This window comes from Rana temporaria, chromosome 2, assembly GCF_905171775.1.
Source record: "Rana temporaria chromosome 2, aRanTem1.1, whole genome shotgun sequence".
In the NCBI taxonomy this organism is placed as follows: domain Eukaryota; kingdom Metazoa; phylum Chordata; class Amphibia; order Anura; family Ranidae; genus Rana; species Rana temporaria.
Genome location: NC_053490.1, coordinates 510,909,087 through 511,197,444, shown reverse-complemented (window position 1 = coordinate 511,197,444; position 288,358 = coordinate 510,909,087). Strand labels below are relative to the sequence as shown.

General features: G+C 44.1%; 2 protein-coding genes across 7 annotated transcripts in view; one reads left to right on the top strand and one right to left on the bottom strand.

The window, feature by feature from the left end:
- Positions 1 to 38,695, top strand: part of ERG (ETS transcription factor ERG) — a 227,972-nt gene extending 189,277 nt beyond the window's left edge. For 3 of the 5 annotated variants that reach the window (XM_040338972.1, XM_040338975.1, XM_040338971.1), the window contains exons 3-10: positions 5,421 to 5,572; positions 14,662 to 14,865; positions 18,237 to 18,317; positions 20,725 to 20,796; positions 23,915 to 23,977; positions 26,723 to 26,776; positions 30,247 to 30,294; positions 36,148 to 38,695. In XM_040338972.1, coding sequence (XP_040194906.1) covers positions 5,421 to 5,572; positions 14,662 to 14,865; positions 18,237 to 18,317; positions 20,725 to 20,796; positions 23,915 to 23,977; positions 26,723 to 26,776; positions 30,247 to 30,294; positions 36,148 to 36,668 — 1,195 coding nt within the window. In that variant the 3' untranslated portion in view covers positions 36,669 to 38,695. The remainder of the gene's footprint in view (positions 1 to 5,420; positions 5,573 to 14,661; positions 14,866 to 18,236; positions 18,318 to 20,724; positions 20,797 to 23,914; positions 23,978 to 26,722; positions 26,777 to 30,246; positions 30,295 to 36,147) is intronic. The other 2 variants (XM_040338974.1, XM_040338976.1) reach the window with 2 other exon arrangements.
- Positions 38,696 to 156,271: 117,576 nt separating this feature from the next.
- KCNJ15 (potassium inwardly rectifying channel subfamily J member 15) lies at positions 156,272 to 278,971 on the bottom strand. Of its 2 annotated transcripts, none has more exons than XM_040338969.1 (2): positions 278,616 to 278,971; positions 156,272 to 157,704 (listed from the first exon to the last, which is right to left on the bottom strand). In XM_040338969.1, exon 2 carries the CDS (start codon positions 157,682 to 157,684, stop codon positions 156,560 to 156,562), a length of 1,125 nt encoding a protein of 374 aa, XP_040194903.1. In that variant the 5' UTR covers positions 157,685 to 157,704; positions 278,616 to 278,971; the 3' UTR covers positions 156,272 to 156,559. The 2 variants fall into 2 exon arrangements, with proteins under 2 accessions (XP_040194903.1, XP_040194904.1); XM_040338970.1 differs by having other exon boundaries at positions 278,779 to 278,971.
- Between the last annotated feature and the right edge of the window lie 9,387 nt (positions 278,972 to 288,358).

Sequence of the window (288,358 nt, the reverse complement as noted above, 5' to 3'; positions counted from 1 at the left end):
TCCTTTTGACATCCGACATTGTGATTACAGCAGCAGTAAAAGGAATTTATCTCACTCTGGGATTGTTTTGATTGGTCAAAGAACAAGTCAGACTATCACAAAGTCGGATCAAAGTAGTATCCTGTTCATGAAAGTCGGATGGATGTAGGACCAATGTCGCAGAGCAAAGTAGGATGAAAGTCGTACTACTGTCGTCGTGTAGTATAGTGTGAACCCAGCCTTAGGCACTTAGGGCCAGATCCACGAAGCAGTTACGCTGGCGTATCTATTGATACGCCGCGTAACTTCTAGGTTGCTCCGGCGTATCTTTGTTTTGTATTCACAAAACAAGATACGCCTGAAGCTGGGCTAGATCTGACTGGCGTACGTCTTAGTACGGCGTTGGATCTAAGGTGCATATTTACGCTGGCCGCTAGGTGGCGCTTCCGTCGATTTCCGTGTTGAGTATGCAAATCAGCTAGATACGCGAATCAACAAACGTACGTCCGGCCGGCGCATTTTATTTACGTCGTTTCCGTAAGGCTTTTTTCGGCGTAACGTTACCCCTGCTATATGAGGCGTAGCCAATGTTAAGTATGGACGTCGGGCCAGCGTCGAATTTCCCGTTGTGTACGCCGTTTGCATAAAACGTTCGCGAATAGGGCTTTGCGTAGATCAAAGTTCACGTCGAAAGCATTGGCTTGTTGCGCGTTAATTTGGAGCATGCGCACTGGGATACCCCCACGGACGGCGCATGCGCCATTCAGAAAAAAACGTCATTTACGTCGGGTCAAGACGTATTACCATAAAACACGCCCCCATCTCATCCATTTGAATTGCGCGCCCTTACGCCAACACAGTTACACTACGCCGCTGTAACTTATGGCGCAAATTCTTTGTGGATACGGGAAATACGCTGTAAGTTACGGCGGCGTAGTGTATCTGAGATACACTACGCCGAACGTAAAGAAGCGCCGAGGTACGTGGATCTGGGCCTGAGTGTTCATATGAGGATATCAAATCTATGTTGAAACTTACTGTGCATAAAATTCAATGTTTGTACAGTATGTCCTTAAAGTGATATTAAAGGTTCATTTTTTTTTAAATAACAAACATATCATACTTACCTCCACTGTGCAGTTTTTTGCACAGCGTGACCACAATCATCCTCTTCTGCGGTCCCACCGCGGCTCCTCCCTATAGACGCTGAGTCATTGGATTTGATTGACAGCGGGAGCCAATGGATGCGATGCTATCAATCTATCTAATGAAGAGCCGAGAAGCCATGGAGAGAGCGACGCGGGATCGTGCCCACGGAAATTTGGGGCTAAGGTAAGTAAAACAGGGGGCTGGGGGGGCCGGACACAGCAAGGTTTTTTTCCACCATAATGCATGGAATGCATTAAAGTGAAAAAACACAAGGGTTTACAACCCCTTTAATCAAGGCTGCCTATCTGCATTGGTGCAAATGGATCATGGTATAGGGGTGTCAACTGAGTATCTAGGGCTCTCCACACTCTCTTGCACAACTCTCCTCAGCTAGTCGCTCAACCTTTTCTGCCCTCCTCAATTGCAACATATCTTGCCCCATAGCTTTGGGTATACTAAAAAACAAGTCAGTAGATATAAAATGTTACGTTAGTTTGTATGAAAATAGTTTATCATAACATGTAGAGGGTTATTTTCCTGTATACACCTTACTTCTTGACAATTGTACAGTATATTATTATTATATATTGCCAATATTTCATTTATTCTGGTCATGTTATTACTAGTAGTAGTGTCAGCTAGACATAATCTATAATGTGAAGATGTTTTAGCACTCATCCAAGTGCCTTCCTTGGTTCAGATAAGTGTTGGGAGCATACACTAGCTTTTAGCCCAGGTTCACATTGATGCGATTTGACATGTCAAATTGGTGGCAATTTCAGCATCCGAATGAAATGTACCGATTCCCAAAGTAGTTTCTGTACTACTTTTGGTGATTTTGGGTTGAGACTTGTATTGACTCTGAAATCTCCCCCGAAGTTGGGACTGATATGCTGGAAAGAAATCGTACGACTTCAGCTGAATTTGCACAATTTCATTCCTGCAGTCAGTGTGAACCTGGGCTAATACTGTATATCCACATGGGCAACTCGGTCACCAAAATCCAATTACCATGTTTTCATGAAGTACATTATGGCAGATATTGATTTTTGAAGGGCACAATGGAGGTGTGATCGTTTTTGAAATTGCACTGTTCTAATTTACGTAATCTGGACACCACATCCTCATGAAGTCTGTCGATGGCTTTGGCCCCATACACACTATTGTAATATTATTATTTTTTTGTCAATTTATCAGGGTAAATAAACTAAATTGATATTATATATGGATGACTGGTGGTTTCTGAGGCCCCCCCATTCCTGTGTCGATATGGTTGTCGATTAGCCTTTTCCATACTTTCTACTCCCAGAGGAACCCTTCACATCATTTCCAGGTTTCAGGGAACCCTGCTAAAATCAGTTCATTGGAGGTCATGGGGAAACATGCCCCTTACCAGTAAGATGAATGTCCCCCTTACAGTGGTGATCAGAGTGTCATCTATACAAACAGTTAAAAAACATTGGTGTCATGCTGATGGCTTTGCCAAGTGGCAACCGTGTCAATAATCCTCGAACTATGTAGGCACCATCATATGGGAGGTTAATCAGCCAGATCTCAAGGAACCCTTAGCAACCTCTGGAGGAACCCTATGGTTCCATGGAACCCTGGTTGAGAATGGCTTTTCTAGGTTAATGTAGATGGCACCTTTAATACTTTTTGTGAACCAGTTGCTTTTTTCCAATATGTTGTGCCATGTGTTTGTTCAGTTGATGTTTTGACTCTTGGATGTACTGACTTTTTCGTTCCTCGCCAGGTTATACCAGGTTACTTTGCTTGTCTTTGAGCGCTGGGTCTTGTACATTATTTATTTTTTTTGTGCTTTTCTGGGCTTGAAATGTTGGAATGGATGCAATATTTGTTAAAAATCATTCTGCGTTTTTTCTTCTGTCACTTAGGCCACCTAGGGATGACAGTATTATTTTATGTCCTCTAATTCTCCCGTCTATTCAATATCCTGTGTTTTTTTTTAAGCCCAGTCTAGATTGCTCCTACAATGCCTGTATTATTTGTCTATAAACTCTGTTCTTGTTGCTACCATCTATTCGAAGTGTAACAAAGTTTTCATAACCCCAAGTTTCTGTTCCAGTGGGTGGTAGGGGTCAAAAAGCAGACATTGGTCTGTATGGGCAGGATTTCAATATGAAGACACCTTCCGGTGTTTATACTACTTTTTATAATGGTTTTTGAAATGTATTAATCTATTTTTCATGAAAACATACCATCCAGTTTAAGTAGTGTTTCATGTTTCTCTACATATACTAGGGACTGTCTCCGAGTTTATGGACTTTTGGTAGGAGAGCTACTAATGTAATCTTCATTAAAAGGCTCCAAAACCCAGCACAACGCTTTATATGAAATGACACCAAGGAAAATATTTTGCTTAAAAGAAAGAAAATGCCCGCCTGCCTGCACCATCATGTTATTTGATCTATAAAATCTAAAGACATGAAAAGTCATAAATGTAACCTCTTTACATAAATAAGCTTGTCTTGACTTAAATCCAACGGACACACAGTTTCTGAAAACTCTATTTAGAGTAGATTCTCTGCAGACACTGAGTGGTTGATTTACTAAAACTGGAAAGTGTAAAATCTGGTGCAGTTGTGCATGGTGGCCAATCAGCTTCTAACTTCAGCTTGCTCAAATAGGCTTTGGAAAAAAAAAGACACTATAAAATAAACTTAAAAGATATAATAAGAAAACTCCACTGCATTTAAGTTCCGGGTCACCTCAAGCTTGCAAGTTAAGTTATGTGACATGTAACTGCCCTGCATTGTGTGGGCCAACCGGAAGCAGATTAATGAAGAATGGTGCCGTAAGCAAAGTGGCAGCTCCCTTATCCCCATATCATTTGCATTATCGGCGCTGACAGTCTCCACCTCAAATATCAACTACTTACAAACTTGTGAAGACATATTTTTGACCAGCTTCACTGTCCTCTGGTCTACAACAAGAGCATAAAGGTTGTAGCTAGGCCCTCTGAACATCCACAGATCCCAGGCTCCTACCTAGGCCATCAGATGACCAGAGAAAAAAGTAATGATTGATAGACATGTGCATTAGTTTTCATCTGAATGCATTTTCGTCCGAATTTCTGGGATTTTTGCGTTCTTTTTAACAAACGATAACGAACGCACAGGATCCAAAATCCCAAAGATCCAACATAAAAATGCTTTATTTTAATTTTGTTGCGACAACAATTCGATTCAGATAGAGGATTCAACATGACGGTGACAATAGCAATCTGTGTCTATCGAACCTGTGGTTGAATGTGCCTAACCTGACTCTATTAGTCCAAGATTATTCGACATTATAGAGACATAAAGATTCGACGAAGCAGCTAAAAACATAGGATCGCCACGAGCAAACATTAATGGTGAAATGCTACGCATATAGGCTATAAAAGAATTCTCATGTTGGCTGACTAGTAATAATAATTAATAAATATAATTATTACTAGTGTCATACAACATTAGAATTCTACTATAGCTTGTGGGCGGAGCATTCGATCGGAAATGTACGATTGCGGCGTCGTACAGTTTAGCTGCTTCGTCGAATCTTCTTAGGACATTTCGACAGACATAAGCCTTCAATTGACAAATTTGACATTAATTCATTTGGATTTTTGGACAAATTTATTGTTTAATGAAACAAAATAAATAAAAACGAATTTCGGGAGTAACTAAATAAATTTATTTTTCAGACGAAAACAAAATTTCCGAAACAAAATATTTCAGTGTGCACATGTCTAATGATTGATAGTTGATAGGTAACTTTCATACTACTTCTCCCCTTGCTTAATGCATATCTAGTTGATTAAAGGGGACCTAGCTTCTGAGATGAAGCCCTCTTTAAAGAGGAACTTCACCCAACTAAGGGAAAACTAAAAGTCAGCAGATACAAGAACTCTAGCTGCTGACTATTAAGAAACACATACATATCAGACCATGAAGTTCAGCGCTATCTTCAATGCACCTGATTATTCATAGGGCTTCTGATTATCCATGCCGCCATCTTGCATTCAGGTGCTGGTTGTTATTCACAGCCGGTCCCGTACTGCGCAAGATTGTGTATGTTTTTTGGAAAGAATGATGCTGACTGTTATTTTTGGGGAAAGGTAGGCTTTACCAACCAGTATGTTTCTGGATTATTACCATTTGGAGATTTGGAATAAACCTATTTGTCTAGAATCTATAAATGTATACTACTTGTCCTAAATTCCACCTGTATGGAACATCCATTCTTAAATATATATATTTATTGCTTCTTTAAAAAATATGTATTTTTTTTAGGAATTCCCCAGATGACTGCAGCCTTTCCAAAGGTGGCAAAATGGGTAGCGGATCGGAAAATATTGGAATGAATTATGGCAGCTACATTGAGGAAAAACATATTCCACCTCCCAATATGACAACCAACGAAAGGAGAGTCATTGTCCCTGCAGGTGAGAACACTTCAGTGTCGGTGTTGGTGTCGATTTCTTGAAAATTTTTGTTTTGTCATCGTAGGTTTTTGAAATTGCCAACATAAAATTAAAATTGGTTTTAGAATTAGGGTGGCTGATGTGGTATGCTGAGGTAATGAAAAAAGAGCATGAGTCAATATGTTTATTATGTATGTAGTCTTGAGTAGAATAAGAAAAGATTGCTATCTGTGGCCTTCTTTTTGAAAGATTTTTTTTAAATTTTTAGTCCTGGAGACAACTTTCACCTGAACAGAATGTGAGGGAAAATCTCCAGCCACACACTGCAATACATTTGAGTGTAGCGCCACTTAGAAGGTTTGTTTGAGAGTTAGGGTTACAGTTTGGGGTTATGCTGATGGTAAACCGTTTGATAAAACTGGTTATCAGACTTACAATTCATGCAGATTTTTCACGCAATACAACCAATGTGTAATGTTGAAAGTATTTACATTGGTGCAATAAAGTGGAAAGAGAAGTATCTTTGATTTCAAAATGAGAACTGCCCCAATGGCTATAGACCCAGTAGAGCTTGCAAGAGTAGCAAGCTAGCAAGTTACTACAGTAGGTACCGTGTTTCCCTGAAAATAAGCCCGGGTCTTATATTAATTTTGACAGCCAAAAACATGGTAGGGCTTATTTTCGGGGTAGGGCTTCTTTTCGGTGTGGACTTCTCTACCCCTCTCCCTCTCTGCCTGACAGGAATCCCGTGTGAAGTAAAGTAAAATGTATTGTGTCAGGAACCTTATTATAGCGCTGCTCCTGGCTTTCATAGCCTGCCTGAGCTCTCTTCCACGAGCCAAACTTTGCAGAGGGAGGGGGGACCGACATCCCCCACTGACAGGAGGAGGAGATCTGAGTGCCGCTCTGGGCTTTCTATAGCCATTTTTTTGCTCTCTCTGTCGAGCATTGCAGGGGGAGTGGGGTGGACATCCCCCACTGACAGGCAGGAGAAGAAGGAGAGAGTGCCGTTCTGGGCTTCCATAGCCCGCCTGTACAATCTTCCGCAAGTTGAGCATTGCAGAGGGAGGGGGGGTCGAGATCTCCCGCTAACAAGCAGGAGAAGAGGAGAAGACAACCACGTCAAACTAGGTCTTATTTTTGGGGTAGCCCTCCCTGAAAATCCTGCTAGGTCTTATTATCGGGGTAGGTCTTATTTTCGGGGAAACACGGTAGCAATCAGTAGATTGCCAGAGACTTCGGAGATGCTACAGGAGTAATTAGACACATAGAAAATGAACTGCAGTATACAGTCAAAGACTACTGTTATTTCTGGAGATCACTTTCCCATTCATTCCTGCTGAGGTCTGAGGGCTGCACAACAAGTACCAAAGGGCCTAGGGACTTAAGTGGTAACTTGCATAGCTGGATCGGATAGCCTTGCCAAAATCAGCATATCACCAAGTGTTAAGTCTCTTGCTAAGTATGGCAGAATGTGGGAACTGGAGCTGAGACATTATAGAGGAGGAATTGTAAGCTCAGAAAGCAAATTCCCACATTCCTCATAATGAACCCACCATATTACATCAGGAATACGGGACGGACAAGACCTGGCTGCACAGAAAAAAAAGGAAAGATTTTACAAGCACACAGGGGCCTTTAGGGTGGCAGCCCGACTTGGTTAGGCTGAGTATTTGCTATGATAATGAATCACAAAAGTTGTTTTATTAATAGCAAACATTGCAGAAAGAGCAAAAATCCCCTTCTGAGTTCAAAGAGATTCTTCCTAATCAGAAACAAAGAATATGAATGTGTTTCGTTTTTAAACAGTCTTTCAACACACAGCAGATTGGCCTTGGAGTCTCTATAAACATAGACCATCTTAGAAATCTGTCAAATTCGGGATTCAGTTATTTAAAGCGGACATTGCAGAAAAATGCGAAAGTCTGCTTATACTGTCCAAACTCCCTCCCCCTTTAAAAATCACCTAATGTTAGTACTTCCAAAATGTGCCTGTAAAGAGAAAAGTTTTTCTGTCTTGATCACCCCCATCTTCCACCTGTGGCACATAGGGGAGGATGCCACCACAGTCCTTCTGGCTAGATCCTGGGGAATACAAATCAGCCAAAAGTCTTCTGCCGCATACACACGGTCAGAGTTTCCGACAACAAATGTTCGATGTGAGCTTATTGTCGGAAAATCCGACCGTGTGTAGGCTCTATCGGACATTTGCTGTCGGAACTTCCGCCAACAAAAATTTGAGAGCTGGGTCTCAAATTTTCCGACAACAAAAGTTCTACACAATTCAACACACAAAATTCTACGCATGCTTGGAATCATTGAACTTAATTTTTCTCGGCTCGTCGTAGTGTTGTACGTCACCTCGTTCTTCACATTCGCAATTTCCGATAACATCTATGTGACAGAGTAAGACAAGTTTGAGCCAACTTTCCATCAGAAAAAAAAATCCACGGTTTTGTTGTTGGAATTTCCGATCATGTGTATGCGGCATTCTCCTGAGGTTTCTCCTACTCGGCATTCCTTACTGAATCTTTCCGGAAGGATAGTGGCATCATACCCAGCAATGCAGAAACTAGAGATAAGGTAAAAATAAATAGAACTTTTTTACAGGTACATTTGGTACGAATAGGTGATATTATGCGGAGGATATTATGCGATTGGTCTTGAATTGTAATGAAAGGCCCACGTTAATGATGATATGCAAAACAAAAGTAAAACTTCCTTTCAAACAATTTAATAACCAGTTGCAACCCATCATTTTTTATTTTCTTTAAATGTGAAGCCAATATTTGCATATGTCCTGTTTAGCAAAAACTGATTTAGGATTAAAAAAAAATACCTAATTTACTGAGTCTACAATTCTATCTACTTGTGGTCAATACCTCACCTCCTCCCGCAGCCTGAAACACAAAACAAGGAATTCTTTACCTATAAAGTTATCCATCCACTTCCTAAAAATCTTATTTACAGTATATGTAAAGGCATTTTTTTTTTTTTTTTTTGATAGACTGGGGGAAGTTTAGGTTTATGTAGCTGTCTGTGTCCCCACTTGGGAGATTCAAACTTCTCTTCATCCTGGTGACCAGGGCCGGACTTACCATTGGGCTTGACTGGGCTCAAGCCCAGGGGCCCTGCCCAAAAGGGGGCCCCCTTTAAAAAAAAAAAAAAAAAAACATTTTTTTTTTTTTTTTTTTAGGGGTCCGGAGGTCCCCAGGGGCCCGGAGGCCCCCAGGGCCCCGGACAGCAACCCCCCTTTTTTTAATTTATTTTTTGTAAAAAAATGTTTTTTTATATATTTTTTATTTTTATATATATAATATATATATATATATATATATATATATTATATATATAAAAATAAAAAATATATAAAAAAACATTTTTTTACAAAAAATAAATTAAAAAAAGGGGGGTTGCTGTCCGGGGCCCTGGGGGCCTCCGGGCCCCTGGGGACCTCCGGAGACCCCTTGGAGGGGTCTCCAAGGCCCCCGGATGGCAATCCACCTTTTTTATTTTTTTATAAAAAAAATTACATTTTTTTATATATATATATATATATATATATATATATATATATATATATATTTTTTTATTAAAGGGCTCAGAGGTCCCCAGGGCCCCATGTGGCAACCCCCCCTTTTTTTTTTTTTATAAATGTTTATTTTTTTTTATTTTTTATTAAAAGGCCCAGAGGTTCCCAGGGGCCCAGAGGTCCCCAGGGCCCCGGATGGCAACCTCCCTTTTTTTATGTATTTTTTATAAATGTTTATTTTTTATTTTTTTTATTAAAGGGCCCAGAGGTTTATTTTTTATTTTTATTAAAAGGCCCAGAGGTCCCCAGGGCCCCGGATGGCTACCCCCCTTTTTTTATGTATTTTTTATAAATGTTTATTTATTTTATTAAAGGGCCCAGAGGTTTATTTTTTCTTTTTATTAAAAGGCCCAGAGGTCCCCAGGGCCCCGGATGGCTACCCCCCTCTTCTTTTTCTTCTCAATTTGCGGCAGCCCCCCCGCTTCTCAATTTCACAATTTCAGGCGGCAGCACCCCCCCTAGGTTCTCTGCTTCAGGGGGCCCATGCCTTAAGCTGTACAAGGGGCCCCAAAATTCCTGATGGCGGCCCTGCGCATACCTCCCAACATGCACGGATTCTGTGGGACTTTCCCGCACAGACAGCTTCTTCCCGCAGTCCCGCAAAAGGGTTAATTTTCCCGCACTGCAAGAGGAGGCAGCACGGAAGCAGGAGGAACCGGAGCGGTGTGTGGATGACTGTGGCTGCTGAAGGGAAGAAAGCCGACAGCCGGGCTAATGACAGTCTGTGGCCCTGGCTGTTTGCACAGGTGAGAGGCACTCCCCCCCCTCAACAACTGCAAAATCCCCCCCCGCTCAACAACTTTAATGCGCACCCCCCCCGCTCAAGAACTTTAATGTGCTCCCCCCCGCTCAACAACTTCAATCAATTCGCCCCCCCCCCGCTCAACAACTTCGATCACCCCCCAATTCTCGGCTCCAGGGGGCCCCTTCAACACTCAAGCCCAGGGGCTCCACCTCCTGCCCTGCTGGTGACCATTGTCACAAACACAGGAGCCAAAAATGTTGACTTCACCAGAACAAGAGGTGAGGGAAAATCTTCCAATGGGAGCACCTGTTGCAGACACAACTCTTTAAGCATTTCATTTTGGTGACATTTCCTCACATTTCTGGTTATGACCCCAGGACAGGAAGTAAAAGGAAAATATTGGCGGCAGCAAAACAAAATAACTTGACAGGGGTTGTAACCATTACCTTCACAATCCAAAACATAAAAAAAAAGTATTGACTTTACATACTCCTTAGAACAGCTGTTCTCAACCAGGGTTCGTTGGAACTATAGAGTTCCTTCAAAGGTTGCTAAGGGTTCCTTGAGGTGTGGTTCCCATTTAATGTGGCCTGCATGGTTCCAGTGCCAAAACATCTTGGAAAGAACCAGCTGCAAACCCCCAATAATTTTTCTAGCTGTCTGTAAGAGTAGCATACTGACCACCACTGTAAGGGGACATTCGTCCCATTGACCACCAATATAAGGCACATTTTCCAACTCACACACAATGGATTCGTTTTAGCAGGGGTTCCCCAGGATCTAAAAATTCTTTTTGGGGTAAAAATGTTCAGAAAGGCTGCTTTAAAATAAAAATAAAGTTTCTGTTTTGCAATTATTATTTGCCGTCCCTTAAGCCCTGTACACACGGGCCAGAATCTCGTCAGGAAAAAAAGTTGTTTTTCCTGACGAGATTCTTGGCAAGAATCTCTTGCCGGCCGAGTGTACACACACTCCATTCACAAACACACGCCAATGGCACAAATGCAGTGACGTCAACGATGAGCATGCGCTCGTCACATTCGATGCCGTCGCCGCCATCTTTCTTCACCCTACCTATGCCTTGGAAGCTACCGCGCATGCGTCAAAGTCATTTCGAGCATGCGCGGGTTTCCATGGCGACAGGTAAGTATACAGATGCTCGGGTTTCTCGGCAGGAAAACACTGCTGAGAATCACGACGAGAAAATAGAGAGCAGGTTCTCTATTTTTCTCGTCTAGAATCTGGGATGTTTTCTTGACGAGAAACCTCAAAGCCTCATACTCACGCACGGTTTACTCGGCAAGAAAGCTCTGCCAGCAGTTTTCTTGCCGAGAAAACCGCGTGTGTGTACGAGGCTTGACTGTGCAGGATGTTCCTCTCTAATTTATTTCTCCTCTTGTCCAGCTGGATACATATAACTGAGAGCTTCTCATGGCACGTCCTATTGGCTTCAGCATTTGTACAGTAAATCAAGGCCAATGAGCAGCCCTGTAAATTAAGTCTATCACAAAGGTTAATTGTACTACAGCACCACAAAGGGAATAGAGTAAACTTATGAAGATTCCAGTGTTATGAAACACAAGTGTGAAATGTTTTTCAGCGGCCCGTTAGCAGTATTTGTTATTCTATTACTGAAAACTGGACATTTTGTTATAAATATTCTGAATGTTTCTATGTGCTTTAGTGGTCTGACATCCAGGTGTTTTTAACTTTCAGTACTTGACAGAGTCGATGTGCTTGGTCAGCATAGTAAGAAATAACCTACAAAGCCAAGCACATACTTTCCTGAAAAGCTAATTGCCCAGACTGTCTTTAAAGTTTTAGGGCTGTGTAAATACGGTGCGTTAATCATTTCAAGGCAGAACAAATATCAGGAACTCTGGCAGATGTGGAATTAAGTTTGAGCAGTACCTAGTTCTAGTAGGAGTTTTAGCAAAATACTGTGATTTACAGTATACACAGTTTAATGGGAGGAAACACTCCCCTTGGGCTCTTTTGAGCTCCATGCCTCGTACTAGGAGCTCCCATTAGATACCCTCTCATCACAAGGCTCGTCCTGGCCTCCCTTCCATCTTACCCCCATTCTGCCATCTCCCCAACCAGGGGTCTATCCAACCCCACAACCAGTAGCCCCATCTTTAGTTCCCCAGTTCTCATCCTACTTCCACAAGCCTACCCTCATGACCTCTATACAGGGGGTCCACCTTGACACCCCAATCTAATTCACCTTTCCAGAAGACTACCCAGCCCCTCCAACCAATGGTCCCATCTTTGCTTCCCCCATATAGGGTTCCAATTGTCACTATACTTTCATAAGCCTGCCCTCGTGACCTCTACACAGGATGCCCACCTTGATACTCCAAACTAATTCACCTTTCCAGAAGCCTGCTATTCGACTTGCACATCTCTAGACATCTACTTTCAAGTAAACTTTTCAGTGGGTATATTATAGAATACCAATATGCTATAGTAATTGTACAATTTTACAAATTAAATATTCAGGGTTTCAAGTGAGTGTCTTTGCTTAGGCTGAGATGATATTCTTAGTCTTCTGCAGGCAGAAGAAAGCATTTCCTCAGTCTCCTCTTCCCTCGTGATCAAACTGCAACACTGTAACTTTGTAGCAAGTCACAAAATGAGAGCCTGAAAAATTTAAATGACACGTATGCCATTTCTAAGACAGTATAGGAAGTAGGTGCTTGAAAAAAGATGGTGACATCCTTCTGCAGAGAGAAACATATAAAAATTAAGCAGTCAAAAAAATAACCCAGTCAAAATTTCACCACATCCCGAAGGTGCTTGGATTGAGATCTGGTGACTGTAGAGGCCATTGGAGTACAGTGACCTCAGTGTCATGTTCAACAAACCAGTGGTGAGATGATTGGAGCTTTGTGACATGGTGCATTATCCTGCTGGAACGAGCCGTCAGATGGGTACACTGTAGTCACAAAGGGAGGGACATACTCAATACTCAGGTAGGCTGTGGAGTTTAAACAATGCTCAATTGGTACTCAGGGGCCCACAGTGTGCCAAGAAAATATGCCCCACACTATTACACCCCCACCACCAGCCTGTACCGTTGATACAAGGCAGGATGGATCCATGCTTTCAAATTCTGACCCTACCATCTGAATGTCGAAGATGAAACTGAGAATTATCAGACCAGGCAACGATTTTCTAATCTTCTGTCCAATTTTGGTGAGCCTGTGAGAACTGTAGCCTTAGTTTCCTGTCCGTTTTATTTTTCCTTCTTTCGTTTTGTTATTTCTTAGTCTTTCTCTCTCTCTCTCTCTCTCTCTCTCTCTCTCTCTTTCTCTCACTTGTCTTACTTTTTTTTGTGTCTGTTGTGCCTGGGCAGAAGTGTATCAGGAACACTCGACAATAGTAACTAGGGACTTCACTAGGGAAGAATGGGTAAAAGTCCTAGTACTTAGGATTTTTCTACTCCCAACGGTCTCTCTCTTTTTGTTTGGTATTCTTGTCTCTCTATATATCTAGCGGTTATGTATTAGAGTGTAAGACCCTGAGTCATGTTTGGGGATTAATCCTCCCTTAGAATGGCTTTGCATGTTTAAGCTATTTTTCTATGCTTTGAGTGGAACCTGTGTGTAAAAACAAAAAATTAAAATAAAATGTAACTAAACAAAAAAAACGTTAGCTGACAGGAGTGGCAACCGGTGTGGTCTTCTGCTGCTGTAATTCATCTGCTTCAAGGTTCAATGTGTTGTGTGTTCAGAGATGGTATTTTGCATACCTTTGTTGTAACAAGTGGTTTTTGAGTTGCTGTTGCCTTTCTATCATTTCGAACCAGTCTGCCCATTCTCCTCTGACAGCAACAAGGCAGGTTCAAGTGTAATGTCCTGTACACACGATCGGTTCGTCTGATGAAAACAGACCGATGGATTTTTCCATCAGATATCCGATGAAGATGACTTTCATCAGTCTTGCCTACACACCATTGGTTAAAAATCAGATTGTGTCCAACGCGGTGACGTAAAACACAACGAGGTGCAGAGAAAAATTAAGTTCATGCGTCGACTTGATTCTGAGCATGCGTGGATTTTTGACCAATGGATTTCCCCACAGACGATCATTTTATTTCTATCGGTTTTTTAACCATACGAACATTTTAAAACAGGTTCTATTTTTTTTCACCGATGGGGGAAAAAACTGATGGGGCCCACACACGATCGGTTCGTCCAATGAAAACGGTCCATCGGTCCGTTTTCATCAGATGAACCGATCGTGTGTCCAGGGCATAAGTCCTTCACCAAAGCCCTCCTATACATAAATGAGCAGTTAACCCTTGCAGTGCAGGTGCAGCAAGGGACTATTTTTACATTTCCTGGAGTTCTTCTCAAAACATTTAATTGGAAACATTTTTGGAGTACAAAAAAAACTGTTAACCTTTTCAGAAATCCAAAAACATCCTGTGTCTTCTGCATGCTTCCTGTGTTATCTCAAGGAGCACTCCTACTTCTTATCTTGGACCACAGAATTATTAGCTCTTATTTATGTTCATATGTTGTAGACATCTGAGACTAGGAGTAGTAGCAAAGGACAATAGCCAGGCTGACAACACTTAGTCCACAAACGTCCTGTGTGTTGTCAGTCCACAATAAGGCTTAAGAGCCGAGTGCATTATTGGCAAATCAACAGGTTCTCCTTTTTTTTAACTCTTAACATTTTTACAATTCTACCATGATGTTGTAAAGTTCAAAGGCTTTTAAATAATATTGGTGCAATAATATTTGGTCTCTTACTGAATTTTAGATCCAACATTATGGAGCACGGACCATGTGCGACAGTGGTTGGAGTGGGCAATTAAAGAATATGGACTACCAGACGTTGATGTCATGCTGTTCCAAAATATTGATGGGAAAGAACTATGCAAAATGACCAAAGATGATTTCCACAGACTAACGGCCAGCTACAACGCAGAGATCTTGCTCTCACATCTCCACTACCTCAGAGAAAGTATGTCAATCCGTTTTCATTTTTTATTTTCCAATAATAAATTAATATTTGTACTTATGATCATTATAATTTTATATATAGTCTCTTTATAAATCCTGAGCATTACGTTTTGTATTTGTGCATGCTGATTTCATGCAAATTAATTATTTCCAATTTCTCTAATTTTTATTTTCTAAGACATGCAAATTTTAGATTTGTATCTACCACACTATTTGCTACCATCTTTATTTCTTTTTTACTTTTAAATGGTCGAGGATCTGCATACAAAAATCAATGCATATACCAAAGACTGATTAACCAGGTAATCTTTTACAGTAAACATAATCAAATTATAGCCTATTAAATGAAATGGGTTTATTTGTACTAAATTTAATATAAATAATTTTTTTCTCATAGTTCTATTTTTACTATTTTTTTGTGGTAGAGATTCCAGCTCTGTATCATTTTTAGTTTAACTATATTTATATCAATAAAAACAAATGTAATGAAATAGCAGACTTATAGAGACACGTGGCATAACACCAGTTAAAGTACATTCATTAATGCAATGCTTTAGATCAGGGGTCTCCAAACTTTCTAAACAAAGGGCCAGTTTACTGTCCTCAAGATTTTAGGGGGGCAGACTGCCACCAGTGGAAGTAGAAAATGTCATAAGGACAGTGGGAGTAAACCATGCCAATTTTATTTAGTGGGAGGAATAGTGCCCTATCATTGGTGTCAGTGGGAGGAATAGTGCCACATAATTTTTGTCAGTGGGAGGAATAGTGCCACATCATTTTTGTCAGTGTGAGGAATAGTGCCCCATTGTTGGTGTCAGTGGTAGGAATAGTGCCCCATCCTTGGTGTTAGTGGGAGGAATAGTTCCCCATCATTTATGTCAGTGGAAGAAATAGCGCCCCATCATTGGTGTCAGTGAAAGGGATAATGCCCCGTCATTCGTGTCAGTGGGAGGAATAGTGCCCCATCATTTTTTCTGTGGGTTTAAGGGTGCCTATCAGTGGGAGGTATAGTACTTTATTGTTGGTGTCAGTTACAACAATATTGCCCCTCTTGTTGGTGTCAGTAGGAGGAATAGTGCCCCAAGGGCCAGATTAAGGCAAGCACAGGGCCGCAGTTTAGAGACCACTGCTTTAGACCAACTGCATTAGTGTAAATGGATTCTTAAAAAACACATCTAGGCAGTAATAAAAGGATCTACTGATAGATTTTAATGATATATATCACAAATAGATTTGTATTTAAAGTCTAACTGCCATATTTTTTTTAACTTTTAGATGAAGTACAGTAGGGTTATTACCTCTGTTAGGTTGTTCCTGCTTTCTAGATTTTCCCCACTTCTTATCCTTATTAGCAAAATAAAGTACAGTCACCCATGCAGAGCCTAGGCCGCAAAATAAAAGAAAATAGGATAAGCTCCTATTCATTTAAAAAAAAAAAAAAACGCTTTTGTAATTGCTTCCTGTTCCTATATTAGAGATATTCTCATTACTTCCTATCCCATTGATCAAACAGGAAGTGAGAAAAAAAATCAGCAGACAATGATAAGAGCATGACAATGCTTTTAACAGTATTCACTGTAGAAAAACTTTAAATATATATATTTTTTTATTTATAACATTTCTATTGTACTGATCATGATAGTTGTACAAAAAAAAAATCGTATTTATTATTGCTAAATCAATTTAAATTATATTATGATAAAATAAAAATTATAATACTACTAATGTTAAAAAAAAAATATTAAAGTGGACCTTGCATGAACTATGTAATCTTTTAGAGTAAATCCATCAAGATCAGTTTATAGCCTTTCAAATAGAATGGGCTTATTTGTATTGAATTTAAAGTAAATGCAAGGACTCTCCTCCTCCCAAAACAAATTAAAAATAAAAAAGCATGAGGATTAAAACTTAAGAAAAAAAAAACATAGTGCACTCATAGGGGCTATGGTGTGTAATGCTTAGCACACTCCCTCCCAAAAAAGAAGGAACAAAAAGTTAAAGCATAAAGATTTAAATTTAAGGAAAAAACTAAATACGTTGGACCCTTCCAGCGCACTCATACAGTGACATAATTTGGCCTCGTCCCGGGATCCTGGGAAAGCTGAGAATTCCACTTTTTACATAAAGATGCTCCAACACTGTGTAGGAGTACATTCTCGAGAAATTTGGGAAGACAAGTGTCTAAGTGAGCTTTCCAGAAGTCTGGGGCCCAGATTCCCAAAGGAGATACGACGGCGTATGTCCAGATACGCCGTCGTATCTCTGAGTCTGAGCCGTCGTATCTATGTGCCTGATTCTTAGAATCAGTTACGCATAGATTTCTATTAGATCCGACCGGCGTAAGTCTCTTACGCCGTCCGATCTTAACTGCATATTTACGCTGGCCACTAGGGGCGTGTACGCTGATTTACGCCTAGAAATATGTAAATCAGCTAGATACGCAAATTCACGAACGTACGCCCGGCCTACGCAGTACAGATACGCCGCTTACGTTAGGCTTTTCCCGGCGTAAAGTTACCCCTGCTATATGAGGCGTACATGCGGCGCACCAATGTTAAGTATGGCCGTCGTTCCCGCATCAAATTTTGAAATTTTACGTTGTTTGCGTAAGTCGTCCGTGAATGGGGCTGGACGTAATTAACATTCACGTCGAAACCAATACGTCCTTGCAGCGTACTTTGGAGCAATGCACACTGGTATATGTCCACGGACGGCGCATGCGCCGTTCGTAAAAAGCGTAATTTACGTGGGGTCACATAACATTTACATAACACACGCCCACATCTTCCACATTTGAATTAGGCGGGCTTACACCGGCCTATTTACGCTACGCCACCGCAACTTACGAGCAAGTGCTTTGAGAATACTGCACTTGCCTGTCTAAGTTGCGGAGGCGTAACGTAAATAGGATACGTTACGCCCGCACAAAGATGTGCGCTCCTACGAGAATCTGGCCCTTAATTTTCAAAACATTTGCACTTGGGGGTGGGTGATAGATATTAAGAGGGCCCTGTATTTTCATGCAAGGTATGCTTTAATAATAGATACTAAAGAACATTTTTTTTTTTTATAATTTTGTTTTATTCTGTCCATTTTTTTTTTTTAAATCACAGCACCACTTAGATTGAATGTAAATTGTTCTGAATTTAACACTGCAAATTAAGAAAATTAAAATAAAATTAAAATTAAATGCAATTTAGAATTTCTATTTAAAGACGCACATAGAAGACTAAATTAAAATAAGTATCTCTAAAATAAAGCTAATTAAAAGGAAAGGGGAAAAAAATGCTTATTTAAAAAAAACAAATTAAACTTTATAGCCTCTCAATTGCCCCTTTTCTCAATTTGGTGTTGCTTTGTTTTGTTTTGTAGCTCCTCTTCCTCATTTGACTTCAGATGATGTTGATAAAGCCTTACAAAACTCACCACGATTAATGCATGCTAGAAACACAGGTAATGCACTCATCGCTGATGGTTCTGACAATCTTTTGGATTTAACAAAAAAATTGATTTGCTATATTACAAATTTAGAGTCGATCTTAGCTTAGAAAAATTATAGTTTTAATCATACTGCATGAATACTTCTCAAACTTAAAGGAAATAATGTATGTCTTATTATTGTATTATTTTTTTTTTTTATTAATTATGTTTATCGAAATGAGTTATGCTAACATTTCCAATATTATTTCACTATTAAAGTGGTAGTAAAGTCTATAAAAACAAATCCTGTCCTACAAATGCCATAATGTGCACCAAATACTGGCACATTATGGCAGACTTTCCCATCAAGCCCTCTAGCAGCATTCTGTCACTGCTGCCAGCGTTTTCACCTTCACCCAGTCTTCTTTTCCCGGTGTTCTGTCAAAACAGCCAAGTCGTCAAAATCTCCAAATACGTCATGTCTGGTTTTCACAGAACAGCGGCAGCGTATACCGTATGGTTCACAACATAGTGGACATTGTTAGTCCGCCCGCTAGTAACCAACAACATGGCCGCCTCCAAGGTGGCAACAAATTTTTTACTCCTTAAGCCCTGTACACACGATTGGTTTGTCTTATGAAAATGGACCGATGGACCGTTTTCATCGGACAAACCGATCGTGTGTGGGCCCCATCGGTTTATTTTCCATCGGTGAAAAAAAATAGAACATGTTTTAAAATTTTCCTATGGATAAAAAAACGATAGAAAAAAACGATCGTCTGTGTGGAAGTCCATCTGTCAAAAATCCACGCATGCTCAGAATCAAGTCGACGCATGCTCGAAAGCAATGAACTTCATTTTTCTCAGCACGTCGTAGTGTTTTACGTCACTGCGTTTGGACACGGTCGGATTTTTGACCGATGGTGTGTAGGCAAGACTGGTGAAAGACAGCTTCATCGGATATCCGACGAAAAAATGCATCTGATTAGATTCCATCAGATATCCGATTGTGTGTACAGGGCTTAAGGCCCCGTACACATGTCCGAGAAACTCGACAAGCAAAACACATCGTTTTTCTCGTCGAGTTTCTCATTCGGCCGTCAAAAAACTAATCGAGCCAAATTTCCCCATTGCCCAATGAGGAAATAGAGAACATGCTCTCTATTTGGCTCGACGAGTTTCCCGACGGGTTTCTCGGCGAAAAGTGTACACACGACAGAATACGTCTCCCATCGAGTTTCTTGCTGGATTCTGCCGAGAAAACCGGTCGTGTGTACGGGGCCTCAGTGTTCTGTCAAAACAGCCAACTCATTTTGTACCGTAGTGTATACACTGCCGGTGTTCTGTCAAAAACAGCCAAGTCGTCGAAATCTGCAATTACTGCTGCTGGAGAGCCACGATGACATCACAATCGCAGCACTACGCTCTGAATTGACGACACTCTCAATGTGCCCTAAATACATAGCACAGTGCACATGGGATGCTGGAATTGTGAATATCTCCTAAACAATGCACAGTTTGGAGATATTCATTGTATCTACAGGTAAGCCTTATTATACGCTTACAATTTACAAATCGTAAATTACTACCACTTTAATAAAGTGTATGTCCAGGCAGAATCTTTTAGTTTTGGATAGAACTGGGAAGAGTCATAACCCCCTGTCAAAGCTTGTGATGCTACCTAGGGCTTCATTAGAGAAATGTATCTTTTACTTCCTGTCCTGCTGACACCATTTTTACCAGACAGGAAGTGAAGGGAACTCTCCAATAACAACCCAGACAGAAATAAATGTGAGTAGCGGAGGTATCAACCTCATTGGGTTGTTTGTTTGACCTCTGACCTTGTTTTAGTTTTTCCTTCACTTCCTATGTGGTAAAACTCATTTAGACAACCTCTTTATTGTTCTCCATCCCATCTACATGCAACACTCAACCCACCCCTGCCAACCAACCCTTCCCTTTATTTCTTCCCAACACCACCTTTAAGTAAAAACACTAAAGACTCATTTATTGTAGTAATAATTCTGGACTATATTGCACTGGTTATTCATAACCTCCTATTTGCATTTTTATTTCTGTTTACGTTGCTGTTGGAGGCTTTCCCTGATTTTCTGTCAGGTGAAACTGTTTTCACCGTAACAGGGAAATCTTTCTAACCTTCTCCACTCTATCCAAAACTAAAATAACTTTTTTGATGCAAGGTCTGCTATACGTAAGACAGAGATTTCCTAAACTTGTAATTCAGGCTTGTATAAGGATGATAATTAGTGATTTTGTTCCTCCCAGACTTCAACCTAAAATTACTCAACTTAGCTACTAGTAGTTTACGTTTTTATAACATGTAGTAATAAGGAGCTTGTGACATTATGACAAGTAACACGCTTGTTTTAAAGTTTCATAAAAAGTAAAGGCCTGTTCTGGTTATGCTAATTTGTTGCAGGAGGCGCCACCTTTATCTTCCCAAATGCGTCAGGATATCCCGAAGCACCTCAGAGAATCACAAACAGACCAGGTAAGTGTAATTCCTGTTTAAAAATGCTAAATAACAGGATATTGCTGGATAACAGGATATTTTACGTACAGTGGAACCTCAGATTGTGCGTAATGCGGTTAATGAGCATTTTCGCAATACGAGCACTGAATTTTTTAAATCGTAACTTGGTTTGCAAGTGTTGTCTTGCAAAACGAGCACGATTCAGGCCAAAGCGGTGTGCAGTACCGCGTTTGGCCTGAGGTGGGGGGCGCAGAAGCCAAGCAAAGCCAAAGGGCGCCAATCAGTGCCATTTGGAAATGCACAGAAAGGCCAGAGGACAGTTCAGCTGACCTCGGCAAACCTCGGGACGGAGTCTTTCCGGCCGTTTCCGAATACCGCATGTGTTTCTGGTCACATGCGGTATTGCATGCCATTGAAGTCAATGTGGAACAAATTATTTACACTTCAATGGGGAAACTCGCTTTGATATGCGAGTTCTTTGGATTACGAACATTCTCCTGGAACGGATTTTGCTCGTAATCCGAGGTTCCACTGTATAGACATTGTCTGGTGGGGTTGGTCTAGTCTTAAGCCCCATACACACTATCGGTTTTCCTGCAGGTTTTTCTCTTCAGGTTTACCAAAACCATCTAATTAGTGTTGAGCAGAATATGCCATATTCGATTTTGCGATATATCTCGAATATATATTCGAATATTCGAGATATATTCGCTAAATTCGAATATTCGTGATATTTTATCGAAATTAAATGATTGCGATTTTTCGCTATTGCGAATGCGAAAATAATTGCGATTTTTTGATAACTGCGGTAGGAGCACTCTGATTGGCTCAGAATATTCGTGATATTTTATCGAAATATCGCAACATGCGAATGCGATATTTATTGCGCAATTTCGAGAAATGCTGGAGGAGCGCTCTGATTGGCTCAGAATATTCGTGATATTTTATCGAAATATCGCAACATGCGAATGCGATATTTACTGCGCAATTTCGACAAATGCTGTAGGAGCACTCTGATTGGCTCAGAATATTCGTGATATTTTACAATACAAAATAATTGCGAATATTCGGCAAAAGCGGAAGGAGCACTCTGATTGGCTCAGAATATTCTTGATATTTTACAATACAAAATAATTGCGAATATTCGGCAAATGCGGAAGGAGCACTCTGATTGGCTCAGAATATTCTTGATATTTTACAATACAAAATAATTGCGAATATTCGGCAAATGCAGAAGGAGCACTCTGATTGGCTCAGAATATTCTTGATATTTTACAATAGAAAATAAAAAGTGTTTTGCATTGGTGGTGATTCTTTACTCTATCCATCTGTCACAGCCGTTTGTCAATCAAACACCTTGAAGATTGAACACGTTCATGCTGCATGCTTTGGACTTTTTTTCACTTCACATATCAAAGACATTTTTATGAAAGATTATTTTTCTATTATTGGGACTATATTTCTTTATATATTTGTTTCACTGTGTATTTCACAAGTTATTTGCGCTTGCTTATTTTATAATTTGCCCACATGTCTTGTCACTAGACATATTTTTTATTCTTGTAGAGCGACTCCATTTTCCGTCTTGTATTAAATTATGTTGTATAACATTTTTGAGTTGCTGCTGTATTCTCCCCTTTTTTTAAGGTATGCGCAATTTTTTCCTTCTTACAAAAAAAAATAATATCAAACATACAAATATTCATAACAGAAACATACACAAAGCCCCCCCCTTTTGCATCAGAGACAATCAGAGTTCTCCTACCACAGTTATCGAAAATTCGCAATAATTTTCGCATTCGCAATAGCGAAAAATCGCAATTTTTTTTTTTTCAATTTGGCAACATAAAAGGATCGCCTCAGCTTAGCTACTCGGCCCAGGGTCTCTAATCATACCAGCAATGCTTTTAGACGTCGATAGGATGTGATCTGTTTTAAAAATCAAATTGAAAAAATGTGAATATTCGGAATTGCGAATATTCACCGCGAAATTCGAAATATAGCGCGATTTCTCGAATATGCTATATTCGAGTCGAATATTCGCAATGCGAATATTCGTGAGCAACACTACATCTAATATGAGGTCAAACCTCAAGAGTTTCAATTTGTATGCAATCAGGCAGGCCCTTGAACTACATGGTTTTGGTAAACCTGAAGAGAAAAACCTGCAGGAAAACTGATAGTGTGTATGGGGCTTTAGTCTCCTGGCGGCTGCTTAGGCAAAATCTTCATGTAATTGTTTCTGGCTCCTCCTACCTACTTGTAACTCTCTCTGGAAAATGTGTGTTACTGAGTGAATCTAGGCTTCCTACAAAATGGGTGTTTCTGAACGTTCCCCATAGAAAGGTGGACATTCAGGTGGGTGTGATTTGACCATCTGCAGGATGTATTGTATTGTTGAGTGTTGTAAAGTGTTACATACACCTTTAAATGGGAGAGGAGATGCAAGTGGTTAGCATGCTGTAGTTTGTTGCTAGCACCCACTTTTAAGTTCAGATCAATAACGATTGGAACAAGCCTTCTAATCTGACCAATGATCACACCACTTGAAAACAGTAAACTGTTTGTGTTAGCATTTACCCATAATAAGTAGATTGTTGACAATAATGGCAAGAGTGGAAAGCTGCCTTCCCATGTCTATGCATTCCTAAAAGAGATGGTGCCTAAAGATTAGCTTGGGGGCAGTGGTGTGTATATATAGCAATAGTAGTCCATGCAGCTGCTATAGAGCCTGGAGGTGGAAAGGGTCCCCATTAGGAAGGCTGTTGAGGCAAACTATATATAAATCATCTGTGTGCATGTGAAGATAGTACAGTACTCTATCCTTAAGGCTCCTTCACACTGGCTTTTCATTATCGTTTTTTTGGGTCCGTTAACGTTGGTTGGACCAAGTCCAACAAGTTTGTATCCAGGTTTGATTTGACAGACCTGAACAGAAAAGAATGGATGTAAATGGATACAAACAGATAAGTTTACATCTGACCACCTATAGGGGTTGCATGGAATTGAATCGGAATTGACATGGATGTCACATACTGTATGTGACATAAGTGGTTAAGCTGTTTTCTCTGTAGATATGACACTTTGGCTTTGTCTGTCCTTCACTTGGTAAAAATCACAATTATTCCTTCTGCAGATTTAACTTATGAGCAGTCAAGAAGATCTGCATGGCCCAATCATCCCACACCGCAGTCAAAAGGTAGGTCATATACTGTGTGTGTGTGTGTGTATATATATATATAAACCTTTATCTATGAAAATCACACCATCATTTACAGTTTTAGATCTTGTAGACACATGGTTTGAACTCCATAATCCAGCAAACCTCAGACTCATGAAATATAGCATGTTGAAGCAGAATGCAATGGCTTGCTTCCCAATTGCAATTACCAGGTGTTCACTTTGTATTCCCAATGCCCTTTTGGAGGAATAAAGACACCTAATATGGATGGACTGGCGGGATGTACAAATTCCATCATCCTGCATGACAGAACCAACAACAAATACCAGATCCACGCTCCATCTTCCAATCCAAATGCTGCATTCCAGATCCTTAAAAAAACAATCTCAAATGAATGGAGGCAGAAAACTACAAGCGCCCATTTAAACTGACCATAAATATACTTACAAAGCTGCAGGTATATGACAATCAAGATTTACGTTTGTACTCCATGTTAACAGCTCAACACATAGGGCCAGATTCACGTAGAAGTGCGGCGGCGTAACGTATCGTATATACGTTACACCGCCGCAAGTTTTCATCGCAAGTGCCTGATTCACCAAGCACTTGCGTGAAAGCTTACGCCGGCGGCCTCTGGCGCAAGCCCGCCTAATTTAAAGGGGCGTGTGCCATTTAAATTAGGCGCGCTCCCACGCCAGACGTACTGTGCATGCTCCGTTTTGAAATTCCTGCCGTGACGTCATTTTTTGGAACGGCGACGTGCGTAGCGTACTTTCGTATTCCCGGACATCTTACGCATAAAAAAAAAATTGAAATTCCACGGGGGAAAGACGGCCATATTTTTAACATGGCTCGACTAAAGTTAAGCCATGTTAAAGCAGCCTTAACTTTGCGACGGGAAACTAGTACTAACGACGACGTAATAACGACCGCGAAAACCGTTGTGGATCGCCGTAAATCCTCATTTGCATACCCGACGCTGGAATACGACGCAAACTCCACCCAGCGGCGGCCGAGGTATTGCATCCTAAGATCCGACGGTGTAAGACAAATACACCTGTCGGATCTAAGGGCTATCTATGCGTAACTGATTCTATGAATCAGTCGCATAGATACTCTGAGAGATACGACGGTGTTTCAGAGATACACCGTCGTATCTCTTCTGTGAATCTGGCCCATAGAACTTGGCCTAGGTAGCAGAGTGGCAGGAGAGAGTTGGGACATCTCTTAGGCAACACTCTGTCACCAGAACGGAGTCTCCCTGCAGTACCGATCAGCTCTCTCTTTCCAGGTTCTGCAGCTTTCCACACAGATATCTGTCAACATGCCTCTCTGAGACTGTCTGCTTCCTTAGAGAAGAAGCTGATAGGCTCAGAGAATCATGCTGACAGTGGAGGCATAGGCTGAATAGGAACAGCCAAGGGCCGGATGTGGCCCTGGGACTGCAATTTGCCCAGATATGATCTTTAAAGTAAGCCTGTAATGAGAGAAACATGGGGCCTTGCTGGACATTATGCTGATTTGTTTTATATAAAAGACCTAGACTCATGCCGCGTACACACAACGGTTTTTAATGTCATGGAAAAAACTATGTTTTTCTCGACGTGATTCTTGTCAAGCCTGCCTTGCATACACACGATCATGAAAAAAAAATGCTCGAGCAAAGCGCGGTGACGTACAACACGTATGGCGGCACTATAAAGGGGAAGTTCCATCCGATTGGCGACGCCCTTTGGGCTGATTATGCAAATTTGCCTTCTCATAACCTGCTTCTGAGCATGCGCATTTTTACCCCGTCGTTAAAGCCTACACACGTCCGCTTTTCACGTCGAGAAAAATGCTCTGGAGCCTACATACAGTCATTTTTAATGACCAATTTAAAAAATTGCATTTTTCTCGTCATGAAAAATGGTTGTGTGTACGCGGCATTAGAGCAAGTGTAGAGAAGAGGAACTCCAACTTTTCCTTGTTGTTCAAATACTGCAGGTTTATTCCAAGTTGGTGAATCGGGACTATAAAATCCAGAACCAGCCAAGCAGCCACCATTTTCCAATGTAAAGGCCATCAATGGCAGCCCACATTTTTCTTTCATGGCGAATTGTCTTCAATACTGCTTCAAATATAGCTCAGGTGCCTTTTGGAGCCTCAGGAATCAAGCTACATTCAACGCCCACCATTTAAAAACATGGATTTTATTTGTTGAGAGTTTTTGAGCTTTGAGCTTCAGCCTACAAAATGCCCAGGTGTTAATAGGGCTGGAAAAGTGTATCTAAAGTCAAAACTTTTTTTTTAATTAGGGTAAGGGTTCGGGATTACCCAATTCCAATGGACAATCTAAAAATTTTGAGTTGTTGCCAGAACAGGAATAGTGGACAAATCTTCCAATGGCTACACCTGTTCTGGTGACAACTGTCTAAGAGGGATTTCCCTCTCTTTGATAAGATTTCCTTTTTTCCTGTTGTGTTTGCTGGACAGGAAGTGAAAGGGAAATCTCCTCAATGGGACAAAGAATGCAAAAAAAGAGTTTGAACCTTTCTCTACTTTATCGAAAGATGAAAAAAATGGTCTTGACTTTATATATACTTTAACAGACATGGAAAACTATTGGAGAACCCATGAGCCATGCACCCCAGGTAAGGTTCTAGCTGTACCCCACACAATAATCTGTAATAAACATAGTGTCAATGGCAGCATGAATCCACACCCTATGAAACCTTCAATAACTGTGTTTATATAGCGCTCAGTAATTATTTTGTTTTTCAGCTTCACAAGCACCCACCGTAGTGCCAAAAACAGAAGATCCAAGACCCCAGCTAGGTAATTAAGACTACTATTAAGATGCACACTTTGTTATTTCCCATCACAAAAGGGTTTATGTTTGAGAGGTCATCTGGTTGAATTTTTAAGTGGAAGAAAACCCTAATTATAACTATTCTTAAAAATGGTTATGTCCCCCCTCCTCCTACCTAACCTGTATAAAATAATATCTGTGCACTTACCTATTTTTAATCCACTCCGGTCTGGTCATGTGATCCTTCAGCTCTGTGTAAGGAAATGCTCAATAACGGCTGTGGATTCTGAGAGCCATGACATCACCTATAGGCTCTCATGGCCCAGCGCTCCCTCCTCTCCCCTACAGCAGCTACTAACTGACACGGGGCTGGAGCTGCGGAATCATGTGACTGGACCAGGGTAGAGTAGGTAGGAGAAGAGAGGCTGAAACATTTTAAGAATAGATAAAATTAGGCTTATCTATCATTTTAAATAAATATACATTTTTACCTGTTAATTTTTTCCATTCATGGTTCGTTTTGCTCATAGAACAGTCACAGGGCTTGTAACACCATAGAAATATCAGTTTGAACTTACTTTTGCAAGCTGTTGTCTGTGGCTTTGTACCTGAACCATGTGAGGAGGACAGGCACTTGTGATGCTATTGTGGCAGGTTTATCACTGTCCTTTTTGGCAGAATTTTATTAAATTACTGGTATATATAAAGTTAACATTTTTGTTCGTTTTGAATAGAGCATAGGAAAGGTTAGACCCTTTATCACGTTTTTATTGCTTCCCTTTATTTGTCTTGGTAAACATTGTCAAGGGTTGTCACCAGAACAAGAGGTAAGCATACATCTTCTAATTCAGGGGTAGGCAACCTCGGCCCTCCATCTGGTGTGACACTACAAGTCCCCTGAGACATTGCAAGACCCTGAAAATCACAAGCATGACTCCTAGAGGCAGAGGCATGATGGGATTTGTTGTTTCACCATAGCTGGAGTGCCGAGGTTGCCTACCTCTGTTCTAATGGATACAAATGTTCTACTGGCAATTAAAATGGGAGATTTCTTCTAAGTTTCTGTTATATCTTCAAGATAGGAATTGATGGAAAATCTCCCCAGCGGGACATAGATATCAACAAATAACCTGATGGGGTTTTAACCCTTCCCTACATACAAGATCTCAAGGATAAAACAAACGTGTGATGTACCCATCAAAGAATACAGTTATTTAAAATTAAAAATTGTATTTAGGATTTTAAAAGTTAACATCTATACATATGCTTTAACAGCATAAAACAGATAGGAAAGTATTTTTTGCATAAATGATGGATGTTGTGCTGCTTGTGTTTAAAAAATGAGAATGCAAATTAAGCAAAAATTCAAACTTGGATAAGGACCACCTTCTGACAACTAACAATTTTTAAGTGGCTTTAGGGGAACAGTAGTCAGTGGGGCATACAGTATGTAGTACCAATATGCTATGTTGGGCTGGTGGTACTTCACTATTCATGCATCGATCAAGGAGAGTCCCTTAATCATTGACACATGGTGGACAATATATAGATTTCTGCTACCCTGGCAGATGGAAGTCTTCCAGCACTAACTTCTTTTGAAGCTCTGAGAGGCTTATATGACTGAATGCCAGGAGCCGCAAAGGAAGATGTTAAAGAAAGACGTGAAAAGGGGTGTCCTATCAAACCATGTTGATTAAGGACACCCACTTTCACTATGCCCATCAACCATGGCACACTTTGCATGGTACACTTTCTTTAGCCCACAGAAATTGGTTTCCACCATATAAAGGCTGGTTGGCTGTGCTCCCTGAGTGGCTTTTAGCCATCTGTTTGTCTGTCTTCTGGGAGGAGCTGCCTATCTGCGTTAAAGACTAAGGAGGTACTCACACTGGGCACAGTTGAACTGAACCATGCTGGAATGTGATGTCCCACCTCCACTTCTTTGCTGGTCTGCATTCACATTGGGCTAGAAGCAAGTGTCCATGGACACATTAACATGACCTTGGCCAACTAGTTGTGTGCTCAGTCTACTGACCTGAATTGTATCGTGAAGTAAACTATGCCCAGGTGGTCTTGAGCAGGGTGCACTTAAAGGGTCACTAAAGGATTTTTTTTTTTTAGCTAAATGGCTTCCTTTACCTTACTGCAGTCCTGGTTTCATGTCCTCATTGTTCGTTTTTGCTTTCATGTTGCTGTAAATCCTCTCTGTTCTGGACACTTCCTGGTTGCCTGTTTCCTGATAACCACAGTACTGGGAGATTTCTCACGGTGGTCACTAATCAAGGAGCTGTGTGTAAAACGAAACTGGATTGGTGCTGAGGAGTTTTAGACAAAGTATCACTGCTCTCTATTGGCTGACTGCCCTCTAGTGGCTCTCTGTACATCAGAGAACCAGCAAACAACAGCAAAAACGAAACTACACTGCAGGCACATTATATGATTGTTTTTTTATCTATTTTTAATCATTTTTAAAAGGAATCAGTTAACTATTATGTCTCTATGTCCTGTAAACAGTCATTTCAGCTAAAAAAATTTTTTCCTTTAGTGACCCTTTAACTGTTCCCGGGCACGGTTCAGAGGACTCACACTTCACAATCAATTAGACCAAGGTGGTGGGCTGTGCCCAGGCATGGTTAAAACTGCCAGTGTGAGTCCACCCTAAGAAGACAGATATGCCTAGCCACACATTCCAACAGTCCCCATCCACATCCACCCACATAGAACTGCATTTTATTCCTACCAGAACCAGGATAGCTGTGAGTTTTGGGCTACAGAATGGGGTTGATTTACTAAAACTGGGGATAGCAAAATCTGGTGAAGCTGTTCATGGTAGCCAATCAGCTTTTATTATTAGCTTGTTCAATTAAAGTGGTTGTATAGTCAATTTTATAACTTTTACCTACAGGTAAGCCTATAATAAGGCTTACCTGTAGGTAAAAAAATATCTCCTAAACCTTTACGGTTTATGAGATATTCCCATTGTAATGAACCACTGACTGCAGCAGCGCATGCGCACAGGGGATTCTGAGCTGAAGGCCCGACAGACACCGGACCTTGCCGGAAAGAAGTCTCCCGCGCGCATTTGCGGGAGTGACGACATCGTGGCTCCAGCCACTCGCATCGCTGGAGCCACGATACCCGGAAGACACGCCGAAACAACATGTCAGCTACCTTGGCATGGACCAGGTGAGTTACCGACGCCTCGTTTTAAGGTAAGTATTTCATGATGAGCTAGTATGCTCATTATGTCTTTTGCCTTACAGGGGTATTAAAAAAAAAAATGTGTCAGCGGGTATACAAATGCTTTAATTTTTGACAAAAAAAAAAACCCGGAAGCTGCACCAGATTTTGCACTCTCCAGTTTTAATAAATCAACCAAAATATTTTTCAATGTCTTTTTATCCAGAATTATGACAATGCAGTACAAGGAAATGAACATAAATTGAGTTAACATGCTGGATGAAATATTTATGATTTCTCTTATTTTTTATTTTAGATCCTTATCAGATTCTTGGCCCAACAAGCAGTCGCCTTGCGAATCCAGGTAAGGAGACAAAACATCAACAGGCTCTTTGCCTGTTACTAATTTTGCATGTCAGGATAAAATCTAATATATATGAAAACTATAACAAAAATACAGTTTATGTAGAAACATAAACTAAAATAGAAGTTATTACAGCTGTAGCAAAGCTACAATTTACATAGAAACATGAACTTAGTCAAAGAATGATGGTTATACTACAGTAAATAAACGCCAAATAAAGTGCAAGAAACCCAAAAAGAAAATGTAGCCCTTGTTTCCAAATTCTGAATTTTTCAGGACAACCCCTGTGATTTGTACTGAATATTATTTTCTTTTCATACATCCAGTTGCAGCCCCATGATACCTTTACTTTGATATATATTTTCATATTTTTCACGTTAAATAGTAACTATGGGCAAAATTAAAAATTACATATACAGTGGAACCTTGGATTACGAGCATAATTCCTTCCAGGAGAATGCTCGTAATCCAAAGCACTTGCATATCAATTTCTGAGTATTTCCAAACAGCTCGGCTCCGGCGCCCCCACACATCAGGCCAAATGCGGTACTGCACACCGCTGTGGCTTTATCCTGCTCGTGTTGCGAGACAACACTCGCAAACCGAGTCAGGGTTAAAAAAAAAATGCTCGTATTGCGAAACGCTCATTAACCATGTTACTCGCCATCCGAGGTTTCACTGTATGATGAGGTCTGTCAGCAGCTTTAACGTATAATTTTTTTCAGTTCCCCCAGTAAAAGTTATATTACCTGTTGATCCTGCCAGTAGATCTGTTATTTTTCCACTTATTTTAACAAGGTGATAACGCTTTTTGTTCTACAGTCAAATTGCACAGCAGCATTGTAACCCTGTGGATAGGGTAGCTTTAGATGGACATGTAGTTTTAAATCAGAGACACATAGAGGGTCTGTTTATAAAAACAAAAATCTCTGGACTAATGCCACAAGCATTCACACAGCCATCACACATTCTGACCATATATGGTTTAATACTTTGATTATGGCTATAGTGCAGCCAACTAGTCCTGGGAGAGCATCACATGACGTCATCCCGTGATCGTGCCCGCTGTGGCTCACGGGCAGCATGTTTTGTGATCGCTGTGTCACACATTGGGGTAAAGGGCCAATCGCAGTTGCCCTTTACCACATAATCAGCTGTGTCCAATCACAGCTAATCACAATGTAAACACAAGCTGGTTATTGTCATTCCTTTCCTCACACTGACAGTGTGAGGAATGGCGAGACGATAACCGTCTTGTGTGAAAGGGACATCTACACTGATAGTCAGGGCACTGATTACCAGTGTCCTGATTATCAGTCCAGCCCCAACAGTGCCAATCAGTGTCAACCATCAGTGCGCCTATGAGTGCCTATCAGTGCTGACTGTCGGTGCTACCTCATTAGTGCCCATCAGTGCCACCTAATTGGTGCCTGGCAGTGCAATTTGAAATTTTCAGTCTTTTTTTGTTTATTTAGCAAAAAAAAAAAAAACAGTGGTGGTTAAATACCACCAAAAGAAAGCTCTATTTGTGTGAAAAAAATGATAAAAATGTCATAAGTGTCCAGTGTTGCATGACCACGTTATTGTCATTCAAAGTGTGACAGCGCTGAAAATGAAAATTGGCCTGAGCAGTAAGGAGATGAAAGTGCCCAGTAGGCAAAAAATGAAAAGTCAGTAGCTACCCATACTGTAGCTGCATACTTTTAATATTAGGACACTTACCTGTCCTGGAATCCAGTGACGCACCCCAGCCAATTTTCCGATTGTCTTTCAGGTGCTGCCACCGCCATTCGTTATAAGGGAAACCGGCATGGAAGCTGTGCAGCTTCCCAACCGGTTTCCTACTACACATGTACGAAGCGCACTACGCTTTCTGAATGGCTGGCGGCGGGGGAAGGAGGAGGGGGGCGAACTTCTGAGTGATCTCGCCGCAGCGAGATCTCTCAGAAGTGGGGATGGGTACTGGTCGAAAACAGATACCCGCGCCCCCCTTCTCCCCCGAAAGGTGCCAAATGTGGCACCAGATGGGAGGCGAAAGCAGATAAGCGCTGCATTCACTTTTGGGTGGATCTCCGCTTTAACAAAAACGACCACATTATCACCACTAGATGGACCTGTAGATTTTAGAAAATCAAGGCATTAAGCAAAATATGGTCACAATTCATGACGGATGGACAAATACATGTAGCAGTCGGTCAGAATTTTTTTTAATAATAGACCCCTAATGCCGCGTACACTCGACCGTCTTTAATGTCATGGTAAAAACTATGTTTTTCTCGACGTGATTCTTGTCAAGCCTGCCTTGCATACGCACTATCGTGAAAAAAAAATTTGCGCATGTTCTAAATTTTTAATGCCCATTTTTTCACGTCATGAAAAATGCCCTGGAGCCTACACACAATCATTTTTAATGACCAATTTAAAAAATTTCATTTTTCACGTCTTGAAAAAAGGTTGTGTGTACACGACATTAGGTTAAAGTCAGCTAATACTTTTTAGGCAGTTATAGCAACAATTTCCATAAAAAAAAAGTTTAAATCATATAAATAAAAGCTAACTGTTGCATGCACCCTCAGTAGTGTAATATGGTTTACACCAGTGGTGCACAAATCTTTCCTCAAGTACCCCCAACAGGCCATGTTTTCAGGTTTTCCTTTATCTTGCACAGGTGCTTTAAATCCGTGTCAATGGCTTGGTATTTTGGACAGCTATTTTATCTAATAGAAATTCCCAAAACGTGGGGTACTGGAGGACAGGGTTGTGAATACACCAAAATCGCCTTTAACTTTTGCTGGGCAGCTTGGCCTGTTACAGGAAGTGTAAAACTGTCGGAATCAACAGGTAATATAACTAATTTACGGATCTTGCCAACCAAGTAAAGCATATGTCAAGCAGCAGGATGGATGGGCCTTAATGTCCACTTACTGCACATATGCATCCACGGGGCTCTGAAGTTTCTGTGCTGAGAGTGCACAGTGACCATGGAAATCTCCCATTCTCTGCTTATGAACAGAGACTGGTGGGATGGGCTCCCAATCATATGACCACTATGACTGCCAATCACAGTGTCCATCCCACCTCCCTGTGTTAAGACCCAATTAAAGGGCTACCATGGAGGGGTGGGAAGGGGTTAGTAAACTATGAAGACCTTTTGCACAGTCTAGTTGTCCAGTTAATCTTTAATTTTCTTGGTATTTTTATAATGGCAAGATGAACCAACCCAGCATTGGCCCTAGAGGATGGGTATAAGTGCCAAAATCCACCTGGAACATTTTTTTTCTGTGCTTTTTGGACTGATATAACAAGAAATGGTGTCAGTCCCAGCCCAGTTGTCTTTTTCTAAACTACAGATTACTTCCCCCTCCTCATCCACACAATAAAAGGGAAGTGTTTTGTAGTTTAAGGAGGTGAGCTTGGCCAAGCCGATTATAGTGATTGAGCTACCACAGGCAGAGGGAAATGGACATAAGACAGCTCTGATTTTGCACATATCGAACATATATAACGCAACACTTTCAATGGTATATTTAAGAGACCAAAAGGGAACAAATAAGAGAAGTTCATTGTTAGGGTTAGCATACATTTTAAATATTTCCTGTGTGTTTAGGAACTTATTCCACCTTACAGAAAGCTTCATTTAACAATTCACCTGTTAGCCTGTTGGCCACTCTACTCAACTACCTGCTGCTGCTGCTGCTTATTGACTCCCATGACCTCACCTACCCTTTGCGTCTGCTGCCCTAGGCTACCACCACTAAATGGATCTTTCCCCTTTTTTCTCTTCTATGGATAAATAACAATATCCGCAGCCCAAGACTTTTATTAAAAGCAGTTTTGAGGAATGCTCTTGGAAAGGGAGAATATACTGAATGTGCTGAAACACAGCAAATGCTAATGCAGTTCAGATGGACTGTTAACCTGGTATGACAATAAAAATCGGTATTCCATAAAATGAAACCATCTGATATCTGCATGCAATTAATAGTGATTAACATAGAGTCTGGAGAAGTTTTGTTAACGCTCTCGCTGCACAGAAAACAATAGGATTAATTTACAGAAGACTGGAGCAAATGTGCAGCTGAAGTCTACAGATGTCAAATAGATTTATAGCTTTATGTGCCAAAAATAGAGTATGTGTTGACAGGCCTTGGGCTTGTGTCAACAGCATCAGTTAGTGATGACGAGCTTGGGTACATTCTGCCGAATAGAGAAGTAAGCTGTCAGTGCTGGGCCAATCAGTTGTGATTGGTAAATTTCACATACCCCACACACACAAAAGGGTGGGAAATGCTCATGACTTTATTGACCATTGTAGGTCAAATTACATTGAACTAATATGGTGGAGCCACATTGACCCAAGATAGTCGGGCCACACTGTGTCATGTGTTTTAGCCAACATAATCTCACTGTAGAAGCTTCCTACAGACATTGGCTACCAATTTATTCTTACAAAGAATGGGAATTGTCTCTTTGTAGCCACCACCTAGATTCACACCTGCCTGAAGGCTCTCTCTCTCAGGTGTGTTGTCTTCCCCTATTAAGTCTTAGTGTAAATCAACATATTTCATACTGAAATTCAGGGGAATTGGTCAGATCAGATGGGCATTTTGTGAATGGGCACTACTAAAAACTAAACTTGGAGAGGTTTCAAATCTAACCATCCTTGTAGGTATATGGGCATTAAAGAATATTTAAATACTTTTGGGTATATAGGAGCATGTGACTCACTCCTCTTCCTCTTCTGTGACATCACGGGTGCTTGGTGATTGGATAGGTGCTGTCACGTTGAGATAGTAAGGAGAGAATCTTCAGCCTTGTGTAAGCTGTGAGTCATTTTAGTCCAGGAGCAAGGTAAAGGTAAGAATGTGCTGCTGTGGAGGGGAAATCCAAGCAAACCATGACCAAACTGCATTTTACTTTAAGAATTTTTTTTTATGAAGCCCCTTTCTAGCGATAGATTTAAAGGTACACAATATGATCAAAAGTTTGAGGATACCTGACCTGTTCAAATGATTGAGTTTGGATTTGTTTTAAAGAAGGGTCCTGTTAATGCTGCAGAATACAAAGTAACTTTAGACAAATGTATACTTCAAAACTTGTGGTAACGGTTTGGAGAAGGTCCTTCCCTTTTCCAGCATGAGTGAACCCCCATGCACAAAGATTATGTTTTGATGAGTTTGGTGTGGAGGAGCTCAAGTGGCCTGCAGATTTCTCTGACCTCATTCCTACTGAACACCTTTGGGATGCACTGAACGAATTGGGAGCCAAGTCTTCTCATCAAACATCATTAACAGACCTCATAAGTTTTCTTTTGGCTGAAATTTTCCTTGGGCACGAATCCACAATTCCTTGTGGAAAGACTTCCCAGAAGAGTAGAAAGTGGTTATGGCCACAATTAGAAGAAGGGAGGGGAAATCTATATTAATGACAACAGTTTTGTAAAGCCCATATAAGCTTTTGATCATAAAGTGTACCTATAGGCATGAAATAATCATTGCCCAGCCAGAGGAATATCTTGATTCAGCAGCAAAAGACAATAAGGCCTTGTGCACATGGATGCTTACCGGCTCCTGTGTTTTGTGGTGTAAAATTCCCACCACTTTGCTGTGGTTGTACAGCTGCTAATGCAAATCAGTTGCTGTATGTGGCCGTGCTTAGCTAAGTGGCAAAAAGTAAGCTACCTGCACCGTAGCAACTGAGGATGCTAGGCAGCAATAGGCACGTGTGTCTTAGCAATGGAGGACACCAGATGACAATACCTGCCTGTTTCGTAGAAATGTCTTAAAAAAAAAAATCCATAAATTTAAATGATTTCATGTTCTTCTACTTCACTTTGTAATATTATTGTTCTAGGCAGTGGACAAATCCAGCTGTGGCAGTTTCTTCTGGAACTTCTTTCAGACAGCTCCAACTCCAACTGCATTACTTGGGAAGGAACAAACGGAGAGTTTAAGATGACCGACCCAGATGAAGTGGCAAGACGTTGGGGAGAAAGGAAGAGTAAACCTAACATGAACTATGACAAGCTCAGCCGTGCACTCCGCTACTACTACGACAAGAATATTATGACTAAAGTCCATGGCAAGCGCTATGCTTATAAGTTTGACTTTCATGGGATTGCTCAAGCCCTTCAACCACATCCTCCAGAATCAACAATGTACAAGTATCCCTCCGAACTTCCCTACATGAGTTCTTATCACACGCACCCTCAGAAGATGAACTTTGTTGCTCCTCATCCTCCAGCTTTACCTGTGACATCATCCAGTTTTTTTGCAGCTCCAAACCCTTATTGGAATTCTCCAACCGGAAGTATTTATCCCAGCAGCCGACTCCCGGCAAGTCACATGTCATCTCATCTTGGAAGTTACTACTAAATCTCAAGAAAAGACTTTACTGTGGATTACAATTCACCGGGGACTCTACCAGTGCCTTTTTTTTAAACGGGTGCATAAAAGGGGCAGATAGGCCAAAAACACAAAACTTTTTCTAGAGGGTAAAGACGCAAAATTTTACTAACGAAGTTCAAATGCCAAAGATGTAACGTAGGAAACATCAGCATTGGACCAATATGTATTCTTGGTTCGACTTTTGCTAGTCGAAGTCTATGATGGATTTGCCGAAAACGACGGTGAGATCTTACTTATAAACTTTTTGTAAAAAAAAACATAAAAAAACAAAAGTAAATAAGAAAACTATATTCTATATACAAAAGTGTGGACTATCATAATATAAATTCTGTAGTGCAAACTACCTGTATTTAAGAATACAAGTATACAATCAGGATCAACTAAACAAAAGTAGTATCAGTAACATAATGTCAAGGCAAAAATTTGACAAAATTTCACTTGAGGAAAAAAAAACTTTCTGGCAAACTGTGAAGACTTCCTACATTCCTTGATGTATCTGAAAGAGAAGTATGAGCCATTTTGGTGGAACAAAGAAAGTGCTTAGAAGTAATTATGCTCAAGAAGGTTTATAAGCAGATGTCGAAGGGAAGGGTGAAAAATTGGAAAAATTTGTCTTGTTCATGGAAAGCTATTGAAACGACAGAGGGCTTGACAATACAGGGACATATGTTTTTGAGACTTCTTTGAGAAATGTTACAGCAGTATTAATACCGCCATCAGTATTACTGAGAACAAAATGATACGGTTGAAATGGTATAGAATAGAATAGTTATCTTTAATGATATAAAACTGGAATTGTCTGATATTTAAAAAAAAAAAAAAAAACAGGACCTCGTCTGTAATGTACAATATACAACACCCAACTTTTTTTCAGAGATGCAATGGCTGATTTAAGAGAAGTGGAAACAACCAGAATTTTTCGGTCCATTTACACACATACTGTATCGAGTGCAGAATGATAATCAAATTTTAGCACACCTAAAAAATACAATTATTGCAGTTCACATCTAGTCATTGCTAAATGTAACATTTTTTTTCAATGTGTTGCCCATGGCAGCAAGAGAATTTAATATGGCACTGATATTGGAAGCAATACTCGTTGGTGGAATCCAATCAACCTTCTCCAATTTTATTGCCAAAGCTCTCAGGGTGGATTTTGTACACATTTTTTTTTTTATTGTAATCTCTGTTTGAGGGATTTTGGATTGAATATTAAGTAAGTTCCCTCATTGCTACAATCTGAACTTTTGTTGTTGTTGTTTTTATAAGCAGGCGCCAGTTTTATTTGAGTCGCGAACGCTGTGCGTTCGTCAGGTTGAAGTATACAAGTCAATGGTATTTTTCATTTTTATATAATTATATAAGTTATGCATTTATACACTACGAGTTGAGCTCGGCCAACCAAAGAAACACAGAAGGGACACGTTGAAACTTTAAGACAAAAAAGGAAAAAAAAATAAGTTGTGGCCTTGAATTTAAACTCTGTATGCTTGATGTTTACAATATGAACCATTAGTACTTAGAAATGCAGTTTTTATGCAATACAATAAGCTTGGCCTAGCATGGCAATTCAGATGTAGACTGTAGTTTGCATTATGCGTTTTTATTTTATATTGACCAAGATGCCCATCTCATTTTTTTTAAACCTATATCTGTGGCATTTGGAAATATACATTCAATTTACTGAAGAAAAAAAAAACACTTTCAACAACTTAGTAAAGCCCAACCCAAATAAGCAGTGTGATGTGATATTATACATTTAAGTAGGTAAAATGATATACAGTTTTACTATTTATTATCTCTCACTATCAAAAAAACAGGAAGGTAAAAAGGTTTAATTTGGGGTCCAAAATTATCCTTAATTTTGGTTTATGTAATAAAAGTAATTTATAATAAATTTTTCTTGTTTCCCAGTAGACTGCGGTATTCACCTAAAGTTTTCCCTTGAAAAACTTGTAAGCCATTCCTTAAAAACTGCTTTCTGTGGAACCTTTGCTCTATGGTCTTGTGTTTGTTCAGAGGCAACTGAGACAATTACCACATGGTCGTAAAGAAAGAAGTAGTTACAACTGCGTCATTGGGCAGTTTTTTATGGAAGTTCTGTTTTATCTTTATATGCCAATAGCCATTAATTCCTCTTTAAAAAAAGCTGTAGCTGTGTCCAGAAACGCAAGGACTAGTCACTAAAATTGCCTGTGGCCTTACTTTACAGTACATGATCTTTCCCCATTACTGACTTACCATGTCTTGTGTCATGCTATGTCTCTGTGTAGAGGTGGCCATCTTGGTAGAGGCAGGTCTTTACTTCCACACATCAGCACCTCCAGCAAGGAGAACAGTAAGCAGGACAGTAATGACACCACCCAATCTCACTCCAAATCTCCTAAGTCTAGCAATCGGAGCTAGCAGTGCCTTATATCTCACACTGCAGAAATACAGCTACTAGGCTGTATGCACAGGAGTGTCTAGGCACACTCACATACTGGGAAGTGCACTGCTATTTTTAATGAGGAATTCCAGGTAGATTGTTCAGGGTACTGCTCAGGCAACATTTACATTTCTAGATACTCCCTATAACATAGCAAAACTTTGACTTCGGGTTCACTATATAGGAAAGCCTGGTTGCGGTTATGAACCATAATCAAGCTAGATAGCATCACTCTAATATATTTTTTTCACCAGTTGTTACTATATGTTACCATAAACAGAATGGTGAATTCCAGCCAATGTCAATTACCCATTTAAATGTTTTTGTCTTTTCAACACAGTAGCTCGAAACACAGAACAAGGACAGGGCAAGGTAGCCACCCTCCCTCCCCAAACACCTACCTAACATTGATAAGGGTTACATTGGACGCAAAGGGGTTGCTTTACTAAAACTGAAGAGTGCAATATCTGGTGCAGCTCTGCGTAGAAACCAATCAGCTTCCAAGGTTTTTGTCAAAGCTTAATTGAACAAGCTGAAGTTAGAAGCTGATTGACTACCATGCACAGCTGCACCAGATTTGCACTCTCCAGTTTCAGTAAATCAACCACAAAGAATCTATGCTATATGTATTGACTATAATGGTATGATCCCATCAGACACCAACTGTCTACAAGTACATCCTCTCTTGTGAAGTGACAGGAAGATGCACAGCTTTGACTCTGTGTTCATGGGGCCCATGGTTGTTCACTGGACTCTAGGCTCCTACTAAGGTTGCCATGTTGATGACAAGCTTTGCATAGTAGCAATAATTTAAAGGATAGTATGAGATTTTTTTGGAATCATACTTGCCTAGGTGGATGCAGCATCGGACCACTGGGCTGTGGAGAGGGCGGCAGCGGCCAGCTCAGGCTCTCAGTGGCTTGCATGTGGGCCGATCCGGACCATATGGTCGCAATCTTTCCTGAGCCTGGATCGGCTCTGTGATGTCAGCTGACAGTGGGCTTCAACCCGCTCTCTGCTAAAAACAGGTCACAGACATGCAGAATGAACTGCACTCCTGTGATCCACAGAAGTACAGCCAAACAAGCTTTGGCTGTGCTTCTCCTTTAATAAAATGATTTAACATTCTGTCTTTTCACTAAAAGCTACTAATGAGGTTTTGGGAATAGGCAGAACCTATTTCAGTAAATTAATTTAGCGGCAAAACTACCATTTTCACCATCAGTGATATTTAAAATTCCACTCATTGAACTGCTTAGTTTGAATTTGCTTGACAAAAAACTTCTCCCCTTGGGGCAGATTAAGGGTCATTAAGTTTATTTAATTTCGTGTTTTTTGTATTTATGGGTTTTTTTTTCTCTTTTTTCTATGTATTAGATTGTTGTTGGTGTATGATTTTTCTACCATCTTTTTTCTTACTATTTTCTGTGAAAACAGTTAAATTAGGAGGCCAATGTGGGTCTATTTTAGGCACAAGAACAGATTCAGGATAGTTAAAAGGAGCTTTAACACTCAGGCCCCATACTCACGAGCAAACATGTCTGCTGAAACTGGCCCGCAGGCCAGTTTCAGCAGACATGTTTGGTCGTGTGTGGGCGCGAGCGGGCCGAATTCCAGCAAACATTTGCCCGCCGGGCCTTTTCCCAGCAGACAAATATTCCTGGACTTGTTTTAAAACAGTCCGCTGGAATTCTGCCCGCTCGGACATGTACGGTCGTCAGTACAGACCTACCGTACATGTCCAGGCGCCCGCCGTCCCTCGCATGCGTCGAATGACTTCGACGCATGCGTGGAGGCATTTTAAAGGCGGGCCGCCCACGTCGCCGCGTCATTGTCGCGGCGACACCGCGTCATCGACGCGGCGACACCGCGGACACGCCCCGCGTATTGTTTACGCGCGGACTTCTGTACGATGGTGTGTACAACCATCGTACAGAAGCCCTCTGGCAGACATGTATGGTGGAAACGGTCCGACGGACCGCTTTCACCATACATGTTTGGTCGTGAGTACCCGGCCTCAGGAGTCATTCAAAGACCATTGCACCCTTAAGAACTGGCATTTCACCAGTCCCATTGACTTCATTGATTTTGGCCAAAATTTAACAAGGCTTACCAAAACTTTATCAGATTGAAATCCTTGAAGTTTTGCTCATCCTATTTTATTGCTTTTTTAAATAAAAGCCTAAGTGGTGTATATTTTTTATCCTATATGGAATGTCCAAACTGGTATATACTTATGTGTACTACTAATGATTGCTTCTATACAATCTGATTTGAAAGCAAAATCTGATTTAGAAAGATAAATAATGACTTATTGAAATGACACATTTCCCCAAAAAAGCCCATATCATGATTATGAGTTAAATGGCAATGCCTTAAGGATGAAAATAGATGATCATCCGTTGTTGTCCGTTTTTCCATAGGAATGCATTGATGTCTGTTTTTCATCCGTCAACGGGCCGTATGTATGAAAGGGGGCCTTAGTAATTATCGGAAGTAATTGAAATTCCTTCTAACTGGTTATGAACAAAAGTACCTGTCTTAACAAAAATCCATTCATAATGCCAGGCTATAAGAGTATTTAATACTATATCTAAAATATATATATATATATGGTCAACATTTAGCCTTAAACGCAGTCCTCCCAACTAATCCTTAAGCTGGATAAACACTATACAATTTCCTTTAGATTTTTTCCTTTCGATTTACCAAAACCATATATTGAGGTCATACCTAAACACTTTTAATTTGTATGCAATTGGGCAGACCCTTCCACTACATGGTTGAAGGTAAATCTAAAGGAAACCGAACAACAAAAGTTGTATAGCTTTAGTCTGAATGGTCACAAACAAGTCAGAAGGAGATCATCTACACCAGTCAACCAGCAAATTCAGCGACAGTTTATAAAATCCATGATTTTTACATCTGTCCATAATTGTCCATTATGGACAAACAGTCTGTATGTCTGTAATGGACATGCACTGACAGATGTAAAAATCACAGATTTTACAAACTGTCCCTGAATTTACTGACATAGGGCAACCCTACCAGTCAATAAATTCTGAATTATCTTCGAACCATCTCAAACAGATCCTCAATGCCTTTGAATTTGCAAGCAGTATTTGCCCCTTGTATTTGCCCCAGTATTTCCTGAAAGGAAAACTATAGAGTAACTTTGGTGAGTCAGAAAACTGGCACAAGGTGACATAGTTGGAAATTTGTACTTTTTGTAGGCATTGGTCAGTGTTCCCTCTAGTAGTTATTTGTATATCAGGTAGTATGATTTAGCATTCCCGCTGAATGACTGATATAAGCTCAGTTGGCCTTATTAAGAGTCATAGACTTGCACAGTAAAGGGGGAGCAGTGAATCATAGTCAATGTACATATAAGTATACTGTCCAAATGGGGGTATGTAGCACTTGTTGCTACCTTCCAGATTAGTAAGGAAGGGTTGAGTTAAACCAGAAACTGTGAATAAAACAATATTCGATTGTAATTGTTTTTCATATCGATACAGGGATTTGAAGGACAGGTCTCTGCATTTTGATTTACTAACGGGTGCACTGTTCATCATATATATATATATATATATATATATATATATATATATATATATATATATATATATATATATATATATATATATATATATATACACACACACACTGCCACTTCCTGTGACCACCAGAGCAATGTTAAATGTCTGGTACTTCCACATACTGTATGGGGAGTATGTGACTGTCTCCCCATCCTCCCATGATATAGTACTGGATGCCTAAGTGGTAGCTTGCCAGTTTGTCACGTGGGAGATTTTGGGTGGTGTCCTTAGCCCCGTATAAGCTGTGACCAGATCTTCTTTGACCTTACACGGGACTTTATTTTATGGTCTGGCAAGCTTTGTGGGTAAAGCAAAGCTTCTCTTTCAAGCAGATCTTGTTCTAAACTGAGGTCCACTCATTACATTAAGGGCCCCAAAACAAAGTCACCCATTAAAGTATAAAACAAAGCATCTTTGAAATAAAAAGAAAAATAGTAGATATACACTGGAGAGGGTGGTGTCACTATCCTTCCGAAGAGATCCTAGGAATTCCTCAGTATCCCAATTCTTATGCCGCGTACACACGGTCGGAATTTCCGACAACAAATGTTTGATGTGAGCTTGTTGTCGGAAAATCCGACCATGTGTATGCTCCATCGGACATTTGCTGTCGGAATTTCCGACAACAAAAATTTGAGAGCTGGTTCTCAAATTTCCCGACAACAAAAGTTGTTGTCGGAAATACCGACCATGTGTACACAATTCAACGCACACAAATTCTGAGCATGCTCGGAATCAATTTGACGCATGCTCGAAATCATTAAACTTAATTTTTCTTGGCTCGTCGTATGGGCTGTACATCACCGTGTTATTGACATTTGGAATTTCCGACAACAATTGTGTGACTGTGTGTATGCAACACAAGTTCGAACCAATATTAGTCGGAAATTTTTCACGGTTTTGTTGTCGGAATGTTCGATCGTCTGTACACGGCATTAGGAGATTCTGCTTCTACAAAGTGCCCAAATGTCGCAATCCTTTGTGTTACTAGAATCTCACCAGAAGGATCATGAGGTTACCACCACCTAGGCATCACAGGTGAGGATAGTACTCCTTAGTAAATGTATGGTGGTAAGGTTTCAATTTGAAAAGAATACCCAATCGGGTGCAAGTAAACTAAAAAAAAAAAAAACACATTTACTAAGCTCTGGGGGAAAATTAGTGCAACAGTGCAAAGTGCAAGTGAAGAGTCCATTTGCCTTTTTTAAAAGACACCCCTATATTTTCTAACTTTATTTTTCACAGGTGCTTTGTTTTACACTTTAATGTGGCAATTAAAACAATCCTTATAATGCAAGGTCCACTTTAAACTCTGCACACAGAAACAGGGTTTTAAGGATTAACACTTATAGATAATATTATTTAAATTAAGCTAATCACTTTTTTAAAACCTAAATATACCATTGTTTAAGTTTTAATTAAAGCTCCAAACCCCAGTAAAAAAGGTTTTTAAATAGCATTTGAGGAATATGGCCCTGTAGTACACAACTGGTTGACTTGGGTTTGGTCAAATTTACATGTCTGCCAAATTTGTAAAGCTGGAACAGAACAAAATATTCCAGCCATTTCTATAATAAGGAAATGTTGTTTTAATGACTATAGGAATTGCTGATAATTATACTGGAAAAACAATACAAAATGTGAATGGAGCACTGGTTTTTCTAAACAGTCAATTTGATCTTAACATATCTCGATACATTTTAAAGAAGGTTTCTCCACTAAAAAAGTAAGCATTTTTTTTATTACCATGTGCAGCTATTAAATCACAAAGTGCAATCTGTTTCTACCTTTACCTATCCTAGACAGTAACTAACATGTAGCATAGTATGCACCCCCTTCCAGGCCATGCGCATGTGCATCAGTGTAGTGAGAGATTAAACAACCACAGACTTAGGGTGGATTGGTGACCAAGCTGTATTGCTTAAAGGGGTTGTAAGGGGTTTGTTTATTTCTATTTTTTTAAATAACAAACATGTTATACTTACCTCCACTGTGCAGTTCGTTTTGCACAGAGTGGCCCCGATCCTTGTCTTCTGGGTCCCTTGACGGCTGTCTTGGCTCCTACTTGCCAGAGCTAACCCCTCTCTGGGAAGCGCTCTCCCAAGGGGGTTAGCTTGTGGGTGTGCACCCGTTTGATACAGTTGGCGGGCATAGCCGCCGATTGTGTCACTCGGCCCCGCCCCCTGGTGCCCCACATCATTAATTTGAAAGCTCGGTGAAAGCAACGTGGGATCGCACCCAAGGAGATTTGGGTCTCAGGTAAGTAAATGGGGGGGGGGGGGCGGTGACTGCAAGGTGTTTTTTCACCTTAATGCATTAGATGCATTAAGGTGAAAAAACACAACGCTTTACAACCCTTTTAACAGCAGTGGAAAAGAGTGAGGTCACTGACCTGGCAAGGTTCCTCCAGAGATTGCTAGGGGTTCCTTGAACAATGAGAAATGTCTGCGCCTCAGATAAGTTCCCACTGACACCATTGACTTTTTTAGCTATCTGTAACGGGGAATTCTTCCCAATGACTGCAAGTGTAAGGATCGTTCTTCCCACTGACCGTCACACTAATGTATCATGAGTTGTAGATATAGTGATTTTTAGCAGGGGTTCCCTGAGATTGGAAAGTTATTTCAAGGGTTCCTCTTTGTAGAAAAGTTTGAGAAAGGCTGAATTCTTTCAACATTTAAAGTTTTAAGTCAGTGAAACTTTATATTTTAAATGGAAACTGGCATGCTGGACAAAACCTACCTGCTAAATGGCTGTAATTTTCCGAGTTTCATGCCTGGTTGACTCCCCAACTCAATGCCTTCAGTTGGTGGTACTCCACTTTCTAAATTGCCATGAATCTAATAAGACCAGGTGTTCCCTGATTTTAAGGTCCTCCCCTTTCTGCAAGCTTGCCCATCTAACCCGAAACATGAGAGGGAGGTTGCACAACATAATGTCATGTGATAGGAGGGTGCTATGCTGGCCAGAAGCCTGTTATGCTGGCTGCAAAGTGTTATAGAAAAATCTATTTTTCGCAATTTTCTGGATAGGATTATCAATTCAATACCTGATTTATTGCTCTTTATCCTATTCTTTGTACTGCCGAGATAAGATTCACGGACCAGTTTGGGAAAATCAGTGTTCCATCTTATTTCTAAAATCTGTGCCTTTTACATGGACCAAAATGTGCTAGAACAAAAAAAAAATCAAATGTACCTTCTCTGTTTCTATGGACCACTACATTTGTACGTATTCTGTAACATCGTTTAGTTCAATTTTCTTTTTTAACCGAGACCTAACACTAATCAGAGATTTGTTACAGTTACGGCAGCTTTTATAGAAGTCTCAGCAAAAAAAAAAAGAAGATGAAAAACTTTTTTTTCTAAAGCAGCAATACTAATTATTATTTAAGTAATTCAATTATCTCAACCAATAAAAATCATCAATGTAAACATGATTGGCTGTGGTTGTTTTTATTGTATATGATGCAAAAAAAAAAAACAGAAATGTTGTATAAATTAGTTGTCATTGCTGTAGGACAATAAAGTGCTTTATATTGAAATGTTGCTTCTGTTTTGGACTCAATACTATGATATACAGCACACATACATTCTAGATTTTAAAGTAGATACCGTGTTTCTCCAAAAATAAGACCTACCCTGAAAATAAGACCTAGCTTTATTTTCTAGGAGGGTTGCAATATAAGCCCTACCCTAAAAATAAGCCCTAGTTTAAAGTGCTTGTAAAATGCTATACAGGCATACCCCACTTTTAAGTACACAATGGGACCAGAGCATGTATGTAAAACGAAAAATGTACTTAAAGTGAAACAATATATATTTTCACTTCTAGGGTGTAGTAGGGAGTCAGGGGCTGTAGTGGGGGTGTCAGGAGCTGTAGTTGAGGTCTCAGGGTCTGTATTGGGGGTGTCAGTGGCACACTGGAACAGGACGGGCTATGCTCTCTGAGCTTTAGCTCTTTCTACTGTGGCTGCAAAATGTCTGTACAGTACTTGTAAGGCACTTTACATACACTCGCAGGTATGTCCTTACTCGCGAGTGTATGTAAAGTGAGTGTACTTAAAGCGGGGTATGCCTGTAATACACTCTATTACAGTAGTATATAATGTACAATGTGTGTGTTCCTGTAATATAAGTGCGGGGAAGAGAGCTCGGGTAGGTCACAGAAGCACAGAGCGGCGCTATAACGAAGACATTTAGCACAATTGTATTAGAGAAACACATACATTGTACATTATATACTACTGTAATAGAGTGGGTTATAGGATTTTACAAGCATTTTATCTCAGTTCACACTGGATATTCCTGTCAGGCAGGGAGAGAGAGGGGAAGAGAAGACAGCACATTACATGGTAAGACCTACCCAGAAAATAAGCCCTACTGTGTCTTTTGTTGCCAAAATTAATATAAGACCCGGGCTTATTTTCGTGGAAACACGGTATAAACCCAAGGGGTTAATTTACTAAAGGCAAATATGGTCCAGATTTATCACTTAGAGAGTTGAGATCAGAAAAAAGGTAAGGTATGAAGAACAGAGGTTAGGAGTAAGTAATGTTCAAAAAGCAGAGTTCAGGAGTAAGTAATGGTTGGAGAGGTCATAAGTAAGTAACCTACAGAGTGTGGAGGTAAGGAGTATTTGATAGTCCTCCACCATGACCAGCAGAGTTGTTGTACGGGGAGGGAAGCTTGTCCTTGATCTTTGAGAAAGCAGACCCTGAGCCTGAGGCATGCCCTTACCTGCAATACAGTGCAGTGTAAACATTACACTGAGCAGAGTTCAGCAGTAAGTAATGGATGGAGAGCAGAGTTAAAGTGTAAGTAATGGATGCAGAGGTCATAAGCAAGTAACCTACATAGTATGGAGGTAAAGAGTATTTGATAGTCCTCCACCATGACCAGCAGAGTTGTTGTACGGGGAGGGAAGCTTGTCCTTGATCCTTGGGAAAGCAGACCCTGAGGCATGCCCTTGGCTGCGATACAGTGCAGTATAAATATTACACTGCACAGGCGCCTCACCCGACCCAAAATGGTGCTACTGGACTCCATAGTTAAAAGCTACAAAAGGAAAACCAGCACGCTTCACAAATGTTACTTAGACTTGGCTACAGAGTCCAGAAGAGCCAATTGTGGTAGCCAAGGCACCTGCAAAGTTTAATGATTACACTGCACCGAATCGGGTCTGGGGACATTTGTTCCTCAGGGACAAACCCATCAAAACAGGGATGGTAACTTTAGCACCTTCACTAAGCTAAAGAAAAAATTTGCAAAGTGAACAGCTTGCTTGTTAAAGCGGTGGTAAAATCCGCTTTCTGATTTTTACCTACAAGTAAGCCTATTTTATTAGGGTTACCTGTAGGTAAAATGTATATCTTCTAAATATACACCAATTAGGAGACATTTTCTCTTTTGGAGCCAGGGATGTCACCTGTACATGCGCTCTATGGTATGTGCTGTAATGTGGTTGTGACTCCATGCGCGGGAGTGATGTCATCACGGCTCAGCCATTCAAGCTACTGGAGCCCGCAAATGAAGACCGGGGGGAAAAGGGAAGCCCTCTCAGCTGCGACAGCGCACCGCTGGAGGGCTTGGTTCTAAGGTATGTTTTTCATATTGTGCTAGTATGCGAAACATACTGGCACATTATGCCATTGCCTTGCAGGGGATTTTTTTGTTCTGAATGCTGTGGTTTACTACCACTTGAATGCACTGTGTATCATAAACAATTGCCTTTTTTTTTTTTTTTTTTTTAATCAGTAAAATGGTTTATTGTGCCAAAAATGTCGGCATACAAGAAAGTCACAAAATAATATTGTTACAACAAGAATTGTACCTTACGCATGCCAGAACAGAGGCACCAGGAGGTTACCTAAACCAGGTTCCGCCATTAAAGGAGTTTGAACCGTGCCGGGTTTGTTTTGTTTTTAAACTAAAATACTACTTTCACATTTTTTTTATCAGTTTTTTACATTTCAGTGATGGTGATCTCTTACAGCCTTTTTGCAGACACTTCCAGTCTATATGCACTCAAACAATTGCTGCATGGCTTTTCTCAGGACACTTTTTTTATGTTTACAATACTGAACTAAGCCTGAATAGTGTGTGTTGAAATCAGCACTTTTGGGCTCCACATACAGTTTTTGACAGGGTGGCAACTTGGAAGCACAAACAGCAGATAGGGACAGAACGTTGTCACCCTTTAGCAGAAAGTGCCTGAACAAACATCTTCTTGGCTGGATCACCATGTACAGTTTAAATAAAAACTGACGATTTTTGAGGGGAGAGCACAGCAGCACTGACCCTGCAAGTTCCCTAGCCGCCTCCACGCCTACCCAGCCATCGCAGCCCTTGGCAGCAGCAGACCTACAAGACAGGTCCATGGAGGTGCAAATAACACTGGCCAGCTCCTCTGATTCTCCCCCTGGCACCCATCAACAGCCCAGCCAAGATGAAGATTGATTCTCCTGAGCTCAATTTACATGAGGTGAGCCATCCTCCCTTCTCCCCTAAGTTCCATAATGCACAAAATGATGCCATAGTCCTGTTCCCCACTGCAAATCACAAGTGATGGACACAACCCTCAAAGATATTGATGTCCCTGAGAAGCACTCTGCAGTTATATATGCTTTTGCTCATGCAGCATTTCAGACAGGATGTCACATCCCTGGGGGAAGGGGTGTCTCGCATTTAAATGAAAATGGAGGACTGTGCATCTACTGTTAATAATATTATTAATGCCCACTATGCTCATAATGAGGAGCATACTTGGATAAAGATAAATTGGCTGACCTTGAAGACTGGTCTCACCGCAACAATGTGAAAATCAGAGGGCTAGCTGAAGATCTACAGGCTCAAGATCTATCTTCCTATGTTAGAGGCATTATCAAAGCACTTCTGCCTGAGCTTAAAAATATTGAGATGGTCAGTGACCGCATTCACAGGCTTCCCACACCCCCACAACTTCTGGATTCAATATCCAGGGACGTCATCTTAAATATTAATTTTCATGTTAAAAATCAACTTGTACAAAAAGTTTGCACCATGGGGTCTTTGCTTGAGCCCTACACTCACTTGCAGTTGTATGCTTACCTGTCCCAACACACGCTAAATCACCACAGACAAATTTAATACGATTATGAAGGCCCTACGCAGCCATAAGATTCCCTACCAATGGGTCAATCATACAAAGTTATTTGTTACTTTCTGAGGCTCGCAACATATAATCTCATCTCTTCAGGTGGGCTTGCACCAACTTCATACTTGGGGCATCATAGCTGAGCCTGCTACAACCCCATCTGCATAATCAGACAGAGGTGCACATCCACTGCCTCAATGAAATGATCACAGGTCTAGACCTCACTGAGCCAGTGCTACAGTCACAACATGCTACAATGCCCACTCCGATGCTCCCTAGCCATCGGTTGTACTGGACTCATTACACCCTTTTATATTTCCCGAGCACGAAGGGTTCCCGTATCAAAGGAAGTGGTTAACCCCTTTTAGGTTAACTCGGTTTGAGTTTTCTGTTTTTTGATATCTCTGTTTTCTGCCACTATATGTACAACTGCCTCAGCAGCTACTAGCGGTACTTACCTCAAAATCTCAGTTACATTTAACCTCTTCCACGCTTACTAATGGCCACATACTGATAAATTGGCAACGATCAACTGTACCAGCAATCTCAGTCTGTGGAGCACAGCACTACCCAATAACCCATAGATAACTCTTGGCAATCTCATTTCCAGGGCTTTTTTTCTCAGATAATAGGTGCAAGTAATCCCCTCTTCTGGGTCACCCCTTGTCTGCCCCCTGTCCACCACCTAGCAACGTCCCTTGATTCCACCCCCTAACAACCTTCCAGTACCACCCCTTTAAAGAATTCAGAACTTATTTTTTGGTACTAAGTAGTTTACATGAAATTTGCTAATGAAAGGCAGTAAAATATGTCTGTAGCCATCAACAATAGACTCCCATCCAGCAACAAAAGATCCTCCAGCAACAATAAACCAATACCAGCAGCAAAAGACCCCATGACAGCAATAGATCTGCCCAGCAGCAAAAGTACCCCCCAGCAACAAAAGATTACCCTAGCAACAACAGACCCTCCAGCAACAACAGACCCCCCCAGCAACATTAGAAACTCCCAGCTAAAATCGATCCCCCAGCAACAACAGACCCCCAACAAAAATATAAACTCCAAGCTACAATTGAACCCCCAGTAACACTAGACCCCCCACAACAAAATACCTCCCAGCAACAATACCGTAGAATCTTCCCAGCAACAAAAGACCCCAACAGCAACAATATATCTCCTAGAAGCCAGCATTAATAGACCCTTTCCTCAACAGTAGATATCTCCCATCAACAACTGTCCCCCCAGCAACATACAATTCTCCCAAGCAAAAATAGATCCTCCTCACTGACAGCAATAGACCTACCCAGCAACAATAGATCTTCTGCCTCACTGGCAGCAATTGATCTCCCAGCAACAATAGATTTCCCCAGCAATATTAGATCCATCAGTAACAATATATCCCCAAGCACCCCTTGGCATTATATACTCCCAGTGCTGGAGGTGCCAGAACTGCATTCCCCTGTGTTCCCACTGAAAAAAAGCCCTGCTCATATCCAATCTCATGCCTTCATATGCCTCATACTATAAGGACTTTAGCACTTTCTTCACCGAACACTATACAAATCGCGTGTAATGACCATCAAACTCTATATGTTATTGCTAAGGGTCTAAACCACCGGGCTAAGCGAACCACATCCCAATCAGAAATTTTCTGCACACAAGAGACATACATTCATGCATACCACCAACCAACTTGCAACAAAAATTTCCCACATACGTTTACAGCAAATGCACCAGCAAAGAAAAGGGACGCCTTTCTTGCCCTTAAACATACAATCTCCTTCTAACTTCCAACTTGTACCACAGATGCAGAGAATCTTTATCTTATTCTCATGTGCACATTAAACAACTCACCCTACAGCATTGTCAATGTATATGCCCCCAATACACGTCAAATACCTTTTTTGAGAAAGCAGCAGACCTGCAAAAATATTTCTAAAACCTGACATGGCTCTCTTATCTGGTGCGGAGACTTCAACGTTACTCCAGACCCACAACGCAATTTCTCACATCTGTGCGAACAAGGAAAGCCAAGCTTAACTCTATTGCAAGACTTTTAACTATACAACGTATGGCGTTGCCAGCATGCCACAGAATGTGACTATACTTTCCTATCATCCTGCCGCAACTCCTATTTCCGTATTGACCTTTTTCTCGTGGACAAGTGGCTTCAGCAGAACATATCTGAGCATTTTGACAGCTACTGGTCGGATCATGTTCCAATTCACATCGCCATAGAAGACAACCCGAAAACCAACTCTTCCTTTCTATAGAGAATGAACACACATGTGCTCTAATCGGCCCCTTATACAGCGAAACACCAACAAAGCCTTCAAGAATTCTTTGCCATTAATTCCAACTCCGTATCAGATCCTGCTACCTTGTGGGCCGCTCACAAAGCTTATATGCGCAGTCAGTTTATTCAGCTTGGTTCTAAGGCGAAAAGAGAGAGGCTGTAGCACATTGAAACCCTAACCTCAGAAATTCAGAACAATTATCTCTTAAATAAAAGTAATCCCCATCCGGATCTTAAAACTAAACTGGTTCAACTGTGGCTAGAGCTTAGAACACTATTATTAGATAAATCTGAAAAATGCCAAAAGTACTTAAGAATGAATTTCTATACGTCAGGGAATAAGGCGGGCAAACTATTAGCCCATCTAATCAAAGGCCACTACCTCAAATCCCACATTCCCTTCTTACACCATCCAGTCAATAAGAATGCTTATCTAATCCACAAGATATTGCGGACGCGTGCAGTACCTACTACACCTCCCTATACAATCTTAAAGAGGATCCTACTCACTCCCAACCAGACATAGCTGGTATCCAAGGGGTCCCATGGTTAAGCTACCTAGCCTGTGAGCAACCCAGTTAGAAAGTTTTTAGTTGTAATGAGATCAGCAAAGCTATAAATTCTCTTCCAAACAACAAAGCCCCAGGCGCAGATGGTTTCATGGGGGAATATTTTAAACAATTTAAACAAACTGTATTACTTTCACTAGCTGGGTTCTTCTATGCTGCTGCCACCTTGGAGTCTTTTCCAAAAGATATTTTGGAGGAGAATTTAAAAAACAGCATTTGTACTTGCAGATGATTGGATGATGAAAGTCAACAGAGCCTCACCTCCTTCGATAAGCTTTGGGGAAAATTCCATTGCAAAGTGCATCTTCCTTTACAAAGTAAATAGTCTACAGTATGTGCCTTTGAACAAAGAGGTAGATGATGGTCACGTTAAGTATCAAAATACTAGAGGAGGTATTATCCATGAATTAACAGTCTAATACACAAAAGTGAATGTGGGACTTTGTACGTATATACCTCCAAGTGTAATTACACATTTTATATAAAAACTTTACATTTCTATTGTATACAAAAATATAAAATCATGGTTATGCAGTATAAAATACATTACTTATCGTGTGTGCAAGGTCAACTGATAGTATCAACAAATCAGGTATGTTGAAGAAAGGTTGATGCGTTTTGTGGACATACCACTTCCTCTGGACCTTTCTGACCTCTCTTGTAACCACATACAACACAATGTATAATTCAAAATAAATATATACTAAATATTAAAATGAATGCCATAAATCACCATAATTGTATAGTATAATAATTAAGAGCATGGGTTAAATAGACTATAGAGATAATAAATATATTGTAAAAATCAAAATGCAAATAAAATTACCTCAAGATATCACATAATACTCACAATGAGGTCTGAAAGAAACACTGTGTTCCAGAAAGTGGATTCTGGTAGGCCCATGGTGGAAGGAAGGGACATCACACATTGTTGTGTCTTCAGTATATCAACCCTCATAAAGTTCTATCACCCTGTAATATTGTGTAGGCAAAACATGTGAAAATGGAACTGTATGGGCATATTTAGATGTACGTCTAAATCTCTCGTTTCTCTGAAGCCTGATCCATCAAAGATGTGATGTCTGTGATGTCTGCTCACAGCCTCCTCACACACACACACACCTCCTCCTGTACCCACAGTTGATCCAACGGAAGGCAAAAAACCCTAATAAAGCAAGATTCATTGTGGAACGTTTGCGGACCTTCCTCATTTGTATTTGAGTGCTACAGTACATGTCTGGTAAACTTTGCCGCAGGCATGAAGCAAAACATTGTGACCACAGCATCTGAGCACCCCCATCCATTGCCCATTACAGCTTAAAGGGGGGGGGGGGTTAGGGTGCCTCAACCACTCGCTTACCAACTCACAGAGACCTCCTATCATGGAAGGTCAATAGCGCTTGTGGCTACACACCCAACCAGGGCCTTTTAATGCCGCCTGAAGATGTGTTCAAAGCCATAGATGAAGACCATCCTAGTGATATTTCCATACTGTGGAGAAGTCTCATGTGGAAAGGGATGGGGTGACCTCTAATTAGGAAAGCAGTACTGCAGATGAGGGGAGCACACCTCCACCCCATTGGGAAAGAGTCTCAGAATAGGGTGACACAGAGCTATTTCAGTCTGAGCGGTCACCATACAGACAGGACTTCACTGAGGACCCAGTAGAAGTATAGTGGTCTATGGATGTAAGCTGACCAGCCCCCCTCAGTCCACCTGCTACACACTCCAAGCTCCCAGATGTCACTTATTATTTGTTATATATGGGTATTAACCTGTGGCGGTGCGTCCATAGAGGGCGCAGGAGCACCGCCCCCTCTGTCCTGCACCTGTCAATCAACAATAGATAGATTCATGCATCAAATAAATCGCTTTCCTAACACTGACCCGCCTCTCAGCCAATTGGGTACACCAGGTCTGGTTACCTGTCACCTGATGAATTGAAGTGACAGGAGCTGTGATTGGACGCCTTTAAGGCATTCAATTATAGCAGAGATCACATGAAGAAGACGGGAGAAAACATTGAGGACTCGAAAGGGAGCGTGGAGGACAGCGCTGACCCGAGACAGGTAATTGCCGGGTAGGGGGGGGGGGGCACACTGGCAGCATTTGATGGGGCAAACTGGTGGCAATTGATGGGGCAAACTGGTGGCAATTGATGGGGCAAACTAGCAGCATTTAATGGAGCAAACTGGTGGCAATTGATGGGGCAAACTAGCAGCATTTAATGGAGCAAACTGGCGGCAATTGATGGGGCAAACTGGTGGCAATTGATGGGGAAAACTGGTGGAAATTGATGGGGCAAAATGGCTGCGTTTGATGGCACAGTAGCTGCGTTTGATGGGCACAGTGGCTGGGTTTGATGGGCACAGTGGCTGCATTTGATGGGCACAGTGACTGCGTTTAATGGCAGAGTGGCTGCATTTGATGGGCACAGTGGCTGCGTTTGATGGCACAGTGGCTGCGTTTGATGGCACAGTGGCTGCGTTTGATGGGCACAGTGGCTGCGTTTGATGGGCACTGTGGCGGCAATTAATGGGCACATGGGCTGCATTTGATGGGCACAGTGGCTGCGTTTGATGGCACAGTGGCTGCGTTTGATGGGCACAGTAGTGACAACTGATGGGCACAGTGAGGCTGCAATTGATGGTTTTTTTTTCAGTTTGTTTGCGGCCCCCACCCCCCAAAAAAAAATTTGAGCACCAGCTGCCACTGGTGTAAACACTCATTAATTTGACTCTATAGATGTTTTTGCACATCTAAATGAAGCCTAATTATACAGTAGCACTTAAAGGGGTTGTAAAGGTTCGTGTTTTTTCACCTTAATGCATCCTATGCATTAAGGTGAAAAAATACCTAGCTGTCACGGGCCCTCCAGCCCCCCTTTTACTTACCTAAACCCGTTCACCTGGTTTGCGCATCCACGGCGTCCTCTTCTCCACGGAGCCTCGGCGTTGATTGGATAGATTGATAGCAATACAGTCATTGGCTCCCGCTGCTGTCAATCAAATCCAATGACGCGGCCGCCAGGGGGGCAGGGCTGAGTCATACACTGCCCGCAAGGTAACCCCCTCGGGAGAGAGCTTCCCAGAGGGGGTTAGCTATTGCGGGGAGGAAACGCAAGAGCCCCCGTGAAACCCCAAAACAGAAGGATTGGGGCCACTATGTGCAAAACGAACTGCACAGTGGAGGCAAGTATGACATGTTTGTTATAAAAAAAAAAGAAAATGAACCTTTACAACCACTTTAAGAAAAATAGTTCACATTTATTGATAAATTCAAAAATATCTGTGACAAGTATTTTGACAGATACTCTGTTAACACAAAAGCACATAAAGCAGTCAGAGTAGGCCTCCTTTGCGTGGTGACGTCACTGATGCAGCCTCCCAGACGCGTTTCGTCACTAATCATTGAGAACGTCCGATTAGTGACGAAACGCGTCTGGGAGCTGCGTCAGTGACGTCACCGCGCCACTTTTTCATTATATGCTGTTTTTAACCTTCGATGTTGTAAGTACAATATTGTTTTTATTAAATTTTGATATCCAACGGTATCACGCTATTGCGTCCTTCTTTCATCCATCATTTTATGCACTGGGGAACCACTAACTGAATCGGTACTATTGGTGAGCCTTATCAGCGGCTGAATTGCTACTCTTTATCATAAGCACCGGTGCCTCGGATCCTGTTCAATGACGGATGATTACAACTAGTGTCCCTGGGTTATAAAGGCCGTGGCTGGGCTATAGCCAACTGTGTGAAAGGCTTACCATCTGGTAAGCTGCTTTTGTTTACAGTGGAGGGCTGGCACTGACTGCATGCATGTCACCTGGTGATTTGGAGTTTTGATCAGTCATTATCCCAACATATCAACCATTTTTGAAGTCTCCATCTGCAATTTATGAACAGTGTTTATAGAGCATCTAGCAAATCTTGTCATCTGTTGGGTGCTATAGACATTCAATTGGGTTTCATCCTAATTGTTACACCGTTTCTGTGGTGTAAATTATCTGGCGCGGCTTTTTATATTATTATTAGCTATAGGCTGTAGACAGCCTTGCTGAGGACTGGATTGAAATGATGCTGAAACTTCTACTTCTGTAGCCATTATCTGTGTTCTTAAAATGTACCCGAAGCTGCAAAACTTTTTTTTTATATTTACGTTTTGGACAGAGTGGAGAGCGATTTATATGTATTTATTGCTGTCTGTGTCCCCATTAATGAGATTCACCCTCTCTATTTGTCCTGTTTAGCATTATCATTAAAAAGTAAAAGAAAATTCCATATTTTAGGTTGTCCCCAGAAAAGTAACAGATGGGAAATCTTCCAATGGGGACGCTAGTTCTGGTGACCTGGGTTCCCCAAGGAATTTGAATTTGAATTTTCAGGGATTTCCTGTCATTTACTGTTTGACTATGGGACAGGAAGTGAAGGAAAATCTCCCCGGGGCTAAGATGGAAAAAAAAAAATCTGACAGGGGTTATACCCCTCTATTACTCAATCCAAAATAAAATAAAAAGTGTTGCCTATAGTTCTACTTTAATAAATATTATGCATAATAACAGAGGATTCCAGTGACATAATATGGTCATAAACATCTATGGTCTATGACGTCTTCCAGGAGATCCTTCCCCTTTGTATATAGCAGCTGCCATCTGCTAGACTTGTTATTCGGCAGGAGTGAAGTCACAGGACCAGATGTGTGTCAGTGGGTGGCTTTTTGTTGCAGACATCTACATCACTGGAAGATGTGATTGATGATGTTTTTTTTCATTAACCACCTCAATGCCGCACATCGTCATATAACGTCCTGGTATTGAGGTGGGGATATCTGAATGATGGGTGCAGATACAGGCATCATTCAGATATCCTTCTTTTCATTCTGCGCACCATAAGAATGATCATACCGGCAGTTCCGCCGCTTGATCATTCTTATATGTGGTGGGAGTGGATGTCCCCCCCTCCAGCCGCCATCCAGTGCTTCTCCGGGCTCTCCCGTGCCATCGGGGGCCCGGAGAACGAACAAGCTAGCGCCAGCTCACGATGATAGAGATTTCCGGTGACCAGGTGGTCACCGGTCATCTCTATGACCGCCGGAGGCCCGGGCGTGACATTATGACGTCACGCCCGGGTACCCGTAAGTAAACAAAGCCGCAATTGTGGCTGAAAGCATGAGATCGGTGAATTTTTTTTCACAATCTCATGTTTTCAAGCCTGGAGGAGAGATGTGAGGTCTCTACTCTCCATAAAGAGGACCTGTCACAGTGATTCCTATTACAAGGGTGATCAAAAAAAAATGTTGAAAAAGGTGTAAAAATAAAAAAAATTAAGTAAAAACTGTTCCCAGTAGCTCGCGATCAGAAGCGAACACACATGTAAGTCCCGCCCACATATGTAAACCACACATGTGAGGTATCGCCGCGTGCGTTAGAGCATGTGCAACAATTCTAGAACTAGACCTCCTCTATAACTCTAAACATGTAACCTGTGAAAAAAATTAAAGCTTCGCCTATGGAGATTTTTAAGTACCGAAGTTTGGCGCCATTCCACGAGTGTGCGCAATTTTCAAGCGTGACAAGTTACAGTAGGTATCTATTTACTCTGCGTAACATCATCTTTCACAGTATAAAAAAATTTGGGCTAACTTCAGAGTTTTTTTTAATTCGTGAAACCGTTTTTTTTGTTTTTTTTAAATGCGTTTCAAAAATTATTGCGCAAATACCATGCGAGATAAAAAGTTGCAATGACCGCCACTTTATTCCCTAGGGCAGGGGTGTCCAAACTTTTTTCAAAGAGGGCCAGATTTGATTAAGTGAACATGCGTGAGGGCTGACTATTTTGCCTGACATTCTTTGAACCATTAAAATTCTGCCTAAGTGTGTTCGTCTGAGCACTAATACACGGCCCAACAAGAATTCTCTTGCCTTTGTGGCTGTGTGTGGTGAAGAGATGAGCTTGGGCGTGTTATTTGGATTTACTGTATATATTTTATTTGTGGCCCCAACGAATCCCAGAGTGCTGCTTAGGACTAAGGATGAGCTTGGGCGTGTTGTTTGGATATACCGTATTTATCGGCGTATAACACGCACAGGCTTACCATTGCCATGAATGCAGCCTCACCATTGCCATGAATGCAGCCTTACAATTGCCTGAATGCAGCCTTACCATTGCAACCAATGCAGCCGTACCATTGCAACCTCACCATTGCAACCAATGCAGCCTCACATGTGCCATAAATGCAGTCTCACATGTGCCATAAATGGAGCCTCACATGTGCCATAAATGCAGCCTCACATGTGCCATAAATGCAGCCTCACATGTGCCATAAATGCAGCCTTACCATTGCCATCAGTGCAGCCTGAATGATGCCCATCTGCAGCCTCGGAGGGCAGAGGGAGGGGGCGGGACGAGCGCCAACAGATTACAAACAGGAGAATCTCTTGTTTACCCTGTGGCCTCTTTAATACAAAGTCCTGCCTCCTATGATAGACAGAACAGTCGTCCAATGGCATCCCAGGAGACGAGACTTCCAATAGAGACGCTGCTGAGTAAACAGGAGACTCTCTTCATGTAATCTGACGGCGCTCGTCCTGCCCACTCCCTGTCCCCTCCAAGGCAGCGCCAATAAATCTTTTGTGTCCCTGGGGGCCACAAACAAACAATATATATATCCAAATACCCAGGGGGGACATATTAAATCGACAGGGGGGCCGCATTTGGCCCCCGGGCCTGACTTTGGACATGCCTGCCCTAGGGTGTCTGCTAAAAAATATATATAATGTTTGGGGGTTCTGGGTAATTTTCTAGCAAAAAAAATATGATTTTTACATGAAGGAGAGGAGTGCCAGAATAGGCGCGGTATTGAGGTGGTTAAAGGACTCGCCTTGACTTTGTGTTTTTTCTTTTAACCTTTATCCATTATTCATTCCTATAGATGAGCGGAAACTGGGGTCCTGTTATTATGGGGGCTAATATTATAAATTCTGATAAGCCCCTCACCTGCAGACCCCCACAACCACCAAGCCAGGATTGTTGGAAAGAGGCCCTTGTGCTCTTCAACATAAGGACAAGGCATCCCCCCCCCCCCACCCCCAATGAGGAGGTGCATGCTCATGTATCCATTTCCTGCATCTGATGCAGATTTTTTTGGAGGTACCTCATGCTTTTCTTAATGTTTGTGCGGGATCTGGTAGAGTCGGGTATGGAATTTGGTGGTGGGTGCTCATGCTGTCTTACTTTTTTTTTAAGTGGGGTCCACATTAACACTCATGAAGGGCCTGGTATGTAAAAGGGAGGAATCCCATGACACTTTTTGTATGTGGGGGTCCCTTAGTAACTTTTATATCAGATCTTCATCTAGGATAAGGGCTTGGTTTAGATCAGTTGTCTCTCAACTCCAGGGCGGCATCAATGACAATGTCCTTGAAGGGTAATGATGTCATTGATGACACCCTGGAGGAGGGTTGAAATGTGTTGACACATTTACGGTTTTACGGTTTTACAACCACTTATGCCACTTCCACCCTCCATGGAACGCACGTCGGGCCGCGGCAAACCCATATGAGTTCATTCTCTGTCTCTTTTTGTGCCTGTTTTTGTCAGCAATCTCATAAGTGGCGCGTATGATTGCGCAATAAAATAGTTTTTTTAACATCATTTAAATTTTTTTGGGGGTTTTATCGAGCCTGGTGGTTATTTCGGTCACCCCCAAGATCCATCTGTTAACACCAGATCACAGCGTGTTTGACCCTCAGGCTGCAACCAGGGCCGCTGATAAGCCAGTACAACTGGCCCTGTTGTTTTTTTTTTTGTTTGTTTTTTAGGGGTCCAGATGACAACTCCCCTTTTCTTATTTATTTTTTATAAAAAATATATATATATTTTTTAATATATTTTTATTTTATTTTTTATTAAAGGGCCATTTTTTATTTTTAGAGGTCTGGAGGTCCCCAGGGCCCCGGATGGCAACCCCCCTTTTATTTATTTATTTTTTATAAAAAATATATATTTTTTCTAATATATATTTTTTTTATTTTTTATTAAAGGGCCAATTTTTTTTCTTAGGGGTACGGGGGTCCCCAGGGGCCCGGAGATCCCCAGGGCCCCGGATGGCAACCCCCCTTTTTTTATAAATTCTTTTTTTTTTTTATATTATTTCTTTTTTTTCTTTTTATTCCTTTATATATATATATATATATATATATATATATATATATATATATATATATATATATATATATATATATATATTAAAGGGCTCATGAGGTCTCCAGGGCCCCATGTGGCAAACCCCCTTTTTTTTTTTTTATAAATGTTTTTTATTTTTTTATTAAAGGGCCCAGAGCATGGCAACCCCCCCCCTTTTTTTTATTATAAATGTTTATTTATTTATTTTATATATTTTTTATATACATTTTTTCAAATTTTAAATTTTTATTAATAATTTGTAAAGGGCCCCCCTCCGCTTCTCAATTTGCGGCAGCCCCCCCCCCTCCCGCTTCTCAATTTCAATTTCAGACGGCAGCACCCCCCCCCCCCCCGGTTCTCTGCTCCAGGGGGCCCATGACTGAAGCTGTGTAAGGGGCCCCATAATTCCTGATAGCGGCCCTGCCTGCAGCGCTGAGGGTCCATCGGGATACAAGAGGTGAATGTGGCACATGGCACAGTGAATTTATATGAAGCACTTCAGCACTTTCTATTAATTTACTGTTTTACCTTGTTGGGTAAATAAAAGCACAAGAAAAGACACCTGCTGTGTGGATATTCCATTGCTCGGCTCTCATCAACTACCCTAGACGGCAGAGTCACAGAGGTAACGGGCCACCCAATCTATAACCAGCGGCTCCTTCGGGGGTGAGCGCTACATATTTATTATGTATTTATTTTTGCATAATAGAAAAGATGGTTATAGACAGCAGACATTACACAAGAGATGGTCAGAGATGGTTACTTTGCATTGTGTGAGTCCAGCTGAAATTTAGATTCCGTTTAAATTTAGCCGAACCCTGCTTGGACCAAACCCAGGTGCATTTAGCTTATTGTTATTAAAAATAATAACAGTAGTAGCTTTAGTAGCAGTAATAGTGGAATAGTGGTTGTAGTAGTAGTGGAAGCATTGGCCATGAGGTGGCAGCAAAGCTCCATAAAGAGATTGGAAATTTGCTTGCTTTTCCATGACCAAAATGTATACATATTATTATTTTTGATATTATAATTATCATCTTGTTATATTTTCACAACAGTATTTTTTCCGAGTTTGCATAAACATATGTAACTTTATTGTTAAAGGGTTGCTCTTATCTGTATAGTCAGTGTATAGAGCCAATTTTTTTTTATCTATTTTAAATTCATTTTTAGACAAGTCCTGCTATGGACACTAGATGGCAGTATAGCATGAGATTAAAATTATTTGGAATACAATTTGAAGTGATACAATGATTGAATTTAATCTTTTGCAATTCTATTCAATGCGCTTTAAACAATGTGATTTATGTGTAGAAATCTGTGCTGAAGGTCTAATTATCTCTGATGACATATAATAATACTTTAATTATAAATAATAATAAACTGTGTAGACTGTATACTGAATGCTGAACAAGTGGGCATATGTTAGCTAAATAGGAACAAAGTGATTCTCGGAAGGATTATTGTTTACCTGTGTCAGTAGGGGATTTTCTATAGTATTTAAAGGGGGCAGATGAAACACTCTTTAGTTCAGTTATGTCTTTTTTGCTGAACTCCAGGCAGATGCAAACGAATGCAGCTTTGTATTCACGAATATATCATTAAATATGTGTTGTTTTTTTTTGCACAAAACATTTTTATTCAATGAACAATAAAAATAATAAAATAAAATAACAAAGAAAGTTGTCCACAGACACATAGAGTACTGGTCAACAGCCAAATTAAATATGTGTTTTTAAATACAAGCACTGTAAGCACCTGAATTTGATTTGGTATAAGTACTCTGTACATCAGAGTTCAGGTTGGGTGTCAGAACCTGGATCACCTGCTGGTGGCACTGTGGTTCCCTGGGTGGAGGGTTGTAGTTCCAGTGTCCACCAGTTAGTGTCTCCCAGCCACCTGATGCTGGCTGCTGGGAAACACCCGCTGGTGGACATTGGAACTACAACCCCCTGCCCAGGAAACCACAGTGCTACCTGCAGGTGATACAGGTCCTGACACTGAAAGATGGAAAAGCAGCACAAGGAGTGTGGAATTGCTAGGAGCATAATGATTGGAGGAGAAAGCAATGTGACAGAGAGAAGAGCTCATTACTGTGCTGCTTCTTCTTTCACCGTCCAGCTTCTGACCGAGGATAGAAAGGAGACCTGTAAGACCCCTTTCACACTGAGGGTGTTTTGCAGGTGCTATAGCATTAAAAATAGCGCCTGCAATCCGCCCTTAACCACTTCCCGCCCGGTCCATAGGCGATTTACGTCTGAGAAGTGGTTCTGATATTCTGACTGGACGTCTATGGACGTCCTGCAGGATTTCATGCCGCACACGCCTGTGGGGGGCGTGCAGCGCGGCAATCGGTGATGCGGGGTGTCAGCCTGACACCCTGCATCTCCGATCTCGGTAAAGAGCCTTTGGCAGAGGCTCTTTACCACGTGATCACCCGTGTCCAACCACGGCTGATCACAATTTAACAGGAAGAGCCGCTGAACGGCTCTTCCTCACTCGCGTCTGACAGATGAGAGCCGCTTATGGGCAGATGAGAGCCGATCGTCACCTCTCCTGACAGGGGGGTTCGTGCTGATTGTTTATCAGCGCAGCCCCCCCTCGGATCGCCACACTGGACCACCAGGGAAGCCCACACTGGACCACCAGGGATGGGCAAAAAAAAAGGCAAAAAAAAAGGCAGTAAAAAAAAAAGATGCCAATCAGTGCCCACAAATGGGCACTGACTGGCAACATGGATACATCAGTGCCACCCCACAGTGTCCATCAGTGCCACCCCACAGTGTCCATCAGTGCCACCCACAGTGCCCATCCATGCCCAGTGCCCACCTATCAGTGCCCATCTGTGCCACCCATAAGTACCCATCAGTGCCACCCATAAGTGCCGCCCATGAGTGCCCATCTGTGCCGCCTATGAGTGCTCAGTGCCGCGTATGAGTGCCCATCAGTGCCGCCCATGAGTGCCCATCAGTGCCGCTCATGAGTGCCCATCAGTGCCGCCTATGAGTGCCCATCAGTGCCGCCTATGAGTGCCCATCAGTGCCGCATACCAGCGCCGCCAATCAGTGCCCATCAGTGCCACCTCATCGGTGCCCATCAGTACTACCTCATCGATGTCCATCAGTGCCATCTCATCGGTGCCCATCAGTGCCGCCATATCAGTGCCTGTAATTGAAAGAGAAAACTTACTTATTTACAAAAAATTAACAGAAAAAAATAAAAACATAATTTTTTTCAAAATTTTCAGTCTTTTTTTAGTTGTTGCACAAAAAAAAAATCGCAGAGGTGATCAAGTACCACCAAAAGAAAGCTCTATTTGTGGGGATAAAGGACGCCAATTTTGTTTGGGTACAGTGTAGCATGACCGCGCAATTGCCATTCAAAGTGCGACAGCGCTGAAAGCTGGAAATTGGCTTGGGCGGGAAGGTGCGTAAGTGCCTGGTATGGAAGTGGTTAAACAAATGCTCAATTCACTCCAGTGTGAAAGCCCACTGGAGCCGGCAGGGCATCAGAAAAAGTCCTGCCATCAGCTTCTTTGGAGCGCATTAGCAGCGGTGAACTCACCACTGCTAATGCGCTCCTGCCCATTGAAATCAATTGGCAGCGCCACCTCAATATGCCGCTGTAGTGGCGCATTGCGGGCGGTTTGAACCCTTTCTCAGCCGCTAGCGGGGGGTTTCAAAGTGCCCCGCTATTGGTCGAAATGCGCCGCAAATCCGACTGTAAAATAGCGATGATATTATCTCTCACTGCCCGCCCCGCATCACTGCTATTCCGCCCTTACAGCAGGGCCACAAAGGCTGCTCTTGACAGAGTTGCAGTCGCAGGCGAGCAGAGCGATATTACATAATTTCTCACTGCCCGCCCTCACTCTGGGATAGGACCAGTAAATGCGCATGTGCCAGCTTACCAGCTCGGATGCCAATGGGGAGAGGCTGCCAGAAGCAGTGTTTCACTGGAAAAAAAATTTGCCTTTACACATTAAAAAAATTAAAGTGACAAGCTGCTACTGGTATTTTTTGGTGGCAGGCTGCAGTGACATTCAACATCTGGTGGCAGGACAGTGGGAAGCTGCATCTGGTGACGGGATGGTAGCAAGTGACACACTGCATCTGGTGGCAGACGACGTGGCAAGTGACAATCTGCACCTGGTGGCAGGCGACGTGGCAAGCGATACGCTGCATCTGGTGGCAGGTTATGGTAGCAAGTGACAAGCTGCATCTACAAATGGATAATGATCCTAAACACACCTCAAAATCCACGGGGGATTTCATCAAGAAGCGTAAACTGAAGGTTTTGCCATGGCCTTCACAATCTCCTGACCTCAACATAATTGAAAATCTATGGATAGACCTTAAAAGAGCAGTGCGTGACAGACAGCCCAGAAATCTCAAAGAACTGGAAGACTTTTGTAAGGAAGAATGGGCAAAGATCCCTCAAACAAGAATTGAAAGACACTTGGCTGGCTACAAAAAGCGTTTACAAGCTGTGATACTTGCCAAAGGGGGCAGTACAAGATATTAACTCTGCAGGGTACCCAAACTTTTGCAGACGCCATTTTTTTGGTTTCTGTCATTTTGAAAGTGTAAATGATGGAAATAAAATCTAACTTTTTTTGACATATTATAAGAATGTCTAATCTGTAATTTGATGCCTTTTGGAGATTTTTCCATATTTCCTTGGCTTTGTTATGCACATTAATACAAATTTTTAACAAACTTTCGATCCCCACTGTAGGTATCGAAGTTTCATGAATGGTTTAGGCTCGCCATTAATTACCAAAAAAATAAATCGTAATCGTTGTGCCTGGTAAGTGGTTATTGCAAGGGATATGGCAAAACAAAAATACGCCTAACTCAGGACACAGATATTTCCCATGTTATCCTGGGAAACCTCAAGAACCAAATTTTTTTTTTATTTGCTTCTTTATGAAAAAGATTGGATCAAAAAGTGGCTGCACACGTCCAATGAAATGTCACATACTGTATTTCATCAGAAGGAGTCAGGAAAACGTAATGTGGGGTCTCCACCTCGCAAAGTATGCAGCCTCCAGGACATCCTCTGCCTCTCCTTCTCCAGGTCACACCATGTAACAATATGTGTTTCACTATGAAAAGTGCTTTGTGTAACATTGGTGAATCATCACTCTTCAGCCACAAGTTCTGCCTCAAGCACTATTCAGAACACTTATTGTGTTTACTCAGAACAGCGACACAAAACGATTAGAGTTTGTAGGGAAAAGTGAAACAAGGTTAATTTATTCAACATCTCAAGCGTCTTTGATCACCTTCTGTGGGACATCTCATGCATGGTCCTCCAGCCTACAATTGGGTCTCCCTTTGTCCTAAATCTCAGGCAAACCCAACCTGCAGGGTTAGAGGTGTTTCAGCATTAGTATGTGTTACAATCTAAACATAAATTGATACATTGTAGTCAGGCCTGGATTTCCCACAAGGCCACCGAGGCCAGGCCTCGGGGCGGCAGGGCACAGAGGGGCGGCAGCGGCATGGAGTCCCCCGATGGCTGGAACATACAGTTAAGGGCGGTAAGTTGCTTTCTAGCAGGACTAATTGTAGTGTGGGGAAATTCTGCTGCGATGTCGCCAAAATCACTTGTAAAATGTGTGCTGCCGTCTGCCCCCCCCCCCCCCCCTACATACCATCTTTCTGCTGGCTCTGTCTTCAGGACTCCGTCCTCCCCCCAGCTGCCAAGTCTGTCTCCCATCCCTACCCCCGATGTACACAGTGAGAAGGGTGAGCTGTGCTCTTCCCATCTCAGCTGTGACAGGAGCTCTAACACAGTGCTAGGACTCCTGTTTTGGAGGTGACAGGGTCAATAAAGAGAACCTGTCACCTCTGATTGCTATTACACAGGAAATTGTGTTCTCTTGTGTGATAGCAATAAAGTTAAGTGAAAAAATAAATAATAATTGAATTAATAAAATAAAAAAGTAATTAAAAAGTAAAGAATAAGAAAAATAATATAAAAAAAAAGAAAAGTATACAAAAATAAAAAAAGTAAACGACAAGCTACAAATAAAAATAAATAAAAAAGTGATAAAAAAAACAAACATTTTGAACTAACCGTGCCGCCCCTGCCATCCGGTTACCATTCTCAGTGGATTTGGGGGGGGGGGGGGGGCTGGTTCGGTTGGCAGGGAGGGGGTGCATTGCGGAACCTGGCCTTGGGGCGGCAGGGAGAGCAAATCCGGCCCTGATTGTAGTTAAAGTGGATGCAAACCCCCCAAAAAAAATGTTTTTATTTTTTTGATGTCACAATGTACAGTATAAGATTTCCTATCATCTGTGCCCAGTCTTGCCACAAAGAGTTAATCCAGCTCTGAGCAATCCTCTTTTCTTTTTTCAGTGAGATAAACGGACAAACAGAAGAAAACTTTTGTCCGTTCCTCCCCCCACTTGCTGCGAATGACAGGTTATTCACATAACTCATGCACTAGCCTGGAGACCCCCACTCCGTTTTCTGAAGTCATGTGGTTACTTTTCTGGATTTTGAATGGATGTTAGTGAACATAGCAGAATTTAGTTTAAGAAATACACAGGAAAAAATGCATGTTGACAAGAGGAGTGTAGAGGTGGGCGGAGAGTCTACTGACATCACAACTCCACCCACTGAGCTCACATGTGACAGGTAAGGTTACATGCAGGAGGCATCCATATCCTTATAGATCAGCACTATGGCAGTAGTTTAGAAAGGATGAGAGTGGCTTTACATCCACTTTAACCATGGTGGTTCTCTGATGCTTTAAAGGAGTTGTAAAGGGAAAAAAAAATGTTTTGATGAAATGACTGTTTACAGGGTATAGAGACATAATAGTTAACTGATTCCCTTTAAAAATTATTAAAAATAGATAAAAATCAATTATATAATGTACCTGTAGTTTCTAGTTTTGTTTTTGCATGTTGTTTCCTGTTCTCTGAGATGTACAGAGCCACAGAGCCAATACAGGGCAGTGATGGTTTGGAAAACGAAACTGATTGGTGTTGAGGGGTTTTAGACACACAGGGGCAGATCCACAAAGGAAGTACGCCGGCGTATCTACTAATACGCCGGCGTACTTTCAAATTTCCCGCGTCGTATCTTTGGTTTGAATCCTCAAACCAAGATACGACGGCATCTGGGTTAGATCCGACAGGCGTACGGCTTCGTGCGCCTTCGGATCTTAGATGCAATACTTCGGCGTCCGCTGGGTGGAGTTCCCGTCGTTTTCCGCGTCGAGAATGCAAATTAGCTATTTCCGACGATCCACGAACGTACGAGCGGCCGTCGCATTCTCTTACGTCGTCTCTATTCGGCTTTTTCCGGCGTATAGTTAAAGCTGCTGTTTTGTGGCCTATAGTTACACATGCCATGTTAAGTATGGCCGTCGTTCCCGCGTTTGATTTGAATTTAGTTTTTTTCGTTTGCGTAAGTCGTCCGTGAATCGGGATGGACGTAATTTACGTCCACGTCAAAACAATGACGTCCTTGCGACGTCATTAAGCGCAAAGCACAGCGGGAAATTTCGGAACGGAGCATGCGCAGTTGGATCGGCGCGGGGACGCGCTTCATTTAAATGAAACACGCCCCCTACTCGCCGATTTGAATTAGGCGCCCTTACGCCACAAGAGATAGACTACGCTGCCGTAACTCAGGCCCCGTACACACGAGAGGATCCATCCGCTGAAAAATCTCAGCGGATCGGTTTCAGCGGATAGATCCCCTGGTGTGTACGTTCCAGCGGATATTTGTCTGCGGATATTTCCGATTTCCAGCAGATAAAAATTTGTTAGCATGCTAACAAATCTATCCGCTGGAATCGGCTCCAGCGGATCGATCCGGTGGTCTGTACAGACTCACCGGATCGATCCGTCCGAACCCGTCCCTCGCATGCGTCGTAATAATTCGACGCATGCGTGGATTTCCTTATATGACAGCGTCGCGCACGTCGCAGCGTCATCATCGCAGCGACGGCGCGACACGTCACCGCGGTTGAATTCCGCGCAGATTTGGATCCGATGGTGAGTACATGCCAACGGATCCAAATCCGCCAGAGGATTTATCCGCAGATACGGTCCGGAGGACCGTATCCGCGGATCAATCCTATCGTGTGTACCAGGCCTCACGGCGCAAATTCTTTGTGGATTCAAAGCTGCCGAAAGTAAGTTACAGCGGCGTAGCGTATCTCACATACGCTGCACCCATCTAATTCTATGTGGATCTGCCCCACAGTAATCACACCTCGTTGATTATTGACCACAGAGAGAAAGCTCCCAGTACTGTGGTTATCAGGAAACAGACAACCAGGAAGTGTGGAGATCAGAGAAGAATTACAGCAAAAACGAACAATGAGGACATGAAAACAGCACTGTATTAAGGTAAAGGAAGCTATTAAGATCAAAAAAAAATCCTTTACAAACCCTTTAAGACCCCTTTCACTCTGGGGCCGTGGCTGCGTTAGCGCTAAAGCGCCACTCGTTTTAGCGATGCTTTACTGCTGTTTAAGCGGCACTTTTCAGCTGCTAGTGGGGCACCTTTAACCTCAAAGAAGGGGTTTTAAAACGCCCATGTTGAGGCTTCCGAAAGCGCTTTTAAGGTGCTTTGCAAGTGCTGCCCATTCATTTAAAGGTTTACTATATATTCATTATAGTTTACAATGTATGTGTTTTTGTTTTTTAATCCAATATCATCCAAAACTTGTTATGTGTTTTAGGGGAGAAGTGTCATCTAGTATCAGGGTTTTATGAATATCACTTACTCCAATGGGGGAATATATACCTAGTACTTCTTACTTACATAGTTACATAGTTAGTCAGGTTAAAAAAAGACACAAGTCCATCCAGTTCAACCACAAAAAAAAAATGATAATATCATACAATCCCATATACCCAATTCTATACCCACAGTTGATCTGAAGGAAGACGAAAAACCCCAGCAGAGCATGATCCAATTTGCTACAGCAGGGGAAAAAATTCCTTCCTGATCCCCCGAGAGGCAATCGGATATTCCCCAGATCAACTTTACCTACAAATCTTAGTACTCAGTTATATTCTGTACATTTAGGAAAGTATCCAGGCCTTTCTTAAAGCAATCTACTGAGCTGGCCAGAACCACCTCTGTTCCACATTTTCACAGCTCTTACTGTGAAGAAACCTTTCCGTATTTGGAGATGAAATCTCTTTTCATCTAGACGTAGAGTGCCTCTTATATTACCGTAAAGTGAATAACTCAACACCAAGTTCGCTATATGGACCCCTTATATATTTGTACATGTGGATCATATCCCCCCTTATTCTCCTCTTCTCAGGAGTGAATAGATTTAGTTCCTCTAATCTTTCCTCATAGCTGAGCTCCTCCATGCCTCTTATCAGTTTGGTTGCCCTTCTCTGCACTTTCTCCAGTTCCTGATATCCTGTTTGAGAACTTAGGCATCATTCACATGGGTGTACTCCAGCGTGCACCTGTGCGAGGGCCGTTAGTGCATGCTTAGGGATGTAAAGGTGTCCCAAGCATCTGCGTGCAGGCAGTCCCATTCATATCAATTGGGATGCAGCGGCTGCACAGACACAACTGTTGCTTCCAAACTTGGCATCCAGGCAGGTACAGATGGATGTCTGTTTTGCGCACCCATACAAGTGTAAAATTGGGAGCAGTGGCTCTGTCTGTGCAGCTGTTGCTCCCATTCGACATGATTGGGACTGCTTCATGGAGATTCAGGAGATGTTTAAGTACAACTGTGTGAACGAGGCCTTAATCTCCCTAGTGGGGTCTCTGATCTGTCTTCCTTAGAGTAACAATGGTAGACCATGGCTGCCCAATGTGTGTTGACACAGCTGCTTGTAGTCTCCACTAGGGGTATATGGGATAGGGTGACAATGCAGCAGTACAGTTGTCACCCTAAAACAGCAAGGGCCAGATTCTCAGTGGAGATACGACGGCGTATCTCTGCGTTGCGCCGTCGTATTCTTTGCGCCTGATTATTAGAATCAGTTACGCGTAGATATCTGTTAGATCCGACAGGCGTAAGTCTCTTACGCTGTCGGATCGTAACTGCATTTTTACGCTGGCCTCTAGGTGGCGCTTCCGTTGAATTCCGCATTGAGTATGCAAATTAGCTAGATACGCGAATTCCCGAACGTACGCCCGGCCGACGCAGTAAAGTTACGCCATTTACGCTAGGCTTTTCCCGGCGTATAGTTGCCCCTGCTATATGGTGGCATAAGTGCGGCGTAACAATGTTAAGTATGGCCGTCGTTCCCGCGTCGAAATTTGAAAAAGTTACGTCGTTTGCGTAAGTCGTCCGTGAATGGGGCTGGACGTCATTTACGTTCACGTCAAAACCAATGACGTGCTTGCGGCGTACTTTGGAGCAATGCACACTGGGAAATTCCACAGACGGCGCATGCGCTGTTTGGGAAAAACGTCAATCACGTCGGGTCACAGTACATTTACATAAAACACGCTCCCTGATCCAAATTTGAATTAGACGGGCTTGCGCCGGCTGATTTACGCTACGCCGCCGCAACTTATGGAGCAAGTGCTTTGAGAATACAGCACTTGCCCGTCTAAGTTGCAGAGGCGTAACGTAAATCGGAAAAAGTTACACCGCCGCAAAGATACGCGGTTCTATGTGAATCTAGCCCGAAGTGTCTGAACAATGGAGCCTCCAAAACAGGATCAGCAGGTATTATATTAATAGAACCTACAGATTTAAAAAAAGATTAAAACAGCTTTTGAAAGGGCATTAAAATTGTTGAAGCTTTAATGAGATTTTAGTGATTGGGTTTAGCTCTACTTTAACCACTTCAGCCCCAAGCCTCTTTTTTACACTTGTTGTTTACAAGTTAAAATCAGTTTTTTTTTATAGAAAATTACTTCAAACATTACATATATATTTTTCTAACACCCTAGCGAATAAAATGGCGGTTGTTGCAATACTTTCTGTCACACCGTATTTGCGCAGCATTCTTACAAGCACACTTGTTTGGAAAAAAAATACACGTTTTAATTTAAAAATAAGATAACAGTAAAGTAGCCCATTTATTTTTTTATATTTTTTAATTATATTTATTTATATATTTTTTTATATTGTGAAAGATAATGTTACGCTGAGTAGATTGATACCCAACATGTCACGCTTCAAAATTGCGACCGCTCGTGGAATGGTGTCAAACTTTTACCCTTAAAAATCTTCATAGGAATTGTTTAATTTTTTTTTACAGGTTACCGGTTTTAAATGTTACAGAGGAGGTCTAGGGCTAGAATTATTGCTCTCGCTCTAACGATTGCGGCGATACCTCACATGTCTGGTTTGAACACCATTTTCAAATGCAGGCGCTACTCACGTATGTGTTCACTTCTGCGTGCGAGCTCGTCGGAACGGGGCACTTTAAAAAATGTTTCTCATTTATTTTACTTAAAAAAATATATTTTCACACTGTTTTAAAAAAAAAAATTGGGTCACTTTTATTCCTATTACAAGGAATGTAAACTTACCTTGTAATAGAAAAAAAGCATGACAGGGCCTCTTAAATATGAGATCTGGGGTCAAAAAGACCTCAGATCTCATATTTACAGTAAAATGCAAAAAATAAATATAAAATAAATAAGAGAAAAGTCACTTAAAAAAATAAAAATAAAAAAATTCTCCCTTTAAGAGCTATGGGCGGAAGTAATGTTTGAAGTCGCTTTCTCCCTCCCATGCCATTGAGCCGAGCAGGGGCCATCTTCCCCTCAGTTGGCAGCCAGGCATCCACAGGAGAGGACGTGATTGACTCCACCGCTACCGGTGGGAACTACCGGTGGGAACTACCGGAGCGCAGCGGGAGGGGGGTGAGCACCTCTCCTGCCCCCAATAAAAGCGATCTTGCGGCGAATCGGCCGCGGAGACCACTTTTATCTTAAAGAGAAACGCACGGCGTTCCTGAAAATACCAGAGTTATGGCAGCTAGCTGCTGCCATAACCCTGGTATTTAGCGTCAAATTACTGACGTACAGGTACGTAGTTTTGCGTGAAGTGGTTAAAGAAATTCCATCACTATCGTAAAAAAAATTACAGATGAATGTGCATTAAAAATCAAGTATTTTGCTTATTTGCAATGTCTTTCTTTTCTACATTTTTTTTATTCACTTGCAATGTGCCTTTAAGGCTGCATTCACACCTAGGCGACAAGTAACGCCGCGTACGCGGCGTATTTTGCCGTGATTTTGTTTACTTTTTTTTTTTTTTTTTACAAAGAATTAACTTAGCTGTCTATGGCCGAACGCCAATGCCGCCTGAAAAAAAGGGTCCGGGACTTGTTTTCAGGCGGCAGGCTACGGCGTTTCGGCGTTCGGCGTGAGATGTGAACCATCTCATAGACAGCAATGGAAATTCGCCCCTCCAGCGTATCGAGCGTCGGGCGTCGGGCGTTTTGTCGCCAAGGTGTGAATGGAGCCTAAATGTGCTAGAAAACTTGACCTACTCAAGAAAGAGTCAAATCCCTAACACAGCCCCCTCCTCCATTGCATGTCATAGCCCTCACCCATTCTGGGAGTGGCTAATTACTCTTTGTGCTGACCCAGCTCCTCCACCCTTCCCTGCTGGTTCCTCCAAGAGTTGCTAGGGATTCCTTGAGCTGTGGCTAACTGACCTCCCACTTGATGGTGCCTATGTAGTTCCAGGCCCAACTCCACTTGGCAGAGCCAGCAGCATGACTGCAAGAGTGTCCTTCTGGCCAACCCTGTAAGGGGGGGGGGAGGCATTCTTTCCATTTGACCCCTATGGACTAATCTTACTAGGGGATCCCTGAGACCTGAAAATTATTTCAAAGAAATAGAAAACATAGGGAAAGGAGATAAATCAGGGACTACTCCTAACAGTAACCCTGATCACCAATTATAGGACTGTTGCGGTACCCATGTATGACACAATGATATATAAAAATAGTTTAATTTTAATTCGAAAGAAAAATTATAAAGATACAGTAATAAAGGTCATCACAGTGGCAACATTAGTACAATTAAGTCAGGGCTCGACACATCCCGGACGCCAGGTCGCCATGGCGACTAGAAATGGTGTCCTGGCGACTTGGCTTGGAAGGTGGGCAAAAAAATAAAACAATTTTTTTTTGTGAGCTGGCGCCATCTGGTGGTGGCCGTTGGTATTACAAGTTAAGAAATACAAGTTAAACAGCAATTCTAATGTAATTTTTCACTATTTTTCACTGCCATCTTCTTCCATCTAATTAGAAACCCCAAACATTATATATATTTTTTTATCCTAACACCCTAGTGAATAAAATGGCGATCGTTGCAATACTTTCTGTCACGCCGTATTTGCGCAGCGGTCTTACAAGCACACTTTTTTGGGAAAAAATTACACTTTATTTAATTAAAAAATAAGACAACAGTAAAGTTATCCCCATTTTATTTAATATTATGAAAGATAATGTTTCGCCGAGTAAATTCATACCCAACATGTCACGCTTCAAAATTAAGTCAGCTCGTGGAATGCCGACAAACTTTTACCCTTTAAAATCTTCATAGGCGACGTTTAAAAAAATCTACAGGTTGCATGTTTTGAGTTACAGAGGAGGTCTAGGGCTAGAATTTTTGCTATCGCTCTACCAATCGCGGCGATACCTCACATGTGTGGTTTGAACACCGTTTACATATGCGGGCGCTGCTCACGTATGTGTTCACTTCTGCGTGCGAGCTTGGCGGGACGGGGCGCGTTTTCTGGCTCCTAACTTTTTTAGCTGGCTCCTAGATTCCAAGCAAATTTGTCAAACCCTGAATTAAGTAACCAACATAAAGATTTAAAAACAATTGCCAACTCCACAGATAAGTAGAGACAGAGTTGATGTGAACAGTGACATATTCCTCAACATGTTTCACGGCATCTGCCACTTCTTCAGGAGGCGTCTTTGTATAAAATCTGAGAAAATATAAAATCTTTTCAATATAAAATATTCAGATTTACTACAGTGTAGGCTAGCTACAGGTCAAATAATGTATTTTAGGAGTATTTTATAAGGATAAACACAGCACACGACTTACCAGGGTTAGCCCATAGGACAATATGCAGCAGCTTCCTCTGGGGTAAAAAGTGTAAAAAAGGCTGCTATATAGTATCACTTCAGTGATAGCTCTGAGTTTAGGAACTAAATTTGGGACTTTTAGATGAAGCGTGCAGCCAAGGAAATAACATTGCATAATAATATAATGCTGTCTGGTGATAGGGCCATCGATAGTGTCATATAGTAAATGCATAAACATAATAGTCATTGTAGTAAGGTAATAAAAACATTTATTCCATAACATGATACATAATAATAAAAAACTGAATAGCATAGTGACACAATGATAGCCTGCTGGCCTAGAGCCATAGTAGTAGCATTTTTTCGGCGTAAAGTTACTCCTGCTATATGAAGCGTAGCCAATGTTAAGTATGGACGTCGGCACAGCGTCGAATTTTGCGTCGTTTACGTCGTTTGTGTAAGTCGTATGCGAATAGGGCTGTGCGTAAGTTACGTTCACGTCTAAAGCATTGACTATTTGTGGCGTAATTTGGAGCATGCGCACTGTGATACTTTCACGGACGGCGCATGCGCCGTTCGTTAGGAGCGTCAATTACGTGGGGTCACAAGTCATTAACATACAACACGCCCACTACCAGCCCACTTTAAATTAGGCGGGCTTACGCCGGCCCATTTACACTACGCCAACGTAACTTAGGGCGCAAGTTCTTTCAGAATACGGGACCTGCCTCACTAAGTTACGGCGGCGTAGTGTATCTGAGATACGCTACGCCCGCCTAAAGATAGGCGATTCTACCTGAATCTGGCCCATAAAGTGCACATCTTATGGGAAGATGTTTGTTGAAATGAATGGCCTGGCCTTGGGGATCTCTACTTATTGATGTTCTGTCTGTTTTTGCTTTTTGAACTATGGTAGAATGCCCAAGAGTGTGTCTATCAGGTTTTTTTTTCTCAGAGAATAGGTGCAGGAACTCCCTCCTTCTGAGTCACTTCTTGTGTCCACCCCCTACCCACCTCTAAGCACCATTCATTGGTTTCACCCCCTACCCACCTATGAGCACCATTTCTTGGTTCCACCCCCTACCCACCTCCGAGCACCATTCTTTGGTTCCACCCCTCCCCACCTCCGAGCACCATTGCCTTTTTCCACCCCCTACCCACCTCCGAGCACCATTTCTTGGTTCCACTCCCTACCCACCTCTGAGCACCGTTCCTTGGTTCCACTCCCTACCTACCTCCGAGCACCGTTCATTGGTTCCACCCCCTACCCACCTCTGAGCACTATTCCTTGGTTTCACCCCCTACCCACCTCCGAGCACTATTCCTTGGTTCCACCCCCTACCAACCTCCGAGCACTATTCCTTGGTTCCACCCCCTACCCACCTCCAAGCACCATTCATTGGTTTTACCCCCTACCCACCTATGAGCATAATTTCTTTGTTCCACCTCCTACCCACCTCCGAGCACCATTCCTTCTGCCACCCCCTACCCACCTCCAAGCACCATTCCTTTTCTCCACCCCCTACCCACCTGCGAGCACCATTCCTTTTCTCCATCCCCTACCCACCTCCGAGCACCATTCCTTGGTTCCACCCACTCCCAACCCACCTCCGAGCACCATTCCTTGGTTCCACCCCCTACCCACCTCCAAGCACCATTCCTTGGTTCCACCCCCTATCCACCTCCGAACACCATTACATACATTCAGAGCTGGAGGTGCCGGAACTGCGTTCCCCCGCATTCCTACTGAAAAAAAGCCCTGGTGTCTATCATGGGCGTATCTGTAGCTTTCAAATGTTTGGCCCTGAAAAGTATCCTCCTTTCCCATGGTGGAGAGCTGGGAATTATCATTACAGACACAAAAATAATTTTCACTTAATTCTCAGAAAGTTCAGAAACTTTTGCAACAAACCCTATTGATCTGTTGCTACAATAGAGCGAAAAGTGATGGACTGCTCCGGGTTTACACGACTATATTTTTTTTACTAATTAAGGACAAAATTGCACTTCTATTTGCATTATACAGAAGCAATGCCAAATGAACGGGGGCTCTGATTAATTTGCATGCCTAATGGAAACATTTCATTCAAGGTCACATTCACTGCAAATATTTTTATTGATTCATTGTTGAAATGAAGTGAGTGAGCTGACTCACGCAGCTGTTATATATACAGTCCATTTCTGATATCTGCTTCCAGAAATAAACTCTGTTTGAATATACCTGCTTTGTAATTACTTTGATGACCGGAGCACAATTAGGCTGTGGAATTAAGTGCACAGGTGTGGGCGGGTATCTGTATGACTTTGTGAAAGTCATCATAAAATCTTGAGACGTCGTATTTATTAAACTGTAACCATGATAGAGAGAAACTGGCTTTAGATCAGGTTTTTAAAGTACCAAGTTCGATGACATAAACAGTTATGCCGCGTACACAGGATCTGAAAATCCGACAACAAAACCGTGGATTTTTCTTTCCCCCGACGGAATGTTTGCTCAAACTTGTGTTGCATACACACGGTCGCACAAATGTTGTCTGAAATTCCCAACGTCAAGAACACGGTGACGTACAACACTACAACGAGCCGAGAAAAATTAAGTTCAATGGTTCCAAGCATGCGTAGAATATTTGTGCGTCGGAATTGCATACGGACGATCCGAATTTCTGACAAGAACTTTTGCTGTCGAAAAATTTAAGAACCAGCTCTCAAATTTTTGTTGTCGGAAATTCCGACAGCAAATGTCCGATGGAGCCTACCCATAGTCGGAATTTCTGATCGTCTGTACGCGGCATAAGTCGATATAAAAACAAACAAATTGGGTGCACTAGCCTTGTGCATTAACCAAAACGCAATTCATTTATTAATTTCAATACATTTTATTCCATTATTATACACACTGTGAGGGGTTAGCTCGGTAGCGGGTGTGTGACCCCTTGGATGGGTTCACCACACACTGAATTTATACAGACTGGCAGTCGAAGACGGTTGAAAACAACGTTTCTGGTTTATTTTTCCACCTTGCTGGAAAACAATTGCAAGCATCCAAACAGCATAAACAAAATCAAACATAAAATAAATCCTAGCCACTCTGGGCGTCTACCTTCCACACAGGAACCTATCTATGAAGTCTAACACAGCCTACTGCTGGGTAGACAGTGCTGGTCATACAGCACAAAACAATAGTCTTTTGATTTTTATCACACAGAAAAATCAATGGTCTTCTCACCTCCACCGAAGACCTTCTGGCACTGCTCTCCTACTCACACAGTCTTAGGAGTGATGCAGCAATTAGTGGTAACCCTCTGGATGTCTTATAGAGGCCTTAATTGCCTCACTCTGAACAGCTGAAGTCTTTCAACGCCCTTAGACCTTGTCTGGCTCTTCTCGCAGCCGACGCCTAATAATGATTAGTGTATTGTCTAAACAAGGCAGAAATGTATGTCCCGTTTGTGACAACACCCACAGATTTACCTGACTTCCTGTCACAACACATAAAACTTTCATATCATTTCAAAAACACAAATATACACTACATTTAAATATAACAGCACATTTACACCAAAATGGATCTATCCTGTAACACACTAATTTTCCTCTTTTTTATTTCTTCTCTTTTCTCCTTCTTCCATTTCTTTTCCCTTTCCCTTCTCCTCCCCTCTTCCCTCCTTCTTTTCCTTCTTCCCCCTTCTCTTCCAGCTCTCCCTTCACTTTTCTTCTCCCTTTCTCCCCTCCCGTTTCCTCACTTTTCTCCCCTCCCACCTTTCCTCCTTGCCACCTCATCCCATATTCCTTACCGTGAAAAACACCAAATGATATATTAAGTGAATAACCCCATCCCTTCCCACTTTCCTAATACCTTTTAAGATACCTTGTGTTTTTATAGATTAATGCCCCGTACACACGGTCGGGATTTACGACGGGAAAGCTGCGATGAAAGCTTTTGGCCGGGAATCCTGACCATGTGTATGCTCCATCACAGTTTTTCCAAAGGGAAAACTGCCAAAAACGTCCGGCAAAAAAAAGAGACTGGCTCCCTTTTTTCCTGTCGGGATTCCCAACTGACTTTTTCCCGTCTGAAATCCCGGCCGTGTGTACGGGGCTTAATTCTGTGACATACCCCTTTCCTTTTTATTAGTTTATGAGGAGGAGAGAGTGTCTTCTCTCTACTGCCATTATAGTTCCCCACAAATCATCCATCTCACCTGTGAGAAAAAAGAGAAAAATAAATAAAAAATAATATTTTTTTTTTTTACCGTGAACAAACCTCCCCCCTGACCCTGAATCTTTTTTAATCCTTCTAAGAATATTTATTTATTAAGTATTTATTAAGTGCCTTACTCCCTCTTCCCTCCCCACACTATTAATAGCTTTTAAAGTGAAATGACAACCTACCCCAGTCTTTTTTATTGATTTATGAGGAGGAGAGAATCACATCTCTCTACCACCATTAAATTCTACCGGCCGTGTGTCCGTAACGAAACAAAAAAAAATCTGGAAGAATGAGGGGGAGGGAAACACAGTTCATTTAGAAATAAAAAGTAATATACTCATAAACAATGTAGAACATCAAGCCCATCTAAAATATCCAATAGGTTAACCAGAACTGGTAGTGCACCTACAGATGGACCAAGAGAATGTCCCAGAGTACTACAGACACTAAAGTGCGACCTGGAGAAGAGGGTATAACCGTAGGGTCGTCATGACTAAGGGAGGAACAGGTCAGAAAAGGGTTAAAAAAAATTGCAGTTTAGTGTAGTAGTACCTGATTGAAGGCTGAGGGTCAGATGGACAGGGTGGAGCCGCAAGGGTGGCCCAGTGCAAGGGTTGATGGGTAGTCATTCCGAAAAGTTCAGGTGACAAGAAGACCTTTCTTCTCTCCCGCCCGATATTCTGGGTTTATAGTATATTCGGGGTTGGGGGGGCAGTTTTTGTGTTACAAAATTTCTATTAAAAAATGTATATTTGGTACTTTTTTTACAGCAGCTTACGGGTCAGAGGCTCTTTGATGGGTCAGTGATTAATCATATTGTTAAAGAATTGGAGGCCCATCTAGTGTATGACGCTTCCACCTGGTTGGCTGTTGGTGGTTCTCCCAGGAGCTCAGTCCACTGGTGGAAAGTCTAAAATGTGTTAGTCGCAACATCTTTGAGCTGGATGGGATCGGCTGAGGACATGGTCGATTATAGTCATAAAGTGGTTGTAAAGGTTCCTTTTTAAAAAAAAATAACAAACATGTCATACCTACCTCCACAGTGCAGGTTTTTTTGCACAGGGTGGCCCCGATCCTCCCGTTCTGGGGTCCCACGACGGCTCTTGCGGCTCCTCCCCGCAATAGCTAACCCCCTCTGGGAAGCTCTCTCCCGAGGCGGGTTACCTTGCGGGTGTGCTCCCATGTCATACACTCAGCGTCCATAGCTGCCGAGTGTATGACTCGACCCTGCCCCCCACGGCCGTGTCATTGGATTTGATTGACAGCAGCGGGAGCCAATGCTATCAATCTATCCAATGAATGCCAAGACTCCGTGGAGAAGAGGACGCTGGGGACGCACAGAGCAGGTGAACTGGCTCAGGTAAGTAAAACAGGGGGGGCTGGGGGTCCCGTGATTGCCAGATGTTTTCTCACCTTAATGCATAGGTGAAAAAACACGAACCTTTATAACACCTTTAAGGACACCCAAAGATCCTCTCCTGGTTGCATTGTTGAATTTGCATTGTTGAAATTGTTCTATTTCTGTTATTTATTAATTTGTTAATAAAATGGCTTCTGTGGCCGATTAAACCCACGTCATGCAGTTTTGTGTCTTTATTATAAGTTCGAGGACCGAAGGTTGAGGAATCCTCTAGCCATGTATATTCTGTGTGCAGAAAATTATTTTTGAAAATAGTCCTTTGTGCTGAGGTTTATGTCTGTCTTTGAAACTTTCACTTGTGACACAGCAGTAAGGCATATTTTGCAGTTACCAGGCATTGGGCATATGTGTGTTGTAGATACAGTGATTGTGCATGCCGCAGAGTTACTTTCTTGCGTGCCCCATGTCTGATGTCTGTTACAGCCCTAGCAAAGCCACTGCAGATAAAGATGCTCTTGAGTTGGCCATTATAGATCAGACAACCTAAGCATCTACATTTATCTGACCTTAAAGCGGGGGTTCACCCTAAAAACTATTTTCTAATATTACATTGACATGACCCTCGACAATGACAGTATGCCGTTTTTTTTTTTTGCTGTACATACCTTTTGTACAGCTATTTTCTTCCCTGGCTTCCGGGTAGGGCCTCCCGCGGGAGTGGGCGTTCCTATCCAGCAGGTGATTGACGTGATGACAAAAACTACCTCCCCCCGTCGCATAAGGAGCGTCACGAGTTGCCGAAAGAAAGCCGAATGGCGGTGCGCAGGCACCGTATAGCGCCGACTCGCCGTTCGGCTTCTTTCGGCAACTCGTGACGCTCCTTATGCGACGGGGGGAGGTAGTTTTTGTCATCACGTCAATCACCTGCTGGATAGGATTGCCCACTCCCGCGGGAGGCCCTACCCGGAAGCCAGGGAAGAAAATAGCTGTACAAAGGTATGTACAGCAAAAAAAAACGTGGAGGTTTAGGAGATATTTCGAGCACCTACAGGTAAGCCTTAATCTAGGCTTACCTTTAGGTAAAATTGGTCGTAACGGGTTTACAACCACTTTAAGCACTTCATAATGATGTTCATCATCTGAAGTCTATGGAATGCATCAATACTCTCTTGTGTAAGTTAATGAGCTAATAAGCTGAGGGTTGGCACTAACTAGTAACCCCCCCCCCCCCTTTTCCACTGTGATTAGGCATGGGGAATTTAACTCTTCACAGAGATTTCCTTCAATAACCATTACCAAATTCTTTATTTTTACCTTTTGCATACTATGGTACAGCCCGTTGTAGGTAATAATTAGACCACTTCAAAAGCTATTCATAAGCTTGTTTTTGGTTTCCAAAACCGCAGTGTTGGTTTAGCAAAGCATAATCCATTTCCTGCAATGTCTTAAGCTTTAGCACGATTTTTTCTGGAAATGATAAAACCTCAAATATTGATTTTTCTTCCATGCTAATGGTGTTGTGGTTGGCACCAAATGCTGCATCAAAATTCTACACAGTGCAAGTTCTATGATGTGGAATGCAGCCTGGGCTGTAATATAAAAACCTGTTGGGTTCCAGGAGTAAATTCCTATATACTGTAGCGTGGGTATGTCTGCCCAGGGACATGCAGTTCCAGCATACATAGTTTTTTATCTATTTTATAGTCATTCTTTTTTGTTTTCCAATGTGATATGTTAACCACTTCCTTACTGGGCACTTAAACCCCTTCCTGACCAGAGGACTTTTTGCGATTCGGCACTGCGTCGCTTTAACTGACAATTGCGCGGTCGTGCGACGTGGCTCCCAAACAAAATTAACGTCCTTTTTTCCCCACAAATAGAGCTTTCTTTTGGTGGTATTTGATCACCTCTGCGTTTTTTTTTTTGCGCTATAAACAAAAATAGAGCGACAATTTTTAACCACTTAAGCCCCGGACCAATATGCAGCCTAAAGACCCAAGGGGTTTTTACAGTTCGGGACTGCGTCGCTTTAACAGACAATTGCGCGGTCGTGCGACGTGGCTCCCAAACAAAATTGGCGTCCTTTTTTCCCCACAAATAGAGCTTTCTTTTGGTGGTATTTGATCACATCTGCGGTTTTTAGTTTTTGCGCTATAAACAAAAATAGAGCAACAATTTTGAAAAAAAAGCAATATTTTTTACTTTTTGCTGTAATAAATATCCCCCAAAAACATATATAAAAACATTTTTTTTCCTCAGTTTAGGCCGATACGTATTCTTCTACCTATTTTTAGTAAAAAAAATCGCAATAAGCGTTTATCGATTGGTTTGCGCAAAATTTATAGTGTTTACAAAATAGGGGATAGTTTTATTGCATTTTTATTTTTTTTTATTTTTTTACTACTAATGGCGGCGATCAGCAATTTTTTTCGTGACTGCGACATTATGGCGGACACTTCGGACAATTTTGACACATTTTTGGGACCATTGTCATTTTCACAGCAAAAAATGCATTTAAATTGCATTCTTTATTGTGAAAATGACAGTTGCAGTTTGGGAGTTAACCACAGGCGGCGCTGTAGGAGTTAGGGATCACTGTGTATGTGTTTACAACTGTTTGGGGGTGTGGCTGTAGGAATGACGTCATCGATCGTGTCTTCCCTATAAAGGGAATGACGCGATCGATGCGCCGCCATAGTGAAGGACGGGGAAGCCGTGTTTACACACGGCTCTCCTCGTTCTTCAGCTCCGGGGAGCGATCGCGACGGAGCGGCTATAAACAAATAGCCGCGCCGTGGTCCCGGATCGCTCCCCGAGCGGACCCGACCTCCGCATGTAGCGGGGGGGGTCCCGATCGGACCCCCCACCCGCTAATAGGGGAGGACGTACCCATACGCCCATGTGCCTGTACGTGCCATATTGTGGACGTATATGTACATGGGCTGGTCCTTAAGTGGTTAAAAAAAAAAACATTTTTTTACTTGTTGCTGTAATAAATAGCTCAATTTTTTTTTTACGTTTTTTTTTATCCTCAGTCTAGGCCGATACGTATTCTACATATTTTTAGTAAAAAAAAAAAAAAATCGCAATAAGCGACTGGTTCGCGCAAAAGTTATAGCGCCTACAAAATAAGGGACAGAATTTTTTTTTTTTTTTTTTACTAGAAATGGCGGCGATCTGCGATTTTTATTGGGACTGCGACGTTATGGCGGACACATCGGACACTTTTGACACATTTTTGGCGCCATTCACATTTATACTGCAATCAGTGCTATAAATATGCACTAATTACTGTATAAATGTGACTGGCAGGGAAGGGGTTAACACTAGGGGGTGAGGGAGGGGTTAAATGTGTACCCTAATATTAGTGTTCTAACTGTGGGGGAAGGGGGGTGACTGGGGGGGTGACCGATCTGTGTCTCTATGTACAAGAGACACAGATCTGTCTCCTCTCTCCCCTGACAGCACCGCTGTCTGCGAGAGCCGGGAATGAGAGATGATCTCATATGTAAACATATGAGATCATCTCTCATTGGGTGCACAGATCGCCTAGGAAACGGCCGCTCAGATCGGCCGTTCATGGCGATCTGTGACTGGCTGTGTCCAAGGGACACGGCCAGCACAGCAGTTCCCCGCTGCGCACTCGGGAGCGCTCGCGGGGAACGTGCAAAGGGGCGGCCGTAAAAAGACGGCCTGTTAGAGATTGGGAGCCGCGCTGAGGCCGTACAAAGTCGTACGGCCGTCAGCAAGTGGTTAACAGTTGTGCTGCTGATCCTTTTTTTAACTGACGTTACTATATGCAAAACTGTTAAAAAAGGATTACAAGGCACTACCACTCCTTTAACCACATATTTGTAAATTTCATCAAGGATATAGGTAGAATCAGGATTTAGGTAGAACTGTTGATTCACCTACTTTGCCTGGTCACCAGCCCTTTGGTGACGCACAAAAATCCTACGCATGCTCGGAATCATTGAACTTCATTTTTCTCGGCTTGTCGTTTGTGTGACTGTGTGTATGCAAGACAAGTTTGAGCCAACATTTCGTCTGAAAAAAAAATCCATGTTTTTTTTGTAAATTCCGTTCGTGTTTACGCAGTGAGCGCACTCTTATCGCTAAACCTTGAAGCCCCATGGTCATAAATGAGCGGCAGTTGAGTGTCAAGGCTCGCCCACTCTGCCCCTGCATATATGCATTATATAGTGGCTGAGGATTAATTGACATTTTAGTGATTGGGTTCTGATAAACTTAAATGAGCTGGTGGTGATGTAAATGCAAAACTCAACAGAGGAAAAGGCTAAACAATCGGTGACTCCCTGTAAGTTGCATGTGACCATCCAGTTATTGGGGGGTGACCTGGTTTTGGGGTGTGGAGAGGTTGGGACACCAGCCTATGGATCCTTTTGGGCTCTTGTTACTTTGATGGATGAGTTCAGTGCAGATTGTTCCATTCCTAACCATACATATTGACTTGTTACAACAAAACCTCTGAAGAAGACCTGTATAAAGGTCGAAACACGTCAAATTTGTTATATGCTTGTATATACACATGTCAAGCTGTCCGACAGTTGTTGTTTTTTCGTCATTTACTTACATGTATGGGAATTTTAACCACTTTTGTATCTTTGTAACTTCTATCTTAACTATTTGAATATCCCTCTTGTATGTGTCATCACATAATAAAAACTTCCTTCTTTTTACATACGTTGTCTATAATCCATTAATTAAGCTGCCCAAAAACCCTTGACAATACCCTTGACAATATTTTCGGGGTGAGCAGCATTATCTCTCTGCAAAATGTTTTTTTTTTCTTTTTCAAGGCTAATAGCCAGATTCAGAGAGGTTTACGCCGGCGTATCAGTAGATACGCCGTCGTAACTCTGAATCTGCGCCGTCGTACATTAAAGTGTATTCTCAAATTGAGATACACTTAAATGTAGCTAAGATACGACTGCCTGCGCCATTGTATCTTAGCTGTCTAGTTCCGCCGGCCGCTAGGGGCGTGAACGCTGATTTACGCTTAGAATGCGTAAATCAGCGAGATATGCCTATTCACGAACATACGCTTGCCCGTCGCAGTAAAGATACGCCGTTTACATAAGGCATTTTCAGGCGTAAAGTTAGTCCAACAAAAAGCTGGCCTAGCCAATGTTAAGTATGGACGTCGTTCCCACGTCGAATTTTGAAAATTTTACATCGTTTGCGTAAGTCGTCCGTTAATGGGGCTGGATGTAATTTACGTTCACGTCGAAACCAATAAGTCCTTGCGGCGTACTTTGGAGCAATGCACACTGGGATATGTCCACGGACGGCGCATGCGCCGTTCGTTAAAAAAACGTCAATCACGTCGGGTCACGATTCATTAACATAAAACACGCCCCCCTGTTCCTCATTTGAATAAGGCGCGCTTAGGCTGGCCCATTTACGCTACGCCGCCGTAACTTAGGAGGCAAGTGCTTTGTGAATACAGCACTTGCCTCTCTGACTTACGGCGACATAGCGTATATGCGATACGCTACGCCTGCACAAAGTTAAGCTAGTCTTTCTGAATCTGGCTATAAATATGTATCCAACATACAGCAATAAAGAAACGAAACCTGGTGTCCTCACTGAGCCAGTCACAACGAATTTCACAATTTCTGGAGATGGCCACCACCCTGGTAATGTGTTTGTTAATGTTCTGTCACCTGGCTGATGACTGACTGATGTAGTAACAAACATTTCATCACAGCTCCCAGCAATCAAGTTGTTACTTGCATCTCAGTGGAGCGTTGAAAGGACAGGACCTCACCAACAAGCATGGCTTACCCAGATAAACTGCTCCATTGTCTGGGCTATTGTAAAGGATTACACAGTGTATGTACATGGCAATTCATCAACCATCTTGTTTGTCCAAATCGTGTTGACTTTAAAGGGATAGTAGCATTTGATTGGGAAACGAGGGTGGTGAAAGACATTGGAGCTCTGCCCCTTTTCCAAGTAGGCTTTGAGATAAAAGTGCTACAGTATGTAGGAAGCTAAATTGTAGCTTAATTTCTTCTCATTTTGGATAGAGAATAGAAGGGTTAGAACCCCTGCCACATTTTATACGATGTAGACAGAAAAAAACTAAGGGCCAGATTCACGTAGGGAGCGCGTATTTGTGAGTGGGCGTAACGTATCCTATTTACGTTACGCCTCCGCAACTTTGACAGGCAAGTGATGTATTCACAAAGCAAAGTTGCGGCGGCGTAGCGTAAATAGGCAGGCGTAAGCCAGCCTAATTCAAATATGGAACATGTGGGCGTGTTTTATGTTAATCTATTGTGACCCCACGTAAATGACGCTTTTTACGAACGGCGCATGCGCCGTCCGTGAAAGTATCCCAGTGCGCATGCTCCAAATTAACCCGCAAAAAGCCAATGCTTTTGACGTGAACGTAAATGACGCACAGCCCTATTCGCAAACGACTTACGCAAACGACGTAATCGACGGAAAATTCGACGCTGGCCCGACGTCCATACTTAACATTGGCTGCGCCTCATATAGCAGGGGTAACTTTACGCCGGAAAAAGCCTAACGTAAACGGCGTATCTTTACTGCGACGGCCGGGCGTACGTTTGTGAATAGGCGTATCTAGCTGATTTACATATTCTAGGCGTAAATCAGCGTACACGCCCCTAGCGGCCAGCGTAAATATGCAGTTAAGATACAACGGCGTAGGAGACTTACGCTGGTCGTATCTTAGAGAAATTCTGGCGTATCTGATCTTTTGAATCAGGCGCCAAGATACGACGCCTCAGACTCAGAGATACGACGGCGTATCTGGAGATACGCCGTCGTATCTCCTACGTGAATCCGGGCCTAACTGTATATTTAAACCCAGCTCTAGGAATTAGACCCCCTTCCTTTTGAAGAGCATGCCTTACCCTGTCTGCAGCAGGTTTCATCTCTCTTCCCCTCTGGTCATTAACTCTAAATTGTACGTGGAGGAGGCAGGTCAGCCAGGAGTGGTCATATGAGCGGGGGGAGCCTACTGGAGCAAAGAGGTGAGGTACATACTACAGGGGTTGACAAATTTGCTTGGAATCTAGGAGCCAGCTAAAAAAGTTAGGAGCCAGAAAACGCGCCCCGTCGCGACGAGCTTGCGCGCAGAAGCGAACACATACATAAACGGTGTTCAAACCACACATGTAAGGTATCGCCGCGATTGGTAGAGCGAGAGCAACAATTCTAGCCCTAGACCTCCTCTGTAACTCAAAACATGCAACCTGTAGAGTTTTTTAAACGTCGCCTATGGAGATTTTAAAGGGTAAAAGTTTGACGCCATTCCACGAGCGGAAGTAATTTTGAAGCGTGACATGTTGGGTATCAATTTACTCAGCGTAACATTATCTTTCATAATATTAAAAAAAATGGGGATAATTTTACTGTTGTCTTATTTTTTAATTAAAAAAAGTGTAATTTTTTCCCCAAAAAAGTGTGCTTGCAAGACCGCTGCTCAAATACTGCATGACAGAAAGTATTGCAACGATCGCCATTTTATTCTCTAGGGTGTTAGGATAAAAAAAATATATAATGTTTGGGGGTTCTAATTAGAGGGAAGAAGATGGCAGTGAAAATAGTGAAAAATTACATTAGAATTGCTGTTTAACTTGTAATGCTTAACTTGTAATACCAACGGCCACCACCAGATGGCGCCAGCTTACACATCTGGTGGTAATAACTTGTAATACCAACGGCTCACCACCAGATGGTGCCAGCTCAAAAAAAAAAAAAAACATTTTTTTTTTTTTTGCCCCCCCTTCCAAGCCAAGTCGCCAGGACCCTATTTCTAGTCGCCATGGCGACCTGGCGCCCGGGATTTGTCGACCCCTGACCTACTAGGCCGAGACAAGAGGTGGGAAGAAGTGCCCTGGCCACTGTGGCCTCATGTCAGGTGGTTGGGGGGACACCACAAGTAGGTTGGGGGGAGGGGATTTGTGTTGGGAGGGGGGGTTTGGGGGTGGCAGGGGATAAGAATTGTTCTAGGAGGGGGAATTTGGGAATGGGGCGCTAGCAGTGGTGATTTGAGCAGATTTGTGTTGGGAGGGGGTGGGAAAGAAGATTTGTGCTAGGAGGGGCATTTTGGGGAGTTTGTGCTAGAAAAGGTAATATGGTGAGAAGAAGGGGGTGATTGGGGTATTTGTGCTAGGAGGGGAAATTTAGGGGAGATACTTGTGCTAGGATGGGGGATTGGGGAGAATTTGTGCTGGGAGTGGGGGGAGAGGATTTGAAGTGGGGGGACAGGATTTGTGCTCAGAGGGGAAATTTGAGGGGTAGATGATTTTTACTAGGAGTTGGGATTTTTTTTTCGGGGCGGGGGAGTGGATTTGTACTGGGAGCATATGGGGAATGAGAGGATTTAGCTGGGGGAGGGCAAAGATTTGGGAAGGGGATTTCAGTTGGAGGCGGATTTGTATTGGGAGGAGAGGGAATTTACGCTTAGGGGTAAGCATGCAGATTAGTGCTTGTTTTTTTTTTTGGTGGGGGGGGTGGCGGGGGGATTTTGCTGACACATAATGCTCATACATCTTCGAGGGGAGGGGGGTGCAATTTGGCATTTTCGCCCTGGGCTCTTGATGACCTTGTCCCGGCACTGGGTAAGTATTACTCCTTGGGCCAAATTCTCAAAAACATGTGTAAATTTAGGATTATCTAACTTATGTCATTTAAGTTACGGCGCCCTAAGTTGGTGTCGTAAGTACCGTATTCTCAGTGCATTTGCGCACAAAACTGCGCCATCCTTAACTTAAGTTTCAATGCGTAAGGCGTGGTTATGGCAAGTGGGAATGAAGTGGGCGTGCTTCATTGTAATGAGCCGTGACCCCATGCAAATGAAGTGCCGGCCGTACTGCGCATGCGCGCACGAATCTGGACCTCACTGCGCATGTGCAGAACTTTGGTCAGCGCAATCAGTGAGATAGGTAAAAGGCCAAGCGTACTTAGTTTGAAGATCGCCCTGTGTCTAAATAGCCCCAGTCAAACACACTTCAATTGCAAAAGTATTTCCCTGTGTTCCCTTCCTAAAGCAAGTTGCTTCTGCTTTGAACGTTTGTCAGTGTTTGTTGGTAAGATTGGTTTGTGAGAAAAGTGTTTGTGGAGTTGGAGGGTATAGTTGGTGTTTGTTTTTGATAATTTGTTCTTTGTTTTGATTGTTTGCCTGTTTGTTTTTGATAATATTTTTTTTGGGGTTTTGTTTATATTTTTTGTTTTCCTTTTTTGCCTGTTTGTTTTCGAATTAATAGTAGCTGTCTGTATATTTTTTATTTTGGCTTGTTTGTATTTTCTTTGTTGTGTGTGTGTATTGTTGTTTGTTTTTTGGGTGAGTTCCCTGTTGCTGGGTGTTGTCTGTCATGGCTCCCAAGCGCAGGAAGCTTAATTTTACCCTGGCAGAGAAGCATATACTTGCTCAGGGCGTCATTAAATTTGGGCGATTTCTCCATGGCCCTGAGAGCCACAACACCACCCCGGCCAGGAGGAAGGAGATCCTTCAAAAGATCACAGATCGGATCAATGCGGCAGGGGGGGGGGGGAGACCAGGACCATCGCTGGAGTGCAAAAAAAAAAAAATGACTTGAGGAGCGTGTCCCGGAACAAGCTGGCAACGCTGCATGCCCATACCAGGGGCACTGGAGGAGGGGGACCCTGCCCAGTCAGGATGAGTGAGGAGGAATGGGCAGTGGCCCAGTGTTTCCACCCACAGCAGGTGGTGGGCCTGCCTGGCTTTGACAATGATCCTCTTATGAGGACAGGTAATTTTTTTGAATTTCTATCTGGTGATTAGCATGTGTGGGTGGGGGAAGGGAAGATGTGCCAAGTGTATGGATCCAACAACCTGTGATTGTTTTGTGTCCTCCCCAGATGGCCAGGAGGTTGCAGCCCCATCAGCCCAGGAGGTGGCAGCCCCATCAGCCCAGGAGGTGGCAGCCCCATCAGCCCAGGAGGTGGCAGCCCCATCAGCCCAGGAGGTGGCAGCCCCATCAGCCCAGGAGGTGGCTGGCCCATCAGGTCAGGAGGTTGCAGGCCCATCAGGGCAGGCTGCTGCACCACCCCCAAGACAGGCTCATGCAGAGTCCCAAGAAGGGCAGGATTCGCCATGGGAGGGGAGTGCCCACAACTCCCCTAATTTGGATGTTGAGTGGGAGGAGGATGAGGGGGAGGAAGATGACAATATTCTGATTGGGCAGGAAATAATGATGGGCCAAGATATGACCTTTGAATCATCCCCTGAGGGAACCCCACAGGCGCCCAGAAGTCAGGCCACCATCATGGGTCGCCCCTTCCAACCCTCCTCCAACATGCAGCAGCACCCATGGCTCACTCCAACTCCTCCTCCAAGGCCACAAGCCTCAGGGGCAAGTAGGATGCCGACCCCTGAAAACAGGGGGGGGGTTGGTGCGTCTGCCGGTCAGTCTGTTGAGGGACAATGTCCGGCAGACCCGCAGTCTGTCTGCAATACAAAAAAACAATGAGCAAGCCTGGGTGCAATGAGGGAGTCACTGGGTGACGTGGCCACCAACTCCGTGGGGGTCATCACCTGTTTGTGGGACCTGAGGAACGCCACAACAGGTGTGGCCCAGGAGGTGACTGCCCTCACCCAGGCTGTGCAGGCCAATACCCGGGCTGTGCAGGCCAATACGGCTGACATTACTTCCTGTCTGACAAGGATAGCCGTTGCCTTGGAGGGAAGGCCAGCAGGAGGACAGACACCAGGGGAGGCTGCTTCCTCCCCTGTACAGTCCCCCCCCCCTGAAAATACTCCTTCCCCTGCACAGTCCCCCCCCTGAAAATACTCCCTCCCCTGCACAGTCCCCCCCCCTGAAAATACTCCCTCCCCTGCACAGACCCCCCCCCGTGAAGATCCCCCAGTCGGCCGTCCCCGTGCCCGTGACCGTGCCCGTGCCCGTGCCCGTGGGCAGCCCAGAAGGAGCACTCGGCAACATCCCTAATTTGCAGGGGTACTTTTTTTTTTTTTTTTTACACTGTACTTATGATTTGGTTTATGTGTGTGAATGATGTGTGAATGTGGGGGGGTGGCATTCCTGAAAACATAAGGGTGTCACCCTCAGTTTTGGTGGAGTAGGGATCCCCAGGACCAGGGAGAAGTCATCCTAGGTTCCTGAATGGTGTATGAATGCACAGTGACATAATTGGAGCCGTGGCGGGGCGTTACTGCTCCCAAGTACCAATGGGGGGGGGGTACTTGGATCTAATCCAATTCGATGTGCATGTGATGTGTCTGTGCTAGGGACCACAGTGACGTGCATTCATGCATTCTCATTGTGAGATAATTAATGTGCGTTTTGTAAATAAAAATAAACATTCTCTTTGGCATATAAGTAATGTGCATTTATTTAGCAAAATAAAGATTTAAAGGTCACATAATCTCTGTGATTTGTTCTGGGCAAATCAAAAACAAAAATATAATTAGGATCCATTTACTGGGCAAAGATGCCTTCAGACAGTTGTCTCCTGATTGCCTGGCCCTCAGCAGACCGGGTAGAGGGGTTTGGGGGGGGGGATTGCCTGGGTGGGGGGTTAAGTCAGGACATATCTCCACATGCATGCCCCTTCTTAATGCAAAATTGTGCAGTATGCAACATGCCCCAATAATTTTGCATACAAAGTCTGGGGAATACAATAGTGTACCCCCAGTCTTGTCAAGGCATCTGAATCTTGACTTTAGCATGCCAAAAGTCCGCTCTACTATAGCCCGGGTCTGGATGTGCACCTCATTGAATTTTCGTTCTCCGGGTGTTTGGGGGTTCCTAAAGGGGGTCATCAGGTGGGGTCCCAAGGCATATCCTGAGTCACCTGTAAGGGAAAAGACAGGAGGATATTAGTCATGCATGTGCCCCTTGTGATGTCTGCATCATGGGGGGGGCATACCTGACACCAATGTCACTCACCAATCAGCCAGCTGTCTCCATACACGTTCATCTCAAAGTCTCTGTAGATCTTGGTCTGCCTTAGGATGAAACTATCATGGCACGAGGCGGGAAACTTGGCACAAACGTGCCAGATGAGGCCATGTGCATCTACGATCATCTGGACATTGATCGAATGCCAGCCTTTCCTGTTTCTGAACAGGTGTTCAGTATCATGGGGGGGCTGGAGTGCCACATGGGTGCAGTCAATCGCCCCGATGGTCTTAGGAAAGCCAGCAATATTGTAAAAGTCTGTCATTGCTTGCACACGCTGGTCCTCCTGGGTGGGCATGACAAACTGGTTGCTCATGCGCCGCAGTATGGCAGGGACCACCTGATGTAGACATTTACTCATGGTTGACTGCACCATCCCAGCCACACCTCCAGATGCTCGCTGGAATGAGCCACTCGATAAAAAATGGAGGGTTGCCATCACTTTTTCAAGAGGTGTCAGGGCATGGGAACGTAGGGTTGGGGCGATTAGATCCTCATGAAGGAGTTGGGTGATCTCCAGGATGGCCTCCCTATCAAATCGGTAGTTGCCAATCACCTCATAAGCTGGCATTTGCCAAATATCACGGCGTGGCCGATAAACACGCGCCTGTGCCCTCATCCTCCTCCTCTGTGCCCTCCTCCTCCTCCTTTGTGCCTGTAAGGCAGCAAGTGCCGTCAAAATCATCGCTGGTCCTGGCATTTTTAAACAAAAACCTTCACAACTAGAGCTCTAACCTCTAGTCACTACCTTCAGCAAACCCTTCCACAGCATGTGTAAAATTAGGGCTGGTTTTATAATGTGGAAATTTAGTCAGAAAAACTAACAGGTGCGCACAGGGCGGAAAATACGGCACACACACTTAATTCTGAGAATCGCCCTAACTCCCTCATTTGCATCTTTGCCTATCAAAAACAGCGGCGAGCCTAGCGTAATTTGCGCCCGGGAATGCGCAGGTGTAACTAATTTAAGTACGGCTGAAAATACGGAAATCTTTGCTTAAGTCGTTTTGACGATCGTGCGCAAATATACGCGCCGTGTAAATTTAGAAAAATGGAGTTAAGTCTGCGTATCTCTTTTGAGAATTTGGCCCCTTATTCCTGCACTCCATTATGTGTATGACCAATCATGATGGCCAAACACATAATGATCTGACTAGGGATGAGCCGAACACCCCCCTGTTCGGTTCGCACCAGAACCTGCGAACACACCAAATGTTCGTGTGAACTTTAGAACCCTATTAAAGTCTATGGGACTTGAACGTTTGAAATTGAAAGTGCTAATTTTAAAGGCTAATATGCAAGTTATTGTCCTAAAAAGTGTTTGGGGACCTGAGTCCTGTTCCAGGGGACATGTATCAATGCAAAAAAAAGTTTTAAAAACGGCTGTTTTTTTCGGGGGCAGTGAATTTAATAATGCTAAAAGTGAAACAATAAAAGTGAAATATTCCTTTAAATTTCGTACCTGGGGGGGGTGTAAAGATAGCATGTGAAATAGCGCATGTTTCCCGTACATAGAACTGTCTCTGCACAAAGTGTAATTTCTGAAAGGAAAAAAGACATTTAAAATGGACTTGCGGCTATAATGAATTGTCGGCAATTCAGAGCGAATTTATTCATAAAAAAAAATAAAAAATAGCGTGGGGGTCCCCCCAAATTCAATTACCAGGCCCTTCAGGTCTGGAATGTATATTAAGGGGAACCCCGCCGTCAATTTAAAAATTTTTTAAAAAAATTACGTGGGGTTCCCCCCAAATATCCATTCCAGACCCTTCAGGTCAGATGTGGATTTTAAGGGGAACTCCACCCCAAATTTAAAAAAAATGGCGTGGAGTTCCCCCAAAAATCCACACTAGACCCCTTATCCGAGCACGTTAACCTGGCCGGCCGCAGAAAAGAGGGGGGGACAGAGTGCGGCCCCCCCTCTCCTGAACCGTAACAAGGATGTCCCCATGTTGATGGGGACAAGGGCCTCATCCCCACAACCCTTGCCCGGTGGTTGTGGGGGTCTGCGGGGGGGGGGGGGCTAAACAGAATCTGGAAGACCCCTTTAACAAAGGGGACCCCCAGATCCTGGCCCCCCCTATGTGAATTGGTAATCGGGTACATTCTACCCCTACCATTTCACGGAGGAAGTGTAAATAGTTAAAAAAAAACACACACACACACACCGTAGAAAAAAGTCCTTTATTAATAGAAAAAAAAGAGAAAAAATCCATTGGTGGTAATCCACTCGGCTTCCTGCTCCAACATTGTCTGTATCCAGCGACAGGTGATCTACTCTACCGGTCCAGCGATGAGAAGATCTTCCGGGATCCACAGCGCAGCATCGCCGGCCTCCTCTCTCCGCCGGACACAGCCTAGCGGAATGACGCGGCTGGAGCTTTGACATTTCTTATATAGGGGAGTCGGGGCCACCTGTCACGTGACCCCGCACCCTCAGACGCACCCTCTGCTACGTCACTGGGGAAGCCCAGTCTTCCCTCTTGCGTCAGAGGGGGCGGGTCACGTGACGGGTGGCCCCGCCTCCCCTATATAAGAAATGTCAAAGCTCCAGCCACGTCATTCCGCTGGGCTGTGTCCAGCGGAGAGAGGCAGCCTCCGATGCTGTGCTCTGGAGCTCTGGATTCTGGAAGATCTTCTCATCGCTGGACCGGAGAGGAGATTACCCTTCGCTGGATACAGACAACGTTGGAGCAGGAAGCCGGACCGAGAGTGGATTACCACCGCTGGATTTTTTTCCCTTTTTTTTATTAATAAAGGACTTTTTTCTACGGTGTGTGTGTGTGTGTGTTTTCCAATTATTTACACTTCCTTCATGAAATGGTAGGGGCAAGGGTTGTGGGGATGAGGCCCTTGTCCTTGTGCCCTTGATGATATCCTCCCCATGTTGAGGGCATGTGGCCTGGTACAGTTCAGGAGAGGGGGGGCCGCACTCTGTCCCCCCCTCTTTTCTGCGGCCGGCCAGGTTAACATGCTCGGATAAGGGGTCTGGTGTGGATTTTTGGGGGAACTCCACGCCATTTTTTTTTTAAATTGACGGCGGGGTTCCCCTTAATATCCATTCCAGACCTGAAGGGCCTGGTAATTGAATTTGGGGGGACCCCCACGCTATTTTTTTTATGAATAAATTCGCTCTGAATTGTCAGAGCCGACATTTCATTATAGCCGCAAGTCAGTTTTAAATGTCTTTTTTTCTTTCAGAAATGACACTTTGCGCAGAGACAGTTCTAAGTACGGGAAACATGCGCTATTTCACATGCCAACTTTACACCCCCCCCAGGTACGAAATTTAAAGGAATATTTCACTTTTATTGTTTCACTTTTATCATTATTAAAATCACTGCTCCCGAAATAACAGCTGTTTTTAAAACTTTTTTTTGTTGCACTGATACATGTCCCCTGGGACAGGGCCCCAAACACTTTTTAGGACAATAGCTTGCATATTAGCCTTTAAAATTAGCACTTTAGATTTCTCCCATAGACTTTAACAGTGTGTTCCGCGGCTTTTCGAATTTGCCGCAAACAATGTTGCCGTGAAGCAATGTTCGAGTCGAACATGAGTTCGACTCGAACTCGAAGCTCATCCCTAGATCTGACCTTCACAGAATAGGACAATATGAGCAAATCTATGAATTATCGAAAAGACACGTACTGTGTCACCGGTGTTTTGGGGCAAAACCGATCCGTCTAAATGGAAAATTGGATCATAGGGAAGTACAGTAGATAAATTGATATAGTTACATAGTCAGTCTGGTTAAAAAAAGACACAAGTCCATCCAGTTCAACCAATGATGGTTAGGCGCATGGTTCATCAAATGATCTCTTCAATCTTCCAATCATTCCTTTGCCTCCCAGGCAGTAAATCAATCATCAATATATCGTATACAAAATCGCTCTATATATGGCCACCATTAACGAGCAGTTAACTCTTACAGTGCATGGGGGGGCTACTGCAAGGATAGATTTTGGCTTTAAGTCTTTCTTGCTCTGTCCTAAACAATCAAATACATTTTGTTAAAACACTATATAAAGTATTTCTGCATTATCATCTGCATTTCAGTACAAGTGTACATTATGGTGTTTATGTAAAAGTTTGTTCAATCAGGACAAACATTGCTGTTCTTTCTCTATTATTATTTTTTTCCTATATCGTCAGCGCCATCTAGTGGCCATAATATGCATTATGGCCAATATGTGGCACTAGTGATATAAGAACTACACATATTAGAGAAAATACAGCAATTTTCATTCTGATTGGGCGGATGTTTGTCATATATGCACAGCGAACAATTTCTACATAAAACAATATTAGTTGAATTACTGTCCTTAGCCTCTTCCATACCACACCTATTCTGGCACTTCTTTCCTTCATGTAAAAATCATAATTTTTTTACTAGAAAATTACTCAGAACTCCCAAACATTATATATATTTTTTTAGCTGACACCCTAGGGAATAAAGTGACGGTCATTGCTTTTTATCTCGCACGGTATTTGCGCAATCATTTTTCTAACATAATTTGTAATTTATAATGTGAAAGATGGTATTACGCCGAGTAAATAGATACCTAACATGTCACGCTTTAAAATTGCGCACACTCATCGAATGGCGCCAAACTTTGGTACTTAAAAATCTTCATAATCTTCAAATTAATTTTTTTACAGGTTACCAGTTTAGAGTTACAGAGGAGGTCTAGTGCTAGAATTGTTGCTCTCACTCTGAGGCCCTGTACACACGGTCGGTTAACCGATGAAGCTGACTGATGGTCTGATGTGCCTACACACCATCAGTTTAAAAACCGATCGAGTCCAACGCGGTGACGTAAAACACAACGACGTGCTGAGAAAAATGAAGTTCAATGCTTCCAAGCATGCGTCGACTTGATTCTGAGCATGCGCGGGTTTTGAACCAATGCTTTTGCGTACTAACCATCGGTTTTGACCGATCGGTTAAGCGTCCATCGGTTCAATTTTAAAGCAAGTTCTACATTTTTCGACCGAAGGATAACGGACCGATGGGGCCCACACGGTCGGTTTGGACCGATGAAACTGAACTTCGGTCCGTTTTCATCGGTTTTGTCCGATCGTGTGTACAGGGCCTAACGCACGCGGCGATACCTCACATGTGTGGTTTGAATGGCGTTTACATATGTGGTGGGACTTATGTGCGTGTTCGCTTCTGAGCGCAAGCTACTGGGGACAGGGGTGTTTTAGTTTTTTTTTTATATATTTTTATTTTACTTAATTCTTTTTATTTTTGCACTTTTTTTTTTTTGGATCACTTTTATTTCTATTACAAGAAAAGTAAACATCCCTTGTAATAGGAATAGTGTGTGACAGGTCCTCTTTATGGAGAGATGTGGGGTCAATAAGACCGCACATCTCTCCTCCAGGCTGGAAAGCATTAGATCGGGAAAGAAAATTCACCAATCTCATGCTTTCAGCAGTGATTGCGTCTTTGTTTACTTCCGGGTACCCGGACGTGACGACATAACATTGTGCCCGGGCCTCCGACGGTCATAAAGATGACCGGTGACCATCTGGTCACCGGAAATCTCTATGCTCTTCATTCCGCAGCAGCCGATTCGTTCTCCGGGCCTCCGATGGCACGGGAGAGCCCGGAGAAGCACCAGATGGTGGCGGGAGGCTGGGAACAGCTGCTATGATCGTTCTTATGGTGCACATAATCGCCGCCTGTAGCTGCAGGCATCATTCAGATATCCCCCACTGAAGTCCAGGACGTTATATGACGTCCTACGGTACGGAAGTGGTTAAAGTAGACCTCCAGGCAAACAGCTACATATACAGTTTAAATATCTAACTGATAATGTGGTCCTAAATCAGGAAAAATAATGTGTATTGCAATTTACTATTGTAAAGGATCACAATTGTAACATTAATATTCCATACATTGCTATGGCAATCAATTGGAGATATGTTGCATATGAAACAAAACATGTTTTAAGTCATTCTAGGATTTAAGAAGGTTCACAAAATAAATTGTGTAAAGATTCACTTCATTTGTCCAATCAGGTGAAGAGAAAATGTCTGTTTACTAATTTAATCTAATTCTGATTGGATAATTGAAAATAATATTTGCACAAGCTATTGAGTGAGAATAATCAAATCTTTTAGTAAATCACCCAAATCACCCCACTTTATAGTATCTGTGATTTTATTTTATTTATTTTATAGTATCTGCCATTTTATTTTATTTATTTATTTTATAGTATCTGTGATTTTCATTGCCACCTGTGTCCCCAATGGGAAGATTTCCTTCTGGACAGGAAGTGATGGAAAATTTCTCTAGTGGAGTCACATTTTTAGTTGCCAAGGGAAGGACCAGTACTTTTATTGAGTGGACAAGGGACAATACTTTTTTTACTGTCTGTGCCGTCTTGTCCTGGTGACAATTGTTTCCCATGTGTTTTGTTCTGGTGTCATGTGAACAGGAAATAAGGGAAAATCACCCCAATTGGGACACATACAGTAATAAAAACTTACCAAACCTCTTGCCTCTTCCCTACCCTGTTCAAAAAAAGTGGGCTGAATATAGGTTTTGGAGTCATGAAAGTCATTAGTCAGCCCCACGAGTACAGCCATAGAGACCGTGATTTTGAATCCCATCCCGAGTAATCCTCCTGAGCGTGGCCTCCATGAATTGATCATTCTGAAATATTGCGGCATGACTCCAGAACCTCCCAGGAACCCGGAGCTTCATAACCTCTTATTTCTGCTATCAAGAGGAAATATATCACTTTATAGCAAATCATTTTCCCATGTTAATTAATAGCAGGCATTAAGTAATTGCAGGTAATTACACAGTGGTATCGGTAAATCAATTATGGCTTGTGGCACAAGGACGCAAGCTAGTGCTTGAAACACACAGAGTCTCTCATTAGGATTTGGCTTAAAAATCAGTATGTCTTGTAGCTGAGAACAGATATTATCCCTTTGTTAAAGTGGAGTTCCACCCATAAATATGACATTACATCAGTAGTTTTAAAAAAAAAATTCATTAGTCCTTTAAGAAAAAATATATTTTTTTTAGATGCCTTCTAAGTGTTGTTGCTAGGCAGAATAGTTAATCTTCCCTCTTCCTGCACCTAGGTGCTTAAGCTTCCTAACCTACACCACACAGACTCCTGGGAATGTAGTGGGTGTAACTTTCCAGGAGTCTGTGCAATCCCCAGTTTTAAAGAATCATGTGACTTGGACAGTACAGGTGCTGAAACCTGATCTGAAACCTATTACACTGCTTGTGCAGCACTGAGCATGTGCGAGATCTGCAAGGCTGAAATCCAGGAAGTCATACAGTCTGGCTTCATGATGCCCACACTTAAGATGGCCCCAGTCAATTTCTATTTTATAAAGTGTCTAAATGCTGTAACAACCTAACAAAACGGACCTTAGTTTACAGACTAACTTTACTAGAATACATTAAGCTTGTGTATTACAAGGGTATTTATATTTAAAAAGTGAAATTGTGGCCGGGACTCCGCTTTAATGTTCATGTTATTGTTAGCGTAGACTGATTAGAGCAGAACGGGGCCCTAGGCACTGTGGTAACTTTGCCCCCCCACACAATCACGTTAAGTGACATTAATAAGTATTGCGATAGGCACAGAGAATGACACCATTTATACTGTCTATCTTGGGATGTCCCTATAAGACACAAACTGCCACCTCATCCTCCATTAACCACTTAAGCCCCAGACCATTATGCAGCTAAAGGACCAGGCCCCTTTTTGCGATTCGGGACTGAGTCTCTTCGACTGACAATTGCACGGTCATGTGACGTTTCTCCCAAACAAAATTTACGTCCTTTTTTCCCACAAATAGAGCTTTCTATTGGTGGTATTTGATCACCTCTGCGGTTTTTATTTTTTGCGCTATAAACAAAAATAGAGCGACAATTTTGAAAAAAATTCTATATTTTTTACTTTTTCCTATAATAAATATCCCCCAAAAATATATATAAAACAAATGTTTTTCCTCAGTTTAGGCCGATACGTATTCTTCTACATATTTTTTGGTAAAAAAATAGTTTTTCCCCCTCCTTTCCCTATAGAAAGACCTACTATACAATCTTTCCATAAATAACATTTATATTTTAATATCTATAGACATCTACCTCATACCTGCTCCTGAAGAGTGGCAGTCGCCACAAAACGCATCGAGCCAATAGATGCCCCTTTTAATTTTATATTGCATTACTATCATCAACTACCTCATATGCTAATTGGATTGTACCAATAAATCAGGGTCACAGGGCCAAATTCACAGAGGAAATACGCCGGAGTATCTACTGATACTCCGGCGTATTTTCAAATTTGCCGCGTCGTATCTTTATTTGTAATTCACAAAAAAGATACAACGGCTTTTGGCTAAGATCCGACAGGTGTACGGCTTCGTACGCCTTCGGATCCTAGGTGTAATTTTCCGGCGGCCGCTGGGTGGAATTTGCGTCGTTTTCCAGCGCCGGGTATGCAAATTAGCTGATTACGGCGATCCACGAAGATACGCGCGTTTGTCGCAATCTCTTACGTCGTCGCTAGTTGGTTTTTCCCGTCGCAAACTTAGACCTGCTTTTTCATGGCTTATCTTTAGAACAGCCATGTTAAAGTATGGCCGTCGTTCCCGCGTCGAATTTCAATTTTTCTTTTTGCGTAAGACGTCCGGGAATACGAAACGACGTAACGCGCGTCGCCGTTCAAAAAATAAGTCGGGGCGCCGTAATTTCGCGCAAAGCACACGGAGCATGCGCAGAACGTTCGGCGCGGGAACGTGCCTAATTTAAATGTTACACGCCCCATTTGAATTAGGCGGGCTTGCGCCGGACGGCTTTGCGTTACACCGCTGTAAGTTTATACGCAAGTGCTTGGTGAATCAGGCACTTGCGCTGAAAACTTGCGGCGGTGTAACGTAAAGGGGATACGTTACACCGCCGCAGATATTCGTGAATCTGGCCCACAGTTCTTTACTTATTATGCTATTATCAGGGGCGGACTGACAACTCATGGGGCCCCCGGGCAATAGAAGATTATGGGGCCCCTGGGCTTACAGATGGCCACCACGCCAGGAGGCAGTGCAGAGGCGGGGCAGCTAAAATCTCGGGATTTTCACATCAAAAGCATGTCGGCTTCGGACATATCAGGGACAGATGTAAAACAAAAAATAGATTTTTACATACTGTCCCTGGTTTTACTGAGCCTGGCAACCCTGATGGGGCCCCCTAGTGGCATGGGGCCCTCGCATATTTTTACTGTTATATTTGTAGCACTACCCCCGGAGGAGCTGCTGGTTTGTTTTGGGTGGCACATTTACCTCGTGGCTCTTCCGAATTCCTAGGGGTGAATGGTGCATATAGCAGTAGTGAAGGAATGTCTGCAACAGGTGTCTTTTCTGTGCTCTTTATTACCCAGCCAGGTAAAAACAATGAACTGGTGATAAAAGGGATAGAGTTTGAAAGAAGAAGGAGAACAGCAGATTCTGCTCCCATATGTAACACTTTCCGTACCACTCCTGCCTGAGTGGGCTTAGTGTACCCGGACAGGCCTCTCTCACTGACCTGGCAGCTGGAGTATCACTCGGACCTCTTTAGGATAAAGTCTCTGCCACAGACCCTCCTGAAATGAACTTGGACTTGAGGAAAAGTCTCTGCCACAGACCCTCCTTAGAATGAATGTCAGAGAGACACCTCTGCCACAGGCCCTCACTGATTGCAGTTACGGAGGCAATCCTCCTTAGATGACTTACGCCTGGATCTCCTTCTTAACGTCGCCCAGGTACCAACTGACAGGTGATCAATCCTTCAGTGTCTGGCTACCTTGATCCCCGGTGATTTGTTGAAATCCTTTTGGATCGCCAGCCTCTCATTGGCGCTCCTCAGACGGACTCCCCACCGAACAGCTATACCACTTGGGATCCTCAAAAGTGGGAACCCAGTCGATCACTGGGTCCCCGTCGCTGCTCAAATGTTCTGGACCAACATGGTCCCGGAACCAGGAACACCGCGTGGCACGCACGCCCCGGCCAGGTAGGCCATAACGCCGGGGCGCCGTGGTGCAGACACCCTAAAGGTGGATGCCGCACTTGAAGAAGAAGACCCCGACTCAATGGCGTCTGTTCCATAAGTACCCTCTCCCAGCATGCCCAGCGAGGACACTCCCTCCTGATTGGCTGCTGGTAAAGGACACCCAAGCCTTAACTCCACTGCTGCCACCTGTCGCCCTGGGGTGGGATAACACCCCAGCAACAACAGAATGACCCCACAGCACAGCCAAGCTGAAACAGAGACCCTACTCGAACATTATAATTGGAATCAGAGTCATTAGCACTCTGATCACCCTCTAAATTTCAATAGCACCGGTACTTGGAAGTAACCAGGCGCTACATATTCTATATACAACTAAACTATTGATTGCCAATTGTTGTTATGCAATACTTTCATGCAATGTTAAAAGTTTTATTATATTAGGTACCCGCCAGACTCATTTATATTGTGTTATCTCCTTGGACGCATGCCTCATATAAAGTCCCACCCGCCTTCCTTTTTGCTCATAAAGATACAATGTCACAAGATATTTCTCCCATCATCTAATGTTCCTTGAATCATCATATGTTCTTATAAAAAGTAAAAGGTGAATAATGTGTTTTCAAAGGTTTGGGACGTTGCCCAAGTTCAGAAACAATTCCTAGTATGACCATGTGTACAGGTAAATACTGATTACACCGTAACTGTAACCAATTACTGTAATTTGGCTCTTTGCAGATCCAAATCAACTCTGATAGCAGGGCTCTTTGTCTAATGGATTATGAATTGTATGATTCCATTGCTAGTTATTTAAAGTTATTTAAAGCTGAACCTTGGGCACGAAAACTTAAATCCAAATAGTGGCTAAGTGGTTAGTACATAGCAGCACTAGGGTTGTTGGTTTAAATCCTAATTATGGCACTACCTGCACATAGGTAGATTCACAAAGAGTTTAGGCCGGCTTATCAGTAGATAAGCCGACCTAACTCTGAATCTACGCCGGCGTTTGTTTAAGTGTATTCTCTAACAGAGATACACTTAAACAAAGCTAAGATAGGCCGGCTTGCGCCGTTCAGTCTTGGCTTGCAATGTTTCTGTTGGCCGTTAGATGGCGCTTCCATTGCGGCCGGCGTAGATTCTGTAAATTAGGGAATACGCCGATTCACGAACGTACGCCAGGCCTACGCCGTCGATTAACGTAGTTTCTGTAAGGCCTTAGGCGGCCTAAAGTTATTCCACCTATGAGGTGGAATAACAATGATAAAGTATGGCCGCCATTCCCACCGCGAGGTTCGAAATTTTTTCGTTGCTTGCGTAAGTCGTCCGCGAATCGGGAGTTACGTTGTTTACGTCCACGTCAAAATCAATAGGCCCATATGGCCTACTTAGCCGCAATGCGCACTGGGAAATGTAGTTGCCCGGCGCATGCGCAGTGTCAAAAAACGTCAAAAAACGTGAGGTCAAGCCTCATTTCCATACAACACGCCCCCCTCCAAGTCATTTGAATTAGGCACCCTTACGCCCGCTCGTTTGAGGCTACGCCGCCGTAGATTAGCAGGTAAGTAGTTTGTGAATCACTACTAGCCTAACTAATTTACGGCGGTGTTGCCTAAAAAAGCTAGGCTAGGCCGCCCTAAAGTTAGGCCAATCTACGTGAATCTACCTAACAGAGTCTGCATCCTATCCCTGTGCCTGTGTGTGTAATCCTGTGCGGGCGTAGCGTATCCTATTTACGCTACGCCTCCGCAACTTGGACGGGCAAGTGCAGTATTCACAAAGCACTTGCTCCGTAACTTGCGGCGACGTAGCGTAAATTGGCCGGCATAAGCCCGCCTAATTCAAAATAGGCTGGTAGGGGGCGTGTTGTATGTAAATGATTCGTGACCCCACGTAAATGACGCGCCTAACGAACGGCGCATGCGCGCGCATGCTCAGTATCACGTCGAATTTACTCCATAAGATACGTCAGGCCCAATGCCTGTGACGTGAACGTAACCTACGCACAGCCCCATTCACGTACGACTTACGTAAACGACGTAAAAAGATACGCTTGCCGACGTCCATACTTTGCATTACCTACGCCTCATATAGCAGGGTTAACTTTACACCGGACGTAAGCCTTACGTAAACGGCGTAGCGGCCGCAAGTACGTTCGTGAATCGGCGTATCTACTTAATTTACATATTCAACGCGTAAATCTACGGAAGCGCCCCTTGCGGCCAGCGTAAATATTGCACCCAAGATACTACGGCGTAGGAGACTTACGCTGCTCGTATCTTGGCGAAATCTATGCGTAACTGATTCTAAGAATCAGGCGCATAGATACGACGGCTCACATTCGGACTTATGACGGCGTACGTGGTGTTAAATCCAATTTGGGGGTCTTAATTAAGACGATCAGATTAGATGGTAGATAAAGATAATAAGGTGCTTTAATTAATACATTGCAATGGAGAAAGACAACACAGATCTCGGCTACTATAAGCGAGTAAAAGTGAAAGAGCTTACAAATACAGGATATACAATTTATACGTATGAATATTCATAAGGTATGGGTGTGTATCAAGTGTATTCTAGGCGTGATAAAGGTGTGATCGTATAGTTTTAGTCCAATCAAAGTCCATTTCTTCTTTATAGCATGGGAACAGTTAAATGGGGGGTTACATCACGTGACTGGCAGAAAAACCTTATCCAGGAGTCTTTGGTCAGTTCAAACTGGTTTAATAGAAAGTCTATTTTCAACTGGCTTTATCAGTCTTCTGTCTGATTCCCAAGGACAAAACGAAGAAGCTGTGAACATCTGTGAAAAAGCAAACAAAAGTGCATTATCAATCCTTAAAGTGAACGTCTATATTATATATCTATATTATCAGACCCCTAAATTATACTCAGTGGAGATACGCCGTCGTAAGTCCGCTGTGAATCTGGCCCTATAACTTTTGCGCAAACCAATCACTATAGGCTTATTGCGATTTTTTTTACCAAAAATATGTAGAAGAATACATATCGGCCAAAACTGAGAATTTTTCTTTTTTAATTGGGATATTAATTATAGCAAAAAAAAATATTTTTCAAAATTGTCGCTCTTTTTTTGTTTATATCGCAAAAAAAAAAAACGCAGAGATGATCAAATACCACCAAAAGAAAGCTCTATTTGTGGGAAAAAGGACGTCAATTTTGTTTGGGAGCTACGTCGCACGACCGCGCAATTGTCATTCAAAGCGTGACAGTGCAGAAAGCTGAAAATTGGCCTGGGCAGGAAGAGGGTGAAAATGCCCGGTATAGAAGTGGTTAAAGACCTTAGATTAATATTTTTTTCTAATTATATCTATCAGAGTACAATTCCCCTGAAGAAGACCGTGACAGTTTAGGTCGAAACGCGTCGGGGTACTCATACGGAAGCCAATTGAACTACGATGTAACATGTATTGTATTGTTGTTGATTTTTGCCACTGTTATTTCTGTATTCATGTATAATCAGAGTGTACTATATGTATATTATCTACACTTTTTTACAAATGCTCCAACCATGTTGTACATTTTATTGTAATTCAATGTTGAAACCAAGTAAAGATTTTAACTTCAATATTATCTAACTACTCTTATTTATCGAGAACATCATGCCGCAAAAAAACCCCACTGGGGGACATTCCCATTCTTGTTTTTGCATTTTCGGGGTGCGCGGTACACGGACTCCACATATGCGTTTTTCCTTGTTTCAAGACCTTCGATTATAAGCTCCTTGAGAGCAGAGACTGATGTGAATGTACAATAAATACATATATATGAAGCGCTGTGTAAACTGAAAGTGCTTTATAAGTACAAATAACAATTTAATAAGTAAATACTCCTCAATAGTCACAAAGGATATAAATCTACTTTATGTGCACCATATGTCTTTGTAAACCCATAAAATACCTTGTAAAAGTAGCAGTTGCATCATCGCTGTGCTCTACATAACCTGTGCATAGAGAGCAGAGCTGTGGGAGGGGCCCAGCAGGCTCCACCCAATACAGGCTGCCTGCAGAAAACTACAGGAGGGGGCGGAGACAAGACCAGTCCCCCTGCACTGGGAGAGAGGGCAGCAGTGAGCGGTCTTTATTACATGAAGCTCCTACACAGAGGAAAAGTCTCACACTGGATTACTGCACAGATCGATGGATCTTTATTTCTTTATTCAAAGTAACAGAGTAGGACTTTTGGGGAATTGGTTTGTATTCTGCTATTTTGATCCACACCTTAAATTGAACTTGTTATTAAAAGTTGTGCTTCATGTGAATCAATAGTGGTGCTATTCACATATGAATCAATAGCAGTACAATGTCACTGTATTACATTGTTGCATATAAAAGTACCACTTTCACTACTACCAATAAGACGGTGCTTCTGTTAAAGCCCTCAACTGATATAAAACTTAGGACCCTGGGGCCAGATTCACGAATATCTGCGGCGGCGTAACGTATCCCCTTTACGTTACACCGCCGCAAGTTTTCAGCGCAAGTGCCTGATTCACCAAGCAATTGCGTATAAACTTACGGCGGTGTAACGTAAAGCCGTCCGGCGCAAGCCCGCCTAATTCAAATGGGGCGTGTACCATTTAAATTAGGCGCGTTCCCGTGCCGAACGTTCTGCGCATGCTCCGTGTGAAAATGTCCCGACGTGCTTTGCGTGAAATTACGGCGCCCCGACGTATTTTTTGAACGGCGACGTGTGTTACGTCGTTTCGTATTCCCGGACGTCTTACGCAAAAAAAAAAAAAAATTTAAATTTGACGCGGGAACGACGGCCATACTTTAACATGAAAAAGCAGGCCTAACTTTGCGACGGGAAAAACCGACTAGCGACGACGTGAGAGATTGCGAAGAACGCGCGTATCTTCGTGGATCGCCGTAATCAGCTAATTTGCATACCCGACGCTGGAAAACAGCGCAAACTCCACCCAGCAGCCGCCGGAAAATTACACCTAGGATCCGAAAGCGTACGAAGCCGTACGCCTGTCAGATCTTAGCCAAAAGCCGTTGTATCTTTTTTGTGAATTACAAATAAAGATACGACCCGGCAAATTTGAAAATACGCCGGAGTATCAGTAGATACTCTGGCGTATTTCCTCTGTGAATCTGGCCCCTGGTGCCCGGCCTGCAGCCTTTTTGTACTTGTTATGCAGCCCTCAGCCTCCAGCAGTCAATAGTTGGTCATTGATTGTAAAGGGGTGATAGCAGGGATCTCTTCTAGCCCTATATAACGTGTTTCCAGTCTCCAACCAACCCACACAGGGCCAGATCCACGTACCCTGGCGCATTTTTCCGTCAGGCGTAGCGTATCTCTGATACACTACGCCGCCGTAATTAATATTATTTTTAATCCTCAAAGAATGCGCACCGTAAGTTACAGCGGCGTAGTGTATCTTTGGCGGCGTAAGGGCGCGCCATTCAAATGGATGTGATGGGGGCGTGTTTTATGTAAATACGTCTTGACCCAACGTAAATGACGTTTTTTTTCAACTGCGCATGCGCCGTTCGTGGGGGCATCCCAGTGCGCATGCTCGAAATTAAAGCCAATGTTTACGAAGGTGACGTCATTCTACGCAAATCCCTATTCGCGAACGACTTACGCAAACAACGTAAAAAATTCAAAATTCGACGCGGGAACGACGGCCATACAAAACATTGGCTGGAAAAAAGCCGAACGCTAACGACGTAAAAAAATGTGCCGGCCGGACGTACGTTCGTGGATCGACGTATCTAGCTAATTTGCATACTCGACACGGAATTCGACGGAAACGCCACCTAGCGACCAGCGGAAAAATGCACCTAAGGTCCGACGGCGTACTAAGACGTACACCTGTCGGATCGAGCCCAGATGCAGTCGTATCTTGTTTTGTAGATACAAAACAAAGATACGACACGGGAACTTTGAAATTACGCGGCGTATCAATAGATACGCCGGCGTCATTTCTTTGTGGATCTGACCCACAGTCTCTGACCCTCACTTTTAGTATGTTTAGTATGTCTTCACTAGCTGTACATGTTCTTAACATTTATGTGTGGCCCTTTGATGCCAGGGTCCAGAGTTTAGGCCCCCTATACCTCAGGGGTGGAAAGGGTTGCCACATTTTCTTCAAGTTAAACCCGAACACTTTAGTGGCACACAACAATTTTTATGGTATAAACTATGCATATAATTTGTGATTAAATACAATTTCTAATCATATGAAGTTAATCCAAAGAGACCCCCTTTACAGCTGAATCCACAGAGTCCTCCTTTACATCTGAATCCACAGATTCCCCCTTTACATCTGAATCCACAGATTCCCCCTTTTACATCTGAATCCACAGATTCCCCCTTTTACATTTGAATCCACAGATTCCCCCTTTACATCTGAATCCACAGACTCCCCTTTTACATCTGAATCCACAGATTCCCCTGGGAATGTGTATGCAAGGCTGGCTTGAGAGGAATCACGACAAATCACGTCGAGAAAAACGTTGTTTTTTTTCATGACATGAATAAGTATGCGGCATAAGAATCCACAATCCTCATTGTTTATCAGAGGTTGATTTAGAGCCCATTCACACCTAGGCAGACAAATAGCGGCGTTTTGTACCGTGATTTGTGGCGACAAAACGCCGGTATTGTCCGCCTAGATGTGCCCCAAGATTACACCCTCTATGGAGATGGTTCCCATCTCCTAGCCGAAACGCCGAAAGCCGCCTGAAAAAAAGGTCCGGGACCTTTTTTCAGGCGGCAGGCGGCAGGCGTCCGGCGTTCGGCGTGGAGATGTGAACCATCTCCATAGAGGGAAATGTGTTTTCATCCCTCTGGCGACAGTGGCGTCACACTACAGGCGACAAAACGCCTAGGTGTGAATGGGGGCTTACTAAAACTGGAGAGTGAAAAATCTGGTGCAGCTCTGCATAGAAACCAATCAGCTTCCAGTTTTTTTTATCAAAGCTTAATTGAACAAACTGAAGTTAGAAGCTCATTGGCTACCATGCAGAGCTGCACCCGATTTTGCACTTTTTTTTTTGCAGTTTTAGTAAATCAACCGCTCAGTGTCTTTTGGGTAGTAAATATCCAGATGGTCAAAATTACATCATAGAAACGAAACAGGATATCTGAGAACTCTTGACCTTATGATGCACTATATTGCCAAATGTAGGAGGACACCACTCTCAATGATTGAGTTTAGGTGTTTTCAGTGAAGGTGTTTGCTGATACTATAGAACACAAGGATATTTTTGTGTTCATTCACATTAGATTGTGGCTGGCTATGTTTCATCCCCTTAGTCCAGTTTGTTTGTGTAGCGCCATAAACCATGCCCAAGCAAGGCATGGCAAGTCAAGATTAACCCCAAATTATGTCTTCTCAGACGAAACGCGTCAAGTCCAATCTACAGCTACTACTGCATTAAACATCTCCCTTTTTATACAAACGTTTGTTACATCTACTCAAATGTGAAGCCTCGTACACACGACCGAGGAACTCGACGGGCGAAACACATCGTTTTCCTCGTCGAGTTTCTTGTTAGGCTGTCGAGGAACTCGACAAGGCAAGTTTCTCCATTCCCGTCGAGGAAAAAGAAGACATGCTCTCTTTTTGGCTCAACGGGATCCTCGACAGTTTCCTCGTCGAAAAATGTACACACGACCGGTTTCCTCGGCAAAAAAAAAATCCCAGCAAGTTCCTTGCTGGTTTTTGCCGAGAAACTCGGTCGTGTGTACGAGGCCTGTGAGTTTTGACCAGCCCATTTTTGGAGTTTTGTGTGACATTATGTCCAATTTGCTTTTTTTCCTCCCTTTTTTTGTTTTGTTCCAGTACACACAAAGGGAATAAACATGTATATCGCAAAACATGTGTTACTGCAATACTTTTCTGTGAGAAATACTTGATTTTCTGGGGGAAAAAATGGGGTGCCAACAGTTTCGGCCATGACTGTATATTTTTAATTTTTTACTCTCAAAGGGCCAGATTCACAGCGGAGATACGACGGAGTATCTCAGATACTCCGTCGTATCTCTCAGAGTATCTATGCGACTGATTCATAGAACCAGTTACGCATAGATATCCCTAAGATCCGACAGGTGTAATTGTTTTACACTGTCGGATCTTAGGATGCAATACCGCGGCCACCGCTGGGGGGAGTTTGCGTCGTAAACCAGCGTCGGGTATGCAAATTAGGAGTTACGGCGATCCACGACGGTTTTTCGCGTTCGCTACGTCGCCGCTAGTCTGGTTTCCCGTCGCAAAGTTAGTCGTCGTTTTGGGTGCCTTAACTTTACACAACAAACGTATTGCTGTATAAAGTATGGCCGTCGTTCCCGCGTCGAAATTAAAAATTTCACGTCGTTTGCGTAAGACGTCCGGGAATATGGAAGTGCGCTACACACGTCGCCGATCGAAAAAATAACGTCAGTTCGCGCAAAGCACGGAACGGAGCATGCACAGTAGGTCCGGCGCGGGAGCGCGCCTAATTTAAATGGTATCCGCCCCATTCAATTTGGACCGCCTTGCGCCGGACGTGTTTACGATACACCGCCGCAAGTTTCCAGGTAAGTGCTTTGTGGATCGGGCACTAAAACTGAAAACTTGCGGCCGTGTAACGTAAACGGCTTACGTTACACGGGCGCAATTGTACCTGAATCTGGCCCATAGTGTGGACTACAATATTTACGTTTAGATGTCTTACAGGCTTTAATAGGTCTTAACACGATTTATTTCATTGTCCTTTCCTTTCTCAGGACCTTTTTCAATCTAAGCACTGCACTTTTTGTATTATTATTCTTATTTGGGCTATTTGTCATAAGTTGTGCCAGCTGCTGCTGTTTGTTTGCGGATAGCGCGGTTGTAACGAAACGTCCCACACTCCGCTTGAGTGCTTTCGTCATATACTACTTCCTCCCAGTATGAACTTAGATATCAGATATTCCGACCGCTATCAACATCTAATAAGACAATACTTGCTGATTGCTGAACATGAACTGTTTATTAGAACTAGAATACAAGTCTTATATACAGCTAAAGTGGTTGTAAACCCTTACAGACAACTGGGCCCTACAGGTAAGCCTAGATTAATGCCGCGTGCACACGATCGGTTAAACCGATGAGAATGGTCTGATGGACCGTTTTCATCGGTCAAAACCGATCGTGTGTGGGCGCCATCGGTTATTTAACCATCGGTTAAAAAAAAGCCAACTTGTTTTAAATTTAACCAATGGATTCCTAACCGATAGGACAACACCGATCGTTAGTAGGCACGACCATAGGTTAAAAATCTACGCATGCTCAGAATCAAGTCGACGCATGCTTGGAAGCATTGAACTTCGTTTTTTTTCAGCACGTCGTTGGTTAACCGATGAAAATGGTCCATCGGTCCGTTCTCATCGGATGGACCGATCGTGTGTACGCGGCATAAGGCTTACCTGTAGGTGCAAGAAATATGGGCCAGATCCACAAAAGGGATACGACGGCGTATCTACTGATACGCCGTCGTATCCCTGTTTCTATCTTTGGAACTGATCCACAGAATCAGTTTCCAATAGATAGGGAGAAGATCCGACATGTGTAAGGGACTTACACTGTCGGATCTTAGGATGCAGTACCGCATCCGCCGCTGGGGGCATTTCGAGTCGAAATGCCGCTTCGGGTATGCAAATTAGCACTTACGGAGATCCACGAAGCTTTTACGCTTCGTTTTTTCTCCGTAAGTATTAGTTTGCAATCGTAAAATTAGGGCTGCTTTTACAAGGCCTAAACTGTTTAGGCCTTGTAAAAGTAGACCCTTCTATCCCGCGTCACCGTCTTTTTTTTTTCCAAATTTTTTTTTTCCGCCGCAACTCGTATTTTTTTTTTTACGCCCATCGCGATTCTCAAAACCCGGCGCAACGTAAAACCGCGCAAAGCACGTCGGGAAAATGACGTCGTGAGCATGCGCAGTACGGCCAGCGTGGGAGCGCGCCTAATTTAAATGGGACTTGCCCCATTTGAATAGGAACGCCTTGCGCCGGACGAATTTAAGTTACACAGCCGAAAATTTCTAGGTAAGTGCTTTGTGGATCGGGCACTTAGCTAGAAATTTTTCGGCCGTGTAACTTAAATTGAAAAAGTTACGTTGCGCCAGGTTTTTGTGGATCTGGCCCTATATCCTTAACCTACACTGTTAAGGAGATACTTGCAGAAATTACTGCACTGATGTCTATGGCGCATGCGCGTTTGAGATACGCGGAAATACAGAGAACGAAACCATCCTACAAAGGGTATTTGCAGGCCTCGTTTTTGGGGGATATATATATATGTATTGCATTGCGATGAGCTGTTATAACTTAATAATTGAAAAACTGCAAAAATCGGCGGGGGTTTACTTCAGAAACTCCTTTGTGATGTATAGAAGGTAGGGCCCGAAAGTGACTCAAGCCCAGGGGCCCCCACCACCCTAAGTCCTGCCCTGAGGGAGAGGTACCTGTCGAGGAGGGAAAGAGTAGATTTCCCCTTACAAAGTGTCTCCTCTCCCAGCTTCCCGGACAGTCTTCCTTTGGCAGCCAGAAATCTGCAGAGACTTTTGAGGACTGCAATGTGTGACTCGGTAAAATCACAACCAAGGGAAGTGCACCCCTGGCATCCGGTGATCTGCAAGTGTGTATCATAACACTGCTGGATAATTACCTTGATGAGCAATATTACTTTGTTGGCCTGGAGAATTGTATTTTCTAAAGCATGTAGTGCCATTGCTAAAACTGCCTTGTTTGTGGTCATGCAATTTCTACAATATATAATTAGTGTTCAAATAACTCCATGTGGTGATTCTTCTCAATCTTTGCTTACTCTGATTAGGTCCTGCCTACCCACACATATGTGCCCAAGGGTGACCAAGGTTTCTGTGCTGAGAATGGGTTCACTGTGTGCTCCCACCACAGTCACTAAGCCGTCAAGACACTTGAGATTTCCCGCAATACAACGCTTATGTCTGGGAGCCTGATACCTGCAGCATATGCATGCATGTGCAGAAACCCTGCTCATGTGCAGATGTATCACAGGTCTCTGTCAGTTCTGAAAACTTGTGGCACATCTGCATATATATATATATATATATATATACAGTATTTATCAGCGTATACCGCGCACTTTTTTGCTCTTAAATTAAGGGCAAAATCGTGGGTGCGCGATATACGCCGATACTCGCTTCCCGCGCTGTGTTTGAACGCGGCCGCCGACATATACCGAGCGCAGTACACTCGGGTACACTCGGCCATACTCGGCTCCCCTCGCGGTTATGCGAGAGAAGCCGAGAGGAGACGAGCGTGGCTGAGCGTGCCCGAGTGTACTGCGCTCGGTATATGTCGGCGGCGTTCAAACACAGCGCGGGAAGCGGCGATCGGCTCAAAGACCAACACGGGAGAAGCGGGGAGGACACCACGAAGGCCGCAGACGGACGCCATACCGGACAAGGCCACCGATGGACGCCGGGCAAGACACCAAAACGGTAAGTAATAAAAAACGTTTTTTTCAGGAATTTCAAGTACACATTAGGGGTGCGCGCTATACGCGGGTGCGTGCAATTCCCCGATATACTGTAATCACTGTGCAATAGGGTGATCATATTTCCAAACTGCCATTCAGAGCCCCCCTCTTCCCAAAAAAAGACGATTTATAAACCCGACAATGGAATCTATCACTCTTTTCCCTCCTGCACGGCTATGGCCTCGTACACACGACAGTTGGGAGTCTCAATTTCCTCGTTGCGTTTCTCGTCGGGCTGGTTTATGACGAGAAACACGTTCGTGTGTATGCTTAGAAACCCGCGCATGCTCAGAATAAAGTATGAGACGGGAGCGCACCTTCGGTAAAAGTAGCGGTCGTAATGGAGATAGCACATTCGTCACGCTGTAACAGACTGAAAAGCGCGAATCGTCTCTCACCAAACTTTTATTTAACACGCAGTAACATGAGATTAGTAAAAGCAGCCCCAAGGGTGGCGCCAGTGGAATCAAACTTCCCCTTTTTAGTGCGTGCGCAAAGAAAGCTTGTCAAGATTCTCGACAAGCCTAACAAGGAACTCGTCGAGGAAAACGTTGTTTAATTTACGACAAGTTCCTCGGTCGTGTGTACGAGGCCTATGTGTATCAGAGCGCTAGGAGGAAATGATGGGCCCAATTTGGACATTTTCACTTAGGGATGTACTCACTTTTGTTGCCAGCGGTTTAGACATTAATGGCTGTGTGTTGAGGTATTTTGAGTGGACAGAAAATTTACACTGTTATGCAAGCTGTACACTCACTACTTTACATTGTATCAAAGTGTCATTTCTTCAGTGTTGTCACCTGAAAATATATAATAAAATATTTACAATAATGTGAGGGGTGTACTTACTTTTGTGAGATACTGTGGATACCTCAACACATACATAGTGAAACATATAGAGGACATAAACGCTTACATGTATCTAGTCACTAATTAGAAAACAATGCGGCCTTGTACATGGACATGAAAGGATGATTGATATCTTACCTAACATTTGCATTTGTCACCATAAGTAGATTGTAAATTCAAATACCTATGACATACTGAACCAGCACCAGCGTAAGAAAAGAGCTATTTCAAATCCAAATTTTCTATCTGTATTGCATTTTCCTTATGATGTGAACAATGTAGATAGAGATAATGCTAGCAATAAATTTATATTGCTTTCCCTAAAGCCTTTTTTGGTTTGTGGCAGCCAAAATATAGGTAATGTTTATGTAATGGTCAAATGGGAGTACTTAGGGCAGGGGTGTCCCATCAGCATTATGATTGTCCTCAAAAGGGCTGGATGTATCTGTAAGATTAGATGTCCAGCACATTCCCCTCCCCTTACATTAGATGTCAAGAGTAGGGATGAGCTTCGAGTTCGAGTTGAACTCATGTTCGACACGAACATTGCCTGTTCACCTGTTCGGCGAACAGCGAACAATTTGAGGTGTTCGCGGCAAATTCGATAGAGGGGACATATATCAATGGAAAAAAAAGTTTTAAAAACTGATGTTTTTTCGGGAGCAGTGAATTCAATAATGCTTAAAGTGAAACAATAAAAGTAAAATATTCCTTTCAATTTCATACCTAGGGGGGGGGGGGGTGTATAGTATGCCTGTGAAGTAGCGCTTGTTTCCTGTGCTTAGAACTGTCCCTGCACAAAGTGTAATTTCTTAAGGAAAAAAAGTAATTTAAAATCACTCGCGGCTATAATGAATTGTCAGCTCCCGGCAAAACAGAGAAAAGTAATTAATAAAAAATTTTAAAAAAGCGTGGGGGTCCCCCCAAATTCAATTACCAGGCCCTTCAGGTCTGGTGTGGATATTAAGGGGAACCCTGCATCAAATAAAAAAAAAAATGATGTAGGTTCCCGCCAAATATCCATTCTAGACCCTTCAGGTCTCGTGTGGATTTTAAGGGGAACCCGTGTGTATGCTCCATCGGACTTTTGTGGTGGGGAATCATCTTGTTGATACCACAAAGCATTGTCAGCTAGCAGAGAGTCAATTAAAGGTTGTAACACACAAAGATAAGTTTCCCATGTTACATTACTATAAAAAAAGTCCCAATTATGCTCCTTTCACATTAGTGCGTCTCCATCAAAAGTCAGACCAAAGTAGTGCGAACACCTTTTCAAAATCGCTTTGACTTTAAGGCGCACTGATCTGAAAGGGGGCCATTGAAAACAATGCTGTGACTTGTCATGCAGGTTGTCATGCCCAAGGTCACATGAGAAGTTGTGCTAGTGTGAATGGAGCCTTAATATGTCATCACATATCAACACCAACACCATAATGAAGCTGAACTCCAGGCAGAGATAAAAAACATTCCCCGATTACGTCAGTTGTGACGAAACATGTAGGGCAGAGCCTACATATGTGCCATTGCCATGCTTATACACAAACCTATCTACCTCCATGCATGGTCTATTTGTCCTGGCTTGATTTTTTTGCTAGTTGTTTCATATGTGATGTGAGTATTTTTAATCCCTTTACATCATTAAAATGTGCTTATGGTTTTACACTATGTGAATGTTTCCTTTATTCTATATCCATGATGAACATCCATTTCTCTACATGCACACTTGGATTATTTGAAATGTAATGTTCCTGGATTATATGTGATGCCTGATTGACGAGGATATATCATACTAAGCGCATTTGACTCCGTAATAGAGTCCTGCAACTCTTGTTAGAGTAAATTTTACATTGGTGGTGGATCACGTGGTGGAATTTGATCACACATACTTTTAGGACTTTCATTTTTGCAATATTTATTGGATTTTTTTGATATATTTATTTTGATAATTTTTTTTTGCATTATTTGTTCACTATCTTTATAGAGACTAATTTATTTCATTTTAAATAATAGCATTGCATCATTTTTATTCTAAAAGATAAAAGACACATATACCTGCAGCTCTGCAACTGTTAATACATAATTAAAGTGGTTGTAAACCCTTACAGACCACTTTTACCTATAGGTAAGCCTAGATTAAGACTTACCTGTAGGTGCAAGAAAAATTTCCTTAACCTACACGGTTTAGGAGATATTTGCATAAAAGATAGCACCAATGTCTACGGCGCATGCGTGTCGTAGACAACAGCGCAGGCGCACTGAGCGTGCCATTTCTGAATAGGATCGTGTTGTCACTGGAGGCTCCCGCACGCATGTGGGGGATTGACATCATCGCGGCTCTGGCCAGTCACAGCGTCAGAAGTCACTAGACATGACGGAGAAGAGGAACGAGGACCTCTGCGGGGGCTTCGATCTCAGGTAAGTAATTCGTAATGCGCTAGTATGTGTTCTGCTTTAACCTCCCTGGCGGTAAACCCGAGCGTGACTCGGGGTGGATTTTTTATGCTATTATCGGTATCACCGAGTTACGCTCGGGGTGGATGTGCAGAGTGTGCAGCGGCGTGCAGCGGCTTGCAGCGGCTTACCTTCTCGCTGGATCCACAGACAAGTTAATTACCTTGTCCCTGGATCCTGCGATGCCTCCCCGCTGTGTGAGCGAGCGGGTCCTCCTCGCTCGATTCACAGTGTCCCCGTGTGCCGCAGATCTCCTTTCCCTGCGACGTTACGACGCCCGGGGGGCGGAGAACGGCACCAAATTCAAAAAAGTAAACAAACACAATACATACAGTATACTGTAATCTTATAGATTACAGTACTGTATGTAAAAAATACACACACCCCTTGTCCCTAGTGGTCTGCCCAGTGTCCTACATGTACTTTTATATAATAAAATCTGTTCTTTCTCCCTGCAAACTCTAGATTGTCCAAAAGTGTCCCTTTATGTCAAAAATGGTTTTAGAGCAGCTAGAAAACAGCGATAATAAATTATAATCACTTGCAGAATTGTGCGATAGCGATTTGTGGGGAAATTTGTCATAAAAAAAATAAAAGTAATGACAGCGACAATTCTGCAACTGAGCAAATTTCAGTGATTTTGAGTTGATTACATTATTGAATAATTTTTATTATAATTATATTATTATTTGTTATAATTATTTATTATTATTTATTATATTACAATTTATAATTTTTTTTTTTTTTAAATCATACCCGGGATGCCTACAAGACTCTTGTTTGGTCAGATTTAAGTGAGTTATTCCTAAGAATTACAGGCCTACAGTATAAAACGCCAAATTTCCTTGCAAAATAATTGTACCGCTTTTGGTACGTAATTCGAGATTTTCCTAGCTTGTGAAGGAAAATATTAATTATATGAAGACAGGAGGCGAGTATCTTATGCATTATCTTTCTTTAATAATGCCCATAGCAGAAATACAGTAAACATTTATTGTAACTTAAAAAATTCAAAGAACTACCCTTCCCAGCAGTCCCTGGGCCAGTGTAGCCCCTCCCAGACCGTAGCCTATATAAGGGACTGTCTGAGGTAACCTATTCCTCTTTCTTCATGCGAATTAGTGTAAACAGGAACCGAAAGTCCAATTAGACATCTCCGCGGCTGCCGGGAACCTTCCGACCGGAACACAACATCCGAATCTGGAGGAAACAAAAGGACAAGGCCAACACGGACCAACTTCATCCGGACCAACTTTATCCCAACAGGGACTATAGGAAACCCAAACCATTCGGAGCCGACCGGTCAGTTGTCCTCAGGAACATGGACCAATGGATTCAGTCAACGGCATCCCGACTCCGGATCTGGAACGCAGTAGGAACCTCCATCTGCGGTGAACTAAACCCATGGATCGAAACGGACAGCAATCCCAACGGGGATAGTGAAAACGAACTCCCGGGGCGTACCAGCCTCCGACTTGCAGGGTGCGTGGTTCATCAGTCTAGAACGAGAGAGAGACAACCTCGTGACAGGGTTGGGTTGGGAGGGAAGATACTCGCCTCCTGTCTTCATATAATTAATATTTTCCGTCACAAGCTAGGAAAATCTTGAATTATACATCAGACAGGAGGCTCATATCTTATGCAAGTTCAAAGCTATAACAATGCATATGACCAATAACAATCAAAATAATCCACAACACTGACATAGATATGTGTACCTCCTGTTCAAAGCGGGATTGGCGGAAAATCGGTCGCTGACAACAGTCCGCCGCTATAGTAAGTCACAGAGGAAACCGGGAAGAGAGGATTAACGTAGGAAACGAGGAGTTGAAAGACTTGCGAAGATCGCAGCGAAGCTGTCAAGGACATATAAGTCTGTAGACAGCGGACCACATACAGTTGTGGATGTGCGGGGAAGAACGGGTAGAAAACCGATCGAAGTACCGTCTGGTCCAACGCACAACGGAAAAAGACTTGAGTCTCTGAGGCGAGGAATGACGCCTGGATATGTCCAAAGCCTTGACGTCTGACCAACGATGTTGGAAATCAGACACAAGAAGACAGTAAGCTCGAAAGACAGTAACCTCAAAACAGAGTGTCAACGTCCCCCAGCCCGAGAACATGATCATGACCTTGGAAAAATCCCAAGTGTGCTGGTACATTGGGCGATTTAAACTTAACGCCTTCAAAATTGACACACCAATGGATCCAAAGAGTCCGCCAGATAATTGGCTATTACAGACCCTGGCGCTTGAACGGGGTCGACCCGTCGTTGATCACACCAAGTAACCCAGATTCCCCAGGTAGATCGAGATGCCGATCTAGTCCCGGGGCCCAGTCCAAGGCAGGGAATCCCTAGCTGTTCCCGAAAGGTCGTAGTCTGCGACCGGAACCCCGATACTAACCATGTGAGGAGAGGTAGGATGTGCTTCGTGAGTAGAGGGTGCAGATCCCCGTTCGGACCAGCGAGGAGGTGGGGGGAATGAGGGAACAACCTGGGGAGTTCCACCGTCATCCTCAGACGGAGGGGAAACCATGGCTGCGTCGGCCACCACGGAGTGAACCGCACGACTGATGCCCTCCGGCTCGCTAAGTGAAGGAGGACCCTGAGGGTCACCGGGAACAGGGGAACGTGTAATGTGTCCCCTGTGACCACGTTTGGTGGAGGGCGTCCACATGGTGCGCCTCCGGATCCGGCCTCCGGTTGTAAGAGCGCGGAAACTGGTGGTTGATACGGGGAGCGAACAGGTCCATAGAGAAGGATCCGCGAAGTGAGCGAGGATCAGGGACCCTGACCGGTGTGGTCGCCAATCGTTGGAATCGGTCAGGTAACGAGAATCCAATCTGCCACCCTATAGGGATAGTCTGTGGCATATCCCGCAATCGGGACGATGTTGCATTCCAGGCAGAAGTGCCCGAAGTCTTACTAGATCCGCTAGGATTCTGGATCAGGGGCCCACCAAGCGATCGACGTACCGGACTGCGGGTACGTTGTCCGAACACAATAGCACACAGCAGATGGACGTGCGTGGCAACAGACTTCCGATGGCAAAAATGGCCGTCAGGGGTGTACGTGTTGATGTGCAGCCGAGGGTTCTCTGCGGACCACGTCCTACCGGAGGACGAGGGACTGCACCGAGCACCCCAGCCGAGGCGGCTGGTATCCGACCCTATGACGAAATCCGGTGAGGAGTTGAAAATGTCTCGCCATTCCGTTTGACGGCATGACGTAACCACTACCGTAGCTCCACCATGGCTTCACTTAGTTTGTATAGCAAAGCCCCTAGAGAAGATGTAGAGTCTCGAGTCTCTGGAGGGTTCGACAGTGAAGAGGGGCTGGAGAGTGGCCTGGATTGACACCGGGAACAGGCCGACTAAGCGAGTCAGTCCGCGTAAGGACACCCGCTGCTGCCCAGCATGATACTGATGTCTTTGCGGATGGCGGCTAATTGGGTATGGGTAGCCGAAGGATCGCTCGGTTGGTGTCCACCAAGAACCCCAAAAACTCTATCTCCTGAAATGGGGAGATAATAGGTGTTCGTGATCTATGAGGAGTCCCAGATCGCGAAGCGATCCGACCATTCAGGAGGCGTGTTCGCTCGCTAGGCGAGGGGAACCAGCCATTAGAAGTAGGTCGTTCAAGTAGATGTTCAACCTCACCCTTGTTCCACAGGGCAGTAAGTTGGTGAGATTTCTCAAGCTCCCACCGGACGAAAAACCGCCTTTCTTCTTCCTGATCGGGAAGATGTTGTTGAGGAAGTTCAAAGAGAGCGGGTCCATCTCTACTATCGGCTGTTTGGTCCAAGGTCTAGCAACCTGTTGTCCATTAGGACGGTGTTTAGGTTTGAAAAACCGAATGGGATGGTGAACCAGGTATACGCCTGGTAATATAACTCCATTTGTCCTACCGTCGTAAAGATATCATCAATTAGCGTGATCCCATTGTGCTAGGTCAACCGGCTTACAGAGGCGGTAGCCTGCTCACTAAGGCGTAGGGTTAGGTGATAGGTCCAGAGATCTAAGACCCAGTACTGTGAGGTCCCAAAGGCCCTCTCTATTCCCTTCCTGGAATACTGAATGATTATGGGATCCACCTCTGGAGTGAGCACCACCGTATTTGGTAATGGAAGGGTGAGTATTCCACCCTCAACTTGTCCGGTTAGCGTACCGATCGATCTCCGGGTCCAGCATTCTCTCTATTGGATCACCTCAGGTAGAGGTGCCCAGTCACCGGAGTGTGGGTGGCGAATCACCTCCTGATCGAAAAATGGTACTCCACAAGAGTCCAATAAGGTTTTACCCTGGGACCTAGGGTTGGCGTCGTCATGGAGCGCCATGTGCCCACTGCTCACATAATCATCATCGTTATCATCATCATTTTCATCCTCAGACTCAAAGGTGTTAGCCGCCTCGTACTCCGCGGACGACTCTGGAAGAGTCCACGAGGAGTCTGGCTCAGTCCGTCTAGCGGATCGCTGCCTCTGCATGTGCATCTCCCCGAGGCTCGGGGGTTGATTGGAGTCTGGGAAGGCAATGGGTCGGCAGGCCCGGGAGGGTACTGCCTGGGGCATGTTATTTACTTCCCCTGCCGGGGAGTCCGTGGGTCGGCAGTCCTGGGAAGGTACTGCCTGGGGCATGTTATGTACTTCCCCTGCCGGGGAGTCAGAGGGTCGGCAGTCCTGGGAGGGTACTGCCTGGGGCATGTTATTTACTTCCCCTGTCGGGGAGTCAATGGGTCGGCAGTCCTGGGAGGGTACTGCCTGGGGCATGTTAATTACTTCCCCTGCCGGGGAGACGGAGGCCTCATTAATGTGACGGCGCATACGGGACGCCATGCACTACTCAGGGGCGTTATATCCTTGCCGGGAGATCCGGACATAGGGGTGCATGTGGGTTGGAACAACCGATGCCCTGGTAGTCTGGACGGACCTACCGACCAGCTCAGGAACCAGTGCAGCACTGAGGTAGGTAGGGCCTTCCAGGGCTGCGTCCACCACTTCAGTGGCACCAGTAGGGAGTAAAGGATCTGTCGCCAGCCACAGGAGAGGAGTCAGCTGTCTGCGGACAGCACGGCCGTGCAGCACAGGAAGATACGGAAGTTATGTACTATAACTTGTATAGTAATTTCTATAATTCATTCAATTATTGTTATAATTTGTTTATTTATTTATATATATATATATGTATTTATTTATTCAATTATATATAAAGTATAGTTTAATAGTTTATATTTAAAATTTGTTTATTATATATATTTATATATTTATATATTTATTCAATCATATAGATTGTATAAATTATTTATTTATAGACATTTATGTTCATTGATTTATTTATATTTATTTAATAAGTCAATAATTTATTCATTCGTATAATTATTTAAATGTATTATTTATTTACATGTATTAATATATTCATTATATGTAGAATAGACTACAGGGGAATAAATTACCAGAACAAGAACTGATGTTTAATGTGACTGAAGGTGAAGGAGTGACAGAAGCAGGGGAGGGGAGGAATTCCCCACCAGCTAGGTGTGAGTGACTGAAGTTAGACGAGGGGAGATATTCCCCACCACAAGGGGAGCTAGACATGAGGCTCGGGGCCGTAGTCTCGCGAGACTACGGCCTAACGTGATTCGCATAGATCAGTGAGATCTACACAGAGTTCCAACCATACAGCCGCCCGCACCCTGGCGTGGCGGCGATGGGGAGAGACGGCCTAGCACACAGAGGATGGGGTCCCCAGGACAGGTCCGCAGCAATGGCGCCGTCGATTCGCGACAATAGCGCGATTGGTGCAGGGAGATCCTCACCGCCACGCCCCCCTCAGAGATGAGACGCTCTGAGGAGAAGAAGGGAGGTAGGAAAAAAGGCGCCGAGATGTTAAAATGGCGCCGTCCTACCTCCAGTCAGAAAACGAGCAGTGTGCAAAGCACACCGGGGGGAAAAAAAAGAAGCAAAGCAGCGGTATATTGTAAAATAAACAAATAAAGAAGCCCAATGACTGTAAGATGTACACATCAGAGGAAACCGCGTTCTCTACAAAACGGGTGGCACAGATAGCAAAGTGGGAAAAACATACAGCAAAAACTTTTATCATTTTTAGAAATATCAGTTGTGCTTCATAAGACAGAAGGTTGATAGAACAACACACAGATGAAGGTCTGAGGGGATCAGAGGGTATATACAGATACAGGTGGAAGTTGAAGGGAATAGCGGAGGAGGGAAAAACCTCCGTAGCTGTAATAAAAGCCGGGGTGGGAGGGGGGGGGATCCCCAGCACCCTGTGGAAAGACGATGTGACATTAGGATCTACACAAATTAAAAAAGGCTGCTGATATCCAAATAACAAGCAAGCCTACATAAAAATTATAAACATAGAGTAATGTACTTATCTGAGTTCTGGCTATGAGCAGAAAGAAAGAGGAATAGGTTACCACAGACAGTCCCTTATATAGGCTACGGTCTGGGAGGGGCTACACTGGCCCAGGGACTGCTGGGAAGGGTAGTTCTTTGAATTTTTTAAGTTACAATAAATGTTTACTGTATTTCTGCTATGGGCATTATTAAAGAAAGATAATGCATAAGATATGAGCCTCCTGTCTGATGTATAATTCCAGACAGAATCATACCGCCAGGGAGGTTAATAAATCGTTGAATCCAAGTTCTGTAAACTGAACAATAGGTAAACATCATCCAAGGACATGTAGCTGTACTGTTCCATAAAGCTCTGCCAGCCTACTTCACCCAGGTACAAATCTGATAAAGTATCTTTACTTTTTGTACTCTTAATCAGTTGTGTTTAGCAATGTGTAACAAAGAGATTTCCAGCAAATTGTTGGAGATGATCTCATGTTTATTTGTGCACAATACTGCCTATGAGGTGCTGCTGTTTAATTATGAATTACAAGTCTTCCCGGAAAATGTATTGCTATTTATAAAGGAGGGCAGGAGTAGACTAGGGAGGAGTACAGATACACCGTTGAGCCCCAGAGGCCGACAGAGTGACAACATGCAAACACTTGAGGTGGAATTAAAGCAGCACTTTACTTGAGATCTTCACATGGTTCTCCGCAATAGACACTACAGGCGAGCATCCCCTTCTCTGCCCGACACAAGCTCCTTGACTGCTGAGGCGCAATGAGCCCAGGTACAATTAACTGTAACATAGATGTATCGAAAAACATTCCCCCTTGCCCCCTCACCCCATTAAATAAAACACACTTACAACCATTAGGTTAGAAAGGGCAAGGTCACAGCTTTATTAAATCCAACAGATAACATGTGAACACTTTTCAACCAGTGCCAGTCACAGTTGTACTGTGAGCACACAATTCCAAAGGGTGGCCTGTCCTTACAATAAGTGCTGGACAGGCCGCCAACTTCAGATTTCCATCAAGGGCAAAGCCCATTACAGACATTTTATGCTGGCAAGGTCAAGAAACCGCAGCAAGCTGTTACATACCATAGAAAAAAGAGGGGCGAGAGGGTGGGCAGCTCTTCCAACCACGTTTTTTTGAAAAACCCAGAATTCCCTGGGGCAATACGTTTACAGAGCTCAGGCCCAGCCCATTCCCCCTAACAACCAATCCTTGGTGACCACTCAGCCACCTTGTCCTGCACCTGGCCATGTCCCCATCAGTCAAGGCTCTCTTTCCCTAAGGGGCTCAAGAGGCCTGCATTTCTGCGTCCACCCGTTTGTGACCCTTAGTATGAACACACTAGATTTGCTCGCCATCAACATTGTGCTTCTTCGCCTCAAGGCCTCTCTCTTTTTCCTGTGACTCTCAGGCCAGGTCCCAAGGGAAGCCTCGTACTGCAGCTGGACCAAAGAAAGGGGTTTCTTAGGGAGGGGACCTGAAGAACATTGGTCCCTTCACTATAGGGCCCTCCGTCACCACCTCCAGATCACACACTACTCGGCCAGAGGGCTGCTACTGTACGTATTTTGGATCTCCATCCCACAAAAGCTCTTCAGCTGTGACACCACCTACAAGCGTTATCTTAGGCCCCGTACACACGACCAAACATGTATGCTGAAACTTCAGCATACATGTTCGGTCGTGTGTAGGCGCGAGCGGGCCGAATTCCAGCAAACATTTGCCCGCCAGGCCTTTTCCCAGCAGACAAATATTCCTGGACGTGTTTTAAAACCGTCCGCTGTATTATTAAAAATGACCTTCCAGTCTGCAGCACTGTACTATTTTAGTGTAAAATTCAATGCAATGTGGCAACCCGCAGGCATTCTCTACAATGTTGCTTGTGTGATTGGCTCACTGATATTTCTAGACGTTTGCACTAAGATACAAGTGAGATTTTAGGCATCCCCTGCAATGCAAACTTCAGTTTTGCTGAAATATTCTTCAAGGGTTAAATACTTCTAAAGAAATGCAGACCCTGCAGCTCTTCTCATCAGAGCACTGAGAGTGCACCAGTTGCTTGTAATGAACAAGACCCTCCCATTCAGATTTAGTCTGCAAAGGACATGGTGAAGCAAACATCTATTTCTTCAGAACAGAAACAGTTAGTAATCTGGTACACCGTGTAGCGCTACCTCGGAAGAAGTTGCTTGGTAATTTTGGGTTCTCTGTTCTGCGCCTCAACACCAAGAACAATCTCAGTCCTTCTGAAAAACCTGGTTGAAAGAAAGTCACTGCAAGCACGTATAAGGACACATGTATAAATACCTTTTAACCTGGCTATGGGTTGCTACCAGAAAATAGACACAAACTCATTTAGTGGTAGATAAATTCCCAGGTTAGAATAAATGTAAAGTTGAACATAAATGAGCACACAGCAAGTATATTCGGATACAGTCTTCTAGACAGAGCAATATCTATGCTATAGTAACTTAGGATCTGGTTCTATACCATTAAACTAGAATCAACACATGAATCAACTGAATAAACAGTGCATCGAATGTTAACTGCAGTGAGGATAATAATAATACTACAACTGGGTTAGAGTCCAATCTAATGGAATGACTAAGGTATGGTGCAGTGTCCCCTGAGAGGTACTGTACCTCTTAACTAAGAAAAGGACACAGGTCTTTGGGTAGCAACTGTAAGGGCAGTCTTTAATCCTGACTCTTCAGCTGGCTAGCGTTGGTGCCCAATAACAGCGCTGGCGCGCTTGAGGACAGTCAATAAGATCTGCAGGCAACCAATTTTTTAAGCCTCTAATGGTAGCAACAAGTCATGGCCGCACAGCTTTCTCACTAAATCCAGTGACAGAGCAGCAGTAGTCACTGTGATTAAGTGTCCACACACTCTGGGTTGCCTGGGGCGTCTCCAGCCCTCCACACAGCGTGACAGTATTCTGGGGGTCTCTCAGCCCACAGCTCCACTCTCCACTCTCTTCACTCTCCAGTCTTCAGACAGCAGAGGGCTTTTCTGGGGCTCAGTCTCGCTCTCTCTCTTGCCTCTGGGATGGTCCCACAGCACAAAGCCAACCATTCTCTCACTCCTCTCCCCGCAATGCACTGACTCTCCAGGAAAATTTTTGCCCAGACAAATGCTGCTCTCTAGACCTCCAATGCCCCGTACACACGGTCAGAAATTCCGCCAGCAAAAGTCTGAAGTGAGCTTTTGAACGAAAATTCAGACTGTATGTATGCTCCATCAGGACTTTTGTTGTCGGAATTTCCGACGGAAAATACGATTGTGTGTACGCAGCATACGTCGGCAAATGATCCTGGGTAGTGTGTCCTGCCACCATTCATTTGCCTTGTCATGGCTACGAAGGGTGAGGGAGCAAACGAGGGAGCTGGCGCTGAGCTAGTGTAGAGCCTGGCTACAACAGACTGTTAAATTCCCTGCAATGTGCATTGAACCCCCCGAGGGGATTGTTTTTTTCTCAACAAAAGTTATTTTTTAAGCAAACGAGAAATATCAGATTAAGTGGCTAGGGAGCTCAGAACCATCTGTTTCTAGAATTTCCACATGGATTCAAAACTCAACATAAACGTTAGAGTTGCATATCTTATTTATGACTGTTCATTCAAAGTACAATTTCAGCCTCTTTAACCCCTATTAAAATGTATTGAGTCGGTTTACCTTCAGTGTTGCTCAGTTCGCCACATAACGAAGAAAAATCGCCCTCAAGGAGGAAAGAAAGGCCAAAGACACAAATCACAAGAGCTCCAGGGATAGTCTTCTTGTCTAATAAGAAGGATAAGCTTCATTTCACGCTACTGAAATTGGGATTCATTAACAAGACTGCATTCAGCAGACTACAATACTAATGATCAGGAGATAGCTAGCAGAATTGCATTGCTACAAGAGGCTCAGATATAAAAAAAAAAATATTACTCAGGTAGGATGTGACCTGGGTCAATTAAAAGGGAATTGCGATAGAATGTATATACATTTGATTATGTACTAAATATATATATATATATATGTTTTCCTGGTATTGTTTATTTCAGCCAGTGGTCAGCTTTCATGTAAAAGTAATCCTAATGGCTAATTAGCTGCTGGGTTGCTTTTACAAGCCGCTGCTTTCCACAGATTTCTCTGGCTCTCTTGTGCCGATTCCACCGGCTGACCATAGAGCTGATCGGAGACTGTAGCGGCTCAGATCATCTCTATGGTATAGGAAACCAGAAGGGATGGAGCATTTTACCACTTGTAAATAAACCCTTATGGGTTTAAAAAAAGCATCAAATCATACTGATCTTAGCTCACCAAAACATTTAAAATCCGAGGAAGGTACCTATCTCTGCCTATTGCTATCACAGGGGAGATTTATATTGGCTACGTTCAAGAGCAACAATTCTAGCACCAGACCTCCTGTGTAAATCTAAAGTGGTAGCATTTAAAGGCTTTTTAACCTCCCTGGCGGTATGATTAATTCTGATTTCAGGTGCTGAAAGCAGTACCATTATTTTGCTGGAAATTTGGCGTTTTATATTGTAGGCCTGTAATTCTTAGAAATAACTTGCTTAAATATGTCCAAACAAGAGTCTAGTAGACATCCCGGGTATAATAAAATTTGAAACACAAAATCATAAATTATAATACAATAAATAAATATAAATAATTATAACAAATAATATAATAATAAAAGTTATTACTTTAAATTTTTTGATGATGAATTTCCCCACAAATCACTATCGCTCAATTCTGCAAGTGATTCTAATTTATTATCGCTGTTTTCTAGCTGGTCTAACCACTTTTGACATAAAGGGACACTTTTGGTTGCTATGGACAATCTCCGGTTTCCAGGCAGAAAGAACAGTTTTTATTTTATAAGAGTGCATGTAGGACACTGGGCAGACCACTAGGGACAAGGGGGCGGTGTGCATTTTTTACATACAGTACTGTAATCTATAAGATTAAGGTATACTGTATGTATGGTGTTTATTTACTTTTTTTAAATTTGGCGCCGATCTCCGCCCCCGTGTGTCGTAACGTCGCAGGGAACGGAGCTCGGCGGCACTCAGCACTGTGAATCGAGCGAGGAGGACACAGCTCGATCACACAGCGCTGCGGCATCGCAGGATCCAGAGACAAGGTAAGTAACTTGTGCCTGTGGACTCTGCAAGGCGGTCCCGAGTCTGGCTCAGGGATACCGCTTTTGGTCCTGAAATTCCACCCCGAGCCAGACTCGGGAATACCGCCAGGGGGGTTAAAGCGTCGCCTATGGTTAATAAAATTTACTTTGTTTGTCGCCGGTCCATGGGCCTGCGCAAAAGCATGACATATTTGGTATCCTTTTACTCTGCCATCATCCATCATCTTTTATATTTTACAAAACAATTGGGTATTATATTGTATTTTCGTGCATTCAAATTCAAAAACGTGTATTTTTTCCAAAACTATTGCGTTTAAAAACCTGCTGCACATATACCTTTTTACAGAAAAAAAATTGCAACAATTTTGTTTTTAAAATCATTTGTTCTCAACATCAACTTCATTATATATATATATATATATATATATATATATATATGTGTGTGTTTTCTATTTTGTGTATATTGTTGTAACTATGCAATGATTTTGACTGATGTGTCGAGTTTGCTCCGAGTTCAATTGGTGTATCAGTTTTTTTCTGGCAATGGATTTGGACCGAACTCTTTACATCAGATTTGAGTGTAAGTACAGTGTATTCTAGCCGGGTTTCTTTGTAACACCAGCTGAGTACAAATTTTTTTTTTTTAACCATAAAAAGTCAAGTTTATTGAGATGTGCTTAAGGTGTACAGGTTATACATCACAGGAGTTACATTTCCTCCTGTTTTACAACTTATATGTTCAAAATTCAAGGTCATCCGCAAATGCATTACGTTCCGGGTAGGTATACATAACTTTATTACAGTCTACTTATCTGTATCTTACACGAGGTACCCCATATCACATTTACATACATTCAGAAGTCATTCTCTTTCCCTCCGCCCGCTGCCTTCCCCTTATCACTCACGGATTATACGGTACACGTTTCCCCATCTTCCAGCCAACGGTCCCAAACATTAGAAAATTTTTGTGGGCGGCCCCTATGTTTGTATATCATTTTCCTATAGGGCAGTACCGCATTTATTTCCTTCTTCCAGTCCCGTAAGGATGGAGCCGTTGCTTGCAGCCATGCCCTAGCTACCACTTTTCTTGCGACAAATAATGATTCTTGTAAAAATATGGTCTGGTATTTGTCAACCTCAACGTCTGGTATTAAACCCAGTAGGCACAATCTTGGGTCCATTCCCACCGGTGATCCCATATTGTCATGTAGAAATTGCGTCACTTGTAGCCAGTAAGCCTGCATGTCGGAGCACTGCCAGAGCAAATGGAAGAAGGTGCCTTCCTCCGATAGACACATGGGGCATAGTGTGCTCCTTGTGGGTTGGAACTTTGTCAATCTCAATGGTGTCAGGTATGCTCGGTGGATTATATATAATTGTGTCATTCTGTCAGATAGCTTGGGGGATGCGGTTTTAACGCCCTCCAGAATTTCCCCCCAATCCTCTGCCTCAATAGGGCCCACGTCCTGCTCCCACTGTATTCTCGCTGTCTGGACTATCTTGTTTACCCTACGCTGTCTAATACTATAGTACAAGTTGGATATGAGTTTGGTCGAGTCAGCCCCGAATATGACATCCAGCACCGGCGGAACACCCAGGTCCACCGCCACCAATGCCACTTGCTGTCTGAGTGCGTGTCTGAGCTGTAGATATCTAAATAGAAATTGTTGTGGGAGGGAGAATTCCCTTCTCATCACTGAGAAGGGCTTGATTCCACTTTCTGTTAGGACCTGAGAGAGGTACAGTACCCCGTACGAGGCCCAGATCTGTGAGTCTGGTACTGAGGTCAGTTCGGGCATGCCTCCATTAACCCATAGTGGCGTGTGTGAGTGGATATGTGACCTTTCTTGCTTTTTAAGGGCTATGTCCCATATCTTTTGGTGATGTACTAGCATGCCTGCTCCAAACTGCGGTGTCCTACACCCTCCCTGTCCCCTCCTGAATATCGCCTGGCAGGGAGTGTGGAACACACTTCCCGGCTTGTTGCAAACCATCGATCCATATTTCCTCGACTCAGTTTTATTATAATGATATAAATGGGACAGTTGTGCTGCTATATAGTAGTCCTGAATATCTGGCAGGGAGCATCCCCCCTCTAGCGTGGGATTCTTAAGTACAGACCAAGCTAGCTTATGTCTGCCCGATCCCCATACAAAAGAGTTTAGTATTGCCTCCATCTGTTTGAATATCTTTAGTGGGATATATAAGGGAGCGTGCCATATCATGTATAAGATTTTGGGTAGTAGAATCATCTTGATTAGATTGATTCTTCCCATAACCCCCAGAGGTAGTCTCGCCCAGGCCTGGGTTCTAGATTTAATGATTGCAAATAGAGGGTCTATATTAAGGGACATATAGTCTTGTAAGTTCTTAGTGACCATTACTCCAAGATACTTAACCTCCGCTACCCTTTGCAATGGTAATTCCGATTGGGACCTCGATGGAGGGAACTGATCTAGTGGGAGGACCTTAGATTTATCCCAATTTATTTTAAGTCCTGAGAATCTTCCTATTTCCTCTATGATATTTAGTGCCGCCGCTAGTGATGGGCCCTGGTCAGCTAAATAAAGAACCGTGTCATCTGCGTATAGTCCTATCTTTTCCCATGTGTCACCTTTTTTAAATCCAATCACCTCCGGGCTCATCCGTATAGCAATAGCTAGGGGTTCCGCTGCCAGGGCATACAACAGTGGGGACAGGGGGCAGCCCTGCCTCGTGCCCCTTTCCAGGGAAATCTGGTCCGATAGCCAACCATTAACATAAATTCTAGCCTTGGGGGTCTGGTATAAGAGCTGCACCCATTTAATAAATTTTGGCCCAAATCCAAAGCACCTTAAGCATTCCCATAGGTATGGCCACTCGACCGAGTCGAAGGCCTTGGCCGTGTCTAACGCCACCACTACTCTCGTCCCTATATTATCATGCTGGGCTTGGATATTCATGAATAATCTGCGTATGTTCATTGCTGTATTCTTCCCCGGCATAAACCCGGTCTGATCCGGGTGTATCAAGGAAAGAATGACCTCATTCAGTCTATTAGCCAGTACCTTGGCTAGGATCTTAATATCCACCGGCAACAGAGATATGGGTCTGTATGACTCTGGGTATTGCGGATCCTTGCCTGGCTTTGGGAGTACGATAATCTGAGCTTCCTGCATAGAGGAGGGGAGTATTTCCATTTCGAAGATGGAGTGGTACAAGTCCTTAAGCCTAGGGACTAAGACCTCTGAATACGTGGCATAGAACTCCAAGGGTAAGCCGTCTAATCCTGGCGCCTTAGATTTGGCTAGTTGGGATACCGCATTGTCTATATCATGCGTGGTGACCGGGGCCTCTAATTTTTTAGCTTGTTCCGAATTCAGCTTGGGAAACTGTAATCTATGCAAGTAGTTTTGGAGTTCCGCTGGTGTGTTATGACACTGTGATCTATACAGGTCCCCATAGAATTTTTGGAATCTGTCTGCCACCTTCGGGGGATCTGTGACTATCGAGCCGTCCGGCTCCATCAGAGACACCACCACCGGAGGCCTATCTTCCATATGTGCCAGATATGCCAGCATCTTCCCCGCTTTTTCTCCATGTTCATACACCCTGGTCTTGCCAAAAAATACCCGCTGTTTAGCTTTTTCTATAAGTAATTGTGATACCACCCTGGATTGCATCTTGACCTTAGTGAGGTTTTCTAAAGATGGCTGTACATTGTAGGCCCCCTCCAGTTCCCGCAGCACATTCTCAGACATGGAAACCACTGCCCTCGAGGAGGTTTTAAGCCTATTTATTCTATTGTCCAGAATCCTACGTGCGTGAAGTTTGAATGCGTCCCAGTGCCCGTTAATCCATGTTGTGTCCCGCCCTTCCGAAAAATAGAATGTCAACTCCCTAGTCACACTGTCGTGGTCTGTTAGGGCCGTCAGCCAGTAAGGATTCAGTCTCCATATCCTCTCGGGCGCCACCCCCAGCAGGGACATCTGTACCCAGCACGGGGAGTGGTCCGAGAGGGCACGAGGGGCGAAGCCTGCTCCCACCACTCTCGGCATCAGTGGTTTTGACATAAGGACATAATCTATACGTGACATGGTAGCGTAGCTCGCCGAGTGACATGAATACGCCCTTGTCTCCGGGTTTCTTTGTCTCCAGACGTCTACCAGGGCAAATTCCTGGAGAAGTCTGCTTAGCCTGGTCTGTCTAGCAGCTCCCACCCCTCCATCCACACCGACCGGACGATCCATATATGGATCCATGGTCATATTGAAATCCCCCATCCATACAGCCGGGACATTCTGGTGCCTGGCCATAAATTCCAAGCCTGCTGTCACGACCTCAGAGCTGTACGGGGGGGGGATATAGCATATTATCAATACCACAGGGACACCACCAATTATCGCATTTATGAACAAGTACCTTCCCTGCTGGTCCGACTCCAGTGTTACGAGCTCAAATGGGGTGGCCTTAGTTACCAGCAGCGATACGCCCCTGGAGAAGCTGGTATGCGTGCTATGATACGCCCAGCCAATCCATGGACGCTTCAGTGCAGCCTGCAGATGACCTGTAACATGGGTCTCGGTTAGGGCAATCACATTAGCTTTCTGTGCTTTTAGATATGTAAGAGCAGCCGTTCTTTTAATTTTATCCCTTACCCCTCTGACGTTCCACGTCAGGAATTTAATTGTCGTCATGTCGGCGTCATATTAACATTTCTTGGCCATCCCGGCCTATACCACATTTGACTAGCCATTTGCATTCTCTTTTGATTGCTATACACTTCCATCCTCCTCCTGTATCCCTGTTCCCACCCCTGCACATCTCCATAATATAGTAAACCCGGTCTTTCCCTTTGAGGGCCACAACGGTGGCTCCGCCCGTAGGCAACCATCCCCCCTCCCAGCCCAACACCCCCCGAACCTGGTGCAGGCATTTGGTTCCCGAACAAAAAACACAAAACTGTCACACAAAACATCCAGCTCAAAACTCGAGCTGGAGGCACATATCTTGCTTCTGTGAATAATAACGTTTCAGCAAACTTTTCCATGGGGACGATTGTCCACTGATCCAGGCGTGGATCCAACACGAGGGCCTGAGCTCCTCATGCACAAGAAGGATTCAGTGTGTCAGGCTTTACGAGAGAACAGTCTCTTACCAACCATCTGTTTATCCTTTTAAGCGCCAGGCCGGTGGCCCTTGTCCCTAGTCCAGATCCCCATCAAAGAAAAAAAAAGGGGGGGGAAAAAGAAAAAGTTTTGTATACAGACAGTAATGGGGGATTCGATCTTCCCCCTCGATCCCGAGGGGGGTAGTAAAGAGGGGGGCCACCTCCAAATCAGACCGGCTGTTCACATACTGCACGGTGAAAGTATATTGTGGGGGAAGAGGGGGGGGGGCCGGAGGGAAAGCAAAGGGTCTCTTGTCCCAGGGGTGTCTATATAGTAACGCTGTCATGCCCCGCATCTATCCAAGACACCGGGATCCCCCCGGGATAGTATAGGATCATTCACCCCCCACCTCCTCCATGTAAATGTACTCACGACCACTCATTTGCAGGACCATTCCTGTCTCCCCTTCCGATCCAACCATGCTACGGCCGCAGTAGGTGTATCGAAGAACTGAGCTTTTCCATCTTCCTCCACTCTCAGACGGGCTGGGAACAGCATGGAATATCTGATGTGTAGCACCCGCAGCCGGCGTTTCACTTCCTGAAATTGCGCCCTTTTCTTCTGTACTTCACTGGAGAAATCCGGAAATACCGCCACGTGGCCATTTCCCAGCTTGATATTCCCCTTCTCTCTGGATAGCCGCATAATGGTGTCTCTGTCCCGGAAATTCAGAAATTTTGCAATAAACGTGCGGGGGGGTGCTCCTTCAGGTGGGGGTTTAGCTGGAATCCTATGCGCCCTTTCCACCGCAAACATTACTGAAAATGCTTCCCTTCCATATGTGGTGATAAGGAGGTTTTCCAGGTAGTCGGCTGGTTCTCTGCCCTCTACTCTCTCTGGCAAGCCAATGAACCGCAGATTACAGCGGCGGAGTCTGTTCTCCATTTCATCCTGATGGGAATGGAGTTGGTACATTTGGCGCTTTAGGTCCTCCGTTTCCTGCTGTAAGGGATGCAGAATGTCCTCTGCTGCTCCTATCCGGGTCTCTGCTTCCGTAACCCTGTCTCTCACTGTGGCCAGATCCTGTCTCATAAGAGATATGTCTATCTTGACTTCGTCTATTTTGGTGGTTAGTGTGCCCTGCAGCGCTGCGATCGCTTCCAGTACCTTCGCTGTGTCAGCAGCATGGCGATCCTCCCCTTGCTCCTCGCCGGCGCCATCTTTGGCCTGGTCCTCGCCGCCGTCGTGCCGGAATTTAGCCAGCTTGTCGACCGCTGAGGATGATTTCTTTGGCGGCGACATAATCTCTCCGTTCTCCGGACCTTCCAGGCGGTGTCAGCACAGTTTTAGACCCCAGGATATACGCGCAGTCTGTTAGTCAGGAACTATGGCATGAGGAGCTCTGTCTCCACACGTCTTACTCCATTGCCCGTCAGGCCACGCCCCCAGCTGAGTACTAATTTTAATTGGTTAGTTCACCTGTAACCAAATGATAACATATTAGAGCAGCATATAGGTGATTGTGGTGAGTAGTTCCAATAGGTAATGACTAAGCGCTGATATTTGCGCGAAAAGCGTCTACCTCTTTGTCCCCTGCTCCATCTGTCAACCACTTGTCATATGAAGCTTCAATAAAAGGATTTTTGGAAGTGCAGCCGTCCGGAATTATTTCTTCAGATTTTGCTGTCGAAGGGGCCCAGGGCCCCACCACGGTGACAGAACGCCAGGGCCCAGTTGCCACTGTGACTTTTGCGACCCTGGTAGTTCCGCCACTGGTCCAGCAATAGCCGGCATTGATAGATTCCAGTTGCCCTGATGCTGTTGTTTCATTGTGGCAATGTCCTGGTGATTCCTTTCATCATGTTTGTCATTGACTGCATCTAGATTTTTGATAATAAAGTCCAAGAGTGAATGCTGAAAATGAACTTACACTTCATGGCCTTGTATGTTGTAAGAAGTTTGTCAGCCAATGATAAGGGACCAAATCCAAGGGTTTGCAGAATAAAATAGTACCATTAGTAAAAACCAACATGGATTTATAAAGAACCGTTCTTATGAGACCAACCTCCTAACATTCTATGAGGGGGTACACTATAATATGGATAGAGGAAGGCCTAAATTTTACTAAGGCATTTGATACAGTAGCCTATAAAATCTTATAGGTAGATTCAGTAACATTACTGCAACTTTGCGGCAGCGTAGCTTAAGGAATTTAAGCTACACCGCCGTAAGTTAGCGAGGCAAGTACATGATTCACAATGTACTTGGCTGCTAAGTTACGGCGGCGTAGCCTAAAGCGGCGGGCGTAAGGGCGCCTAATTCAAATGTGTTTGAGGGGGGCGTGTTTTATGTTAATAGTGCTTGACCTTAGGTTTTTTACGTTGTTTTCGAACTGCGCATGCGCCGGGCGCCTACCTTTCCCAGTGTGCATTGCGGCTAAGTACGGCGCACGGGCCTATTGATTTTGACGTGGACGTAAACAACGTAAATCCCGATTCACTGACGACTTACGCAAACGACGTAAAAATTCAAATTTCGACGCGGGAACGGCAGCCATACTTCACATTACTATACCAACTAGGGCCTAGCTCTAACTTTATGTGGCCTATCTCTTACGTAAACGGCGTAAAAGTACTGCGTCGGCCGGGCATACGTTTGTGAATCGGTGTATCTACTAATTTGCATATTCTACGCCGATCGCAATGGAAGCGCCACCTAATGGCCATCCGAAATATTGCAGCCTAAGATAGGACGGCGCAAGCCGTCGTATCTTAGATATGTTTAAGCGTATCTCTGATTGAGAATACACTTAAACATAGGTCGGCGCAGATTCTGAGTTAGGTCGGCGTATCTACTGATACGCCGGCCTAACTCTCTCTGAATCTACCTATTAAAGTGGTTCTAAAGCCTTCAAATTTTTTACCAAATTGCATTCCTTGCATTAAGGTAAAACAAATTTAGGCATCAGCATCCCCCCTATCCCCTCTTTAACTTACCTGAGCCCTCATTCAATCCAGCGCTCTGTACGTCTGCAGCTCTTCTCTCCCCTCACTTCTGGGATTTGCTGGGACACCGGGAACCTTGGCTTATAACCATGGTGTGCAAGGCTTCATGAAGTATGTGTAGTGGCTCCCCTCCCTATGTGGTGAAGAGCTGGTGGAGGAAAAATAAGCGTTTTTCCCTCATAATGGTTCTGTAGTCAATGTCGGGACAGGTGTCACTGGCAGGTGAGGGATGTTGTCCTTCCAAATGTGGGGCCCTGGTGAAGTAGCTTGGCCTCTGGCCATGAAGGGGCACTGAACTACAATCTGCATGTAGTTCCCCTATAACACCCAAACCAGACAATTATTAATGCTTATGGTGGGAGATTGGTAGACTTCATTATGGGACTAATATCTTTCAGTGCCTCTGCTCCTGGTACAGAAAAAAAGTAACCATCAGGGACTTCACAGTGACACAGGAATGTGAAGACTAACACAGGTACCTGCACTGTAGTACCAATATTACATTATTACACATTCACTTTAAGGATATGTTTTCATGTGGAAAACACAGAGATAATTGCATTTGAATAGAGTATATTATATATAATTTCATGCTATTGTAATTAATTACCAAGAAATGCTCTCTTTTGTGCTAACAGAGAACACAAATTATTGCCGTGGCCAGTGTTGTGTTTAATGATATGGCTGGAAATTAAAGGCCAGCTAACAGGATTTTTCTGAACCTCAGCATTACCCATTATTACTGCTTCAGAGCAAATGCTTTTCAACCCACGTGATAGCCAATAACTTTATAAATGCCATTTAATAAATGTTTGTGTGAGGTGGTAAAGTCATGAACCATGGTAAATAGACCACAGAAGTTGAATATACCCTATGTGTGATGAAGACTTGCTAATAGACTAGGCAGGTACACTTTATCAGTGCCGGGAGAAGGTCGTACAATGCCCATCTTTTGCAGCTGCCACCCCACTTGTGTCATTGAACTAATCCATTTCACCTGGAAGTGACCAGTTTTGTGGTGGGACCTCTCTGGCCTTGTCAGACTTCTCAGCCCAGGGCCGATCCGAGACGGGGTGCACGGGGTTCACTGCACCCAGGCGCCTGAGGGGAGGGGGCGCCAAAGAGTCCGGAGCACCATTGTGCTTTGCCGCAGCAGCTGCCCCAATGTATCTTCCTAGAGGAGTCATGGACATGGACAGGACGATCACGCTCTGACCTGCACCCGGCCGGCGCCAGCCAATAGATATCATTGCTGCCACCGTGCCGCCCACGACTTCCCTCCCCCTAAGTTTACAACTACAGCACCGTCCTCACGGCCGGAGGCGGGAGGGGTCCTGGGAGGAGCGTAGAGAGCTGCCTGCCTGCTGCAAACGAGAGGAGCCGATCCAGCGCTGCCAAGTTCAGACAGCAGCACAGTGTCAGACTGTCGGTGCACCGTGCAGAATATCTCAACTTTGCAAGTAAGAAAGTACTTTACAGTATAAAGTCACAGTTAATAATCTTCAGACTGCAGTCACGTGGCTACCGCCATACGGAAGGCAGCCACCTGACTGCAGTCTGAAGATTATTAACTATGACTGTGATTTTTTTTTTTAATATGCAGCATGGCAGGGGGGGTTAATGTCCTGCACTGGAATGAGTAAATAAGTGTCACTGTTGAAACAGTAAAAATATCAAGCACAGAGGTGCTGAATGAATTCACATCATGTGATGGGTATTCACAGGAGAAATATATTTACTGAAAAAAATATATTAATAAGTGATGAACCAAGGTTTGTCTCACTCATAAATGAGTGTGTGTATGACCACTATTCAAAAACAGTTCTACCCGGCACACCTAGGATCACTAGTATGCAATAAAAGGTCATAAATGGAAAAAACACTTGCAGTGAATATCAAAAAATATATACAGTACAGACCAAAAGTTTGGACACACCTTCTCATTCAAAGAGTTTCCTTTATTTTCATGACTATGAAAATTGTAGATTCACACTGAAGGCATCAAAACTATGAATTAACACATGTGGAATTATACAACTGAAAATATATTTCATATTCTAGGTTCTTCAAAGTAGCCACCTTTTGCTTTGATTACTGCTTGGCACACTCTTGGCATTCTCTTGATGAGCTTCAATAGGTTGTCACCTGGCGCAGCACCCCATCACTCTCCTTCTTGGTCAAATAGCCCTTACACAGCCTGGAGGTGTGTTTGGGGTCATTGTCCTGTTGAAAAATAAATGATGGTCCAACTAAACGCAAACCGGATGGAATAGCATGCCGCTGCAAGATGCTGTGGTAGCCATGCTGGTTCAGTATGCCTTCAATTTTGAATAAATACTCAACAGTGTCACCAGCAAAGCACCCCCACACCATCACACCTCCTCCTCCATGCTTCACGGTGGGACCCAGGCATGTAGAGTCCATCCGTTCACCTTTTCTGCGTCGCACAAAGACACGGGGGTTGGAACCAAAGATCTCAAGTTTGGACTCATCAGACCAAAGCACAGATTTCCACTGGTCTAATGTCCATCCCTTGTGTTCTTTAGCCCAAACAAGTCTCTTCTGCTTGTTGCCTTTCTTTAGCAGTGGTTTCCTAGCAGATATTCTACCATGAAGGCCTGATTCACACAGTCTCCTCTTAAAAGTTCTAGAGATGTGTCTGCTGCAAAAGGTGGCTACTTTGAAGAACCTAGAATATAAAATATATTTTCAGTTGTTTCACACTTTTTTGTTATGTATAATTCCACATGTGTTCATTCATAGTTTTGATGCCTTCAGTGTGAATCTACAATTTTCATAGTCATGAAAATAAAGAAGGTGTGTCCAAACTTTTGGTCTGTACTATATATATATATATATATACCGTGTTTTATTTGCATCACAAGTTATATTTAGTGATCACATATTTGTGAAGTTGGTTTGATCACAGATATGCAGCGCCCCCCTACTTTCAGTTGGTTTGATCACAGATATGTAGCGCCCCCCTACTTTCAGTACAGGCGCTACACTAAAACTAGTGGGGAATGGGAGGCTTGATAACTCCCATTCACGAATTATGGAAATTTTGGGCTGCTGCCATTTCCAGAATCTGTCCTGTAGGTCAGTCTGTGCACCAGGGGTGCGTTGTCACCCCTGGGCAGCAGTTGGCACTAGAGGGGTTCTGGGGGATCCACCTCCTTCCAGCAGCCAATCAGGGGAGTTTTTCCCTCGTTGGGCATGCTGGGAGGGGGGATATATATCTGTAGCGGTCGCTTTTGGCGGGTTCGTTCTTGCGGGGCCCGAGTTCCAGGTGCGGTACCCACCTTCAGGGTACGCGCATACATGGGCCCCGCCACCGCGTCCTGCCTTGCTGAGGTCATGCATCATATACCTTAATTTGAGAGGGACCCAAGCGGCTTGCTGGGTCTCAAACTGTTGCTGAGAGAATCCTAAGCTGGGAGCTGTGCGATGGGAATTGGCTCAAGAGAACCTAGAATTAGAGGTTGTCCGAAAGGCCTAGACGAACCATCGGGGATCCGGTCACCACACCTTATGACAGGTATGCTTAAGCTGTAAGTGGTGACATTGATTGAACTAACTGGGAGGATTTACTCAAACTGACCTTTCTAAATCCTAAATTGTCCAGCCTGTGGCAGAGGCCTGCATCCTCCCAGTGATTTTTTGCAAGTGACGCCCCGGCTGCCAGGCCTAAGTTAACTGCCTGTCCGGGGGCACTTTATCCACCCTGACTGGGTGGCGACGAATTGATCTACGCTATTGCTGAGAGCAGGCTTGCTCTCTACTAACATCCAAAGGCCTGATCGTTAAGTTCCTCTACATTCATCAGCCTTTTCTGTCATGTGCCCTATTGATGTTGGCCAGTTCAGGCCTTGGAATAAAGCTTTGAAACTGAGTTTTGTGTCTGGAAACTTGCTTTTCACTCACACTCACAGAAGTCACTCCTAGACCAAGTCAAAGAAGGTAACTTAGAAAGCCGATCCTGAATCAAACAGCGGCTCCTTCGGGGGTAGCGCTACAGATATATATACATATATATACATATATCCGCAGCAAGTGTGTTTTCCATTTATGACCATTCATTGCATACTAGTCATCCTAGGTGTGCCAGGTAGAACTCATACACACACTAGTTTATAAGTGAGACAAACCTTGGTTCATCACTTATTAATATATATTTTCAGTAAATATATTTATCCTGTGAATACCCAATTACTTATCACATGAAGTGAATTCATTCAGCACATATGTGCTTGATATTTTTTACTGTGACACTTATTCACTTTATGATATTTCAGATTTTGGTTGGGTTATCCACCTAATACACATTTTGAGCGCTACACTACATTTGTTCACAATTCAGTCTTATTGTTGTGTTGGCTGCCTATACATTTATTTTTGGTTGGCGCAATACTGTATATTATATACAGTTTTTTCATAGTAACTGATGTATTAATGCCCTTCACTCACTGGTCACCATCACAGATGAATTAATTTACTGGTAACGGTCACTGATGATTCATTTTACTGGTCACTGATGAATGAATTTACTGGTCACGGTCTCTGATGTATTAATCTACTGCCACTACTGGTCTCGGTCACTGGTGATAAATGACTGTACAGTTACTGCATTTATGGTGCTGATATTACCGCATTTATGGGTTTTGTTAGCTGCCTGAAGTACCAATAAATATAACCTTATTTATAATTTGCATTTTTATTCTCGTGCTTGATTGTGTAGAGAGGGCCCCAGTGCACTGTATTGCCTGGGGGCCTATAATGCTCTTAAGATGGCACTGACGAGCGCCTGTCAGCGAGAGCGCCGTGACCTCTTAAATTGACCTCTGCCGCCCACTGACCCGCAGCAGTGTCTACATCTCCCGCTGATGCCGCTATATGCGTACAAGGAGGGAAGAGGAGGTAAGTTAGGTCCACCCCACCTCCTCCCATTGTGCCCCCTGTGCCCGCCCACAACCCCTTGTGCAGCCAATCTGTGCCTGGAAAGGGGTGTGGGCGGGAGATTTCAAAGCAGCCAGAGATCAGCTGGAAATAGCAGCAGAGCACCTCCCGGATCAAGAAGGTACTTGGCATCATACATGGACACAGACCTATCTTCAGATACCGTCCTCTCTCTCTCTCTGTCAGCTGTCCTCTCTCTCTCTCAGCCGTCATCTCGCTCTCTCAGCTGTCCTCTCTCTCTCTCTCAGCCGTCCTCTCTCTCTCCCTCAGCCGTCCTCTCTCAGCCGTCCTCTCTCTCTCTCAGCCGTCCTCTCTCACTCTCTCTCAGCCGTCCTCTCTCTCTCTCTTTCAGCTGTCCTCTCTCTCTCTCTCTCAGCCGTCCTCTCTCTCTCAGCCCCACATCTCTCTCAGATCCACTTTCTGACCACTACCCTTTCTCCCAGCCCCACATCTATCTCAGCCCCCCTCTCTCTCAGCCCAACCTCTCTCACTCAGCCTCCCTCCCTGTCCACTACCCTCTCTCTGAGCCCCCCTCTCTCTCTCTCATCCCCACTTTCTGTCCACTACCCTCTCTCTCAGCCCCACCTCTCTCAGCCCCCTCTCTGTCCACCACCCTCTCTCTCAGCCCCACATCTCTCTCAGCCCCCCTCTCTCTCAGATCCACCTTCTGACCACTACCCTTTCTATCAGCCCCCCTCTCTCTTAGCCCAACCTCTCTCACTCAGCCCCCCTCTCTGTCCACTATCCTCTCCCTGAGCCCCTCTCACTCAGCCCCCCTCTCTGTCCACTACCCTCTCTCAGCCGCCTCTCTCTCAGCCCCCTCTCGGTCCACTACCCTCTCTCTGAGCCCCTCTCTCTCTCTCTCAGCCCCTCTCTGTCCACTACTCTCTCTCAGCCTTACCCCTCTCTCTCTCTGCCTCATCTCTCTCTCTCTCTGCCTCATTTCTCTCTCTTCCTCACCTCTCTCTCTGCCTCACCTCTCTCTCTCTCAGCCCCACCTCTCTCTCTCTCAGCCCCACCTCTCTCACTTAACCCCCTTAGGGGAGCATCTCTGTGTTTGAATTGTTGCCATAGAAACATTTGTAAAGGGGGAGAAGTTAGTAAGGTGACCACGCCCTTGTAGGGGTGCCAGAAATATTTCTGCACCCAGGCGCATGTGACCCTATGATCGGCCCTGTCTCAGCCTCTGTCAGTCTTCTTGCACTGACTGTGAATAGCACCAAAATAAAAGGCAGGGCACACAATTGATGGGAAGGGGTAGCTTGCCCATGGTGCGCCCCCACCAACTGGGAAACACTGCACCCCAGGCAGCTACCCCTCTTGCCCCCTCATTCAGGCCCTTGGAGGAGGAATCCTATCTGGTTTGCGGCTTCCAGACACCACAACTGCAGCAAGTTGGAATTGTCCCTAGTCTTCTGTAGATGTGTTGGTATAGGACAGCGGTCTCCAACAGATGCGGCCTATTGCTTGCCTTTATTCAGCCATTGGGGCTATCTGACACCGACAACGGGTCACCATTTCTCCAAATGACATCAATAATGATTTCCTATTCCTCTCCATGATAACCACGATTGGGCACTATTCCTCCTCCTAATACCAAATGCAGCGATATCTACTCCCACTGTTCCCACACAGTGATGACCGGTGGTAATTTTCTTTGGGGGGGCGACAAACAGTACCCCCCAGTTGGTCGGCCGGCGGGTCTGGTGCACTTTCCCCATCAGTGCTTCTCCCGGGTTCTCGGCTGCGGCGGCACGGCTCTCCCTTCCCCTGCTCTCCAGTCTCCGCAAGCGACAGCTCTGGCTTCCGTTTCCTCCTTCTCAGCAGCCAATCGGGAGTCTTCTCTTTTCAGGCCAATCAGAAAACAGGAAGTGCCTGAAAAAGGACCTTTATGGCAGGATCGCCGGGTTTTATTATAATCTTATTTTTATTTTTAATTAAAGCTTATATGAATATTTAGTGATTGGGTTAAAATTAATAGCCAAAATAAGCCAGACACTTGACGAATAGTGTTTACCAATTTTATTATTTCACTGACCCATCTCTTTACAGGATCAAATTGTTCATGGAAGGAGAGAAGATTACAGTGCAGTTGCACCTTCCACCAGCTGTAACAACAAATATTTTTACAATACGATTTAACAAAAAAAAATATGTTAAAATGCATTCATCCCTAAAAACATACTTTACAGTGATTCATTTAAAGGAGAACTCCTTTTTTTTAAAAAGGCAGCATCTTAAAGGTAAGGGACTTTTAAATCGCTAAATACATCCAATTAACACTTTTAGCTACAGTACTTTCCTTAAATTAACAGAGCAGTCCAGTACCTGACAACCTTAAAAATTACATCTAGTTGACCCTTATGCCGCGCACACGATGGCAAAGTCCGATGTGAGCTTTTGGTCGGAAATTTCAACCGTGTGTATGCTCCATCGGACTTTTGCTGTCGGAATTTCCGCCAACAAAAGATTGAGCGCAGGTTCTCTATTTTTCAGACGGAAAAAGTTCCTATCGGAATATCCGCTCATCTGTATGCAATTCCGATGCTCAGAATCAAGCAGAAGAGCCGTACTGCCTATTGAACTTCAGTGATCTCGGCTCATCGTATGTCTTGTACGTCACCGCGTTCTTGACGGTCATAATTTCCAACAAGATTTGTGTGACCGTGTGTATGCAACACAAGTTTGAGCCAACATTCAGTCAGAAAAAATCAACGTTTTTTTTTTTTGTCGGAATTTCCGATCGTGTGTACGCGGCATTACTTCCACTATTGTCTGACAAATGACAGCACAAAATACCAGTAGCAAACCACTCAAACCCCCCTCACCCATTGAGTCATGGAAGCTCAACTTTTCTTTCCCTAGATATGACCGTCTCAGCTATGACATAATGAAGAGAAGTAGTGACCACATACAAGTTAAAAAAAATTAAATTCTAAAATGTTCACATATTTTCTGGCTGTTAGAAGCATGTTTTTTTTTCTCATATAGTTGTACAAAAAAATATTAATTGGATTGTGTTATATGGCCAATAATCATAGCAGCTGGTCAGTTTCTACTGATCTTACGATAAGGCTTTCAGCCTGGTCAAACAATCTTGCTTTTTTAAATATTTTATTTTTTATTGTTTTCAATAAATGAACTGTACATATGGGATGCCTGCAACACCCAATTTACGAAACTAAACTAATCGGTTTAACAGTTTCAAATAACAGTTACATTCCCACCATGTGCTGGGAATGTAACTGTTACATTGGTTTTGATCTCAACCAAACTGTCAAACCATCAAATGTCTGGTCACATGATCACATGGGCACCACCATGGCAGTTGAAAATCAAACAGAGGCCAAGATAGCAGCTTCCATGGCTGAAAACGACAGGAGGGTTTAGTTCCACTTTAAGTAACAAATAAAGTTACTTCTCTCAGCCACCAATCACATTCATTCTCGACCTGAAATCGAGAATGGTAGAAGAAGGTAGATAACTTCTAAGTAAAACTATGCTCTTACATCACTTGCTCTAACACTTTTAGGTAGATTCAGGTACATTGGATTAACTTTAGGGCGGCGTAGCCTAGCCTGTTTAGGCTACACCGCCGTAAATTAGCTTGGCTAGTAGTGATTTTCAATCTACTTACCTGCTAATATACGGCGGCGTAGCCTAAAACGAGCGGGCGTAAGGGCGCCTAATTTAAATGACTTGGAGGGGGGTGTGTATCATGGTAATGAGGCTTGACCTCACGTTTTTGAAGTTTTTTGTCACTGCGCATGCGCCGGGCGACTACATTTCCCAGTGTGCATTGCAGCTAAGTACGCCGTACGGGCCTATTGATTTTGACGTGGACGTAAACAACGTAAATCCCGATTCGCGGACGACTTACGCAAACGACGTAAAAATTTAGAACTTTGCGGCGGGAACGGCGGCCATACTTAACATTACTATTCCACTAGAGCCTAGCACTAACTTTACACGGCCTATCTCTTACGTAAACGGCGTAAAAGTACTGCGTCGGCCTGGCGTTCGTCCGTGAATCGGCGTATCCCCTCATTTACATAATCTACGCCGGCCGCAATGGAAGCGCCATCTAGCGGCCATCAGAAACATTGCAATCTAAGATAGGACGGCGCAAGCCGTCGTATCTTAGATATGTTTAAGTGTATCTCTGTTAGAGAATACACTTAAACATAGGTCGGTGCAGATTCAGAGTTAGGTCGGCTTATCTGTACATAAGCCGGCCTAACTCTTTCTGAATCTACCTATTTGTAATTTTGTTGGAACATTTGGAGATTGCCCTCAGCTTTCAGTCATAGCAACCTGCCACCAATAGTTTCAACAATTTCAAATGGGCAAATTGACTTGTAATCTAGAATTGAGGGGCCAAAGATCTTCCAAAGATCCAAAGATTTCCTTCACAATCCAAGGTGACTTTGGCAATGCTTTGTTGTGCTGCAAACCCATTATTTGAATGTCTCACAGGAATACCATCAGCACACTAATATTGATCAACTTAATCTTAAGGTTTCAGTGCCATCAACACCCATCCCCCCCCCCCCTCAGTGTACTTGCAGGACAATCAAAAACACCTTTGGAATCTACCATGTTTTTGAAAGATTTCCAATGATTTTTAGATTTGGGTTGCTTGAAACTAATACAATTAAGCAGTACTTTGAAATCCATAGTGAAGATCCGATGTTGTCAACAATTGTGAGCGTGAAGCGTGAAGCCTCGTACACAGAAACTCAACGGGCGAAACACATCATTTTCCTTGTCGAGTTCCTTGTTAGGCTGTCGAAGGAACTCGACAAGCCAATTTTTTCCATTCCCGTCAAGGAAATAGAGAACATGCTCTCTTTTTGGCTCGTCGAGTTTCTCAACAGTTTCCTTGACGAAAATGTACACACGACCGGTTTCCACGGCAAAAAAATATCTCCCAGCAAGTTTCTTGCTTGTTTTTGCCGAGAAACTCGGTCGTGTGTACGAGGCCTCATTGTTCTTCAGTGCACAGAGATAGTCATCCTGCCATCATTGTCATGTTTATTCAATATAGGAATGTTCTGAATGGTTGTCATTATATGCAAGATGGTTTTCCAAAAGGCCACTAAGGGCTTTGCTGCAGAAAGGACAAGCTCTGTTCATGTCTATTGGTGAATGCGCTGCCATTCAATCATAAGAGACATTAATATAGGCAGTTATAGGGACTTGGTCAACTGGTCACTAATATCCATCTCGTGATCTCCCGAGCTTTGATTGAATGGTAGCTTCTGAAAATGAAGCCTACCATTTGTATAAGCCTATTAATGGCCAATGGCGCCATTAATGTGCAGAGCCGTGAGCTGCCTGGACAGGATCTAAATGTGTTCTAACTCATTTCAAAGAGAAGTGAGGATATGCAAACTGTAGTGACTAAACAAGAATCAAATTTTAGATCAGTCAAGAGGGCTTCTGATTAACTATATTAACTATAGTTTTCTCATTGCCAGCCTTGTTTGTTCTGCTGTTTCTAGCAGTAAAAAAGTAAGCCAACAAATGCTTATTTTATTAATACATAATTTGTTTCAGTGTGCTTTCCCTTATCTGTAGTTAAAGGGTCACTAAAGGAAAAAAATGTTTTGCCTAAAATTAATGTCTGCAAGGTAGACAGACAGAATAGTGTAATGATTCTGTTAAAAAACGAGTAAATACCTATTAAATTCCTTCATCTATATCACCTCCGGCGTTCTAGTTTCTGTTCTCTCATTCACTTCCTGGTTTGCAGCGGTCGTTCATGTAAGAACTACATTTCCCAGTATGAATTGCGGCACGCCCAGTAATTCACACCACCTTGAAGTCTCTAACACGTAGCTAGCGTTCTGCCGCACAGATGTAGTTCCCAGGAGGGGGCGAGCACGTTACTGACCACCGCAGTAAAGCCTCCCATCACGGTGGTGAGTAACAATCAGACAAACAGGAAGTGAACAGAACAGAGAAGAAATAGAGCAACTTTTGAGCAAAAACGAACAATGAGGAAGTGAAACGAGGAATGTCTGCAGGTAAAGGATGCGTATTATGAAAAAAAAAAAAAATTTCCTTTACAACCCCTTTTAAGCCTACATGGGGATAACATGGCCACTGTTTTGTGACTCCTCTAAAATTAACAGGAAAAAAAAGACAAATAAAAAATCATGCTTTTTCTTTTGAATTTTAAGTTCATGGGGTCCTGTACCTCTACATCAATATCCTATAGCACTAATGAACTTAATTGAAATACCTGTTACAGTTCAGGGATACTTTAAAATGTAAGTTCACCTTAAAGGGAAATCTGTAAGGTGAACTTACACAGGACCCCCTCCCCATCTCCCCCGGTCCGGCTGTACCGTAGTCCCGCAATCCCCTGTTGTCAGACACCGGTCTGCCACTTCACCGGTCCATGGATTTGAAATCCTGCGGCTTAATCTCCTATCCGTACCTCTAAGACCTGATTGGTTGTCATGAGTAATGGCTCCTCTTCTTCCCCAGTTTGGTAAACCAGCCTCAATGACTAATATATAAATATAATATGTGCCATCAATGTGTTTGAACGTATGGATGCCATTAAAGAGTACATTTTTGCCTCAATACAGTAAAGTGGTGCAAACATATTTGATATGGCTGGGGTCTATGAAACATTCTCCTGGTCAGAGGTTATGCTATAGTAATATATAAATCATTTTTGAGTAAGTGAAGGAAACGGTGATCACTGCAAAAAATACAATTAGTATACTGTATATTTATTCATGTTTTCTTAAAATGTGACAAAAGGAAATTCAGGAGTGATATACAGTATGTGATGAAGTCTGTTAGGAACATTGACACAGCAGGTCCACCCTGTAACGTAGTTTTATTACCCGTTGATCCTGCCAGTGGATCCTTTATTTTTCCACTCACTGTAATGGGGTGACAACACTGTTGCTTCTGATATTTACCCGGTGGAGAGGGTAGTCATAGATGGAGACGTATTTTTACATAGACAATAACAACTTTTATAAACAAAAGGCCTTTGTGTGTGTGTGTATATATATATATAGTGATGCAGCACGACGTTCTTGTCCTTTGATGACAAAACGTGTAGGGCGGAGCCTCGTGCCAACATCACCACGTTCGTAGAACCTGAAATCTCTGCTTGTTTGTGATACTTGTACACTTTTTTTTTATTAATGTGAGTGTATTTCTATGCATTAAATAAATAACTTATCTGTCTTTTATTGCACTTTGGAGAGGCATGTATTCTTTCTTTCTTCACATGGTTACCTGTATCTTGAGTCTTGGTTGGCATATTTCAGTGGCAGACTCTGGATGATTAGGGAGCCTTGGAGTGACCCTATATGCACTGCATGACTGCTCTTGAGAAAGGGGGTCATGTCCATTTGCTAAGCAGGCACTTTATCACACACTTGGTGATGGTGGTGCTTACTGGGCACATATACCCCCCTCCTGCCCAGGTGAAATTTCAGCTTCCGGCACTGCATCGCTTTAACTAACAATTGCGCGGTCGTGCGACGTGGCTCCCAAACAAAATTGACGTCCATTTTTCCCCACAAATAGAGCTTTCTTTTGGTGGTATTTGATTGCCTGTGCGGTTTTTATTTTTTGCGCTATAAACAAAAGAAAGCGACAATTTTGAAAAAAATACAATATTTTTTACTTGTTGCTATAATAAATATCCCAATTTAAAAAAAAAAACACATTTTTTTTCTCAGTTTAGGCCGATACGTATTCTTCTACATATTTCTGGTAAAAAAAAAAAAATCGCAATAAGCGACTGGTTTGCGCAAAAGTTATAGCGCCTACAAAATAGGAGACAGAATTATTATTTTTTATTATTTATTTTTTTTACTAGAAATGGCGGCGATCTGCGATTTTTATTGGGACTGCGACGTTATGGCGGACACATCGGACACTTTTGACACATTTTTGGCGCCATTCACATTTATACTGCGATCAGTGCTATAAATATGCACTAATTACTGTATAAATGTGACTGGCAGGGAAGGGGTTAACACTAGGGGGTGAGGAAGGGGTTAAATGTATCCCTGCATTGTGTTCTAACTGTGGGGGAAGGGGGGTGACTGGGGGGGGTGACCGATCTATGTCCCTATGTACAAGGGACACAGATCGGTCTCCTCTCCAGAGACAGGACGCTGTCTCTGTGTGAGCCGGCAATGAGAGATGATCTCATATGTTTACATATGAGATCATCTCTCATTGGCCGCACAGATCGCATCGCAAACGGCCACTCTGATTGGCCGTTCGCGGCGATCTGTAATTGGCTGTGTCCAAGGGACACGGCCAACACAGAGTTTCCCCGCTGCGCGCTCTGGAGCGCGCGCGGGGAACGCCCAAAGGGGGCGGACATCAATTGACGTCCTGTTGGATTTTGGGATCCGCGCTGTAGCCGTCATTTGACTATAGCGCGGTTCCCAGGAGGTTAAAGGAGTTGTAAAGGAAAACATTTGTTTTTGCTGAAATGACTGTTTACAGGGTATAGAGACATAATAGTTAACTGATTCCTTTTAAAAATGATTAAAAATAGATAAAAAACAATAATATAATGTACCTGCAGTTTCTAGTTTCGTTTTTGCATGTCGTTTCCTGCTTCTGTGATGTACAGAGCCACAGAGCCAATACAGGGCAGTGATCGTTTGGAAAACGAAACTGATTGGCGCTGAGGGGTTTTAGACACACAGTAATCACACCTCCTTGATTAGTGACCACAGAGAGAAAGCTCCCAGTACTGTGGTTATCAGGAAACAGACAACCAGGAAGTGTGGAGATCAGAGAGGAATTACAGCAACTTGAGAGCAAAAACGAACAACGAGGACATGAAAACAGCACTGCATTAAGGTAAAGGAAGCTATTAAGATAAAAAAAAAATTTGTTTACAAACCTTTTAAAGGAGCACTTAAACACGAATTCGCTGGATTTAAGCATTGGGACTTTCTTAGGTACTATTCAATATTTCTGTTGGTTTTTAAGAGAAATGTTATCGCTGTTCACTGTCTTTTGTTATAGTATCTTCTATGTATAGTATATTTGATTTTTAGCGCAGGGCTTTTTAATATGTATATTAACAACTTTTATACTAGGAGGTGTTTAATTCTTCACACAAGTTTTTGCAAATTCTTAAAGAAAATTACTTTAAACCCACAAACAGTTATATATTTTCTAAAATCATAGGCCCTGTTGAATAATTTTTTCTTTATGTTACACAATATTTAAGCAACTTTTTAGCAAATCTAAATTTTTAGGAAGAACATACAATAAAATCAAATGCACACAAACACAATATAATACCAACTTTTAGTAAATTATAAAAGACGGGGTTGCACCGAGTACATTGATGTCAAACATATCAAACATTTACATTTGTGCACACCCACCAAATGGCCAAACGTTACGGTACTTATAATTGTCCATAAGTGACACTTCAATACCCTTTACAGGTCATTACTTTGGGGTTAACTGTAAATTATGACCCTAGAATTTTCCCTCAAACATTCATGGCGATACCTAACATGTATAATGTAAATCGCTGTTTTCATACGTGTGTGCACCTTATGCGCAAGTTTGCCTTTATGTATCTGAAAATGGTGATGGGATTGCTTTAATTTAAAACATTTTTTGCATTTTTATTTTTTTATTTTATTAGAATTCAATGTTTTTAAAACGTACTTATACATTTTCCATTCAATTTTTTTGCTACATACATGTCAGCACCTTATTGTGTGCGTTATTTTATTCAAATTTTCATTCTTTTAACAACTAACACCTGTAAGCAGTTTTTGCAACAGTTTTTTTTTAAGGTTTAAACCATGAAAATAAAAGCTGACTTGCAAAAGGTACCACGAATGACACTTTTGGTCTGTTACAGGAAACAACAAAATAATGAATCTACTGGCAGGATCAACAATTCGTAAAACTATGAAAAACAACAAAAGCTGCAGTGTTAATGTTGGCTACAGACTGCTTTATATATATATGTTATTTTTTTTCTGGAACACTTTGAATTATAATAAAAAAAAAACAGCTCTGCATAGCTTTAAGAAGCCGTGAAACTTTCTGTTGAGAAAATGTAGCTAATCTGCACTAATTAATTATATCTCTTTCATACATCCCAACCTTGTATTATATGAAACTGACCCAGCTGTATACATCTCCAGCAGTCTATGACAGGTTACTTGGCCATTCTGACAGTTGGAGAAACCCAAATTCGATCCTCCAAAATGTCCCTGAATTGAGACTGTCCTATCAGGATCAAACCATCCATCATCAAAGGTGTGAGCATGGCCTATCATTACCCCCTCAGCTACATACCACTGTAGTCATTCTTTAATATTTTATTTTTATCCAGTGTTTTTTAGGGATATGCAGGCCAAGTAACATCTGCATATATTTTAAAAATATATATAATAGGGTACAGCGCTGAGTGGACAAACGTGATGAACCAATTGTAAAACCAAATGGTGATAAATGGCTAAACAAGAGTTAAACCAATATGACAGATAAATACAAAATGTATATATATACATAAAAAGATGAATGAAAAACTGTGGAACAAGTTCCAAAATTGGTGAATTGAGATAAGCAAAAACAAGGCAAAAAGTCCATATACTGTGATTCACATCGGTGCATACAGGTTGAATGTGCAAAGAAAAAGATATCTTCTTCCACCAAGAGGACACCCAATAGTGATAATGTAGTCTCCTTACCAGAGGTGGATGACCGTTATTAGCGGTCTTTCTAAGCATAGGGATTTAAAGTCTCCCGAATAGACTCAGGCCTCGTACACACGACCGGTTTCCTCGGCAGAATCCATCAAGAAACTTGGTGGGAGAGTTTTTTTGCCAAGGAAACTGGTCGTGTGTACATTTTTCATCGAGGAACTCGACGAGCCAAAAAGAGAGCAAGTTCTCTATTTCCTCGACGGGAGTCTCAAATTGGCTCGTCGAGTTCCTCGTCGGGCTGGTTTCCGACGAGAAACTCGAACGTCCGTATGCTAAGAAACCCGCGCTAGCTCAGAATAAAGTATGAGACGGGAGTAAAAGTAGCATTTGTAATGGAGATAACACATTTTTCAAGCTGTAACAGACTGAAAAGTGCAAATCGTCTCTTAACAAACTTTTACTTAACACGCAAACACATGAGATTAGCAAAAGCAGCCCCAAGAGTTGTTCCAGTGGAATCGAACTTCCCCTGCCGTTGTATGTGTTGTATGTCACCGCGTTTAAGAACGAGGAGATTTTGTCTTGACAGTGTGTACGCAAAGCAAGCTTGTCGAGTTCCTATACAAGCCTAACAAGGAACTCGACGAGGAAAACGATGTGTTTCGCCCGACGAGTTCCTCGGTCGTGTGTACAAGGCCTCACTCCAAGCGGTCGTATTAGGCAAAGTCTCCAATTTAAACTCACTCCAGATGGTCGTTTAAAGCATATGGTGATGATTCAATGTCTCATGAAATGAGAAACGAAAAAGGCCCCATAGCATAATAACGTTTAAAAGGTGGTTTATTCAACTAAATGGTTGCACTTACACTTAAGTTGAAAAAGTGTCGCAGTGGGTATAAACATGGAGGGATGTGGCGTCTCCTCGAGTTTTCTCCTGTCCGTTAGGCTCCGTAGCTGTGTAACCTTGTGTACAGAGCGTGATGACGTTGACTCAGCTAGGCCACACCTACGTGTTTCGTTATCAAAAGGACATCATCAGGGATAGGCTGCTCCCTGATGCTCATAAATGCAAACTTTAATAAAGAGAATTTAAAAAAAAAAAAGAAAGAAAAAAAGATGCTCATAAAGAAAACTGAAAAGGGAAAAAAATGAACTAAAAATGTAAAAAATACAATAAAAAAATAACACAACCTCTGTTACTCTTAATGGCTCGGTTGGTAATTTTCAAACCCCAAAATGACTCTCTATACTTTTCAATAAATGTTTGGATACTGCATTCATTGATATGGAGTTTGCCCAATATATATGTATATATCCAATATTGTATAAGCTAAAATAGACATTGGGGTTGATTTACTAAAGGCAAATAGGCGATGGACTCTGCAAATGCAGTTGCACTCATTTTTCCCAGTGCTTAAAGTGGTTGTACACCCTACACAACCACTTTCACCTACAGGTAAGCCTAGATTAACCCTTTCATGCCTAAGCCTATTTCTGACATTTGGGATTTACAAGTTAAAATACATATTTTTTGCTATAAAATTATTTAGAATCCCCAAACATTATATATATATATATATATATATATATATATATAGATATATATATCGCAGAGAATCTAGAGAATAAAATGGCTAGTGTTGCAATATTTTATGTCACACAGTATTTGTGCAGCGGTGTTTTAAACACAACTTTTTGGGCAAAAAGGACACTTTCATGAATTAAAAAAAAAAAAACAGTAAAGTTAGCCAGATTTTTTTGTATAATGTGAAATATTTTTTTATTATATTCTGATTCGTTCTGCCATAATGCTTTGTTTCATTTAAAGTCCCAACCTTCCCTTAGTCCCCATTATTCCCTTTTTTCCATATAATGTGAAAGATGATGTTACGCCAAATAATTAGATACCAAACATGTCACGCTTTATAATTGCACGCACTCGTGTAATGGCGACAAACTACGGTACCAAAAATCTCCATAGGCGACGTTAGAGTTACAGAGGAGGTCTAGTGCTAGAATTATTGCTCTCGCTCTGATGATTGCGGCAATACCTCACATGTGTGATTTGAACACTGTTTACATATGCGGGCACGACTTCCGTATGCGTTTTCTTTGCTGTGTGAGCTCGCGGATGGGGGCGCTTTAAAAAAAAAATTCTTATTCATTTTATTTTTAAATGATTAAATTGGGTTTAAAAAAAATTAGCACGTTTATTGCTGTCACAAGGAATGTAATCATCACTTGTGACAGTAATAGGTGGTGACAGGTACTCTTTATGGAGGGATCGGGGGTCTAAAAGACCTCCAATACCTCCTTTGCACTTCAAAGTATTCAGATCACCAAAAACTGCAATTCTGAATGCTGTATATTTTTTAAAATCTGGCGCCATTGGCAGCCGAGTAAACCGGAAGTGACGTTGTGACGTCGCTTCTATGTTTACATTCAGGAGACTGGAACAAAGCCATTTACGGCTTTTTTCCAGTCTGTGGCTAGACGCCGAATCACGAATCGGGTCTCCCAGTGGCGCGGGCATAGTAGCCCATTATGCTTTACCTTTGCAGGGAAGTAACGAGGAAGTAAAACCCATCAGGGTTTACTTCCTCTTTAAGCCTAGTACACAAGGGCCGAATGCTGGAAGGCATTGGCCAATTCAGCAGAAACCGGCCGAAATTCATCCCTCTGTATACTGCAGTTGGTCTGACATAAGCCGGCGATTCACTTTGTAAAGAATACCCAATCAGGTGCAAGAAAAATACAACATAAACAGCATTTTTACGTGAATATGATTGTTTGATGGAAATCAGCAAAGCTTCACCACATTCCCTAAGCTCTGAGAAAAATGAGTGCAACTGTACTTGCAAAGTGCACAGCCTATTTGCCTTTGGTAAATCAATCCCATTATTTTACAAAACATTGTAGATTTATATTTTTCTCAGTGTATTTTTTCTATTGTATATAGTACTGCCTCATGACGGCTACTCTCTTATTTTTTCACCATGTCAGTAAGTGATCACAAGAAAACATTACAGTGATTTGGTTTTATGGGGCCAGATTCACAGAAGAGATACGGCGGCATCACCTGATACGCCGTCGTATCTCTGTGTTCCGGCCGTCCTAACTATGCGACTGATTCATAGAATCAGTTACGCATAGATAGCCCTAAGATCCGACAGGTGTAATTGACTTACACTGTCGGATCTTAAGGATGCAATTCTATGCCGGCCGCTAGGTGGCGAGGCCATTGCGGCCGGCGTAGAATATGCAAATGACTAGTTACGGCGATCCACGAAGATCCGCAAGTTCATCGCAATCCCGTACGTCGTCGCTAGTCGTTTTTACCCGTCGCAAAGTTACACCTGCTTTAACATGGCTTATCTTTAGATCAGCCATGTTAAAGTATGGCCGTCGTTCCCGCGTCGAATTTCGAATTTTTTTTTCTTTGCGTAAGACATCCGGGAATACGAAACGCCGTAACGCACGTCGCATTTAAAAAAAAAAGGTCGGGGCGCCGTAATTTCGTGCAATGCACGTCGGGAAATTTGAACACGGAGCATGCGCAGAACGTTCGGCGCGGGAACGCGCCTAATTTAAATGGTGCCCGCCCCATTTGAATTAGGCGGGCTTGCGCCGAGTGGAATTACGTTACACCGCCGCAAGTTTACAGGTAAGAGCTTTGTGAATCAGGCACTTACGCTGTAAACCTGCGGCGGTGTAACGTAAATGGGATACGCTGCCGCAGCGTAACGTATTTCTCTCTGAATCTGGCCCATGGTCTCTGAGTTCACAGTTCAGTGCTTTACATCAACTGGTTTTCCCATTATGGCACTTAAGAAGAAGATACTGTACATCAATAACTGGACAGAACAGCAAGATAAATAAATTATCCATAACAAGTGGTTTGCAGTCACTGGTGGTTGATCTGAGTGTTTAGCTAGGTAAATAGCTTATTAGTAGCAGGTATAACCAGTTCCCAAAGTCAACAAAACTCAAGATATCGCCCGTGCCACAACTTGTAGCAAAATAGTCAAACGTCACTCTGCAAAATGAGCAATGATTGATTCTGTCTGTTTTGTAGTTCTTGCCGTCTGTATTCTTCTTCTAACCTTTGTTTCTCTGTATTTGTGTAGAACGTGGTGTGTATTTCACTTTTTCTGATTTGATCAAAGTTGCTGAAATCTGCAACGTATTTTCCCTGCTGGGACAAAGAAACAACGGGAACAAATTCGAAGCCCCAGTAGATCTCATCCGGCAAATAAGAGGTTCTGCTTTGGCACACTGTGCTGGTAGATTCCACTGTGGCGTTAAGAAGAACGACAAGTTCAAAGTCTTTTGTCTTAATGTTCCCAGCAGTAAGATCATGCAGTGGGCTATTTTCATCCAGCACGTGATAAAACATTAATGGCAGAATCAAAAAGGGGCTTTCTGAAGAAGAGTCTACATGGAAGCTCATGTTGTCTTGCTTCAGCAAGATCTTCTCCCCTTCTTTGGTCTCATAGTTATGAAGTAGTTTCCCGTAGAGTTGGCATTGTATCAGCAAGCTTTTTCTCATGTTGGCCACCTGTACTACCAAACACATCTTTCCATTGTGTTTTGTGATAACGGCCTTGTTGCTGAATTTAATGGTTTCAGCCCTTTTTTTAGGTCTAGCAATTTTGGCAAGGAATGTACCAGTGATGAAAATTTCTATTAATGTTGTTAAGACCAGTTGGGCCACAAGTAAGAGGATAGCGACAGGGCACTCTTCAGTAATGTAGCGGAACCCATAACCAATTGTGGTCTGCGACTCCAGAGAAAAGAGAAAGGCACCAGTAAAGGAGTCAACATTCATTACGCATGGAGTGTGGTTGGAAGTTGGGTCAATGTGGACATCTCCATGCACTATTGCTATCACAAAATATATGATTCCAAAAAAGCACCATGTCAGGAAGAAGGTGGCCGCAAACAGGGTCAGCTTGTACCTCCATTTCATGTCAATAACAGTGGTCCACAAGTCCTGGAGGTATAGAAGGAAGACACCCTCCACTTTGTCAATCTTGACATTGCTATGTCCACTCTTAGATATCACCCTTGGCCTCTCAGACTTCACTTCATTATGAATCACATCTTGAACCAGTGGGCAGCCCGGGAAATCAGAGTCAATGGTATCCATAATCGTCTCTCAGAAGAGCACTAAAGAAGAGAAGAAAGAGAAATGGTAAGTCCCAAAAACTAGACCTTACAGCAGGGATTCAACGAACAAGCATACATTTTTCTACTTGTCTAATTGTATGAACAGTAAAACTTAATTATAGTATTGTACTGTACATACAAAGACATTATTACTAAATTAAGATTATGTAAGAGTTCCAAGGAATGCCAAAGGGTTCTCCTCCTATACTAACCCTAGTTTCTAGTGTGGGATTGAAACACACCTATCTAAATTATGGTTCCCAAAGTAGTCAATATTGACCCCCAAGAACCGAAGGGACTATCCCAGGGATTATAAAATGACTTAGGGTCAGTAAGTGATTGGGGGTCAATAGGTCATCAGTAGATGATAAAATGTCAGTTGGGGCAATTAATCTTTTGAGACCTCTGTAGAGCTTTACATCAGTCCCTAGTCCTGAAGGGAGATGGCTTGAATTAAATTGTCTCTATAGACTAAGCGTTGTTAGTCTAATGTTGAAAGTGGAAAAAATTTACTTTTTAGGCACCAATTACATGAAAGTAAACATTGATTTTATTAACAATTTAATACATAAATTCATTAAAAAACAGAAAGGGAAAACAATATATTTAAAAAATGCAGTGTGGCTACAGTGGGGACTAAAAACTCTCCAATGTTGGTCAAAGATGTCAACACACGTCACATCGTATATGTATGACTAAACTACATTGTAGCAATATTAAAGCTCTACATGTTTTCAGGAGCTAATGTAATTTTGTGTCTAGATACGTTAACCCCCTGAGCGGTATGCGCCGTTCCGCAAAAACGTCAATCACGTCGGGTCACAGTAGTTTTACATAAAACACGCCCCCCTGATCCAAATTTGAATTAGGCGGGCTTACGCCGGCCGATTTACACTACGCCGCCGCAACTTACGGAGCAAGTGCTTTGAGAATACAGCACTTGCCCGTCTAAGTTGCGGAGGCGTAACGTAAATCGAATACGTTACGCCGCCGCAGAAATACGCCGCTGACTGAGAATCTGGCCCAGAGTCTCTTTCTGAGATTTGGTGTTTACAAGTTAAAAAAAAATATTTTGCTAGAAAAATTAGAACCCCCAAACATTATATATATTTTTTTCTAACACCATAGAGAATAAAATGGCAGACTTTGCAATACCTTTTGTCACATCATATTTGCACAGAGGTCTTAAAAGCACACTTTTTTTGAAAAAAAAAAAATTTTGAATTAAGAAATAGGACAACAGGAAAGTTAGCCCAATTTTCATTTTTATATTGTGAAAGATAATGTTACGCCGAGTAAATTGATGCCCAACATGTGACGCTTCAAAATTGCGCCCGCTCGTGGAATTGGGACAACTTTTACTCTTAAAAATCTCCATAGACAAAGTTTAAAAAATTCTACAGGTTGCATGTTTTGAGTTACAGAGGAGGTCTAGGGCTAGAATTATTGCTCTCACTCTAACGATTGCGGCGATACCTCACATTTTTGGTTTGAACACCGATTTCATATGCGGGCGCTGCTCACGTATATGTTTGCTTCTGCGTATGAGCTCATCGGGACGGGTCGCTTTAAAAAAAAAAATCGTATTTATTTTACTTTATTTTATTTATTTTTACACAGTTTTAAAAAAAAACAAGCATGACATGTCCTCTCAGGCCCCATACACACCATAGAATCTATCCGCAGATAAATCCCATCAAATGGGTTTCTGCGGATAGATCCTATGGTGTGTACACTCCGTCGGATATCTATCCGCAGATAAATCTCCCCTGGAATGGATTTCCAGCAGATAAATATTTGTCGACATGCACAGAATATCTATCTGCTGGAATCCATTCCAACGGATGGATCCGCTCGTCTGTACAGACTTACCGGATCCATCCGTCCAAAGGGATTCCCCGCACGCGCCGTAATGAATAGACGCATGCGTGGAATTCCTTATATGACAGTGTCGCGCCCGTCGCCGCGTCATAATAGCGGCGACGGCGCGACACGTCATCGGCAGAGGATTTCAGCGCGGATTTCAATGCGATGGTGTGTACACGCCATCGCATTGAAATCCTCTGAAATCTTAGAGAGGATTTATCCGCGGATACGGTCCGCTGAACCGTATCTGCGGATAAATTCTATCGTGTGTATGGGGCCTTAAAGATGAGATCTGGGGTCAAAAAGACCTCAGATCTCATATGTGGACTTAAATGCAATAAAAATAAATGTATGTCATTCTAAAAAAAAAAAAAATCTCTTAACGAGCATTGGGCGCAAGTGACGTTTTGACGCCGCTTCCGCCCTTCAGTGATATGGAGACGGGTGGGGGCCATCTTCCCTTCACTCGTCTTCATACACAGCAAGGGAGAAGACCTTCCCCGCTGACCAATGGCTCCGGTAAGAGGCAGAGGGCACTGGAGAGAGCGGCGGGGCCTCTCCTGCCGCCGATAAAGTGATCTTGTGGTGTATCCGCCGCAGAGACCACTTTTATCTTGTAGCGGAACGCCGGCTGAAGAAGAGGACACCGGGGTTACGGTAGCTAGCTGCTACCATAACAACGATATTCCTCTTAAAACAGCGACGTAAAACTGCGGAGGGCGGTCCGTAAGTGGTTGATAGCGCTAAGATTTTTTAGTTATTTAAATAAGAAAGCCTCATCTGCATTTCAGAACTGGAGATTTTAAAAAATAGGATTTAACCTTGGTTTAGCAATTCTCCTCTGTCTTCTTCTAACTTTTTTAAAAGCATTGTTCAGCATTGTTTTATTCGCGCAGTATGAATGGCTGAGGACACAGCTTCAGGCATGGGCCCCCTGGATCAGAGAACCGAGGGGGTGGTGATGCCGCCGCAGATGGAGAAGCGGGGGGTGTTGCGCGCTGAGAAGCGGGGGATGTCGCAAGTTGAGAAGCGGGGGGGGGGGGGGGGGGGTGACGCAAACGCAAGCAAGTTGAGAAGTGGGGGGAGTGCCGGAAATTGCAAATTGAGAATGGGTGGGGGCCGCTGTGAATCGAGAAGCTGAGGGGGCTTCCGCCGCGAAAGGTCGGGGGGGCTTTGGGTGCTGACGAACAAAAAAAAAGGGGGATGACATCCAGGGCCCTGGGACCACCGGGCCCCTTAGAGGTCTGGAGGGGGCTTTGAGTGCCGACGGGAAAAAAAAGGGGATGCCATCCGGGCCCCTCGGGACCACCAGGCCGCTTAGAGGTCGAAAAAAAATAATAAGGGGGATGCCATATGGGGCCCTGGGGACCACAGGGCCCTGTAGAAGTCGGGGGGGGGGCTTTGAGTGCTGATGAAAAAAAATGGGGATGCCATCCAGGCCCCTGGGGATCACCGGGCCCCTTAGAGGTCGGGGGGCTTTGGGTGCTGACGAAAAAAAAAGGGGGATGTCATCCGGGCCCCTGGGGATCACCGGGCCCCTTAGAGGTCGGGGGCTTTGGGTGCTGACGAAAAAAAAAAAAGGGGGATGCCATCCGGGCACCTGGGGATCACCGGGCCCCTTAGAGGTCGGGGGGCTTTGGGTGCTGACGAAAAAAAAAAAAGGGGGATGCCATCCTGGCCCCTGGAGACCACCAGGCCGCTTAGAGGTCGTAGAGGTCGGGTGGGCTTAGGGTGCCTACGAACAAAAAAAAAAAAGATTGAAAAAAATAAATAAGGGGGATGCCATCTGGGGCCCTGGGGACCACAGGGCCCTGTAGAAGTCGGGGGGGGCTTTGGGTGCTGATGAAAAAAAATGGGGATGCCATCCAAGCCCCTGGGGATCACCGGGCCCCTTAGAGGTCGGGGGGCTTTGGGTGCTGACGAAAAAAAAAAAAGGGGATGCCATCCGGGCCCCTGGGGATCACCGGGCCCCTTAGAGGTCGGGGGGCTTTGGGTGCTGATGGAAAAAAATGGGGGGATGCCATCCAGGACCCTGGGGACCACCAGGTCGCTTAGAGGTCGGGTGGGCTTAGGGTGCCGACGAACAAAAAAAAAATAATTAAGGGGGATGCCATCTGGGGCCCTGGGGACCACAGGGCCCTGTAGAAGTCGGGGGGGGGGGCTTTGGGTGCTGATGAAAAAAAATGGGGATGCCATCCAGGGGATGGGGATCACCGGGCCCCTTAGAGGTCGGGGGGCTTTGGACAGGGCCCTCTTAATAGCATCATGGGCCCCTGGGCAAAGTAATGCTCTGGGGCCCCTACAATGGAGACAGTGCAGGTAAACAGAAATCATGTAGGTAGGGGATATCTACAGTGTACAGGGGTCAGAGTGCTGGGGGCATATCTGGGATGTAGAGGGGCAGCCCGGGTTCAAGGACCAGCTGCTTTGGGGAATGGGCAGGGGCCCATCATGCAGCTGGGGCCCCTGGGCAGTGCCCATGTGTGCCCTCTCATTAAGACAGCCCTGGCTTTGGGTGCTGCCAAAAAAAAAAGGGGGGGATGCTATCCGGGCCCCTTACAGGTGTACTGCCTGTACCCCCCTGATGGCGGCCCTGGACACGGGTACAAGATATCAAGTACATAATGTAGAATGAAAGCCGATACAATCAACACCAGACTTGTATGCATCGCACACTGGTGGTGTCGCAAGTTGAGAAGACATCGTACAATCTTTTTTTCGAGCGCATGGAAATGTGGAGCGCAGTACATATCAATGCGCTGGAGAAAGAGCGTAGGATGCTTTACAAATAGAAAGTCAATGAACATTCAGTTCTATTGGGAAAAGTTGTTTATCGATGTTTTTCAGTGACAGTGTCGCCAGACGTGACGTATTATCTCACATGGCCTCTTTAATTTGTGTTCTTGTACAAGCCGGTTTTGTCAGGGTCAGTAGAAAAACAGGTATTTATGGTAATGTGGAGTGCGTTCAGTGTTGCCTTAAGGGAAGATTCATGTTGAACCCAGGTACAGGACTGATTACTTAAAACAGATTGCAATCACAAATGGAAGAAAACATTTTGCTTTCTACTCTCATTAACCGCTTCAGCGCCGGAAGATTTTACCCCCTTCCTGACCACAGCACTTTTTACAATTTGGCACTCCGTCGCTTTAACTGACAATTGCACGGTCGTGCGACGCGGTACCCAAACAAAATTTACGTTCTGTTTTTCCCCACAAATAGAGCCTTCTTTTGGTGTCATTTGATCACCTCTACGGTTTTTATTTTTTGCGCTATATATAAAAAAAGATTGACAATTTTGAAAAAACAAATATTTTTTACTTTTTACTCTAATAAATATCCCCCAAAAATATATAAAAAAAATTGTTTTTTCTCAGTTTAGGCCGATATGTACACTATTCTTCTACATATTTTTGGTACAAAAAAATCGCAATAAGCGTATATTGATTGGTTTGCACAAAAGTTATAGGGCCAGATTCAGAGAGAACTTACGCCGACGTATCTGTTGATACGCCGCGTAAGTTCTAGGATGCGCCGTCGTATCTATGCGCCGTATTCACAGTACAAGATACGCCTGAATTTTGGTTTCCTACGACCGACGTAAGTCTCCTACGCCGTCGTATCTTGGGTGCATATTTACGCTGGCCGCTAAGGGCGCTTCCATTGATTTACGTGTCGAATATGTAAATGAGCAAGATACGCCGATTCAGGTACGTACTTACGCCCGTCGCAGGAATCTATGCCGTTTACGTAAGGCGTACGTCCGGCGTAAGTTTATCCCTAATAAAGCAGGGGTAAGTCATGTTAAGGTATGGACGTCGGAAACGCCGGAACAGCCGTTGTATTTTACGTCATTTACGTAAATCGTACGTAAATGGGGCTGGGTGTAAGTTACGTTCACGTCGTACACATTGAGCCGTCGCATCTTAGGGAGGATATGCGACGTGATTCTGAGCATGCGCGCGCATGCGCCGTTCGTACGGCCATGCATTTACATGGGGTCACAATTCATTTTAATACAACACGCCCACTACCTGCCTACTTTGAATTAGGCGGGCTTACGCCGGCATATTTACGTTACGCTGGCGTAAATATGGGAGCAAGTGCTTTGTGAATACTCAGCTTGCCTCTCAATGTTACGTTGGCGTAGCCCATATGAGATGCGCTACGCCGGCACAAAGATACGACAATGTACCTGAATCTGGCCCATAGCGTCTACAATATAGGGGATAGATTTATGGCATTTTTTGCCATATTTATCGGGACTGCGACATTATGGCGGACACCTCGGACACTTTTGAGACCTTTGTCATTTATACAGCAATCAGTGCTATAAATAGCCACTGATTACTGTACAAATAACACTAGCAGGGAAGGGGTCAAACACTAGGGGGCGATGAAGGGGTTAAGTGTGTCCTAGGGAGTGATTCTAACTGTGGGGGGGGGGGGTTGGGCTACCACTGAGATGACAGCGATCGCTGCTCCTGATAACAGGGGGCAGTAGATCCCTGTCATGTCACTAGGCAGAACAGGGAAATGCCTTGTTCTGCCTCTCTGTCTCACGATCGCGGGCTGCAGGCGAACATCGAGTTTGCGTGACCCGCAGGCGCACTCCTGCGGCGTGCGATGGCCGCGCGTGCACCTGCATGGCGGCAAATGCGATGGGACTTACAGGTAGGCCTATTTGCCTGTATGAGCCCTTCTGCTGACGTAAATGTGTGTGCGGCGGTCGGCAAAGCACTTGCCTCCTAAGTTACGGCGGCGTAGCTTAAATGGGGCTGGCGTAAGCGCGCCTAATTCTAATGAGGATGAGGGGGGCGTGTTTTATGTAAATGGTTGGTGACCCGACGTGATTGATGTTTTTTTACAAACGGCGCATGCGCCGTCCGTGTACATATCCCAGTGTGCATTGCTCCAATGTACGCCGCAAGGACTTATTGGTTTCGACGTGAACGTAAATTACGTCCAGCCCCATTAACGGACGACTTACGCAAACGACGTAAAATTTTCAAATTTTGACGCGGGAACGACGGCCATACTTAACATTGACTAGGCCAGCTATTTGTTCGACTAACTTTACGCCGGAAAAAGCCATACGTAAACGACGTAAAAAAAAATGCGCCGGGCGCACGTACGTTTCTGAATCGGTGTATCTAGTCATTTGCATATTCTACGCCAAACTTAACGGAAGCGCCACCTAGCAGCCAGTGTAAATATTGTACCCTAAGATACGACGGCGTAGGAGACTTACGCCGCTCGTATCTTAGCCTAATTTAAGCGTATCTGGTTTCCAGAATACGCTTAAATTTAGGACGGCGTAGATTCAGAGTAACGTTGGCGTATCTACTGATACGCCGGCGTAAAGCTTTCTGAATCCAGCTACCTGTATTTTAAATCTAATAATATCCCATATCAATATTTTTCACATTTCCACATACAGTCAGCAGGTGGCGCTGTATACAATGACAGCAGCCCTGTAAGGAGCCTTCTCACAGCTTTTTTTAAACTAAAAATAGACCTGAATAACAGTTACAAATGTTTGTTTCTAAAATGAAGACTTCAAAACAAATACAAATATATAAAATAAAACATACAATTTTATATTTATTTTACATAAAATATAAAAAAAATACTATTTTAACAATACAGTAAAACCTTGGTTTGCGAGCATAATTTGTTCCAGAAACATGCTTGTAATCCAAAGCACTTGTATATCAAAGCATTTTTTTTTACAGGGTATACAAAAGAAGAGAGGAGCCTCTAAGTGTAGCAATAAGTTGCTAAATGTTGTACCTTCATTAAATGTAACCATATTGCTACACTTAGAGGCTCCTCTCTTCTTTTTTATACTCTACTCTTATATCAAGACATCGCTTGTATATCAAGGCAAAATTTATTAAAACATTTTGCTTGTCTTGCAAAACGCTCTCAAACCAAGTTACTCTCAATCCAAGGTTTTACTGTGTTATTTCAAATGAAGGCTCATGTGGAGGGTCATACATGTCATTCCTTTATGCCTTTGTGGGCAATTGTTCATGCAGAGCTGCTGGATTATAAAACAACATCAGCCTTTCATTTAGAAACAGTGGGCCAGATTCACAGAAGAGATACGATGGCGTATCTCCTGATACGCCGTCGTATCTCTGTGATCCGCCCGTCCTAACTATGCGACTGGTTCATAAATCAGGTTACGCATAGATAGCCATAAGATCCGACAGGTGTAATTGACTTACACTATCGGATCTTAGGATGCAATTCTATGCCGGCCGCTAGGTGGCGATTCCATTGCGGTCGGTGTAGAATATGAAAATGACTAGTTACGGCGATCCACGAAGATCCGCGTGTTCGTCGCAATCCCGTACGTCATCGCTAGTCATTTTTACCCGTCGCAAAGTTACACCTGCTTTAACATGGCTTATCTTTAGATCAGCCATGTTAAAGTATGTCCGTCGTTCCCGCGTCGAATTTCGTTTTTTTTTTTTGCGTAAGACGTCCGGGAATACGAAACGCCGTAACGCACTTCGCATTTAAAAAAAACGTCGGGGCGCCGTAATTTCGCGCAAAGCATGTCGGGAAATTTAAACACGGAGCATGCGCAGGAACGTTCGGCGCAGGAACGCGCCTAATTTAAATGGTGCCCGCCCCATTTGAATTAGGCGGGCTTGCGCCGAGCGCATTTACGTTACACCGCCGCAAGTTTACAGGTAAGAGCTTTGTGAACCAGGCACTTACGCTGTAAACCTGCGGCGGTGTAACGTAAATCAGATACGTTACGCCGTGGGGGAGCAACTTAAATGTCTCTGAATCTGGCCCAGTAAGTCAGTCTGCATAGGTTTGCGTTGAGCTGGTTAGCTTTTGTCAGTATGAGATATGGAAAATTTGACTTTAATAGAGTAGCACATGGTGAGTAGCAATTGGAAGACAGCCAAAAAGAAACTGAAACGTATATCACTAAAAAATAATAAATAAAAAATATAAACAAAAAAATGGTAAAGAAAACAAACAACATGCAGAGAAAAAAACAATGTAAAACATGTAGCAAAATAAAATGCAATCCTGTTTTTCTGACAGTCCTTTACAAATAAAAATCATTCTTTTTAAAAGAGTTTAGTTCTTCTTTAAGTCGCAGAGTTGCGTAGCTGTCATCACTGCAGATCGCTATGACATAATCTGTATTGGCAGCTGCAGTATCCCCTATCATGACAGGGATTTGCAGAAGTTACTACTCGCTTTTCTCTCGCAGATGTTGTGTTTAACCTGCCAGGGCGGAACAGCAGCCCAAGTTCATACATCCCAAAATACACATGACAAGAGTCAAAGATTTCCATTGTTGAACTAGGATTTAAGCACCATCTGCAGCCGTTTACATATTAAGCGCTGCTCCAGAATGAATTAAAATTACCGCTATTTAACTTTCACTGTGGTTTTCCATTGGTTTCCAGCAAATAATGGACAGCCAACTGAAAGCTGCATGGGCATCTCTTCTGTAATGTGTTAATAAAAGTTGAACAGGAAAAAAAAGAATGCTCCCTTGCAATGAGGCTGCCCCCCACCAATTTGGTATGGAGAAGCAAACAAAGCCGAAGCGCAATCCACTGCTGGACCAAATGGAATTGCTCTGATCCATCCCAGAAGCCCCTATGGAAATACAGGGAAGAGGAGGAGGGATTTCAAATATCCAGCTAATTATCCACATAGGTAAATGCAGTGGGGGCAAAGGGCAAGGGGCAAGGGGGGTGGGAGGGGTGTAGGGCAGGGGTATTGAATTAAAATTCACAGAGGTCAGAATCAGATCAGTAAATTTTTCTTCTAGCAGAGGTCCCAATCGCATGTTTATCCATTTAATCAAGTCCTTCATATCAGAGCCCCCCTCTCCTCTTATATCACAATCTTGTTCTTACATTAGTGTCCTCCGTTGTGTTCCGTACCCCCCTCCCCCCCTACAGTAGGGTCCTTTGCCCCTCTTACATCACCCTCACATCACCCCCTACAGTAGTGTCCTCTGCCCCCTTTACATTACCCCACAAAATGCACTGCCGCCCTACAGCCATGCTCTCTGCCCCTTTACATCACCCCCCCCCCATAGTAGGGTTCGCTTTCCCTTTACATCCCCCCCCCCCCCCACGCTAAAAATCTCTGCTGCTTTTCTGACCAGACATCCCCGGTTTCCGGGAACAGTCCCCGTAATGAGGACACTGTCCCTGGACCAAGTCTTCCCCCGGTTTTGTCCCCGGATTGGATTTGAACAGGGGCTGGGGCAATTTCAAAGACAGTCAGTGCAGAATAAAAAAATAAAAAATCTTAATTACACACCCCCGCCGCTCCTACTAGCTATGGGGGGGGGGGGGGTGTTTTGTTTTCCATTATCTAGCAGGGGCCTGGAGAGTAAGACCCCTTTCACACTGAGGGCGTATTGCAGGCGCTATATTGTTAAAAATAGCGCCTGCAATCCGCCCTCAAACAGCTACTCCATTGTCTCCAGTGTGAAAGCCAGAGGGCATGTCACCCTTCAAAATTGCACACGCTCGTTGAATGGCACCACTCTTTGCTACTTAAAAATCCCCTTTAAATATTTTTACATGTTTTAGTTACAGAGGAGTTCTCTTGCTCTCGCTCTAACGTTCGCAGAGATACCTCACATGTGTAGCTTGAACACCGTTTTCATATGTGGGAGGGGCTTAAGTGTGCGTTCACTTCTGCATGAGAGCACATGGGGACAGGGGCACTTTAAAAAAAAAAAAACATTTTATTGTTCATTTTACTTTATTTATTTTAGTTTGACACTTTTTTCCCCAAAAATACATTTTTGATCACTTGTATTCCTATTATAAGGAATGTAAACATCCCTTGTATTAGAAATATAGCATGACAGGTCCTCTATAGTGAGATGTGGGGTCAATAAGACCTCACATCTCACCTCTAGGCTGGGAAGCCTGAAATAAAATAAAAAATGTATCCTGTCTTCGATCGTAGCGCTATTGCGGAGTATTGGCAGGGTATTGCGGGGTATTGCGGGGTATTGCCAGAGTATTGCGGGGTATTGCCAGAGTATTGCCAGAGTATTGCCAGAGTATTGTGGGTTATTGCCAGAGTATTGCGGGGTATTGCCAGAGTATTGCACAGGGGTATTGCCAGAGTATTGCACAGGGGTATTGCCAGAGTATTGCACAGGGGTATTGCCAGAGTATTGCCAGAGTATTGCAGGGTATTGCCAGATGATTGCGGTTATTTCCAGAGTATTGCCAGAGTATTGCGGGGTATTGCCAGAGTATTGCGGGGTATAGCCAGAGTATTGCGGGGTATTGCCAGAGTATTGCGGGGTATAGCCAGAGTATTGCAGGGTATTGCGGCGTATTGCCCGAGTATTGCCAGAGTATTGCGGGGTATTACCAGAGTATTGCTGTTATTGCCTGAGTCTTGCCAGAGTATTGCGGGGTATTACCAGAGTATTGCTGTTATTGCCTGAGTATTGCCAGAGTATTGCGGGGTATTGCCAGAGTATTGCGGGGTATAGCCAGAGTATTGCAGGGTATTGCGGGGTATTTCCAGAGTATTGCCAGAGTATTGCGGGTTATTGCCAGAGTATTGCGGGGTATTGCCAGAGTATTGCACAGGGGTATTGCCAGAGTATTGCACAGGGGTATTGCCAGAGTATTGCAGGGTATTGCCAGAGTAATGCGGGGTATTGCCAGAGTATTGCACAGGGGTATTGCCAGAGTATTGCACAGGGATATTGGCAGAGAATTGCACAGGGATATTGGCAGAGTATTGCACAGGGATATTGGCAGAGTATTGCACAGGGATATTGGCAGAGTATTGCACAGGGATATTGGCAGAGTATTGCACAGGAATATTGGCTGAGTATTGCACAGGGGTATTGGCAGAGTATTGCACAGGGGTATTGGCAGAGTATTGCACAGGGGTATTGGCAGAGTATTGCACAGGGGTATTGGCAGAGTATTGCACAGGGGTATTGGCAGAGTATTGCGCAGGGATGGATGGATGGCTGGATCTGTGACTGCAGTTGTCACAAATCCAGCCCACAGCACTGATGCTGCCTCCGCTCTCTCCCCTCTCCTCTCACACTGTACCGATCGGTACAGAGAGGGGAGGGAGGAACCGGCGCCATCACATGACGCTGATTTGTTTACAAGTGATCGCTCCGTCATTGGACAGAGCGATCACGTGGTAAACGGCCGCTATCAGCGGCAATTTACCGTGATCCGTAATGCGCCGGGTGATTCCGGGAGCGCACCCCAGGGGGCGCGCGGGAGCAAGATTCTGGGAGGACATCCCAGGGACGTCCTCCCAGAACAACTCGACCACGCTGTAGCCGTCTTTCAGCTATGGCGCGGTCGTCAAGAGGTTAAACAACAACAAGGTCAGAAGATTTAATAGATGGAAAGATAAAAAATGTCTGAAGGTCTGCTTTAAGTTATGAGGAATGTGGAATCATTGGGTCAGGAGGAAGCATTGCAGGTGGAGGAAAGATCCTGTGTAATAGATATGAGTACATTTATTCACGGGGATAATATGATTTACATTTTAAGGTATTCAGGGATTAGCCTATTTCCACGCATTAGAATACAAGTAAACATGCATCCTGTTACACCCAGAGCATGACCCGAAACCTGAGCCCAGAATCATATTTCCGCTAATTGCTGATTATTGTTATCGCCCAGGATGAGTGACAGCAGAGAAAACGAGAATTTCTCCCCTTTTCTTCCATTTACAGGAATTCTCCAGATTAGGACATCATGCAATGTGCGCTGGTAATCCTCCTATACAAAACAAAGTCTAATCAGCCAATAAGGACATTGGATATTTGTTTTCTGTTCTTTGAAAGCCACAAATCACAAAGCATTAATATCACCACAACAGCGAATATTTCATGGCATGGACCTATGAGAACCTGTCCAGGAACAATACGGCTGTCATAGGTCTGAAGGAAACCAGAGAGGGGAATATGGATGTGTGACCGAGACGTGCTGTTCAACCAGAGAGACTTGCAGAACAAATGTAATCCGTAGTTAATAGATGACTTTAATGGACCAATAAAAATTAAAGGTTTCGCAAAACTGCATATGTGATTTTTTTTTTCTTGAAGTTGTCATTCCGTTTGGTTACCGTTTCTCAGGAGTGCAAAGATTTAAAGGGTAACTCCACTCCACTCCACAACTTACTGGAGCAAGTGCCGTATTCTCCAAGCACTTGCTCTGTAATTTGCGGAGGCGTAGTGTAAATGGCCCGGCGTATGGCCGCGTAATTCAAAGGGGGCGGCTTGTATTTAAATTAAGCGCGCCCCCGCGCCGATCGAACTGCGCATGCGCCGGCCGTAAAAATAGCCCAGTGCGCATGTTTCAGCTCACGACGGAAAACGTCAATGAAGCCGACGTGAGCGTCATTGACATAAAGTCCTATTCGCGAACGACTTAGTAAAACGACATAAACGACGGAAAAAGACGACGCTGACCCGACGCCATACTTAACATGGCATACGGCGGACTGACGTAAGGTTACCCCTCATATAGCAGGGGTAACCTTACGCTTACGGAAACGACGTAAACGACGACGAGGCGGCGCAAAATCGTTCGGGAATCGGCGTATCAGGCTCATTTGCATAGTCAAATGAGAAATCAAGGTAAACGCCACCTAGCGGCCAGCGTAAAATTACATCTAAGATCCGACGGTGTAAGTGACTTACACCTGTCGGATCTACGCCGTATCTATGCGTAAATGATTCTAGGAAACAGACGCATAGATACCCGGGGCCAAAAACAGAGATACGACGGTGTTTCCTGAGATACACCGTCGTATCTCTTTTGAGAATCTGGCCCAGAATGTGTACTTACCGCCCCCCCCCCCCAGTAACATAATTTCCTGCTTGTGGGATTGGCTTACTGATTTTCCCAGAAGTCTGCACTAAGATACAAGTTATATTTCAGGCATCCCCTGCAGCAAAAATTGCATTTTTGGTTAGGTACTCCCAATAGAAAACCACATCTAAAGGGATGCAGGCCCTGCAATTTTCCTTGTTAGAGCACTGCAGGTGCAGCAGCTGGTTGACAATTAGCAAACCACTCCCATTAGACTCACTTGTGCCCATGGGCACAGACAAACGCACAGGGATTTCTTCAGACTGACAAAAGGTAGGAATCTGCAACAACGTTTGTCAAAATCCTTGTAATGTACATAGATCACCTGGCGGGCAATGTTTTTTTTCTCAACAAAAGGGGAGTTACTCTTTAAATTTCCATTGACTTTGTCACCTGCAGTTATTCACTCCAGAGCCCAAGTCAGAGCCCCCACAATGACACCCCCCCCCCATGTCTTTCCAGAACAGCCACAGTGCCAAAAATCCCTCCAGACACATCCCAACACAGCCTCCTCCTCACCCCCCCCCCCATGCTTCCAGAAGCTTAATTAGAGCTATACCTCTCTATCTCTCTAGATTCCCATACACAGCCTGCCATTGTGCCCCCCACCCACACAACTATCCAGACAAAGCCACCAACAATGCCTCACAATCTTCCACATGCTCAAAAACAGCCATCTTTAACCATTCGCCAACTCTCCAGATTCCCAACTACAGTACAGGCAGCACTAGAGACCCCCCATTTTTCCAGACTCCCAGCTGATCCCACCATCATTTGAGACCCCCATTCTTAGCTAGCCAATGTGCCCTCCATCTCCCCAGGCTCCCAATTACAGCTACAGCCACCAACCAACAGTGCCACCCAATCTTTCACATGCCCAATCACTGTCAGCTATAACCAGGGCTGGACTGGGACAAAAATTTGGCCCTGGACTTCATCCAGACTGGCCCACTTTGACAGGTCTCTCCCACAGCGGCCGGACAACTCCCGCACCCCCCGGACACCCAAGCCCCCTCTCCCCCTTCACTAGCCACTAGCCGTTTTACTTTATTAGAGTAGAACGGCTGGTACTGGTACTCTTATAGGCAGTACCAGTGGGGAAGCTAGACGTTATTTCTCCCGGGGCAAAGAATCAGTTTGGTGCCCCCCCACGGGACAAGATTAGGCAGTGAGAGTGATAAACTCCCAGGCTGCTGTCACTGAAGCCGGCCCACTGAGCCATCGGCCCACCGGGAAACTCCCTGTAGTCCCAATGGCCAGTCCATCCCTGGCTATAACCCTCCTCCATCTCTCCAGGATCCCAACTACAGCCCCAGGATCCCAACTACAGCCAGCCACAGTGACCCCCCCCCCCCTAATTTTTCCAGATTGGCCCTATTATAAGGTGACCAGATTTTTAAAATGAAATCTGGGGACATATTTTTTCTTTACTAGTAATGGCAGCAATCAACAACTCTCTGCCCGTCGCCGCCCGCCTCACAGCCTCTCAAGTCTTACTCTTCGGGCCCCCGGCTACTACTGGATGGGGAGCGGAGGAAGATCACTCCGCCAGGGAAGGCAAGGAGATAAGCAGGTGACTGGCCAAGATTTGAACCAAGGCAGAAGAACATGCGAGCAAAGCTGAATGGGCATGCGCCCGAAACTGAAGAAATATTCCCTCCGCTCCGACCAGCACATTATCATCAGAAAGGGACACGGATAATGGGAAAAATACAACCCCCCTATGCTAGTAGGCATGGCGGAGTAGGGGGGGGGTTTAATTCTATTTTTTTTATTTTAATTCTGCATTGACAGTCTATGAAATTGCCCCTGCCCCCTATTAAATCCAATCTGGGGACAAAACCTTTGCAGGAACACAGAATCCATGCCTTCCCTGCTGTCAAACGGCAATCTGCCTTGTTTACATACATCGTTATGCCTCTCTGCTCAATCATCGGCAGGCGCTCATCCATGTCTTTATGGACCTTGCTTTGTGCACTGATCCAAATCATTTGGTGGAGGAGGGATTATGATGTGGGGTTGTTTTTCAGGGGTTGGGCTTGGCTCCTTAGTTTCAGTGAAGGGAACTCTTAAGGCGTCAGCATACCAAGACATTTTGGACATTTTCATGCTCCCAACCAGGGGAGGGCTGGCAGCCTTAGGCCTGGGGGGCAAGTCCAGTCAAGTGGCCCATAGAGCGTGGAAAAGTGATGGATCGAGGAAAACAGTCTAAGATTTTTCATGATCACAAAAGTTCGCACAGAGCCTCCCCTTACATCAGAGTCCGCACAGAGCCCCCCTTACATCAGAGTCTGCACAGAGCCTCCCCTTACATCAGAGTCTGCACAGAGCCTCCCCTTACATCAGAGTCCGCACAGACCCCATATACATCAGATCTGATGTAAGGGGTGTTCTAGGAAACTTGATTTAAGGGTGCATGCTGTGGACTATTGTGTAAAGAGGATCTCTGCTCACCAAAGCCTGCCCCCCTCCCCTTTAACAAAGTCCACAGAGCACCCCTTTTTATACACTGGGAGGCAGGAGAGACTAGAGAGGGTGAGCTTACCAGGATGGAGGCTGAGGTGAAGGCAGGTTGTCTGATGCTTTTTTGGGTTCAAACTTCCTGTCCATTGCCCACACATGCCTGGGGAGGGCAGACTCAGAAGGAGGAGGAGAAGATGAGCTCTATCTCTCCTCATGTCTGTGCAGAGAGAGAAGAGGATGTCAGCGCTGGTGTGCGCTGAGGCTGAGCTATGTGTGAGATGAGGCATAGCTCAGCTCTGCAGCCATCTACCTCGGAGCTGACACAGGCACGGCTGCACAGTGGGAGGTGAGCAGCGGCCGTGACCTGTGTTAACAGAGTTCCAGCAGGCATATTCCTGCTCTGCAAAAACAGCATTTGGTAGTGGCGGCCGGTGGCTGTGCATAGTGTTACCAGCCCGGGGGGTTCCCACCCTGCCCCCCCTGCCAGCCCTCCCCTGCTCCCAACTTTGTGGGAACAGTTTGGGGACGGCCCCTTCCTGTTCCTACATGACTGCTCACCAGTACACACAGCAAGGTCCATAAAGACATAGATGAGCAAGTTTGCGGTGGAGGAACTTGACTGGCCTACACAGAGTCCTGACCTTAACCGTATAGAACACCTTTGGAATGAATTAGAGCGGGGACTGCGAGCCAGGCTTTCTCATTCAACATCAGTGCCTGACCTTTACAAATGCTCTTCTGGAAGAATGGTCAAACATTCCTAAAGACACACTCCTAAACCTTGTGGACGGCCTTCTCAGAAGAGTTGAAGCTGTTATAGCTGCAAAGCCGATTCCAAGGTGTTCTAATCTAATCTGCTAAGGCTTTGCTTTACAAACAACAGGTGGGCTGAGGCTTCGTTTACAACTTACCTCCATAAATCGATCGCCCTGTCTCCTCGCTGCACAGCGTGTCTGTCTGGCAAAGTCCGATCGGTGCTGAAGGTGAGTCAGTGAGCTCAGCTGATTGCTGTATGATTGGTAATATAGTTATTTACAAACTGCCATTCATTGTGAAATATCTCCAGTAAACATCCTTCCACATTATCAGCAAACAATAGGAAGTAAGTGTCTTTATTTCCTTATAGCTTCATGAAAACCTGGACTACGCACACAGTGTAAATATTCTCATCTGCTTGTAGCCTGACAGTTGCCGAGGTTGGCTACCCCTGGCCTATGCTGACACCAAGCAATCCCTGGAGACAGCAGGTCATTGACAACCTCAGCTGTGCACAGGGCGGTGCTACCACTAGGCAAACTTGGCAGCCTAGCATTTCCACAGTAATCAGTCCATTTTTATAGCACTGATCGCAGTATAAATGACAATGGTCCCAAAATAGCGTCAAAAAGTCAAAAGTGTTCGCCATAATGTCACAGTCACGATAAAAATCGCAGATCGCCGCCAACGTATGTCATGTACATTACGCCGCCGCAAGTATTTCAGGCAAGTGCTTTATTCACAAAGCACTTGCCTGTAAAGTTGCGGTGGCGTAGCGTTAAACACCCGGCGGAATTCAAATTCGGCGGGTAGGGGGCGTGTTTCATTTAAATGAAGCGCGTCCCCGCGCCAAACGAACTGCGCATGCGCCGTCCCTAAAATATCCCAGCGTGCATTGCTCTAAATGACGTCGCAAGGACTTCATTGGTTTTGACGTGGACGTAAATTACGTCCAGCACCATTCACGGACGACTTACGCAAACAACGTAATTTTATGAATTTTCGACGCGGGAACGACGGCCATACTTAACATTGGCTGCGCCTCATATAGCAGGGGCAACTTTACGCCGGGAAAAGCCTTACGTAAACGTCGTAACTTTACTGCGTCGGCCGCACGTACGTTCGGGAATTTGCGTATCTAGCTAATTTGCATACTCGACGTGGAAATCGACGGAAGCGCCACCTTGTGGGAAAAAATATTATATATTTTTGGGGGATATTTATTAAAACATTTTTTTCACAGTAACCAGTGCATTTTTATAGCACTTTTCGCTGTGAAAATGACAATGGTCCCAAAAATGTGTCAAAAGTGTCCGATGTGTCCGCCATAATGTCGCAGTCACGAATAATACGTATCGGCCTAAACTGAGGAAAAAAAATAGTTTTTTTATATATATATTTTTGGGGGATATTTATTAAAAAAAAAAAAAATATTTCAAGTAATACTCCTTTTATATTTGTAAATAATACATATGTGCAAAAATGTATTTCTTTGTAGATATAGTGGATGAAGAGGCACACTGCTATACGTTGTGCAGAATTGTAACCATCATCATATACATCCTGGAATTGTATTTTTGTGATGTTTTCAATAAAAATTAAATATTGCTTTTTTTTTCAAAATTGTCGCTCTTTATTTGTTTATAGCGCAGAAAATAAAAACCGCAGAGCTGATCAAATACCACCAAAAGAAAGCTTTATTTTTTTTTTTGTGCTTTCAATTTATCTTTATTATATATTTTTTTTCTCTAATTCAAAAAGGTTTTAACATTTAACCAGGATTCTGTTACATTATAAATCTATACTTGCTTATTATTTGATATACAGAGTCTTGACTCCTGGTCCATCTACAGAAAACCTCATTATCATTAACCACTTAAGACCCGGACCTTTAGGCAGCTAAAGGACCCAGACAGTTTTTGCGATTCGGCACTGCGTCGCTTTAACTGACAATTGCGTGGTCTTGCAACGTGGCTCCCAAACAAAATTGACGTCCTTTTTTTCCCACAAATAGAGCTTTCTTTTGGTGGTATTTGATCACCTCCGCGGTTTTTATTTTTTGCGCTATAAACAAAAATAGAGCGACAATTTTGAAAAAAATGCAATATTTTTTACTTTTTGCTATAATAAATATCCCCCAAAAATATATATATATAAAAAAAAATCCTCAGTTTAGGCCGATACGTATTCTTCTACATATTTTTGGTAAAAAAAAAATCGCAATAAGCGTTTATCGGTTGGTTTGCGCAAAATGTATAGCATTTACAAAATAGGGGATAGTTTTATTGCATTTTTATTAATTATTTTTTTTTTTACTACTAATGGCGGCGATCAGCGATTTTTTTAGTGACTGCGACATTACGGCGGACACTTCGGACAATTTTGACACATTTTTGGGACCATTGTCATTTTCACAGCAAAAAATGCTATAAAAATGCACTGATTACTGTGAAAATGACAATTGCAGTTTGGGAGTTAACCACAAGGGGGCGCTGAAGGGGTTATGTGTGACCTCATGTCTGTTTCTAACTGTAGGGGGGTGTGGCTGTAGGTGTGACGTCATCGATTGTGTTTCCCTATAAAAGGGAACACACAATCGATCACGGCGCCACAGTGAAGAATGGGGAAGCCGTGTTTACACACAGCTCTCCCCGTACTTCTGCTCCGGGGACTGATCGCGGAACTCCAGCGGCGATCGGGTCCGCGGGTCCCGCGGTCACGGTCATTCTGCTGACATAAATGTGCAGGAGGCGGTCCTTAAGTGGTTAAAACAATATATACAACGTCCAACCTACTTTCATTACCATTATTCATCCTCATTCAGCCCACGTATCCCTAGAGAAAGCTTTATTTGTGGGGAAAAAAGGACGCCAGTTTTGTTTGGGTATAACGTTGCACGACCGCGCAATTGTCAGTTTAATCGACACATTGGCGAATCGCAAAAAGTGCTCTGGTGAGGAAGGGGGTAAATTCTTCTGGGGCTGAAGCGGTTAAAGCCCAATCAAGCTTTCAGTTAAAATAAAGGTAAATTAATTCCATGTGCAACAAAACAAAAAATGTTACAGTTTGATTTCTTTAAAAAGAAGCCACAGTCTGAGTAGAAAAGCCTTTCTCCTGGCAGCATGCTTTAGAAAGAACTCACAAGACCCTGATAAAACATGCACTAAATGTACTGCCTATATAAGCCAATCAAATTCTACCTTTCACTTTTCTTTTTTTTTACTGGTTACAATGACCTCCAACAGTGGCAGTCCGTCTATAGAGGGCGTTGGAGCCAGGGCCGTCTTAATAGCATCATGGGCCCCTGGGCAAAGAAATGCTCTGGGGCCCCTACAATGATGACAGTGCAGGTAAACAGACATCAAGTAGGTAGGAGGCAGACTGCCTCCCCTGTGTATCTTTCACTCTCAGTGCCATCATGGGGCCCCCAATTTTGGGGCAGCATGGGCTCAAGGACCAGCTGTCTTTGGGGAAAGTGCAGGGGCCCCCCACGCAGCTGGGGCCCCTGGGCAGTGCCCAGGTGTGCCCTCTCATTAAGACAGCCCTGGCTGGAGCGCCGCCCCCTCTGGCTCCGCACCGCCACTGAAAAAACATACATTCATGCATTGCATGAATGTATGTTATTATTGCCAGCTGCCACTGGTCTATTAAGATGGCCGGACCTTGAGCGCCGACCACCTGAATAACGGCAGCTGGTTGGCTGTGCGGAAGTGCCTATCAGAGCCAGCGGCTCTCATAGGCTTTCCGAATACAGCCCTCATCTCCCGAATGCTTATCCTCGGAACGTACGGGGGGTGCGTTCCTTGGATAAGACAGACGGCCGTCTCAGCCAATCAGGTTCACTGATTCTGGTTATCGGTAACCTGATTGGCTGAAGCGTCACCAAGGCGGGAGAGGACATCGAGGGACATGGAAAAAGAAAGGTAAGTGCATTTTACAGGGCACAGCGGCGACAATGGGCACAGTGGCGACAAAGGGCACAGTGGCATCAATGGGCACAGTGGTGACAATGGGCACAGTGGCAACAATTAAAGGGCACAGTGACATGCACAGTGGCAAAAATGGGCACAGTGGTGACAATTGGCACAGTGGTGACAATTGAGAGGCACAGTGGCTGCGTTTGATGGCATGGCACAGTGGTGACAATTGATGGCACAGTGGCTGTGTTTGATGGCATGGCACAGTGACTGCGTTTGATGGCATGGCACAGTGGCTGCATTTGATGGCATGGCACAGTGACTGCGTTTGATGGCATGGCACAGTGGTGCGAATTGATGGCATAGTGACTGCATTTGATGGCATGGCACAGTGGTGATAATTGATGGCACAGTGGCTGCGTTTGATGGCATGGCACAGTGGTGACAATTGATGCCACAGTGGCTGTGTTTGATGGCATGGCACAGTGACTGCATTTGATGGCATGGCACAGTGGTGACAATTGATGGCACAGTGACTGCATTTGATGGCATGGCACAGTGATGACAATTAATGGCACAGTGGCTGCGTTTGATGGGCACAGTGAGGCTGCAATTTTTTTCTAAGAAAAGATCTGTGTATTTATGGAGTTAACTACAAGCAACAATACACAGCGTGCTTCTCACATATAGTAAGTCATTTTCCCAAGTTCCACCCAAATTCCAGGGCATGGTTCAGTGGTGGGCCAAGTTCTCCTTTCATTCCACAACGGAGATGTAAAAAAAAAAAAAAAGCATTTTTTTTTTTTTTTTTGGAGGTAGTTAAAAGATCTTTGCCATTCATGTAAAGTATGCACTTGCCTACATCAGTATAAATTAAAAAATATGTATTCAATTAAAATTCCTCATTGATTTCGCTAAGAATAGATAAAAAAATAAAAAGTGAGAAAAACAAGAAAAGATTATGCAATTGGTTACATATAGTGCAAGGCAAAAGGATAAAAGTGTGAATAAAACTGCGTTTTAAGTAAATTAACCACTTAAGACCCGGACCAATATGCAGGTTAAGGACCTTGCCCCTTTTTGCTATTTGGCACTGCGTCGCTTTAACTGACAATTGCGCGGTCGTGCGACGTGGCTCCCTAACAAAATTGGCGTCTTTTTTCCCCCCACAAATAGAGCTTTCTTTTGATGATATTTGATCACCTCTGCGGTATTTTTTACTTTTTGCTATAATAAATATCCCCAAAAAATATATATAAAAAACATTTTTCTCTTAGTTTAGGCTGATACGTATTCTTCTACATATTTTTGGTAAAAAAATCGCAATAAGAGTTTATTGGTTTGCGTAAAACTTATAGGGCCATATTCTCAAACAAGTTACGTAGGCGTATCAACAGATACGCCTACGTAAGTCCGTTTCCTATGTTTAAGTGTATTCTCAAACTGAGATACACTTAAACATGCCTAAGATACAACAGCCTGCGCCGTTGTATCTTAGGCTGCAATATTTACGCTGACCGCTAGGTGGCGGTCAGCGTAGAATATGCAAATGACTAGTCACGCCGATTCTCGAACGTACGCTTGCCCGCCGTAGTGTTTTAACGTCGTTTCCGTAAGCGATACGCGGCGTAAAGATAAAGATGCCCCCTAGGTGGCGTACTCAATGTTAAGTATGGCCGTCGATCCCGCGTCGAAATTTCAAAATTGAACGTCGTTTACGTAAGTCGTCCGTGAATGGCGCTGGACGACATTTACGTTACAGTCAAAACAAATGACGTCCGTGAGACGTCATTTAGCGCAATGCAAGTCGGGTAATTTACCCGACGGAGCATGCGCATTACGATCGGCGCGGGAGCGCGCCTAATTTAAATGATCCACGCCCCCTGCCTGGATCATTTGAATTAGGATGGCTTACACGGGTGGACTTTACGCGATGCCGCCGCAAGTTCACAGGTAAGTGGTTTGGGAATCCGGCACTTGCCACTTAAACTTGCGGCGGCGTAACGTAAAGTACATACGTTCCGCCGCCTGAAATGTTTGAGAATATGGCCCATAGCGTTTACAAAATAGGGGATAGTTTTATGGAATTTTTATTAATAATATTTTACTACTAATGGCGGCGATCAGCGATTTTTTCCATGATTGCGACATTATGGCAAACACATCGGACACTTTTGACACATTTTTGGGACCAGTGTCATTTTCACAGCGAAAAGTGCTATAAGAATGCACTGATTACTGTGAAAACGACACTGGCAGTGAGGGGGTTAACCAGGAGGGAGCGCTGTAGGGGTTAAGGGTGTTCTAAGGGAGTGTTCTTACTGTGGGGGGGGGGGCTGTGTGTGATCTCCTAAAATTTGGGGACCTGGTACCGGCCGGCCGTAGGTCCCCTGGACCCCAAGCATTGACATAAATGTAGCCCTACTCTTCCTCTGCAAATGTGCACAGTTTGTTGTCTGGGGGACCTATTTTTCAAAACCGGGCACCCTTTCCATAGACTCCCATGTTAAACGGTAATTTCTCCTGTGATTTGGGGACCCGGTACCAGCCGGTCGTAGGTCCCCTGGACCCGGAACTTGGCACACATGTAGCCCCATTTCTCCTCTACAAGTGTGCACCGATTTTCGAAGCCAGGAACCCCTTCCATAGACTCCCATGTTAAATGTTAGTCTAGTCATTGACACAGTGAGGCATGGGCATAGTGAGGCATGGACACAGTGAGCCATGGGCACAGTGAGGCTTGGGCACAGTGAGGCATGGGCACAGTGAGGCATGGGCACCAAACTGATTCTTTGCCCCGGGTGAAATAATGTCTAGCTTCCCCACTGGTACTGCCTATAAAAGTACCAGTACCAGCCGTTCTACTCTAATAAATTTCATGAATGGGGTTTCCATCCACTTTAAGGAATCAGGATGGTAGCACGCACCACAGTAGAGCAGCCAGACTAATTAAAAGTGTGTGTGACACCCATGGAGCCCAATACCATTCAATATTCCACGTTTTAAGGGCTGATAAAAGAAGCTAAAAAACAATAATCTCCCCACAGTACTTTCCCATAAACTAGTTTTCATCCGTCACCCACATAAAGAGCTGAACACCGCATGACCGGTAGGCTGCCATTCATACGCTTGTGAAAGTTCTAAGGCCAGAGACGATTAAAATGTGATTTTAGATTTTACGACGTGTCTCAAGAAATACGGTTAGTATGAATTTGTTTAACTGGTGTGGCATTTGAAATTGAATCCTGACTATAAGAATGAATCGTTCCTCGGAAATCATACCTGGGCCGCATTCTACTCTGTTTTAGAACCATTTCATTTGAATAGCATTCCAGTTTTTCTACATTTATTTCCTGGTCGGCCACCCACCGCCAACCCAGGAGAAGGCCTTGTACATTTTGTGTTCAGGCAATTAATGGGGAGGAGATGTGGCCATTATAGTCATAATAGGAAGAATCCAACTGGCCAGGCTGCTAATAGTCATTTTCCATTTTACCATTCAAAGCCCAACCACGTAGAACCTCATTGTGTAGAATTATTTCTACAGACCGGTTTCTCTTCTGTTTATTACCTAAAAGATCGAATTTGGCCTTTTTTTTTAAGGTAAACTCCAGGGGCCAGATTCTCGTACCACTTACGACGGCTTATCTCCTGATACGCCATCGTAAGTCTGAATGTGAGGCGTCACATCTCTGCGCCTGATTCATAGAATCGGATACGTCTCACTGTTGCCTAGATACGAGCGGCGTAAGTCTCCTACGCCGTCGTATCTTGGGGTGCATGTTTACGCTGGCCGCTAGGGGCGCTTCCGTAGATTTACGCGTCAAATATGTAAATTAGGTAGATACGCCGATTCACAAACGTACATGCGCCCGCTACACCGTTTACGTTAGGCTTACATCCGGCGTAAAGTTACCCCTGCTATATGAGGCGTGGCCAATGCAAAGTATGGACGTCGGCAAGCGTATCTTTTTACGTCATTTACGTAAGTCGTACATGAATGGGGCTTTGCGTAGGTTACGTTCACGTCACAGGCATTGGGCCTGGCGTATCTTAGGGAGTAAAATCGACGTGATACTGAGCATTTGTGCGCATGCGCCATACGATCGGCGCTTCATTTACATGGGGTCACGGCTGATTTCCATACAACACGCCCCACCTCTTCCACATTTGAATTACGCGGGCTTACGCCGGCCCATTCACGCTACGCAGCCGCAACTTACGGAGCAAGTGCTTTGTGAATACAGCACTTGCCCGTCTAAGTTGCGGAGGCGTAGCGTAAATAGTATACGCTACGCCCGCACAAAGATACACACTCGTATGTGAATCTGGCTCCAGGAGTTCTATTTTTTTTATGTACGTTGGTCCAGCTTAAATTTACAAAAAAAAAAGTTTTGCTTAATTTCTGTTACAATTTTTTTGTAAATAAGTAAGTTTTCTCCTTCACTGATGGGCACGGATGAGGCTGCACTGATGGGCACGGATAAAGCGGCACTGATGAGGTGGCACCAATGAGGTGGCACTGATGATGGGCACTAATATGCAACACTGATGGGCACTGATAGGCGGCACTGATATGCAGCACTGATGGGCACTGATAGGCGGCACTAATGGGCACTCATAGGTGGTACAGATCGGCACTGATAGGTGACATTGATGGGCACTGAAAGGCTGCACTGATGGGTACATATGGGTGGCACTGATGGGCAATGATAGGCGGCACTGATGGGCCCTGGTAGGTGGCACTGATGGGAACAGATGGGCCAGCTTAAATTTAGAACAAAAAATTTTCGCTTAATTTTTGTTACAATCTTTTTTGTAAATAAGTACATTTTCTCCTTCATTGACAGGCACTGATAAAGCGGCACTGATGAGGTGGCACTGATGGGCACTAATATGCAACACTGATGGGCACTGATATGCAGCACTGATGGGCATAGATAGGCGGCACTAATATGCACTCATAGGTGGCACTGATGATGGGCACTAATATGCAACACTGATAGGCGGCACTAATGGGCACTCATAGGTGGCATTGATGGGCACTAATAGGTGACATTGATGGGCACTGAAAGGCTGCACTGATGGGTACATATGGGTGGCACTGATAGGCGGCACTGATGGACACTGATGGGCACTGATAGGTGGCACTGATGGACACTGATGGGTGGCACTGATGGACACTGATCAATAGCACTGATGAGCATTACTGATAAGGAGGCACTGGAAGGCATCATTTGTGGGCACAGATTGGCATCCCTGGTGGCACCGGAGAGCGGCGGGAGGTGGGGACCCTCCAGGGTTGCCAACTTTCAGTAAATTTGCAAACAGATTGTAAAATCCATAATTGTTGCATCTGGTGATGAATGTCAGTTACGGACATACATATCAGCCTACATGTCCATAATGGAGAATCAAGGACAGATGCAAAAAGTACAGATTTTACAAACTGTTCGTAAATTTACTAAAATTTGGCAACCCTGGGACCCTCTCCCGCCGCTGATATGGCAACGAATTTGCCACCACTTTTATCTCGTAGCAGACCGCCCGCTGAAGAAGAGGATACCGGGGTCATGGTAGCTAGCTGCTACCATAACAACGGTATTCCTGTTTAGGGATGAGCCGAACACCCCCCCCCCCCCTGTTTGGTTCGCACCAGAACCTTCGAACGGACCGACCGTTCGCGCGAACATTTAGAACCCCATTGACATCTATGGGACTCGAACGTTCAAATTCAAAAGTGCTCATTTTAAAGCCTAATATGCAAGTTATTGTCGTAAAATACCTTTGAGAACCCGGTCTTGCCCCAGGGAACATGTATCAATGGAAAACAAGTTTTAAAAACTGTAGTTTTTTCAGGATCAGTGATTTTAATGATGCCTGAAGTGAAAAAAAAATATGAAAAATTCCTTTGAATATCGTACCTGCTGGGTGTCTATAGTATGCCTGTCTATAGGTCTATGGGTGTCTATAGTAGAACTGTCCCTGCACAAAATGAGATTACCATAAGAAAAAAGTAATTTAAAACTGCTTGCGGCTTTAATGTAATGTCTGGTTCCTGCAATATGGATGAAAATCATTGAGAAAAATAGCACAGACACAGACAATACACACACCACGTAGCTTTATGGTGCACACTGCAGAGGACACAGGCAGTACACCACGTGAGAATACTGCAGCTAGCACAATCACCTGCCTGCCTGTCAGTAAATTAGGAAGAGTGGATCTAGCTAAACTATACAGTGTATAAATATATATACAACACCTGGGATGCATATATATCCTCTACACCCTGTGGGCCAGATTCATGAAGCACTTACACCGTTTTTTTGGTAGATGCACGGCGTAAGTGCAGATTTGCGCCGGCGGATCGCTGCGCCGTACCCAGAGAACCAGATTAAGCCTCCAAATAGACTTCATTGCCTCGGTGTAACCTTTCCACGCCGGCGCGGCGTTGGCGCAGATTTACGCTGGTCGGATCTGGCGCGGCCATGGTTTTTGTGTTTTAAATATGCAAATGAGGTTTTTGGGCCGATTCACCAACTTAAGCTTGACCGGCGCAGGCTACTCCCGGTGAGCGGAGCTGAAATTTCCGGTGCAAAGTTACACCTCATAAAAGCAGGGGTAACTTTGCACCAAACTTGCAGAGGTCAGCTGGAGAGCAGCTAAAGCAGCAGCGTTACAAACGAACTGAGCAACAACACTTGCTGGACAACACATAAAGGCGGTCCCCATGTTGGGAGAGGCCCTCAATAATTACAGCCCTCTCCTCTGGGCTGAAATTGGTCATCCGCCCACCTGAGGATTCCTCATCAGCCATAACTGCCCCACCACAATGCAAACGACCTAGCTTAGAAAAAAAAAAGCTTCAGTACATTTGCACCTGCAGGGCGGAAGTCTGGGCTGATTCATGGACTGGGCTTTGGTAGTGGGTCGGCGTAGCTCAGGGATCACGCCGGGGCGCAGTTCTGAGCATGTGCAGATTGGGGCATTTACCCCTGGATGTCACTGAGCATGTGCGGTCTAAGATGCGCCCCGGCGTGACCCCTGCGCCACGGTCGGCACTTCATTAGCATTGGGTGACTCCCAGTTGGCCTTACCCCGCCTTACGCCGTCTAAAATCCGCCCCGCTGGGGCATCGTAGACAAAAAAAGTTTCTTGAATCACCTAACTGCCTCTCCGCGCTGGACCGGTGTAGTCTAAAAATGATGCGCCACGCCGGTGCAAATCTGCACCATTGTTCATGAATCTGGCCCAGTAACTTTAACTGACTAGCCTGCCTGCTCTATCTACCTACTAAAAATGACACTCTCTCTCTCTCTCTTAGGCCGAGGAACTCGACGTGCCAAACACATCGAGTTCCTTGGCCAGTTCAGCTTTGAAGCCGCCGAGGAGCTCGGCGGGCCGAGAGCTCCCATAGAACAACGAGGAAATAGAGAACATGTTCTCTATTTCCTCGTCGAGCTCCTCGTCGGCTTCCTCGGCGAAATTGTGGCCAAAGCCACCCTGGCTTTGGCCAATTATGGCTCTCCGTTTTTTGCAAGCTGTGATTGGCCAAGCATGCGGGTCATAGTGCATGCTTGGCCAATCATCAGCCAGCAATGCACTGCGATGCCGTAGGGATTTATGGGCCGTAAAACGCCCCTCGAATTTGGCGCGAACGGCCCAAAACATTTGTAATTCGACGAACGATCGAACATATGATGTTCGAGTCGAACGTGAGTTTGACTCGAATGCGAAGCTCATCCCTATTCCTGTTCAAACAGCCAACGTATTTCTGCGGTGGGCGGTCCGCAAGTGGTTAATCTACTAGCATGTCTTTGGAGTGTAGGAGGAAACCGAAGCACCCAGGGAAAACCCAAGTGAAAACAGGCAGCACATGCACTCTCAATGCAGATAGTATCCTGGCTGAGATTCAAACCCAAAGTCCTAACCACTAATTCCGCTGTGCCACCCCCCATTCCTAGAATAGCCAGACCCATTTAAAGTGGCATACAATAATAATCCCTATTCCACATGGCAGAAAAGAGTGAAGAGAAGAAGAAAACCCGAAGATATCCATTCTACGTTTCTTACAACAAGTTTTTATCAATCACACACTCACAATGTTTAATAACACGCGACCTGTGGGCGGCCATTTACATGCTGTCAAAGTTTTCAGGCCGGAAATTATTAGAACACGATGTTATATTTTATGATGTGCCTCTAGAAATAAGGTCAATTTGGGTTTGTTTCACTGGGGTGGTATGTGAAATCAAATCCTTAATAAAATAATGATTCACTCAGACTGAAAACCATACCTGGGGTGGAGGCTACTCTGTTTTAGAACTATTTTATTTGAATGGCATTCCATTTTTTTCCCTCATGTATTACATTGTCAGCCACCCACCAGGAACCCAGAAGAAGGTCTTGTCCTTAACCACTTCAGCCCCGGACCATTTGGCTGGCCAATGACCGAGCCACTTTTTGCGATTCGGCACTGCATCGCTTTAACTGACAATTGTGCAGTCGTGCGACGTGGCTCCCAAACAAAATATGATGTCCTTTTCTTTCCCACAAATAGAGCTTTCTTTTGGTGGTATTTGATCACCTCTGCAGTTTTTATTTTTTGTAGAGCGACAACTTTGAAAAAAAAAAAAATATTTTTTACTTTTTGCTATAATAAATATCACCAAAAAATATATAAAAAAACTAAAATTTTCCACAGTTTAGGCCGATGTGTATTCTTCTACATTTTTTTGGTAAAAAAAACGCAATAAGAGTATATTGATTGGTTTGCGCAAAAGTTATAGCGTCTACAAATTAGGGGATAGTTTTATGGCATTTTTATTATTAATTACTTTTCTACTTGTTATGGCGGCGATCTGCGATTTTTATCGTGACTGCGACATTATGGCGGACACATCGGACACTTTTGGCGCTATTTTGGGACCATCCACATTTACACAGCGATCAGTGCTATAAATATGCACTGTTACTGTATAAATGTGACTGACAGTGAAGGAGTTAACCACAAGGGGGCTACAGTAGGAAGGGGTTACGTGTGTCCTAGGGAGTGATTCTAACGGTTAGGGGGCGTGGCAACGAGTGACACGTCACTGATCGCTGCTCCCAATGAGAGGGAGCAGACGATCAGTGACATGTCACTAGGCAGAACGGGGAGATGCTTCTTCACACTGGCATCCCTCGTTCTGCAGCTCTGTGACCCAATCGCGGGACACCGGCGGACATCGAGTCCGCGGGTCCCACGGGCATGGTCACGAAGCTCGCGGCAGGGGCGCGCGCCCGCACTAGGGGACTTTTAAAGTGATGTAAATATACGTTACTCTGCCCAGCCGTGCCATTCTGCCGATGTATATGTGCAGGAGTCGATCGTTAAACGCAACTTCTTGGGGAAAAAGACACTTTCACGAATTCAAAAAAATTCAACAGTAAACTTAGCCCAATGTTATATATATTTTTTTACCAGATTAGATTTACAGAGGAGGTCTAGTGCTAAAATTATTGCTCTTGCTCTGACGATTGTGGTGATACCTCACATGTGTGATTTGAACACTGTTTTCATATGCGGGCGCGACTTCCGTATGCGTTTTCTTTTCTGCGTGTCGCGGGATGGGGGCGCTTTAACATTATTATTAATTTTTTCTTATTTATTTCATTTATTTTTCTTTTTTTACATTGTGTTTAAAAAAAATAATAATAATTTTGATCACTTTTATTGCTGTCACAAGGAATGTAAACATCCCTTGTGACAGTAATAGGTGGTGACAGGTACTCTTTATGGAGGGATCAGGGGTCTAAAAGACCTTGAATCCTTAATTTGCACTTCAAAGTATTCAGATCAGCAAAAACGGCGATTCTGGATACTGTATATATTTTTAAAAAACCAGCGCCATTGGCAGCTGAGTGAACCTGAAGTGACGTTGTGACGTCGCTTCGGTGTTTACATACAGGAGACTGGAATGAAGCAGTTTCCGGCTTCGTCCCAGTCTGTGGCTAGACGCCGGAAGAGGAGGATCGCAGATCGGGTCTCCTCCTGCTCCTCCTTGATAACAGCCGAGCGGCTTTTAGCCACATTGTTTGTTATCCCTGGAAAGCCGACCACCCGCTCTAAAAAACATTAAAGGGATAATACCTGCAGCTGCCGGTATACCCCCCTAAGACCCCTTTCGCACTGATTTTTTTAGGGGGTTTAGCGCTAAAAATAGCGCCTAAATACTGCTGGAAAAACTCCTGCCCTGTAGCCTCAATGTGAAAGCCTGGCGCTGGCGGGACCGCTCCAAAAGTCCTGCCAGGAGCATCTTTGGAGCGGTGAGAGGAGCGGTGTGCTCCTCCACCGCCCCTTCCTATTGAAAACAATGGGACACCGCGGTAATACCGCCGGCAATGCACTTTTGCAGAGGCGCATTGCGGGCTGTATTAACCCTTTTTTGGCCGCTAGCGGGGGTTAAAACCGCACCGCTAGCGGCCAAATACAATTCCGCGGCATAGCGATGCTAAAAATAGCGGCGGACGGATCCCACATATGTAGCCAATCCTTGATTACTGGTGGTGGTGGTTGTGCCGCTCTTGGGATATTGAGTGGGCCTTCCACCCCCCTCCCCCCCTTTTTTCCCTCTTGCCCCCCCTCTTCCCTCCCCCCTCTCTTCTGTGATCTCCCTGTTTACTGGATTTTTATCTACATACGTATGTTGCCTGTGACAATCTGATTTGCATGTTTTGCTCCTCTACGAGATGTACCTGGTGACTCTGGCCCAGATTCACATATAATTACGTTGCTCCTGGGCAGCGTAACGTATGTGATTTACGTTACACCGCCGCAGGTTTACAGCGTTAGTGCCTGATTCTCAGAACACTTACCTGTAAACTTGCGGCGGTGTATCGTAAAAGCGCTCGGCGCAAGCCCGCCCAATTCAAATGGGGCGGGCACCATTTAAATTAGGCGCGTTCCCGTGCCGAGCGTACTGCGCATGCTCCGTCGGGTAAATTACCTGACGTGCATTGCGCTAAATGACGTCGCACCGACGTCATTTGCTTAGACGTTAACGTAAATGGCGTCCAGCGCCATTCAGGGACGTCTTACGCAAAAGACGTCGATTTTTTAAATTGCGACGCGGGAACGATGGCCATACTTAACATTGGCTGCGCCTCATAGACCCAGGGGCAACTTTACGCGTCGGAAAGGCTACGCAAACGTCGTAAATTCTCTGCGTCGAGCGCGCGTACGTTCGGGAATCGTCGTAATTTGCTAATTTACATAAGCGACGGGGAAAACGACGTCGGCAACACCTAGCGGCAGGAAAAAAATAGCATTTAAGATCTGACAGCGTAAGAGCCTTACGCCTGTCAGATCTAATGGGTATCTATGCGTAACTGATTCTAAGAATCAGTCGCATAGATACCCGGGGGCCAGATTAGGACTTACGACGGCGCAAATGGTGTTGCGCTGTCGTAACGCCTTTGAGAATCTGGGCCTCTGCCTTTTTCTGTTCTTGCTAAGAATTATTTGTCCCATACCATGTTTGTGCTTTTCCAATAAAGACCAACCTTGTTGTTAAAAAAATTATAAAAAATAGCGGCGCCATACCTTTAGCGCACCTCCCGCCCAATTGTGAAAGGGGCCTAAAGCTGAGGCCGCATATATGCGTACGCTCGGCGCTAAGGGGATAATCTTAATGATTGTGAATAGCTTGTAGAGGATAAGATAAAACTCAGATTAACATCAACTGGCGTCAGTGACGGCCTTCAAGGAATGGAAGATGGTTGATACAAACAAGGACTCTGCATTTTCTCTTCCAAATTGCAGTTTTCACTGCAAAGCGCAAAGGTCAATGGTTAAAGTTCAGAAAAATTGCATAGATCACAGTTGATAAAGTTTAAAAATCCAAAGTATGATAACAGGGGCGGACTGACCATTGAGGGACTCGGGCACTGCCCGAGGGCCCCATGCCACTAGGGGGCCCCATCAGGGTTGCCAGGCTCAGTAAAACCAGGGACAGTATGTAAAAATCTGTGTTTTTTTTTTACATATGTCCCTGATGTGTCCAAAATCGACATGCTTTTGATGTGAAAATCCTGAGATTTTAGCTGTCCCACCTCTGCACTGCCTCCTGGCTTGGTGGCCATCTTTAAGCCCGGGGGCCCCATAATCTTCTATTGCCCGGGGGCCCCATGAGTTGTCAGTCCGCTCTTGTATGATAACACTACAGGTGTGTTTATGGTAGTCTGTGTTATCAGACATAATGACTGAATGGTATCTGAAAACCAAAGTAATGACAGTTGTTATCTATGACTGTCACCTAGCCGGTAGGTTACTAATCCGGCACATAAAATTGGACTCGTCAACAATTTTATAGGAAAGAAAAAAAAAAGTTGCAATGTTATTATCACCATCATACTTTAGAATTTGCCAGATCACTCTTGGTAATGTAGGCTTTTCTGTGCAGTTTCTTACAGTAGCTGATTACTGGTCCTGTTAAGATTTCTGGACTTTAATACATTACCGTATTTGCCGGCGTATGTCCGAACATGTCTTCTCCGCCGCTTCCGGGTATGGGTCTTCGGGACTGGGCGTTCCTTCTTGATTGACAGTCTTCCGACAGGCTTCCGACGGTCGCATCCATCGCGTCACGAGTAGCCGAAAGAAGCCGAACGTCGGTGCGGCTCTATACGGCGCCTGCGCACAAGGCGTTCGGCTACTTTCGGAAAATCGTGATGCGATGGATGCGACTGTCGGAAGCCTGTCGGAAGACTGTCGATCAAATAGGAACGCCCAGTCCCACAGCCCATACCCGGAAGCGGCGGAGAAGATCGCTCTCTAAAACGGTAAGTACTGCTTCGATTTAAAAATAACTAGCCGACCTCCACTTTAACCACTTAAGGACCGCCTCCTACACATATACGTCGGCAGAATGGCACAGCTGGGCACAAGCACGTACCTGTACGTCCTCTTTAAGTGCCCAGCCGTGAGTTGCGGGACCCACAGACCCGATCGCCGCTGGAGTCCCGCGATCGGTCCCTGAAGCTAAAGAAGGAGGAGAGCTGTGTGTAAACACAGCTTCCCCGTTCTTCACTGTGTCGCTGTCATTGATCGTATGTTCCCTGATATAGGGAAACACGATCAATGATGTCACACGTCCAGCCCCGCCCCCTACAGTTAGAAACACATATGAGGTCACACTTAACCCCTTCAGCGCCCCCTAGTGGTTAACTCCCAAACTGCATTGTTATAGCATTTTTTGCTGTGAAAATGACCATTGTCCCAAAAATGTGTCAAAATTGTCCGATGTGTCCGCCATAATGTCGCGGTCACAAAAAAAATTCCTGATCGCCGCCATTAGTAGTAAAAAAAAAATGATTAATAAAAATGAAATAAAACTATCCCCTATTTTGTAAACAGTATACATTTTGCGCAGACTAATCGATAATTGCTTATTGCGATTCTTTTTACCAAAAATAGGTAGAAGAATACGTATCGGCCTAAACTGAGGGAAAAAAAACGTTTTTTATATATTTTTGGGGGATATTTATTATAGGAAAAAATATTGAATTTTTTTCAAAATTAAAGCACTATTTTTGTTTATAGCGCAAAAAATAAAAATCGCAGAGGTGATCAAATACCACCAAAAGAAAGCTCTATTTGTGGGGAAAAAAGGACGCTAATTTTGTTTGGGAGCCACGTCACGCGACGCAGTGCTGAAAACTGTCCGGGTCCTTTACCTGCATTTTGGTCCGGGTCTTAAGTGGTTAAGGTGTACATAACAATAATTACTGTCAGCTAGTGAAAATCGCTATAGATTTTCTTCAGAGCTCAACTCCAGGAAAAGTGATAAATTCATAAAAAGGGAGCTATTTTACTTGACAAAGGTATTTCTATCCATCCAGTATTTAGAATTACAAAGCCCTGTCTGGCAGGGTGGAAGACCGGATTTTATGCCTCAGGATTAGTTTTTTTTGTGAACAGCACAATTGAAATAAGCTTTCTCTAATGACTAAGTAAGCAGTGCTGCTGTGTACTGTAGAAACGAGAAGTTAATTCCTAGATATTATGCACAGCTCTTTTTCTGCGACTGATAGTTCGGACTCTTATATAGCATGGGGATTGCATTGAGGATTGCACTCGTCATCGCAGCATGCCTCGGTCGGTGACAATCGCAAATGGGAGGTGCCACCAGGTGACCTCACCAGGTGGCTCCACCAAGAACTGTTAGGCCTCGTACAGACGAGAGGATTTCCGCTGGAAACGGTCCGCCGGACCTTTCCCAGCGGACATTCCTCCTCCGGATTTTGATCTGATGGCTTGTACACACCATCAGATCAAAATCCGCGCGGAAAACATCCGCGGTCACCTGACGTGACGTGTCCACGCCGGCGCCGCGACGATGACGCGGCGACGTGCGCGACGCTGGAAGGTAAATTCTTCCACGCATGCATCGAATCATTCCGACGCATGCGAGGGATGGGGATCGGACGGACTTATCCGGTGAGTCTGTACAGACGACCGAATAAGTCAGAGGGACAGGATTCCAGCGGATAGATTTCTTAGCATTTTTTCTAGTCTGGCGGTGGCGTCGTGATTGACGCTGGATCTACTTTGGGGGACATTGTTTTTTTTTTATTATTTATTTATTTATTTATTAAAATTCTTAAAAGTACAAAACGCAGTCAGTTACCCGTAGGCCTCGATGCGCCGAGAACAACAATACAGCAACAACCAAAAAACACACACAGGCAGCGGAACAGATCAAATTTAAAATAGTTAGCAGATCAAAGAACTATAAAAACCTATGTAATTCCATAGGCTAGACTGAAAAGCTCAGTTTTTAAAAGCTTCCTGAACTTAAAAAGATCATTCTCAAGCCTTAATTTTAGAGGCAGGGAGTTCCAAAACTGTGCTCCCTGGACCGCACTAGTCCTCTCTCCGCATTTTTTCTTACGAAATTTAGGAATCACCAAAATTTCCAAATTAGCCGACCTTGAGGTACGGTTGGGCACATACTTGGTGAATTTTTCCTGCAGGTACACTGGCCCCTTGCCATGGGTAGCCCTGTGCACCATGCATCCAGTCTTAAACAGAACCCGTTCCTTCACGGGTAGCCAATGCAGGGCTCTCAGCGATGGCGTGATGTGGTCACGACGACCAACACCCGTGAGTAGCCTCGGGTTTTTTAATAAAGGGCTTGTCCAAAACCTGTGTACTGTTTTTGTTTATTTTCGACACTTTATTTGGTGAATGAGTAGGGCTACTAAGTACCCCATATTCATTCACATGGGGGGCAAGATCTGGGGGAACCCTTGTTAAAGGGGGCTTCCAGATTCCGATAAGCCACCTCCCCACAGATTCCCACAGCCAAGGGTTGATGGAAAGAGGCCATTGACCCCATCAACTTGGGGATAAAATGCTTTGAGGCAGGGATTCTATTCTATTCCATTATTTTCTATTCTATTTTGTTTTCTTTGGAAATCGAACAACAAATATATTTGAAAACATTTAGATTTCGAAAACGATTCAAATTCAAATTTCGTCCGCATTTTTTCCCCCGTTATTTCAAATTCATTTAACCACCTCAATACCGCACGCCGTCATATGACGTCCTGGTATTCAGGTGTAGATATCTGGATGATGCCTGCAGCTACAGGTGTGGTTTGAAAGGCGTTTTCATATGTGGGTGGGACTTACGTGTGCATTCGTTTCTGAGCGCGAGCTACCAGGGACAGGGGCGTTTTAAAAAAATGTTATTTATTTATTTTTTTATTTTTACACCTTTTTTTACATTTTTTTATATCACTTTTATTCCTATTGCAAGGAATGTAAACATCCTTTTAATATGAGTCATTGTGACAGGTCCTCTTTAAAAAAATTCACTGATCTCATGCCGACAGGTGCTATTGTGGCTTTGTTTACTTCCCCCCCTCCCGCCGCCATCCGGTGCTTCTCTGGGCTCTCCCGTGCAATCAGGGGCCCGGAAGAAGGAATCGTCCGGCACCGGATGACCTAGGATAGAGATTTCGCTATGACCGTCGGAGGTCCGGGCGCAACGTTATGACGTCACGCCGGGTACCCGGAAGTAAACAAAGCCCCAATAGCACCTGTCGGCATGAGATCAGTGAATTTTTTTCACGATCTCATGCTTTCCAGCGTGGAAGAGAGATGTGGGGTCTTATTGACCCCACATCTCTCCATAAAGAGGACCTGTCACAATGACTCCTATTAAAAGGGATGTTTACATTCCTTGCAATAGGAATAAAAGGGATAAAAAAAAATATAAAAAAAGGTGTAAAAATAAAAAAATTAAGTAAAAATAAATAAATAACATTTTTTAAAAACGCCCCTGTCCCCGGTAGCTTGTGCCCAGAAGCGAACGCACACGTAAGTCCCACCCACATATGTAAACGCCTTTCAAACCACACATGTGTAGTATTGCCGCATGAGTTAGAGTGTGTGCAACAATTCTAGCACTAGACCTCATCTGTAATGCTGCGTACACACGATTGGTCTGATGGACCGTTTTAATCAGACTAACCTATCGTGTGTGGGCCCCATTGGTTTTTTATCCATCAGTCAAAAAACTAGGAACTTGTTTTAAAATTATCTGATGGATAAAAAACCTATAGAAAAAAACGATCGTCTGTGGGTACGTCCATCGGTTAAAAATCCACGCATGCTCAGAATCAAGTCGACGCATGCTTGGAAGCATTGAACTTTTTTCAGCACGTCGTTGTGTTTTACGTCACCGCGTTCTGACACGATCGTTTTTTTAACTGATGGTGTGTAGGCACGACTGATCATCAGTCAGCTTCATCGGATAACTGATGGAAAAATCCATCAGACCGTTTTCATCAGACGAACTGATCGTGTGTACAGGGCATTACTCTAAACTGGTAACCTGTAAAAAAAATTAAAACATCGCCGATTTTGGCGATTTTTAAGTACCGAAGTTTGGCGCCATTCCATGAGTGTGCGCAAATTTAAAGCGTGACATGTTAGGTATCTATTTACTCTACATAACATCATCTTTCACATTATACAAAAAATTGGGCAAACTTTACTGTTTTTTTTTTTTTTTATTCATTAAGCCGCTTTTTTTCCCCAAAAAAGGCGTTTGAAAAATGATTGCGCAAATACCGTACGATATAAAAAGTTGCAATGACTGCCACTTTATTCCCTAGGGTGTCTGCTAAAAATATATATATATATAATGTTTGGGGGTTTTGAGTAATTTTCTAGCCAAAAAATTATGATATTTTACATGAAGGAGAGAAGTGCCAGAATAGGCCGGGTATTGAGGTGGTTAAATTCGGTAGTATTGTCATTTGAAAATTCGGATCCATCAGAATTTCCGAAAATTGAAAATTCGTCTGAATTTTAATTCGGAATGAAACAAACTGCACATGTCTAGTAAACATCAGCAACAGGGGACTTGGCATACTCTTCAATAGAGGGCCCTTATTTCAACTGTGCTGTTGGACCCGGTTCACACAGGGGCGGCCCAACTTTGGGGGCGACCCGGCAAGGCGATCGCAAAACGACTTCAGAGGCGACTTGCAAAATGACTTCTGTATTGAAGTCAATGCTAGTCGCCCCGAGTCGCCCCCAAAGTCATACAAGAACCTTTTTCTAAGTCGGAGCGCTTAGTTGCTCCTATTAGAACAATTCCATTGAACAGAGCGGAGCGCGACTTGTCAGACGGCTGAGTCGCCTGACGAGTCGCTCCTGTGTGAACCGGCTCTTAATGATGAATTATTGATTACAGTGCTGCATTCATTTGTGTCTTTATATCTGCCTGGAGTTCTGCTTTAAATTACAAAATTTAGCTAGAGAAAGAAGCGCAGGAATGTTTTTGCGTTACCATTTCATGTCTTCACAAAGACATAATTGTCTAAGTAATTTAATTTCGACAACAATGCGCAATTTAGGCAAACCTTGTAATCTAACAGCGGTCTGGAAATGGAAGCTGAGCTCACCAAAATAGATTTTAGTCTCACACAAAGAGTCTGTTTTTATAGGCTCTGCACGTGCTGTTCAGGTCTTGGTGTATAGGTGTATCTGGGGTTGTACACATTGAGGTTGCAGAATGAACTTTTATGTGTAACTTCAGCCTTGTGACCATGTTAATTAGCTGGTAAAACGAGTGACTCACATTGAATATGTATGAGTTGGAGCCTGGGGCACTATAGGAAAAGAACAATGTTTTCAACCACATACTTACATGACTCTCATAATAATGTGCTTTATCCGGACCAAAAGTAAACATGTAGGTGAATTAAAGAGCAATTTGAGGCAACAAGTGGAACCAGTCCTTAAGTCACCAATTTTATTCAGCAAAGGCTGCAAGTGCCCTAAAGTCAGAGATTTCGCCTAATTTAAGTTAGTACAAATGTCCAGACCTCTTCCCTACGTACAAATCCAGATCCATAAAGACTTGGTTTAATGAGTTTGGTGTGGAGGAACCCAAGTGGCCTTCACAGAGCTCTGACCTCAACCCTACTGATTACCTTTGGGAGGAATTGGAATGCTAACTTTGAGCCAAGTCTTCTTATCCACCATCAGTACCTGACCTCACAAATGTTCTTCTGGGTGATGGGGAAAATTACAACAAAGCCTTCCCAAAACAGTGGAGACTGAAATGCCTCATAGGCCCCGTACACACGTCCGAGGAACTCGACGGGCAAAACTCATTGTTTTGCTCGTCGAGTTCTGTGTGAACCTGCCGAGGATCTCGGCGAGCCAACTTTCCTCATTGAACAACGAGGAAATAGAGAACATGTTCTCTATTTTGCTCGACGAGGAACTTGTCGGCTTCCTCGGCCGAAAGTGTACACACGGCCGGGGTTTCTCGGCAGAATTCAGCTCCGATCGAGTTTCTGGCTGAATTCTGCCGAGAAAATCGGTCGTGTGTACGGGGCCTTACACACGACCATTTTTCTCGGCAGGAAAAAAAACGAAGTTCATGCAAAAAAACGTTCAACCAAAGTGCGGTGACGTACTCAGGCCCGTCGCTACAGGACAGGCAAAACAAACAATTGCTTGGGGCCCCAACTTCCCCTTCCCAGGCTGTAGCGTGGCCGAGCTCCTCTTCCTTCCTCATGGAGTCCTGTCAGTCCCGCCGGGTACCGCGCGTGGTACAGGAGATTCAGTTTCCTGTTCCCGGCCGGACTGACAGGAAGTGCACACTGAGTGCTCAATTCCTGTCAGTCTGGCCGGGAACACAGGAAACTGAATCTCCTGTACCGCGCGGTACCCGGCCCGGGCACTATCTGACAGGAGGAAGAGAAGCTCGGCCACGCTACAGCAGCAGCCTACAGGGAAGAAGGGGAGGTAAGAATAGAAAAACATAGGGACTGGGGGGGGGGGTGAGGAGTAAGAACATGGGTGTAAAAAATTAGTGAAGCGCTAACTTAGGCTTTGCGTGTGGGGGGGGTTCTTGGGGGCCCCCATTTTGCTTGGGGCCCCCAAATTTCCTTCAAACGGCCCTGGACGTACTACACGTACGAACGGGACTATAAACGGGAAGTTTCTTTCAAATGCCACCACCCTTTGCTTTTGGGCTGCATACTTGATTCTGAGCATGCACGTTTTTATTCACCTTGGAAAAGCATACACAAGACCGTTTTTTGTGACGAGAAAAAAAATGACGGGAAACACGACGAGAAAAAAGAGAGCTGGTTTCAATTTTTTTGGCGGGCATTTTTTTCGTCAAGAAAACTGCTAGGGAGCATACACACGACAGGTTTTCACGACCAATATAAAAAATGCCAGTGTACAAGGCATAATAGCTGCAAGGAGAGGTGATGGTGGGGGCAACTCCATAATAATGTCCATGGTTTCTGGAATGGTATGTCCAACAAACTCAAATAGTGTTGATGGTCAGTTTTATTCAAACGCTGCAAGTGCACTAACGTCAGAGAGTTCCCTCAATTAAAGTTAATACAAGTGTGGACTGTGCTCCTATGTACAAAACCAGTTCCAAAAAGACATGGTTTAATGAGTTTTGTGTTGAGGAACCCAAGTGGCCTTCACAGAGCCCTGACCTCAACCCTACTGATTACCTTGGGGATGAATTGGAATGCTAACTTTGATCCAGGTCTTCTTATCCACCATCAGTGCCTGACCTCACAAATGTTCTTTTGGGCGATGGGGAAAGCCTTCCCAGAACAGTGGAGACTGTAATAGCTGCAAGGAGAGGTGATGGAGGGGACAACTCCATAATATTGCCCATGGTTTCTGGAATGGTATGTCCAACAAGTTCAAATAGTGGTATTGGCCAGGTTCCACAAATGTTTGGCCATATAAAATATATTTTTAAATGATGTACAGTGGAACCTCGGATTGCAAGTAACGTGGTTAATGAGCGTTTTGCAATATGAGCATTGTTTTTTTTTTTAATCGTAACTCGGTTTGCGAGTGTTGTCTCGCAAATTGAGCAAGATTCAGGCCAAAGCGGTATGCAGTACCGCATTTGGCCTGAGGTGGGGGGCACCGGAGCCGAGCAGAGCCGATCTGCGCCTTTCGGAAATGCACGGAAAGGCCCGAGGACAGCTCAGCTGACCTTGACAAATCTCGGGAACAAAGTCTTTCCGAGGTTTGCTGAGGTCAGCTGAGGTGTCTTCGGGCCTTTTCGTGCATTTCCGAGGCTCTCCGGCGCCCCCCCCGCCTCTGGCCACATGCGGTATTGCATGCCATTGAAGTCAATGCGGAACTAATTATTTTCGTTTCCATTGACTTCAATGGGGAAACTCGCTTTGATACGTGAGTACTTTGGATTACGAGCATTCTCCTGGAACGGATTATGCTCATAACCCGAGGTTCCACTGTACTATGTATGAAGTTCTCTTTAAAAACCCACCATTTTTCTCATCAGTCAGCTGTAGCTTTATAAAAACTTACTTAGAATGACTGTGGTGTAATATCTAACTATTGCCTCTGTGCACAATATTCCATCTAGCAGTAACACATGTTCTCTGCCAAATTTACTGGTAAATAGCTAAACTTTTGTAACTAAAACCCAACCAGGCTTGTCAGCGGTGTTAATAATACTATGCTGCCAAACATCTACCAGGTGTTTTTGATATATGCAAAAGAAACTTGTGATGGCATCATCACTAGTTAATATTTTTTTTTTAGTTCTGTTAGTGGGGAATGGCTAGCGTCAGTTCTTTATTGCTGTCTGTGTTCCCACCCATTTATTTCTCCTATTGACGTCTGTCACCAGGAGAGAAAGTAAGGGGAAATTCAAAATTTTACAGTTGCCACCAGAACAACAGGTGACAACTAGGGATGAGCCAGATGTTCGAGTCGAACGTAAGGGCTCGGACTCTGTGTTTTTTTTCTTTTTTCTCCGTATCCTCCGTTCGAGAATGGATGTACATCGGCAGAATTTTGTTTTCTTTTTTTTCTTAAAGGACTTGTCCCAAGCTGTCTTGTTTTTTACCATTATTGACAAATTTTTTGCAAAATGGTAGGGGTAACCCGTTACCATTTCACATAGGGGGGCCAGGATCTGGGGGTCCCCTTTGTTAAAGTGGGCTTCCAGATTCCGATAAGCCCCCCGCCCGCAGACCCCCCACAACCACCGGGCAAGGGTTGTGGGGATGAGGCCCTTGTCCCCATCAACATGGGGACATCCTCCCCATGTTGAGGGCATGTGGCCTGGTACAGTTCAGGAGGGGGGCTGCTCTCTCGTCTCCCCCTCTTTTCCTGCGGCCTGCCAGGTTGCATGCTCGGATAAGGGCCTGGTATAGATTTTTGGGGGGAGCCCCATGACATTTTTTTTATTTTGGCGCGAGGTTCCCCTTAAAATCCATACCAGACCTCAAGGATCTGGTATGGATTTTGAGGGGGACCCATATGCCATTTAAAAAAAAAATTGGCGCAGGTTTCCGCTTAATATCCATACCAGACCTGAAGGGCCTGGTATGGATTTTGGGGGGACCCCCACGCAATTTTTATTTTTATTTTGGCATGTAATTTTTTTCAATGACTTTTATCTGTATTGCCGGGACCCGTCAATTTATTATAGCTGCGAGTAGTTTTAAATTACTTTTTTTCCTTTAGAAATTTCATTTTGCGCAGGGACTGCTCTAAACATGGGGAAAACGCGCCACTTTACAGGCATACTATAGACACCCCCATTTACGAAATTAAAAAGGAACATTTTTCACTTTTATTGATTTATTTTAAGCATTATTAAAATCACTTCTCCCGAAAAAAAAAATATTGTATTGGTACATGTCCGCTGGGGCAGGACCCGGGTCACCAAACACTTTTTATGACAATAACTTGCATATTAACTTTTAAAATTAGCACTTTTGATTTTTCACATTCGTGTCCCATAGGCTTTAACGGTGTTCGCGTATTCGAACAAATTTTTTGCCTGTTTGCATGTTCTGCTGCAAACCGAACCGGGGGGGGGGGTGTTCGGCTCATCCCTAGTGACAACGTACCCGATCCAATGTGCCTGTAAGCCTCTGCAGTTTCTAGGCCCCTCTGAACATCAATGGATTGCAACAGAGCAATGGCTTTCAAGTGTTCAAGGGGTGATTTTTCTCCTGCTGCACAGGGATGTGGCTTGCGGCGGCAGCGTGGCACCCACAACTTCCTTTGGAAATTTGACAGGCAGTGCTACCTGGCGAGTAAAAATTGCTGTGCAAAGCAAAGCATTGCGGCCATGGCAGGTGTTTAGTCTCCTCAGGCTGCCATGTCCATTTGTAAGTCGGTGGTTGGGGACCCGTAAAAATGTGGATCAACCACCTGCTTTTACTGTCCCTTTGGAGAGATTTCCTCTATCTTCCCGTTGTGACCTCAAGACAGAAAGTATTAGGAACTCTGAGACACAGACCGCAAATTAAAAAGCCTGCCAAGGACTTTAAAACCCAACCCTAAGCAAATAAAACATTATTTCTTGCCGTGTGGCTGTGCAAGGGTCAATTGTTTGTTTATGTCTTGGGGAACAATAAAAGAAGATTTACTTAACTGATCCTCCGCTCCTCCCTGCCGTTGGACCGGTCCCCACAGCTTCTGCACCCCTATGCTCTAGCTCATGGGTGCTCAACCTGTGGCTCTCCAGCTGTTGCAAAACTACAATTCCCATAATGCCTCAGCCTTTGGGAGACATGCTTGTACCTGTCAGCGGCTTGCAATGCCTCATGGGAATTGTAGTTCCGCAACAGCTGGAGAGCCACAGGTTGAGCACCCATGCTCTAGCGGTATAGGTTCCCCACGTCATCGAGACCAGAGTAGGGTCTATAGCCCTGCTCTGGATGTAATGACGCCGAGGGATATTTCACCGCCAGATCATGGAGGAGCACCACCTTCTGGGGAGAGGAGGGTCAGGTATGTAAAACGGTTTCTCTTCTCCCCTAATTTTTTTTTATATAATAACCCTTGCAGTTTCGGCACAGCCCCATTGCAAGTAATCATTTTTTATCTGGAGTTGGGCTTTGGCCTGTCTTTACTACTTCAAAAAGAAAAATGTAACAAGAGAGATGCCTTGTACACACGACCAGTTTTCCCATCAGGAAAACTGCCATGATAGCTTTTGGGCGGAAAAAATGTCTGTGTGTATGCTCCATGGCAGTTCCCGACAGGAAAACCCCCAGGAATCCTGGCAGGAAAAATATTAACATGTTCTCTTTTTTCCTGCCGCGATTCCCGGCGGTCTTTTTACCGGCAGTTTCCTTATGGGAAACGCCGCGGTGGAGCGTACACACGGCTGGGATTCCCGGCCAAAGCTCTCAACGCAGTTTTCCAGACGGGAAAACCTCTGGTGTGTACAGGGGGAAAGTTACCGATCAGGTTCTCGGTTTCCCCCCCGGGATTCCCGGCAGACTTTTTACCGCCGGGAGTCCCCATCGTGTGTACAGGGATATACACTTTGGGCCAGATTCCAGTAGGGAGCGCGTAACTCTGTGCGGGCATAGCGTATCCTATTTACGCTTCGCCTCCGCAACTTTGACAGGCAAGTGCATTATTCACAAAGCACTTGCTCCGTAAGTTGCGGCGGCGTAGCCTAAATTGTCCGGCGTAAGCCCGCCTAATTCAAATGTGTAAGATGTGGGCGTGTTTTATGTAAAATCATCGTGACCCCACGTAAATGACGCTTTTTACGAATGGCGCATGCGCCGTCCGTGAACGTATCCCAGTGCGCATTCTGCAAATTAAGCCGCAAATAGTCAATGCTTTCGACGTGAACGTAAATTACGCACTGCCCTATGTGCGAACGACTTACGCAAACGACGTAATCGACGGAAAATTAGACGCTGGCCCGACGTCCATACTTAACATTGGCTACGCCTCATATAGCAGGGGTAACTTTACGCCGGAAAAAGACTTACGTAAACGGCGTATCTGTACTGCGACGGCCGGGCGTACGTTCGTGAATAGGCGTATCTAGCTGATTTACATATTCTAGGCGTAAATCAGCGTACACGCCCCTAGCGGCCAGCGTAAATAGGCAGCTAAGATACGATGGCGTAGGAGACTTACGCCGGTCATATCTTAGCAATATTTAAGCGTATCTCAGCTTGAGAATACGCTTAAATATACGACGGCGGGGATTCGGACTTACAACGGCGTATCTACTGATACGCCCGTCGTAAGTCTACCTGAATCTGGCCCTTTAAATCTGCTCATTTGGATTATACAAAACCACGTGTAGTATACACATTCTGTCACGCTAAAAACAACAAAGGAATAACAAAATATAAGAAATTGGTTATTGGTGGAAATCGGCATCTATTTTGCTCTTTGGTCCTACACAAATATGGACAGCTGGAAATGGACTGCTTGCTATTGTCCATTTTCTTTAAATACAGTATAGCATGTATGTTGGCGACAGATACAAGAAGCAGCGCGTTATGAACACATGATGTAACTGCTTTACACGGCATTGTTGACATACACTAGAAGCGACATTAAAGTGAAAGGTTACAGATGTGTGGATAAGGCTTGTTAGCGGTAGAAGTTGACACAAACTGTGTAAACACGATTTTAACCTCACTTGGGATAAGGGTCACCAATACTGATTGCACGAGACAGAGGTGATTTCTGCATTACTGAGCACATATTGGCAAATTTGTGCTGTTTTGTAAAGTAAATCCAACATAAGAACAATATATAAGCCAGTGGCGGTGCGTCCATAAAGGGCGCAGGTGTGCCGCCCCCTCTCTCCTGAAACGCTCTAATCACCATAGATAGATTCATGCATTGCATGAATCTATCTATGGTCGCTGCTGACACCCCTTATTCAGGTGTCCGGACTCTTTTCGGGCGCCGGGCACCTGAATTACAGTGGCGGGGGTGTTTTTCGAAAGCGCCTGATTAGAGCCGTAGGCTCTAATAGGCGCCCAAAAGGTGAACAGCGGGCGCCATGCTGGGCGTTCGCTGTTCTGTCAGCTGTGTGTTAGCAAAGAAAAGGTATTCGCTTTGCTAACACTGAATCCGCCTCTCAGCCAATTAGGTTGCCGGGTCTGTTACCGGTCACCTGATTGTCTGAAACGTCAGGCGCTGTGATTGAATGCCTGAGAAAGGACGGAAGAAGACATAGAGGACGTGCAGGAGACCGCTGCTGACCCGCTCTGAGACAGGTAAGTGCAGGCAGCATCTGATGGGGCACAGTAGCGGCAATTTATGGGCAAATTGGCAGCATCTGAAGGGGCACAGTAGCAGCAATTAATGGGCACACTGGAAGCATCTGATGGGGCATAGTAGCGGCAATTGATGGGCACACTGGAAGCATCTGATGGGGCACAGTAGCAGCAATTTCTGGGCACACTGGCAGCATCTGTTGGGGCACAGTAGCGGCAATTTATGGGCAAACTGGCAGCATCTGATGGGGCACAGTAGCAGCAATTAATGGGCACACTGGAAGCATCTGATTCGGCACAGTAGCAGCAATTTATGGGCACACTGGCAGCATCTGTTGGGGCACAGTAGCAGCAATTTATGGGCACACTGGCAGCATCTGTTGGGGCACAGTAGCAGCAATTTATGGGCACACTGGCAGCATTTGATGGGGCACACTGACAGCATTTGATGGGGCACATTGACAGCATTTGATGGGGCACACTGGCGGCAATTAATGGGCACAGTGCCAGCAATTGATGGGTACAGTGGCTGCGTTTGATGGCACAGTGGTGGCAATTTATAGGCACAGTGGCTGCGTTTGGCACAGTAGCTGTTTTGATGGGCACAGTGGCTGCAATTGATTAGTTTTTTCTATGTTTTTTTGCACCTGCCCCCAGCGTAACATCATCTTTCACATTATGCAAAAAAATTGGGCTAACCTTACTGTTTTTTTTTTTTAATGCATGAAACATTTAAAACAAAAACGCATTTGAAAAACTGCTGCACAAATACCGTGTGAGATAAAAAGTTTAAACGACCGCCATTTTATTCTCTAGGGTCTGTGCTAAAAATATATATATATATAAAATGTTTGGATATTCTGTGTAATTTTCTAGCAAAAAAGTATATGATTTTTACATGTAGGAGAGAAATGCCAGAATTGGCCTGGTAAGCAAGTGGATATATTACAAAAAAACCCTTACAAAGATTGCAGATTCCTTTACAGTATCCTTCCTGAATATCCCTGATAGCAGCGCATTCTTCAGGGTCATCAGGGTTTATTTACACACATGTTAACATTTAACATAACAAGAAAAAACATTGAGTGATATTACTGCTACCTGAAGAAGTTGGGGTTGTTGAACTGAAACCATGCAGAGCATTGTAAACTCTAAACTTCTATAGCATTGCATGTATTTTATTGGGCTGTAACTTGTGGACTAATAAAGTTAACCTGTCATGCTAGGTCTTGACCTAAGCCCACCTTTTCTTATATGCAAAGCTGAACTTGGTGGACATGCATTTAACACCTTATGTAATTGTGTAACCATGCCTTAGAATGATTACCCAAAAATTCCCACAGATCAGGGTACCTATTATACCAGAACTGCGTTCATTTTTCTAATCTGCACTCTTACGGAACGCATTATTGATTTTCTGTTAAAAGCTGGAGAAATGTGATACCTTTTGAAAAATGGTGTCAGGTGCGCTTTTTCTTTCTGTTGTTTTTTTTTTTTTTTTCTGTACTTTGGATGTTGTCAAACCTAACGTGCTTTATATATCACCTCCTCAAATCCTGTTTTAACCCCATAAATGCTGCATCACCGTGCAACAAATGTATGCAATGCAGGCATCGGCAGGCATGGCTGAAGATGACAGGAGGGATCATTTTTTCTGCACCCGAAAAGTAGTGTAGCGCCCCCTTTACTTTCAGTAAGGGCACTACGATAAAGTTAGTGGGGGAATGAGAGAGGTAAGTTGCTCTCATTCCTTTTTTTTTTTTTTTTTTCATTTCAGACTCCACCGACCACGAGACTTGCTCACAATCAAATTGCTTGTTATGTCTCTATCTAGGATTCACATCATTTGTGGGTACTTTATTTTATTTTATTTTTTATTTTTTTTTATTATTTTTTTTTCTCCTCCTTTTTTTTTTTTTTTTTCTTTTTAAATATATAATTTATGCTTTATAAAGCTCCATATATAACAGAGAACCAGTATGTATTTTGTTTGCTTATACAGAGCTTTAAACTTTTCTTCCTTAATTATTGTATCTCTTCTCCATATTTGTTTTAATTCTGGCATACTCAGAGATGACCCCAGTTCTTCCTCCCACTTTTTAATATACAGTGGAATGTCCAGGTACTCTACTTCTATTAAGTTTTTGTAGATCTTAGAGATCACTCCTCTCCCAACTCCTCCTTCGCTAATTCTCTCGAGGGGACGCAGATTTTCCGCAGATCTACACGGCTGTGGTAGAGCCTCAAAGAAATGTTTTAACTGGCCATACCGCCATTCGTTTATATCTATTATTTCCCCTCTACCCTTTAGTTCCTCATAAGTGCTTAATTTATCTCGTGTCATGACATCTTTCAACTGAGCATTTTCTTTCCTGATCCATTTCCCTGATATCTTCTCTACCCCTGGTACAAAATATTTCGAGTCTTTTAATGGCATTAATGGTGAGTTGAAGTCCCAGTTTTCCCTCTTGTGCACTTTATCCCATATTTTAATAGCAAAACGTGTAATACTGTGTGATTGTTTACCCAGCTCCCTGTATTTATCTGGAATCCAGATAATACTCCCTAGTGAAACATTGCTCATCTGGTATTCCATCCTTAAACACCTTTTTTGCTGAGTGTCCCTAATCCAGTCTATCACTCTTGTGAGAATTACTGCTTCATAATAACTTCTAATGTCTGGTGCTCCCCATCCCCCTTGTGTCTTATTTTTTTTTAGAGTTGCCCAGCTGATACAAGCTTTTTTACCCTGCCACACAAACCTTAATAAAATTGTTTGTAGAGTCTTAAAGTACTTCTGAGGTAGGGCAATCGGGAGCATCTGTATCTTATACATGATTTTGGGCAAGATTACCATATTAAAAATATTCATTCTCCCTCCCCATGATATTTGTCCTACCGTGAGTCTACCAAGTTCTGTCTTGATTTCTTCTAGCATAGGTATAAAATTTACTTTATAGATCCTCTCTTTTGAGATAGCTATTTTTACTCCTAAATATTTTATTTCCCTTTTCCCCCACACAAAAGGGAACTCCTTTTGATATATATTTTGGTCTTTCTTAGCTATATTGATACTTAGGGTTTCGGATTTAGTTGGATTCATTTTAAAATTGGACAGCTCTCCATATTGTTTCATTAATTTTAGTAAGTTTGGTAACGTTATTCTCGGGCATGTTAAGTAGAACAGGATGTCATCCGCGTAAGCCGCGAGTTTATGTTCCTCTCGTCCAACTTCTATACCCTTTATGTCTGGATTCTTCCTTATTTTCCTTAAAAGTGGTTCTAATGCTAGGACGAACAGTAAGGGGGACAGGGGACATCCCTGTCTTGTGCCATTGTGGAGTTCAAAAGCACCAGACAGGGTCCCATTAATTTTTACTCTTGCACCGGGTTTATTATACAGTACCTTAATCCGGTTTAACATTCATTCCTGATTGTGTTAAATTTGGCTGTCGCCAAATCTGGATTGTTCTGTGGGTCAGACTGCGTTCTAGGGATGCGGTGCCATCCCTGGGGGGCAGGTGGCGCCAGAGAGGTCCAGGCGGAGCCGCTTCTTAGCAGCCAATTAGAGGAGTTTTCCCTCCCGGGGCATGCTGGGTAGGAGTATCTCGTGGGTTCCTGGTTCCAGGTGCGGCACCCACCTTTAGGGTGTGCGCACATCGCAAGCCCCACCACTATGGCCTACCTGGCCTGGGGTCGCGCGCTACGCGGAGTTCCTGACTCTGGGCCCTTCTGGCCTGGAGCAACTGATGCCACAAAGGGGCCCCAGTGACTGACTGGGTCCCCCTTCTACTGAGGAGATCCCAGGCTGTGTGCCGCAAGGTGGGGGATCGGCTTGAGGAGAACCCTGGAGGCAGGTTATCCAAGAGGGCTTGAACGAACCATCGGGGATCTGGTGACCGGGACATTGAAAGGTACACTTCCACTGTCAACCGGTGACCCTAGCGCAAATTTACTGGGAGGATAAGCTCAACTATTTAGCTCATCCAAGTTCTAGGCCTGTGGCAGAGGCCCCATCAGGGCCATGTCTGTGGCAGAGACCTGCTCCTCCCAGCATCCTTAAAGTGACACTCCGGCTGCCAGGCCTGTGGCAGGGGTCTGTCCGGGGGGCACTTCACCCACTCTGGCTGCAGTGGCAACGAACTGTACTATTATTGGTGAGAGCAGGATTGCTTTCTTTTTTATCCAAGCCTGATACCGCAAAGTTCCTTTACTTCATCAACCTTTTCTGTCTACCTCATGTTGATGTTGGTTGTGTTGGGCCGAGAAATAAAGCATTCAGAAAACCTTATCTACGAACTGGACATTCACTTATTGCTCTACTCACTACCTTCACCCCTAGACAACACATAGAGGTTATACGCCGATCCCAAAACAGTCAGCGGCTTCTCCGGGGGTAGCGCTACAGTAGTATTTCAATGGACAGTAGAAAAAACAAGCTCAGTAGTCTAAACAACTATTGTCCATTTGGTTTGCGTTTGGCAACTTCCCAATGTTTGCAAAAGCAACGAAATATAATATTACCTATAGATACCCTTTAGCGTCAATCAATTTTGGAATGGTTAGCAGTTCCCCAGCCTAGAGAACTGTAGAATTATGTCTCACTTTAGTTCATTTCTAACAAAAAGTCCTTAAAGTGGATGTAAACCTGATTCATGAAATTTGAGCTGGGCACAAATATCTGCAGTGTTTTGATAATCTCTCTTCAAAGAGATTCCCTTAGCTCTCTCTTGAACCGTTCCTCTGTTATCAGCGTGATAACTCCTGAGTCCTGACAAATTCTTGGACACATCAGATAAAAGCAGCCTGAAATTTCTGTCGGGGAGGTTGCTATAAATAGATTAGCAAGGGAGCTGGCCCTGTTACAAAACACCTCTGAAAGTCTTTGCCTATGTGGAGAGGGGGTGTGTGCCTTTCCTCCAATCAGCAATTTTAGCTATCTTGGCGCTATGCCCAGACATCACACTCTGTGTTAAACAGGAAGAGAAAATTTCCTAACACGATCTGAACTTTTTAAACAGTATATACATGTGAAGACAGCAGATACAGGTGATACACAAAAAATTTGAATATCGTGCAAAAGTTCATTTATTTCACTAATGCAACTTCAAAGGTGAAACTAATATATGAGATAGACTCATTACATGCAAAGCAATATAGTTAAAGCCGTGATTTGTCATAATTGTGATGATTATGGCTTACAGATCATGAAAACCCCAAATCCACGATCCCAGAAAATTAGATCATTGTGAAAAGGTGCGATATTCTAGGCTCAAGGTGTCCCACTCTAATCAGATAATTAAGCCATAACACCTGCAAAGGGTTCCTGAGCCTTTAAATGGTCTATCAGTTTGGTTCAATAGGAATCACAATTATGGTAAAGACTGCTGACTTGACAATTGTGCAGAAAACCATCATTGACACCCTCCATGAGGAGGGAAAGCCTCAAAAGGTAATTGCAAAAGAAGTTGGATGTTCCCAAAGTGCTGTATCAAAGCACATTAATAGAAAGTTATGTGGAAGGGAAAAGTGTGGAAGAAAAAGGTGCTTAAGCAGCAGGGATTTTTTAGGCGCAGTTTATTTTGTGTTTTACATATGTGAACCTAGCCTCAAGCTGCGACTACAGCAAGATGGGATTGTACACCAGTCGCATTAGTCAGGCAGTACCGACGATGAATGTGACCCATTCAAGTAGTCCCATGTCGAACATGACCCACCACTACGCAACGGTTGGGGCATGGCGATGTGGCTTTTCAGGGTTAAAACAGGCAGTGAGGAGGCAACGTATCACCTACCAGCCTCCTGTCCGCCACTCTGTCCCGGGGGCACTGTCATGTCGCTTGTAGCCCATCTCCCCCACAGTTAGAATCACTCCCTAGGACACACTTAACCCCTTCATCGCTCCTAGTGTTTAACCCCTTCCCTGCCAGTGTCATTTACACAGTAATCAGTGCATTTTTATATCACTGATCGCTGTATAAATGACAATGGTCCCAAAATAGCATCAAAAGTGTCTGATGTGTCCGCCATGATGTCGCAGTCACGATAAAAATCGCAGATCGGCACTATTACTAATAAAACATTTTTTTTATAAAAATGCCATAAAACTATCCCCGATTTTGTAGACGCTATAACTTTTGCGCAAACCAATCGATATATCCTTATTGCGATTTTTTTTACCAATAATATGTAGAAGAATACATATCGGCCTAAACTGAGGGAAAAAAAACATTTTTTTATATATTTTTTGGAGAGATTTATTATAGCAAAAAGTAAAAAATGCTTTTTTTTTCAAAAATTGTCACTCTGTTTTTGTTTATAGCGCAAACAATTAAAACCACAGAGGTGATCAAATACCACCAAAAAAAAGCTCTATTTGTGGGAAAAGAAGGACGTAAATATTGTTTTGGTTGTGCAACGTTGCACGACTACACAATTGTCAGTTAAAGCGACGTAGCGACGAAATCGCAAAAAATGGCCTGGTCATTGGGCAGCCAAATCCTCCGGGGGTTAAATGGTTAAATGCAATTTTTATCTTCTCAACTATGACAGTCCATGCAAGCATGAACAGAAAGACCAATATGCTGCAAAGAATTACGGTCAATACCCAAAGTTAAATGTCACTGACAGTGCAATGGAGCTGCATGCAAGTCTCAGTCCTCTCCACTGACCACCATTTATCTCTGTCTAACTGTCTACCGATTAACCTGAGCTAACTGGGCATGCCCCTTTTAGGCCCAATTCACATTTGAGTTTTGCGTCACAGGTTGCTTTTTAGAATTTTTTGACTAGAGGCATTTTATCATGCATTTTGGGCTAGAGTGTTTTTGTTTTTATTTAGCCAATGGAAAGCTAGTCTAGTGGGGCCAAAAACCAAAGAAACTCATACATTTCCGAGTGTTGAGATAAGGCTTCAAGCAACACTATGCTTAGGTGTGAATGGGCATCATTGAATAAAATGGAAATCCTTGTGCCAAGCACTGAGGCGCTTCTGGTGAAGCTTCAAATCGTACGTCAATTTGCTTAGGCGTGCATGGGGCCTTACAGGCTTGGCTGATGACCTCAGACAGGGCCGATCCTAGGCGGGTGCGAGGGGCGCACTGCACCCTGGCGCCGCAGAGGGGGGGTGGGGGGTGAAGTGACAAAGTACTCCCCTCCCTCCTCCTTTCCTTGTGTGCTTTTCTCTGAAATGCCCGGTGTATCGGCGGCAACAGGGGTGGACTGAGCATCTTTGGCTCCAACCGACAAGATGGCTGTGCCACGCATGCAGCACAGAAAAAGGTAACCACACAAACACATGTTTAAGCTCAACTATTATATGACACAATGAATGTACCAGTAAGAAAATGTACAAAATAATAATAACAAAAACCTACAGAAATACTCCTACTACAGAGACATAATGTAAAGAGACGATAGGTCCTCTATGTTTGTAGACATGTGAGTGCCGGGGGCTGGGGATGGTCCTACAACTGTGGGGGGTCAGAGCTCAAATTGTTCATTTTTTTTTATTGTGAGAGGAGGACTTTGGACTTAGTGAAGCACACATAAATGTTATATAAGGATCTCTGTGCTTCTTTTATGGTTTTTTTTTTTGCCTTGTATATTAATTAACTCCTAGGAGGTCAGTCAGCAGAATTTCTAAGGTATTTTCATGTATTGTGTAACCCACACCCTCCTGGAAACAGAAGACAGAGAAAGACCGAGTGCTACATTCAGTCTGCCTCATTTTTATTTATTTTTTTATTATTTTTAAAATCTTTTTGAATGAAGATCTTGCTACCTCTGCTAACAATCTGATTGAAATATTAACTACTCTATGGGGCGGTTCACACCACAAAAACGCACTCCAGATCCATTTTCGGATGTGTTTCTGCATGCACATATTTAACGCATTTTTTGTTGCGTTCCGGTGCATTTTTGATGCATTTTTATTGCTTTTCCGGATGCATTCTAGGTGCCTTTTTTCCATTTTTTTTTTCACTGTGCTGGGATCCAGTGTGTGTTTTTTATGCATTCTTGATGAATTCCAATGCGTTTTTGATGCGTTTTACCACGTTCAAGTACAGTCTAGTGCAGGGAAAAAATTCAGCATGTTCTACTCTTTTTTTTTTCTGGATCTGGAAAAATGCCCTGGTGTGAACTATTCAATTGGAAACCATATAACCTACTTTCCATGAGTTTCTGATGCAGAAGAAAAATGCACTGGACTGCACATGGTGTGAACTGGCCTTATCAGCAAAACATTTTCTATAGTTAGTTTTAAACTTTCCTCCTGCCAGTCTGAGGTCATGTCTCCATGTTCCTGATCTTAGCTTCATATCAGAAATACTGCCCTCCTGAGCCTTATTAACCCCCTTATTAAATGTAAAGATTTCAGCCAAGCCCCCCGTTCCTGCCACACACATGAACTTTAATGGCATCCCAGTCTTAGTCCGTAGGGTTCAATATTGAGTTGGCCACCCTTTGCAGCTATAACAGGTTCAACTCTTCTGGGAAGGCTGTCCACAAGGTTTAGGAGTGTGTCTATGGGAATGTTTGACCATTCTTCCAGAAGAGCATTTGTGAGTTCAAGCACTGATGTGGGCAAGAAGGCCTGGCTCACACTCAACGGAATAATTCATCCCAAAAGGTGTTCTATTGGGTTGGACTCAGGACTCTGTGCAGGCCAGTCAAGTTCCTGCACCCCAAACTCGCTTATCCATGTCTTTATGGACCTTGCTATGTGCACTGGTCAAAATCATTTGGTAAAGGGGGAATTATTGTGGGGGGATGTTTTTCAGGGGTTGGGACCTTAGTTCTAATGAAGGGAACTCTTAAGGGGGTCAGCATACCAAGACATTTTGAACAATTTCATGCTCCCAACTTTGTGGGAACAGTTTGGGGATGGCCCCTTCTTGTTCCAACATGACCGTGCACCAGTGCAAAAGCAAGGTCCATAAAGACATGGATGAGCAAGTTTGGGGTGGACGAACTTGATTGGTCTGCACCTCAATCCGATGGAACACCTTTGGCATGAATTAAAGCGTAGACTGTCATGTGCATGTAAAGGCAGGTGTCCCAATACTTTTGGCAATAAAGTGTATATAGGGGAACTAGGACCTCCTTCCACCTGCTGGTGATTCCTCTAGTGATACACCCTGAAATTCTGCTGACTTCCCCACTGCCTGGCCCGCTGTTTGCTCATTTTGCAATCATCTGAAATAATATACCCCAAAATATTTTTTCATCTGTAGTTCTGGCCAACACTGTACTCTCAATAATGGACTCTGTCAGAGAATTCTTTTTCCCTAAGTGAATTATTTTGCATTTAGAAACATTGAACAATGGTTTCCACTGCTTTAACCAATTTCCCAGCAATGCTAAAATTCCATGTTACAGACACCTCCATGAATATCAACCCCATTGCACACCTTGGTACCACACAGGGGCAACCCGACTTACAGCGCGACTTTGCAACGCAAATTTAGCGCGACTTCAGCGCGACTTGGAGCGCCTCCAGGACAGGCGAATTTGGCTGTGGCCAATCACATAAAAATCAGCTCTGTGGGAGGGAGGGGTTTGCCTGGGTAAACTATTTTCTTTTCCTGTAAAGTTGCTTCAGTTAAGATGGAGATCCGACTTTGGAGGCAACTTCCATTGAAATCTATGGGTACAAATGGCATAGAAGTCGCCTTGAAGTAGTACAAGAACCTTTTCTGAAGTCGGAGCGACTGCAGTAGTGTTCATTAACCACTTCAGCCCCGGACCATATTGCTGGTCAAAGACCGGGCCACTTTTTGCGATTCGGCACTGCGTCGTTTTAACTGACAATTGCGCGGTCCTGCGACATGGCTCCCAAACAAAATTGGCGTCCTTTTTTTCCCACAAATAGAGGTTTCTTTTGGTGGTATTTGATCACCTCTGCAGTTTTTATTTTTTGCGCTATAAACAAAAATAAAGCAACAATTTTGAAAGAAAATATAATAATTTTTACTTTTTGATATAATAAATATCCCCCAAAAATGTATAAAAGCAGATGTTGCAATTAATAAGTATCATCAGTCTGATACTGAGCAACAATCTGTATGCTCACCTCCCACTACAAATCTGCCCCCCTTGCGGAAATACCCCCTATCCCCCAATTCCCCCCTGTCTCAATTGCTCCCCCCCCCCCCCCAAATAACGAAAATGTAGTTACTTTGAATTTCACGCCATTTTGGTTCGCCCCTGCCACGAGCTCCGTGACCGTGCCCGTGGGACCCGCGGACTCGATGTCCGCCGGTGTCCCGTGATCGTGTCACAGAGCGGCACAGTGAAAACAAGGCATCTCCCTGTTCTTCCTAGTGACAGGACACTAATTGTCTGCTCCCTCTCATCGGGAGCAGGGATCAGTGTCGTGTCACAGTAAGCCACACCCCCACACAGTTAGAATCACTCCTTAGAACACACTTAACCCCTTCCTCGCCTAGTGGTTAAAAATCGCTGATCGCCGCCATTACGAGCTAAAAATATTGCTTTTTCTTCCAAATTGTCGCTCTATTTTTGTTTATAGCGCAAAAAAATAGAAACCGCAGAGGTGATCAAATACCACCAAAAGAAAGCTCTATTTGTGGGAAAAAAAAGAACGTAAATTTTGTTTGAAAGCCACGTCGCACGACCGCGCAATTGTCAGTTAAAGCGACGCAGTGCCAAATCGCAAAAAGTGGCCCGGTAATTTGGCAGCCAAATCCACCTTGTGCCCTGACCCTCCTATGGTCTGTTGTAGATAGTTTTAAGAAGTTTCTGGTTGGATTTTATCTGTTCCCGAGATTGATAAGATCATTGTTCTCATGGTTTTGATCATGGTAAACATCCCAAAACTGGAAACCCATGAGGAGGGGAGGGGGTGGGGTCACATGGTTACTAGTAATTTGCTCTTTATTGCCCCTGGCACCTGCATCTCTTTTGTTATCTATAGGCCTCATACACACAGGTGCTTGGAGACCGTATGGCTTTTATTGCAGGCTTATTTCCATGCCTTGTACACACAGCTGCAGCATACAGCCGCCTATAGCAATAAATGTCTGTACACAAGCTCTACCAGTCATACAGTCTATATACATAAATACTCGCACGGGCGGAAATCCCTGAATACACAAAATCTGCATTTAGGGATTTACACCTATGTGTGTATACAGTTGGGTGACCGGATATCCCTGTTTTTTGGGGACATTGCCAGATCTAAAGTGATGTTAAAGTCAAGTTTATTGTTATTGTTATTTAAATAAAATAAAAACAAACATGTTATACTTACCTGCTCTGTGTAACGGTTTTGCACAGAGCAGCCCCAATCCTCCTCTTATCGGGTCCTCCGCCGGTGCTCCAGGCTCCTCCCCCCTGCCGAGTGCCCCCAGAGCAAACAGCTTGCTGTATGGGCTCCTGAGCCACTGCTCTGCATGTCCATTGTGACACGGAGCCACGCTCAAACCCGCCTCCCCTTCCTTCCCATTGGTTTACTAACTGTGAATGTCTCAGCCAATGAGGAGGGAGAGTCCCCAGAGAGCCGATACTTGCTGGATCGAGATGGGGGTCAGGTACATATTGGGTGTGCTGGGGGGGGCTGCTGCACACAGAAAGTGTTTTTGGAATGCATGAAGGTAAATAACCTTGAGCCTTTAAAGTGGATGTAAACCCTTTACAACCACTTTAGTCTACATGTAAGGCTAGATTAAGGCTTACCTGTAGGTGCTTGAAATATATCCCATACCTGCACGGTCTAGGAGATATTTGCAAATCACCGTAGGGCGATTTCTCCTGCGCATGCGCCAGAGTTAGAAAGGGCACTGTAACAGGCGCTCCTCACGATGCCTGTTTTGTGTAATGGAACGCATTACGACGACCGCGCGATGATGTCATTGCGCGGCGCAGCATGCGTTCCAGCTTGGAACGCAGAAGTGCGCCGCTACTCACGCCGGTTTTCTTGAGTCAGTGCTTATGCACTGCAGCTGTTTACTGCTTATAAAGGCATTCATTTGAAATATAAACATTGTTCTATTATTGTCAGCCGTACCGCTCTCTACGCTACAATACCTCTGCCTCGATGCTATATTGGACATCAACTTAGGCTGCAATAATATGGCCAGTCAGCAAAAGACCTTCACTATGTCCAGGCTGCCATCGCTGTGGACAACCTTTGAGGCCTTCCTTGAGGACCATATACTACGGATTCCCTACTTTCAACACTGAAGCCCTGCAAACGTATAAGTAGCAATTGTGTCACTTGTAGTTCTATAGAAACATTGGCTGCATACTTTCCATCTAAAACAATTGCTGTCATTTATCATGGCTTGTGGCTATTAACATACTACTTGGGATAGACTGTTGTGCCTATGACTGTTTGCTAAGGAATATCTTAAAGCGATATCTACTCACAAATTACCTGAACTATATTGCCTCTCATATGCAACTACTAGTTGTCTCTACAACTCCTATTTACTATGAGCTATATTGCCTGTCATATGCAACTATTAGTTGTCTTAAGAACTCCTATTTACTACGTGCTTCACATAAGTGTTATGTACTTATGGGCCTTGCCCTAACTCGCGGAACATGTTCGCTCTAACTTTTAATGCTAAGGGTTGAGGTACTACATACCTGCTCCCTTAGTGACCTAATGCATTCTTTACGTTTAAGTTGTATGATGTAGAGAACCCCCAAACTCCTGTTTGTGTGGAATGACGCCTGGGGTCCCATACTGATAATCACTATACATACAATAGTGCATTAGAATCTTGATCTGTATGCTATAAATTTACACGCTAAGCTCTGGTCGCATGTTGTAATATGTCCAACCTTAGTAGCTCAACGCCTTCCTTTATGTGAGAGAGAGATGATGTAGAGAACCCCCAAACTCCTGTTTGGGAGGAGTGACGCCTGGGGTCCAATACTGAATTCTTACATAAAGAAGAGCATTGAAATCCTTGCTAACCGCAGTTGTGGTTCACTCCGTTCACCAGAGCTATTACCGGCACACTGTGCCGTTTCTATCTCGGGTCATGCTGTTAAAGGCGGCTCCGATGCGCATGCAACGTCACGGGACTCTGGCCAGTCACAGTGCTGGAGTTCGCGGCCCCGGGAGGAAGAGGGGTGAACTATTGCTGCTCGCTACTAGCGAGGAAGACGGGGACATCGCGGTCACATAATGGGCTACCTTTACAGGGAAACAAAGAGGAAGTAACACCCATCAGGGTTTACTTCCTCTTTAAGGCCCGTACACACGATCGCATTTTCCGACAACAATTGTGTGATGGCAGGGTTTTTGTCGGATTATCCGACCATTTGTACGCTCCATCAGACAATTGTTGTTGGAATTTTCGACAACAAATGTGGGATAGCATGCTCTCAAAATTTTCCGACAACAAATGTGTTCCGTCGGACTAAAATCCAATGTACAAACACACATGCTCCGAACCAATGCTAACCATAAGACAACATTAGCCGAAGTTGCCCAAAGGGTGGCGCTAAAGAGCAGAAAAAACACGTATTTTTGTGTAAGTTGGCTGAAAAATGTCTGCCGTCTGTATGCAGAACAAGTTCACGGGCAAAGCCCTTCGCACAAAATCCCACGGATTTGTCCGATGGAAATCCGATCGTGTGTACAAGGCTTTAGAACCAATTTAAAGTGGTTGTAAACGCTGTTACATCACTTTTACCTACAGGTAAGCATATAACAAGGCTTATCTGTAGGTACCTTAAATATCTCCTAAATGTGTACAGTTTAGGAGATTTTCGTATGCACTGCTACCGAAATTATCGGGGCATGCGCACTGAAAAAACAGACCACTGATGCCATTTCTTTAGGAGTTGTTTTTGTTGTTTTTTTTTTTGTTTAGACCCCTTTCACGTGGGGCAGTGGAGGTCCGGTGGCGGTATAGCCACGCTATAACGTCCTATTTACCGCGATATTCTGCCACTAGCGGTGCAGTTTTAACCCCCGCTGGAGCGAAAAAGGGTTAATACCGCCGGCAATGCGCCTCTGTATTACCGCAGTTTTCCATTGATTTCAATGGGAAGGAGCGGTATAGGAGCGGTAAGCACCCCGCTCCTATACCGCTCCAAAGATGTGGCTAGCAGGACTTTTGGAGCGGTCCTGCTAGCGCACCGCTTCAGTGTCAAAGCCTGCGGGCTTTCACACTGAAGACTACAGGGCAGGAGTTTTTCAGGCGGTATAGCAGCACTATTTTTAGCGCTAAAACACCTGAAAAACGTGCCAGTGTGAAAGGGGCCTTACTGATCTTGATTTTCACTATCGGAGGCATAATCAAAGTCCCCATTATTTATGTTGTGGTATATAAGCCAATCAAACTACCAGCATATATGTGGATTGTGGGAGGAGGGGCTAGATAAAGGCAAGCACAGGGCCGAATCCGACCCGGCGGCAGTTTTGCGTCATTGGTCTGAGATGATGGACAATGCAAGCATAGCTCCCAACTGTCCCTGATTTCGAGGGACTGTCCCTGATTTCAAGCAATGTCCCTCTGTCCCTCATTCCTCCTCATTTGTCCCTCATTTTGGTCTGATCTATAGAGTTGTATATAAAATGCACTTTTTATCTATTAAAAAGTGTTTTCCAGCGCTAAACCTTTCATCTGATTTCTAAATTGCTGCATTTGTAAATTCCAACAGCCAATAGTAGGAATAGTAGTGGTAAAAAAAAACACTTTTGTACAATTCTCCTTTAAGGGGGTGTGGCAAGGGGTGTGTCCTATGCCTGCATACTTTTGCTGATAGGTGTCCCTCATTCCCATCTCAAGAAGTTGGGAGGTGTGATGTAAGCAGGAGGTGGCTACAGGATCCAGAAAATATGAAATATATATACAGCGGCCTTTATAACTGCTGAAACACACCAATCTATTTTTTCCATTTTTTAATGAAGCTTTTCATTATTTCAAACATCAGTAAACAAATTAAAAACAATTCAAAAGAGTAAACAGGGTTTTGTCGCTTCGTTAGAGCTGAAGTGCCTCATTTTCTCTGTGGATCAAACCACTTATAAATGATTTTCTTGACTATTAATGTGTCACGAGCTTTTGAAACGAGTGTCGCTTTGTTAGATGAAAAAGGGTCGTCTTTTCCATATTTGTTCTGCAGAACTCAAACAAAACGATCTAAATGAACCCAGCCGCCGGGGATATTAAACATCTGTGCTACCCGCGTTCAGCTACAAAAATAAGGAAATTGGTTTAGATGGAAAAAATAATAATCTCTCTAAAACTGACTCATTCAGTGGGGAAAAAAAAATCAAAATTTTGTTTGTTCATATCATAAAACCAGTTCCATTCGCAGTTTTACCTCTACCTGACCCAGTGAAAAGTATCATTGTAGATTATAGAAAGGCTCAGTTAGAGGGGTTTGTGTTGATGGGTTTTGGTTCACTTTAACCACTAGGCTACCGCCTGCTGTCAAATGACGGCGGGACAATAAGCCTCTCATTCTGGTAGGACGTCATATGACGTCCTTGCCTTCCCGAGCCACGAGCCTGATGTACTGACGTCCCATCTAGTTTCTTGAGGAAAATGCTAGGACAGTACAAATATCCCCCAAATGACCCCTTTTTGGAAAGTAGACAGTCCAAGGTATTTAGTAAGAGGCATGGCAAGTTTTTTGTACTGTAGTTGTAATTTTTGTTCACAATTTAATTTTTTATTTTTTTCATACTGTCACCAGAGCAATACTGCGTCATCATATGACTGGTGCGGTGGTGAACTTGATACTGACTGGTGACAATATGTAAAAAAAAAAATAATAGTAATAATAATTTTTTAACAAATCAGGGATTTATTTTTTGTGTTATTCCTTAAACAGTGACAATAGGTTTAGCTGTCATGAATAGGTTGACCATTCATGAACAGCTTTCTTATGGTTGCGATCTGTGATTGGCTACAGCTAATCACATGGTACAGGAAGCCAGGTACCATGTGATTGCTTTGGGCCAATCACAGATCACTACAGTAAGCAAGCTGGTCATGTATATAAAGCATGTATTTTTGTTGCAGCTGACCTTTAAACATTCCAGCTGTACAGGACACCTTGTAACCTCTGATGGCCTACATTATATGACCTCCATACATACCGATAAACGTAAAGACTATATATGTATTTATCACGCACACAGATCACCAATATTGCTGCATAGAATGTCATATCTCTCTTTGATCGGAGATTACATGTCCTTTACGGCTGCACCATGATAAAAAATGGTTTGGTGCTGGGCAATTTCCCACAGATAACATAAAAGATGTACTTATTTATGTGATAAGTCACATATCAGCAGTTCATTAGTGTTGGGGACAATGGCCCTGATTCATCAAGCTGCAGTTATGGCATGCTAAAGTGACCTCTAAACCATTGGTCTCCAAATCCATATGTGGCCCTTTGCTTGCCTTTATCCGGCTCTTGGGGCAATATTCATCACACTAATCTGACACTGTTCTGCCCACTGATACCAACAATGGGGCATCATTTCTGCGACTGACATCAACAATGGGGCACTATTCCACCCCCTAATACAAAAGATGGGGCACTGTTTACTCTCACTGATGCTAGAAGAAAAATCCTATTCTGCATTGTCTGGTGTAATCCATGGCTCCATTGACACACAATGGGTTCCGCACCCCAATCCAGGGCCGTTTTAAAGCGATGGCACAGGTGCATGGGGGTCCCATGATAATCTTGCATTACATCATACTTGCCAACTGTCCCAGATTTCCCAAAGACAATCATGCTTTTTAATAAACTGTCCTGGGAAGCATCCCAAAACCTGTACTTGCCCACCTGATCTCCCATTATTGTGCCCTCCTGATTCCCCCCCTGTACTGTGCCATCCTGATCCCCCTTGTACTGTCCCCTCCTGATACCCCTGTACTGTGCCCTCCTGATTCCCCCTATACTGTGCTCTCCTGAGCCCCCTGTTCTGTGCCCTCCTGATTCCCCCCCTGTACTGTGCCCTCCTGATCCCCCCTGTACTATACCCTCCTGATCCCCCCTGTACTGTGCCCTCCTGATCCCCCCTGTACTGTGTTCTCCTGATCCCCCTGTACTGTGCCCTCCTGATCCCCCCATACTGTGCCCTCATAATCCCCGTACTGTGCCCTCCTGATCCCCCCCTGTACTGTGCCCTCCTGATCCACCTTGTACTGTGCCCTCCTCATCCCCCCCCCAGTACTGTGCCCACATTATAGGAACTGGTTAAGAAGGGATCTGATCTAAGGATTCTTAATGAAAAGGAACAATTGTTTCTGGTCCCTAAGGCACCGAGAGTCCCTGTGCTGTATTGTCTTCCAAAGATCCATAAAAGCCTCACATGCCCTCCTGGACGTCCGATAGTAAGCGGCATCGACTCAATTGTGTCCAGGGTGGGCAAATATATAGACCATTTGCTCCAACCCCTTGTACAAAAAATGCTATCAATTTTGAAGGACACAAAACAGGTTATTAATATGTTGTCAAAAATTGAACCAGATGTTAACCTGTGGATGGTGACAGCTGATGTCAACTCATTGTACACGATTATCCCACATCATATGGGGATTTCGGCTGTCAAACATTATCTCGATCTCCTTTCAGATCTATCTCAAACGCAAAAGGATTGTTTGATCGAACTTTTGGAATATGCTGCAGGGCATAACTATTTCTGGTTTAATCACAATTATTATCGGCAAATTCGTGGAGTAGCCATGGGGGCCAAACATGCACCTAGTTTGGCCAACTTGTTCATGGCCAAATGGGAGGAGGACGTTGTCTTTAGTGACCGGAGCCCGCACTTGGCTACATGGACAAGATGCATTGATGACATGCTATGGACTGGCACCAAACCCCAGCTCGATGAATTAAGTTCCTCTCTTAATAATAATGATAGGGGGATCCATCTCACACATGAGGCGAGTCAGGAATCAATTAACTTCCTAGACCTTACCATAAGGAAAGAGGATGGCTGCTTTAAAACGAAAACATATTTAAAAAAAACTGACCGTAACTCTTTTATTCCTGTGGGAAGCTGCCACCATGATAACTGGCTAAAATCTGTCCCAAAGAGTCAATTCGTAAGAATAAGAAGAAATTGTACCACTCTTGCAGACTATGAAGCACAAGCAAATATTCTCAAAAACAGATTGCTTGAAAAGGGCTACAATCCTGAAGTGCTAGAGACCACTTTTAGAGAGGTGGCTGAAACAGATAGAACACAACTGTTGGATTCTACTTCTAAACCCAGTCATGACAGACTTGTAGTAACGTTTATTACAACGTATTCCACCCAACATTATATGATCAGGAGATTAATCAAAAAGCACTGGCACCTGTTGGGCAATGATAGGATCATTAAAACCTTTTTACCCACCAACCCACAGGTAATATTCAGAGGCGTACCCTCCCTAAGGGATAAGATAGCACCTAACGTAGTGGATCCTCCCACCAAAAAGGTATCTTTTTTCCAACGAGGCATCACAGGTTATCATCAATGCCGTAGATGCCAGGTCTGTAAGTTAAATAAGAGCAAGTCTAAAAAAAACGTTATCATTTTTTTCAACCAGTACCTCTAGGGAACAAAAAATTGAGCCCTTCATTATTTGTATTTCAACCGGTGTCGTCTATCTGCTGCAGTGTCCATGTGGACAGCAGTATATAGGCAGGACCAAACGTTCTATGCAGGTTAGATTGGGTGAACACATATCTAACAACAAATCAGGTTTCCCTCAACACTCGGTGTCATATCATTATGACCAATATCATAATCGAAACCCAGAGGGCACACTCTTCTTGGGGATCGATAAATTCGATGCTCATTGGAGAGGAAGCTCTCTGGTTAGGGAATTATCAAGGTTAGAAATGGCCTGGATATACCGGGTTCTTACTTACACCCCTTATGGGTTAAATGTATACACTGATGTCAACGCATTTATTGATATTGGTTAGCTTAGTTATTGGATTTCTGTGTTTTCACTCCCATATATCTCAACTTATGTAAACCAGCTTTGAAATCTAGGGCAAATCCGGGCACTAGTGACATCATTGTTTTTTGTTCCTATTGATACTTATCATAGTCAGTGGGGTAATTAATATGCCAATTTTTATAAATCTCCATTTACAAGATATAGATCTATCTTTGATCTATTTTGTACTTCCCTGCTCATTAAATGCACCTAATTATATTTTTGTTACTGTCCTAGCAGTCAATTTTAAGTGCATTTTTACTTTTATTACTGTATATATACTTTGCCACCAGACGTAGCCTATTCACTATGCCTGTCTGTTAAATTATACGGTTATTCACTCTAATATTTTAATAAACATTAACCTTCATGTATACATGCTCAATTGCGCAATATAAAGAAGATTACATTTGATTGCTGCATATGGACATTTAGTCACATGAAATCTTTGGCTTTAGGTCTCACTGTCCTTGCAGTTAATTTTAATTTTAATCTCAATTATTATTTAAATTTTTTTTAACCATAAGTGCATTGTCACCTTCATTACTGTATATGTTTTGCCATCTGACGTAGCATTCACAATGCATGTCAGCATAACTACACAGTAGTTCATCACATCCATTCAGAGATGTACACATGTGTTTTATTATGGCTTATTGTATAACACGGATATGAATTAGATTTATCCCTGTCATACACGGGCATCTAGTCATTTGATATTTACGTCTGACACGGTTATAGGTTTCAGTCGAGCGGATGAGAGAAATGCCATCTCCGTTCGGTCGAGTGATACACTTTTCAGGTCATCATTTTGATGGTTTATCGTCTTTAAAATCTAAGCATAATGTAAATATAGCGCTTTTTAGATTGATCTTCAGAAAAGATAATTCTTCTTTCCCCGATTTTGCATTATATAATACTATTGGCAAAGATCCCTGTCTAAAGATGGTGGATCCACGCTCAGGATTCCCGGATGTCAGAGCTGGGCGGTCCCGGGCGCTGTAAATGAATAAGAAGTGGCAAGTCAGCACGCCGCTCGTGCCCCTGAAAGAAGTCACTGGACGAAACAGCGTAGGGAGGAACGGCGTGCTGACGTCACCACTGTACACTTCGCTGCCATCCGGAAGGACGGGCGGATAGAGAGAGCCGGCCGGCTACAACTTTATATGCTACTTTTATTCTACTGAAATGTGAGTGCAACTTGTATTTTAATAAATAGATTTTACCTACGTTACTACTCTATGTTGGCATCCTTCTTTTCTTTCTGGCCATCCATTGCGGGGAGACTTATCTAAGAATCTTAAGGTGGAGAGTATACATAGACAAGCTTTGGGAGACTGCAGGGCTGTTTATTAGAGATCAATGGAGTCGGTAAGCAGATAGATATTATGAGGTGGAGGTTCTTTCGTCTATCCTGCTATCGGACAATGTTTCCTGGGATCATTCCTATTTGCACTTCTCTTCAATTTACCATGGATTCACATGGGAATTTTGAATTTCTATGGACTATTGTTTAATTACACATTGTCACTGATTTATTCTAATTTATCAACATCACGTTTGATCATGTTTTTGCACAGGTGTTACTAGATTGTGCACAACATTTAATTTTGCAATATTTCATCATATGTAAATTTTGTTTATGCAGCGCAGCAAACATATTTTTATTTATTTTTCCCTCCTGATCCCCCCCAGTACTGTGCCCTCCTCACCCCCCTGTACTGTGGCCTCCTGATCCCCCCAGTACTGTGCCCTCCTCACCCCCCCTGTACTGTGGCCTCCTGATCCTCCCGTACTGTGCCCTCCTGATCCCCCCGTACTATGGCCTCCTGACCCCTCCCCCCCGTACTTTGCCCTCCTGATCCTCCCGTACTGTGCCCTCCTCACCCCCCCTGTACTGTGCCCTCCTGATCCGCGCCCTGAGCCCATTCTTTTTTTGAAGACTACATGCTTAAACACCCCCGCCCATTGGAATCTGTGGTCTGGCGCCCTGTATGTTGATCAGGGGGGCCAGACCCATGGATAGGGTTAGCAGTGCCCACGTGCCCCGAATGGGCTGCCACTGCTGGGGAGTATTTATTTCATTGTTCCTATTGTGTTAAGATAGAAAAAAAAAGGCCACGGATTTTATACTATAATAATAATAATTTTGACATTGGCAGCTCAAAAAAAAACCATAGTAAATAATATAACAAAATATTAAATAACTTCTTGTAGCCAATTAGATTTAAGTCCCAATGGTTAAAGGACATTTCTGATTGGCTGAGTCACAACACTTTGCAGCGGCTCTGTGCATTGCCTTCTTAGCAGAACTGCTTTGTGTTATGATGACAGCTGTTCCCGCAGAGTTCATTCTCCGGCTGCTGATGTGAAGATTTGGACAGGACAGGCAGGTTTTAAGGTCTTACAAATATTATTACATGTGGGAAAGAGAGATCAGAGCTCGGCTCTTCTGAAACAGGTGGACGATATCATATACCACCTTTATCAGGATCAGCCCATTATAATTATATATATAGAGAGAGATGGTCAGATCTAATGCCCCCCGTACACACGATCGTATTTTCCGATGGCCTAAAATCCGATGGAATTTTTAGTCGAAATTCCGTTCAAGCTGTCTTGCATACACACTGTCAGACCAAATTGTGACCGTCCAAAACGCGGTGACGTAAAATACTACGACGAGCCGAGAAAAATGAAGTTCAATGCTTCCGAGCATGCGTCAACTTGATTCTGAGCATGCGTGGGTTTTTTCTCCGTCGGAGTTGCATACAGACATCGGAAAAAAATAACACATGTTCTATTTCTAAACACCGACGAAAAAAGTCTGATAGGCTTTTTTCATTGGAAATTCCGATTATGTGTACGCAGCATAAGTAAGCTCAGTTCAGACTCCAAATCTGACCTCCCAATCTCTTCTGAGCCACATTTAGGCCACATAGGCGCTGTAATCTAGTTGAGTTCCTGGGACCCGCGAGCACACTCGCGAGGCACGCGGCGGGTGCGCGCAGGCCCGCTGGGCGGCAAATTTAAAGGGACATACAGGTACGCCCATTTGCCTGCCTGTGCCATTGTGTCAACGTACATCTGCGTGCGGCAAGTGGTTAAAGGGTAATTCCACTTTCGTGGGGAAAACAAAATAGCAAATAAAGAAAAATTTATATAACGTATATAATTGCGACACGAGTGATATTGTAATCAAATGTTATAAAGAATGACCTTTCCTTTTGAATCTGAGTCTCTGCAATTTTCTGTAAAATGCAATATGCCTACCTGGAGGTGTTCTGAATACAGAGGGCCAGATTCAGATAGAGATACGCCGTCGTATCTCTGAGTTCCGTCCGTCGTATCTATGCGACTGATTCATAGAATCAGTTACGCATAGATCTCCCTAAGATCCGCCAGGTGTAAGTGACTTACACAGTCGGATCTTAGGCTGCAATCTCACGCTGGCCGCTAGGTGGCGCCTCCGTTTGTATACGCGACAAATATGCAAATGAGGAGTTACGCCGATTCAGAAACGAACGTCCGCCCGGTGCTTTTTTCTACGTCATTTGCGTTCGGCTTTTTCCGGCGTATAGTTACCCCTGCTATATGCGGCGTATCCTATGTTAAGTATGGCCGTCGTTCCCAGGTCGAATTTTGAATTTTTTACGTCGTTTGCGTAAGTCGGTCGCGAATACGGATGGACGTAATTTACGTTCACGTCGAAACCAATGACGTCCTAGCGACGTCATTTGGAGCAATGCACGCTGGGAAATTTAGGGGACGGCGAATGCGCAGTTTGTTCGGCGCGGGGACGCGCCTGATTTAAATTCTACACGCCCCCTAGCCGCGGAATTTGAATTCCGCTGGGGGATTTACGATACGCCGCCGCAACTTTAGAGGCAAGTGCTTTCTGAATACAGCACTTGCCTCAAAAACTTGCGCCGGCGGATCGTAAATCAGATAGGTTAGCGGATCTTTAGATCCACGTAACCTATCTGAATCTAGCCCAGAATGTATACAGAACAACCCCAGAAAAATTTTCTGTTTGTGTGATTGGCTCACTGATTTTTGCAGAAGTCTACACTAAGATACAAGTCAGATTTCATGCATCCCCTGCAACAAAACTGTCATTTTTGGTAGGGTACTCCCAATAGGAAATCACATTTAAAGGGATGCGGACCCTGCAATTTTCCTCATTAGAGCCCTGCAGGTGCAGCAGCTGGTTGATAATTAAGAAACCACTCCCATTAGACTCACTTAGGCCATGGGCACAGACAAACATACAGGGATTTCTTCAGAATAACAAGAGGTAGGAATTTTCAACAAAGTTTGTTAAAATCCTTGCAACATACATAGATAACTCAGAGGGGAATGTTTTTTTTTTTCAACAAAAAGGGAGTTACTGGCAATCAGCACTCCCATTATGATCTGTGTATAACATTTACAAACTGGAGCTGAATGGAAGCTTCAACAAAGCTTGCGGAAGCATGAAGGGCCCCCCTTATTTTGCAGGGGAAGCTGCACATTGAAAGGGAATTTTCACCCAGAGCTTAGTGAATGAGGTGAAGATCTGCTAACTTCTAACATCCAATCACGTGCAAGCAAAAATGCAGGTTTTTATTTGTATTATTATTATTTTTCTTGCACATGGATAGGTATTGTTTTCAAAGTGGAAATTCACCAGATTCACTTAGTTCTGGGGGAGATTTCTGTGCAAATTCCCTTGCAAAGTGAGCAATCTATTTGCCTTTAGTAAATCAACCCCTTGGTGTCAAGACAGGAGCCTTGTTTTGCTGGGCAAGAAATTAATGAGGTTGATTAGTAAAGGCAAATACACTGTTCGTATTGCAAGTGAAGTTGTACTTTGCATGATCATTTTCCCCAGAGCTTTGAAAATTTACTTTTCAAAGAATACCCAATCAGGTGCAAGAAAAATAAAAAAATTGAATTTTTTTTCAAAAGAAAACAAAAATATGTTGCGCGTGTCATTAAATAGTAAATCATTAAATAGTAAAAAATAATTATTTCTCAACTGCACTCAAAAATGTCCACATAAACATTATACATAATTATAATAAAAATAAACATAGCTGCACTATCAATATAAAATGCAGAAATTTAATTCAATTCTTATTTCAAAAACTGCAAATAAGAATGTGTTAAAAAACATTCATAAACCATCCAATAAAGTCCATCAGAAAAAAGAAGAGAAGTTCTCTTGTGCAAAAAGTTCATTTATACTTGTGTATCAATAAAAATCCATATTTCAGAGTGCAAAATTTAAAACTCTGAATATGAAACCGCTTAGAACAGGGGTCTCAAACTCAAATTACCTGAGGGCCACAAGACAAGTTTTCATAGCCCATGGGGGGCCGCATGCAAACTTTCAAACTTCAAAAACAACAGTACTGGTGTCAGCGAACACATTATTAACCCCCAGTACTGGTGTCAGCGAGCGCATTATTACCACCAGAACTGGTGTCAGCGAGCGCATTATTACCACCAGCACTGGTGTAAGTCAGGGTTTGACAAATTTGCTTGGAATCTCGGAGCCAGCTAAAAAAGTTAGGAGCCAGAAAACGCACCCTGTCCCGACGAGCTTGCGCGCAGAAGCGAACACATACGTGAGCAGCGCCCGCATATGTAAACGGTGTTCAAACCACACATGTGAGGTATCACCGCGATTGGTAGAGTGAGAGCAATAATTCTAGCCCTAGAACTCCTCTGTAACTCAAAACATGCAACCTGTAGAATTTTTTAAACGTCGCCTATGAAGATTTTAAAGGGTAAAAGTTTGTCGGCATTCCACAAGCGGACACAATTTTGAAGCGTGACATGTTGGGTATGAATATACTCGGCGTAACATTATCTTTCATAATGTTAAAAAAAATGGGGATAACTTTACTGTTGTCTTATTTTTTTAATTAAAAAAAGTGTATTTTTTTCCCAAAAAAGTGCGCTTGTAAGACCGCTGTGCAAATACGGCGAAACAGAAAGTATTGCAACGATCGCTATTTTATTCTCTAGGGTGTTGGGATAAAAAATATATATAATGTTTGGGGGTTCTAATTAGAGGGAAGAAGATGGCAGTGAAAATAGTGTAAAATGACATTAGAATTGCTGTTTAACTTGTAATGCTTAACTTGTAATACCAACGGCTCACCACCAGATGGGGCCAGCTCAAAAAAAAAAAATATTTTTTTTTGCTCCCCTTCACTTCCACCCTGCCTGGGGGCCATTTATAACTGGTCCGAGGGCCGCAAATGGCCCGCGAGCCGGTACTTTGAGACCACTGGCTTAGAAGCTACTCTGACCCCAAGATGGGGGTCTGGCTGCACTTTATCCCAGTATCCCCATGGGATGGATGGATATCAGGAGCCAAGAGTCCATTTAGCTGAGCCCACCGTTGATTGACCTGGTTGTATGGTAACCCATCCTGGAATCTTGGCTCCTGATATCAATTCATCCCTTGGGGATACTGGGTTAAAGTGCAGCCAGACCCCCATCTTGGGGTCAGAGTAGCTGATCCCACTGTTGATCATCCTGGTCGTATGGTAACCCATCCTGGAATCTGGGCCCCTGATATCCATCCATCCCTCCCATGGGGTTACTGGGATAAAGTGCAGCCAGACCCCCATCTTGGGGTTGGAGTAGCTGAGCCCACTGTTGAACATCCTGGTCGTATGGTAACCCATCCTGGACTCTTGGCCCCTGATATCCATCCATCCCTCCCATGGGGTTACTGGGATAAAGTGCAGCCAGACCCCCATCTTGTTACTGTACTGTTAGTGTAACGCAAACTGCTTCTAATTTTGACTGTCCTAGCCTCCTGAACCACAAAACTTCCTCACTGTGCTGTTTTCTGCTGCACCATTGGGATGGTTATATCCTCTAAGTCCTCTCCATAAAATTATCAGAAATTCGTGCTTAAAGTAGAACTAGAGGCAACACTTTTTTTTTCATTTTGGATAGAGTAAGGGAGGGTTATAGCCCCTGTCAGTTTTTTTTTACCATCCCTGTCCCATTGCAGAGATTTCCCTTCACTTCCTGCCCCATAGCCAAATAGGAAATGAGAGGAAATGTATGCAAATTAAGGGAATCCAATCCCCCCCCCCCCCACAGGCCCTAAGAACTAGTGTCCTCACTCGAAAATTTCAGGGTGGGTCTTAAACAGAAAGGGGTGTGGCCTTGACAGGAAGGGGTGTGTCATATTTAAATTAGGGGTGCACGAGTTTAGTCAGGCCTAGGGCAGCACAAATCCTAAAGACACTACTGGTGACAACGATGGTTGGAATTCAGTTCAGCAGAGCTTGATGGCTCAAAGAGGGAGTAAGGCCTCGTACACACGACCGAGGAACTCGTCGTAAAAGACACATCGTTTTCCTCGACGAGTTCCTTGTTAGGCTTGTCGAGAAACTTGACAAGCTTGCTTTGCGTACACATGGTCAAGACCAAATCTCGTCGTTCTCAAACGCGGTGACATAGAACACATACAATGGCAGGGGAAGTTCGATTCCACTGGCACAACCCTTGGGGCTGCTTTTGCTAATCTCATGTTACTGCGTGTTAAGTAAAAGTTTGGTAAGAGACGATTTGCACTTTTCAGACTGTTACCGCGTGACAAATGTGCTATCTCCATTACAAACGCTACTTTTAGGCTGCATTCACACCTAGGCGACAAGTAACGCCGCATACGCGGCGTATTTTGCCACGGTTCGTTTAACTTTTTTTTTTTTAACAAATCATTTCTATTGCTGTCTATGGCCGAACGCCAATGCCGCCTGAAAAAAAGGGTCCGGGACTTGTTTTCAGGCGGCAGGCGTACGGCGTTTCGGCGTTCGGCGTGAGATGTGAACCATCTCATAGACAGCAATGGAAATTCGCCCCTCCAGCGTATCGAGCGTCGGGCGTTTTGTCGCCAAGGTGTGAATGGAGCCTTACCGAAGGTGCGCTCCCGTCTCATACTTTATTCTGAGCATGTGCGGGTTTCTTAGCATACACACGAACGTGTTTCTCGTCGAAAACCAGCCCGACGAGGAACACGACGAGGAAATTGAGACTCCCGTCGAGGAAAAAGAGAACTTGTTCTCTTTTTTTCTCGTTGAGTTCCTTGACAGTTTTCTCGATGAAAAACGTACACACGACCGTTTTCCTCGGCAAAAAAGCTCTGCCACCAAGTTTCTTGACGGATTCTGTTGAGGAAAACGGTCGTGTGTACGAGGCCTTACAGATCTACATTTCTCTAAAGGGATAACACAGGAGAAAATTCACTAATGAGATTGTGAACGTCTCTATACAGAACACATTTAGATAAATGTCACGGGATGTATTCTTTTTGCACACAGGTTTTAGTTTCCCTTTGACACGTGTTGGCGTTCAGTTCACATACCTCCAACAAAATTCTCATCATTCTGGCAGCTCTGAAGAAGATCATTTCAGGAGATTCCGCGTCCATCTAACTGGATCTTCTGGTTCTTCTAACTGGATCTTCGGGTTCTAACATTGTAATTAGTGGGGCGTTAATTGATTCCTGGTGATATATATTGCAATACTGGCTTCATGTCATATTGGCACGGTATCTCAGACACGGTACTTTGGCATCAGTACATAAAATGTATTGGCGTTAGCGTTCTGGGAGATAATGGAGGTGAAACTAAAGGAACATTCATTTTGAAGGCCTTGAGTGACATATTAGTAGCTATAGGATATGTGATTTATTTTTATTTTTATGGGACACAATGAGGAATTGCAAGTACTTTGTTAATTTATGTGTGGGTGCAGATGAGCAACTAAAAATCTAAAGCTGGGGTCTCCAAACTGCGGCCCGAGGGCCAGATGTGGCCCTCTGCTAGCCTTTATCCGGCCCTTGGGGCTTTATTCCTCCCATTGATATAAGGCACTATTCCTCCTGCTGGCAACAACAAGGGGGCAATATTTCTTCCACTGATACCAATGATGGATATACCGTATTTATCTTCATATAACGCGCCCCCGGCGTATAGCGCGCACCCCCAACCTAGAAGGAAAATTCCTGGAAAAAAAAGAAATTCTTACAGTTTGGATGCCCCTCGTCGTTGTCTTGCCCGGCGTCCATTGCGTCCATCGGCGGCCTTGTCTGGTCCAGCGTCCTTCTGCGGCCATCGTGGTGTCCTCCCCGCTGTGTTTTTCAGCTGATCCCCCCTTCCCGTGCTGTGTTTGAACCACTCCGCCGACATATACCGAGCGCAGCACACTCGGGTATACTCGGGCAGGCTCCAGTGTACTGCGCTCGGTATATGTCGGCGGAGTGGTTCAAACACAGCGCGGGAAGCGGGTATCGGCGTATTTTGCGCACCCACGATTTTGCCCAGATTTTAAGGGCAAAAAAGTGCGCGGTATACGCCGATAAATACGGTAATTACTCCTATTAATAGGGGCACAACACCTTATCCTACTGACCTCAAACTCTGAGGCCATATTCATTCTCACCAATGCTGGGTCCAGGACATTTTCTGCTCCCGCTGGCCACAATCCGGCCCTTCTAAAGTCTGAAGGACAATAAACTGGCCCCTTGTTTGAAAAGTTTGAAGATCCCTGATCTAAAGCATCAGTTTAATACATTCCAGGCACATGCAAAGTCTAAAGGCCCGTACACACGATCGGAATTTCTGAAAACAAATGTTGGATGGTGGTCATGCTCTCAAATTTTCCGACAACAAACATCGGATTATCCGATCATGTGTACACAAATCCGTCGGACTAAAATCCAAAGTTCAAACACACATGCTCCGAACCAAAGCCAACCATCAGACAACATTATCACAAGTTGCCCAAAGGGTGGTACTAAAGAGCAGAAAAAACACGTAGTTTTGTGAATGTTGGCCGGAAAAGTTCTTCCCTCTGTATGCAGAACAAGTTCACGGCCAACCCCCTTGGACCAAAATTTACAGATTTGTCCAATGGAAGTCCGATCGTGTGTACGAGGCTTTACAGTTTCTTCAGTTTTATTTAGAAAGCAGGCGCAAGTAGAACAGTGTATTCTCTGCCAGCATGCTATAAAGGACGATCCTTGCTCTCTGTGTGGAAGCAGCGGTCTCTCTGCAGAGGTCTGAACTGCCCCCTGTTTAGTCAGACCTATAACTCTGTGGGCATGAGATTCACTGACTGCACAGCTATGGGTCTGGCTCAAACCAAAAACGAGAATGAAGACTTTCCATCAACTGGCACCCCCTTGTTATTATTATTATTATTATACAGGATTTATACAGCGCCTACAGTTTGCATAGTGCTTTACAACAGTAGGGCAGACAGTTCAATTCAGGAGGAATCAGAGGGCCCTGCTCGTTAGAGCTTACAGTCTTGTTCAGTGAAAGGGCCTTTACTGGCCACCGAGTGTGTCATTGGACAATGGAATGGCAATGGGTGGGACTGAGGCCTCGTACACACGACCGAGGAACTCGTCGGAAAAGACACATCATTTTCCTCGACGAATTCCTCGCTTTTGCTAATCTCATGTTACTGCGTGTTAAGTAAAAGTTTGGTAAGAGACAATTTGCACTTTTCAGACTGTTACAGCGTGACAAATGTGCTATCTCCATTACAAACGCTACTTTTACCGAAGGTGCGCTCCCGTCTCATACTTTATTCAGAGCATGCGTGGGTTTCTTGGCATACACACGCTTGCGTTTCTCGTCGAAAACCAGCCCGATGAGGAAATTGAGACTCCCGTCGAGGAAAAAGAGAACTTGTTCTCTTTTTCCTCGTCGAGTTCCTCAACAGTTTCCTCAAAGAAAAACATACACACGACCGTTTTCCTCTGCAAAAAAGTTCTGCCACCAAATTTCTTGATGGATTCTGTCGAGGAAAACGGTCGTGTGTACGAGGCCTAAGCCGTGAAACTTAGTGGCACCAGTAAAAAAGTGAAACAGACAGCAGAATTACAGCCAAAAATAACATAAAAATGAAAAAAAATATGTTTTGTTACCATTAAGACATAAGGTAACAAAACCATCTCCATTGCTGAAATATTTACCTTCTATGCAGAGATTTCCACTGCAGTATTTTTTTTCTGCCACTAGAAGTCCTCAGTCTGATGGCCAACAGTATTCAATACACTTCCTCTGAGTGCACATCGTCCTTGACCTCCCCCAGCCTGTGCTGGACAGTGAAAGGAGAAGCAGTACAGTGATGAGCTCATCTCTCTGTCACTCTGCTCTCTTCTCCTATTGGTGTGTTTATTGTCAGCACTAGGGATGAGCCTCGTATTCGAGTCAAACTCATGTTCGACTCGAACATCGTATGTTCGATCGTTCGTCGAATTACGAACGTTTTGGGCCGTTCGCGCCAAATTCGAGTTACGTTTCACAGCCCATAATCCACTGCAGCATCGCAGTGCATTGCTGGCTGATTATTGGCCAAGCATGCACTATGACCCGCATGCTTGGCCAATCACAGCTTGCAAAAAACGGAGAGCCATAATTGGCCAAAGCCAGGGTGGCTTTGGCCAATTATGTCTCAGGGGGTTTAGTACACGCCCCACACTAAAAAAGGCCGCCTGCAGGTTGGCCTTGTGTAGTGTGTTGCGGTGGTTAAGAGAGAACAGAGAGAGAGAGAGAGAGACATTTTTTGCAGGTAGATAGAGCAGGCAGGCTAGTCAGTTAATATTACAGTGTGTAGAGGATATATATATACATCCCAGGTGTTGTACATATATTTATACACTGTATAGTTTAGCTAGATCAGTTCTTCCTAATTTACTGGCAGGCAGGTGATTGTGCTAGCTGCAGTATTCTCATGTGGTTTATTGCCTGTGTCCTCTGCAGTGTGCACCTAAAGCTACGTGGTGTGTGTATTGTCTGTGTCTGCGCTATTTTTCTCAATGATTTTCATCCATATTGCAGGGACCAGACATTACATAAAAGCCGCAAGCAGTTTTAAATTACTTTTTTCTTATAGTAATCTCATTTTGTGCAGGGACAGTTCTAAACACGTGCCACTTCACAGGCATACTATAGACACCCAGCAGGTACAATATTTAAAGGAATTTTTCATTTTTTATTTTTTAATTTAAGCATCATTAAAATCACTGCTCCTGAAAAAAACGACCGTTTTTAAAACTTTTTTTCCATTGATACATGTTCCCGGGGGCAAGACCCGGGTTCTCAAAGACGTTTTCACAGGCATACTATAGACACCCAGCAGGTACAATATTTAAAGGAATTTTTCATTATTTTTTTTATTTAAAGCGGTTGTATACCTGCAATTTTTATAATTTTTTTTACACATGTAAGGCAAAAGCCATAATGAGCTAGTATGCACCAATGAGCGTATATTGATTGGTTTGCGCAAAAGTTATAGGGGTTAATTTACTAAAGGCAAATAGACCGAGCAGTTGCTCCAGGGCTTGCTAAATAAAGTAAAGCTTCACTTTGCAAAGAATACCCAATCACATGCAAGGAAAAAAAAAAACTATTTTGCTTGCTCATGATTGGATGATGGAAGTCAGCAGAGCTCCTGCTCATTTACTAATCTCTGGAGCAACTGCATTTGAAGAGTGCAACTGCACTTTGCAAAGTGCATAGTCTATTTGCATTTAGTAAATCAACCCATAGGGGGTTGTTTACAAAAGGCAAATCCACTTGGCACTGCAAGTGCACTTGGAAGTACAGTCGCTCTAAATCTGAGGGGTAGATCTGAAATGAGGGGAAGCTCTGCTGATTTTATTATCCAACCATGTGGAAGCTAAAATGCTCTTTTTTATGTTCCTTGCATGTCCCCCTCGAATCTACAGCGACTGCACTTCCAAGTGCACTTTCAGTGTACTTTCAAGTGCACTTGTAGTGCAAAGTGTATTTTCCTTTAGTAAATAACCCCCAAAGTGTCTACAAACTATGGGATATATTTATGTATTTCTGTACTTGTAATGGCAGCGATCAGTGATTTATAGCAGGACTGCGATATTGTGGTGGACAGTAGGCACACTAACTGACACTTTTTGGGGACCAGTGACACTAATACAGTGATCAGTGCTAAAAAAATATGCACTGCCACTGTACTAATGACACTGGCTGGGAAGGGGTTAACATCAGGGGCTATCAAAGGGTTAACTGTGTGACTTGCCAGTGTTTGTGCACTGTGGGGAGGTGCTTTTACTAGGGGAAGGCATGGATTCATGTTCCATGCTTTGTAGGAACACAGGATCAATAGGGTGACCACGTGTCCCGGATTGCCTGGGACAGTCCCGTATTTTGCAGGTCTGTCCCGGGCACATTCATTCAAGGACAATACAGTGTCCCGGAATGAAACAGACACAGCCACCCCCCCAGGGCCAATCTGATGCCCCCAAAAAAGGCCGCCACATCACAGCTTTACTCACTGACAGTACTTGTCCTGGCCGGGAATGCCTGGAAAAGCACAATCCCGCCCCCTGCTTGTGATTGGAGAAATCATAAATCCCGCCTCTTGTGTCTAATCACTGTGCTGTGATTCGTTACAGTACATGCTGATTTTTGGGAAGAGGGGGTGTCCCTGAATGGTAGTTTGGAAATAAGGTCACCCTAAGGATCAATGCCTTCCCTTCTGACAAAACAGTGATCTGCTTTGTTTACATAGACAGTTCGCCATTCTGGCTCTCTGCCTAATGATCGGCGGGTGTCGGAGAACATCAAGTCTGCAGCAGGAGCGGGTCGCTGGTGGAGCGCGTGCGCACCCCAGACCCTGAAGTGTCAGATCACGTACTAGGTAAGCGATCTGGCGCAGAGCGGCCGCCCTGCCACAGTATATGTGTGGTGGGCGGGCGTAAAGTGGTTAAAGGTGACCTTGCACTTTAAGCAGCATTTTGGATTTGAAACAGTGGCCCGGATTCAGGTAGATTTGCGCTTTTTTTACGGAGGCGCAGGGCAACGTTTTTGCCCTGCGCCCCTGCAAATTTACTGCGCTGCCCTTGATTCACGGAGCAGTAGCTCCGTAAATTGCGTGGGCGCGCCGGCAAAATGCCCGGCGTAAGCGCGCGCAATTTGAATGATCCTGTAGGGGGCGGGAATCATTTAAATTAAGCGCGTTCCCGCGCCGATCGTAGAGCGCATGCTCCGTCGGGAAACTTTCCCGACGTGCATTGCGGAAAATGACGTCGCAAGGACGTCATTTGCTTCAAAGTGAATGTGAATGGCGTCCAGCGCCATTCACGAATCACTTACGCAAACTACGTAAATTTGAAATTTCGCGACGCGGGAACGACGGGTATACGTAACATTGGCGAAAATCGCCGTACGGAAACTACGTAAACTGCATACGCAGGGCTCGCGTAACGTTGTGAATCGGCGTTAGTATGCAATTTGCATACTATACGCTGAGCACAACGGGAACGCCACCTAGCGGCCATCGCAAGAATGCAGCCTAAGATATGCGGGCATAAGAGCCTTATGCCGCGCATATCTTAAGCTGCAGTCGGCGTAACGAGGTTCCTGAATCAGGAGCATTCGTTACGCCGGGGCAAGTTAGCAATTGCGCTGTGTAACTATGGTTACACAGGCGCAATTTGCTTCTTGAATCCAGCCCATAGTTTTTTCAAATATTGAATGCTATTTTGCAAAAAAAAAAAAAAGGGAATTTTACTGTTTGAACTGCAAAGTTAATTTATGTAGTATGCGGTTTGCAAGTCTTTAATGTTCCTTGTGAAAATAATAGAGAATATGCTTCTCTTGGCTTTGCTTGTTCAGAAAAGTCTGCTACTTCAAAGAGCCGTCTTCTACCTGTGTCCAAGGAATACAGTCTGGTAATTATATTTACATGGTGGATGAAAAAGACAACAGGAAATGGCACTTGGTCGGGGGAAACTGCGCTTTCCCATATGTCAAAGACCAGACCTCTGTTCTTCAACACATCCAGGGCTGTTTAACGAGGCAAAGAGTTGTGTGGAAAACCAAAGGCAGCCAATCATCAAACCCATCTGACTTCAAAAAGTTGAAATTTGATTGGCTGCTATGCATTACCATTGTTCTATACTGAGAAGCAATGACAGCAGTGAGACTGACCAGATAAAACAACTCAAACCCTTTTAAGTGGAAGTGAATTCAATAAATAAATTAAAGGGGGTTGTAAAGGTACAATTTGTTTTCCCTAAATAGCCTCCTTCACTTACCTCATCCTTCCATTTTGCTTTGAAATGTCCTTATTTCCTCTGAGAAATCCTCACTTCCTGTTCTTCTGTCTGTAACTCCACACAGTAATGTGAGGCTTTCTCCCTGGTGTGGAGTGTCGTGCTCGCCCCCTCCCTTGGACTACCGGAGAGTCAGGACGCCCACTAACACACAGCTCCTTTCTCTATCTGACTCTCTTGTAGTCCAAGGGAGTAACATCGTAACATCATCTTTCTCGTTATACAAAAAAATTGGGCTAACTTTACTGTTCCGTTTTTTTTTTTTTATTAATACATGAAAGTGTCTTTTTCCCCAAAAAGTTGCGTTTAAAAGATCGTTGCACAAATACCGTGTGACATAAAATATTGCAAGAATCGTCATTTTGTTCTCTAAATTCTCTGCTAAAATAAATATATGTATATATTTTAGGAGAGAATTTAGAGAACAAAATGGCGATTCTTGCAATATTTTATGTCACACGGTATTTGTGCAGCGGTCTTTTAAACGCAACTTTCAGAAAAAAAAGACACTTTCATGAATAAAAAAAAGCACATACATATATATGTGTGGGGGTTCTAAGTAATTTTCTAACAAAAAATACGTAGGTAGATTCAGAAAGAGTTAGGCCGGCTTATCTACAGATAAGCCGGCCTAACTCCGAATCTACGCCGCCGTATGTTTAAGCGTATGCTCAAACAGAGATACGCTTAATCATATCTAAGATAGGCCGGCTTGCGCCGTCCTATCTTAGATTGCAATGTTTCTGATGGCCGCTAGATGGCGCTTCCATTGCGGCCGGCGTAGATTATGTAAATGAGGGGATACGCCGATTCACGAACGAATGCCAGGCCGACGCAGTACTTTTACGCCGTTTACGTAAGAGATAGGCCGCGTAAAGTTAGTGCTAGGCTCTAGTGGAATAGTAATGTTAAGTATGGCCGCCGTTCCCGCCGCGAAATTCAAAATGTTTACGTCGTTTGCGTAAGTCGTCCGCGAATCAGGAGTTACGTCGTTTACGTCCACATCAATAGGCCTGTATGGCGTACTTAGCCGCAATGTGCCCTGGGAAATGTAGGCGCCCGGCGCATGCGCAGTGTAAAAAATCTTTAAAAAAGGTGAGGTCTAGCCTCATTTCCATACAACACGTCCCCCTCCAACCAATTTGAATTAGGCGCCCTTACGCCCGCTCGTTTTAAGCTACGTCGCCGTAAATTAGCAGGTAAGTTGATTTAGAATCATTACTAGCCTTAGGAGAAATGGAGGCTATGTTAAAAAGGTTGGAGAACGTAATAAGAGGGGAAATCAGCACTTTAAGAACGGACCTATTCCACATGTTGGAGCGCGTAGAGGAAGCAGAAAAAAGGATTGAAAAGCAGGACCTTGACCTCATTGAATTAAAAAATCAACATCTGTCCCTGAAACAAAACCAGAGGTGGCTGCAATACCGCTTAGAAGATCAAGAGAACCGCAATAGAAGGCAAAACTTAAGAATACGATCTATTAAGGAGGAGAAGGGCGAAGACCTGAGAAAAATTCTCAATGATTTGTTTCTCCCCCTTCTTGAAAATGGTTCGGGAGGTCCCCTCAAATTAGAACGGGTTCATCGGGTGGGGAAGATCAGGGAAGGAGGAGGAAACTGGCACAGGGATATTATTGCTAGGTTTAGACATTTCGAACACAAAGAGGAGATCTGGCGAAAACTGAGAAGAAAGCCGCCGTTATCCTATGCCGGGACGGAGATTCAGATTTTTACGGACTTGGCCTGGGAAACCCTGGCCAGAAGAAGACATCAAAAGCCCTTACTGGAACAAATGCGATTATCCAATATAAACTACCAATGGGGATTTCCGGCCTGTCTGATAGGCCACAAAGAAGGGGTGTCAGCAAAATTAATATTCCCTGAGGATCTGGCGGGGTTTTGCCGCAAATTGGATATGCCTGCTGTGGACTTACCCGGATGGGTCGAATAGTTAATTGAAAGCAGCATGGCCCCTGGGGCGGCCCAGAGGGAAGCGATTTGGTGCTGGGGGGGGGGAGCGGGGGGGGGGGGGGGGGACGACCGGAGAGGGGAATAGGGAGGGTAGATCCGTCTCCCCACCCACATAAGACCTAGTACCCGGGGATTCCTGGGGAAAAAGGGCGGGAGGAGCGCGGAGGCGCCCCACCTCATCCAAAAGAACCAATGGGTAGGGGATACCAAGGATCCCTACGGTTCACAGGCGACGTACTGGCCTGGGCAGGGGGGGGGGGAGGGACCGAGGGGGGGAGTGTGGGTTGGGATGGGGGGGAGGGGGGAGGGATAGAGGGAGGTGTGTGGGGTAGGAAGAGGAGAAGGATTCCCCATCTTCAAAACAGGGAGGGAAAAGGGAAAATGGCTCCCGGAATCTCATGGAAAGTTCAGCAGGAAATGATATAGTTATAGAAAATGACAGAAGTAAAATTTGTATCGTATAATGTAAAGGGTTTAAATTCAGTTGTTAAAAGACTAAAGGTCCTTGCCGAGATTGAACAACTTAGAGCGGACGTTGTCTTTATTCAGGAATCTCATTTAACCATAGACGCGAATATCAAGCTTTTTTCCCCTGCATACCCCACTTGGTTTTACGGTGACTCCATCTCAAAACGCGCTAGGGGCGTGGCAATTGGGTTTACAAGGGGGTTCGGGTTCACCCTTGAGGCAAGGATGACAGACCCAGAAGGGAGATTTTTATTTCTTAGGGTAAGGATTGATAACATAGTCTATACCTTAGCAAATATTTACGCCCCAAATGTACACCAAACCCAATACTTAGGGAAAATTTTGGGGAAATTGAATGATTTCGCTGAGGGGTATATAATCCTGATGGGTGATTTGAATTTCGTCCTCGATCCAAAAGAAGATAGCACGTTCCGTGGGAAGGTGACAAGAAATGTGCATTTACAAAGAATTAAACGAAAGATTCACGACTGCCAACTAGTTGATGTCTGGCGGATTTTCCATCCAAACGAACATGATTACACGTTTTACTCTCCTCCCCACGGAACATACTCCAGAATTGACTACATCCTGGCGGATCATAGGCTGCTGGACTCTATTACGGAGACGGACATAGGTATTATGACTGTGTCAGATCACGCACCAATCTCCATGAAAATCAAATTATCTATACAAAAGAGACAGCGGCCGTTGTGGCGCCTAGATGATAGCCTGATACGCGATGAAGGAGGGGCATGTAGGGTGGAGGCGGAATTAAAACAATTTTTTCTTATTAATGACACGGAAGGGATTACTAGCGCAACCCTTTGGGAGACGCACAAAGCATACATCAGAGGAATTCTAATTGCGGAGGGCGTTAAAAAAAAAAAAGAGAGTAAAAGTAAAGCAAACACCCTGATTAAAGAAATAGAGTCCCTAGAATGCAAACACAAAGCGCAGGCATCAAAAGAGATCTATCATAATCTAATTATAAAAAGAGATGCTCTCAAGGATATCATGGAACAGGAAGCGAGAAATAAATTAAAATGTATCTCCAAAGAGAGATATCTCTGGGGTAATAAACCAAGCAAGCTCCTAGCTAAAATGGCTCAAAAAAAGAAAGCTAGAAATTATATTGAAAAAATTAAAAGGAAAGACGGGACCATGGTAAACGCAACCAGAGAAATTGCGGAAACATTTAAAAAATATTATGAGGAACTATACACATTAAAACATCCAGGGTGGCAGGCAGAGGAGAGGGAGGGAAAGACCCGAGATTTCCTTGACAGGGCAGGACTTCCTAGATTAGAGGAGATGGAAAGTTCCAATATGGACCGCCCCATAACTGAAGAAGAAATAAAAATAGCTCTAAATACCACCACGGGTGGAAAAAGCCCGGGGCCGGATGGGTTTTCTTCCCTGTATTATAAGAGATATAGCAACATTTTGATACCGAGGATGTGCAAATATTTTAATGGGCTAGGGTCCGAATTTGAAACCAGCAGCGAAGCTATTGCAGCAGTGGTCGCAATAATTTTGAAAGAAGGGAAAGATAGCTCTCTCTGTTCGGGATACAGACCTATCTCTCTGTTAAATACAGATATTAAGCTTTTTGCCAAAATTCTTGCGGGGCGTCTGAAAGGGGTTATGCACGCCTTAGTACACCCCGACCAGGTAGGCTTTGTGCCCAACAGAGAGGGGAAAGACAACAGTCTAAGGGCAATTCTCCTGCTACAGACCATAAGGCAGAATGAGCCCCCAGGACTATTCCTGTCAGTAGATGCTGAAAAAGCTTTTGACAGGGTAGACTGGGGGCTCATGATGGAGACTCTTAATGCCATGGGAATAGGAAACAAGATGTCCCGTTGGATTAAAGCACTCTATCACCATCCCACTGCAAAAATAAAAATTAATGGTACACTATCTGACTCATTCGAGATGAAAAATGGGACAAGACAGGGCTGTCCCCTGTCCCCCCTCCTTTTCATTCTATCTTTAGAGCCGCTGCTGTCTACCATACGTAACGACCCTGACATTAACGGAGTTAGAGTAGAAGGGGAGGAACATAAATTATCGGCTTTTGCCGATGATATTTTGTTTTATTTAACCAATCCGGCCAATTCTATCCCAAAGCTCTCTAAAGTTTTGCAACAATATGGCGCGATCTCAAATTTTAAAATCAATGTAACTAAATCTGAAATTTTGAATATCAATTTAAACAAAAAGGAGGTGTGTCGTGTCAAGGAGATCTGCGCATTCCCCTGGACCAAAGAATTAAAGTACCTAGGTATCAAACTGGCCAACACAGAGCAGAAGATGTATAAAATAAATTATGTTCCCTTACTAAATGAGATCAAGAGCGAATTAAAAAGAACGGTTAATAAACCTATATCATGGATCGGACGCATCAATATGCTGAAGATGGTTGTAGTCCCAAAAATTCTTTATAAATTTTTATTAGTCCCCATAGCTCTCCCTCAGCAATTTTTGAGAATCATTAATGCCTTGCTACTAAACTATGTCTGGAAAAATAAGAAACACAGAATATCCCTCTCCACCCTAAAACAGGGCAAGTCACTCGGCGGTCTGGCAGTCCCGGACATTAAAAGTTATTACAAGGCGGCGGTTTTAGCGCGCGCGGTAGAATGGGCACGGGATAGGTCTGATAAAAGGTGGGTGCAAATTGAGAAAGCACTAACAAGTAAATATTTGAAAAATATTATCTGGATCCCTGCACAACACAGAGCACTAGATCACAAAATACATGATTTAACACGGGACACTTTAAGAATGTGGGACAGGACACTGGCACAATTAGAAGGGAAATTCAACTCCCCATTAATGAATCTAAAAGAAAATCCTTATTTCGCTCCAGGCGAAAATAAAATTGGAGGGAATTGGATTAAGGTAGACACTGTTCACTTAGGCGATATTATTAAAGATGGAGAGATAATGTCCTATGAAGATTTGAGATCCAAAACGGATTTTTGGAATCTGGATAGGTGGCATTATTTCCAGTTGCATCACTTTGTGCGGCACCTCCCCCGCCCATTACGGACGGAGGCGGAGCTCACTCCACTTGAGAAGATTTGCAAATCTAAAAATTCAAAGGGCACTATCACTAAATTATATGGGATATTGGTAAAGATAGGTTCACGGAGTGAAGCACCTTTCATAGATAAATGGGAAAGAGAGTTAGGAATCACAAGAGGGATAAATAGTTATAATAGGATTATGCACCTAACCCATTCATCTGCAATCGATATACGAACTGCCGAAACAAATTACAAGTGTATCTCAGGGTGGTATATCACCCCGGAGAAAGCAAACAAATTTAAAGCGGGTCAGACCGCGGAGTGTTGGCGGGGCTGCTCAGAAAGAGGCACAATGGCCCATCTTTGGTGGTTATGCCCAAAAATACAAACCTATTGGGACATAATTCTGAGTCAAATTAAAACTATCACGGGCGAAGAATTAAAGAAAGACCCCTGGGTGGTGCTCTTTCATTGCAGCCAAGAGGGGGTAAAAAAATATAAGCAGTCGTTACTTCCTCATCTTTTAAACGCTGCTAAGAAACTTATACCCAAAAAGTGGCAGGAGACGGAATGCCCACACGTCTGGAATTGGATAGACGAAGTGGAGGAAACGTATAGGTTGGAAGAGTTAAAGCATAGTCACCTAGAGACGATCGGTGAACATAGGGAGAAATGGGAAAAATGGAGGGAGTACAAAAAAACATGGAGCTATGCGGAGAGAGTCAGGGTGCGACACTAACGAGTTGTATGCTAGTAGTTTCATAGTAGAAACTATATCTATCCCTTCTATGGTCATTTCTTAAAGCGATTCATATACTTATTATTTTCTGTTGAACGTTTGAGACTGTTCTTATACTTGAGGAAAAAGTTAGGAGATTCCTGGGAGCCATGAGGGGGAGGGGGGGGGGGGTGAAAACAATTTCTAAAGTTGGCTATACGGTAATGTGCCCTGTTCAGTCTAGCTGGGACGTAGAGGGCTAAGGAAGTGGGGCCAGGACCTCACGGCCAGCTGGGACGCGGAGGGCTAAGGAAGTGGGGCCAGGACCTCACGGCCCCAGCGGGCGGCTGTTACACATACTGTTTTGTATACTAATAATTTAAAGGTGGAAAAAAAAAAAAAAAAAAAAAAAAAAAAAAAAAAAAAAAAAAAAATATGCATAGAATATATACCACACATGATGCAAACCACAAACCGAGACGTAAGAAGCATCAAATCATGAGCTGGTCTCTAGAACTTGGTAAAAGCTGAAGTGGAAAAAAAAAAAAAAAAAAAAAAAAAAAAAAAAGAATCATTACTAGCCTAGCTAATTTACGGCGGTGAAGTAACGGATTTTAACTTGCAAACGCCAAATGTCAGAAATAGGCTTAGTCGTGAAAGGGTTAAATATCTTTAAGGGCTTCTAAGTAGTTTTCTAGCAAAACATGTTAGAAAAGTCCCGGTCTTAAAGTTTTCTATGAACACATAAATAGGTTAAAAATCGACATGTTATACCTGTTGTCTTTATTCTCAGCGATGTAATTATAGCCCTAGTAGCCCAAACAGCTGCTATGGTGCCTGGGGGTGGGAGGGGGCCCCAGTGAGAGAGACTGTTGAAGCCAAGTCTGCAATCTAGAAGTCTTCAGGATTGTCACCAATCACACCCCCCCCCATCTCACGCCCCTTGCCTTTTATGTGGAGTTTGGAGAACTTGTGAAGCTGTCTTAGCAGTGTAGAGTTATTGCCCTAGCTTATTCTACAGCCCAGGCAATCTGAAGCTAATCCTGTTTGTCCAATGCAATATTCCTGAAGCTGTAAAAAAAAAAATCCCTGAATGTTTCGTCACACCGTCCCTACACAACGCACACCATGAAAATCCCTGAATGTTTCGTCACACCGTCCCTACACAACGCACACCATGAAAATCCCTGAATGTTTCGTCACACCGTCCCTACACAACGCACACCATGAAAATCCCTGAATGTTTCGTCACACCGTCCCTACACAATACACACCATGAAAATCCCTGAATGTTTCGTCACACCGTCCCTACACAACGCACACCATGAAAATCCCTGAATGTTTCGTCACACCGTCCCTACACAACGCACACCATGAAAATCCCTGAATGTTTCGTCACACCGTCCCTTCACAACGCACACCAGGAAAATCCCTGCATGTTTCGTCACACCGTCCCTACACAATGCACACCATGAAAATCCCTGAATTTTTCGTCACACCGTCCCTACACAATACACACCATGAAAATCCCTGAATGTTTCGTCACACCGTCCCTACACAACGCACACCATGAAAATCCCTGAATGTTTCGTCACACCGTCCCTACACAACGCACACCATGAAAATCCCTGAATGTTTCGTCACACCGTCCCTTCACAACGCACAACATGAAAATCCCTGAATGTTTCGTCACACCGTCCCTACACAACGCACACCATGAAAATCCCTGAATGTTTCGTCACACCGTCCCTACACAACGCACACCATGAAAATCCCTGAATGTTTCGTCACACTGTCCCTACACAACGCACACCATGAAAATCCCTGAATGTTTCGTCACACCGTCCCTACACAACGCACACCGCGAATGCACACCTATTTTAGCATGCAGGCTGATGACCCCTTCATATACTGTAGGCAGCATTACAGCTTCTATCTTGCACTAGAGTTGGAAAATCTTAAAAAATCCCAACAATGTTGGATACGACATCTTAAAATACAAAAGGATTTTACGGGTGGCTTTTTGGAAACGCCTCATTGCTCTGCACTGCAGATCTGTTTATTGCTGCTTCCCAGACAAGTAACATTTCAGATGTTAGCAGTAAACAGAGTTTTATTGAACGGTTGTTGTATGTACAGTTAGCCTGCAACTGACTGCCACTTTAGATAATTTGAGGTCGAGGAGCGCCATAAAAAGGAGAAAAGTTTCAAGTTCATTCTTTTATGATGACTGAAGAAGGAAGGTAAAGTGTACCTGTCACCATACATGCACACAGCAGTGGAAGCCAACAAGGTTAAAGCTTAACCCCAGGTAGCTACTGTAGAAAATGGCTGATATTATGCTTTAAAAATGATTGGATGGCTTTTGAAAGGGTAACTGCCTACATGGTTTTCCTGTATATTTAATATCCAACATACAGTGCTACACAAAAAATAAATATACTGTATAAATAACTTATAATTCATACCATAACAAATAATCTATACAGATAAAAAGAATTACATTAAATAAATACATCAAAAAACATTAAAATAATAAATATTTTTAGAACTTTTTAAATATAATTATTGAGGCATTGCTTGTATTGTATTAAATGCTCTTCTTGTATAATAGATTTGTTATGGTAAAAAATTTTTGTTTTTTATATATTTTATTTATTCATTGATGTATTGATTTAAAAAAACACTGCACAGAGCAGGTAAATATAACATGTTTTTTAGAAAAAAAAACAAGACTTTACAATCACTTGTAATTTGTAAAGTCTTGTTTTTTTTTCAAAAAAAAATGTTATATTTACCTGCTCTGTGCAGTGGTTTTGCACAGAGGAGCCCAGATCCTCCTCTTCTCGGGTCCCTCGTCACTGCTCCAGGCCCCTCCCTCCTGTCGAGTGCGCCCACAGCAAGCAGCTTGCTATGGTGACACCCGAGCTGAGCTGCAGTTCCGTGTATCTATTCAGACACGGAGCCATGGTTCGGCCACGCCCCATCTTTCCTCATTGGCTCGCTGACTTTAATTGACAGCAGTGGGAGCCAATGTTGTCGCTGCTGTTTCTCAGCCACGTAGGAGGGAGAGTCCTGAATGGCTGAGGCAGGGGGGCTTCTGCACACATAGAATGCATTAAGATGAAAAACCTTATGCTTTTGCAACCACTTAAGACCCGGACCAATATGCAGGTTAAGGACCTGGCCCCTTTTTGCGATTCGGCACTGCGTCGCTTTAACTGACAATTGCACGGTCATGCGACGTGGCTCCCAAACAAAATTGGCGTCCTTTTTTCCCCAGAAATAGAGCTTCCTTTTGGTGGTATTTGATCACCTCTGCGGTTTTTATTTTTTGCGCTATAAACAAAAATAGAGCGACAATTCTGAAAAAAAATATTTTTTTTTACTTTTTGCTAAAATAAATATCCCCCAAAAATCTATATATATATATATAAGAAAAAAATTCCTCAGTTTAGGCCGATACGTATTCTTCTACTTATTTTTGGTAAAAAAAAAAATCGCAATAAGCTTTTATTGATTGGTTTGCGCAAAAGTTATAGCGTCTACAAAAAAGGGGATAGTTTTATAGAATTTTTATTAATAATAATTTTTTTTTACTTTTTTTACTTCACTTTTGACACATTTTTGGGACCAGTGTCATTTTCACAGCGAAAAGTGCTATAAAAATGCACTGATTACTGTGAAAATGACAATGGCAGTGAAGGGGTTGACCACTTGGGGACGCTTAGGGGTTAAGTGTGCCCTAAGGGAGTGATTCTTACTGTAGGGGGGCGTGGCTATAACAGGGAACAGACGATCAGTAACAAGCCACACAGAAGAACTGGGAAGGTGTGTTTTCACTCACTTCTCCCCGTTCTTCAGCTCCTGTGAGCGATCGCGGGACATCGGCGGCGATCGGGTCCGCGGGTCCTGTGGGTGCAGTCACGGAGATTCTGACCAGGTCGCGTGCGACCCACGGCTGGGCTCTTAAAGGCGACGTACCTGTACGTGCCTGTGCCCAGCCATGCCATTCTGCTGACGTATATCGGCGTTAGGCGGTCCTTAAGTGGTTAAAAAGAAGTGCATTAATCAGTATAGATTATTTTTCATGATACTAATTATTTGTTTATATACATATATATATTTATATACACACACAGTATACTGTATATATAAATCTTATATAGATGTATATAGGGTAGTGCTGTATGTTGCATATAAAGCTTTTTAATATTAGATAAAGATTTATACATTAGCTTAGGTTAAGAAGGTTTAGTGTCGCATAACCGTAAAATATGCAAAATTGGGAAAAAAAAGATAGAAAATGCCTTTTTAAATATTTGCAAATACATTTATCATGTTTTGTACCAAAAAACTGGTTTTAGTGTCATCTTAAACATGTTAATATTAGTTAAATATGTATACAGCAGCTTGGATTGAGAAGGTTTAGGGTGAGTGCAAACATTTAAATTACGGTATATAAAAATGTTAATTATATATTATATATAATTTAATTATATATTTGTTAATGTTTTTTTTCAGTGTTGCCTAACATGAAAAATGCAAAATTAAAAAAATAATAATAAAAAATGCCTTTCTATTTGCAAATAAATTTACCACATTTTGTACCAGAAACATAACTTTTAATTGTAATTTTAAACAGGTCAAAGTTTAAAATAAAATGTATACTTTTTATTTACTTTATATTATACTTATACTATACTAATGTTTTTTTTATTTTTTTTATAACAGTTAAAAACACTTTTTTTTTCATCCATTTAAAAATGTTTTGTCTATAGAGTCCACAGAATTTTTTTTTTTTCCAAAACACAATATAATGCCTAGGTTATCCCCCCCAAAAATATATGTATAAATTTATCTTAAGTTGTTATCGCCAAAAAAACAGGCCCATAATGGAAATGTTAAAATTGCTCTAGTCCATAAGAGGTATACGGGTGTGAGAGCTGAAGCGGTTAAAATGGATCATGGCAACAGGCACCCAATACGTCAGCTTCTATTTTTTCCCAGAAATCTTGTGCCCTTGTAATAAGTGAAACAGAACTGGTAAAGTACAAGAACATTTCATTGGTAACTGTTTCCAACGTTTTATGACCCACCCTTTATGGTGTCTAAACTTTAACTTTACTTGTTCTTGAGTTTTAGAAAGGTCAAGAGCACCTTTGAGATAAAAGTCAATAGTTATGTTGATCCACACACCTTCTTCAATCAATGCCTTGAACCATCACTTCCATACAGCACATGCCTTTCATACAATGTCATGCTAATCTATCATAAACAACTTTCAGGCAATTTTATCTAACTTTTGATCGTTAACACTATTGAAAGTGATTAAAAGAACAACCCATCATTAAAGGGGTTGTAAAGCTTTGTGTTTAGGTGAAAAAACACCTTGCAGTCACCAGTCCCCCGAGCCCCCATTTTACTTACCTGAGACCTGAATCTCCTTAGGCGTGATCTCGTGTTGCTTTCCCCGAGCTCTAGTCGGCTCTTCATTGGATGATTGATAGCAGCGCAGCCATTGGCTCCTGATGCTGTCAATCAAATCAATGACGTGCCGGGGGGCAGGGCCAAGTCATACACTTGCCAGCAATGGCCGCCGAGTGTATCACACGGGAGCGAGCCCGCAAGGTAACCCCCTCGGGAGAGAGCTTCCCAGAGGGGGTTAGCTCTTGTGCGGAGGAGCCGCAAGAGCCGCCGTGGGACCCCAGAAGAGGACGTTTGGGGCCACTCTGTCCAAAACTAACTGCACAGTGGAGGTAAGTATGATATGTTTGTATGTTTAGTATGTTTAGCTAATTTGGCCAACTGGCAAACTTTGGCATGAAATACATTTAAAAGATTGAATGAAGAATTATACTCAAATAGAAATTAATCGAATACAGGAGTTTTTTTTTTTACATGAGATTAAGAATATGGAGGATTTAACTGGAGCTCTACTGAATTATTGAGGCAAAAATTGTCATACTGGATCCAATTCAAATTCTCCGCTGAATATGTGTCTGTCCTGTCGAGTGATGCCGGTTACACAATCGGTCAAACCGATGAGAACGGTCTGATGGACCGTTTTCATCGGTTAACCAATGAAGCTGACTAATGGTCAGTCATGCCTACACACCATCGGTTAAAAAAACAATCGTGTCAGAACGCGGTGACGTAAAACACAACGACGTGCTGAAAAAAACGAAGTTCAATGCTTCCAAGCATGCGTCGACTTGATTCTGAGCATGCCTGTTTGGACGTGCCTACAAACGATCGGTTTTGTTCTATCGGTTAGGTATCCATCGGTTAAATTTAAAACAAGTTGGCTTTTTTTTAACCTATGGATAAATAACCGATGGGGCCCACACACGATCGTTTTGGTACGATGAAAACGGTCCATCAGACCGTTCTCATCGGTTTGACCGACATTGTGTACGCGGCATGAGGCCTTAAACCTCCCCACACAGGAAGCTTAATTTGCAACTGGACCAAGAGCCACATTGTACGACCCAGTACCACAAGTTGGTGAATTTGCCACCTCTGGATAGGTTGGCTTTTCCAACTATCTCAATGGAAACCCCTCAATGGTTTCCCTCTCACTAGTTTCCCCCCTACACTGCTCTTTTCTCTATGCCTTTTTAACACCCTTTCTTCTCTTTATGCCACACTTCGCCCTGCCTTCACAATCCAATATCTAATATGAATAAAATAACTGTACCTCCAATGGATTTACTGTATACTGTATTCCAATTAATTGGCACGTAGACTTAGCACATGGGCTTGGTTGATGTACTCATCCTGAATTGGGGCCATCCAAGGACTTTTCTTGTCACCTTCTTTACATTGTACTCTACCTAATACACCTTAACGTGCAGAATGGTTACTTTTATTGTAGAAGATCCCAGCATAGGAGAGTTAAATATGCAAACAGGGGGTTTATTATACATAAACAGGGGTTACTGTTAGGGTCATAGGGATGGTCTTAGGTGAGAGCATCACCCTTTGTGCTAGGAATTCAGTTTCAACGGCTACCAGCACTGATCTCCCAGTGCTAAAAGTATAAAAGACAAGGCATCCCTTGCATAAATTTAGTTTGGCCTATCCCAACTAGGGTTGCTGTTAGAAATGATGGGGCCCTGTCCAGCATGCCGGACAGGCCCCCCCAATGCAAAACTTTGGAACGAAAATCTCCCCTCCTGGCCCAAGTCTCCATCACCCCAAAAAAATCACCACCTAGCACATATCCTCTTTATTCTCAAACTTTCTATGCTTGGACAAATCTTCTCCCCCAAATCCCCCCTGTCAGCACAAATCCCCCCCCCCCAATCCTTCCTATTAGCCCAAAATTCCCCCACCCCCTCCTGGCACAAAAGCACCCCACCCCCCCTCCTAGCACAAATCTTCTTTCTTAAATCCCCCTCCTAGGACACATTTCGAGCAAACCCCCTCTAAATACCATTCCCAGAATAAATTCTTCCTTCCTACCCAAATCCTTTCCAGCACTAATCCCCCCCCCCCCCGTTAGCCCAAACATCCCCTCTCTGGGCAAAGATACCCCTCTCCTGGTTCAACCACCCTGTAACCCCCACCCACACCCCCAAACCCTCCTCCTAGCACATACCCACCCTCTTTTTCATTCTTGCACATGTCCCCCCTCCCCAAATCCCCATTACAGATAGCCACCCATCCCCTTCCCCCAATTTACAGGGGGAAGCCACTACCAGTCAGGAGGAGGTGCGCTGTGTCCTGCTCTCCCCTCCAGTCAGAAGAGCACTGGTCTTTACAGTACATGATACCGGATCGCTCCTACTGTAGATCGCATTGTACTGTACACACCGCCCTTTATCCACATTTGCTGCTGCCAGGAGGTGAGCAGCTTGTGGAGGAGATAGGGGGTGGTGTGTGTGTACAGTACAATGTGACCTACAGTAAGAGCGATCTGATCCCATATACTGTAAAGACCAGCGCTCTTCTAACAGGAGGGGAGAGCAGAACACAGTGCACCTCCTCCTGGCTCTTCATCTCTCACCGCTCCAGCCTCCAGGCTCCCATCTCCTCGACCTGACTGTGAGTGCAGGTGGGGGAGGTGGCGGGGGAAGGAGCTCAGCAGTGGACAGCCATGGGGGCAGAACTGAAATCTGGATGGGCACAATCCACCTCAGCACCCCCTAAACCTGGCCCTCTGTGTCTCTCACCCAGCCTGAAAGCCGGCCGGAGGGAGAGGGGGAGAAACCGGCTTTGAGTTGCTGGGTTAGACCCGGTTCACACTGGGGCGACACGACAGGCGGCTCAGCCGCCTGACGTGTCGCGTCCCATGCAATGCAATGGAACCGTTCTAATAGGAGCGACGCAAGTCGCTCCGACTTAGAAAAAAGGTTCCTGTAGTATTTCGGGCGGGGGCGGCTCAGGGCGATCTGCATTGACTTCTATACAGAAGTCGTTTTGCGAATTGCCTCTGAAGTCGTCCTCAGGACGACTTGCAGAGTCGCCCCCAAAGTCGTGCCGCCTATGTGTGAACCGACTCTAAGAGGCGCTGTCATCCTTTGTTCTCTGCTCTACCGATCCTCCTGCTGTCCGGGCGCTCCTGTGCACACAGGCCCCCTACAGGAGGACCGGTGGTCCCCCCTATCATTGTCCCTGATCCCAACTGTTCCTTATCTATGAGGCTTCTTTGGAAGTATGCTAGTGATACCTTCTTTGAAATAAATAAAAACAGGCGGAAAGACAACAATGGGCTAGCAGTGTGTTATATATACAAACTTAAGTTGGGAACACACTATAAGAGAATGGGCAGAGCAGTCATATGGTTTTCCTTGAAAAATTTTGAAGTTTGTCCCTTCAGAAATTTTTGTTTGGAAGGTCTAAATCAGCTGTCGAAAGTTGTGTACATGCTATCATAAAATCGAGCGATCGCGCCTCGTACCAAAAAATAATTTTAGTGTTTACCCTACTTTAATCCGTGGGCTGTGTTATTGTCTTTATTACTCAAACATATTAACCACTTGAGATCTGCGCTATGGTTGAAAGACGTCCACAGCGCGGCTCTCAAGTGCCGGGTGGACGTCCCTGGACGTCCTGTTGTTGTTGTTCCCTGTGCGCGCCGCTGGGGGCGCGCAGCGGGGAAACAACGTACCCGGCGCATCGCTCGGGAGCCGATGCGAGTGCCTGGTGGCCGTGATGTCCGCCAGACACACGCGATCGTTGGTGACACAGCAGAGACGTGGATCTGTGCGTGTAAACACAGAGCTCCACGTGCTGTCAGGGAGAGAGGAGACCGATCTGTGTCCCTTTACATAGGGACACAGCATCTGTCACCTCCCCCAGTCAGTCCCCTCCCCCACACAGTAAGAACACAATGAGGGAATACATTTAACCCCTTCCTCACCCCGTAGTGTTAACCCCTTCACTGCCAGTTACATTTATACAGTAATTAGTGCATTTTTATAGCACTGATCGCTGTATAAATGTGAATGGTCCCAAAATTGTGTCAAAAGTGTCCGATACGTCCGCCGCAATATCGCAGCCCTGACAAAAAAAATCGCAAATCGCCGCCATTACAAGTAAAAAAAAAAAATCATAAATCTATCCCCCATTTTGTAGGCGCTATAACTTTTGCGCAAACCAGTCGCTTATTGCGATTTTTTTTTTTACAAAAATACGTCGAAAAATACGTATCGGCCTTAACTGAGAAAAAATTGTTTTTTAAAAAAAAAATTGGGATATTTATTATAGCAACAAGTAAAAAAAATATATATATATTTTTTAAATTGTCGCTCTTTTTTTGTTTATAGCGCAAAAAATAAAAACCGCAGAGGTGATCAAATACCACCAAAATAAAGCTCTATTTCTGGGGGAAAAAGGACGTCAATTTTGTTTGGGAGCCACGTCGCACGACCACGCAAATGTCAGTTAAAGCGACGCAGTGCCGGAAGCTGAAATTTCGCCAGGGCACGGAGGGGGTTTATGTGCCCAGTAAGCAAGTGGTTAATATTGGAACCAGATATTTAGACATAGTCCCTACAACTTCTGTATTTCCTTTAAAATAAATGCAGAACATTGGAGTGCCAGCACAGTAGCCTGGTGGTTATCTCTTCTGTCTTACAGCACTGTGGTAATTGGATCAAATCCCAACCATGAAACTACCCGTTTGGGCCCGCATGCTCTCCCTGTACTTGGTTTTCTGCCACACTCCAAATATGTGCTGGTAGGTTAATTGGCTCTATGTGTGTATATGTATATGCATGCAAGGTAGGGAGGGACCTTGAGGAATGACATGACCGTCCAATAATCTGTAATTAAATTTGTACTATATAACTACCTGTAATATATAAACAATATAAATGAAAAGTAAAATAGTACCTATTGTAGACAATGGGCCAACGTGTATAATAAAATAATATGGGCAACCTAAAAAATTTCCATTCAAATATCCAATCGGAAAATCCCTGGATATCCACGACTTCTATAAAATATATTTTTATATGTAGACAAACAACCTAGTTCCCTCTGCGCATGTGTCATACGTTCTGTTTTCCAATAAAAAGGTGCCAAATGATCAATTTACTTGGCACGTAGACTTGGCACGTAGACCCCTGGCATCAACTAATCATCTGCCATTATCAGTTGCAGACTATGGGGTTGATGTATTAAAGGCAAACAACAGCTCTGCTGACTTCCATCATCCAAATCATATGCAAGCAAAAATGCAGTTTTTCCATTTTCCTTGAACGTGATTGGGTATTTTATTTTTTTTGCTTGGCCAAAGAAGGTTTTCTAAACTTTTGGCAATTGGTTCTTTTCATGTGCATAAAAGATTGCAAATACAATACAATCCAGCAGACAGATTTTGCAACTGGATGTAAAATTGTTCTCGGTAGACGATCGATAACATAGGAAGCCATTGTTTTAAACAATTACATGGGGCCAGATCCACAGACGAAGTACGCCGGCGTATCTACTGATACGCCGGTGTACTTTCAAATTTCCCGCGTCGTATCGTTGTTTTGAATCCTCAAAACAAGATACGACGGCTTCTGGGTTAGATCCGACAGGTGTACGTCTTCGTACGCCTTCGGATCTAAGATGCAATACTTCGGCGTCCGCTGGGTGGTGTTTTCCGTGTCGGGTATGCAAATTAGCAATTTACGACGATCCACGAACGTACGTGCGGCCGTCGCATTTTCTAACGTCGTCTGTAGTCGGCTTTTTCCGGCGTATAGTTAAAGCTGGTATTTTTCGGCGTATAGTTAGACTTGCCATGTTAAGTATGGCCGTCGTTCCCGCATCGAAACTTGAATTTTTTTTATTTTTTGCGTAAGTCGTCCGTGAATAGGGATGGACGTAACTCACGTCTAAGTTAAAAAAATGACGTCCTAACGACGTCATTTAGCGCAATGCACGTTGGGAAATTTCGCGACGACGCATGCGCAGTTCATTCAGCGCAGGGACATGCTTCATTCTAATTAAACCCACCCCCAACCTGCCCAATTTGAAATCCGCCGCCAGAAATACACTACGCCGCCGTAACTTACGGCGCGAACTCGCTGAGGATTCGAATATACGCCAGGTAAGGTACGGCGGCGTAGTGTATCTCTGATACGCTGCGCCGATCTACATGTATGTGGATCTGGCCCATGGAGTGCAGGGTTGTGATTTTTTTTTCACATCTATTGTTTCACTAGAACTTGCAATTAGAAAACTTCACACAATTCCACAGACTATCTCACAGAGTGATCATCTGCATTTTAATTGGCGCACAGATTTTCAGGATCCTGTTTTTTTTGGTTTGTTTATATTGTTCTTTAGACAAAAAAAAAATCACCTATATTATGACCGTACAATCAGACGCCTTCGTTGGTGAGAATTCTCTCAGTAATGTTGAGTATCCAAACAACCAGACAAAGCATAATATACGTACAATACAACTAAGGTATTGACTTTCCCCTAACAGCACAAATACCGAGCTCTAAGCCTGCTGTGGGACATACAAAAGACTGAACATACCTTATTACAGGTAAGACTGCAGAACACAACAAAACAACAGATATTCACAAAGAATGTTATTAAAGCGGTAGTAAACCACCACAAATATATATATTTTTTTTAAATCGGGCCCCCTGCAGGTTTAAGTCATATAGCTAGATTCACAAAGAGTTACGGCGGCGTATCAGTAGATACGCCGTCGTAACTCTGAATCTACGCCGTCGTAAATTTAAAAGTATTCTGGAAACCAGATACGCTTAAATTAGGCTAAGATACGAGCGCCGTAAGTCTCCTACGCCGTCGTATCTTAGGGTGCATATTTACGCTGGCCGCTAGGTGACGCTTCTGTCGATTTCAGCGTAGAATATGCAAATGAGCAAGATACGCCGATTCACGAATGTACAAGCGCCCGTCGCAATTAGTTACGCTGTTTACGTAAGAGATACGCCGGCGTAAAGATAAAGCTGCTCCCTAGGTGGCGCAGCCCATGCAAGGTATGGACGTCGGAACAGGCCTATCTGTACAAAAATCCACGGATTTGTCCGATTGAAGTCCGATGGTGTGTATGAGGCTTAAGACAGAAAGTCTTCACCAGGTGAAAACAATGGAGCGAAAAAAAAAAAAATAACACTAGAGCAGTCACCACATCTATAGTTGCAGTATATTACATTTTTGGGTTTAATACTGCTTTGAAGCACCCAATCATTGAGATACAAGTCCCGTCTTGATTGTTCAGATATGTCATGCAATGTTTGTTACTACGTCAGTCATCTGCTCAGTCAGATGACAGAATGTTAAGAAACACTTTACGAGGGTGGTGACCGTTCCCATAAATGATGAAACTCATTGAGATTGGTGGACACAACGTACAGTTTAATTGTTGCCAAGAGTTTGATGCATGCGTAGCTTGGTTCTCTTTATTGTTGTATTTTGAAATGACATCACCGCCATTCCTCACTGCCATCTCTTGCCATTACTGCCAACTAAATGTAAACCCAATCATAAAAATTTCATTTAGGCTTTAACTTGTTGATGTTACTTCAAAAGTTTAATTATTTGGAATCTGTAACTTTCATTACAAAGGCATTCCATACCTCCCAACTTTCCTAGATGAGAAGGAGGGACACTTTTTAGTATGAGGTATACAGGCCTCCAGTAAGGAAGACTACAAAAAATGAATAGGCAAAATTATTGGTTAAAATATAACTAAAGGAAAAACTTTTTGTTTTTTAGTTTTGGATAGAGTAAAGAGGGATTAGACCCCCTTTCAGGATCTTTTCATTGCTGCCTGTGCCCCCATTAGGGAGATTCACCCTCTTTTTTTTCCCCCCGGTGACCATTATCACTGAGGCCTCGTACACACGACCGAGTTTCTCGGCAAAAACCAGCAAGAAACTTGCTGTTTGTTTTTTTTTTTGCCGAGGAAACCGGTCGTGTGTACATTTTTTGACGAGGAAACGGTCGAGGAACTCGTCGAGCCAAAAAGAGAGCATGTCTTCTTTTTCCTCGACGGGAATGGAGAAAATTGGCACGTCGAGTTCCTCGGCAGCCTAACAAGGAACTCGACAAGCAAAACGATGTGTTTCGCCCGTCGAGTTCCTCGGTCGTGTGTGAACGAAGCCTGAAAGTGAAAGAAAATGCTAAACTTTGGCTTGTCACAGAACAGGAATGGAGGGGAAATCTTCCATTGGGGGGCACTAGTTATGTTGACACCCCAGGACTTCCTCACCAACACCCCATACCTCCCAACTTTCCTACATGAGAAGGAGGGACACTTTTTAGTATGAGGTATACAGGCCTACAGTAAGGAAGACTACAAAAAATGAATAGGCAAAATTATTGGTTAAAATATAACTAAAGGCAAAACTTTTAGGGCCAGATCCACGTACCTCCGCGCATTTTTCCGTCCGGCGTAGCATATCTCAGATACACTCAGCCGCCGTAACTTTCAGCGTATTTTCCGTATCCTGAAAGAATTTGCGCCGTAAGTTACGGCGGCGTAGTGTAACTGTGTCGGCGTAAGGGCGCGCAATTCAAATAGATAAGATGTGGGCGTGTTTTATGTTAATACGTCTTGACCCGACGTAAAGGACGTTTTTTCTGAACGGCGCATGCGCTGTCCGTGGGAGTATCCCAGTGCGCATGCTCCAAATTAACACGCAACAAGCCAATGCTTTCGACGTGAACGTCATTCTACGCAAAGCCCTATTCGCGAACGCTTTACGCAAACGACGTACACGACGGAAAATTTGACGCTGGCCCGACGTCCATACTTAACATTGGCTACGCCTCATATAGCAGGGGTAACTTTATGCCGAAAAAAGCCTTACGGAAACGACGTAAAAAAATGCGCCGGCCGGACGTACGTTTGTGGATTGGTGTATCTAGCTAATTTGCATACTCAACGCGGAAATCAACGGAAGCGCCACCTAGCGGCCAGCGGAAATATGCACCTTAGATCCGACGGTGTACTAAGACGTACGCCAGTCGGATCTAGCCCAGCTTCAGGCGTATCATGTTTTGTGGATACAAAACAAAGATACGCCGGAGCAACCTAGAAGTTACGCTGCGTATCAATAGATACGCCGACGTAACTGCTTTGTGGATCTGGCCCTTAGTTTTTTAGTTTTGAAAAAAATGAAGAGGGATTAGACCCCCTTTCAGGATATTTTCATTGCTGCCTGTGCCCCCCTTAGGGAGATTCACCCTCTTTTCCCCGCCCCGGTGACCATTATCACTGAAAGTGAAAGAAAATATTACAATTTGGCTTGTCACCAGAACAGGAATGGAGGGGAAATCTTCCATTGGGGGGCACTAGTTATGTTGACACCCCAGGACTCCCCCACCAACACCCCATACCTCCCAACTTTCCTAGATGAAACTTCCCTCTTAAAATGAAGGTGCGTGTTATACGCCTGTGCATGTTATATGCCGATAAATACGGTATTTCATGGATAAAAAAAAAAAAGCAGTGGTTTATAATTCCTGGTGATTACGCAAACAAATTCAGGTTAATATCTAATGCCAGGTGCCTTATAAAGTACCTGCATGCAGACACAGACCAAAGGTCCACCGGATTTCATTACAAAAGACAACTGAAACATGAAAACAAAGCAACACATTCCATAGAAAGGAAGGCTGATAACGGTAAGCACACTCCGCCATACAATCGCAATGTTTGCAGCCAGTGATGGGCTTAGCTTACCCCAGTAGGATGTGGACATTCCAGTTCCTCATTCTCCAGGCTGATTGTATTGATTTTTCCCGTTCCCTCAAGGCCTATCTGATAGTGAAGGGAAAACCTAAAGCTGCCATAGTATTAGGCTCCTGTGAAAATATGCGGGGCAGAGGGAAAGATTCCGTCTACTTCTGAAATGTCATCATCACCAAACCGTTTCTTCTTCTGCTTTAATAAATGACAGCAATGCAGGATGTGGCTGAGATGAGTAAAGCCTGTGGAGTAACACCAGTGTTGATGGCCTAACTCCTTCAGAATAACTGTAAGAGAATTCTTAAAGCTGAAATCTTACATACGCATATACACTATATTACCAAAAGTATTGGGACGCCTGCCTTTACACACACATGAAATTTAATGGTATCCCAGTCTTAGTCCGTAGGGTTCAACATTGAGTTGACCCACCCTTTGCAGCTATAACAGCTTCAACTCTTCTGGGAAGGCCGTCCACAAGGATTAGGAGTGTCTATGGGAATGTTTGACCATTCTTCCAGAAGGGCATTTGTGAGGTCAGGCACTGATGTTGAACAAGAAGACCTGGCTCGCAGTCTCCGCTTTAATTCATCCCAAAGGAGTTCTATCGGGTTGAGGTCAGGACTCTGGGCAGGCCAGTCAAGGTCCTCCACCCCAAGCTCTCTCATCCATGTCTTTATGGACCTTGCTTTGTGCACTGGTGTGCAGTCATGTGCAACAGGAAGAGGCCATCCCTAAACTGTTCCCACAAAGTTGGGAGCATGAAATTGTCCAAAACATCTTGGAATGCTGACGACTTAAGAGTTCCCTTCATTGGAACTAAGGGGCCAACCCCAACCCCTGAAAAACAACCCCACACCATAATCCCCCCTTCACCAAATTATTTGGACCAGTGCACAAAGCAAGGTCCATAAAGACATGGATGAGGGAGTTTGGGGTAGAGAAACGTGACTGGCCTGCACAGCTAATAGAACACCTTTGGGATGAATTAGAACGGGGACTGCAAGCCAGGCCTTCTCTCCAACATCAGTGCCTGACCTCACAAATCTGGAAGAATGGTCAAACATTCTCAGACACACTTCTAAACCTTGTGGACAGCCTTCCCAGAAGATTTGAAGCTGTTATGGCTGCAAAGGGCGGGCCAACTCAATATTGAACCCTACAGACTAATAGCTAGATTTATAAAGAGTTAGGCCGGCGTATCAGTAGATACGCCGACCTAACTCAGAATCTGCGCCGACCTAAGTTTAAGTGTATTCTCAAACAGAGATACACTTAAACCTATCTAAGATACGACGGCTTGCGCCGTCGTATCTTAGGGTGCAATATTTAGGCTGGCCGCTAGGTGGCGCTTCCATTGCGTTCGGCGTAGAATATGTAAATGACTAGATACGCCTATTCACGAACGTACGTGCGCCCGTCGCAGTAAAGATACGCCGTTTACGTAAGGCATTTTCAGGCGTAAAGTTATTCCATCAAATAGCTGGACTAGTAATGTTAAGTATGGCCGTCGTTCCCGCGTCGAAATTTGAAAAATTTACGTTGTTTGCGTAAGTTGTCCGTGAATAGGGCTGGACGTAATTTACGTCCACGTCGAAACCAATACATCCTTGCGGCGTACTTTGCCGCAATGCACACTGGGATACAAAACGTCAATCACGTCGGGTCACAGTTAATCTACATAAAACACACCCCCCACATCCTCATTTGAATTCGGCGTGCTTACGCCGGCCTATTCACGCTACGCCGCCGTAACTTAGCAGGCAAGTACTTTGTGAATACAGTACTTGCCTAGCTAACTTACTGCGGCGTAGTGTTAATACGATACGCTACGCCGCCGCAAAATGCGGCGGTCTATTTGAATCCACCTATAAGACTGGGATGCCATTAAAGTTCATGTGCGTGTAAAGAAAGGTGTCTCAATACTTTGTATACTGTATATATTCCTCAATAGCAAATAAGAAAATAAATCCATTTTGTGTGCACCAAACACTTTTTCGAACCCAGAAGTTACATTGTAAAATAGCATTGACATCACTGTGCTGCACATAGCCTGTACAGAGAGTAGAGCTGTGGGAGGGGCTCTGCAGGCCCCACCCACTACAGGCTGCCTGCAGAGAACTACAGGAGGGGGTGGAGACAAGACCAGCCACCATGCACAAGGAGAGGGAGCAGCAGAGACCAGTCTTTATTACAGGAAGCAAAGTCTCACACTGGATGACTGCACAGATCTGTAAGAAATACACAAAGCACACCAAGATTCAAGGAAAAATACACATGACGAAAGGGAGGCCCGGAGCAAAAAGACAGCAAGAATAGCAGAGGGCCGGGCATGACAGTGTGTCTAGTGACACAGGCAGGTTCAGGCATCGTGGATGGGGGAGGTGTGAGGAGCAGGATTGGTTGGGAGAGGGGTGTGGTGCTAGGGGGAGCAGGATTGGCTAAGAGTTGAGTGGGGGAGCTAGGAGAGCAGGATTGGGCACAAGAGGCAGGGGAGTGGCAATATAAAAGTGCGGGGCGGGGCCAGCGAGGTCAGTTGCAGCTTGGAGAGCACAGAGGAATCAGCTTTTCCTCCTGCTCCCGGAATCCAAGATGGCGGCCGTGGACCTCGTGCTGGCGCGTTTGCGTGCGGAAGCTGCGACTCGGGGTGCAGATTGGTTGGAGAGGAGAGCAGCGGAGTGGGTCTCTGAGCAGGCGAGCGGTTCGGGCGGCGGTGAGTTGACCCCACGCGGATGGAGGTCGCGGCCTCCGGCCCGCTATTCGCCGGGGCCTTCAACAAGGGCTGGGAAGGGGGCGCGGAGCCCACCGGGGGGGCGGTCGGCCCCCCCGCCGAAGCGGGTGACTCGGAGCGAAGCGGAAGGGGACCGAGCAGGACACACGCCGCCGACCTCCGTCGGTGGGCGGGGCCACGGGCCGTTTTGGTGCCGCTTCCTCGTCTGCGGGCGGTGGGGGGGGGGACGCCTTCTAACTCCACGGCGGGAACGGGGGCTGCAAAGGGCAAACAGAAGGCCTTAGATCCACCAGGCACGGCCGCGGGGCCCTCTTCACGTGGGGTCGGCGGTTCCGCTGGTGGGCGGGGCGCGGCGCAGAAAAAATCGGGCGGTGGAGATCGGAGGGGGGTCACAGAGACGGCGTCGGGTGGTCTGCCTGCTGCAACAACGCGGGGCAGAGGAGCAGTGAAGGGCCGGCTGGAACGGAGGGAAGACTCCGAGGCCTCCAGGTCACCTTCGCCTGGGGGTCTGTCGGCCGCACCGATCCCAGTCGGGGAGGACAGGTCGGGGGGCGAGGTATCGGATGACGAGGAGGAAGGAGATGAGCCGGAGCGTGAGCCAGCGGTGGAGGTCCGGTCTACGGCAGCGGGAGCATCTCCCGGCAGGCCTGGTAAGTCCACTACCTTACAGGTATCTTCTTTAACTGACGCATTATTTGATCTGTTGGGGGTGGGAAGGGGGGGGGGTGTCTGCACCTCCGCCGCCGGTGGCGGTGGCTGCACCGGTGGTGGCGGGCATCGCGCCTGCCGCCTCCGGGTCCGACTCCTTGTTGAATGAGCTGGTGGGGGGCCTCAGGGAGCTTTTGGGCCGGGTGGCTGCGGTACAGGGCCCTTCGCCGCAGGTGGCCCCGTGGGTACCTGTGGCTGCGGGCGTGACTGGGGGGGATGCTCTGGCCGGGGGGGGGGTTGCGTCTCCGCAGCCCCCCCCGGTGGCCCCTGCAGCGGGTCAGGTGGTAACGGAGAAGACAAAGGCAGGGGGGGCCCCGGAGGTGGTGACTCGTTCCGATCTGGTACGTATTGCGGACGCGGCGAGGGGCGAGGTTTATATCTGCTATGAGTGTCCGTTGGGGGCCCATTTGAAACAAGAGGTCAAGGACAAAATTTACAAGAGCGAATATGTAGAGATCTTCTCCCTGTTGCCGTTGGAGAAATTCAACCTCGACAGGGTGAAGCCGGATGATTCTAAAAAAGAGGATGAGGAGAAGAGGCGTTATAGGCTGATTCCACGCACTTTCGTTAACTGGCTTCAGGCGTTCGCCATTATGGCTAGCGTCGTCGGCGAGAAAAACCCCGAGCATTGCTCGGCGTTGTTCGGGTACATGGATTCCATCGGGGAGGCGCACCGGGTGTACGGGGGGTCGGCTTGGCTCAGGTACGATGAGCAGTTCCGTCAGCGGCGGGCGGTTAGGCCCTCTCTTCGCTGGGATCAGAAGGACATCAGCCTCTGGATGCGGCTCATGGCGGCGGCTAAGGCCCCGGCGCAGTCTTTTCACGGGGGGGGCCGGGGGTGCGACCTCCTCAGGACCGTCGGCCGGAAAAAAGTGGGGAGTTTTCTGGCAGTTCAATGAGAACGCCTGCAAATTCGGAGGATCGTGCAAATTCAAACACGAGTGCTCAGGGTGTGGGGGATCCCACCCCGCAGCCAAGTGTTTTAAAAAAGGTAAGCGGGCCGGTGACGCTGCTCAAAAAAGGGACGACTCCGGTGAGGGAGGAAAGGATGCGTCCTTTTCTAAATAGGTACCCGGATAGGGCGGCGGCGGAACTATTGTCCTCGGGGTTCAGGGACGGTTTCAAGATACCGTGTTCGCTGGCGGTGGTGCCGCCGGTGGCGCGGAATTTGAAATCGGCTCTCCTTCATCCGGGGGTGGTGGGGGAAAAGTTGGGCAAGGAAGTGGCACTAGGCCGGATGGGCGGGCCGTTTGCGGCCCCACCCTTGCCGGAGCTGGTGGTATCTCCGTTGGGGGTGGTGCCTAAGAAGGAACCGAACAAATTCCGTCTTATTCACCACCTGTCATTCCCGAAAGGGGGCTCGGTCAATGACTTTATCGATCCGGAAGCCTGCACGGTGTCCTACACGTCATTTGATGCGGCGGTCCGGTGGGTGCGGCGGTACGGACGTGGGGCTCTCATGGCCAAGGCGGACATCGAATCCGCATTTCGGTTGTTGCCGGTGCATCCCGACTGTTTTAGGCTGTTGGGATGTTGCTGGCAGGGCCAGTATTATGTTGACCAGTGTCTACCCATGGGCTGCTCCATCTCCTGTGCGCTGTTTGAGACCTTCAGTTCCTTTTTGGAATGGGTGGTCAGGGATGTATCGGGCCTGGACTCGATCATTCACTATCTGGATGACTATCTTTGCGTGGGGCCGCCTTCCTCTGGTGTGTGTGCGACTCTACTGTCAACGTTGCAGCACATTGCGGGACGTTTTGGCGTGCCATTGGCGGCCGACAAGACGGAAGGCCCCACGACGGAGATTAGTTTCCTGGGTATAGTGATCGATTCGGAGGCAATGGAGTGTCGCCTTCCCAGGGATAAGCTCGAGGCCATGAAAACGGAAGTCAGGGCGTTTCAGGGCTTGCGTAAGGTGCAGCTTAGGGCCTTGCAGTCTCTGCTGGGCAAACTAAATTTCGCCTGTAGGATTATTCCCATGGGCAGAATATTTTGCCGACGGCTGTCGGCGGCTACGGCAGGGGCAAAGGCCCCCACTCATTTCATTCGCTTGTCTAAGGATCACCGGGAGGACTTGAAGGTATGGTATGAGTTCCTGACGTCCTACAACGGCAGGTCGATGTGGCAGTCCGGTCCGGTGAGTAATTTTGACGTGGAACTGGTGACGGATGCAGCAGGGTCTACAGGCTATGGGGCTTTCTTCAAGGGGCAGTGGAGCGCGGAACCTTGGCCTCAGTCTTGGGTGGAGGCAGGCTTTCTCCGGAACCTAGTGCTGCTGGAACTTTTTCCAGTTGTGTTGGCTATTGAGCTTTGGGGGGAGGCCTGCAGCAACCTTAAACTGAGGCTAAATTGTGACAACATGGGAGTGGTCCAGGTGGTGAACCGCATGTCCGCGTCATCACAACCGGTCATTCGGCTCATGCGGCAGTTAGTGTTGAGGTGTTTACAACTGAACATTTTCATTTATGCCGTGCATATCCCGGGCGTGGAGAACACGCTGGCTGACTCCTTGTCTCGTTTTCAGTGGGACAAGTTCAGAGAGCTGGCCCCGGCCGCGGAGGCTGTCGGGGTTCCGTGCCCGGGCTGGATGTGGGAGCTGGCGCTGGAATAGCCGCCTCGTGGATAAAGCAGTCAGTTAGCTCTGCCACATGGTCGGCATACGTCAAGGTATGGAAGGAATGGTTGGAGTTGGGGGCCGAAGCTGGGGTCTCTAGCGGGGGGCCGGATGATCGTTTACAGGTAATTTACTTGGTAGCCAGGAACATGGAACGAAGGGTGTCCGTGTCCGCCATTGAGAAAAAATTGGCGGGTTTGGCGTTCTTTTTCAAGCTGGTGGGGGGGGTGGATTGGACTAAGGACTTCTGGGTGAAACAGGCTTTGAAAGGCTACAGGAAAGGGCGCAAGGTGCAGGATAACAGGAGGCCGGTCTCTTTTTCCAATTTGGTAGGTATCAGGGAGGTCCTGGACGGGGTTTGTACTGGGCGCTATGAATGCCTACTATTCGCGGCGGCTTTTTCGCTGGCGTTCTACGGGGCGTTCCGCATCAGTGAATTGGTTAGCCCCTCTCGCCTGAGGGCCGGGGGGCTGATGAAGGAAGATGTGTGGATAGCGGAAGACAAGGTGGGTATTAGGCTGCGCCGATCAAAAACCGATCAGAGGGGCAGAGGGGTGGACGTGGTTCTCTTTTCCTTGCCGGGGGCCAGAGTGTGCCCAGTGGCAGCGGTCAAGGCCTTTTTGGAAGTCAGGCCAGAAGGGGGCGGGCCGTTTCTTAAGCACGAGGATGGGTCCTTTTTGTCCAAGTTCCAATTTGTGTCGGTTTTTCGCAGGTGCTTGCAAAGACTAGGCTTGGACGGTTCCGGGTTTTCGTCTCACTCTTTCCGAATCGGGGCGGCTACCGAAGCTGCCAGGTGCGGGATGAACGAGGCGGCAGTGCGGAAGATCGGGAGGTGGGAGTCTCGGAGGTTCCGTTTGTACGTTCGGCCACAGTTAGTGGTCGGTTAATGGGAGGGGGTGAGCTAACAGGTGGGGGGGGGGGTTTCGCCTTATCAGGTGTTTTTGTTTCATTGGTGAGCAGTGTGGCTTGTTTGTTTCATTTCAGATGGAGGGACTGCACGCCTCGTCTGGATTGTTGGACATTCGTATGTTTGCTGGGGGGCAAGGAGGGCGGATGAGAAGCCGGACGGCAGGCAGCTGGGTATTTCCAGGAGGGAGGCGGTGTTGCGGTGGCTGGGGATACCGGGGATGATGTGGGGTAGGGTGCTCCCGGAGGTCGAGAGGTACGCCCGACTAGACAGGCCCCCTGATGTGCTGGTGATACACGCAGGGGGGAATGATTTTGGGGTCCGTAAAATCAGGGCTCTGATCACGGACATCAAAGCAGACATGGAGCGGCTGCGAGCGGCCTTTCCGGGGACAGTGCTGGTGTGGTCGGACATTGTTGCCCGCACACAATGGCGCAAGGCTCGGTCCGTGACCAAGCTCAATAGAGCCAGGACGCGGGTTAATCGGGTGGTAGGAAAATTTGTGGCACGCCTTGGGGGGCTGGTGGTACGCCATCAGGAACTGGAGACCAACGTGGGCATGTATCTGAGGAGGGACGGGGTTCATCTGACGGATGTGGGGATCGCTCTTTGGTCTATGGGGATACAAGAAGGGATTCAGAGAGCGCTGAGGGTGTGTGGGGGCCCTTAAAGGTGGAGGTGTCATCCTTTCGGGCTGTGGCGGTTATTTCTGTTGGTCTTTTATGGTGGCAGTAGAAAACGTGTGAAAACGGGGGTGTGGGGCTCATCAGTATATGGGCCCCTTAGGTATTCCAGCGAAAGGTTAGTTGGAATATGGTAATGTTTGCACTGCGGGCTGGGGTTGTCTCCGAGCGCACTACACGGACTGGAGGCCTAAGTTTAATGTTTGCTCGCAGTGCATTGTTCATACTGTTATATAGTGTAAAATGTGGAGACCGGGGGGCTGCCAGAAAAGACCAACAGAGTGGGGTTATTGTATGTTATTGATGTGTTGGATATTTATGTTTCATTTAATTTGGAGTTTTGGATATCGATTATGTTTTAATAAAATAGGCTGTTGTGGCCAGTTTACTCCAAAGCAAAGGTGTGGTCTCTTTACTATATAGTTAAGTGGGGGACAATTAAGGGGTGGAATATCATGGGGTCTCAACGGTCTAGGTATTGGGTCACATCTGGGCTACACTAGTCATGGATTTAGACATTGGGCCAGATTCAAGAAGCAATTGCGTCTGCGTAACCATAGGTTACACAGCACAATTGCTTACTTGCTCCGGCGTAGCGAATGCTCCTGATTCAGGAACATCGCTACGCCGACTGCAGCCTAAAATCTGCATGGCATAAGGCTCTTATGCCACGCAGATTTTAGGTTGCATTCTTGCGTTGGCCGCTAGGGGGCGCTCCCATTGTGATCTGTGTATAGTATGCAAATTGCATACTAACACCGATTCACAACGTTGCGCGAGCCCTGCGTACGCAAATTACGTAGTTTGCGTACGTCGGGTTTCGCGTAAGGTTACACATCCTAATAGCAGGCGCAGCCAATGCTATAGGATACCCATGTTCCCGCGTTGCGATATTTAAAATCTACGTCGTTTGCGTAAGTGAATCGTGAATGGCGCTGGACGCCATTCACGTTCACTTTGAAGCAAATGACGTCCTTGCGACGTCATTTGCCGCAATGCACGTCGGGAAAGTTTCCCGACGGAGCATGCGCTCTACGCTCGGCGCGGGAGCGCGCCTAATTTAAATGATTCCCGCCCCCGGCGGGATCATTTACATTGCGCGCGCTTACGCCGGGCAATTTTGCCAGCGCGTCCTCGCAATTTACGGAGCTACTGCTCCGTGAATCGAGGGCAGCGCAAAATATTTGCGGGGGCGCAGGGCAAAATCGTTGACCTGTGCCTCCGCAAATAAAGCGCAAATGTACCTGAATCTGGGCCATTATTTGCATAATCCTGGTGTCAGCTTTATAGTGAGCCTGTCACCATCAACTTCCTGTCCATACTTCAAAACTGTAACTATGCTATCTTTTTCTCAATAAAACCATTTGATTGTGAAAAAAAAGGAATGAGGGACACCTATTAGCAAAAGTATGCAGGCATAGGACACACCCCCTACCACGGCCCCTTAAAGGGGAATTGCACAAAAAACAACATTGGTTAAACCCACAAGTGCTTTTTTTTTACCACCACTATTCCTTTATATTGTCTTTTGGAATTTACAAATGCGGCAATTTAGAAATCAGATGGAAGGTTTAGCGCTGGGAAACACTTTTTGATAGATAAAAAGTGCATTTTATATACAACTATATAGATCAGATCAAAATGACGGACACGTGAGGAGAAAAGAGGGACAGAGGGACAAATCAGGGACAGTCCCTCCAAATCAGGGACAGTTGGGAGCTATGCCTGTCCCAGAGACAGAGCAGGAAGTCGGGAGATCTCTCCGAAGTAATGGAAAATTCCTCTTAGTTGTCCCCACTGGAAGATCCAGTTTGAGTAATTTAACCCCATTGTGTCTATCAATGCCTTCTATACCACCACTAAGGCTAATCATATAAGTTTTTTTGTTAGTTCAGTCCAAGACAACTAATGCCTGGTACACACATTTAGGTTTTTTCATTTAACCCAGCAGGCTGGAAAAAAAAAAAACTGAGCGGTCGCTGTACTAACGCAAGTGATGTTAGTGCAGCAATATCTTCCACTGTGCCTTTGTGTGCTGACAGGAGGACCCCCCCCCCCATTTTGTGTGCGATCCTGACACGCAAAGGTTTGCACCTAGCTTTCAACTATGTAGTGGAAGGGCTACATCACCAATCTTGTCTCTAAACATATCCCAAACCGTCCTCTCCGCTCTTCTCAAGACCTGCTACTCTCAAGCTCTCTCGTCTCCTCCTCCTATGCTCTTCTCCAGGATTTCTCCAGAGCCTCTCCCATCCTCTGGAACTCACTACCTCAACCTGTCCGGCTATCCCTCTACTCTTGCTACTTTCAGGCGATTCCTGAAACCTCATCCCTTCAGGGAAGCCTATCTCGTCTCCAATTAATCCTTTACCACTTCCCTCAGCTCATTCCCCACAGTTACAACCTTTTGTACCATCTGCCCCACCCTATTAGATTGTAAGCTCTTCTGAGCAGGGCCCTCTTAATCCTCTTGTATTACAGCAAAAAATGAAGGCATCCCTCGGCTGATATCCCGAAGGAGCGAGAGGGGATATCCCCCCCCCCCCTTCCACCGCTCTTACCGGGCCTCCTGTCCCACCAGGAGACCCGATCCATGATCCGGTACTTCCGCCGGCTAGACTGAGACTGGAAGTAAACCAGACACGGCTTCGATCCAGTCTCCTTTGTGTAAACACCAAAGCGACGTCACAACGTCACTTCCGGTTTACTCGACTGCCAATGGCGCCATTTAAAAAAAATTACAGTATTCAGAATCGCCGTTTTTGGCGGCCTGAATACTTTGAAGTGCAAAGGAGGGATTTGGGGTAAAAAGTAAATAAATAAGCTTTTTTTTTAAAAGCGCCCCCATACCCGCGTGCTGGCGCAGCAAAGAAAACGCATACGTAAGTCGCACCCACAAATGTAAACAGTGTAAACAAATCACACATGTGAGGTATCGCCGCGATCGTCAGAGTGAGAGCAATAATTCTAGCACTTTTTTTTAAAACGTCACCTATGGAGATGTCTCATATTATGTGGGTACAGCCCCAGGTATGTCTCCCACTATATGTGTACACCCCCAGGTATGTCTACTATTATGTGTTTACTCCCCAGGTATGTCTCTTAGTATGTCTCCTATTATGTGCGTATACCCCAGGTATGTCTCATATTATGTGTACACTCCAGGTATGTCTCCCACTATATGTGTACACTCCAGGTATGTCTCCCACTATATGTGTACACCCCAGGTATGTCTCCCACTATATGTGTACACCCCCAGGTATGTCTACTATTATGTGTTTACTCCCCAGGTATGTCTCTTAGTATGTCTCCTATTATGTGCGTATACCCCAAGTATGTCTCATATTATGTGTATACCCCAGGTATGTCTCCCACTATATGTGTACACCCCAGGTATGTCTCCCACTATATGTGTATACCCCAAGTATGTCTCCCACTATATGTGTACACCCCAGGTATGTCTCCCACTATATGTGTACACCCCAGGTATGTCTCCCACTATATGTGTACACCCCAGGTATGTCTCCCACTATATGTGTACACCCCAGGTATGTCTCCCACTATATGTGTACACCCCAGGTATGTCTCCCACTATATGTGTACACCCCAAGTATGTCTCCCACTATATGTGTACACCCCAGGTATGTCTCCCACTATATGTGTACACCCCAGGTATGTCTCCCACTATATGTGTACACCCCAAGTATGTCTCCCACTATATGTGTACACCCCAGGTATGTCTCCCACTATATGTGTACACCCCAAGTATGTCTCCCACTATATGTGTACACCCCAGGTATGTCTCCCACTATATGTGTACGCCCCAGGTATGTCTCCCGCTATATGTGTATACCCCAGGTATGTTTCATATTATGTGTATTAACCCAGGTACATTATGTGTTTACATCCCGGGTATGTCTCCTAGGTATCGGAAATGATCTTGTGCAGAGCAAACATGCCAATTTCACCTTTGTTTTAACGCAGGACCCCGATCACCTTAATATGAGAATTTATGGTACATTCTAGCCTGACAACTAAACAGAATCCTCTTAAAGAGGAATATTTATTTATTTTAGGTGTTTATATAGCTCCAATATTCTACGCAGCACTTTGCATACTGCACATTCACACCAGTCCCTGCCCTCAAGGACCTAAGTTCCTTATCTCACCTACATACACACATACCAGGGATAATTTAGACAGGAGACAATTGACCTACCAGCATGTTTTCTGGGTGTGATAATAAACCGTAGCTAACTCACACAGCATGCAAACTCCATGCAAATAGGGTGCTGGTTGGGATCCAAACTGAGGACTGCAGAACTGCCAGCCACTCAGTCACTGTCATATGATCGCATTCGCCTTGTATAAATACATTAAAAGGTTCATATGATCATCCCGCTTCAAAGTTTTTTGCATTTAAGCCATTGCAAATGACAAGGGGGCACGCTTTGAGCCTGAAGGAAAATAGGTTTAACCTCCACACAAGGAAAGGCTTCTTTCCAGTAAGAGCTGTGAAAATTTAGAATAGACTTCCACAGGAGCTAGTTCTAACCTGCTTCATATAAAAAGGCAAAATTTCCAAATGCACAAAAAATAACAGGTCGCTAATATTTATAAGAAATAACATTGTCAATTGTTAGACCCCTTTCACACTGAGGAGTTTTTCAGACGGTTTAGCGCTAAAAATAGCGCCTATATACTGCCTGAAAAGCCCCTGCCCTGTAGTCTCAATGTGAAAGCCTGAGTGATTTCATACTGAGGCAATGCGCTGGCAAGACCGCTCCAAAAGTCCTGCCAGCAGCATCTTTGGAGCGGTGAGAGGAGCGTGTGTTTACCGCTCCTCCACAGCTCCTTTCCATTGAAAACAATGGGACACTGCGGCTATACTGCCGGCAATGCGCCCTTCGCAGAGGCGCATTGTGGGCGGTATTAACCCTTTTTCGGCCGCTAGCGGGGGTTAAAACCGCACCGCTAGCGGCGGAATACCGCCGCAATTCCGTGGCAATTCCGACCGTATAGTGGCGCTATACCGCCACCGCACCTCCCGCCCCAGTGTGAACGGGGCCTTATGCCGGGTACACACGATCATTTTTCAGCACGAAAAAAAAACATTTTTTTTCAGCATGTTGACGTTGCCCACACACCATCTATTTAAAAAATGATCTAGCAAAGCGCGGTGACGTACAACACGTACGACGGCACTATAAAGGGGAAGTCCCATGCGGATGACACCACCCATGGGGGTTGCTTTAGCTGATTCCGTGTTAGTAAAAGACGATTCGCGCTTTTTTGTCTGTTACAGCGTGATGAATGTGCTTACTCCATTACAAACGGTAGTTTTACCAGAACGAGCGCTCCCGTCTCATAACTTGCTTCTGAGCATGTGCGGGTTTTTAACGTTGTTTTAGCCCACGCACGATCATTTTTTACAACCCGAAAAACGACATAGTTTAAAACGACGTTAAAAAATGCAGCATGTTCGAAAAAAAATTTGGTCGTTTTTCAGAACCTGAAAAATTATGTGAAGCCCACACACAATCATTTAAAATTACATTTTTTAAAAACTAAGTTTTTTTCATGCCGACAAGAAAACCGTGGATTTTTTTTCGACGGAATGTTGGCTCAAACTTGTGTTGCATACACACGGTCCCACAAAATTCCGACCGTCAAGAACGCGGTGACGTACAACACTACAACAAGCCGAGATCAATGAAGTTCAATAGACAGTTTGGCTCTTCTGCTCGATTCTGAGGATGAGTGTTTTTTTGTGCGTTGGAATTGCATACAGACGATCGGAATTTCCGACAAAAACTAAAAATTGTGAACTAGCTCTCAAATTTTTGTTGTCGAAAACTCAAACAGAAAAAGTCCGATGGACCCTACACACGGTCGGAATTTCCAACAACAAGCTCACATTGAATTTTTCTTGTCAGAAATTCCGATCGTGTGTACGCGACATTAAAGCGGGGGTTCACCCGTACATAACACATTTTCCCCTTAGCTTTATGCTCGTTTTGTCTAGGGGAATCGGCTAGTTGTTTTAAAATATGAGCAGTACTTACCGTTTACGCGATGCATCTTCTCCGCCGCTTCCGGGTATGGGCTGCGGGACTGGGCGTTCCTATTTTGATTGACAGTCTTCCGAGAGGCTTCCGACGGTCGCATCCATCGCGTCACGATTTTCCGAAAGAAGCCGAACGTCGGTGCGCAGGCGCAGTATAGAGCCGCACCGACGTTCGGCTTCTTTCGGCTACTAGTGACGCGATGGATGCGACCGTCGGAAGCCTCTCGGAAGACTGTCAATCAAGAAGGAACGCCCGCTCCCGAAGACCCATACCCGGAAGCAGCGGAGAAGATGCATCTCGAAAACGGTAAGTACGGCTCATATTTTAAAACAACTAGCCGATTCCCCTAGACAAAACGAGCATCCATCTAAGGGGAAAAATTGTTTTATGGGTGAACTCCCGCTTTAAGCTGACCATACACTGGTAAAAAAAAAAAATCAAAATTTCTCGCTTTAAGAACATTAATTCAATTTTTTTAATTGTTAGCAGGATCAAATTGCCATTTATTTTCTTCCACAGTGACACAGCGCCCCATTCGCACCGCAACACTGTTATGATGCGCAGTATGGAAAAATGCAGACATGCTGCATTTTTTCACAGCATACTGAATGGTGTCACATGTGAGACTTCAAATAAAGTTAGTAAGCAGAAAAAAGCATACAGCTCAATGTACAAAAACATGCATTTCGTCACCCCCCGCCGGGCCGCACTATGACAGCTGCTGGAATAGAGAAGCCTAGAGTGAGACGAAGGCTAGGCGCAGGGCTGGCATGACAGTGCAGCAGGGCAGGAAACCAGTGAGGATAGGGGTACATTTATGGGAGGGTAGCAGGTCATTGTAGGGGGCGGTGATGTAGGTTATTTCCTGGGGGTAGGAGGGGCCAGGGTCCGGTGGTCAGTCTCTGGCCATCAGATGGTGAAGGAGGAGTTCCCACCCTCCCGCCCTAATTTTGGTGTGCTATGTGTATTTTGTGACTGTGGGGTTGGGGGTATCGGTTGGGGATCTTCGGAGGCAGTTGAAAGTAAGACCAATTGTAGCACAAGTGATGGTCACCTCTGACATGAACACCTGGCTAGGGCAGATGACATCCTTCTGAATCGTGAAAGGACAACAGTAATGCTTGGACCTCGAAGAAGGGGGTACACCCCGAACACTTGTCCTGAAAATTTGGATCCTGTACTGCCTGGAACTTTAAAGCAGGGGGCACGCTCTGAATGCTTGTCCTGAAAATTTGTATGTTAGTACAAATAAAAAAAGTATCACGGACAGTTAAAGCGGGGGTTCACCCGAAAAAAATTTTTTAACATTAGATTGAGGCTAATTGTGGGAAGCACAATTGGGTGTTTTTTTTTTTAAATCAATGCAGTACATACCTTTTTAGAGATAGATCTTCTCCGCGGCTTCCGGGTATGGTCTTCGGGACTGGGCGTTCCTATTTGATTGACAGGCTTCCGACATCAAACGTCAAATAACAGCGCGTCACAAGTTGCCGAAAGAAGCCGAACGTCGGTGCGGCTCTATACGGTGCCTGCGCACCGACGTTCGGCTACTTTCGGCAACTCGTGACGCGCTGTATGCGACGGTCGGAAGCCTGTCAATCAAATAGGAACGCCCAGTCCCGCAGTCCATACCCGGAAGCCGCGGAGAACATCTATCTCTAAAAAGGTACAGTATGTACTGCATTGATTTTAGAAAAAGAAAAAAAAAAAGGGGGGGAACAAAAAAAAAATTTCGTCTAATTTTAATGCGTGGCCACATGTCCTGTTAAACTCCCTTCCGCGAAAAAGTTTTATCCCTATTGTGGGGTCACAAGTAGGGTATTTGTGAATTGAAATCATATCCCCTTTCAACCGTCTCTTCTCCAGAGAGAATAAGTTCAGTGCTCTCAGCCTTTCCTCAGAACTTGGGGCCAGATTCACAGAGGAGATGTGAAGGCGTATCTCCTGATACACCGTCGTATCTCCTGTCGTATCTATGCGGCTGATTCATAGAATCAGTTACGCATAGATAGCCCTAAGATCCGACAGGTGTAATTGACTTACACCGTCGGATCTTAGGATGCAATACTTCGGCCGCCGCTGGGGGGAGTTCGCGTCGTATTCCTGCGTCGGGTATGCAAATGAGGATTTACGGCGATCCACAACGTTTTTTCCCGTCGTTACGTCGTCGCTGGTAATTTTTTCCCGTCGCAAATTTACACCTGCTTTAACATGGCTTAACTCAATTTTTTTTTGTTTTGGCGTAAGACGTCCGGGAATACGAATGGACCCTACACACGTCGCAGTTCTAAAAAATGACGTCACATCGCGCAAAGCACGGCGGGAATTTCAAAACTGAGCATGCGCAGTACGTCCGGCGCGGGAGCGCGCCTAATTTAAATGGTGCCCGCCCCATTTGAATTGGGCGGGCTTGCGCCGGACGTGTTTACAATACACCGCCGCAAGTTTACAGGTAAGTGCTTTGTGGATCAGACACTTACACTGAAAACTTGCGGCGGTGTAACGTAAACGGGTTACGTTACACGGCCGCAATTCTAAGTGAATCTGGCCCTAACATCCTCCAGACCCTTTATTAGCTTTGTTATCCCTCTTTGTACTTGCTCCATTTCCAGTACATCTTTATTGAGAACTGGTGCCCAGAACTGGACAGCATATTATAGGTGCGGCCGGGCCAGAGTCTTTTAGATCGGTCTATTTATTCAAGGTCCAAGCAGCAGCAAATCCAATTTTTTAGCATAAGCTTTCAAGGTGTACCCCCTTCTTCAAGGTCCAATTAGTAAGGGATCGAAATTTTCAGAATAAGCTTTTGGGGTGTAACCCCTATTCAAGGTTCAAACTGTACTGTTTATGTTTAACAATTGAGCACTGTTCGTGCTACTTTTTTTTATTTGCAGTAACATACAAATTTTCAGGATACGCTTTCGGGCGGGGGGGGGGGGACACCCTAGTTCTAGGTCCAAGTAGTGCTGTTTGGACCTTGAAGAAGGGGGTACATCCCAAAAGCTTGTCCTGAAAATTTGTATCTCATACTATTTGGACCTTGAAGAAGGGGCTAAATGTCGAAAGCGTATCTTGAAAATTTGGATCCAGTATTACTTGGACCGTGAAGAAGGGGCTACATGCTGAAAGCTTATGCTGAAAATTTCAATGCAGCACTACTTGGACCGTGAGGAAGGGGGGTACACAATTTGGATGCATTACTATTTGGACCTTAAAGAATGACTCCCCCCCCCCCCAAAAAAAAGCTTATCCTGAAAATTTGGATTCGCTGCTGCTTGGATCTTGAAGAAGGGGGTACACCCCAAAAGCTTATCCTGAAAATCTGGATTCAGTACTACTTGGATCTTGAAGAGGGGGCTACATCCGGAAAGTGTATCCTGAAAATTTGGACACAGTACTACTAGGACCTTGAAGAAGGAGATACACCCCTAAAGTTTCATCTGATAATTTGGATCTACTACTGCTTGAACATCAAAGAAGTGACTACACACAAAGATTATCCTAAAAATGTGGATGCAAATGAAAATAAAATAAAATAGTATTACAGACAATACTCAATTGCTTAACAAGGATACAAAGTGAAAATAAAATGTAACCATTCTGATCGTGCATTGGGTGTCACAGGTGATGGTCACCACTGGTATGAATACATGGCTTGTGCAGGTGACATTGTTCCATATCGCATAAGGATAGATTTACTGCTTGGACCTTGAACAAGGGTGTACCCTCAAAAGTTTAATTTGACAATTTTGATGTAGTACTGCATGGTCCTCAAAGAGGGGGGGACACCCTGAAAGTTTCATCTGGAAATTTCGATTTATTACTGTTTGGACCTCAAAGAAGGGGGGACACCCTGAATGTTTCATCTGGAAATTTCGATATATTACTGTTTGGACCTCAAAGAAGGGGGTACACCCTAAAAGTTTCATCTGACAATTTTTATTTAGTACTGCTTGGAACCTCAAAGAAGGAGGTACAACCTTAACGTTTCATCTGAAAATTTCGATTTAGTACTGCTTGGAACCTCAAAGAAGGGGGTACACCCTGAAAGTTTCATCTGAAGATTTAACTTTAGTACTGCTTGGAACTTTAAGGAAGGGGTTCACCCTCAATGTTTCATCTGACAATTTAGATTTAGTACCGCTTGGACCTCAAAGAAGGGGGTTCACCCTGAAAGTTTCATCTGGAAATTTAGATTTGGTACTTCTTGGAACCTCAAAGAAGGGGGTAAACCTTGAAAGTTTCATCTGGCAATTTTGATTTGGTACTGCTTGGACCTTAAAGAAGGGGGTACACCCTGAAAGTTTCATCTGGTAATTTTGATTTGGTACTGCTTGGACCTCAAAGAAGAGGGTACACCCTGAATGTTTTAAACTGATAATTTAGATTTAGTACTGCTTGGAACCTCAAAGAAGGAGGTACAACCTGAAAGTTTCATCTGAACATTTAACTTTAGTACTGCTTGGAACCTTAAGGAAGGGGTACACCCTGAATGTTTCATCTGACAACTTAGATTTAGTACTGCTTGGAACCTCAAAGAAGGGGGTACACCCTGAAAATTTAGATTTAGTACTGCTTGGACCTCAAAGAAGGTAGGGACACCCTGAAAGTTTCATTTGACAATTTAGATTTAGTACTGCTTGGACCTCAAAGAAGGGGGTACACCCTGAAGATTTTGATTTAGTACTGCTTGGACCTCAAAGAAGGGGGTACAACCTGAATGTTTCATCTGGAAATTTCGATTTGGTACTGCTTGGAACCTCAAAGAAGAGGGTACAACCAGAAATTTACGATGTAGTACTGCTTGTACCTCAAAGAAGGTAGGGGACACCCTGAAAGTTTCATCTGACACTTTTGATTTAGTACTGCTTTTACCTCAAAGAAGGGGGTACACCCTGAAAGCTTGTCCTAATATTTGGATGTTATTACAAATAAAAAAAAAGTATCAAAAGTACAATTGTTTTTGTTGGAAGTGCTCTAATACGGCTACAATCATCTTTAAGAATTGTTAAAAAAGTAAAATTGCAAAAAAAAAGCCAATTTCTTTTTCAATTCTGCAACTCGCGTGCCTAAACATAGCAGTACGGCGAAGCAAAAGTACAGACTAAATAAATAAAGTTTAACAAACGCTTGCAGTGCCAATCATTCCTATTGCTGTTTCTACTTTGTCACTTTTCTGTTGATAGTCAATATAACAGAGGAAGCAGCAGCAGCAGCAGCCGCGGCGGCACCGTCTACAGGAGCCAACGCAAGCCGATACTTGATTAAACGTAAAACATCTGCAGGGCAATGACACCTTACCTGCCGCTGAGCTCACAGTGCACAGGCGTGTGCGGCGACGTTAAGCCATGGCTCGCAGGAAGACGTCTTTTTTAGTAAACACAGCTGAGGTTAGGACGGCGCTCGCCTCTCCTTTGGTACACCCAGAAAACAAGTTTGCTCTAGCCTGAGAAGAAGTGAGTACCTGATTTTTATGAAGTGCAATCTGAGAAGACTTCCAGTGATGTCAGCAGCTTGTCTCAAGGAAAAGCCCCAGCCCTGCACATGTTGTGTGGCATGGTAAGTGCGATCACCACCCAGCAGCGGAGGGAGCAGCGCAGACACACACACACACACCTGGCTGGAAGGAAATAGCTGGAATGTGGGTGATCTTACGCTGAGCTGTTCTGCAACCTCTGTCTTGTAACTCTTTAATGACCAAGACAAACTTCTTTTTTTTTTTTCTGCATATCAAAGCAGCAACTTGCTCCGCGAGTTAATGAATGGCCAAATCCCATTTGCTTTGTTTGGGATTAACTCATGAGTACCTGGCAAAGGGTGACATCCTGGACAGGCTGAAATCCAGGCATGTAAAAAATAAATACATGCATCTCTGCAATCATTAACCACTTGCTTACTGGGCACATATACCCCCCTCCTGCCCAGGTGAAATTTCAGCTTCCGGAACTGCGTCGCTTTAACTGACAATTGCGCGGTCATGCGACGTGGCTCCCAAACAAAATTGACGTCCTTTTTTCGCCACAAATAGAGCTTTCCTTTGGTGGTATTTGATCACCTCTGCGGTTTTTATTTTTTGCGCTATAAACAAAAAAAGAGCGACAATTTTATAAAAAAATTACGGGGCAGATCCTCGTACAGCGGCTAAGATACACTACGCCGCCGTAACTTACTTTTTTTTTTCAAATCCTGAAAGAATCCACGCCGTCGTGTATCTTTGCCGGCGTAATGGCGCCTAATTCAAATGGATGTAATGGGGGCATGTTTTATGTAAATACGTCGTGACCCGACGTAAACAACGTTTTTTTTTAACTGCGCATGTGCCGTCCGTGGGGGTATCCCAGTGCGCATGCTCGAAATTAACCCGGAACAAGCCAATGCTTCCGACGGTGACGTCATTCTACGCAAATCCCTATTTGCGAACGACTTACGCAAACAACGTAAACATTTTACATTTATACGCGGGAAGGGCGGCCATACTTAACATTGAGTACGCCTCATAACAGCAGCTTTAACTATACGCCGGAAAAAGGCGAACGCGAACGACGTAAAAAAAAAAAATAGCTCATTTGCATACTCGACGCGGATTTCGACAAAAACGTCACCTAGCGGAAAAAGTTATAGCGCCTACAAAATAGGGGACAGAATTATTATTTTTTATTATTTTTTTTTACTAGTAATGGCGGCGATCTGCGTTTTTTATTGGGACTGCGACGTTATGGCGGACACATCGGACACTTTCGACACATTTTTGGCACCATTCACATTTATTCTGCGATCAGTGCTATAAATATGCACTAATTACTGTATAAATGCGACTGGCATTGAAGGGGTTAACACCAGGGGGTGAGGAAGGGGTTAAATGTGTACCCTGCATAGTGTTTCTAACTGTGGGGGAAGGGGACTGACTGGGGGAGGTGACCGATCTGTGTCCCTATGTACAAGGGACACGGCATCGGTCTCCTCTCCCTGACAGGACGTGGATCTGTGTGTTTACACACACAGATCCACATCCTTGTCTGTGTAACCGCCGATCTCGGGTGCCTGGCGGACATCGCGACTCCTCCGCTCCCCAGTGGCCCGGAGGAGCGGAGGCCGTAAAAAGACGGCGTCCCAGAGATTTAGAACCACCCCTACGGCCGTCAGGAAGTGGTTAAAGCATAAATCCTGCAAAAAAACAAAACAAAACAAAATTAAGTTAAAAACAAACTTTTGCTGCATTATTCACCTTTCAATTCAGGGATTTTCCTTGCAGTACTTTTTTCTGCCACTAGATGTCCTCAGACTGATGGCCAGCATCATTTAATCCACTTCCCCTGAGCCCAGGTCATCCTGGACCTGCCCCCTGACCAGACAGCACAGTGATGAATTAAAGGAGAAGTATAGCCAAAGCTTGTTTGGCTTTACTTCTTCCTATGGATCACAGGAGTGCAATTTGTTTTGCCGGGCTGAAGTCTGCTCTCCAGGGTTGCCAACCTCCCGCAGCATTTTTTTACTGACAAAACATGGCAAATTTACTGGCGGAGCACATTTATTACTGGCTACCTGAGAAATTACAGAACTCCTATTGAAAACGAACACAGTGGGCCAGATTCACGTAGATCAGCGGGTAATTCACAAACCACTTACCTCCAAACTTGCGGCGGCGGATCGTAAATCCCCCAGCGGAATGCAAATTCCGCGGCTAGGGGGAGTGTACTATTTAAATCAGGCGCGTTCCCGCGCCGATTTAAATGAGCATGCACCATCCGCGGAATTTCCCGGCGTGCATTGCTCCCACTGCCGTCGCTAGGACGTCAGTGGTTTCGACGCTTACGTAAACGACGTCCATCCGTATTCGAGAACGACTTACCCGAAACGACGTTAAAAAATTTAAAATCGACGCGGGAACGCCGGCTATACTTAACATTGGCTGCGCCTCATAGAAGCAGTGGTAAGTATACGCCGGGAAAGCCGCTACGGAAACGTCGTAAGAACACTGCGTCGGGTCCACGTACGTTCGTGAATTTGCGTATCTCGCTGATTTACATATTATTCAACGTAAATCAGCGGGAACGCCCCCGGCGCCATTTTCAAATTGAAAATAAGATCCGTCAGTGTAACACTGTCGGATCTTAGCCATATCTATGCGTATCTGATTCTATGAATCAGGCGCATAGATAGGACCAGTTTAAGTCAGAGATACGATGGTGTATCTGTAGATACACCGTCGTATCTCTTTGTGAATCTGGCCCAGTGACTATAAAATCGACGTCCTTTTTTTCCCCACAAATAGAGCTTTCTTTTGGTGGTATTTGATCACCTCTGTGGTTTTTATTTTTTGCGCTATAAACTAAAATAGAGCAACAATTTTGAAAAAAAATCTGTATTTTTTACTTTTTGCTGTAATAAATATCCCCCAAAAATATATAAAAAAAACTATTTTTTTCCTCAGTTTAGTCCGTTTTGGGACCATTGTCATTTAGTGCTATAAAAATTCACTGATTACTGTAAAAATTACATTGGCAGTGAAGGGGTTAACTTGTAGGGGGCGCTGAAGGGGTCAAGTGTGTCCTAGGGAGTGATTGTAACTGTTAGGGGGCGTGGCTACGAGTGACACGTCACTGATCGCTGCTCCCGATGAGAGGGAGCAGTCGATCAGTGACATGTCACTAGGAAGAACGGGAAATGTTGTGTTTACACTGACATCTCCCCGTTCTTCAGCTCGTAAATGGCGTCCAGCCCCATTCACGGACGACTTACGCAAACGACATAAAATTTTCAAATTGCGACGCGGGAACGACGGCCATACTTAACATTGGATACGCCACCTAGGGGGCACATTTATCTTTACGCCGCACATCTCTTACGGAAACGGCGTAAATTTACTGCGAAGGGGAAGCGTACGTTTGTGAATCGGCGTAACGACTCATTTGCATATTCTACGCCGACCGCAATGGAAGCGCCACCTAGCGGTCAGCGTAGATATTGCAGCCTAAGATACGACGGCGCAGGCCGTCGTATCTTAGGCATGTTTAAGTGTATCTCAGTTTGAGAATACATTTAAACATACGACAGGATTAGATTCGGAGTTTGTGAATCTGGGCCACTAACAATACCTATAACAAAGTAATTTGCTTGAATTATACCTAGAAAGTCAACACAGCATGAAATGATCAGCCCCTGATATTTTTCTGGCAGTTGTAAAAAAAAAATCACAGATTTTTTACAAACTATCGGTAAATTTACTGGCGGTTGGCAATCCTGCTCTCTGCTGACGTCACAGAATCGGTCTAGGCTCCGCGTCATCATGACCACAAAGTCGGGATCCGCCTAGATCCCTGGACCAGCACCCGGCTCAGCCTATCAGCTCCCGCTCCCCCCCACAGCTCAGAATTCCAGTGAGTGTGTGTGTGGGGGGGGGGGGGGGGGGGGGCAGAGCAGAGAGCTGTGACTGACAGTCACAGCTCTCTGCTCACGGAGCTGTAAGAACCAAGAGGACAGTGGTTTTCAATCACTCAGTTAACAGTGTTAGAGGCACCGGGGGACCGATGCTGTAAGTATGATTCTAAAGAAAACACAAAAACCCATGCTACTAATCTCTCTGCTCTCTCCTTCCATCAACATGCTTGTTCTCGGCACATTAACTGATGGGCTCTTTGCTGTCACCTTCTGTATAAGGACTGTAAGGGACTGATAGCAGATCACATTCAGGTACTGCTTACATTTAACCCTTTTACTGCCAACAACATATTAATTACAGGTACTAAAGCACTACTACTACTATAGCACCATCAGTTTACACAGTGCTTTACATACACACTATGGGCTAGATTCACATAGATCAGCGGATCTTTAGATCCGCGTGATCTATGTGATTTAAGATCCGCTGCCGCAAGTTTGAGAGGCAAGTGGGTAATTCACAAACCACTTACCTCCAAACTTGCGGCGGCGGATCGAAAATCCCCCGGCGGAATTCAAATTCCGCGGCTAGGGGGAGTGTACTATTTAAATCAGTCGCGTTCCCGCGCCGATTTAAATGAGCATGCGCCGTCCGTGAAATTTGCCGGCTTGCATTGCTCCCACTGACGTCGCTAGGACGTCAGTGGTTTCGCCGCTTACGTAAATGACGTCCATCCGTATTCGAGAACGACTTACGCAAACGACGTAAAAAAAATCAAAATCGACGCGGGAACGACGGCCATACTTAAAATTGGCTGCGCCTCATAGAAGCAGGGGTAAGTATACGCCGGGAAAACCGCTACGGAAACGTTGTAACAACACTGCGTCGGGTCCGCGTACGTTCGTGAATTGCCGTATCTCGCTGATTTACATATTTCTCAATGTAAATCAGTGAGAACGCCCCCCGCGGCCATTTTTAAAATGCAGTTAAGATCCAACGGTGTAACACAGTTACACCCGTCGGATCTTAGGCATATCTATGCGTAACTGATTCTGTGAATCAGTCGCATAGATACGACCGGCCTAAGTCAGAGATACGACGGCGTATCAGGAGATACACCGTCGTATCTCTCTGTGAATCTAGCCCTATATTGTCAAAAGTATTGGGACACCTGCCTTTACATACACGTGGGGCCAGATTCACAAAGAGTTATGCCGGCGTATCAGTAGATACACTGACGTAATTCGGAATCTAAGCCCGTTGTAAGTTTAAGTGTATGCTCAAACTGAGATACTCTTAAACCTACCTAAGATACGATGGCCTGCGCCGTCGTATCTTAGGGTGCAATATTTCTGCTGGCGCTTCCATTGAGTTCGGCGTAGAATATGCAAATGTGTAGATACGCCGATTCACGAACGTACGCTTGCCCGTCGCAGTAAAGATACGCCGTTTCCGTAAGAGATACGCCGCGTAAAGATAAAGCTGCCCCCTAGGTGGCGTAGCCAATGTTAAGTATGGCCGTCATTCCCGCATCGAAATTTGTAAATTTTACGTCGTTTGCGGAACTCGTCCGTGAATGGGGCTGGGCGTAATTTACGTTCACGTCGAAACCAATGACGTCCTTGCGGCGTACTTTGGAGCAATGCACACTGGGAAATTCCACGGACGGCGCATGCGCCGTTCGGGAAAACCGTCAATCACGTCGGGTCACCATAAATTAACATAAAACACGCCCCCTCATCCTCATTTGAATTACGAGCGCTTACGCCAGCACCATTTACGCTACGCCGCCGTAACTTAGGAGGCAAGTGCTTTGTGAATACAGCACTTGCCTCTCTGACTTACGGCGGCGTAGCGTAAATACGATCGAAATTTCAGACAGGAAAAGTTCGATGTGAGCTTTTGGTTGGAAATTCAAACCGTGTGTAGGCCCTATCTGACTTTTTCTGTCGGAATTTCCGACAGCAAAAAATTGAGAGACGGTTCTCAATTTTTCCGACGGGAAAATTTTGCCTGTATGCAATTCCGACGCGCAAAAAAACACGCATGCTCGGAATCAATTCGGCGCATGCTCGGAATCATTGAACTTCATTTTTCTCGGCTCGTTGAAGTGTTGTACGTCACTGCGTTCTTGACGGTCGAAATTTCAGACAACATTTGTGTGACCGTGTGTATGCAACACAAGTTTGAGCCAAAATTCCACGGTTTTCTTGTCGGAATTTCCGATCGTGTGTACGCGGCATTAAACTTTTAGCAATACTTCAATCAGCAACAGTCCTAATATATGTGCATGAGTCCATTATTTGGAGAAATAGGCAGCCATTTCTCTATCATAGCCTATTCTAAACTAACTACATATTCAGTGGCTATGACCGATTACCGTCCATTAACTTTTGTTTCAAATGGATCACATTTCCAGCAGTTCCTTCTCTTCCTTAAAAGGAAACTCCGGGCACAGGGCATGACTGCATTTCAAGCAACAAGCAGCAAGGGACCACACTTCAGGACACAGGCCCCCTTGCGCAGACATCTTGGCCTAGATTCACGTAGGGCGGCTTTACGTTGTGCGGGCGTAGCGTATCTTATTTATGCTGCGCCGCCGCTACTTAGAGAGGCAAGTGCTGTATTCACAAAGCACTTGCGTCCTAAGTTACGGCGGCGTAGCTTAAATCGGCCGGCGTAAGCGCGCGTAATTAAAAGTAGGCAGGTCGTGGGCGTGTTGTATTTAAATTAAGTGTGACCCCATGTAGATGCATGGCCGAACGAACGGCGCATGCGCATGCATGCTCAGTTTCACGTCGTATTTACGCCCAAAGATACGGCGGCTCAATGCCTGTGACGTGAACGTAACCTACGCACAGCCCAATTCACGTACAACTTACGTAAACGACGTAAAAAGATACGCTTGTTCCGACGTCCATACCTTGCATGGGCTGCGCCACCTAGAGACCAGTTTTATCTTTACGCCGGCGTATGTCTTACGTAAACGGCGTAACTAATTGCGACGGGCGTACGTACGTACGTTCGTGAATCGGCGTATCTTGCTCATTTACATATTCGACGCGGAAATCAACGGAAGCGCCACCTAGCGGCCAGCGGAAATATGAACCCCAAGATACGACGGCGTAGGAGACTTACGCCGCTCGTATCTTGGCCAAATCTATGCGTAACTGATTCTACGAATCAGGCGCATAGATACGACGGCAGCCATTCGGACTTACGACGGCGTATCAGGAGATACGCCGTCGTAAGTCTTTGAGAATCTGGGCCCTTCAGTCTGCCCACTTGACAGCCAAAGACAGAAACTTTCATTCTCTCTTTTTTTTTTCAACTACCTGCTTAAGTCCAATGGTCGCTTTTCGGGGTGAAACACCACTAACAAATTTAATATTTTGTCCAACAAGCTCAAATGATCGCTTTCTGTAACTGCCAGTAGCATTCAGTCCAGCACAGTCCTGGCTTGACAACTTTCTGAGCATAGATGTGCCCAGCCTATTGCATTAGGGTGTGCACCCCAAAGCTCAAACATACATACCTGTGTCTAAATATAAATAGGGCAGCAGGGCCATGGACAGTGAGGCAGAGGTTGGTGTCCGTATTTTTTTTTTTTTTTTAATTGCAATTTTTTTTTTTTATACTTTTTTTAATTATTATTATTTTTACATTTTTTATTATTATTATTTTTTTTTTACATTTATTATTATTATTATTATTATTATTATTATTTTTTAAATGTATTATTATTTTATTATTAATTATTTTTTTACATTTTTTTATTATTACATTTTTTATTATTATTATTATAATTTTTTAATGTATTATTATTAAAATTATTATTAATAATACATTTTTACATTTTTATTATTATTATTATTATTTTTATTTTTATTTTATTTTTTTACAAAAAAAATTCTGAGCCCCATTGGGGGGGCTTTGGTGAAATACCAGGGGCCAGATTCAGGTAGATCCACGCAATATTTGCGTGGGCAAAGGGCAACGAGTTTTGCTCTGCGCCCACGCAAATATTTTGAAATGCCCGCGATTCACGGAGCAGTAGCTCCGTAAATTGCGCGGGCGATATGCTAAATAGCCCGGCGTAAGGGCGCCTAATGTAAATGATCCCGCCGGGGGCGGGAATCATTTAAATTAGGCGCGCTCCCGCGCCGAGCGAACAGCGCATGCTCCGTCGGGAAACTTTCCCGACGTGCATTGCGGCAAATGACGTCGCAAGGACGTCATTTGCTTCGAAGTGAACGTGAATGGCGTCCAGCGCCATTCACGAATCACTTACGTAAACGACGTGAAATTTAAATTTCACGAGCGGGAAGGGCGGCTATACTTTAGCATTGGCTGCCCCTGCTATAGCAGGAGCAGCCTTGCGCTAAAGTCGCCGTATGGAAACTCCGTACCTTGCGTGCGCAGGGCCCGCGCAACTTTTGTGAATCGGTGGTAGTATGCAATTTGCATACTATACGCCGATCACAATGGCCGCGCCCCCTAGCGGACAACGCAAGAATGCAGCCTGAGATATGAAGGCATAAGGAGGCTTATGTCTGTCATATCCTAGGCTGCAGTCCGCGTAGCGATGTTCCTGAATCAGGGGCATTCGCTACGCAGGAGCAAAACAGCTATTGCGCCGCGCAACCTATGGTTGCGCGGGCGCAATAGCTTCTTGAATCTGCCCCCAGGAGTCTAAACAGGTCCATGATGTCTCACTTTGGAGAAAAAGAAAGGGACTGAGGACAGAGATTCTCCGATCCCTTTTCCTTGCAGCCAAGCAGCAGGGGGAAATCTGCGCACCACAGGGTGATTAGGGTGTGCCCAGGCACACCTGGCACACCCTGTGCGCACGCCTATGTTTGAGATTTCTCAGTAGTAACAGTTAAAATGGGTGTACAAGGTAATTATCAGCAGAGCGTCCTTGTCATTCCACAATCCATATTTGTAATCCTCAAGGTATATCGACAAGATTTTCACCAGTAATATCTGGGATCAGTGTCATATCTTCTCCTTTGACATTCGCAGTGACAACGTGGTATTTAACATCTTGCGTGTCTGGCCTACGGAGGATAACACTGTCCGGATTGATTTTTTGGTCGTAGCCCCAGGTATCCAGCACTGACAGGTATCTCCTGGACAATTTAGGAGATCATTTTAGAAAATCCACTTTGAGAGGTATTTGGAGGAATTCCGGGATGGCCTCATCCACCCACTGTATTTCCTTCTCCAAGATCTCATCTTCCAAATGCAGAGGAATGTAGAGGCATAAATACCGTCATTTTCTGCTACCTTCTTAAAGACAATGCGCTCGATTCACAATGGAGATACTCCGTCGTATCTCTCAGAGTATCTATGCGACTGATTCATAGAATCAGTTACGCATAGATAGCCCTAAGATCCGACAGGTGTAATTGTTTTACACTGTCGGATCTTAGGATGCAGTACCGCGGCCGCCGCTGGGGGGAGTTTGCTTCGTAAACCAGCGTCGGGTATGCAAATTAGGAGTTACGGCGATCCACAACGGATTTTCGCGTTCGCTACATCGCCGCTAGTTTAGTTTCCCGTCGCAAAGTTAGTCGTAGTTTTTGGTGCTTTAACTTTACACAGCAATCGCATTGCTGTATAAAGTATGGCCGTCGTTCCCGCATCGAAATTTTAAAATTAA

Bases quoted from the DNA above. Each gene is read 5' to 3' on its own strand.
- KCNJ15 (XM_040338969.1), bottom strand. From the start codon at position 157,684: ATGGATACCATTGACTCTGATTTCCCGGGCTGCCCACTGGTTCAAGAT.